Source organism: Fundulus heteroclitus, unplaced genomic scaffold (genome assembly GCF_011125445.2).
Source record: "Fundulus heteroclitus isolate FHET01 unplaced genomic scaffold, MU-UCD_Fhet_4.1 scaffold_50, whole genome shotgun sequence".
NCBI lineage: Eukaryota > Metazoa > Chordata > Actinopteri > Cyprinodontiformes > Fundulidae > Fundulus > Fundulus heteroclitus.
In genome coordinates, this window is record NW_023396923.1 from 1,437,398 (window position 1) to 1,672,531 (window position 235,134).

A 235,134-nucleotide genomic window follows, 5' to 3' on the forward strand; every position below is an offset into this window, starting at 1 on the left:
GTTTTGACTGTCCACTAATTAGGCATCTGCCTGTAGCACCCCCGTTTGGCTTGTGAAGCAACTATTTATCCCCTCATATTCTAGACATACCAGCTTCCTCCAAATCAGATCCTTTCCACACCCACCACTAGTCTGCATGTCCAACTCCTTCTGAAGTCTCAGCTTGGATCTTAACAGTTTTAGCCAGTGAGTGTAGTCCATCTACTGTACTTATAACCAAATCATCATGCTCTTTGTATGCACAGATAAAATTGAATTCACTACACAGATTAAGGCTTACTATCATGTCAAAGGATCTAAAGCTATTTTAGACCTGGAATCATACCTTTTAAGCTCATTGGTGCCTTGCTCTCATGCTGCCACAGCAGGAGGGCTTCATTAACTTTCTTAAATCATACGCACTGTAAAAGTCTTCTCTGCTTACGAGTATGTAAAGTCTTTTCAGTAGCGATCATGTATTCTTTGCAAAATGATCTTAAATCTTAGATTTTTGTCTCTTAATGTCAGATGATCTCAACGTTAATGATAGATTGGGTGGGGAAATATTCAGTTGTTGGAATAACTGTTTACGAGGTGCAGGAAGTTAAGGACTCATTTTTGTGCTACTTTGGTGTGTAAAGCTAGAAGGAAGTGAAAATGGGGAAGGCACTAGAGTCTGTTCATGCTCTGGTTGACCGAAAACGATTTCAGAAGGAAACTGGAGGAGTTAATACGGGACTGAATTGTGCAATAGTATGTTTAATCAATCATCAAATCACAATAACTGTTATGGTGGTAAAGTCAAAAGGTTTGTACAAAACCCTCAGTGAACTGAGCAGATATGGAAAAGATATGCTTTATATTTTTACAGAAAATACAAAATTTACATGCAATTTGTGACTGTTTTGTACTACTGCATTAAAAGTAGAGGCCTTAGCGAGTCTGAATACTATACCCAATTTTCTTTGTGGTTTATAGATTTCAACAGGCTTCCTACACATTTTCCCAGATCAGAATTTCACTTTTCTAGTCTCCAATTTCCAAAGTTCCTATCCAATTTTGTAATGTAATGGGGCATGAATGGTAGGACAGACAGAGGAATGGCCTGATTGGCAGATTGAGGGAAATGAGGCATTGATGGGCGGCTGGATTGATATATGAACAGTTGAATGGATGGAAGATTACACTGACTGGCCAGAGGGGGGGATTTACAGACTGATAGACAAATTAATCAATTGACAGATTAACCGACTGATAAGTTTGATCATATTTAATAGGTTTATTATTTTGACAGCAAAGCAGCAAGTAGTCTAGAAATACCATTCACTTTCAGCCTCTATTTTTTACAATGCTTTCTCAGGTCTGGAACAAATGTGTAGGAACCCTGTTTCTAGCGAAGGTATTACCTTGCTGGTGTTAGGCAAGGTCCTATAACCCAGGGGCCACACTCCTTTGTAAATACACTGATTTATGATACAAACACAATGTGTTTTTGGTTGTTTCAAAAGACCTGTAACATTCTTAAATCACCTGTTTTATCCTATCAGGGTATTCATATCTATCTATTATACAAACTAGTTAAAAAAACAAAAACAATTTACATGAACAACAATAAAAGTCATCAAAATCACTTGGTTGATTTGATTTATTTCAAAACACTAGAAACTGGTAATGCATTTCCAGATGGGCCAAGAGTCTTGACTGTCCTGCATCAAAAACACCTGATCTGGTACTGAAAGTACCCATTATTCAGATTAGTATTGTCCGGGTGCAGTCTTGGTTACTTGTGCCTGGATTCCAGTGAATTAATCTAACATTAAGATCAGTTTTTAAAGAAAACATGAGAAGACATTATTTTAATCATTTTTAAGGAAGTAGCTCAAACCATTTTTGTCAAGCATGTTATGCAACAATTAGGGTTCAAAATAATATTTAAATTTATCCTAACAAATAAATAGTGATGCAGATGAAGAAGAGGTATTCTATTCACAATGAAAACTCCACTCGGGTCCTGCTCCTTTGCCAGAGGTTCTGGGTGTGGTTAAAAGTCTCTGCAGCTTTCCTGCTCCCAAGCAGTTAGGAGTTTACTCGTGGGCCTTCAGCAGGTTTGAACCCTTCTGTCTGCATCTTCTCTTTGTACTTCAGGAAATCTCTCCTCTTGGTGAAATACTTCACCTGCCAAGAAAAGATGGGAAAATCAAAGAGAGTGAGCACAAACCCACTGCTGCAGTTCTTTCTACCTTAATATATAATTTATAATGACAATATATAAAGACAAAGTAATTCAGTGTGTTTGCCTGATCACAAACACTTTGGTGTATCCAGCATCAAAAGGTGTCGGGATGACCAGTTTTCTCTGGCTGTATGGTAATATGCCTATGAAGGCCTCCCCACTGCCTGTCGGCTGGCAGCTGGCTGAAAGATGGCAACTGTCTGGCAGTAGGTCATTTACATCACTTTGAAAATTTTTGACCAAATTTCCAGAATTGTTTTTATTCATTCCCCAGATTTGCACCCGAACTTTGACTGGGCTAATCTAAAATCTTTATTTTGTTTTCTTTGAGCCATTCAGAGGTGGCCTTGCCAAAATACTTCAGGGTTCTCATTTATAAACCTTGCATACACACAAAATGGGTCCTGAAACATGCAAACGTCACTTTTCAATTTTTTTTTTTTTGCATAACATGTGTTCCTCACAGCTACTCTGACCCAGGCGTCATTTTTGAGACGGGGAAATTGCCGAAGCAAATGGCAAAGTGGTGAATTGCAGCCAAACTGCTTGATGATTCTCTCAGACATTCTCTTTCACTCCATATCAAACTTCAGTCATAGATTGACTTCATCATAAGTATTGAAAACTGCATTGTTATCGATGCTTGCGCTGGTGATACATAACTGCATAAGGACCTTTCAAATAAGAAAAATGCCCATAAGCCAACCTATATCTTAAATAAAAGTCCGCACTACATTTTATGGGGTTTTTCAACCATCACATTACTCTCCCCGATGATCACTAGGGTGACGTGTTTCATAGATTAATAGATTATTGTGACGAGGTGTGCAGCAATTACTTTAATTACTGTGAACGGTCAAATACGCTCGTGTGTAATTCTGCGCGGTGGATGCATTGGCATTTCTGGAAGATCATGCAGATGGAAGAATTAGAAGGAAATACGGTTTCAATGATCAAATATTTCCTGGCTAATGATTATGACTGACCAATATGCCCCTTCTGACTCTGAGCATTGTGTTTTATAACCTATAGGGGAAACTGGCTACACACCTCCCCCCCAGGTGGTGATAGGCCGCCCTCCAACCCACAGCGCAGAGAAGCTCGTACCACATTGAGTCCATTGGCTTCCGAAAATGCTTTTTGCTGGGTTTTTTTCTTTTTGGGTGGGTGTGGAATCGCCGGAGAAATGTCTGATTCAACTTGGTCTCGCTCCCTCATCTGAATGTCAATCTGAGCAGCACATAGCCTCAGAGGAATATCAACACGGAGCACGGCTTTCATCTGACGTTGAAAACAGCGATCAGGTTTCATTGTTAATGGGTTCTTTTCATGTGGGCAACATGTGTGCGTTGACCTCTGATTTACAAATTTCATAATCGCCTCTCTGTCAGGCTCTTGCCCTGTAGTCCGTGGGCCAGAATCTGTAGGACGTCTCCTTAGGAAGTCTCGTATGAACTGTCAGGGGGCAACTTTCTTCCACCGGGATAAGTTGCTACACATAGCAGTGATCTCAAAACACCAATGTTCCCACGTTTTCACTTGCACATTAATAAGTTATAGCCGATAAAAAATCTAAACTGTGGCGCTCTGGTCCAAGAGGTCACGTGATTCGATTTTTGCTGCTCAGCCAATCAGATCGCTGTATTGTCAGCTGAGCGAGTTCAACCAGTTCATCATGGCTGCGCCCGTAAAGGGTTGTATGCATCTGTTTCCAGACGAAGAAAGCCCAATAATAGCATTTTCTGGCGCCAGTTGGCAAAGATCTTGATGGCAAGGAAAAAGAAATAGCCCAGATCATCCATCATTCATTTTCCAACATGCTTATCCCTGCTGGGTTCGTGAGGGGTGCTGGTGCCGATCTCCAGCAGGTAAAACATGGACAGGTCGCCAGTCCATCGCAGGGCAGAAATAACCCAGATACAAATTCTGGCGTGGATAAGTCGTTTGGCTGTGCTATCTTAGCGCAGCAGGTCTTGGTGATATCACAGTAAATTGGGCCAAAGTCTGGGCTATTTCTGCCCTGCGATGGACTGGCGACCTGTCCAGTCTAAACCCCTCCAAGTGCAAGAAGGTTGCCCCCTGACAGTTCATACGAAAAGTCATCCTACAGATTCTGGCCCACGGCCTACTGGGTCTTTCTGCATGGAGTTTGTATGTTCTCTCTGTGCATGCGTGGGTTTTCTACGGGTACTCCAGCTTCCTCCCACAGTCCAAAAACACGACTTGTTTGTCCTGTTTGTCTCTGTGTTGCCCTGTGACAGACTGGTGACCTGTCCAGGTGAACTCCGCCTCTCACCCACTAACAGCTGGAGATAGGCACCAGCACCTCTCACGACCCCACAAGGGGTCGACGTGTTAGAAAATGGATGGATGGATGCCTCTCTGTAAAACTGTTCCAGAGTTTCTTAGCTTTTTTTTGGTGGTTGCCACTTCACCATGATGAAAAAAAACTATCACATTAACATTCATGAGGTGCTTTGCATTGACCATTTATGGTTGAAACTAGGCGCGTAGAGGGACGAAGAGGGCACAACCAGATCCGCAAATATTCAGCTACAGCAGTAAAATGTTATCAGTTATCTTTCAATAAAAGTACTTCTTATTTAAAGATAATTGATGAGGCGATTTGTAATAACCCTGGAGAAGGCCACAAGCCAAAATGCACTCTGGTCTGTCAATAAAGTCTTCTCCTAAACCTTCGAGTGTTGCTGAAGTTTTCATCTACTAGTCATCATCACTGACCAGGTAATCTTTGATCCCTGAAACAGTGTTTCCTCCTAATTCTCCCTCCAAGGTCTCCCAACAATAACAATGCATCCACCACACAGTATGTGTTTGACCGTTTGCAGCAATTAAAGTAATTGCCGCATACCCTTGTCACAATAATCTATTAATCTTTGGAACACGTCACCCTGGTGATAATTGGGGAGAGGAATGTGATGGTGGAAAACCCTGATAAAATGTTGTGCACACTTATTTAATATTGAAGTTGGCTTATAGGAATTATTTATTTATTCAAAGATCCTTTTGCAGTTTTGAATGCTTATGATAAAGTTGATCTATGATTAAAGTCTGATATGGAGTGAAATTGAAAGTCTGAGAGGAATCATGATGCAGTTTGGCAGCAATTCACTATTTTCCCATCTCCAAAATGAGCATACACCTGGGACAGAACTGCCGTGAAGACCGTACATCTCCTGTCAAGTTCTTTTGTTATAAATCCAAAGTTTTGCATGGAAAGTGGTGTCCACAGCTTTCAGGCCCAATTTTGTGCATGAGCAAGCTTTATAAATGAGACCTCAGCTCATTACCCTGGTGCAAAACCCAAGTCTGCTTAAGCTTTCAGTGACAAAGCTGTAAGGCAGATTTCATGGTTCCATCAATTAGGGCAAGTCATCCAGGTCCTGAAGCAGCCCCTTATCATCACACCAGCCTGTTTAACTATTAATATGATGGTTTTTGTTTTTTTGCTTTAATGCTTTGTTAATTTTACACCAGCTGTAACAGAAAAGCTTCTCTTTCTTATTGTTGAATCATGAACTCTGACCTTAACTAAGGAACAAGATGCATGCAGAGCTTCAGACGGGTCCGTTTCTGACCCGGGTGACACTGAGCTGACCAAAACATGGGGTTACTTCAAGTGCTGTGGTAATTATGTTTCCACTAGGGTTGTCGAAAGTATTGATACTCAAATGCTGTATCCGCATACAATACATGTTATCGATACTAAATATTTTGCATAGGAGGCAAAAGGAGGAGGGAAACCCAAAGATCTTGACAGCGCTGTGAGCAAACAGTGCTTTAAAATGGTGCAACCAGGTCAAGCAGCACAACTACTTTGGCTAAATATCTCAAGGACTGACACCCGGGCTTTCGTGATGAATTCCAACAACTTAAAGTTACATTCATAATTTAATTTAATACAATAAACATATTTCTGATGTCAGCGTGACCGTTGGTCCGCCGTAATGTGTGATTAGCTGTAGTTAGCTTGCTACTAGGCATGTGTTATTTGGGTTATTTATCTAGCAGTTATTTGCACACTTATTTAAAGCACATTACATGTTAAAAGCCTTGAGATGACGTGTTATGAATTGATGCTATATAAATAAAACTGATTTGAAAAATTTTATTGAATGTTGAGATTGAGATTTTCATATTACTAAAATATTTTTTATGTCTTTAATTATTTGTCTTTTTTTATCCTCGTGGTATCGAAAATGGTATTGTGTATCAACTATGTTCCTCCTTGGTATCGATATCGAGTTTGAAATTTTAGTATCGCGGCAACCCTAAATTCTACAGAGGACCGAGTTGGTTTGGACAGACTTGTCCCTTGAAAACAAAATAATTTAATAACTGCTTTCTGTATTTCCTCAGGTTATCCATTTTTTGGAATAAAACTGGTTTTATGATCTAAGGGGACAAATACTTTTTAAGCACTTTATCTGACAAAGCACTAGTTACTCACCTATCACCTAATTCAGATGATGGATGGATGACATAATTAGTTTGGTTCTTAAAGGAATTTCATGTTGCCAGCAAAGTTTTCAAGCATCTGTTTTGCCAAAAACAACCGCTGACAAAAAAGAGTGGTTATTTTACCCACTGAGCTGGACATTTGGCCTCAAAATCCCTCTGGAACTTCTGACAGGACTGAATCTTGTCATTGTTGTCATCCAGACATTGCCAGAGCTGATCCCTGGCTTCCCAGCAGGCTTTCCTTTCCGCTGAGGTCGGAGCCGCCATCCCTGATCAGCTGTGGGGGAGAGATTTGGAAAAGGACAAACTTCCTTTTAACCAGAAACTGCTACTAGGTGGCTCAGCTGTTGAATAACGACATATTTAATATTAGTTTAATTTCCACTGATTTAAACTTTCTTCTGAAGAATTATACTTAGAATGTGTCAGCAAATACAAAGTTCCTCACACTGCTAACCAATTGTTTTAAATTTAAGCGAAGTAACAACAGAGCAAACTATTAACTGCCAATAATTTCACTTTATTTTTACTTACCAAATTAAAAGCTAAAAATAAGCAGACGATTCCGTGGCTCCGACCGCTTTCTCTCTTCCCCGCTGTCACTCCATAAAATAACAACAACAACAAAAATACCTCAATAAACAACACATGCAATACTTTTGTAACAAAATGAAGTGGATGCCAAAGTGAAGGACAAGCGCGACAGCAGCAGCACTTCCTGGTCGCGCGGTGATGACGTCTTGGTGTGATTACGGGCTCCGACCAAGTGATGGCGGAGTTGTAAAAGAAACGGCTCTTCAGACGCGAGACTCAAACTTGTTAAATTAACTTTGGAGAAAAATACATACTATTGGAAATAGTTCATTTGAACATAGTTTGGCATTATGTACTGCTTTATCACAGTAACACACACTGAAATGTCTCCTTTTCTTTATTATTTTATCAAGCCATTTGCGCTTAGTCAACCTCGTTTTTCTCTTTTGAAAACGTGTAGCATGCATATTCACCAGACAAAATAAACATTTTATTTCTCAACATTTTTTTTCTTTTTTTTCTTGAGAAACTATTTTTGAAATGGCTTCAATGAGAACAACGTGGAACCAAAGTCAAATTCCTTGTTTGTTTGGACAAACTTGGTGAATAAAGTGGATTCTTATAGAAGAAACGTGTCGTTTTTTGTCACATGAGACAAAATAACCTTTTAGCCTTGAATGCATAATGCAATATGTAGCAAGAAATCTAACGCTGTCTGAATACACCATCTCCACAGTGAAACATGGTGGTGGCAGGCAGTATTATGCTGAGGTAGCTTTGCTTTAGTAAAGGGAAGCTAAAGTTGAAAAAAAAAAAAAAAAAAAACACGGATGGAGCTAAATACAGCACAATCCTGGTGGGAGAAAATGTAAAAAAAATAAAATAAAATGAAAAAATAAAACTCCAAAAGAACCCCAAACAAACAAAAAGATAAAGATTATCTTACAGAGAGAAAAACAATCCTAAATATAATGTCAGAGTTACATTACAATCATTTAGATCACAGCAACTAGTAACAAATTGATGAGAGGGATAAGGGTTTATGAAGGAGACAGGAGGGATGAAGAGAGCAGGGATGAGTCTTAACCCTTATGTGGTGTTCGGGTCTGTGGGACCCGTTTTCATTTTTTATTGAACGAAAAATGATACAATCAATTAATTTTTCAAACTCAGATTCACTGGCCTTGGCTCATTTTGTGTGAAGAACATATATCAGAAAACGATTTTATTGACTACACGCCATACACCCCCCCTACACATTTGTATTACATTTAAGGTGTCCGGGTCCACTGGACCCGGGGCTAATTGAAGTGTGGAAACTGACGTTCTGTGTACACAACACTCTTTCCTCCTCCTGTCTGGGCACATTTGACTCTCTGTTTTGTGGTAATCTTGAGTTTATCACACTCTTTCTGCTACAAATAAAGTAGATAGAGTATAAATATAGCTTTGCCAGTGTGGTTTCTTATATCAAGCGATCAAGGTGGCCAAAAGATACTATGCGCAGAGGGCCCTGTAATTGATTTCGGAAGAGAGAGAAGTTTTTGATGATAATGTTGAGGGATAGTATTCAAAAAAAGAGGTTTCAGAATTTGAGGATCCCATTTCTGAAAATTTAGAGTCTGACAGTGACTCTGAAGCAGGACAAGATTGAGCATCAGTCAGTTCCAAAACGAAGATAAGTCTCCAGACCAGGCCGTCTGCAGCCAGCCACAGGGCCAAGAACAAGAAAGAACAAAAACAAGACAGTCAGCATGGAGCAAGTGAGGAAATATGTAAGTCAAAAATGTTGAAATTGAATGGTCTCGCCCAAGAAAAGAGTCACCCCGCAGGCTACCAATGTGATAAGGATGCAACCAGGACCAACGCAAGTGGCAGTTACTTACACACAGGACATGAAGTCTTCTTTTCAGCTTTTCATACCAGATTCCATCCAGAAAATTATTCTTGTTTTTGGAGAGAGGTGGAAGGAAATGGGCCAAACCCATTTACATGCCTACTTCAGGGTTCTTATCCTTGCTGGAGTTTCTGGGTCTAAAGTCAAGCCTTACAAGTTTGCATACATGGGTGACACAACCCTGGTGTCCTATGTGCCAAATGAAGAGGATTCCTATCCACCCAGTCTACAGAACCAGAATCTGCAGAGCCTGAAGTAAGTGTGTGATGCTGTTCCAGTACATGTTTGGCAACAAGAAGAATCAGTGCAAAGTGTGGAAGATGGACAGAAAAAAAACAACATAGATGCATCAAGTGCAAAAACTATATCTGCAACACACACAGTAAAACTCTGCCCCTCGTGTGTTGTACAGGCCATTGGCTAAAGGTCATGGGGCTGATGTGTTGTCTTGACTGATAGGTTTACTCTGTGTTCATATAGCTTGTGTTGTGCACCTGAATTGGTTAAATTTCTAAGTTCAAAAAACTAAAAGTCACTAGTTTTGGAAAAACCTTGCTTCACGTGTGAATTTGTTTCCATTCATATCATGATTTTATTATAATTAATTTGCTTTATTATGCTTTAAATAACCAAATATTTTGTTTATACAACTTGAAATTGGGTTGAAGTAGCATTTGTTAAGTATTTTTACACAAAAGTGTTTGATTGTGAGGCATTAAAAAGCACAAAATGCAGCGGGTCCACCAGACCCACAAACACTGGCTGTGTAACAATAATATGAACACCACACAAGGGTTAAAGGAATTTGGGATGATTGATGGAGGAATAGGGAAGAGAGATGAGAAGGGTGAGTTGAATAGATATACGCGTTGAGAGGTACTAAGGAGACAGGAATGAAGATGAGAAAATGAGAGAATGGGATGGATGAAAGGGTTAGTGACAAGGAATGGATGATGATAGGGATTTAGAGGTAAATATGTGGAAAAATGGAGGGATGGGGTATGAGAGGAATAAAGAAAGTAGAAAAGATAGATAAAGAAGTATGAATTGAATTGAATAGGAATTGAATAGTTGAGTAAGAGAAAAATGAATGAAGAGGGGAAGGGTTGAACCCGTGAGCTTCATAAAAAATAGAGCATTGGGTGTTGAGGCATGCATGTATTTTCTAATTTTGTGGAAAAATTGCTCAAAGTCAACCTTTATGGTTAAGAAATAGACTGTATACAGTTTTATTTAAAAACAGACTACTTATTAAGTTAATTAATTTCAACTTATCTTCCCAGGGATCTGCAGAATTAAAGCAGCTTAAAGTTAAACAGTAGGAATCAAATTGGAAGAGGAAGACATCTTCAACCAGAAGTAAACCTCACACAGGAGTGAAAGGTGGAGTGAAAATGTGTTACTAATTAGCTACTTTGGTCCCTCCCTCGGCTGCAGTGATTGAGAATAGCCCCACTGGTTACCATGGAGCCCAGCAGCAATACATTTCTGTCAGTGGGCTTTGACTCTCTGAAGGGAATAAAAAAAAAAAAAAAAACACCCTCACCCTGATGCAGGGATGGGGCGTTCCCCCACTTCTTAGGAGAGTGCTTGTTGCCTCATGTATATTTCTGAGTGCGTGTGTTTGAAAGATTTGACAGTTTTTCTAGCTTCCCCAGGAGCAGACCTCAATTTCTATTTATGCCTCACTCTGTCTACTGACCTTGCTTCAAATTTCTTGAACAAACATAGACACAAACATTTAAGAGCAAATATTTTTGGCCCAAAGGAAAGCTACATCTTTATCCTCTTGCTGCTGACATTAAGGGTCTCTAAAGTGAATCATCCACCTCCATCTTCAAAACCTAACTTGGGCAAAAACAAAAGCAGTTTTCATGTGATGATTTCATTTGTTTATTTTAATAAAAGCAAATCATAAGCAAACAGCACCCTATGTAAAATAACACATTTTTTTGGTTCAGTTTCAGTGGTGACATCAGACATGATCATGCCAGACCTGAAAGTTATCAATTTCAGCACCATCAGCCAGCTGCCGTAGGTAGAAAAGGTTTTACTATGCAACAGTAACTGTAATCCTCTGAAAACTATTGATAATATGAGACAGATATCCTTCAAACCAGCTTTTTCTTAAGTATAACTTAATAAGCTTTCATGATTTAGTAGATTATAAAATTCTCCAGCTTTTGTATAAAGCCAATAAGAAAATATTGCCAGTGAGGGTCTTTTTGAAAAAATAAGTTTTCAAAAAGACAAAGTCACTATGACCTGAAAGGAACAGATATATTAAAAAAACAGGTTCAAAACCAAAATCATGGAACGGACCGTCACAGTAAAAGGAATTAATTTGTGGAATGTACTCCACAAAGAAATTAAAGAGTCAAGAACGATGATGGCATTAAAAAACAAAAAAAAAAAAAAAAAAAAAAAAGTTAATGGAAATGATGGGGAAATATTTATGATGGTGTTACGTTTTGAATATTTTTGAATACTGTAAAATGTAATTACAGCAAATGTGAATAATTGAGGAAAGATTAATGTATATACTGTAAAAATTATTAAGTAACAGAATTGATTTAGCGTTGTTGTAAAATTAATTAAAGGGGAGATATCATAAGATTGCTCTTCTCTCTGCTCCTTTTCATTCAAAATGGATTGATTTGGATTGTGTAAATTGTTAGTATGAATTTAAAACTTACTTTAAATAAATAAAGTGAAATTGAAAAAAAGTAAAGCCTTGCTATAAAGCCTTGTTTTTGTTGAGGAAAATAAATATCTTAGTTGGGGGTGCTGAGGAATGCAGGTGTTGACTGTCTCTCCCTGTTGCTGGGTAGAATAACACATGAGTTTTATGGCAGAGGGTAGGTCAGGGAAGAAGAGTTCCTTTGTTCGAACAGCTCATCCCTCCTCCTGAAGAGATGGGAGGGGAGACACTCTTTTAAAGATGTGTTCAAATTTGTGAAAATTCAGACAGAATCTTTGCATCGCCATGAAACAGGATGTCAGCTTGTAGTGAATACTACAGAATGGTAATGTAAAACTTTGTCTCCATTCGGAATTCCTAATGAATTAAATATGCATATTCCAATGTTTACCTCTGATCAATGCTTTTCTCGTCCATCCGTCTTCTTCCGCTTATCCGGGGTCGGGTCGCGGGGGTAGCAGCTTCAGTAGGGAGGCCCAGACGTCCCTCTCTCCAGCCACTTGGGCCAGCTCCTCAGGAGGAATCCCAAGGCGTTCCCAGGCCAACCGGGAGACATAGTCCCTCCAGCGTGTCCTGGGTCTTCCCCTGGGTCTCCTCCCGGTGGGGCGTGCCTGGAACACCTCACCAGGGAGGCGTCCAGGAGGCATCCTGACCAGATGCCCGAGCCACCTCAACTGGCTCCTCTCGACGTGGAGGAGCAGCGGCTCTACTCTGAGTCCTCCCCGGATGACTGAGCTCCTCACCCTATCTCTAAGGGAGAGCCCAGACACACTACGGAGAAAACTCATTTCAGCCGCTTGTATCCGCGATCTCGTTCTTTCGGTCACGACCCAAAGCTCGTGACCATAGATGAGGGTAGGAACGTAGATCGACCGGTAAATCGAGAGCTTCGCCTTTTGGCTCAGCTCTTTCTTCACCACAACGGATCGGTACAGTGCCCGCTTCACAGCCGACGCTGCACCAATCCGCCTGTCGATCTCCCGCTCCATCTTCCCCTCATTTGTGAACAAGACCCCAAGATACTTGAACTCCTCCACTAGGGGTAGCACATCCTCCCCAACCCGGAGAAGGCACTCTACCCTTTTCCGGTTCAAGACCATGGTCTCCGATTTGGAGGCACTGATTTTCATCCCGGCCGCTTCGCACTCGGCTGCGAACCGCTCCAGTGAGAGCAGTAGATCACGCCCTGATGAAGCCAATAGGACCACGTCATCCACGAATAGCAGAGACGCATGATAAAATATAAATAAAAGACAACAAAAATATAAAGTACAAAGAATAAAAATAGTTCCAAGATTTAGCCACCTTAACTCCAGACTGACAAACTGGTGATTTTAGGGCTGAGATATGGCGCTATCTCTGGAATTTGGGACTTCCGAAAGAAGCGTAGTGATAGGAAACGGTAAGTGAAGAAAAGAGATTTAAAAGATAAAATATAATAAATTGAATTGAAAAGGGATCCCAGCCTAACAGGATTTGTTATATTGCCAGGTATTTTTCATCAGGTCATAACATATATTTTACAGACATGTCCTTTGCCCAGAACACCATCCTAACTCAGTATGTTTTTAAGGTAAGTATAGATAAATTGTAAACTGCCAGAAAATGTATTTTTCCTGGGCTGTGTTAATTACGCAGGAACATCTAGTATTTACTCTGGTCACGAACATAGCATCCTCACAAAGTCAGGCTCCAGTTGTCTTTGCACTCTCCTTATATTAATTTTACGCAACCTTTGAGGGATTTCAGGAAGATAACAGGTATGATAAACTTCAGTAATATTTTGATTTGGATTCAGGCTAAGGGGGAGTGTTTTTTCCTACTTCACCCAAGATTATCCTTTGAAGTTCTATCAACTCCCTTTGACAAATTTCTTCTTTCCTTTTGATGTTTTTGTAACAAAACAAGTTTTGTTTTCAAAAGGGAGAAAGGGAATAGTGTTAATGTATATACTGTTGTAAAAATATATAAGCATTTATATGATGATAATGTATTTTAAAGTTATACAGATATTAACCTTTAACTCAGGTAACCTGGATGAGGAGTTTTCTCTTCAGTGGTGGTACCAGATGCAGGACCCCACAGGAGATATATGACAGTGTTTAGATAACGAAAAAAAAAAAAAACTTCCCTATGGCTCTAAATGTTTGTTTAGTTGACTCCAAAAGAACAGGCTGGGGCTATAAATTACATTTAACGGCCAAGTGTCAGAAGACACATCTCTGTTGCAGACTGAAAGGCTCCAGAAAGGGGGATTACAGGAGTGCTAGAGGGGTTAAAAAGACATGTTTTGGGTACAGACCCACAGTTTTAACAGTACATATAAGTAAATGTTAGATAAAATAGAAAAAAATAGATAAAATAGAAAAACAGAGGCTAACAGAGGGTTACTTAATGAAGATTTAAGCTAGTTCTATTAAAGGCCCTGTTAAAAGTAGTAGTTTAAAGATGGTTGTTGTGTCATGCATGATAGTTAAGGATCGGAAGCCGCATATATTGTGTCGGAGTTAACTGGATCAGGATTTGTAACAAGTTGATAAAAGAATAGTATGGGGGTTCAGGTTGTGTTGGAAAAACAGTGCATGTCAAATGACCCTAAAGGGTGGATGCAGGAATTTTTGACATGAGGATGGTATCTATTGTAGGTTAACAAAGAGAGGAATTCATTGTTGGAGAACTAAAAAGGTGGTGTAAAATGACCGGATGGATGTTTGCGTTTCCTCTAGGATTAAAACAGGGACTTTTTTCGCAGCACACGGGGTAGGCCATCTGGGGTTGAGTAGAGGTTACAGAGTTTAGTAGAGTGGTGACATACAGTGTGCTGAGAGGTTTTGTGTGAAGTGGTGCGATGCATGGTCAATTTTGAATGCAAAGAAGATGCTGACATTCTTACAGGAAAAATGTACCTTGATTTCAAAACAGAATTAACTAATTTTTGATTCCACAGACACGGGGGTCCCCACCAGAGGTCTAAAGTATTTGTGTGTGCGTGTGTGGATTCTTTTGCAGGACGACCAGAGGCCTGTGAAAGGAGAAGCATAGAGAAACTGTGATAAAGTGTCTCATTAAATATTACATTTCTAAAATAGGTTTCCCGATAGGATGAAGATGGACAATGGAAGGTAGTAAGGATTAATGGGAATCAAAAGAAAAAAAAACAATTGGCTAACAATCTGTGCTCAGACTAAATTGACATGGGGTAAAGCTTTGATGTTTGTTTCTTGTTGAAGCGTTCATTTAATTTCATTACAGGATACATTCCATATGACTGAAAGGAGTTTTTCGGGTTGCGACGTCAACCTCCCGGGTTTACAGGTAGCACATTCAAATTTGACATCTAAAGATTGTCGTGTAAGTTTCAGATTGTATTGGAGACATGAACCAGGAGATTCCAGGAATGCGAAGGAGGGTGCACCGACCTCCAGACATCCACTAAGTGCACGCTAAGGTCATCGAAAGACAGATATGGGGGCCAAGGATCAGGAGGCTCATCAGACTGTGGAGCCGTGCATACCAGCTACAGAGAGGGTTCAAAGAAACATCACTGGAGCAGCTTCGGGTCAGGCTCCCTGACTGGAAGGGTTTTCAACTGCCACCCACCCGTGCCATCCGGCAGCGGGGCAGCTCGAAGCGCAGATGCCACTCTCGGATGAGGCAGCAAGATTTTTATTTTGTTTTCGTTATTTATTTTTAATAAAATCATTAACATACAGCTGTGTGGAGATCGCGGTTGGGACAAATGACTCTATAACCCATTATTTTTAAGGGCGAGAAGAAGACATCATGACAACGATTGAATGCATTGTGTAAAAAAAGAGAATTTTTTAATCACGGCATTTGTCTTATAAGTTCCATATTCCTAAGATGTTAAATACTAGTACTGCTAGGATCTGGGTTATGCATTGCATGATAATTTGGTCTTTATTCTGTGGTTTGATCGGAGTGTAGTACTTTCACAGGTTATATTAATTTCTAAATAGGCATCTTGTTAATCTAGTTTAAGACTCCTGGAGTCATATTTAGCTCATATAACAGTTTCTTGGTAGTTGCAAAGTTATCATAGGCTAACACCTACCGGATAAAGGTGCTTACTTTTATTGGTTCTAGTATGTTTAAGATTTAGATAGGTTCAGTAGCTTTTTAGTTATAAGTTGGGTTATCTTACTTTTAAAGGGAAACATTCAAACTTCATTTAGTTTCAAAATAGGTATAGTATTTCATTTGGGTTGTGGTTTCACAAGTTGCTTACAGAGGGACAGTGGATTATAACGCACCATCTTATCATTTATACTTTGTTTGAGGGTCCCAAGACATAAAATTAGTCTATCCTAGTTATTGGTTTGATCTGTAGGATCAAAACAGAGGGAATTGTTGAGGAAAATAAATATCTTAGTTGGGGGTGCTGAGGAATGCAGAGGTGTTAACTGTCTCTCCCTGTTGCTGGGTAGAATAACACAGTTTTCCAAGGTTTACCTCTGATCAATGCTTTTCTCATTTATTGTAAAATCTTTGATTATACAATAATCAAAATAAGATTATTTGCCAATTGAATAAGATTTTTGTACTTAAAATAGGAACAATTCATCTTCATCATCTTATTTCAAGTGCAGGATATCTAATTATCTTATTTTATGGGTAGAAATTCTCATTCCATTGACAAATAGTTTTATTTAGCTGCTCAAATCAAGGAAAAGTAAACAAAATTTAAGGGAATTTTGCTTACTTTTAGTTCCCTTTTTGCAGTGTAGAGGCACTTACAGGTTGGGCAGAGAAATAAGCAGGGAAAGTTAAATGGTTTATTTAGAAGGGTTTACTTAATGCATTTTCCCTGTTTTTAAAAACATATGGAGCTTACAGGATAGCTCCCACTAGCTTCTTCGAAACCATGCATTGCTGATGTAAACCGATTTTTAGCAACCGTCGCTACAGCGACCCCTAGCTTCCCAGAGATATGATCGCATTAATAAAATGGAGTGTTCTTAAGTTTAATGATTTTTACTAAGGAAATCCATCCATCCATCTTCTAACGCGCCTATCTCCAGCTGTCTCCAGCTCCAGCGGGGTACAACCTGGACAGGTCGCCAGTCCATCGCAGGGCAACAGAGACAAACAGGACAAACAACCATTCTCGCACACACTTACACCTAAGGAGGCCAGTTAACCTTTTTTGGACTGTGGGAGGAAGCCGGAGTACCAGGAGAAAACCCACGCATGCACAGGGAGAAAATGCAAACTCCATACACAAAGACCCAGGGCAAGGGTAGGACTCGAACCCAGGACCCTGTTACTGCATGGCAACAGTGCTACCCACTGCTCAACTGTGCAGCCACTGAGAAAATCATCATGAATGGGTTGAAACACATACCAAATTTCTTTCTGAATTAGTTAAGATAATTTAACCTCATTCCATGTTTTTTAAGACGAACTTTGGTTCTTTAACTTTAATCTGCAGTGAACCAGGATTCACTGAATTATTCTGATGATGGTGATCAACCATTTTATTTTGTCTTTTGTTTCATTTGTATATACATAGTTCCTTAGCTTCTTTTTATCTTAATTTTGCTTAGTAGTTTTATTTAAGTTTCACTAGCCTAGTAGTGAGGATTTGTTGATAGAAATATAGTGTTAATTCACTGTGATGTTCTCTGGATGTTCATTTTATTTTTGATAATAAATTCTTGAAGTTGAAGAGAAGTTGTCACTCCTTTATTCTATATGTGTGCAGAGTTTGCTTTTAACAGAACACCAGTGCTGAAATCATTCTTTTCAACTGTTGTCCCAATATCAGCCCTTGGGCTGATATTTACTGGACAATACCTAACAGACAGAGTTATTTATTAAACATTAAATAACTTTAAACAGTGTGTAATAGCACAACACACCACACACCTCACCACTGTCTCAATGCCCTTTGACATGTCCTGTATCACTCCCATGTACATCTCTTTTCTACGTGTTTTAAGGCCTTCCTTTTGACATTTTAAATAAAATGTCTATCATGGCTCAACGATCAATTGAATAAATACAGGGCTAATACAAAGTTAGGAAATCTGATTTTTTTTTTAAATAAAAGGGTGTGATTGTATAGGGTTTGAATGTAGTGGGCGACTTTAAAAACCAGTCTAACAAATTTGTTTTTAATTTCAGTAACATTTTTACTTGGCTAACCTACTGTGCTTCATCAGTAAAGAGAAAAATGAACAAATTCCCCTTACCTATCATTATATCTCAACAGAGCTGAGACATTAATAAGGAATAAAGGATAGTAAATAAAAAAAAGAGATGCCAAAAATTACCCTACCAAATCACAGATTCAAGTTTGTTGAAAATATGAATATTACCAAGACTACGGTAGAGACTGTTAGCTGGAGAGGAGTGATTAACTCAGACGTCACAGTCGAGCCACAAACAAACATTTTCCTCCAATCGCTGAAGCCTACAGTATCCCTCATTCCACTCATTGGAAGTCACGTTTTCTCCAACAATAGAAACCCCATGTAATCTCATATTAATAATCTTTCAACGTATTAGTGGAGGATTAGCACATGACTGATTTATGCAGGAAGATGTAGCAGAGGAAAGTGGGAGTTATTTGCAGAACGAGTTGTTACAAGCAGACCCTTCATTTCCTGAGCTTCTTGCAGATGCCTGATGTGACTGGGGTCTGGGAAATTTGAAGAACAAATCCCTACTGTGATGAACAGCTGTTCTTGAAAGAGATAATTCAGAATTTCTGAGGTGAGGTTCTTTTTTAAAGGTTAGAAGAGTTTACATCTTGCTTGAAACAGAAAACTCTCTTAGAATCTAACTGTCTTGTACAAAGAAGATGATATTAGGTCTCTGCAAGCATCTCATTTTTTTATTTGCTTTTTGAAAAAAAGGCCAAATATCAGGAAAGGAATTATGGACCTTCACAAGTTTGGTTTATCCTTTGGTAAAAATTTCCACATGCCTACAGGTGCCACATTCTCTGTTCAAAGTTACATGCACTAAAAAAAAATACTAGTATAATGTTTTATTTAAATATGTATTTTAACAGAAAGCTCCCCTTGATATTAAAAAGCTTTTATTCAAGGGAGTCCTGGCCAAGAAAGGCTGCAGCAGAACAATTCAGTTACATGGTTACACACAAACAAAAACCCCATAAGAATATGAATTACGGATAAAATAATAAGAAAAAACATGGGATAAAGTCCTGAACCTTTGGGGCAAGTTCGCCAGCATTCAAGTCTGCATGCTGCATGCATTAATTAGCTGCACTATTGATCTGAACGCCATATATGCACTGGGATAATGAGTGCATGGAGCTGTGTTGCTCCACAGCAGCCATTGACTTGCCAACAGCACGACTTTCACCAACAAAGACACACATATCGACCAGTGTGTGTCGGCCTGGTGGTGTCCAGGACACTGACCCCCTGTTGGCATCGCTGGAAGTCAATACCTGTCAACTGGGAAACAGTAGGCCCTCATGACAGTGGATCAGATATTCATTTGATCAAACAGATAAAAACAGAACTTTGTACAACGAGGTATTCCTGACTGAGAATTCTTAGACATTAAATGCTGTAAACTGTTGAAAGTCCAGGCTTAGTTTCTTAAGGGCCACTGAAAACGTTGTACAAAACCTCACTGCAGGTAGCTCAAATGAGAACCATTGAGTTATTGACCATGTTCCAGTCGTGGTGTGATTGCACACAGAGAAAGAACAGACTGCAATAACATGGGATCCATAATCCATAGCTGTATGGAAGCTCAACTGTAAAGACAACTAGGAGACGGCTGCGTGATGTCATCGCTCACCGGACGGGTTTGGTTCCTTCATCCCAACTCTGGTCGATTTCATTTTTCAATCATCTGGGATCTAACAAGAATCTTTCAGTACATCTTGAACACCCTACTTTCCCTGCAGTCACTGTGGTAAGCATTACGTAACAGTGGCTCAGACAGGAAGGACCCAAAGGCATGACACCGACTGGTAGCAACGTCACACTGGTAGCCAGTACAGCTAGGCAATCCAAACATCTATAAGGCAAATTGTTTTGGCAAAAATCCCACATAGTTTGTTCTCAGGATTAAAGCACAAAATCAGAGAGAGTCAAAAAAAGAAACAAACCAAAAACAGCTGATGCACCTGGTCTTCAAGGCCCAGGGTCATGTATGTTTTACCTGCATTCCTGCTCAAAGACACCTTGACTAAAATTGCTGACTTATCTCCTCAAACTTCCACCAGTTCTGCAAAAGGCTGCTAATGACCAGCTCATTTGACACAATTGTGTTCAAGCAGGGAAACAATGCAGGTTACTGCTGGTAAAGCACCCAGATTACCCACTCAGGATCCAAAAGAGATATTTGGAGGGAGAAACATAATTAACATGCTTAACAGGAACCCCCCCCCCCCCTTTACTCCCAGAAAGAATGAAGATCAGGACTTTGACTGGTCCATTCCAACAAATGAAAATTATATGTTCCAACCTGATCCATTGCAGCTCTGGTTGCACATACAGGTCTTTTGGAACCTCTTCCAGGTTTTCTTCCAGGACGTTGGTTACACCTGAAGGATACTGATCGCACTAGATTTTATTTAGGAATATCAGCATAAAGGGGACTATGAATGCCACATATGCATTTTATAAAAAACACATCATTTATCTTTTGCTTTACTTCATTTACCAACAACGTACACCATGGTTAGCCTCTCTGACACGGCAAAGTGTGAAAGAGACCTGTGAGGCACTGCATGTCAATCAAAGCGTTGCCTCGTCGGTTCGCCTCCATGCACATACCATTGCTGCCGCCACCATGTTACTCCACAAACCACTCTTCTTTTCACGAGCCACGAGCGTCCATTCCAGGCTACAGGCTTACATCCCGGAAGCAGAGAGCCAGAGAGGAGACTGTTGACAAGCATCTGAAACAATGTTGGTCCAACAAGTGAGACGAGGCTCCCGTGTGAATTCAAGGGGATTATCTCTGTTAATGTATGCTAATTGATGCACACTGAGTAATGAGAGCCTTGTGTTGTTGTGCGACTGAGGCTTGCTTCACATACACACAAACACAAATCTCCTAGCTCCCACAGCCTTTCCCTGTTGCACCAATGAAGCCTGTTGCTGGCTTGTGGAAATGCACTCCTCTCTTATAAGAAGCACACATGCATGTTTAAAGGCCGGGGAACACAGCGTACTCCATGGGAACCCTAAAGTCCAGCCACTGCCAAATCTCTCTCATCACAAAAAGCTCACATTGATTTGAACCCTTCTGGCTCAAATTCCTGCCTCATTATGTTTCAGTTTTTCAGAAATTTCACCCTGTGTGGTGACCAGTTTGACTGTGTCTTTAAAGTCACGTTATCGTGAATTTTTTCTGTAGAAAACTACTTGGCTATCCTATCGAATAAGAAGCAAGAGAAAGATGTTCCTACAAGCCATGTCCCGGTAACAGTAAGCATGGGGAAGAATGGGCCATGGTCTGATGAAACTAAAACTTTTGGCCTCCATGTCAAACCTAAAACATTAGGTGTGCTGAGGACTAATACTACAAATTATCCTGAGATTATCATCCCCACAGGAAAATATGCTAGTGGCAGCATTATGCTTTCCTCCAGCAGGGACAGAGAAACTGGTTAGTTATGTTAAATGGACTGAACTTACATAGCACTTTTCCAGTAATACTGACCAGTCAAAACACTTTACACTAGAGCAACATTCACCCAATTACTCCCACTATCACGCACACATTCGTACACCAATACGCAGCATGGTAGGCAACTTGGGGTTATGTGCCTTGATAGGGGGAAGCTGGAATCAAACCCACAACCTTCCAATTGTAAGACAACTACTCAACCCATATCAAGCCACAGTCGACCCACAGTTCAGAGTTGCTGTAAATATATGTGGAGCTTAATCCAGGGCCATCCTGGAAAGAGAACTCCTCCATGCGTGGTTCTCAAACTGTGGTACCTGGGCTGCATTTAGTGGAACTAGGTAAAAACAAACAGTTTCAGTAGTTTGCTCCACTCCTAACTTTTAGCAGGTAGGTGTTACATGGGCATATGCCATGATTCAAATCACCCCACAGCATCACAACGAGCTCAAGATCTTGGTCCAGGACTTTCCATTTCTTAGTTTTTGGACAGTCCTTGGTGGATTTACTGGTCTGTTTGCAGAAAGCATACCATAACTAGGACATTTCACTTCTATGTATTTTTTCCTGGAATGATTTAATTGGTTTATGTCAAACATGTCCAAATAAATCTGTTTTATACTGTGTTTAACTGTCCAACCGACATTATATCAGAAGTCAAAGCTTTTTTTCAACATTCGCTTTGGAAAACCTAGACATTTGTGTTTATCTTAGAAAGGAAACGTTTTAGAGTATACATTTCAAGGTGAGCCTCCTTCTGATTGTATAGGCAAGCACTTTCATATCAGGACCATGTAACAAAAGGCTGCTGCCATTACTTTAATGAGATTTTAGGAGTTTTGGAAGCTTCTTTAAGCATCTTGTGGTCAGCTGTTGGAGTAAACATCCTTGGATGGCCGGACCCTGACGTGCTGGCAGGTCTTTTCAAGTCCTCCAATTGTAGACTATTTTCCACACAGCTGTATGGCTGATTTTATACTGTTTGGAGACCTCTTTAAATCCTTTACCAGATTCATAAAGTTAAAGAAATTTCTCTTTGAATGCTTCAGGAAGCTCTTTTGGTCTTATCATACTGTTCACACCTCAAACACTAGAGCAAAATCAAACAAAATTTCTGATGTTTAATCGAGGCAAACCTCCATAATGCTGAATAATGAATGATGTTCTCATCATGTACCCCTGATGTGATACACTGGTGTAGAAAGTTAGCTAGTTTAGGTTGGAATAAATGTGGACTCGATAACAAAAACACGTACACTTAAATTCTTTATTTACTTATTTAAATCTATTTATTTTGTGTTAGTGACATAGCTAACAGTGATTACGGTAATTGTGGTGAAATGTGTAAAGCTCTAGCTAAATCCTTTTTGATACATTTTTCGAAACAACTTAATAGTTTGTAAGCTGACATTTTCAAGTACCTGTATACCAAATAACACCAAAAGGATTTGACACATAAACCCATGCTTTTGAACATGAGCGAAAACCATGCTACAAAAAAATGCTACAAAAGGAAGGTTGCACGAAACACTTTTTTTCTCACTTTTCAAAAGTATAAAGTATTAAGGATTAAGACAATTCAAAGCAAAGAAAGTGTTAATATTTTTTAAACGCATTTCTATACTTAGCTTGTTTTTTACGCCTTTTTGTGTCATGTTGCATTGACCTCTAGCAATACTTTTAATGATGAATTCATATATATTTCTACAGTCAAAACTGATGCACACTGAGTAATGAGTAATGCACACTCATTACACTGAGTGTACTTAAAATTAATTAATGTTATTTGGACACAACATAAATTACAAAATAAAAAGTTATTATTGCATCTGTTCTCTCATACAATATGCCTGACTTGATTTTTCAGCATTGCCATTCCATTTTGGGTTTATGTGGTGTTTCTTTTGTGTGCAGGTCTCCTAATCTTAAAGGGGCCTATCACATTCTATGCCTTTTTGAATATGTTTGCCAGTAGTTCACTCTGGTTGCATACAAAGGTTTTCCAATTAAATGATTGCACCCTGTGGACTTATTATATTCTATTTCTGTATTTACACATTGTTTTTGTTCTATCTGTTAGTAAAAAAACACTTTTATGTATATTTTCCATAATAAGACCACAAGACCGAAAGTACGATCTCGCACGTTAGTGCAATAAGTAAACAAGGAGAAACAATAGAGAGGAGAAAGCCAGCAACTCCCAGAGGAGGAGCGATAAGAAAGACATCAAGTAACCCTAAACCTGAAGATTGGGGTGGTCTTCGATGACAAAGAGCTGCCACCTTACTGCGAGATATTGTAGGACGGTCTGCTGGCTCTCACAGTAGCTGAATCAATTGTTGCCATCTTGCTTTCTGTTAGTTCCGCGGTATTGTCTGCAGATGGAACTACAATGTTTATGTCTGTTGATTGGTCCGGATGCAAAAGTTCTTTTCAGGCTCAAAAGGGACTAGGTAAACAGTATCAGGACAAATGCTTGGCATGCATTGTTTTATTTGAAAATAAATACATGTTTTTGTGTGTTCTTTTTATGGTCAATTATGCAACTAGGCCCCTTTAATGTAACTTGTAACCATTTGACTTTGTGCTGGTTTCTAATTATTTGCTGAAATATCCCGCACCCACGGCCAATCAGAGCTTTTTGTGTCATCCTTCATCTAATCAGGTTAACTCATCAAACTTGTGGAAGTCAGGTCCGACAAATCAAAGTCCCACAAAAAGAAGAGTCCGACCACAACAATGACAAAACAGGAGAGACTGGGACACGGTCTTGGACAGAGAGAAGACTCTAAAATCCTATATTGTTTATTTTAATATCTAAAACTGAAGCATTTGCCAAAGTGCATTTGCTAAAAGTTAAGCACCAATAAAAAAAATAGAAATTAACCATTTTTATGATGAATATTTTGTTTTAGGTCAAGCCATTTACTAGTTTTATTGTAACTTGAGACATCCATAACATCAAATTTTCAGATCTTTAAATTGTACTTTCTGAATTTCTACAACATACAATATCTTGGTGTCATTGGAAGGTTTGACAAAATATGTTTATTTAGACACAGAGATGTTTTCAGAAATGCTCCTGACATACCTAATGTAAGTCTGCATGCCATGGGTTAAAATATGAAAAAAAAAGTCTGTAACGCACATATTCCCTAGTTACTGGGGGAAAATAGGGAGTACCAATATGGCGGCTGGTGGCTTCAAAGCGACTCGTTCTAACAGCGGGCTATTAGCACTCCAGTGTATAATATAGCTCAGTGGTCCCTGCAGAAAGATCAGAAGCGCTCCAGAGATTTCCGTTCAAGCCAGTGGGCGGTGCGCGCACGCTGTACGTGAGCGCGCGCGTCCGCAGTCATCCAGCCCGCTCTCCTTAAACCGAGCCAGCAGAACCAAGCCAAGCGGAGCCAGTCTGCGCCGAGCCGCCAAGCCCAGACAGGACTGGCTCATGATGACCTCTTAGTGCGTCTTCACGTAACCGATGAAACACGAAGCCTTTATTTGCAGGCTTTAATTACGTTGAGCTCATCGGCACCATGGACTCTACAGTAATGTGGACCGATGTTTGCATCTGGCAGCTGCTTCTAATCAGCCACACAGGTAAGGAAATAAACTGTTGCGGCAGAGAGAGGGAAGAAGAAAAAATATTTAATGCCTCCTGACTGGCATGTGATGATTTGACCGCGCGTAAATTTGAGCCGTGAGTCGATCTGTCTAAATTCCCACAGACACCCAGGTCACTTTTTAGATTATGCCATCGGTTCTAAAGAGTCGTTTTGTGGATTAATTCAGCCACGTTAGGATGCGCAACCATGTTGGTGTTGTTTTTTCCTGATGAAATCCAGGTTTCCCTCCGGTCCACCGTGCAGATTTAGTCCTCGGTCTACGAACTGCTTCTCCAGACACGCCGAAGAACCAAAACAAAACGCCAGGTTCTGCAGAGAGACCATGCGCAAGGTCTGGGATGCTCACTGGGCAAAGCCTTTATAATCTCTCCGTTACCTCAAATATTGTTACACTGAAGAAAAGGGAAATGTTTTATGAATGAATAAAGGTAAATGTCCAGCTTTCTTGGTTAAATAACATGAGAGGAGGTTTGGCTACAGGTTTAAGTAACAGGTGTGTGTGGGTGGGTGCGCGCGCGTGCGTGCGTGTGTGTGTTGGGGGGGGGGGCACTGCAAAAAAAACAAAACTTTGTAGTCTGTCCATACATACATGCAAAGAAAAAAAAAAAAAAAAAAAAAAAAAAAAAATAGAAAACTTACTTTGCATGGGAAACAGATTTATATTATATATAGAGTGAATTAGTGCTAGTTGTATAATAACAACACGATAGAGAAGAAAATTACAACTGTTTGCAGAGAAAGAGCAGTATGGCAGATATTTGCATTATTCCGTTTTATTTGATAATTTAATTGATAATTTGACATTTAGGAACAGAGTTTTTGCTGGGTCAGAAGTAGGGCCGATTCTTGGCCTATAGATATAAGGGGGCAGACAGAGATGTTAAGGGGGCATCATTATGCAATCACATCATGCTCCAGCAAATTTTGTGTTTTCTTCATGGAAATAGCTGAAGTAATAACCAACATCGAATAAATGAATGTCATTTTAATTAGGCCGCCACCCCAATGCCTGCCTTGGTTGAGTGTCCCATCTGAAGATGGGACACTCAAGAGTTGTACCAGCAACACTCCTGCTGGTACAACTCTTAGGGTCACTGAGGCACCCAAACTCCATGACCACAATAAGGTAGCAATCCCCGTGGGGGGAGGGGGGGTGTGTGTGTGTAAAGGAATAAAAAGGAAAAAAACAAAAATATCCTTCATCTAAGTTTTAACCACCAACTACATAACATTTGGATGGTGATTAAATCTCAGATTAATGTTTTTGTTGTTACAAGGTATGTCGCAACATTAATCGGTACTACAAAACGGTGATCAAGGCGCTGTTAAGTGGGGGGAGGCTCTCTGCTGCTGACTGCAAACTGATCATTCGTCAGATGGCAGAACACAAAGCGAGAAGGAGTGGAGAGGACACAGATTGTTTTTCCAGCAGGTTTGATTGAGGGGACAAGAACTTGAAACATGAAGGTGGAAACATGTCTGCTGAGACCCGTCTTGTGTCTGACTTAAGCTGGCCTTTAGATGCAACTTTATTGAAAAGATGTTTTTTTGCTTATGGAACTCTGCAACGCCAGCCAGGTGGCTCTGGTGTGCCACCAGACATTGAGAGGAACCACTGTTTGGTGGTTCCTGTCAGGTCGGTCCCCTCAAACCGAGAAGGTTGCTTTTTGCATACAGTGAACCTTTTATGAAGTTCCTCTGTTTTCTGTCACAGTTATAAAAAAAATCAATTCAATCTCTAACTCATCTTCTTCATTCTCTGTTTGCCGGACTTTAAATTAACTATAAGTGGTTCTCCCATTATTTTTGTAACAGAAGACTTTTGTCCCAATGAATTTAAGGGAATATCTCTCTCGCTCTCTGGCTCTCTCTCTCACAGGGTCTCTCTCTCTGGGTCTTTCCATCTGCACAAAAGCTTTGATAGTTGGTTAAAACTGGAGAAATCAAAGAAGATGCTAAAGTATTTGCCATTTACTCCAAACAAAGTTATTTGATTTATTTTTATATATATTTTAAAGAAACCATAGAAAAGGTTGAATGCTTGACATTTTCCCTGGAAGCCCAGATTAAGCTTTTTAGTGTCCTGAACTTGCTTTGATGGGATTTTTCTGTGATCATGTTTAACTCAGAGAAAAACGCAAATGAAGTGTAATATGGGCTAGAAATATAGACATGGTTATAGATGACCTACATAGGTAATAAAGAAGCATGTTAATCACTGACGCATCATCTGTCTTCCAGTATGCCTGGACTGTACTCAGACGAACTGATTTTCATGCCTATTTTTTTTTCTCACACTGAACCACAGATATATAAATTGCAGTGACATTATGGCTGTTCGCTCTGGCCTTGTTTCCACCAATCAGCTTTGCCTGTAAACACAGGATTCCTCACTGAGCCATATGCTTTTCAGCATGGCTCCATCTATCCACCACAGATCTCTGTGGTTCTAGCAGATGATGCCTGTCAATCTGAATGTGCAATTCAGCAGGGGAGCGAGATCATGACATGCATTCCTGTTTTTGTGCAGAAATTTACTTTAACATGTAGACTCAAGAAACGTAGCTGTAACATCCTTTGAACCTCACTGCTTTGAGATTTGAAACTAATCTTCTTCAGCTCAGCATGGTTGTTGTCTATGTGAGGCTTTTCTTTAATGTTAACAGCAGACACCAGCCCTCCATTAATCCCACTTAGCTTGCACAACATGACTGCATTTAATGCTTTTTACTTATAAATGAGTGTGTTATATCCCACCGGTTGGGATACATGTAAACAACAAATGGAAGCAGCTAAAAAAGGGGCTATTATATCATCAGGGGAGTATGGTTTTCGTGCCATAGCGTTAAACCTATAAAAGTACAAATTAATTGATTCTCATGATTCATGCAATGCTGCAACATTGACTGGTTAGAGTTGGGGTTCTGTGAGGTGTGCCAAATTGGCGGGACGTGGATACCAGGTCTTAATCTGATATTACATTAGTTAATTACAAATAAATGTTAAAATTAATGCTGTGTATAGACTTAAAAACTCAATAACTTTAAAATGCTGTAAACAATGCTACATATCACCAGTATTAAATAGACTATATGAATGTGTAGTTCTTAACTCACCTATGACACTGTCAGACTCTCTGATCCTTATTTTATGTCAATGACCCAAATTTTGTCCCAGATGGTATTTTCACTAGTCAGTCTCAATATAATGCTCCAGCTGGGGAAACTAACTAGGCTGGGAATGCTACTATAATGTTCTGATACTGTGGCTATGTTCAACCTGCAGGTGTTGATGCTCAATACCTTTTAATTTTTTATATATTTATTCGTTTATTTATTGAGAAAAGAGATCATTCATACTACTTTTTTAAAGGTATACTATGCAACCGGGGTTGATTTTCCAGCGAGGCTCCCCCCAGAGGGCGAAAGTAAAAGTGCACTGTCATAAAGATGCTCAGCTGTTCTGGTTTCTCTGTCAAGCCAGGCGCTTTGGTTGTTTTGAGCTTAGCAGACAGGCGAACACATCGAAAAGTCGAAAAAAACGGCAGTACAAACAATGACTAACACAGTGAAAGTATGAACATCAGGGTTTCCCGCAGCGCTATCTTGGCGAGGCGGCCGCCAAAAAAAAAAAAAAAAAAAAATAATAATAATAAAAACTCTGATATGCTTGCATGTTTATTTGACGTTAACATGCGGTTCTTTGTTGTTGCTTTCGCGCGTGCATATAGTGAATAGCAGGGCAAAAACACATGGAGTTCTCGCCGTAAAGCAAGACCGAATCTCGCGGTCTTGCACGAGACTTCTGAGCCTGTGGGTGCGGGCCGAGGGCTCAAGTACGGTATTTCCCCCACAGGCCACCAGGGCGGCCGAGAAAACCTTTGTTCGACCTGAAATGACTCATTTAATCATCCAAAACGGTATGGAACACATTAATTAACTGAAAAATGTTGCATAGTATGCCTTTAAATAGTGTCCTGTCTGGCAATGTGGCAATAAGAATTGTTGTCTTAATGCCAAAAAGAGCCCGACAGATTTTACTTTCACAAGTGGAGCAGTACTGCTTTCGCCATAGTGCGCCACTTGATTTATACATGTAAATAGTTTTATTATAATTTATGCAGGGACTATTTCATGTTATATGGTCACTACAATGAGAAAGTAGAAGAGGAAAAGAAATGCCGGCAAACTCGCTGGGAACCACTCATCTACCCACTCATCTACCTAGCGCCTGCTGGAGTTACAGTCATGTAGTGTTTTTGGACTTGTAACCACTACTACACTCGATTGTTTACGCGGTGTCGGAGTACTACGGGTACCAGTCCCGGAGGCCTGTGAGGCGGCGGACTCGACGAACAGCTCACGCGGGTGGAGAGCGAAGTGGAAACGGTGTAGCCGGCCGAAGAAACGCGGCTGCCGCGGAGGCTTAGCAGCTAAGCTAAAGGCTAACCCCTTCAGATCGCCGCTCCCATCCATCTTGCTATCCAACGTCAGCTCACTGGACAACAAAATTGACCATCTACAACTCGAGCTCTCTGCAAAAAGGGAGTTCAGTGACTGCTGTGCTCTGATCCTGATGGAGACATGGCTTAACTCATCAATCCCGGACTACGGCATTAGCCTGGAGAAGCTAGCTACTTTCCGCGCCGACAGAAACAAAGAACTCAGTGGTAAGACCCGAGGAGGCGGACTCTGCGTTTACATCAATAACACCTGGTATAAAAATGCTAGAATAGTCACAAGTTTTTGCTCTCCGGACATCGAGCTTATGATTATTATCTGCAGACCTTTTTATCTGCCCTAGAGAGTTTACTGTTATCATCACAGCAGTTTACGTGCCTCCCAGCGCAAACACAAAAGAGGCTATGAGTGTCTTCTATCGGACTATCTCTGAGCTGCAATCTGCACACACAGAGGGGGTTTTCATCATTGCTGGGGATTTTAACCAGGCAAATATGAAAACTGTTCTCCCTCATTTCTACCAACATGTGGATTTTGCAACTCGGGGAGAGAACACTCTAGACGTAGTTTACACAAACTTAAAAGGCGCATTCAGAGCAGCCCCCCGCCCCCTCCTCCACTCTTCAGACCACCTTTCTGTGATGCTAATTCCTGCATACAGGCTCCTGCTGTTCAGAGCTTAACCTACAGTGAGGCAGGTGAGCGTGTGGACTGAGGGAGCCATGGAGGCGCTCCAGGACTGTTTTGAGTGCTCTGACTGGGACATGTTCAAAGCAGCAGCAACATATGATGACAAGATCAACATTGATGAGTACGCCATGACTGTGTCAGCCTACATCAACAAATGCATTGAGGACGTCAGCACTACTAAGACCATCATCACCCGAGCAAACCAACGACCATGTATCACTGAGCAGGTCCGTCAAGCGCTAAAAGCAAGGAACTCAGCCTTCAAGTATGGTGACAAGGAGGCACTGAGGACTGCGAGAGCCAACCTGAACCATGCCATCAGGTTAGCGAAGCAGAACCACAGTCAGAAAATCCAGGAGCTTTTCCATAACGCAAACAACACCAGGAGCATGTGGAAAGACATACGGGCAATCACTGACTACAACACACCCTCACCCCCGGTGGGTGAAGTTGATGCTGACTTTCTTAACGGACTAAACAACTTCTTTGGGAGGTTTGAGGCACTAAACAGCACTCCAGCAGTAAAAGCTGTCCCCCATCATGAAGAGGAGGTGCTCTGCCTTGACACAGCCGACGTGTGGAAGACTCTGAGGAGAGTCAACCTGCGGAAGGCCCTAGGTCCCGACAACTTACCTGGGCGGGTGCTCAAGGAGTGTGCAGGTCAGCTGGCTGGTGTTCTCACAGACATTTTTAAACACCTTGCTGGAGCAAGCCACAGTGCTTGCATGCTTCAAGTCTGCCTCCATCATTCCGTCTCATCGCTGCGTGTCCCGAGCCTATAACATTATCAGGGACCCCTCACACCCCCACCATGGACTGTTCTCCCTGCTGTCCTCTGGGAAGAGGTTCCGCAGCATCCACTGCAGGTCCACCAGGTTCTGCAAAAGCTTTTTCTCTGTTGCCATCAGACTGTTGAACTGCTAAAGCTATAAACTGGACTCTGTACCACATTCGCATATTTGCATCATTGCACCATTTACATTACAAATGCTGTCGAACTCTGTTTTCTAAAATGCATTCTTGCACAAATCATTTCTGCACATACAAATGGTTTTTAAAAATACTTACCTGTACATTGTGATCGCACACTGTCTCTTTCTCCTGCATTGTTTACATTTCAATTGTTTTACTGTTAAATCACTGCTGCACTTTATCCTGTAATTTTAGCCTGTAATTTACTTTATCCTGTAATATACTGTAATTTTCATGCTGTATGCAAACAAAATTCCGTTCTGTACGCACTCTGTGCATACAAAATCACAAATAAAGTTGTCTAAGTCTAAGTCTAGTCTAAGTCTAAGAAAAACAAGAAAAGGAAAAAAAAGGAGAAATGGTGAAAGAGGAGATAAAAGGGAGAGAATGATAAAGCGTCTTCAGTCTGTGTCACACTTTAATGCAGGTGAACCCGATTTTCAGCCAGACAGAGTTACGTTTTCAAGGGTTTATTGAAGGGGTGAATGATGGCAGATGAAGCAGGCAAACAGTCACAGTCGTTTACCGGGATGAGCAGAGAACCAAGAGATGTAGGCGGCGACAGAACCAGCAGGCCGTGTGGACCAGAGAACCATCAGAGCAAGCAGCAGAGATTCACGGAGGAACAGGTAGCAGCATGGAGACGCACACAATCTCAACTAGGAGAGTTCAGCTGGCAGGGCACACAGGATCCAGTAGAGCAAGAAACAGGCTGAACTGCAGCATGCAGACACCGTCAACCTTAGCAGGAGAGTCCAGCTGGCAGAGCACACATGAGCAGGTAAAGCAAAGGCAAATCACACGGGAAGAGCAATAAAGAGCGTGAGCGACGAGGAGCAGGAAGAAGTGAGTGGGTGAGCCATTCTGGCAGAGAAGGGTAGTCAGAGGCAGGTATAAGTAGGATGGAGAACAGGTGAGACTAATTAGTGGGAACAGGTGGAGATAATCTGGAGTGGAGTGGTGGCTGGAGGCAGACTGAGCTGGAAGGATAACTGCTGGTGGCTGAAATGGTGAATGAATGAACAGAAAAAGTCCTCATAAGTGTAAAGTTAAACTAAACAGAATCATAACTATGACAGTCAGCTTCATCACCTGCAAAGAGAGATGTAAAAAGAACAGCACAACCAACAGATATAGAATTACAGATACAAAAAAGTAACACCTTGATACCATCGCTGAAGTATATGTAGTATTATTTAATACGACATGTATAACTTGGCAGCTGAAGATAAAAATAAGGGTTTACTGTATGGAAGTGAATCTGTAAGTACCTGGAACCAAGCACCTGTAGGTGTTTGTGAGAGTGCACTTGTGTATATAAAGTTTGTCCAAAAGAAACCCCCCCCCTCCCCAGAGCACCTACAGGAAATCTGTAGCTGGCTTCTCCACCAGCATCCAGCTACACTGAAGTGGAACCGGCCATGGGCCCCAGTGACCCGAGCCCCGGGGGGCCATGCCCCACGAAGCAGCTACCAGTAATGAGCCGGCACCCGCCCGGGCACCATCATTCATAATACTCATTAAGTTCGACCACTATCTGAGTTCTGTCTGAACGGTTCAAGACCTCAAAGTGACCCACATGCGCAGATAACAGAAAAGGACAAGTATAGGAGCCCAAGAAGGAAACCCCCCAGCAGCCACAGCGCTGAAGCCCATTACGGCTGCAGCGATGAGCCAATGTGCTACACCGGCAGCCAGCTATGCCAGAGCAGATCCAGCCATTGGCCCAGGTACTGATATCCCAGAGGAGCGTCCAATCCCCAGCCCCAGAAGGTGATACCCATGACCAGGATGGCGAAGAGCAGATCATCCGAGCCTCAAGCTGAGACCAGGGATGAGTAACCTCCAGGCCCAATCCAAGCCCTGATGACCCCGGAACCCATCCATCCAGGAGAAGGAAATGCCAACACAATTCCAATGAGCCAGCCAACTAGAGCCCACCTCTCCATGCCAAAACCCCACACCCCATTTTTAGGGACAACAAAAGCGGCAGCCCCAATTGACTCACAAGACCCATTCCCAGCCCAGCCCAGTGCTGCAACCCTGCTAGGTGGCCTGCTCCTTCTCCAGACCTCCAACTCCGGATGGCAATCGAAGAACAAGGTTGTGAAAAGACCTCAAGCCTGCCTCCGCCTGCTCAAATGTTGTGATGTTGCATGTTCTCAAGTGCATTTAAAACTGGAAGGGCTGAAGAGGGGAGTACCCGGCGCAGCTCAACCCCCCCCCCCCTTTTTTTTTGTGGACCCATGGCGGCTGCTGCTCAAGAGAAATCTGTGTGGATGTGTAGTGAGAGTAAAAGATGGATGAAATGTGACATGACCATTCAGATTGCAGATGCTTTAAAAAATATCCGATATTTATCCAATTTAATACCACACATGATAGTGCCACAAATCGGAATTTTATTGTGGATGAAAAGATCAGAATGGGTCGCATTTATTGCAGTGTGAACCTGGCCTATGTGATCTTAACGTGAGTAGCTTTATTTTTTCCAAAAAATGTAGGATCTATGTAAACATCTACAGTCCAAACAGCCAAGTCTGCTTTTCTAGTAAGCAAGGCAAAGTATAGCAGTCTTCCTACCTTCAGCTAACTGACAGTGTGCAGCAACAGGCAAGGGAGGGGTAGCACTACATTTCTCTGTGGTCCAAACTGCCAGGGAAGTCTATAATCACTCCATTTTCTCTGGCACACTGGGTATCCACGCATGCTGTCTCCAGCTAGCAGGAAAGAAAATAGCTCTACACACAAGCAGTAGTGTTTGGTGTTGTATTGTAATGCTATCTTATTATATTAAGAGTGCCAAAGCCACAGCGTCAACCTTCATGCAATTGATTGTCTGCATAGTTTTTGTAAACTAGACACTCATAAAAAGCCCTTCAGTAACAGTACAAAATAAATGGTGCCCTCTTCGTTTCACTGAAAAAAATCCGGGCAGAGCACCACCAGACATTATGTCAGGTTCAATGTCAGCAATCATATTTTCTGCTGGTGGAATGCCATCTGGCTGCCGGGCACACTGCAACTGCTCGAACCAGAGGGGTTGCGTCCGGTTGGCATGATAGGATGCCGGATGGTGCAATACTAATTGGGTACAAAATAGTGACACATGCTTCCTGGGGCCCACAGCAAAGCAGAGTGAGTAAATCCATGACTTGGATGGATGGAAGAGCAATGACATAATCTGCAGTCAGATACAAATCACTAGGGGTATGGGAGTTCACTCCCAGCTGGAAAGTTTTCGACAGTATTGCTACCGCATTGTAACTCTGTCAGAATGAGACAACACTAAATTTACTAGATCTTTCTTGTTTAATCCTGAATAAGAGAACACAGTTTGTTGGGATTGAAAAGAGGGGAAATTATATGTCATTACAGTAATCAGTGGTTAAGATGTCTGTGTTTTCTTCTAAACAAACTTTTGACATTAGTCTCCTACTGTGTATTTTGAATGCCTTTATACACCACTAGCTTTTCCACATTTTGCCACACAAGCTACAACCTTTAATTAGTTTCAATAACAATCCACAAAGTACTAAAACCTATCCAAATACCCTGAAATATAAATCAGTTCAGTTTTAGTCTTAAAATTTTATTTCCATTAATTATTTAAATTTTTTGCTGTTAGATTTAGCACAAGCCAGTGGTATTGTGAAGCCTCTCTTCTGTCAGTCTGCTCCAGGGCAGCTGTGGCTGCTAACATAGCTCACCACCATCAGGGTGTGAATGTGTGCATGAAAGGGTGAATGACTGACCAGGGTAAAGCGCTTTGGGGTCGTCAGACTTCATAAAGCGCTGTACAAGTACGAGCCATTTACCAAGCCATACATATTATTGTAGTCCTCAGGCATGCGCCCAGGTAGGAAAGTATAAACAGAGATGGTTTTCAAAAACGGAGGTAGAACAAGAAGGCTGGTCAGAAACCAGCAGAAGCTGTGCATTGCAAAGACCTTCAACTGCAGCTGATAAAGCCAGTGGAGCAACAGCGCTACAGAAACAAACAGCAGGTGTAGCGCTCAAAGACCAACCAAATTTTTGAAGCGCCAAAGTACAAATTGGTTGAAAAACAGCACTTAAGGCATCAGATAAACAGATCCCACACAGCTGACATGCATCAGGGCTCCATTTCAGAAAGCTGGGTTAATGGACATTCAGAGTCATTTCTGGTGTAAATTCCTGCATACCATGGCTTTTCCATTTCAGAAAGCTCAGAAGCCTTGACTCAGAGTCAAATTATGAAAACAAATTACTGCTTGAAACAACCCTGCTACTGAGCAGAGTTGTTTGGACAAAGTCTGAGTTTTTCCTTCTTTTTAGCTGAGATTTGCGCAAGGAAGTGTTGGAAAAGGTGTGTCCTTTTCTGGAGGAGCCTGTATACTGGAGAGCAAATTCTCCACATATATCTGTCAGGAGAGGTCAGACCACAATTAAATGTCTCAGCGAGGAGACACTCTCAGTTCTGATCAATTTCTTTGTGCTGCTCGTTTTTATGCCAATGGCAGCTTTTTAATAACGTAGGAGATGCAGAAAATCTTTCAGAGGCAGTTGTATGTCGCACTGTCAGGAATGTTACTGTTGCACTCAGTTATAGATGAATTTAATGGTGTTCCATAGTCAGAGACCCACAAAATTAATAAAATAACTAGACAGAATGAAAGCAATAATTTATTCTGTATCAAATTTTGGGACATCCAGCTCTAATTTTCCATTCATATATTTTCGTTTCCATTCATATATGCTTCCCAAAAACCGTTAGGGCTACGGCACATTTCTTCACTTAAATAACACCACCTTTACTTCAACTTAAAAAAATAAATATAGCCTATATGATTGATATAAAGTATATAAACACCTACAAGAAAATCAGTGTCAACTCATTTTTAAAAAGATGGATGAACAATGCTGGCAAAAAGATGAACATATCAGTTATTTATTTCACAGTTAAACATAAGAAAACTTATAACTTAACCATACCTGATTAAACTGTATTTTCATACTTCGTTACAATGGCAGCAACTCATTTACTGCCATGTTCTTTCAATGCCTTTCGTAATCAATGCCCCCCCCCCCCCCGCTATCACTATCCCCTTTTGTGTTGAATCAGTGAAGTGCGAGAAAACAGCTTTAAATGTCAGATAATTCTCAAATCACTCATGCATTGACTTTTTCAGCAATTCTCTACTGCTAACTCGCTTTTCAGCAGCAACAGCATTGTTTCTTATGGTTTAATATTCTCCATATGCCTTCATTAAAGATCTCTAATTCCACTCAAGGGAAATGCACACTTCCAGGCTTCTTATTTCCTGCCAACGCCATAGTGAATCACTATCCATTGATCAGGGCTGTTTTCATGCTCGCGTTCAACTCAGGGTTGATTGGACGCTGGGTTTAGTTACCTGATTGATATCACCTGTTCTGAAACTGAAAACGTTCAGTATGACAGAGTGAGGTAGCACTACTCAGAGTAGCAGCTTTCCACTCAGGGTAGATCGTCCATTTTTTCTGAAACGTGGCCCAGAACAAAGATGCACACTGCAACCTGCCCAACTATAAAGGCGTCTGTCCTACCCATCAATGAGTGGTGCACTCCAATCAGCACCTGGCTCACAGAGAGGAACCGTGCAACACTGTCTCACCAGAACTGCAAAATGGTACAAAATAACTTGGTTTATTACTATTTTGTTTACAGTTCAGCTTGGATTTTATTTACTGTCAATCATAAATTTGCTGTGTGCACTGAATCCAGCTGCAGTGCGCAATTCCGTATGATCGCAGCTTCGAGGGAACATTGTTCACAAAGTGTGGGACAAACTTCCAGCAAACCAACTAAGCTGTTGGTTTGCTATAATTCATTGTCTCTGTGACTGTCTGACAGGGCCGTTGCCATGGTTATTTGGACATATGATTGGTGCCTTCCGGGTATTTTATAGCTTTGCATATGTATTTAGGGGATGATTTTTGTTCGGCTTTGAGTTCCTGGGGGATCATCTTATCAATTGGTTTTCCCACATGCCAATCATTGTGACGCGCTCGCGTTACGCCAATGTGCATGCTCGTTCCCTCCTAGTTCCCTTTGTGCATGCACACTTAGTGTTTATGTATCCAGTGGGCTTTGGTTTTAGCCGTTCATTGTAGTTCCACGTCTCTCTCCGTATACTTGGCTGAGAGTCGCGAGAAGCAAACTGTTACAAGTTTATGAGAAGAAGAGGAAGACCTCAGTAGAAAGAAATGAGACCAGAGCGTATATGGGATCCTCCTTCATGTGATCCCCCTGAGGAGCTGAAGAGCAGGAGCAGTTCTTGCACATGCGCAGTTATTCAAAAAGTGACTTGGGTGTTTCTTACCTACTTTTTCGGAAAAATCGTCCACTATACCTTTACATGAATAGATGATCAAGAAGCTGTCTTGGTAGATTTGCCCATAAGTCACTTCTGCTTGAAAACTTTACAGACTTTATTTTTACAAATAAAAATGGCATACAGGCCTTACTCCTGACATGGCCATCTTTTTCCTATTGGATATACAGTAAACAAGATGATAGTAGGAACTGAATGCAGCAGGTGAATGAGCTGAGAATAGCTGTCCTGTTTATTAAGATCTGTAGTCGATTCTCATTCTTGAGGATATGGGAGGCTTGCCTACTGTGCAGTGAGCACACCCCTGCATTTAAATGGCTTTTCACATCCTGTCATGAGCGAATCCTCTGCGCAGGTGTGAATTGAGATTATCTCTAGATGTTGAAATGCATCTTCTGAGGAGGAGCATCTCCTGCTGGGGAATATAACTCCAGTCTGGAACTTCTTTTACACAATCCAAAACATCAAAGTGATCCCAAACAATCCCATCACTGCTGATTTAGGTAGAATTTCCAAAGCCTTCTTAACTAGTGCTTTGAAGATAAGTGCAGAAAGTTTTATTCTAAACTTGGTTGCAGTCAAAATCTTCTGAATGTCAGAAAGATTTAGCATTTTGCACCACACAGAAAAGTCTCTGTTCAAACAGGACTTATGAATATATTCTGTGATAATATCACAGAATATATTGTGGATGAACAAAGAATCCATCCGGATGCTAACTACAGAGTTAATATTACTAAAAAGCACAGATGTTGCACTTTCTTCTTTTGATATGTTGTCTTCCCTTTCCTCACTTTCACCCCCTTGCACTGCTACTTTTTCATCTGGCCTCACCATCTGATGTATTATATTCACAAGTGTTCTCAATCTTTAATCCACTTAGCTGCATTCTGCTCTCGCTTTAGCAGCATACGGTTAAGGCTATTTTAGCAAATGGTCACAACTATTTTAAAGCTGTTCTGTGCCAAGAGGATGGCTTGATCTCCTTGATGCTGAGGCGCCTGGACAGTAAACTTGGCTCTGTGAACCACTTGCGCTGTTGTGAACTGCTCTTTCTGGCTTTAGTGGTAGATTCTGTTGGCACCTTTGGAAAAGTGTGACAAGGATACAAGGAGAAGTTATATATATTTTTTAAATTGGCAGTAAAGATTATTTTCATGTATACTAGGTAGGTTTGGGTTGGGCTCAAAAAAATCATAGGTGCTAAAATCCCATGTAGGGTTTAGTTTATATATTCTGAAAAGGTATTGGAATCTGGGAGATTTTGAGTCGTGATCAAACAGAAATAACCCTAAGCAATGCCCTACTAGTTGATTATGAATGGCTTCATTTTGTATCTATAACAGCTTTGGTATGAAAACCCCCAAACTGCAAAAACATACAGGGTCAAACATTTTAAATGATCAACACCTAAAAAAATAAAATAAAATAAAAAACCTCATCCGAAAACAAATAAGAAAAAAGTGATGTAGATGTAAGGAAATGTTTTTTTTAAATGTGCAAAAATATAATCATGGCTTGACCACCAGAGGTTATATTTTACAGATAAGTTAAAAGCTAGATTTAAGCTTGCAATATTACAAAATATTTGAGAAGTAAACACCAGGTGGAAACACTACCAAAAAGAAAAGATTTATTTTATTACTCGTATTAAATGTATCTGCCATTTATTCAATATTATTGTTAGGTTTCCCACTGTGTGCACTGAGAATTGTTTAAAAGACAGTGATTCTTTTCAAGTTTCCATTTATTACTGAAGTTATGATTTGAATGTCAGTCATGATTGTATCTGCTCATATGAAGATCATATCGAGAGGTGTCTGGGGGCTGATATTTTCATTCTTATAAAGTATGGACCCCTCATTCACCAGCTGTGAAAAGCTGGGCACAATCAAAGCCTGCCATTTCGCTCATCCTCATGACCAGTATACAGTAATAAATAGGATTTAAACATCTAAATGTTGCCTGGCATAGATGCAGTTTTAGGGAACGTCTAACATTAGACCCTGTACAAAGCTGTTTTTGCAGAATATACATTAGATATTCCAGCATGTCACAGAAAATTAATAAATGGTACCATCATCTCAAAATCTGAGCATTCTAACACGTTTTTCATTTCACAGTATTAAATCAGTGTCATATTTTCAGCCTTTAATCTACTAAAAGGTTAATCCTGCATTAACCTCGACTATAAATCAACCCTTTTAACCAGAATTGAGTCAACACTAGGAAAATGATTTAGACTATATGCAGTGTTCTACTCATGCATCAATCACAGTCATATTGCAGGTCTTCATCCGCTAAACTGCATGTCAAAATAATGACTTTTATTCAGATCACTGAGTTTTTTTTGGATTTACGTTACCAGTACTCCCTTTTTAACCCAGCAGACTGTGTGTCCTGCGTCCGAAGTAAATCTCCCTAAGCAACACACCTTGCAGTAATTGTATGAAATTACTGCAAGGTGTATGAAATGTCTTCTAGTTTAGTATAAAACTACGGGTTGAATTAGTTTTTCAGTACATGTGGGCATGGACTGGAGTCTTGAATATGATATACAGAAGGTTTATGAAGCCTTCTGAGTGGAAGGTGGTGAGTTATATTGGCATGCTGCATTTAGTTATGCTTTTATCCCAGTGGAAAAATGAGAACTATACTTAGTGTATTGCTGTCTAAAGTTAGAATCAGTGGTATCGATAACATTTAAATATTAGTGAGTTTCATACATAGGCAAATCTAAAATAAACATATGCTATATTTGGTGGTAGCGTTTAAGTACTTGTTCAGAATACAACCAGACATAACAATTATGAATTTTTAATTTCAAGATTTTACCAAAATATAAAGACTTTAAAGGCAAACAAAAAAATCTAAGTTTTATTTTTGCATAGCAATCTTGACAGTTGCCTTCCAATTCAACGAAATGCTACTATAATGAAGAATCTCCAGCTGAGGAGGATTTGCGAATGAGAAAATAGACGCATGTAATTCATGTCTAATTCTACAGGAAGCTTCGGGTGGCCATCTGACAAAGAAAAAGATTTTAAGGACGACATCTGAATTGCAGCTTCCAAGTTGAAAAATAAAGGGCTATTTCACTGTTTTAAAGGCTACTAGACTGTATTTAACAAACTCTAATGCCTAGACTGGTTAAAGCTGAACTGGAATTATTTGCTAGTCTGTTTTACTTGATATTAGATTAAAAGAAGTGTAAAAACTGCAATATACAAACTGGACCAACATAGACTGAGATATTGGTGATTTACTACTGGTTTGGGAAACGTTTTACTCTACTTGTGGAGTTGAAAAATTACACCTATATGTAAGTGGTACAAAAGTGAGGGACCTGCCTGTGGATCAACTGATACAAGTCATCAGAAACATCAGATAAGTAAAATTCTTACTTTTTGTAAGGATAAAGAATGTATTATTTGTTCCCTTAAACATTGTCGGTCTTTAAGACGCTGCAACCTTGTAATGATCTGTTTTATGGCTTTTCAGTGACAATTCTTGCTTGTGTGAATAATTAGCATAACTATTCTGTCATTGCTGGTTGTAAATTGAGATGATGAGGGATTTACTAAGAAATCAAATACATGTAACATTTACATAAAGGAAGCAACTTGGCATAGGGAGCAGAACGTGTTCAGTAGGAAGGATGATGGTAGGACACCAGAGAACAAAAGGTGAAAAGGAGCAGAAGAGTGAAACTAAGTCTCTAAAACCAGTACTCCAATGTTTAATCATCAAATGCCAGTGCTCTCTCAAAATGAAAAAGTCTGTCTGAAGTTCCATTAGCTGACAATGGCTGCCTGTGTCTGCCTGTGCTCACATAAAAAAGCTACTGTGTGTTTTTTTTTTTTTAAAGAGACGGGCACCGAGGATTGAGATGAAGACCACCTCACTGCCTTTTAAGCATCTCAGAAGATGCTCAGTGGAGTGCAAACATCAAACATCCAGGCTTTCTGATGAATGGCACCATTGTCTTGTTATAAAAGGCTCTTTAAACAGCTGTACTACTGTGAGTGAAGTTTGTGCTAAACACTGCAGTTTTATGGCCAGGCAAAACTGACCCAGACTTGAACTTTTCCACCTGGTCGTGTTAAAACTACAAACTCTAAGTGTGTTTTAGTGTTTTCAGGATTTCATGTGACAGAAAAACACAAAATAGTTTGTGCTTGTGAGGTCAAAATATTTTTACCACTAAAAAAGTCTGAAAGTTGTAGTTCTAACACATGTTGCTTTTCTTAGAGTTTCGTTGTAGTTTTGGTTGTATATCGTAGCTCACTTCTGTGCCATTCTTAAGTTTTCTGCAGCCTCTAACTGGTTTTCTTCCAGGATTAACTGTTCCTGCTTAGAATAATCATACCCACAGCATCAAGCTGCCACCACTGGTAATCGTGGAGATGGTGTTTTCTGGATGCAGTGTTACTTATCCACAGTGGTCTTCAGTTTTACGATAATTATGTTTCTGATGATAGAAACATGTCATGGAACGTCCTCCATGAATAATTCCATATTGTTTTATAACCTAGCCATGCTTTGAAGTTCCTCACATTTCATGATGTGTTCCCTGGTTTTCATGGTCCTCTTTGATCCCTAATGTTCCCTAACAGAACGCTGAGGCCTTCACAGAAGACCTGGATTTATACTGAGATTAAAGTAGTTACTGTATTTTTCAGACTATAAGGCGCACTTAAAATCCTTAAATCTTCTCAAAAATTGATGGTGCACCTTATAAAATCTGTAAGTACGACTTTGATAAGCAACAAAGCCGTTCCACTCAATGGATATTCTGAGCATTACGGTACACTGTGTCACTGCCTGATCACAGTCTACAAGACTGCATGACTGTAATGTCTAAACTAGAAGTGCATTCGTGTAAATGCCCCCTCATATTTAGGTGTAGTTTACTCTGTGGAGGTCCGCGTGTACTCGAGTTTTCCTCAAGGTGTACTCTGCGCGGACTCTGTGCATACACATATATGCCATACTATAAACTTCTCAAGAGGCAAGAAGTCTTTACATTGAACTGTTTTATATGTGACATCGAGTTTGACACGCTGAGCTGCTGCATGCAGGCGGCCGCAAGGACGCGCGGCATCACAGTCACTCTCTGTTCTTACTGACAGGTGTGCGGTGGGAGCTTGCTGTATAAGAAACCGCTCTAGGTGGCATCCTGTTCAGGGTTTACCCACCTGTTGCCCATTGAGCGCTGGGACAGGTTCCCAGGCTCCTTTTGTCACAACTCCTTTTCTGGCCAACTGGCAATCCTTTGCCTAGAAACAGGATCATGTTGTGTTTTTCATTTCAATCTGAAAAACTCACATGGATAGAAAAGGCAATTAGAAGAATTTTATTGATACAATATTTTAAGACTTTGGCGCTCAGGCCTCGGCAGGAAACATTTACGCTGAATTATACTTTAATATGCATAAGCAGGTGTATGAGAATAGGGATGTTCCCCATTGCTGAGGTCGAGGCCAGTGCGTCTGCATGATCAAAAGGCAGAGGGACTTGAATTAAAACTAAGAATGAGGAAAAGCAGGTTGAGTAATAGAAGAAAAGTGCCACGAAGGCAAGGAAAGTGCCGCGAAGGCAGGGAGGCTTGCAGAGAGGGCCGTTGCCGCAAAGGCTTACCAAACAGGGCCATTGCCACAAAGGCCTACTAAAACAGGGCTGTTGCCGCTAAGGCCTACCAAAATAGGGCCGGTTGCCGCAAAGGCCTACCAAAATAGGGCCGGTTGCCGCAAAGGCCTACCAAAATAGGGCCGGTTGCCGCAAAGGTGTACCAAAAGTTGAGTGAGATGAATGGGGAGATGAGGTGAGGTGCACGGTGAAGTGAATGATGAGGTGAATGAAGATAGATGAGATGGTCAGTCTCAGGGATGATGCTTGGGGATGGAAAGTGCCGCGAAGGCAAGGAAGGTGCAGCGAAGGCCAAGAGCCGCGAAGGCTTGCAAAAGAGGACCATTGCCGTGAAGGCCTACCAAACAGGGCCGTTGCCGCAAAGGCCTACCAAAACAGGGCCGTAAATGTCATTGTAGATGCTTAATGCAGAAAGGTTTTGCCAGTTAGTCTTTGGATGACAAATCAGAGATTTGAAAACGCTGAGACATCATTTACTAATACAGCCTGCAGGTTGATGATAAAGCGGAGACGTGAAGAAACGTTACCATATCAAAGATAGTAAGAGGAAACAAATGGAAAAACAAGGCTAAGATTTAAGCCTACAAAACTTAATTTACACTTAAAATTGAAGCATACTATGGCAGAAGTAATTACTGTAGAAAGTTTGAACAATTAGTTAAATTAGAATGATATAATTATGAAATAAAGAGGAGATATATGAGGAGTGTTTGAAAGAATTAAGGGAAAGGTTAATGAATGAATGAATGAGATACAAAGACATAAAATAGACCATCACGAATGATACTCCAGCCAGTAGGTGGCAGTAATGCTACTACAAGCCCGTTGCCAGCCGCCAAAACCAGGAGAAGGTGAAAAACAAAAACAAACATTAGAATGGATGGAATACGTTCTGCCTGAATAGATGGGCAGTTCAGGAGCATGATGTGCGAAACGCATGCAATGGAAAATATATGAATGAAAACATGAGTGGATATATGTTACCCTGAGCTGCTCGGAGCGGGAATGAGAGAGGAGATCCGGCTGAAAAGAAGCGGCAGGGACGATGCGGGAAGGTGGGCCCCTGAAAGCCGATCGAAACGAGAGAAGATCCTGTGGTGAGATGGCGGATCCGCAGGCCAAGAGCCAGCGCCACGGAATCGGCTGAAGAAAGACCCCGGCGTGCTACGAAGCGAAGCGGGACCGGACCTGAGTCAGAGTTGGGACGGCGTCTGCGTCGCTTGCGAGGAAGCGGAGGATTTGCAAGTTCATTGCGCCAGAAATCGGAGCTGACGGAAAACAGAGGCTGGGTGACAGAATGAGACGCCACGGGCGGAAGGAGGCCAGCTCAGCGCTGGTCAAGACGTCCTGGAGCGAATACAGAGGTCGGAGAGGATGGATGCGCAGCTAGACGACGTTCCTATGAGCAGGAGGAAAGAGGATAAGTTATTATCTCTTGAATCCAGTCATCAGAGTCCAAGCCAGACACTGCACAGTCACAGCTTGCCCGCTGTGCAGAATGCCGAGACGAGGATGTGGAGTTCTTTTAAGATGAACCCAGGATGCTGATTGGCTTCGAGGAGGAGCAGTTCAAAGCTGAAAGGCTTGCGACAAAGGCGGATGAGTCTCTGATTGGATGGGAGGTAGGCAAAAGAGTTTCTGTCCGTCTGTCCGTCTTCTTCCGCTTATCCGGGGTCGGGTCGCGGGGGTAGCAGCTTCAGTAGGGAGGCCCAGACGTCCCTCTCTCCAGCCACTTGGGCCAGCTCCTCAGGAGGAATCCCAGGGCGTTCCCAGCAGAGAGACATAGTCCCTCCAGCGTGTCCTGGGTCTTCCCCTGGGCCTCCTCCCGGTGGGACGTGCCCGGAACACCTCACCAGGGAGGCGTCCAGGAGGCATCCTGACCAGATGCCCGAGCCACCTCAACTGGCTCCTCTGGACGTGGAGGAGCAGCGGCTCTACTCTGAGTCCTCCCCGGATGACTGAGCTCCTCACCCTATCTCTAAGGGAGAGCCCAGACACACTACGGAGAAAACTCATTTCAGCCGCTTGTATCCGGGATCTCGTTCTTTCGGTCACGACCCAAAGCTCGTGACCATAGATGAGGGTAGGAACGTAGATCGAGATCTTCGCCTTTTGGCTCAGCTCTCTCTTCACCACAACGGATCGGTACAGCGCCCGCTTCACAGCAGACGCTGCACCAATCCGCCTGTCGATCTCCCGCTCCATCCTCCCCTCATTCGTGAACAAGACCCCAAGATACTTGAACTCCTCCACTAGGGGCAGCACATCCTCCCCAACCCGGAGAAGGCACTCTACCCTTTTCCGGTTCAAGACCATGGTCTCGGATTTGGAGGCACTGATTCTCATCCCGGCCGCTTCGCACTCGGCTGTGAACCGCTCCAGTGAGAACTGTAGATCACGCCCTGATGAAGCCAATAGGACCACGTCATCCGCAAAAAGCAGAGACGCAATCCTAAGGCCACCAAAACGGATCCCCTCAACACCTTGGCTGCGCCTAGAAATTCTGTCCATAAAAGTTATGAACAGAATCGGTGACAAAGGGCAGCCTTGGCGGAGTCCAACTCTCACCGGAAACGAGTCCGACTTACTGCCGGCAATGCGGACCAGACTCTGACACCGGTCGTACAGAGACCTGACAGCCCTTATTAAAGGACCCGGTACTCCATACTCCCGGAGTACCCCCCACAGGATCCCTCGGGGGACACGGTCGATGCCTTCTCCAGATCCACAAAGCACATGTAGACTGGTTGGGCAAACTCCCATGCCCCCTCCAGAATCCTGCTGAGGGTATAGAGCTGGTCCAGTGTTCCACGGCCAGGACGAAAAAAGAGTTTCTTCAGACTGAAATCCCGCTTAAGCTCCACTTCTGCTAGTGAACCTGTTGACATTCAGGGTTGCCCCAACTTTGTTGATTAAGGTGTCAATTTAAGGTGGTGATTTAAATCTTTAGTAGAACCATATGAGTACAAAAGACAGCTGTATATATTTTGACTAGGGCTGTCAAATGATAATCGCGATAAATCGCATAATGTCAATAGTTAACTCAAATAAATTGCATATTTTATCATTTTATTTCAGAAAGGTTAAAAACCTATTTGGGCATTTTCATATGCAATTTTGCAATAAATGACACTAATAAAAACCATGATTGTACAAAAAATATTTAAATTTCTTATTTTTCAAGCACTTTTCAGAATTGGAATGAAAACATCCTGGTGCCATAAAAGGTTTAACTCTGGCCAATAATGGCTAAATCACTAATCATAACACCCTGATGTTTACATAATGTGTAAACAAATATGTAAATAAATACCATGATACCAGTAAATTTCATGCCAAAATATTTTTTTCCACCTCTTAAACAAAGATAGACATGGTATTACGCATATGCATATAAATTAATACTAATTTTACATTTCAATAAAGTCACAAGTTTTGTTAATTTTTTCACTCTCTTACACACATCTAATTCTGAGCTTTCAAACCAACAACAATAATTTCTTTGTATATTTTTGCATGCTGTTTATATCCACGTTCATACACACAGTTTTTTTAATGCCTGGAAAAGGTTTTAAATTTCCAGGTCATTCCAGAGTTTTACACTTTGCTTGCAACTAGCAGAAGCTTAATACGCTTGAAAGAGAACAGTTTAGCACAACTTGCATTTGCTGACACTGTAACTCCAGGGTACTTCGTCTGGCAATGTGATTCAGGCTTAGTTTGTCAAATACAGAGACAACAAATTAATAAGCATTAAAGTATGGCTTATGGGTTTGGTTTCTGCAATGTTATCAGCATGTAAAAACTCATCTTCAGAACAAATCTCTGCTCAAAATGGTGATCTGCACCGTGCAATCTACTTGCAACAGTTTTCACTGGGTATCGCAACCGTAAACTGCAGAAAATACGGTCAGATTTGCTCCCTCTGCTTTTACTCCCGTCAGCTCCCATGTCAGTTAAGAGTAGAAAAGACCCCGCAGCGACACAGGATGCGCTCCAGCGCGTAATGAGGCGGAGGGATATTTCAGCTGGTTATACTCAAAGTGTCTGTAGTACAAGCAGGTCTCTTTAAAACTCCTGTTTACCATCACCTATTTTAGAGCCCAAATAATCGATTTCACTTTCAGAAACAAGCTAAAAAAAATGTGACTCATGAAATTTACAAGTGTCTTTGGAAAAAAGAAGCCCAAAGTCACATGAAATAAGCGGACTTGGCAACGGCGTTTCTATTTTGCTACAGTCTCTAGCATTAGCAGAAACACAGTTGCGGGGGAAAAAAACATTAAGGAACAGTGTGTGTGTGTGTTTTTTTTGATGTGCGATTAATGTGCAACAAAAGAAATTGACAGTTTTAACGCATTAATAACGCGTTAAAACTGACAGCCCTAATTTTGACCCAAAAGTTTGGCGCAAATGCCTCATCTCAGTCATCAAGCATGGTGCTATGGTCTGTGATTTTTGCGGAAGTTTCCCCAAGTCGCTTTTTGAATATCTGTACTTGCGCAAGACCGTCTTACCTTGCTCTTTCGCTCTTCAGGGGGGTTGTGTGGACAATGCAAATCCACTCTGGTCTTATTTCTTTCTATTCAGTCCTTCCTCTTCCTCTCATAAACATGAACGCGGTTCGCTTCCTGTGACTCTCAGCCATGTTCAAAGTCTACTGTGAAAGCGTTACAATGAATGGCTAAGGCTAACCTAGCCGCTAAGATAACGGATACAAAAACACCAGTGCGCATGCGCAGCCATCAAGCGGAGATTTGGAAGGAAAGAGCAAGGACACTAGTACGTAGAATAATTGCCATGTGGGACAACAAATAGATAAGGCGATTCCCCCGGAACCTGAGGGACACAGGGGGGTGAGCATATAACGCCTATGGGTGAGAGCATGAATAAAACTGACATATCCATGCTCTTCAGACTGAACGGCAAAGATTGGTTATAGTTTTTACAGGCATGCATTTCCCCCAGAGAAAGTCTTTTAAGCTCCTTTTTGTGAATACATAATGTATTAACTACTTTCAGGATGGAAGGACGATTTTACCCAGTATGACAGTGTTTCTGAACAGGATTACCAACTAGCTTTAAAATTATTTAAGGTAAAGCCATCTTTAGAAGTGTCTTAAATTATTTCTCAAAGTTCTGTTCCTTTTCATAATGTCACTTGCCATAAATATAAACATTTCCTGCTTTGATCTATACATTTGACATAACAAACATCATTGGTTAAGCTTCCCATGCATGCATGCACATCAAGAGATTTATAGTGCCAAATTTTTGATCACGTTAGTCTCTCATCTGCATCTTTTACAAAATAGAGCAAATAAAATTGAAACTAGGGTGATTTTCTTTTCTTCCTGTAGAGTTTGACCCCAAAACAACTTGTCTGTATTGTTTCCTTTCTTCCCATTGTTGGCTTTGTGGGGTTTATTTTTGGCACAGCTGCAAAGGTTAGTTCAGTTAGCAGAACACTTGCAGTAAGCACAGTCAATTCAGTTTCCATCTTTTGTGCTTTGCACAGATGGCCATGCTGTGTGGGGCTGTAGACCCTGGCTGTAAATAAATAAAATAATGTGTGCCACACAGGTCTTATGGAGTGCACAACTTGGACTTTATTGTGACCTTTCTGACCTTCATACGTGATCAAGCTTAAATACACAAGCTGGAAGCTATACTTCAATTCAATTCAATGTTATTTATATAGCGCCAATTCATGGCGCTATATAAATAAGTCATCTCAATGCACTTTCCAAAGTCAATTTTAATCAGATATACAGATTGGATCAGATTATACAGATTGGTCAAAAAAGTTCCTATATAAGGGATCCCAGGTGATCGCTTTAAAGTCTTGACAGCAATCCCTTATACTGAGCAGTATGAACAGTCATCTGCCTCGAAGACAGAGCAGAGACACAATAAGAGAGACAAACAAGCACAGTAGCACACGTTGATCCAGTAATCTGTTCTATATTAGATGGTAATAGCGGGTGATCTGTCTTCCCTGGATGATGTCACAGTTAACAGAACGCCAGACCAGATGTACCTACTATGAAGAAAAAAAAGAGAGAGAACAAAAATGAAATGACGACAAGCAATCCAAATTGGAGAACAGTAGAACTCAGTAGAGTGAGAAAAATAGACCCTGATGTCCTCCAGTAGCCTAAGCCTAAAGCAGCATAACTATAGAGGTATCTCAGGATAACACGAGCCACTCTAACTATAAGCATTGTCAAAAAGGAAAGTGTTAAGCCTAGTCTTAAAAGTAGACAGGGCGTCTGCCTCACGGACCAAAACTGGGAGTTGGTTCCACAGGAGAGCAGCCTGATAACTAAAGGATCTGCCTCCCATTCTACTTTTACAGATTCTAGGAACCACCAGCAGACCTGCAGTCTGAGAGAGAAGTGCTCTGTTAGGAACATACGGGGTAATCAGAGCTCTGATATATGATGGAGCTTGATTATTAAGGGCTTTATATGTGAGAAGAAGAATTTTAAATTCTATTATTGATTTAACAGGAAGCCAATAAAGGGAAGCTAAAATTGGAGAAATATGATCCCTCTTGGCCCTGCGACAGACTGGCGACCTGTCAGGGTGTACCCCGCCTCTCGCCCAGTGAACGCTGGAGATAGGCACCAGCAACCCCCACGACCCCATGAGGGATTAAGCGGTTTGGAAAATGGATGGATGGATGGATGATCCCTCTTGTTGATTTTCATCAGAACTCTTGCTGCAGCATTTTGGATCAGCTGAAGACTTTGAACTGCATTTTGTGGACTTCTGATAGTAAAGAATTACAATAGTCCAGCCTTGAAGTAACAAATGCATGGAATAGTTTTTCAGTATCAACCCTGGACAGAATATTTCTAATTGTGCCGATATTCCGGAGGTGAATATAATATGGTATTTAAATGACATGTCTTGGTCAAAAATAACACCAAGATCTTTTACTTTATTACCAGAGGCCAAATTAATGCCATCCAGAATAAGTCATTGATTAAGAAGTTTATTTTTTGAGGACTCTGGTCCAAAGATTACAACTTCTGTCTTAATTTAAATGCAGGACATTTAAAGTCATCCAGCTTTTGATGTCATCAAGACATGACTGTAGTCGAAGTAGTTAATTGGATTCATCAGGATCTATGGATAAATATAGCGTGTCATCAGCATAACAGTGGAAAATAATCCCACGCTGTCTGATAATTTTGCCAATCGGAAGCATATATATAGTAAAGAGAATTGGTCCAAGGACTGAACCCTGTGGTACTCCACAAGTGACTGTAGAGTTTGAGGAAGATTTATTATTAACATGAACAAACTGGAATCTGTCCGATAGATAAGATTTTAACCAGTCTAATGTTTTTCCCTTAATCCCTACAGTATGCTCAAGTCTTTGCAGGAGAATATTGTGATCAACTGTATCAAATGCATCACTTAGATTTAACAGGACAAGTATAGACACAAGTCCATTATCTGAGGCCATGAGAATATCATTAGTGACCTTCACTAGAGCTGTTTCAGTGCTATGATGAGCTCTGAAGCCTGACTGAAACTCTTCAAGTAGGTCATTACTTTGTAAATGTTCACATAGTTGATTAGCAACTACTTTCTCAAGAAGTTTAGATAGGAAAAGAAGATTAGATATAGGTCTATAATTTATTAACTCATCTTGATCAAGAGAAGGTTTCTTGAGTAAAGGTTTAATAACAGCTACTTTAAAAGCCTGTGGTACATATCCATTTACTAAGGATAAATTAATCATATCTAAAATAGGGCCATTGATCAAATGGAATACCTCCTTCAACAACTTGGTTGGGATTGGGTCTAACATACAGGTAGAAGGTTTAGATGAAGCTAAAATTTTAGATAGCTCAGAAAGCTCTACTGCTTCTAAACAGTTCAGACACTGCGCAGGCTCTAAAGATTCCTCCAACGCTGCCTCACTTACTGAGGATAATGCAATCATGTTTGGGAGGATGCCATTTATTTTATTTTTAATGTAATCAATTTTATTTATGAAGAATCCCATAAAGTCATTACTGCTAAGACCTAAGGGAATGGATGGCTCAAAGGAGCTGTGACTCTGGGTAAGTTTGACAAGTGTACTGAAGAGAAATCTAGGATTATTTTTATTCTCCTCAATTAATTATGAAAAATATGCTGCTCTAACTCTGCGAAGGGTCTTTTTATACAACAGTTGACTGTTTTTCCAGATTAGGTAGGATTCCTCTTGGTGTGTAGAGCGGCATTTTCTCTCCAATTTCCTAACATTGTGCTTCAAGGAACGCAGCTTTAAATTAAACCAGGGAGCAAGCTTCCTGTGAATAATCACCTTATTTTTCACGGGAGTTACATTGTCTAATGCAGAATGCAATGAGGAAGTCACACCGTTAACAAAGGCGTCTACGTATTTGTGAATAGGAAGAAACAACATTGCTGCCATCTACAGGCAGGGTTGTGAGGAAATACTGTTAATTTACAATCAATGCCATATGTAAGGTCTAAAGTATCAAGCCAGGAGTGCGTTGGTTTATGCACATTTTGAGCAAAACCAATTGCATCTAGGATAGTTTAAAGGCTACACCAAGGTTATCACATTTTGTCAACATGAATGTTAAAAATCACCCACTATAATAATCTTGTCAGTGTTTAACACCAAATCAGATAATAATTCTGACAACTTGTACTTGTCATAACTGGTAAATGTAATTTAGATTGGTTGGTTTCCTGGCATTGATCCGCATTGCTGGTTTTTAATTAGAGTTTGCTGATTTGGTAATAATTAAATTAGCAATGGGTGAGCTGAATGGGCAACAATGAGATGACTCCCCAAAATAAGAATGGTTCTACTGGTGGAGGCCACAGAAAATGTTTTCCTATGCTTTTTAGCAGTTAATGATCTGACCATGGTCAGTTTCACTACTGGTAGCATGAGGCAATACCTGGATCCTACAGAGGCTATACAGACAGTCCATCTCCACCAGGCTGGCACATCAACACAAACCATTGCCAGAAGTTTGCTGTGTCTTCTAGCACAATCTCAAGAGCATGGAGGAGATTCCAGGAAACAGACAGTTACTCTAGGCGAGATGGACAGGACTGTCGGAGGTCTTTAAACCATTAGCAGGACCAGATTTCATTCCATTGTGCAAGGAGAAGGAGGATTGTAGGAGTACTGCCAGAACCCAAGGAAGTGACCTCCAGTGGGCCTCTACCATGATTAGGTATTGGAATGAAATCCTTTGACTCATTGTTAGACCTTTTGCTGGTGCAGTTGGTCCTCATTGGCCCTAATGCCCTGCTATGTAGCAACAGTATGCAGGTGGTTCCTGGAGGATGAACTTTAGTACCATTGACTGACCTCCACACTCCCCTGACCTAAATTCAACAGAACATATCTGGGACATGATGTTTGGGTCCATCTGACACCACCAAGTTGCAGCTCAGATAGTCCAGGAGCTCAGTCATGCCCTGATCAGGAACTGGGAGGAGATACCCCATAACACCGTCATCTCTTAAGGAGCCAAGTGATGAATTTTAGTTTTAGCACAACAAATGCCAATGTGTTTGTGTCAGAATATGTTTTCTGCTTTAGCTTCCTAACCTAACTCATGCTCTTTATGCCTCCTTTCACTCTCCAGTGCTTTTTAATATGTGATTGAATGAACAGTGAGTATCCAAAGCTGCCTTTTCAGCCAAAAAGAGTATTATTCACAATTTTAAAAAGGTGCAGTCAATAGTTAAAAGCAGAAAATGTGATTCAAATATAATTATATTAACTGCATAGAAATAACCATTTACAGCAAAATTTAGCAGCTGGCAGAACTAATTGGTTTGATGAAAAAGCTTTTCTGTGTCTTCGTCATTTAGAGAACCAAGGGTGTCAGTGCTGCATAAACTTTCTTCTCCTTCTGGGAAAGTTCATTAAAGGGCTGTGAGTGTGGCCAGTGAGTGGCTGGAATCTTGATTAATCTCCAAAACCAGCCGCTAAAACTACCCGCCGTCTTTGAACACAGAGACTAAGGCCTGGAAGTGCATAAATGTGTCTTTGTTTTGTTATCCCAGGGTTTGCATGTCTGTTTCTGTCCACAAAAGTGGAAAACAGAGGGCATGACCCGAGGTGGAAAACAGCAAAGGGATGGGGATGGTTTTGTATCCATGGCAATGGAAAGAGTCAGAGTAAGAAGCTGACAGGAAGTCAGGGTGTTCAACACGCCATCGGGGAGGGCGGGCTCTTCTGTTGTCTTGACCCTGAGTTGTCAAGGAAACGCAGCTGATTTAGGTTGTATGCTTATAGAATGCATGTTAAACTGAAGAGAAGTCTTTATTAGTGTAGTGTTTGGCCTTTCACAGAGTTCTCGCTTTTGCATTTCACGCTTTCTCAGACTGTCAAACTAAATTTTACATTTACTCTGATCATCATAGTCTCATATTAAATGTATTTTAAAAAAGAGAACCCATTTGACAGCATGAACTTGGCTAAAAGATCACAAAATAATTTATTTGATGGTCTGAAACAAAAGCGAATGTATAAACCAGAAGTGCAAATCTGGGCTGGGGGATGGGGCGGTATTCATTCTCATTCCGATGTATACATTATTATATAAGGCAGTGATTGTACTTTTCAGGTCCTTTTTTTAACCTACTGCTCAATGCCACAACTGACCTTAACATGCAATGGTAAAACAGAAATCTTTTCATTAAAACAAAAGAAAACCTTCAAAAAGATCTTTATTTTTTAAACCAGGAGTTTATGTATTAACTTGCAATCATGCTCGGCTGAACAGCTACTGGATTAGTATACGCACGCACGCGCACACACGCACGCACACACACACAGTATTTTCTCAATTTTTGCCTAGCAGATGGAAATGTACCATCTTACTGCCCTAACTAGGCATGCAGATTAGTGAGCCTCTCACTCTCACAGCCACACACAACTGAGCTAGATGTGTGCCATCATAAATTCTTGGTGGATAAACCTACCCTTGCTGCAGCCATGCACCAAATACTCACCACCAATGAGAAAGCGGGTACAGAGCTGAAACATTAATCACACACATCAAATGGACACAAACTTACTCGGATGTCTTGGTGTGACTCCCTCTGTGTGATTCTGAGCGTACGTTCTGGAGTTATTCATAGCTTCATTTTACAGCAACCCCCCACCCGCCCAAGTGTTAACCAGAAGCTAAAATTTGAGGTCAGTCCCCTGCAGGGTCTCTACTACTCACAGCTCATTGGAGACTTACAAGCTTAAGGCTAAAATGTGGTGAAAACCTCTCTACAACTCAGGGCTTTTAGCTCGATCAGTGATTTCTGAGGTGCCGTTGGGGAAAATACCACAGCTTTGCTTAAACATTTGTGGAGAACAGAAAGAAGTCTCTGACAGATTTATTAAACTAGGTCTAATGCTCAACATCGGCCCCACTCGGGATAGTGCACTCTTAGTATCTTAGGATTTTTTTCATGATACTATCTTTTCTCTCCTATCACAGTGTAACCACTATGGCTCATACTTACAGTGGGAGGTATCCACACACAAATACACATCTTAGGAAATGTTAGGGTTTCCAGGAGTCTTTGTCAATTCTGGTGGCTCGCATTTGAAAAACCTGCAGTTGGATCCCTGCTGTTTTTAAGCACATGGAGGCCCATCCTCCTAAACACATTCTAAGTCAGATGCAAATCAATGACCCAACCATAACTGTCCTAGGTCGATAGAAGCTATTCTTGGTGTGAGTGGAGTACTTAGTCACCTGAATCATGACGAGACTGCTGATGTAACCTCTCTGCTGACATAATCTCTTTTGGAATGTATTGGAGGCAGTGAACAATGTCAAGACTAAGCTGGAACATGATTTATCACTAAAAGACCAATTTAACACCAACCCAGATTTGTGACTTGTTGGACCTCTGGCTCTCAACCACTTATTTAAAGTACATAGACAACTTTTACCGACAGAAACATGGGTGTGCCATGGGCTCTCCAGTGTTACCCATTGCAGCCAATTTGTACATGGAGGAGGTGGAGAGCAGGGCACTCAGTGCCCAAGAAGTTGAGGCATTCACCAACCACATCAACTCAGTGGACAGCAACATAAGGTTTACCAGAGAGGATGCCAAGAACAAGATATTGCCTTCTCTGGACTGTGCGGTACACATTGAGGAAGATGAGAGTCTCAAAACTGAATTTTACCGGAAGCCCACACACACAGACCAATATCTGCATTTTGATTCCCTTCACACCCTGGAGCACAAACTCTCTGTTATCAGAACTCTGCGTTACCAGGCTGACAAAATTCCCTCTGCCACAGAGGAGAAACAAAAATAACACAAGCATGTCAGGAAATCACTGCAAGTTTGTGGTTACTCTAAATGGGCATTTGTCAAATGGCAGAAGAAAAAACAACACAGCGCCACAGTGCAGAAAACAGAGAGACGCAAGAACATTGTCATTCCATATGTGTCAGGAGTTTCTGAGAAACTCTGGAGAATATCCTCCAAATACAACATACCAGTAAATCTCAAACCTAAAAATACTTTCAGACAAAAACTGGTTCATCACAAAGACAGAACACGCAGACTCCAGCTGAGCGGTGTTGTGTCTGCGGTCCAATGCAGCGAGGACTGCTCACATTCCTACATTGGAGAAACTAAACAAAAGCTACATAAACACATGACACAGCACAGGATGGCCAGTAGTTCAGGGCAAGATTGAGCAGTCCACTTGCACCTCAATAACAAAAGGGCACACTTTTGATGACAATGATGTCCAGATTTTGGACAGGGGGAACAGATGGTTTGAAAGAGGGGTGAAAGAAGCCATCTTGGTCAAAAGAGAAAAGCCATCACTAAACAGAGGTGGAGGATTGCGCTTCCAACTTGATAGTGTTTACAGCTCAGTACTCCAACTCCAAAGAGCTTACATAAGCTGTCTCGTCAGGTGAACAAGTACTCCACTCAACACTAAGCAATAGCTTCTAACAACCCAGGTCAGTGGCGCATGAGTCATTGAGTTGCATCTGATTTTGAATGCGCCTCGGAGGATGGGCCTTCACGTCCTTAAAAAGAGCTGTGCACCAACTGCAGGTTGCTCAAGTGTGAGCCACCTGAATTAACAAAGACTCCTGGATAGGTGTCAAAACCATTTCAGAAAGAACTGGACAAAAGTCCAGTTGCCTTCGATTTAAGCCTGTTTACTGCTGCAATGACCTATAACTGAGAATTTGCACAGGCCCATCTTAGGAAGTTAGGTTTTCTATTAAAATGGCCAGAGTTCATATTCCATGACCTTCTCTGGTCACCAGTCCACTCTCCCTGTCTGTGTTAGTCTCTTATGTGTGTGCATTTCTCAGTTGTTCAGCCACATCAACACTTACAACATAGGTCTCTCCATTGTCTTGCTTAACCTTTAAATACACAATAAGTCTTTCTAACAAATCCTCCTTTCCCCTTTTTATTTCAACTGTAGTACAAGGTGCTTCAGATGCACTATTTTAGCCACAAGACACGACACATGGAAGCCAACACACAGACATGCTTCCAGTTAAAGTCTGCTCTGATTAAGGCCTCTGTTGCAGCCTAATGTTACAGAATCCCTCTGAAACAATCCTTGGTTTGTATAGCACCCAGAAACAATATCCTCACAGGTAATGTGAAGCCTAATCTCATTGACATATAAAGTCCTCTGCTGGACTCCTCACTCTGAGGTTTTATTCATTCATCTGCACTAAGACGACATTCATATGAGATGCAGCAGGATATTGGGGAAACAAGAAGGATGGTAAGATGTCTGACCTAGTACATTAATCAAAACTAAGCCCTGATTGACTTACAGTTTGTCTCCATGTACCAACAGGACAAGAAAGTCAGGCAAAAAGCTGAAAAGGGACAGATGTATAGGTAGAAGGTAGAGGTCTCAATGTTCGCAGTTTAAACATTTTTACCTCATTCTTTTCATGTAGAGTTGTGTGTTTGACAGATGAGAACGAAGTTGTTCATGAATAAAGCACAAAACCCAACACATCACAACCAACACCTTATAGACTCAGTTGGTCATGCAGGGTTTCCCCAGAAAACTGGGCAATCCTGGTGGTAGGTGTCGTGGTGGGTTGCCGGAGGTGCTCATGGAATCATCGAGCGGGGGGAAGGAAGCACTTGGAGCGTTGCATGATGCAGCTCAAAGGAGGGTACCGTAGTGTGCATCAAGCTAATAACAGCTAGCATTATCTTATTCTGAGCAGGAGGTTTTCTCCCAGATGGGAACTTTACTGACCGTTTTATGTTACTCTCAAACATTGACACATTTAAAGTAAAGAAACAACACTCAGCCATTGTGTAGAGAAGTAATGATTTAGAGTATGTTTTGCAGAGAGAAGACCTGCGCACCTTACAGTCATTCCATTGACCATAAACTTTGCATATGTTACAGGTCCCAAATATGGGATTGTAGTAACAAATTTAAATATCCTGAAAGACAGGTGAAATAAAAGGAGATTTAGGCACAGCAGCTTTACATGTTTTCTCCCAAATTGAATCTGAGTTATTTATTCAGAAAAAAACACAAAACACCTGTGCATCAACTGTCTCGCTCAAGCTCCAGTGTGGTGCACAACACACAAAGCACACAATACACAAATATACAATAGTAGATAGCAATCTTATCCCCAATGCATGCATAAACAATTCATACAAAACATTGCCATATTGCCATCAAGGATGAAGGGTGGGCAGGGCCAGGCGGACGAACGCTCGGAGGGATCTTGAGGCGGCTGCCAGCTGGAGATCAGCGGGAGAGAACCTGATTGACTAGTCGTCGGGAGTTTGAGCGCAGAGGAGCTGCATGGAATGATCCAAAGCTTTAGGTAACCTGGTACACATGAGACAAGAGTTAGCGTTTGGAACATGGACATCAGGAGAACAGAGGCCAACTTTAGCGTACCACTCTGGGTTAACACTCTGGCAGTGTTGTGCTGGCAGCCATCCGTTTATATAGCTCCCCCAAGCGCCGCTTAACACAGAACACCTGCCGCTGCGCACCTCCCTGCTCATCAAAGGCCACCTGTGAGGAGAGAGGGAGGAAAAGGGGTGCACCCAGATCGGGGCAGCCTGCAGAACCCTGACAAATAAATAAGTATTTCATTTGTTAATTTATTACCGTAATTGAACTAAAGTGAAACTGTCAGTGATGTTATACATCTGTTAATATTGCTGATGAAAAACTAACACTTCAGTCCACATTTTGTGAATTTCATCCAATCTCTTGAAAGGTTTTGCTTCACAGTGCTAGTAATCGTTGATTAACTGGACGTCAATTGTCCAGTCCTATACTTTGATATATTTCTTTGTAAACAATTGGCTTCTTTATCAACTACTTTAGCAACTTAGCTTCTTTAGTAAGTACTTCACCCTTTGGAGGGGGAAGCGACTCTTACAGCGAAAACTGTTAAGTTAGCAGTCTTGATTGCTTGTATAACACAGGCATAAACTATTTCTGTTTATAAACAATTTTTCTTATCATTATTGTATAACATTGAATTTGTTACACACAATCTGAACTTTGGGTTTTCATTAGCTGTATTAGCTGTAAATATACTTAAAACATACTATAAATGGAATGATGTTTTACATTAAGTGCTACCAGGTAAGAGCAACAGTGAGGTAGTGAGGTATCTATACAGCTGAAGTCGCTTATTAAACAGGATTATTAACCAGTATTATTGCACAGGTTATTGCACAGTGTCTTATAAGAATTGCACAGTAGTTAAATAGAATTGCACAGTAGTTATTACAGTTGTAGTTACAGTCATAGTGCAGCATTGTATAGTCTGGTAGCAGTAGAAATGAATGACCTGCGGTAGCACTCCTTTTTACAAACAGGATGTCTAAGTCTTTCGCTAAGGAAGCTGCAGACGACAGCATAGAGGAGTGCTGAGGCTACCACAGACTCATAGAAAGTTTTTGGCAGGGGCCTGCTCACTCCAAAGGACCTCAGCCTCCTCAAGAGGTGGAGGCGGCTCTGGCCCTTCTTGTATAGAGCGTCGGTGTTGTGCTTCCAGTCCAGTTTATTGTTGACGTGAACACCCAGGTATTTGAAACTCTCCACAGTTTCAGTGAGGTAGTCGATTGTCCAGTCAGCTAGATGTTTGTCCACCCCAGGTTTCTCCCTCCATACACTCACTCCATTATGAAACCAACTGTCCCTTCCATATGTTCTAATGTGCCCTGCAGCACATCAGACGGAGTGGGATAAAGCAAGAGAAACAGTAACTGTGAGAAAGGTCAAGTGTAGTAATTTACCCAGCTGACACTCTACACAGCTGAAGGCTATAAGTTATCATCTGGCCTCTGAAGGTATGTGCCATTAGGAGTGTGTGTTGGTGACTCTGAGGCCAACAGGTGCCATCATTTATCTGAGCCGGATGTTGAGGGCTTACCACTAGTGGCAGCTGCTGTATGGGGTTACTTTCACTCAGAGAATAGTTATTTTTATTTGTTGCGACCTGAAAAAATTTACTACCTATTATCTGATAACAGATGGTTAGATTTATATCCTGTCTGTAAGGAGCCTTTTTTAAGTATCAGGAGATGCTGAGAGGTTTTGATATTTTAATTTATTTTCTTTAGTCAGCTTTTTGTGGCTTCATTTTGACTGTCCACCCAAATATGGGAGGTTGGTCAGTCAAAACCTCTGCAGATGTCTTTTAGGCAAATTTGGTGCTTGTACTAGGCATGGGTTGATATGAGATGAGTGCATGATAAGCTTGAGTAAAAATACTGCAGTTTCATCTATACCATTTCAATCTATACCATTATATAATTTAAATAAAATGTTAACTGGTAAATTTGATAAATCCAAGAAAACATGGAGATTGCACAGAGTTTTGCCTTTGTATCATGCTGCTCTTTATAGAGTAACAAATATAACAAGCTGATGTTGGCTGGGTTATTAGTGCTATCCTGGAATAACTCTAATACATACAGTATTTGTATTTCTTGTAAGCATGGGGAAAGTGTAGTAATCCCCTTTGCGCCTTTAACCATAGGCACGTCAGTGTACCTTGACACCAGCCGATACTTAGATTACATACATCTTTACTTTACTGGCCAGGCATTCCCGAGAAGAAAGCACCAAACTATTTGCCCAACAGAAAATAGGTAGTCGCATAAACAGCATTAAAAGACTTTAAACCTCTGTTTCCCTTCTTGTTTGACGTTAAAGGTGAGGATTCATTTAAGAGTTCTTTTCAACACTCCCTTCAAGCTTAGTTTACAAACACTATGTTTACAATGTGTTGTTGTGCAATTACACACTGTTTAAAAGTTATTGAATGTTTAATAAATAACTCTCTGTCTGTTAGGTATTGTCTGGTGAATATTGGCTCTAGAGCGGATATCAGGACAATAGTTGAAAGGGGATGATTGGAGCACTGGCAAAAAAAAATGGTAAAATGGACTGAACTTATATAAAAAGGGGATGATTGGAGCACTGGCGTTCTTTTAACATCAAACTCATGAAAGTTTAAGAAGTTAAGAAGAAGTTAACAGAAATAAAATGAACATCCAGAGAACATCACTATATAATGCTGTTTATCTGAATTAACACTACATTTCAATCAACAAATCCGCTCTACAAGGCTAGTGAAACTTGACTAAACCTATTAAGCAAAATGAAGATAAAAAGAAGCTAAGGAACTATTTACACACAAAAAGAAAAATGACAAAACAAAGTGGTTGTTGATCATCAGCATCATCGCCATAATGCTCCACTTGATTTGTGCGTGTAAATAGCTTTATTGTGATTCCTGCAGGGAGAATTTCAAATTATATGGACACTACAATGGGAAAGTAGGAGAGTAAAAGAAAAATAAGAAGAGAAAAAAAAATAAGAAGAGGTGAAAGAAAGAAGAGATAAAAGGAAGAGAATGATAAAACGAGCTTAGATTATTTTAACTAATTCAGAACAACATTTGGTACGTGCTTCAACCCATTCACAATGCAAATCCTGAGTTGAACAAAACATTATTTGATTTAATTAATGCGATTATACCTCCAGGAGGCTAGGGGTCACTGTAGCGATTAGTCGTTAAAATTGGCTAATCCTAAAGTTAGACAAAACACCTTTTGAATCGACATTAATATTCCATATTAAAGGTATACTATGCAACCGGGGTTGATTTTCCAGCGAGGCTCCCCCCAGAGGGCGAAAGTAAAAGTGCACTGTCATAAAGATGCTCAGCTGTTGTGGTTTCTCCGTCAAGCCAGGCGCGGTTGTTTTGAGCTTAGCAGACAGGCAAACACATCGAAAAGTCAAAAAAACGGCAGTACAAACAATGACTAACACAGTGAAAGTATGAACATCAGGGTTTCCCGCAGCGCTTGGCGAGGCAGCCGCCTCGCCAAACTCACGCTACCGCCTCGCTAACATTCAAATAATAATAATAATAATAATAGTAATAATAATAATTAAAATAAAAAACTCGATATGCTTGCATGTTTATTTGACGTTAACACACGGTTCTTTGTTGTTGCTTTCGCGCGTGCATATAGTGAATGGCAGGGCAAAAACACATGGAGTTCTCGCCGTAAAGCAAGACCGACTCTCGTGGTCTTGCACGAGACTTCTGAGCCTGTGGGTGCGGGCCGATGGCTCTTGCAATTACAAGTACGGTATTTCTCCCACAGACCACCAGGGCGGCCGAGAAAACCTTTGTTCGACCTGAAATGACTCATTTAATCATTCAAAACGGTGTGGAACACATTAATTAACTGAAAATTGTTGCATAGTATGCCTTTAATGCAGTGATAATTCTCGTAGCATTATCGAACGGTGGTGGAGCGAAGCAAAACAAACGTTATGCTTAAAACGAACAGTAGTCGCGTCCACCAAAACAAAGCTGGTTTTGGCATAGGGATTCTTTGCTCCGGCGTCTGATGCAGAAGTTAAGACTTAACTCTGATTCGGCCGGCAGTTTCTCCGGTGCCAGTCAGGTCCTCCGCCCCCCAGAGGACGAGAATTTCCCTCTTTGTCACTCCATTGAAGCAAGGGGAGATGAGTTTCACAGAAAGCACATTTACTCAGCTTGTGGGCCGTTGAGTCCTATGAGGCCTCCATGTATGGCTGGCTGGTCCAGGGCAGACTCTCTCTCCTCCTATTTCATCTCAGCGCTGCGTGGCCCGAGCCTATAACATTATCAGGGACCCCTCACACCCCCACCATGGACTGTTCTCCCTGCTGCCCTCTGGGAAGAGGTTCCGCAGTATCCGCTGCAGGTCCACTAGGTTCTGCAAAAGCTTTTTCCCTGTTGCCATCAGACTGTTGAACTGCTAAAGCTATAAACTGGACTCTGTACCACATTTGCATATTTGCACATTTACTCCATTGCATCCATATCCAGCATTACAAATGCTGCCAAACCCAGTCTCTAAAATGCACTCTTGCACAAATCATTTCTGCACATACAAATGGTTTTTAAGAAATACTCACCTGTACACTTTGATCGCACACTGTGTCTTTCTCCTGCATTGTTTACATTTCAATTGTTGTACTGTCAAATCACTGCTGCACTTTATCCTGTAAACTTTATCCTGTAAATTCTATCCTGTAATTTACTTTATCCTGTAATCTACTGCAATTCACTGTAATTTTTAAGCTGTATGCAAACGAAATTTCGTTCTGTACGCACTCTGTGCATACAAAAGGACAAATAAAGTTGTCTAAGTCTAAAGTTGAGAGTCCCTGGAAGAAGAGTGTAAGATAGTGAGGACTGGTCTAAGCTCATAGCAGGCATCCTGCTGAGAGATGCTGTCTCTGCGTGAATGTTTGAAATTTCTTTGCTCACAACCCATCCCGACTTCCCCCTCCATGGCACATGCTCCCAACTCAATCTGAATTCCAGTTCATGGCCCGATGGCACAACAGTCTTTAAAGGGGCCTAGTCTTGTATTTTGACCATATAAAGAAAACACCAAAACAACATATATTCATATTCAAAAGTGACAACTCTATGAGTTCGAATACCAACTCGATATACAGGGTTAGGGTGACTTGCTCTTTTTTTCGCACCTCTGCTGGATGTAGCTGACTCGCTCAGATCCATTGCTTCTTCTTGTTTATGCATTCCGCGTATGTACAATATCGTACTTCCAGTCACGTGATATTTTTATTGTAAATATTCACAAAACTGGTTTGTTTACAAACAATTTGGAACAAAACAAAGTGTAAAAGTAGCGATAATTTAAACCTTTGCATGCAACGAGAGTGAGCTATTTGAGCTACAGAAAGTCATGTAGTTGTAGTTTGTAACTAGGCAGCTTTAAACATGTTGGACATGCCCAGATTATGACATCATTGCTTTGTAAGATCCTGAATTCACAATTTGAATTTGAATTTAAGTCAGATCTATGGAGGTATTTTAAGGCAACAGCTCAGGTGCACTGCTTCCTTGTGTGACATGGGTAAAAATCAAACAAAATCAGTCAAGATAACAGAAAGAGAATTGCGAACTTCAGCAAGTCCGGTTCATGCTTTTGTTCAGTTTCCAGATGCCTGAAAGTGGTAAGTTTTAACTATTTAAACAAGGAAATGCAAGTACAGCTTGGGAAAGTTCAGCCATCATTGACGGCAAAGAAGATGAGTACTGTGACCTACAGATTGACCCTGTTTTGATGTGAAATGTGTGTATCAGTCCCAGGACAAAAGCAAAAGACTGTGAAGATGCTGACTGAAGCTGGTAAGAGAGACATTATCCACAGTTAAACTAGTAAACTGAAAGGCCCACCCTGTGAGGAAGTCATTATTCCAAAAGTAACGTGAAAAGCCAAATTGCAGAATTAAATCTCTGTTCTTCAAGACAGAGACTTAATTCTGTCAAAACATGTCCTATGGTTCATTGTTACAACAGGAAGAACAAGATGTATGTTTTCAAGATGCAAGCTTAACTAACCCCAAAATTTACTTTTTTTTGCTAATAAACTAAATACATGGATGTCTTATAGTGCTGTCTAGTTGTCCTGGGGTCTCATTTATTAAACATTGCATGGAATCCATACTAAAAGTGTATTATGCAAATAAGGAGGGGCTGTGTCTTAAGGGGTCAACCTCTGTTGGTTAGCATTTTACTGCATCAGTCGAATCTACATGGCTTTTCCCCGCCATAAAGCATTGTTTAGTAGTTCTCCCATGTGCATGTTACTCCAACAGTGCCATTACATCCACCAAACAGCATTACACACAAATGTATTTGACCGTTTACAGCAATTAAAGTTATTGCTGCACACCTTGTCACGATGATCTGTAAAGTGTGGTGCACGTCATCCTGGAGATCATCGGGGAGAGAAATATGATGTTGAAAACCCAGAGAAAATGTTGGGCAGACTTTTATTTAAGATTTAAGATGGCTTATGGGCATTTTTTTTATTTATTTGGAATGTCCCATATGTATACTTAAGCGTCACCAGCGCACAAATGACTAACACATGAGTCCGTCCGTCCGTCTTCTTCCGCTCAGGCCCAGACGTCCCTCTCCCCGGCCACTTGAGCCAGCTCCTCAGGAGGAATCCCAAGGCGTTCCCAGGCCAGCCGGGAGAACGCCTTGGGTGTTGAATGCTTATGATCAAGATTCTCTATGATTAAAGTCTGATATGGAGTGACACTGAACGTCTGAGAGGAATCCTCATGCCGTTTGGTTGCACTTCACAACTTTACCATCTGAGTCCCATTTTCAAAATGAGCTTACTAATGGGTCAGAGTTGCTGTGAGGACCTCACATTTTCCCATCAAGTCTTTTTTAATAGATCCCAACCTTTGGGTGGAAAGTGGCGTATGCATGTTTCAGGCCCCATTTTGTGCGTATGCAAGCTTTACAAATGAGACCCTTGGTCAATTTATTGCACGTCTGTTGAAATCTTGCTTCTGTGTCTACAACCATCTGTGTGTGGAATTTTAAATTAGTATTGGTATCTTCTCAAAAGATAAAACTGATGTCAGTAGCTCTGCCGCTGTGTGGTGTAAAAGCAGCACACAGCAGCAAAAGTAGCTCTTTAAGAATAAAATTCCAGTTGTCATGTATGTTGGCAGCAGCATCATGTGGCATGGCTGTTTTGCTGCAGGAGAAACTAGTGCATTTCACAGAATAGATGGCATCATGACAAAAGAACATTAGGTTGAAATAGTGAAGCAACATCTCAAGTCATCGGTCAATAAGTTAAAGCTGTGACACCAATAGGTCTTCCAAAGGAACAATGTTTCCAAGCATACCTTCAAATTAGTTACAAGGTATCTTTTAAGACCTGAATTCAATCTGCCGGAGTTGTTGTCACAAAGCTCCTACCCAGTGCAATAGAAAATCTGTGAGCAGAGAACAAAAGGTGTATGAGCAAGACGGCCTACAAACCTGACATAGTTCCACTAGTTCTATCAGGATAAACTAGCTGAAAGTTCAGCAAACTGTTGGGAAAAGCTTGTGGAAGATTAGCCTAAATGTTTGGCCCAATTCGTGCAGTTGAAAAGGTACATTACCATATACTGAGGGAATGTGAACTTCTGAATTTGAAGAAAATTATAAAAACTCTCTAAAAAATTTCTTTATTATTCTTGGATTAAGCAGATAGAATTTATATGGCTAATCCTGATTGAACTCAAACAGGATAGATTTAGTCTGGATTAATGTCAGCCAGTGAGGGGGAAAAGTCTGTCTTTTCCATTTTCATTCAAACCATACAGTTCCACCCTTCTAGTTTGCAGATAGACATGCAAAGAAAGTAGATTTAGGAGTCGCCCTCAGTTGGCAGTAATGCTCTTGTCATAAGAGCCTCTTTAATAGAATGGTTCACCAATGTCTTGTCTTTAGGTCACCGCTGGTTCTAATATGAACAAATCAAGCATGTCAAGATGATGGTACATGTTTTCACAACACAGCATCAGGGAATAAAAAACATTGTGACACATAACTCACTGATGCATATAATCAGAGAGAAAATGTAAAGTTTAACCCAGTTTGTCAAGTCCTTCAATTATATTTAATTCAATCAAGAAATTTGTTTCTAATATGAAATGAGACTTGCATCTCACAAAGCTAAATTATGTAAAAAGAGAAAAAAATAATCTGGCTGCTTTTTTTAGTTTTAATACAAAAAGGTGCATCAAAAATTATTCATATCCTTCTCAATGATCACTTGAAAAATCTTTATGAACATCAGAACAATCTAGCGGTGGTTGCTGATCAGCTTTGCCCTGGTAATTAATTTCTAAGCCCTAAAGATGGTGATGAGCCCTAAATCTTTGAGGTTAGAAGAACTCCTGCCAACACATGAATTTTTAACACCCTTTACAGAATCTCTTATCAGATTCAATTCCAGCTAGTCAACTCCAGAACAATGTTACGTCCAATCAGAAGATAATAATAATTTCAACTTAACTGTACTGTAGATGTCTTTTACCATGACTTACTGAAAATAAAAGCCTTACAGGTTTAAAAGAGTGGTCTCTACGAGATGAATTTTTTTTCCACAGACTCACACAATATGTTTTAGACATTTTTAAGTGTTGAATGTTTTAAAACGGGAGCCAGACCAAGGCCATTCTCTAAGGGACCATTTGAGGATTTCCTTCAGTTTCCACATATATTCTAATTACAGGTCAGAAAGTTTCCCTTCATTTTTGACAAATCACATTTATTGCTCTGGTCTGGAATCTGAACAAAAATTTGTATGAGTTGGGTAAGATTTATGACAAGGCACATTTGGTGTTGGCTTTGAAGTGACTCAATGGTTTCCTTGTGCACATATGTGAATTTCAATGCTTTAAGAAAAGCTTGAGGATATATAGCACCTGCCCTGATATATGGGTTCTCGTTGGAGCTCTTGTTTTGAATTTGCCATTTTTTGTTGTCTCTGGGATGAGAGGCGACTTTTTCAGGTCTGTGGTCATAGTTCTCTGCCAGAAAAAAATGCTTGCTTCCTCTTGGTTTGTTGTTGCCTCATACAGAAGAATTGAATACCTTGGTTTCTTCTTCTTGAGTGGTAATAGGATGGAGCACAACATGGATGAATTGAGGCCATGTGAACTGTCATGCTGGTGATACTCTGGTCAGTTGTGTTGAAGAAAACAGCTGCATCAATAAGGAAATCAATGTAATATTTGCTCTTTAATTTAAACTTTCCTCTATGATCATAAGACATGGATCGTGACCAAAGAACAACAACCTAGATGTAAAAAGATGAGATGAGTTTCCATTACTCTTCTACTTCATTTTCAGTCATGCTAAAATGTTCTGCTGGTATTCCTTCGTCACATTTCTATTACTCAGAAACGTCTTGTAAAAATAGGAGAAATAGGAAGTACTGCGCCCACAAACATTGGTTGCAAATATTCGTGATTCAGTACAGTACATATTAAAATTCATATGGGTCAAATCTCAATTTATACACATTTTTTACAAAATGTAGAGCAAACCCCTGCCCAAAGCAGGTGAAGTGCAGATGGGTGAAACCATACAGTGATTCACCACTGAGCTTCATACATGGCCAGCCTGTGGCAATAAAGGCCCATCAATTTCCTTGGCACCCTTTAAAACACAGAACCCCATGGCTAGTCATCATTTTGCTTTTCAGATGCTCATCCCTGTCATTGGTTCATCCCTCCACCGCCTCAGATGACTCATAACACCAACTTGTTGCTGCTTAAGAACATATCCGAATGACCCAAAGTGTCCATCAAAAGGCAGCAGCTGCACTTCCCTTTTTTCTGAATTTCTTACTCTCTGCTTTCATCTCTCCATGTTTTTATTCTTTTTTATTTAGTGCCTTGACTGTCATATTGTGGTAAGCTTCTTTACTCTTCATATAGACAGTGTTTTATGGTGTGGATACAGGCACTGTAAAAATTCACTGTGGAAGAGAAAGCCCTGAAAGATACATCTTTGTCTGTCTCTCTTAGTCTGTCAGATTTCCATCCATCCATCTTCTTCAGTAGGGAGGCCCAGACGTCCTTCTCCCCAGCCACTTGGGTCAGCTCCACCGGGGGAATCCCAAGGCGTTCCCAGGCCAACCGAGAAACATAGTCCCTCAAGCGTGTCCTGGGTCTCCTCCCGATGGGATGTGCCCGGAACACCTCACCAGGGAGGCATCCAGGAAACATCCTAACCAGATGCCCGAGCCACCTCAACTGGCTCCTTTTGATGCGGAGGAGCAGCGACTCTACTCGGAGTCCTTCCCGGATGACTGAGCTCCTCACCCTATCTCTATTCTATCTCTACACTACACACTTTGTAGTGTGTCTGGGAGAACCCAGACACACTATGAAGAAAACTCATTTTGGCCGCTTGTATCCGGGATCTCGTTCTTTCGGTCATGACCCAAAGCTCATGACCATAGATGAGGGTAGGAACGTAGATCGACCGGTAAATGGAGAGCTTTGCCTTTTGGCTCAGCTCTCTCTTCTCCACAACGGACCGGTACAGGAACCACTTCGCAGCAGACACCGCACCAATCCACCAGGCGATCTCCCGCTTACCTGACTCCGCCAGATAGATTTGCTCCGCATATCCATCTGGAAACCTTCCGTTGAAGTAATTTTGGGAAGGGGCGAAAATACTGGTTAGCTGATTGGCCTATGTTGGTAATAGACGGGCCAAATAAACCAATCAGATTCGTCGTCGCTCGTAACAGAGCGACGACGAAAACACAACCACAAGCCAAGCTACTCTTGCTGCTGCAAGTAAAGGCTCGTTAGCTCAGCAGAGAAATACTCTGTAATTCCGATAAAACTTGCTCGATAGCCACGCTAACGCTAGTTTCATCGGCTGAAGCCGCCATGTTCTTTAGACTGAACTGACGCGCTTCCCGTTGCGTCACACCTCAACCCGCCTCAAAGCCAACGCTGATTGGACGTTCGTTTGGTGAACGGCTCCAAATTTTCTTCAACGGAGGGTATCCAGACTGATCTGCGAGTGAAACCTTGAAACCTCGCGAGATCAGGATGGTCTCACGAGGCTAATCTCCCGCTCCATCTTCCCCTCATTTGTAAATAAGACCCCAAGATACTTAAACTCCTCCACTAAGGGCTGTACATCCTCCCCAATCCGGAGAAGGCACTCTATCCTTTTCCGGCTCAAGACCATGGTCTCGGATTTGAAGGCACTGATCCTCATCCTGTCCACTTCACACTCGGCTGTGAAGCGCTGCAGTGAGAGCTGTAGATCACGCCCTGATGAAGCCAATAGAACTACGTCATCCGCGAATAGCAGAGACGCAATCTTAAGGCCACCAAAACAGATCCCCTCAACATCTTGGCTGCGCCTAGAAAGTCTCTTCATTAAAGTTATGAACAGAATAGGTAACAAAGGGCAACCTTGGTGGAGTCCAACTCTCACTGGAAACGAGTCCGACTTACTGCCGGTAATGCGGACCAGGCTCTGACACCGGTCATACAGAGACCTAACAGCCCTTATTAAAGGGTCCGGTACTCCATGCTCCTGGAGTACCCCCCACAGGACCCCCCGAGGGACAAGGTAGAATGCCTTCTCCGGATCCACAAATCACATGTAGACTGGTTGGGCAAACTCCCATGCACCCTCCAGGATCCTGCTGAGGGTATAGAGCTGATCCAGTGTTCCATGGCCAGGACGAAAACCACACTGCTCTTCCTGAATCCAAGATTTGACTATCGACGGACCAGAACCCCGGAATAGACCTTACCAGGGAGGCTTAAGAGTGTTTACCAAGTCGAGGTCAGCAGCTCACCACCCCCACTATAAACAGTGCTGGTACTGCACTGCTCCCCCCTCCTGGGATGCCAGATAGTGGACCAGAATCGCCTCGAAGGCGTACCGAAGTTTTTCTCCATGGCCTCTCCGAACTCTTTCCACGCCCGAATTTTTGCCTCAGCGACCAGCCAAGCCACCTGCCACTTGGTCTGCCAGTACACATCAGCTTCTTCCGGAGTTCCACAGGCCAATAAAGCCCGATAGGACTCCTTCTTCAGTATGCAGCTTCCCACACCGCTGGTGTCCACCAGCGTGCTAGAGGGTTGCCGCCGCGACATGCACCAATAACCTTGTGGCCACAGCTCCAACTAGCCGCCTCAGCAATGGAGGCACGGAACATGGTTCATACAGACTCAATGTCCCCCACCTCCCTTGGAACGTGTTCAGAGCTCTCCCGGAGGTGGGAGTTAAAGCTCTGCGTCACGGGGGACTCTGCCAGACGTTCCCAGCAAACCCTCACAATACGTTTGGGCCTACCAGGTCTGACCGGCTTCCTCCCCCACCATTGGAGCCAACTCACCACCAGGTAGTGGTTGGTGGAGAGCACCGCCCCTCTCTTCACCCGAGTGTCCAAGACATGCAGCCACAGGTCAGATGAAACAATAAAGTCGATCATTGAACTACAGCCTAGGGTGTCTTGGTGCCAAAAGCACATATGGACACCCTTATGCTTGAACATGGTGTTTGTGATGGACAATCCATGATGGGCACAGAAGTCCAAAAACAGAAAACCACTCGAGTTCAGATCAGGTGGGCCATTCCTCCCAACCACGCCCCTCCAGGTCTCACTGTCATTGCCCATGTGAGCATTGAAGTCCCCCATTAGAACAAGGGAGTCCTCAGGAGGAGCACTCTCCAGTACCCCTTCTATGGACTCCAAAAAGGGTGGGTAATCTGAACTGCTGTTTGGCACATAAACAGCAGTCAGAACCCGTTCCCCCACACGTATGGGGAGGGAGGCCACCCTCTCGTTCACCGGGGTAAACCCCAACTTACAGGTACCAAGATGAGGGGCAACAAGTATACCCACTCCTGCTCGGCGCCTGCAGGTGGTGAGCCCACTGGAAGGGGGACCCATGTTTCCTCTTTGGATTATACTCCATGGGTAAAAGCCCGGCCACCATGCGCTCACCAGCGTTCCCCTCCTCCATGCCTGGCTCCAGAGTGGGCCCTGGTGATTCGCATCCGGGCGGGGGAACAATACGTTTATTTATCGTACTCATCATAAGGGGTCTTTGGGCTGCTCTTTGTCTGGTCCATCACCTAGGACCTGTCTGCCTTGGGTGACCCTACTAGGGGCATAATGCCCCTGTCAGCATAGCTCCTGGGGTCAGTGGGACACTCAAACCCCTCCACTACAATAAGGTGGCAGCCCAGGGAAGGGAGTGAGATTTTGTTGAATTAAATGCTATTCATGCATTTACAACATGTCTTTAGTGTGACACACATGACAGTGTGTTATATATAGCTGCTTCCTAATGAATATCAGAATCAGCTTTATTTGCCAGGTATGTGTACACATACAAGGAAACAAACTCTGGATTGTACAATGTTCATGATGTGCTTACTTATTCAGTAATACAACAATGCAGTAATAAAATAAAATAAAAACAGTACAGAGAACAAATATAAACTCACAACAAACAAGATGAAACATTGAGACAATAATGCAGTGGTGCAATGAGCAAATGATGCCGGAGTAAATATTTCCATTCTTATTATGCACATGTTGTACATAATAAGAATGTTCTTATTCGGTTCTCTCTCTTTTTCTGTTCTCTCTCTCTTCGGTGATGGTCGCTTTTTTTTTCTCTGCTCTGGCTCTGCACCCCCCCCCCGCTCTTTTTTAGCTCTGTCTTCATATCACCTGAACGCTGAAAACTATGGATCTGGTAAGCTGGTCTCTCAATGCTATTGATAAAAAAATTTCAACGGGTAGACAGGGAAGAGGGGACCCGTCCTGTCCTAACGGGACACATTTCGTGGGATACACCCTAGATTCCTGGATGAAATACAATATGGTGTGTTTTTCGATTTTTTTCAGTCGAGGACGTGGAAGACGTATACATGTTTGGATTCATGATACTGCTAATTGGATTCTGTGGATTTTTGATGTATCGGCAAATTCAGCGGATGTCGGTAGCAATTATGGCCTTGATCAGGCTACCGGCTGCATATGACACGATCACTAAGGCAGTGAATGAACAGACCCATAAGTTGGAGGAGCAGAGCCGGAAGCTGGATGTGCTGGAACACAGACTGGCTCTGGTGGTTAAATTCATAGGGGAGATGGTATAAAATCTGGATGTGAAACGCGGAAAAAGACCAACAAATTTGGAATATTGGATGTGCCACGTGGAGCCAGCAATAGGACTTAAAGCTGACGGAAAAGTTGGTGCAGCTTGTTTGCATAACAAATCGTGTATTTGGATTATGCCTCCCCTATCAAAAACTCCTCTGGATGTTATGGCGAGAGAGCTCAGAACTGCCCCCCGCTCATTCCTCCCCCGCTGACATCTGTGGATGCTTCTGAACTGTGGGCCTGTTGATAATATCAAGGACAATGGCACTCTGGGGAGCGTTCATGGAAATATAACAACTCTCACCCAAACACACACACATAACTGATGCCCACAACAACATACGAACTTCATGCGACTAGTCTTCAAGGTTAACCCCCTGCATAAATGTTGTGTTGTCATTTTTTGCTTTTCTCATGTGAGTTTTTTTTATACTGTATCCTGGAATAGGATGTGTGAAATATGTATTTTTTTCCTCTCCCTCCCTAAATTTGGTTCCTATCTTTCCACAGAGTTAATGGCAGCACCCTATGGTAACCGCGTCAGGCGGGGTCCTTGGCAGCAAGGCCTCAGTCAATCGTTCCCCCGAAATGTTTGTGATGTATGTGATGGATGGTTGTGCTGGAACTGTAATTTCCCTCTGGGATTATTAAAGTATTTCTGTTTCTGATGTTGGAGGCGGAAGTGATTCACAGGTGCACATATGCATGCAACCATACATGTCAACAGTGTGATAAGTGCAGAAATGGGAAAGCTGGGATAAATGAGAATTATATACAGTGTTATAATTCCAGGTGGTGAATTGGGTAAACAGTAACTGTGTATTGGGTATGTAAGAAACTGTTCCTAACTCAGTTGCTTGTGGTGTACAGGGCTCTGTGTCACCTACCAGAGGGGAAAAGTTGGAACATGTTGTGGCCAGGGGGACATGGATCTGCAGTCATGTGTAATTATTAATACATAATATGGCATATTCAGGTAAAAATGAAATGTAGAAATGCAGGGGGAAAAGCTGCCGATTGAGGAACGATGTAAGAAAACTGTGCAATAGCATACACATAAAAAGCTGCACAAAACACATGAAAATAATGAAAAAAAATTTGTAAAATTAATGTTACTACTTTCATGCATGATGTGTGTGTGTGTGTGTGTGTGTGTGTGTGTGTGTGTGTGTGTGTGTGTGTGTGTGTGTGTGTGTGAAAAAGAAAATATTATACAGACTGTAAAAATAAATAAATGCGTTCAGGCATATGTCACAAATGCAGTAATGTTCAATTCAATTCAATTTTATTTATATAGCGCCAAATCATGAAACATGTCATCTCAAGGCACTTTACAAAATCAAGTTCAATCATATTATACAGATTGGGTCAGATTATACAGATTGGTCAAAAATGTCCTATATAAGGAAACCAGTTGATTGCATCAAAGTCCCGACAAGCAGCATTCACTCCTGGGGAACCGTAGAGCCACAGGGAGAGTCGTCTGCATTGTACATGGCTTTGCTGCAATCCTTCATACTGAGCAAGCATGAAGCGACAGTGGGAAGAAAAACTCCCCATTGACGGGAAGGAAAACCTCCGGCAGAACCGGGCTCAGTATGAACGGTCATCTGCCTCGACCGACTGGGGTTACAGAAGACAGAGCAGAGACACAACAAGAGAGATAAAAAAGCACAGAAGCACACATTGATCTAGTAATCTGTTCTACATTAGATGGTAGTAGCGGGTAAGCCGTCTTCTCTGGATGATGTCACAGTTAACAGAACGCCAGACCAGGTGTACCTACTATGAAGACAGTCATTTCAATGTAATACAATGCAAAACTGGAGAACAGTAGACTGAAGAACAGTAGAAATCAGTAAAGTGAGAAAATTAGACCCTGATGTCCTCCATTAGCCTAAGCCTATAGCAGCATAACTATAGAGATAGCTCAGGGTAACATGAGCCACTCTAACTATAAGCTTTGTCAAAAAGGAAAGTTTTAAGATTAGTCTTAAAAATAGATAGGGTGTCTGCCTCACGGACCAAAACTGGGAGTTGGTTCCACAGGAGAGGAGCCTGATAGCTAAAGGATCTGCCTCCCATTCTACTTTTAGAGACTCTAGGAACCACCAGCAGACCTGCAGTCTGAGAGCGAAGTGCTCTGTTAGGAACATACGGGCTAATCAGAGCTCTGATATATAATGGAGCTTGATTATTAAGGGCTTTATACGTTAGAAGGAGAATTTTAAATTCTATTCTTGATTTAACAGGAAGCCAATGAAGGGAAGCTAAAATTGGAGAAATATGATCCCTCTCGTTTATTTTCATCAGAACTCTTGCCGCAGCATTTTGGATCAGCTGAAGACTTCGAACTACATTTTGTGGACTTCCTGATAGTAAAGAATTACAATAGTCCAGCCTTGAAGTAATAAATCCATGGACTAGTTTTTCAGCATCAACCCTGGACAGAATGTTTCTAATTTTGGCGATATTCCGGAGGTGAAAAAAGGAAACTCTGGAAACCTGTTTAATATGGGATTTAAATGACATGTCTTGGTCGAAAACAACACCAAGATTTTTAACTTTATTACCAGAGGCCAAGTTAATGCCATCCAGATTAAGTGATTGATTAAGAACTTTATTTTTTGAAGACTCTGGCCCAAAGATTACAACTTCTGTCTTGTCAGAATTTAAATGCAGGAAATTTAAAGTCATCCAGCTTTTGATGTCATCAAGACATGACTGCAGTCGGAGTAACTGATTGGATTCATCAGTATTTATGGATAAATATAGCTGAGTGTCATCAGCATAACAATGGAAATTAATCCCATGCTGTCTGATAATTTTGCCAATCGGAAGCATATATATAGTAAATAGAATTGGTCCAAGGACTGAACCCTGTGGTACTCCACAAGAGACCCTAGAGTTTGAGGAAGATTTATTATTAACATGAACAAACTGGAATCTGTCCGACAGATAAGATTTAAACCAGCCTAATGCTTTTCCCTTAATCCCTACAGTATGCTCAAGTCTTTGTAGGAGAATATTGTGATCAACTGTATCAAATGTGGATGTTTACATGACAGTGCAGGGCACTAACTTTAAAGTCTAACTCTTGGACTGAATGTATTTTTACGCAGATGCATTCAAATACTCACCAGAGTAAAGAAATGTATTTCATATGTGAATTATGTGCGCCGTTTGGAAGTAATTCCGATAAAACTTGCTGTATAAGCGAAAGAGCCCGAACATTCTTCAATTGGGCTGTTTCGGAATGTGACGTCACAAACAGAACTAGTACCGTGCATCCGGCTGCTAACACTACGACTTTCACTACCGATTTATTAAATTTAATTAATAACTCTTACTCTACGTACAAAAAATTTATAAAAAAAAATGTCTGATACATCTACAAACTCCACCTCAAGCATCGGCTCCTCCAATGCCGAATATATGTACGAAGAAACGGAGTTTGAACAAGATGAACCTGAGGAGACTATATCTAATGCTGCCCAAGACATAGAGCCCATGCTCCATATTAAGTACCCCTCAAAATCCTCGCTCGTGAAGTGTGAATTGCATAAAACGCTTTTGTCACTGCCAGAAATCCAGTCCTTTCGCGTTTCTTTTACGAATTTATCCCATTTCTTTCGGACCTTTTGATCCTTTGGCCAAGTATGTAGCGCTATTTTCTGGCCTGCACTAGACCGCGGTGAAGTTGGCTTGACATTGGAAATTCAAGCTCCGCGGAGTCAGCGGAGCACTCTTGAGAAACAAAAATCAAATCAGATTTGTTGACTGTCCCACCGCGTATGGGAGAAGGGAACAGCTGAGAGACGCTGGCCGAAATCGGAGTCCTTCAACCGGATCAACCGTGAGCTAGATCCCGCTGACCCCGCGGAGCTTGAATGTCCAATGTCAAACCAATATCACCGCGGTCTGCACTTCAGCCAACTACGCACCTAGAAGGCATTTTATTGTGGACTTAGTTCTGCAATTTTTTTTAATACAATGTACAATGTATGCAAACCCTCTGGCATGAGTGTGAAAAGGATTAATAGGACAAAAACACAGAAATAATCCTTAGTGAACAATGTTTGTTTTAACCTACTGGGCGGGTCGTCCTTTCTGCTGAAGCGCTGTGTCCAACTCCGCTTTCTGATGTTACATAAACATGTCTGAACGTCCATCCATCCATTTTCTGACCCGCTTAATCCCTCATGGGGTCGCGGGGGTTGCTGGTGTCTATGTCCCGATATAAAATAATTGTAGCCCTGTGGTTTCATGCTTCCATGCTCTCTCGTGTGTACTGCCTGGCGTGTTTATAAGGCAGCTGTATATGTCACTGTACGGAACCCTTGGCCAGCATTTCACAGACTCGCTCCGTCCCTTCAGGCTTTTGCTGTGTGGATCTGGCAATCTGATACCATCAACCATCAACTTACTCTTATAACAATCTTGTGATACGTTATCTAAAGAAGAAAAATATGTCGAGAACTTGTCGTTTCCTCTGTTTGTGCCCGCTATGCGTTCGACTTCTGCCTTCCAGTCCGGCGCGCATGCGCGAAAAACCCGGATGAAGACAATAGCAATGAAATGGTCTATAAGCGACACTACAGCCACCAACTACGCACCTAGAAGGCATTTTATTGTGGACTTAGTTCGGCGATTTTTTTTAAAAAGCGCTTGCAGATTTGGTGTGTGAAAAAAAATACTCGAAAACATCCATATATCCTTGTTTGCCGTACCGGTTGTACAACATAAACACCTGTGTGTTTCTATGCAAGTTCGCTTCGCGCTTTCTCAGTGTTCTTGAACTGACGTCACACGTCGGAAATGGCCGATTGTAAACGAAGGCAGCACTCAAACGCGGAATACCATAAAATGCGCAATATTTCATATTTAAACTTAATTTGAACACTTTTGATACATGAATATTCAAAGTTTACCTTGTTCTGGAAGTTATTCAACGGTTTTCAGGATTTCTTTTCAGTCCAAGAGTTAGACTTTAACTATAGGATTACTCAGTGTCGCTGTGCCACATGTTGTCATCAGGATGTTACTGTAGCTGTCCCTGACCCAAATCTGACTCTGAACTATGCTTTTGTTACCTGTGCTTTACTTAATCTTAGGGCTAGAACACAAGATTCTCAAAGGTGGACTCTGGGAGCGGAGTAAGACACTGAACACCAGAAGTAGAATTTTGTTGGTACCATATATTGTGCAGAAAAAAACAAGAACAACAGACAGACAGATATTCTATTCTTGCCTTAATAGGTTCCCAGCTCGCCATCAACACCTGGCCTATATAAAGACAGGACCAGTATAAATTCATGTGCACATCCCTCATAACCATCACAGTACAAAATGGTATTACAATTAATTCATCAAATAGCAATCAAACATTGTACAATTAGTTCAAACAATCAATTTCCTTATAAATAATGCCTGGTTTACATTCATTATTAATCCATAGTATAATAAAATGAATTTCCAATAAATAGTACATGCTATTCATACAAATCAAACATTGGGCAATAATACAAATTCCTTTACAATAAAGATATTTAAAGAAACGGCTAGGCTACCACATAGAAGTGAATGAGGAAATGAATGAGCTGCCAAGCTAAGGTTGGCACACTTACCAATTCCGTGGTTTCACAATAAAAACCCTGCTACTTGCCCAATCAGGCCCCAGTAGGTGGCTCCTATAACCTGATGACAGATATTTAGAACAGAACTTTTGACAGACTTTGTAAAATGAGCAAGTGAGCAACTTGAACATACCTCCAACAAACTTCTCCAAGCTCCTCCTCCCTAGCCTTTCCTGGCAACCAATACTTCCTGCTTATATAGTCTCTTCATTGGCTCTCCACAGTCACATGACAATGTGATGTCAGAGCAGGGTAGTATTGATTATTCTTAAAAGGAAGATTACAAGTTTGTTTTTCCAAAGCTTTGCCTGGATTACACTTTCATCATTTCAAAGGAGGATTTCTTTGTGTGTACGCTATGAACGATCAAAGAAAGGGAACGTATTGTTTTTGGTACTTCTCTCTCTCTCTTTGTGTGTGTGTGTTGTTTTTAATACATTTCATATATATTGCAACCTGAACTGGTGTCTTATTCTCATGCTCAGTCTTCTCTCTATAGCAGGTGTAGGGAGAAGCTTGCCAGCAGTGTTGCAACTTGTAGTCCAGTTCGACTCCATTTATCCCATATTACAGATTATGTAGATGTGCTTCACTAAATTAATACCTGCACAATGGATTAAAATTAAGGTGTAAAAAAATAGCCATCTTGACATTTCTGGCTGTGCAGTATCCATATTTTAAGATGTGTCCACAAGCTGTTGGACAATTACTTCATGTTCTGTTTCAGGCATTTCAATTGCGAGATGAGTGGATCTCTAACAGTCTAGACAGCGTGTTGGGACATTGAGTCATTTTTTTATAGTAATCTGCAATACTTCTGAGAGCACTTGGAAAATATTGTGTTGGCTACCAGAGTTTGATACATCCAATCAATTGTTTGGAGTGCCGATTTTGCACACATTGATATTTGGATGATAATGAAGTAATATATTGTGCCCCTCCCTGGGCTGCCACCTTACCGTGGTGGAGGGGTTTGAGTGTCCCAATGATCCTAGGAGCTATGCTGTCAGGGGCTTTAAGCCCCTAGTAGGGTCACCCAAGGCAGACAGGTCCTAGGTGAGGGACCAGACAAAGCGCAGCCCAAAACTCCCCTTATGATGAGTACGATTATTGGACCTCGTGTTCCCTCGCCCGGACGCGGGTCACCGGGGCCCCACTCTGGAGCCAGGCCTGGAGGTGGGGCACGTTGGCGAGCGTCTGGTGGCCGGGCTTTTGCCCATGGAGCCCGGCCGGGCTCAGCCCGAAGAGGCGACATGGGTCCCCCTTCCGATGGGCTCACCACCTGTCGGAGGGGCCAAAGGGGTCGGGTGCATTGTGCAACGGGTAGCAGTAGAGGGCGGGGACCTTGGCGTTCCGATCCTCGGCTGCAGAAGCTGGCTCTTGGGACGTGGAATGTCACCTCTCTGGTGGGGAAGGAGCCTGAGCTTGTGCGCGAGGTTGAGAGGTTCCGACTAGAGATAGTCGGATTCACCTCGACGCGCCGCTCTGGCTCTGGAACCAGTCTTCTTGAGAGGGGCTGGACATTCTTCCACTCTGGAGTTGCCCATGGTGAGAGGCGCCGAGCTGGGGTTGGCATACTTGTTGCCCCCCATCTCGGTGCCTGCACGTTGGGGTTTTCCCCGGTGAACGAGAGGGTGGCCTCCCTCCGCATTCGTGTGGGGGGACGGGTTCTGACTTTTGTTTGCGTTTTGCGCCAAACAGCAGTTCAGATTACCCACCCTTTTTGGAGTCCTTGGAAGGGGTACTGGAGAGTGCCCCTCCTGGGGACTCCCTCGTTTTGCTGGGGGACTTCAACACTCACGTGGGCAATGACAGTGGGACCTGGAGGGGCGTGGTTGGGAGGAATGGCCCACCTGATCTGAACTCGAGTGGTGTTTTGTTGTTGGACTTCTGTGCTTGTCATGGATTGTCCATCACAAACACCATGTTTAAGCATAAGGGTGTCCATATGTGCTCTTGGCACCAGGACACCCTAGGTCGCAGTTCAATGATCGACTTTGTTGTCGTTTCATCTGACCTGCGGCCGTATGTCTTGGACACTCGGGTGAAGAGAGGGGCGGAGCTCTCCACCGACCACTACCTGGTGGTAAGTTGGCTCCGAAGGCGGGGGAGGAAGCCGGTCCGACCGGGCAGGCCCAAACGTACTGTGAGGGTTTGCTGGGAACGTCTGGCAGAGTTCCCTGTGAGGCGGAGCTTTAACTCCGACCTCCGGGAGAACTTTAAACACGTCCCGAGGGAGGCGGGGGACATTGAGTCTGAATGGACCATGTTCCACGCCTCTATTGTTGAGGCGGCTAGTCGGAGCTGTGGCCGCAAGGTTGTTGGTGCATGTCGCTGCGGCAACCCTCGAACCCGCTGGTGGACACCAGCAGTGAGGGAAGCCGTCAAGCTGAAGAAGGAGTCCTACCAGGCTTTTTTGGCCTGTGGGACTCCGGAAGCAGCTGATGTGTACCGGCAGTCGAAGCGGCAGGCGGCTCGGCTGGTCGCCGAGGCAAAAACTCGGGCGTGGGAAGAGTTCGGAGAGGCCATGGAGAAAGACTTCCGTACGGCTTCGAAGCAATTCTGGTCCACTATCCAGCGTCTCAGGAGGGGGAAACAGTGCAGTACCAACACTGTTTACAGTGGGGGTGGTGTGCTGCTGACCTCGACTCGGGACGTTGTGCGTCGGTGGGCGGAATACTTCGAAGACCTCCTTAATCCCACCAACACGTCTTCCATTGAGGAAGCAGAGCCTGAGGACTCTGGGTCGGGTTCTCCCATCTCTGGGGCTGAGGTTGCCGAGGTTGTTAAAAAGCTCCTCGGTGGCAAGGCCCCGGGGGTGGATGAGATTCACCCTGAGTACCTTAAGGCTCTGGATGTTGTGGGGCTGTGTTGGTTAACGCGGCTCTGCAATATTGCGTGGACATCGGGGGCAGTTCCCCTGGATTGGCAGACTGGGGTGGTGGTCCCCCTATTTAAAAAGGGGGACCGGAGGGTGTGTTCCAACTACAGAGGAATCACACTCTTAAGCCTCCCTGGTAAGGTCTATTCAGGGGTTCTGGAAAGGAGGGTCCGTTGGATAGTCGAATCTCGGATTCAGGAAGAGCAGTGTGGTTTTCGTCCTGGCCGTGGAACACTGGACCAGCTCTATACCCTCAGCAGGATTCTTGAGGGGGCATGGGAGTTTGCCCAACCAGTCTACATGTGCTTTGTGGATCTGGAGAAGGCATTCGACCGTGTCCCCCGGGGGATCCTGTGGGGGGTACTCCGGGAGTATGGAGTACCGGACCCTTTAATAAGGGCTGTCAGGTCTCTGTACGACCGGTGTCAGAGTCTGGTCCGCATTGCCGGCAGTAAGTCGGACTCGTTTCCGGTGAGAGTTGGACTCCGCCAAGGTTGCCCTTTGTCACCGATTCTGTTCATAACTTTTATGGACAGAATTTCTAGGCGCAGCCAAGGTGTTGAGGGGATCCGTTTTGGTGGCCTTAGGATTGCGTCTCTGCTATTCGCGGATGACGTGGTCCTATTGGCTTCATCAGGGCATGATCTACAGCTCTCACTGGAGCGGTTCGCAGCCGAGTGCGAAGCGGCCGGGATGAAAATCAGTGCCTCCAAATCCGAGACCATGGTCTTGAACCGGAAAAGGATAGAGTGCCTTCTCCGGGTTGGGGAGAATGTGCTGCCCCTAGTGGAGGAGTTCAAGTATCTTGGGGTCTTGTTCACGAATGAGGGGAAGATGGAGCGGGAGATCGACAGGCGGATTGGTGCAGCGTCTGCTGTGAAGCGGGCGCTGTACCGATCCGTTGTGGTGAAGAGAGAGCTGAGCCAAAAGGCGAAGCTCTCGATTTACCGGTCGATCTACGTTCCTACCCTCATCTATGGTCACGAGCTTTGGGAGGAGGCCCAGGGGAAGGACACGCTGGAGGGACTATGTCTCCCGGCTGGCCTGGGAACGCCTTGGGATTCCTCCTGAGGAGCTGGCCCAAGTGGCTGGGGAGAGGGACGTCTGGGCCTCCCTACTGAAGCTGCTACCCCCACGACCCGACCCCGAATAAGCGGAAGAAGACGGACGGACGGACGGATATTGTGTTACTCTATCATATTGTTCTTATGAGCAGGAACAGTTCAGGCTCCTATAATTATCCCTAGAGAGCCATTGTTGCTGCTATTCCCATAGATACAGTCCTGCTCACCTGCTCCTGCTGATAGCTTGTGCTTGATGCAAAACAGCAAATGATAAAAAGCATTTAAAAAGATAGTCATTATGAGGAAAACAAAGAAAAACATAATGTTTAACGTGTCAATGGTATTGGCACCCTTTGCTGCAAATCAGTATTTAAACCCAATTCGGCATAATAATGCTATTATTAGTAAGCACAAGTACTCCAAAGGGTATAAAGCCATCTCCAAAGACCTTGATATCCCTGTTTCAATGGTGTGTCATGTTATTAAGAAGTTTCCCAGGCATGGAACTGTCAGGAACCTCCCTGGACGTGGGGGAAATGGTGGAAAAAAACACCACGTCACACATCTAAACACCTAAAGAACAACCTGGAGCAGTCTGGTGTGATTATTTCAGCAAGTACCATACGCCGCATACTAAACAAAGTGGGGCTTTATGGGCGAAGGCCAAGGAAGACCCCATTGCTAAAGAAAAGACATAAAAAAGAACAACTGATCTTCGCAAAAGAGAACCTGGACAAACCTCGAGCCTTCTGGGACAACATTTTATGGACAGATGAAACAAAAGTGGAGCTTTTCGGTAATTCACACAAACAGTATTTTACAGATGCCGCAATGAAGCCTTTAAAGAAAATAACACCATACCAACAATCAAGCATGGTGGAGGATCCATAATGCTGTGGGGCTGCTTTGGGGCATCTGGTACTGAAGGCCTTGACCGTATCACAGGCATCATGAAATCAGAAGATTATCAAAAAATTCTAGAGCAAAATGTCTTGCCCAGTGTAAGAAAACTTGGTTTGAGGCGAAGATCCTGGGTCTTCCAGCAAGATAATGACCCAAAGCACACCTACAAAAGCACGCAGGCATGGTTGAAAGGAAAAAATGGACTGTTTTAAAATGGCCAGCAATGAGTCCTGATCTCAATCCAATTGAAAATCTTTGTGTAGAGCTGAAATCTGCCATTGGAGAAAGGAACCCTGCAAATGTACAAGAGCTTGAGCAGATTGCAAAAGCTCTTGCCACCCGAGAAGTGCAAGAAGCTTATAGATGAATATAAGAAACGTTTGGAGGCTGTCATTGCTGCCAAAGGCTGTGCAACCAAATATTAGGGAGGGGTGTCAATATTACTGCACATGCTGGTTTTCTGTTTTGTCCTTTTGTGCTGAAATGGCAACTGTCTTTCTTAAATTACTTTGGACCTCAAGTTGAAAGATTCTGTTGATATAAGTTTTGAACATTTCCATTTATTTCTGAAGATATTCAGTCAGCTATGCAAAACATGAAGGAGTGGCAATAATGGTGAGCAGGACTGTACCTGGCCTTTGGAATCTGTAACCTGTTGTAGTGTAATAAAGGCTCAAAGGCAACTATTCTGTATTATTTCACAGACTTGTCACTGAAAGGCTTTCCCCAGGGACGATATATTGTACACCCCTGGATTTTACTGGGGGTTCTTTTCGGTATGACGGATGGTACATGGTTAAGTTCTTTTTTTCATCTTTTATGTAGATTCTTTTTCTTTTTTAAGGTTATTTATACAAGCTTGCTGGTAAAAACCTGGACAGATGTTTCCCAAACAATGTGGTTAGCTGATGGGAAATGCTGGGTGATTGATATATATTTTTTGTCCTATGTTTTTGATAAATCCATTCTACACAGACGTAGTTTGGTATAATCAAAATGAAAAATATCTCTCTATAATAATATTTCTGCCTGTTTTTGATAGTTCTGGCAGTGGAACCGGTGTCCCAAGGCCTGGAGAAGCTCCCTGAAGATTTGAACTGGTCCTACTCAGGTCTGTGTGTTTTTTCTCAAGTTTTTCTAGTTTGTGATCACTGACTATGATATCAGTACTGGGAGTCTAGAATATGATTCCTTGTGTTTATTGGCTGCAAGTGAAATTTTAAGGTTTACAAGACCTTTTCTTTAGTGCTTATGAAGCAGAGTTTTTTTTTATTGTGATGTAATAAAATTAAATCCATTTTCCAAAAATAAACACTCACTGGGATGGCATGCTGCAGCCACAAAACCCCATGTAAGACTGAAACCCCAAAGACAGCAGAATGAATATCTGATGCTGTTAACCTCTCCCATTTGGAAAGGTTGATCTGTCTCGGACCATATGGTTCGATGACTTCAGCTAACTCAGCACGGAGCCCCTGCAGAGTTAAGCTACGATCAGACAGAAACAAAGAGTGGACGCAGACAGGCAGTAATGACCCCCTTTAGGGAGAGATTAGAGTTTTACTGCTCAAGAGAGCAGTAAAACTGTAAACACATGCCATCAATGAGCTAAAAGAAGAGCTATTATGGTTATTAACCTTCACCTCTAGGGATCATGTTAGTGGTAACATACTAAGCTGTAAGATAAGGATCTAATCTGAACTACCTCTACCTACCTCTACAATTAGAATGTTAGAAATGTGGAACTGTTAGAACAGTCAGCAGGTTACAAACTTTACTGCTGAAGACCTGTAAAATTCTGCTTGTGCTGCAAGGAAAGTAAATCAGTGTGTTAATAGATTTCCACTGTTGTCATCATAGTGGATGAGCTCAGTTCTCCATGATTTGAACTGCCGCCTCTACAACAGTATTATCCTTTTCTTCAGGTTTTGACAGATTAAGTAGCCACTGGTATACTGTGTTGCAAACCAAATTTCAAATATCGCAGCCAATTGCTGTGTAAATGGCTCTAAAACTATATGTCCCTTGTGCGTATTATTTTCTTTAACTTGCAAAGTTTGACTGACAGTCTTGCAGCACCCTGTCTGTATACAACCTATGACAACCTATGACATGAGATATCGCCAGACAGAGGTTGATCTTGGCCAGAGTGAAGCTGGAACAGTGGTCATTATATTTTGTGGTGCTAAAAGCAAAGTTCTAAGTTTATTAAGCATAAAAACAATTTTTTCTTCAAGCTTTATCCATACACAACTAACTTAAAGTGCAATGAAGTATGTTTATGTTCTTCTTTTTTTTTTTTTTTTTTGGTTTTATGTTAATCTAATATTTAGGGATTGTTAAAACTCACATTGATTACCCATATGTTTAAAACACATCACACACACAGGCCTTAATAGTTTATTTTTTACATGACTGGATGGCCCTGTTTTTTATTAATGTTATATAATTTTGTTATTTCTCCTCTTATTTTCAGTCCCCTTATGGTTAGTCTCGGCACATTTTGTGAACAAATAACAAGTGATGCTTGTTATCAGTTTGTCTGCAAACCACATTATCTCCAAATGATAAAATTCAATAAGGGGAATATAAATAACCAGGAATCAATAGTAACCAAACAGATTTAATAAAGAAAACATTTGTTTTCATGAAACACGTTCCTTAGTCTGTATGCCAAATAATTGACCCACTCATAACTGCCGACCTTGGATGCATAAAAGGCAGCACATTAAAACTTTTCCACCCTATTACTGCTATTATCTATGACAAAGAACAAATCTCAATAGGTGCACCTGCATTTCTTCCTTCAGATGATTCTCCATCTCCTTGTTGGAGCTTTACAATCAATTTGTCTGCCACCCTCCCCTTGTTTGTCAAATTGTAATTGGTTTTTAGTGTGATACACTGACATAAATAATGAATAACCTGTCAGCAGCAGAAGTGAAGTGGATATGCACTTACCCTTTCTCTCTATTGGGTCTGGAAGTTCATCAGCCCAACCAAAGTCCTCACAGTGGTAGTTCATTGAGATTTACTGTAACTGTAGCCATTGTGTGTGTATGTGTGTGTGTGTGTGTGTGTGTGTGTGTGTGTGTGTGTGTGTGTGTGTGTGTGTGTGTGTGTGCATGTGTACACAAGCTTGTTATTGTGTCCATCTCCATTTCTCGCCTTGTGCTATCCTCTGAGCCAAAAGTAAAAGCATTAACATTTGAAAGGACCACATTTCATTGTGAGGCACAGTGCGCAGCCTTTTTAGTTGGGTCAGAAGTGGGGGGCACTGAGGGGAAATGAACGAATGAAAGCAAGACGGGCAGCAGACTGGGAGAGTGAGTGTCAGAACTTTCAAGACAGGATACACCCAAATCCCTATAGGCCTTTAGAATAAACTCTCCTCAAACAAACCATGCTTGTTCTGCAACAAGTTTAAATGACTACAGTCATCACACTAAATGTGGTCAGACAGCTGAAACCAGATATTTCCCTTCACTGTGAAGAAACAAAACATAGACATAACTGTCTGACATTAAGGTATTTCCTCAGAAGATTTTTACTTTCCTTAAATTTAAAAGTCTACGCCCACTAGGATTAGTATGCCTTCAAACAATTAGTTAAAATGCTAAATTGATAATGCCAATAACTTCTGAGAGGTTCATTCATAACCTCTGATTTAAATGGTGGCACAGATGTGGATGTATTTTACAGCAGCCCTTAGTTGTAGAGGAATTAAAATTGCAGCAGGGCCGAGCGCAATTTGTGGCAGCGGCATCTGATACTGGCTCTTCCCGTGGCACTTTCACTGGCATGTGCCTGCCAAGAAGGTGCCACGGCTCCTCCCGCACTGTTGTTTCTGTTTTTGGGCAAACTGTTTGTTATAGATGCCTGTTAGATTATAACTACTTTCAAATAATCATATTTTATTTATATTATTTGCAATAAAAGCTGAGACACAGCAGCCTCAATATGCAGCGGCTTAGAGTGGCACTTCCGGTGGCAGCTGAAGGTAATAGTGGCACTTACAGTGAGCAGCTCATAACTAACCTGACATCCCGTTTGCCAATAATCAGCATCGCTTCCATGAAAACAGCAGCAGCCGGCGTGGGATGTTGGAGGCTTTTACAACCGGTCTGGTATCTTGGCAGGATCCTAGCATCTTCTGGCCTTATTGTGGCGTCTTCGTGGCACCCAAGGGCCGCAGACTTCCGAAGTGTGCCAGCGTGTTTTTATATCACCACATTTGTTTTTATTATCACGAGTCAAACCACTTTTTTATTAAATTGTTTAAAAATGTTTATTAACTTATGTCTGCGACAGACTGGCGACCTGTCCAGGGTGTACCCCGCCTCTCGCCCAGTGAACGCTGGAGATAGGCACCAGCACCCCCCCGTGACCCCATGAGGGATTAAGCGGTTTGGAAAATGGATGGATGGATGGATTAACTTATGTGAATTTAGCACATGATTAATTGAAAGTAAATATAGAATAGGTATTAAATAACCCCAAAATCAAAGCATTTGCCTATAAACAGCAACAGAAGTGCAGCAGGCGGCCTGCTGGCTTAGTGACACCTTGTGGCAGCTGCATGCCACTGCAGCTGCCACAAGGTGCCAGAGGACCTGCCATTAGTTACGGCAGCTGGACTGCCGGCGTTGTGACACCTTCTGGCAGGCAGCTGCCGAAAGTTTCACAAGCTTTTATTGGAAATAATATCAATAAAACATGATTATTTGGAAGTAGTTATAGACTAACAGGCATCTATAACAAATCGTTTGCCCACACACAGCAACAGGAATGAGGCAACAGCCATGACACCTTCTTGGCAGTTGCATGCCAGTGAAAGTGCCACCGGAATTGCCACTACTAGGTGCTGCTGCCGCTAGAAGTGCCACTCTTAGCTGGAGCTGCCACAGAAAGTGCCATTAGTAGCTGGAGCTGCCACAGGAAGTGCCACTAGTAGCTGCCGCAAATTGAGTCTGCTGTCTTTCTGAAATTCAACAGAAATTAACCAAGATTTCAGCAGAAGGGTGCCTAAACATGCTGCATTCATCTGGTCAAACAACTGTACACAGGTAGAAACATCCTGGAAATGTTAAGCCAATATAGAGAGGCTCTGTCTTCCATAATGAGCATGTTTCGGTGGGAAATGTGTATGTCAACCCCAGAACATAAGATGCTGACTGAAGCTGATGAAACACTTTCATTTTCCCTAATCAATTGAGTCCTCTACCAGTATGGAGTAAAAGCCCACTCAAAGAAAGAACCTATTGCTCCAAAATGAACACAAAAAACCTAAATTGCAATTTGGCGAAGGACTCGGGATCAAAGGCCTTAGTTTTTGGAGATATGTACTATGGTCTGGTAAAAAAGGGAATTGAAGTATTTGTTTATAGTAACCATAATTAGGTGCTTCGGTACACTTGCACTCAGCTTAGCTACTCTGAGATGTAGCTTTACTGTCATGCATATTGCATATTTTCTCACACGGTGTGCTAAATAGGTTGGAGTTTTTTTTCCTCTGTTTAACTTGAATATTTTATCTTTTTCTACCTAAAATTATAAATGATTGTGCAATACTTAGTCTGATATTTATTTTTACTTTTATTTTGGGCTTTCTGATAAAGCTCATCCTCTGTTGCTTTATAACTGACTTTAGATTAGATTAGCCTGTTTTTTCATTACTATAAATTGTGTGTAACTCTGTCTCTGTCTTTGCCACTGTCACACCCAAGATTTCCCATTGTGGGGCAATAAAGGAATTTCTTATCTTCTTATTACATTTGTAGAGAAAAAGGGACCACACCAAGCCTGACAACCTCATTCCATCTGTGAAATGTGGGATGGCAATATCATGTTGTGGAGGTGTAATGCAACCAGAGAGACTGGTGTGCTTTACTGAGTGGATAATGACACGAGGAAAAAACATAATGTGGACATATTGAAGTGAAATTTCAGACAGTCCCTGACAGAATGAGTGTGCTAATACACATGTGCATGTAAAAGACAGTATAAATTATTTGATTTACATCAGATTAGGAACATGTATAACCAGTAGTGTTTGTAACATGTAAGAGTTTATGAACTGGGCTGATGGTTTGTTAATTCTTAGCAGGGGGCAATAGCTTTTACAGCTTTTGGAAAGAAGCAGTTTTTGAGCCAATGCGTCTGGCCCTTTTCTGGACTCTCGCTGCATAGACTGACTCTAGGTCCTGTAGACAGCATCCCACAATCCCCTGTGCTGTCCTAATCACCTGTGCTGAATCCTTCCTCTCCAGCCCTGTGCAGCTCCAATACTACACAGTTATGCTGAGACATAAAATGCTTTCTATTGTAGTTCTGTAAAAGTTTTTTAACAGCTTATTAGAATGTCCAGTCTGTTTCAGTTTTCTGAGAGAGGAGCTGTTGTTGGGCTTTCTTCACCAGATGGGAGGTTTCCACTGGTCAGGAGAGGTCAAAGGAGATGTGAATGCCCAGGAACTTTATGCAATCCAAACACTCTACCTCCACCTCCCCCTTTATGCAGAGAGGAGTATGATTAGTCCTCCTGGACCTTCTGTACTCTGCTAAGACTTCCTTGGTTTTGCTGGTGTTTAGGAGGAGGTTGTTCCTGAAGCATCTTTGTGTAAGATTGGGGTCCTCGTCTTTGTAATGGGTCTCATCATTGTTGGAAATGAGGCCCACGACAGTGGTGTCATGTGCAATCTTCACAACCATGTTTGTGGGGTGGATGGGAGAGCAGTAATTGGTGAAGAGGGTGAAGAGAGCAGGGCTGGGGACACAACCCTGTGGCATACCAGTGTTGAGGATCAGTGAGACAGATGTGCATTTTGCAATACTCACCATCTCGGACCCGTTGGTGAGGAAGATCCAGAAGTAGAGCGGTGCAGGTGTAGCAGAGTTAATTTTATTTATTTATTTTATTTTTCTTCATGAACCTTCTCAAAACTTATTTTCTTTGAATTGACATGTCTGTAATATATTATTTGTATTTTATCTTGCTTTCATTTTTGGTCCCTAGGGTGTAAAAAGCCATCCTCACTTATGAATATTTGTTTTCCTTTTTTTTAAATTGTATTTTGTTTTGGTGGGGAAGCTTTTATTTTTCTCACTTCCTGTTGTGCGTTATATCCTGTGTGTTCCCGCTACCCTCCTCAGTTCGCGCTAAGCTGCGCTGGGGAGAGGTAAGTGTACAGAGTTGTCTTTCATCTCAGTGATTAAAATATTGAAAACGTTCTAAAAATATGTTGTAAACTCATATATATATGTATTCATGTCTAGTGCAACACTTTGCTGGGCCTTTGTATCCCACATTGGTGACACCCATCAAGTTTTCTGTATCAACATGGTTATACTTTTTTTTTCCTTTTGGTTGGTTAGGGTGTTTGTGGGGAATCCAGAGCCCAGAAGCTGCTGTGTTAAAAAATTTCTTGTTTTGAACAGGTATGTGTGTTGTTTCAGATTTTATTTGGATGTTAAATTGATGTATTTAGTTTACTTTTATGTTATGGTGGAAAATTGTAATTATAGGGCAGATTATTTCTGTCTAGGTTTTATTTTAATTGCTTTGTATGTCAGGGAATTTTTGTCTTGTTTAATGTATTTCTCTGAGTTCGCGCTAAGCTGCGCTGGGGAGAGGGTGTTTGTGGGGAATCCAGAGCCCAGAAGCTGCTGTGTTAAAAAATTTCTTGTTTTGAACAGGAATAAAATTATCCTGAATCCTAATCCCGATGTGGTTCTGACTTCCTGTTTCACCACCGCTACATCTGGTGCCGTGAGCCGGATCCTTGGATCAGCCGTTGCCGATCACCGAGGTTCTGCCGTGTGCTTGGAACGTCGAACGCTCAAGTTGGTGGATAAGTGGGTTCTGTCAGGCTTCATGTTGCTTGTTATTCTGCAACTGTATGTAACTGTTTCTGAGCAAAAAGAAAAAGTAGTATCTACTGCCTCCTGTATATTTACTTTTGTTAAGGGACCTTTTCATAGCAAGATTGTTTTCCGTGTTCTGTTTTATATACGATGGCAGAGAAAAATAGACAAACATATGATGAATTTTCATCCCCTGTTGGAAGAGGAAGAGGTTTACTTAACCTAGAGAAAACCTTTGTTAATGACACTCCAGGAGCCACATCCAAAACGCAGTTTGCATTGGATGATGGCAGAGACAGACATGAGCCATTACATTCGACACCCATTGATTCAAGTGAGCGCACCACTACACATCAGTTACGTGAACTTATCGGAGAATTAGGAAGTCAAATCGGTGAATCCATAGCTAGCCGGCTCCTAGCTTGTCAGCCAGTTCTTAGCTCAGAGGCTCCTCCCAATAAATCACCTAGAGTTGAATCATTCACAGCAACTGCTGACACCTCCAAGATAAATCTAATAGTCAGACCTGATATTAAAGACCCATCCATGTTTCGTGGTGATGGCACAGACAAGTACTCCATTCATGAGTGGATAGACACAGTTGAAGTGTATTTACAGAAACGAGACCTCCCACCTTGTGAACAAGCCGAGGAAGTTTTAAATCATCTCAGTGGCAAAGCTAAAAGTATTGTCAAAGTGGGCCTGAAGAGTAGCTCAACCGGCGATACCCCAGTAGCACCAGAGGTGATATACAAAATTCTGAGGCGCTACTTCAGTGATACTCCTGGTTCGTGTCTACCTTTAGCCGATTTCTACGCCACCCAGCCAAAAGCTAAGGAAACGCCTGTCGACTATTGGATCAGATTAAACACTGCTGCAGAAGTGGCAGACAGGCATCTAAAGTCCCAGGGGAGTAAAATGGACAACATGGACTCAGAAATTGCCATGATGTTCGTCAGAAATTGCCCAGACCCCAACCTTGCTAGTGTCTTTAAATGCAAGCCCACAAGCAAATGGTCCCTGGCTGATGTGCAAGAAGCTATTGATGAGCATCAGAGGGAGTACCAAGCTAAAAAACCGACCACAACCCTGCCCAATACACATGCTCTTCGTGTAGCTGCTGCTGCAACGACCAGTGAACCCCTAGAAAATAACGCAGAGTACACCAATGTAAACACAGCCAAGCTTTCTGATCCTGTTAAACCAAGTACAGCTGTTGTTTCAGAGTCAAATGCTTTGGAGAGAGTACTTAGCATGCTAGAAAGAGTACTAGAGCGTACAAGCCAGCCTAGTTCTTCTGTTGTCCGACCTGAGACCGACACATTCAGACATGGTTCCCCCTGCAGGGTCTGCAGACAGACTTCACATTCCACACGTACACATTGTATGAGGGAGAAAAGATGTCTGGAATGCTTAGAGATTGGGCATCAAAGAAAGGACTGTCCCAAGGGATCTTCAAATCGACCAGGCAACACTTCACCACATCAGGGAAACTAAAACACTCACATGAGGGAGGGGATAGTGTGAGTGGGAAAGATAGAACCCTCAAACTTGAAGAGGATGTGCAGACCGTATATTCTGAGTGTGTAAATTCCTCTCCGCCTAACACCACTGTTCTATTTCAGAACATAAATAGGATTGACAAAGTTGACAGTCTGTTCTATACAGATGCTGAGGTGGAGGATGAAGTGTCATTGAAAGCCCTGCTTGACACTGGTTCAATGACATGTACTATCAGCGAAAGAGCTGAACAGATGTTAATTTGTTCAGATTCAGTCTCCATGTCCAGAGATGTTTGCCCTGACATTATGCTCGTTGGTTGTGGCGGGATGAAGATTAAGCCTAAATGCATTTATGACCTGAAGATGAAAGTGTATGGTTGTACCTTCAGGGTCCCTGTACTGGTTGTTCCTGGGCAGCAAGATGACATTATTCTTGGAACAAATGTTATCAAGTACCTCCTTAAGCAGTTTAAACATTCTAAACAGTTTTGGCAGGTTCTGAGTAAGCCTGATTCAGAAGAAGCACCCGAAGTGATGCAATTCCTCAACATGCTGTCCGGCATTGAGAGATGGAATGGAGAAACTATCCCTGATGTTATTGGGACAGCCAAGTTAATGCAGGCTGTTACTCTTCTGCCCAGGCAGGAACATTTAATCTGGAGCAAGTTGCCGGCAGCTTCATCCTGTTCTGAAGGCAGTGCTGTCTTGATAGAACCAGCCAAAGCAATGATCCACAAGAATGACATAATGGTTTGTAGATCCATCGCCACTATGAACGGTGAGAGATTGGTTCCAGTCAGAGTCCTAAATACTTCAAGTCAACCAGTAACTCTGAGACGCAATACAAAGCTGGCACAGGTGTCAGTTTGCATTGCTGTGGAGGATCTGGACGAGACCTCTGAGCTGACTGAAGCTAACTCAATTGAGGTAAAAAACCAGGCAATGCACAGTGAACTGGCTGATGACGCAAAAGACTTTCACTCATCAGACTACCAAGAGTCCTTAGCAAAACTTGGACTCGAGAGTTTGGACATTAAATCCTGTGAGGTTTCAGACTATTGGAAGGGCCAGCTGTTGCAACTCGTCCGAAAGTACGAGACTGTTTTCTCAAAAACTAAGCTTGACTGCGGCTCAGCAAAGGATGTTGTTCACAGGATCCATCTGTCTGATTCCCGACCCTTCAGGCTCCCATACCGCCGTGTGCCACCTGGGCACTATCATAAACTCAGACAGGTGCTCTCAGAGATGGAAGAACTCGAGATAATCCGCAAGTCAAAGAGTGAATGGGCATCACCGCTGGTCCTTGTGTGGAAAAAGAATGGGGACCTTAGGATCTGTGTAGATTATCGATGGTTAAATGCTCGCACTATAAAGGACGCCCATCCTTTGCCCCACCAAGCAGACTGTCTCGCAGCCTTGGGTGGTAGCACTATATTCAGCGCTATGGATCTCACCTCCGGCTTCTACAATATTGCAGTGGCAGAAGAGGACAGGAAGTTGACGGCCTTCACAACACCCATGGGGCTTTATGAGTTCAACCGTCTTCCCCAGGGATTGTGCAATAGTCCAGCTAGCTTTATGCGACTAATGATGAGTATATTTGGAGATCAAAACTTCCTGACCCTTCTTTGCTACTTGGATGATGTGCTAGTCTATGCATCCAGTGAGGCTGAGGCCCTGAGAAGGTTGGAAATGGTCTTCAGCAGATTGAAAGACCATGGACTAAAGTTAGCCCCTAAAAAATGTCAGTTCCTTAAAAGGAGCGTAAAGTTCCTCGGACACATTGTGGACAGTAATGGTGTTTCGACTGATCCAGACAAGGTTAGGGCTATAACATCAATGTCGGTTGCGGACCTTATGATGGAGGACGGGGTAACACCCTCTCAAAAGAAAATCAAATCATTCTTGGGCATGGTAATGTATTATCAGCAGTTCATTCAGGACTGTTCTAAGCTAGCCAAGCCCCTGTTTGCTCTTACAGCTGCCCCGAAAGGGAGGAAAGGCAACCCACGTGGTGTCGCTTCATTCAAAAAACTGCATGCGAGTGACTGGAAGCAGGAACAGGAAAACTCATTTGAGTTGCTGAAGTCTGCACTTTTAGAATCTGTCGTTCTCGCACATCCTGATTTTAACAAACCGTTCGTCCTTTCAACTGACGCCTCCACTGATGGACTCGGGGCTGTATTATCCCAGGTTCAAGAAGGGGAGAGCAAAGCCCGACCAATCGCTTTTGCTAGTAAAGCACTGACCCGTGCCCAGAGCAAATACCCGGCCCATCGATTAGAGTTTCTTGCACTCAAATGGTCGGTTTGCGATAAGTTCAGTCATTGGCTCAAAGGACACACATTCACCGTTTGGACGGATAACAATCCCTTGACGTATATCCTCACTAAACCTAAACTTGACGCATGTGAACAAAGATGGGTGGCGAAGTTGTCCCCTTACAGCTTCAGCATCAAATACATACCTGGAAGTAAAAATGTAGTTGCTGACGCTTTGAGCAGACAACCATTCATCAAGAATAAAGTCTCCCAAAGGTTGGTGACTGAGTCCTATGAAGTTTTATTGGAAGAATCACAACAGGTGGGGCAAGATGCAGTTCAGGAGGTCTTTCGGGTCAGTACCGACCATCAAGGGGATGAATACCTCCAATTTCTTCAACGCCCAGAACATCAGTCGCTGAGTGAAGAAGAGGTATCTGCAGTTCTGCTGGGACATGCAAAGTGGGACCTCAGTCATGAGCAAAGGGTGTTGACTTGGCTGGCTCAAGACGTAGAGGGGTTAGTGCCGACTGGTTCGGTGCCTCTACCTATGCTCTCCCTTCAGGCCCTACAGGAGGCACAACAAAATGACCCCGTACTATCTCAGGTCATCCCGTTCGTCATGCGAGGTAGGCGGCCATCCAGGAGAGAAAAATCTAGCTTGCCGCCAAGAGCTTTGAAGTTCTTGAAACAGTGGGAGAAGCTAAGGATGCTTGACAACATTCTATACAGGGTGTGTAAAGATCTAAGTATTGGCAAGAAACGATACCAGTTTGTGACTCCCTTGTCTTTGATAGACCAAGCACTTCATGGCGTTCACAATGAGGCTGGACATCAAGGTCAACACCGGACATTACACCTGGCCAGACAACGATTTTTTTGGCTCGGTATGGAGCACAGTGTTCGTGAGTATGTCAAATGCTGCAAACGTTGCGTTGTGAGCAAAACTCCTGAACCCGAGGGTCGAGCCCCCCTAGAGAGCATAAAAACTACAAGCCCTCTGGAGTTGGTGTGCCTCGACTTTTGGTCTGCAGAAGATGCAAGGGGTCGAACTGTTGATGTGTTGGTGGTGACCGACCATTTTACCAAGATGGCCCACGCTTTCCAGTGCCCGGATCAAACCGCCAAACAAGTGGCCCGCAAGCTATGGGACAGATACTTCTGCATTTATGGTTTCCCTCAAAGAATCCATTCGGATCAGGGGGCAAATTTTGAGAGTCAGTTGGTCCAAGAATTGCTGCAAGTGGCAGGGGTAAAGAAGTCGAGGACCACTCCATATCATCCGATGGGCAACGGCCAGACCGAGAGGTTCAATAGAACCCTTGGTAATATGATCAGAGCCTTGCCACCCCGTGATAAGTGCATGTGGCCACAGATGTTACAAACATTGACTTTTGCTTACAACTGCACTGTCCACGAGTCGACTGGTTATGCGCCTTTCTATTTGATGTTTGGTCGAGTTCCCCGCCTCCCAGTCGATGTCATGTTTCACAACGTGGAAAGGGATAATGAAGTCACGGATTACCACAGCTACATAAAAAGAGTCAGAGAAGACCTTAAAGAGGCTTTAGCTGCTGCTCAGGCTAATGCCTACTCCAGCCAGCAACATCAGGCCCAGTTGTACAACCTGAAGTCAAGGGGCACGGACATAGTTGACGGGGATCAAGTACTCTTGGCTAATAAAGGGGAACGTGGCCGTAGGAAGCTTGCAGACAAGTGGTCTTCTAACATCTACATTGTTGTGTCTCATGATCCCAGATGCCATACTTATCGCATCAGAGATGCAACAACTGGACAAGAGAAAGTAGTCCATCGCAATTTACTTCTGGCAGCAAACTTCCTGCCACTTGAGTTGGACACAGAGCAAGAGTCTGTGTTTTCCTCTGACATCACCCCAGATCCAAGTACTGTTAACGGTGGTAGCCAGGATGTTTCAGTTGTGTATTCAGAGAGCAATGGATTGGACCGTACTGCGGATTGGGTGGCCAATACCACCTCAAACCCTGAAGACCTCCAGGATGCTGAAAGTTGTGTCAGGAATTTCCGACCAGGAGCAAGCGATGTTGAGAGTCTTGGAGAGATCGGAAGCGACACGGCTAAGTGCCCAGACTCGCGGCATAACCAGCCAGGAACTGACGAAGAAGCAGTTGTTATAAGTCCTGGTAGGCCAACAACTCCAACAACCGGTCCCGTAAGTCTTGTCAGATCCAGGGCTGGCAGGATAATCAAACCAGTTAACAGACTGATTCAACACATGGCACAAAGGAACACACAGACACGTAATGCAGTCTCTGGATTTGCAAGAAGTTTATTTTTATAGGAGTAAACAATTTTTGTTTGTGAATGGAGTATGGTAGTATTACACCTCTGTAAATAAGTCAACACCCATTAGATAAACTGTATGGGAGAGTAACAGCCACTGACTGTGAGATTGTGTTTACGGCACAATCTTTTAGCAAGCAGGCATTGTTGAGTCTGGCCAATTTTACAATGCTGCTTTTCCTTTTCTAGAGGAAGACCTTTAATGTCGCTCAAGTATGTGTGGTCGTTGTCTGTCGGTTGGCAAGAATGTTATTCTGTGTCCAATCTTGATTAATGTTGGGACGGTTTTGAGAAGTTCAGGGGGGAGTATGTAGCAGAGTTAATTTTATTTATTTATTTTATTTTTCTTCATGAACCTTCTCAAAACTTATTTTCTTTGAATTGACATGTCTGTAATATATTATTTGTATTTTATCTTGCTTTCATTTTTGGTCCCTAGGGTGTAAAAAGCCATCCTCACTTATGAATATTTGTTTTCCTTTTTTTTAAATTGTATTTTGTTTTGGTGGGGAAGCTTTTATTTTTCTCACTTCCTGTTGTGCGTTATATCCTGTGTGTTCCCGCTACCCTCCTCAGTTCGCGCTAAGCTGCGCTGGGGAGAGGTAAGTGTACAGAGTTGTCTTTCATCTCAGTGATTAAAATATTGAAAACGTTCTAAAAATATGTTGTAAACTCATATATATATGTATTCATGTCTAGTGCAACACTTTGCTGGGCCTTTGTATCCCACATTGGTGACACCCATCAAGTTTTCTGTATCAACATGGTTATACTTTTTTTTTTCCTTTTGGTTGGTTAGGGTGTTTGTGGGGAATCCAGAGCCCAGAAGCTGCTGTGTTAAAAAATTTCTTGTTTTGAACAGGTATGTGTGTTGTTTCAGATTTTATTTGGATGTTAAATTGATGTATTTAGTTTACTTTTATGTTATGGTGGAAAATTGTAATTATAGGGCAGATTATTTCTGTCTAGGTTTTATTTTAATTGCTTTGTATGTCAGGGAATTTTTGTCTTGTTTAATGTATTTCTCTGAGTTCGCGCTAAGCTGCGCTGGGGAGAGGGTGTTTGTGGGGAATCCAGAGCCCAGAAGCTGCTGTGTTAAAAAATTTCTTGTTTTGAACAGGAATAAAATTATCCTGAATCCTAATCCCGATGTGGTTCTGACTTCCTGTTTCACCACCGCTACACAGGTAATCCTGGGTCTGGACCCTGTTTATACTTAATCATACAGTCAAATTAATTACAAAATGGCTTAAGGACATGGGTGGCGCCAGGGGGTAGCTTGGAGTTACTATAGCAGTAAACTTTTAGGATAACGGTGAGTTTAAAAATGGAGAGGTTTCTTGTTCGGCCAGCAACTCCTGTCTGTCATGTATCACCTGCTAAACTACCGCAATGAAAAAAATGCTGGCTTCGCCAATGCTTAAGTACGGTGGCCGACAGGTGCAAATGCGCAGCAAAAGAGAAAACATGCAAACAAAAAAAAGACACGCGCACAAATTAAATGCGGCAAACAAAAAGCAAATAAAATGCAGCAAACAAAAAAAGAAGACACCCCCGAATGAAATGCAGCAAACAAAAAGAGAGACGCAAACAAAAAAGAAGACACCCCCTAATGAAATGCAGCAAACAAAAAGAGAGACGCAAACAAAAAAGAAGACACCCCCGAATGAAATGCAGCAAACAAAAAGAGAGACGCAAACAAAAAAGAAGACACCCCCGAATGAAATGCAGCAAACAAAAAGTGTTGAAAACGGAAGTGCGGTCCGTGTACCTTCAGGCAATTCGATTTTTTTCCAAAACAAAGCCGTTTTTCCGTTTTTGTCAACACAATTTAGAAACGGAAAACCAGAAAAACTTAATGAAAAAAACGGCCCGTTTTTCGATTTCGCCAATTCTTTTTTCCATTTTCTTTTTAAGATTGAAAGACGTAGACGCTTTCACGGCTGGCCCGGAAGTGCAGGAAATATTTCAAAATAAAAGCCTAGATGTAGACGTAACATAATCCAAGTCTGAAGAAAAAAAATGAAGCAGAGAGATTTCTTTTGAATAAAAAGAGGACCTTTTTACGTCGCAACATGATAGTTTATTGTAGATACGTGAGCTTTATTACATTATTGTGTGTTTTATTGGTAGAACATGAAACACAAAGGCTGATCAAATGCTGTATACAAAAATATGGAAGCATTATTTGAAGATTTTTCTCATCAAGCAAAACCCACCTTCACATAGGATTACTGTCTATACGTGTCTTGTTTTTAGTGAACAGTATATATTGTTGAAGCTAACAGAGAAACAAAGTTGTTTTTATTGATTTAATTGATTTATCTTCACCAACAACAAAAACAAATAGGGGAGACCGGGGCACTTTTTACACTCATACATAAATATTGGAATCAAACACCATGTATAAAAAACATATGTACCAGATGAAAGAGCAAAGTCTCAGGTATATATTTTGTATTCTGGTATTTTTCATATCTTATTCCTGTGCAGAGTTATAAGCGATCTAATGGAGATTGTCACCATGTGACAAGTTGCCCCTCCAAAGGTTGAGTTGTCACACGGGGTTTTGCAAACAATAAAAAAAGGGCAAAATGAATTTTGTTGTTATTTTTAATGTTAAGTGAATAAATGACAATAACTCACTTTTACTATTTATGAAAATCTCAGAGTCAGACTCCTCATCTGAGTTGCAGTTTTGGCATAGCTTATGTAGACTGAATTGCCAGGAGCACATGCTTCATATGAAATAACATGAAATAAAATGAAATATTATGGAACTTTGATTGATAGCTGTCTGACCCTGAATTTCCGCTGGTGTGAATGTTTTACAGTATCACCTCAAAGTGCGGTAATTGACATTAAAGTCCTTCGCTGTACTTCTGTTCGACTTGTGACCTAGGGTCACCTGCCTGACTGCCCTCAGCATCACGTCAGGTGCTGCACGGCCATGCTCTGTTTTTCTTTTATAACTCCTGACCATCTTCTCACTTTGTCCTCTCTTTTAAATCGCTCTTTTTTCTGTAAAAAAATGTAAAATATTTAGTAGGATGTATGGATTTAAATTATTTTTAAAAATGATCATTTTGGGGTAAGTTGTTACATGTGTCAACTTGCCCCAAAATGATCATGTTTGCTAATGCTAGCTTTTTTTTTTTTGCTAATGCTACTTTTAAGACTAATCTTAAAACTTTCCTTTTTGACAAAGCTTATAACTAGAGTGGCTCATGTTACTCTGAGCTACCTCTATAGTTATGCTGCTATAGGCTTAGGCTACTGGAGGACATCAGGGCCTATTTCTCTCACTCTACTGATTTCTCCTGTTCTCCAGTTTTGCATTGCATTGAAATGACTGTTGTCATTTCAGCTTTTAACTTTTTGTTCTCTCTTTTTCTTCATAGTCTGACGTTCTGTTAGCTGTGACATCATCCAGGGAAGACGGCTCACCCGCTACTACCATCTAATGTAGAACAGATTACTGGATCAATGTGTGCTTCTGTGCTTTTTTGTCTCTCTTGTTGTGTCTCTGCTCTGTCTTCTCTAAGCCCCAGTGGGTCAAGGCAGATGACCGTTCATACTGAGCCTGGTTCTGTCGGAGGTTTTCCTTCCCGTTAATGGGGAGTTTTTCTTTCCACTGTCGCTTCATGCTTGCTCAGTATGAGGGATTGCAGCAAAGCCATGTACAATGCAGAAGACTCTCCCTGTGGCTCTACGGTTCCCCAAGAGTGAATGCTGCTTGTCGGGACTTTGATGCAATCAACTGGTTTCCTTATGTAGGACATTTTTTACCAATCTGTATAATATGATTGAATTTGACTTTTTAAAGTGTCTCGAGATGACATGTTTCATGAATTGGCGCTATATAAATAAAATTGAATTGAATAGCTCTATCTTAATGTTAGGCTTTTTTTTTTTTTTTTTTTAATTCTTTATTTTGAGTTTTTCAACAAATTTATACAAATGGGTATTTTTTACATGTACAGAAAAGTACATATATCATTAGTATTTAGACATCTTAACATGTTTCCCATTGTTAAAAGAAAAGAGAGCAAACAGAAACAAAAAAAAAAAAAAAAAAAAAAAAAACACACATAAGGGAACAGAAGGGAGTGACCATTGCCCTTATCTCACATATTCACATTTTCAGAATGAAATCGGGCCTTTTTAAGTTTGTATAATCAATCCATTTTTCCCAGCATGACATGAACCATCCCTGTCTGTTATTTATAGCTGCTGTCATCTCTTCCATTTTATAAATATCCAACATTATGTCCCACCATGTTGACAGATGTGGTACCTCCTGTGATAACCATTTTTTGGTTATACCCTTCTTACTGGCAACTAACAACATGCTCAAAAGAGATTTATCATTTTTCATCCAACCTTGTGGTATGTTTCCAAAGAAAATAGTTTTCATATCAAAGGGAATTATACATTTAAATATCTCCTGTAGTGTTTTGTGGATGTCTTTCCAATATTGTTTAACTACCGAGCAGTCCCACATAATGTGAAAATGGTTTGCTTGCAGGTTTCCACATTTTCTCCAGCAAACAGGAGGATTTCCATCATAGTATGATTTTTGATATGGGGTAATAAAGTATCTTATCAGTGTTTTCCATCCAAACTCTCTCCATCTCTGTGAAGACGTACATTTCCACTGATGCTTCCAGATCAGAGTCCATTCTTCTTCTGTTATGTTTATTCCTGCTTCTTTCTCCCATAGTGCCTTAACAGTCCCAGTTGAGAACGACACATGACTTGTCAAAAATTTGTACAAAAAAGAAATTAATTTCTTGTTTCCATCCCCTGTGTATGCATTTTTAAATAATTTCAGTAAGTATACATTAACATCCGATGTTAAATCAACCTTTGTTTCTATGTAATGTCGTATTTGTAAGTAGCGGTAGAAATCCTGCTTTTCTAAATTATATTTATGTTTCAGTGTCTCAAATGCAATTACTTTACCATCCTTAATTAGATCATTTATAGTTTTTAACCCTTTAGAAGTCCAAATTTTAAATCGTGAATCTAATTGGTTTGGTACAAAATCAGAGTCGTATGCATACCATTTCAATCCTGCGATATCTTTTTCCAGTTTATATTCTTTCACCACGTTTTGCCACACAGAGAGAGTACATTCAACCCAGGGACTACCGGTATTATGTATATATTTCCGGATATTTGTGTCTGCCAATACAGATTGTATTGGAACTGAAAGAGTTTTCTCCTCTATATTCTTCCACTGAGCATCGCAGGAAACATCACACCAATTTATTACGGTTTTCATTTGTGCAGCTCGGTAATAGTTTCTCAAAGATGGCAGGCCCCATCCTCCTTTTTCTTTATCTAGTTGTAAGGTTTTGAAGCGGACTCTTGGTCTCTTCCCCTCCCATACATATCGTGAAATCATTTTGTCCCATTCATTGAAGACATTTTGATCAATAGATATGGGGAGGGTCTGAAACAAATACAGTAATCTTGGCAAAACATTCATTTTGATGGATTCTATTCTCGAGTGTAGAGTGAAAAAAGGAATCAAGTTCCACCGTTTTATGTCTTCGACAATTTTCTTTAGTAATGGGACATAGTTCACATCAAATAGTTTAGTTTGATCCTTTGGTATGGTAATACCTAAATATTTTAAGGACTGGGCCTGCCACATCATTGGGTATCTGGTAACCATTTCCACAGGTGGATTATAATTATAGGAAAGGGTTTGAGTTTTGTTCATGTTAATTTTGTACCCAGACATTTTACCATATTGCTCGCACAGATGAATGAGTTTTATGTTAGGCTTAATCAAAACAATGACTGAAGTATGACCGGATGCCTTAATATCTACTTTAACAAGTCCATATGTATAACTGCTAGAATTTTTATCTGAATGAAAGTCATTTTAAAAAATATAGAGTTAATATTTTTTAATTTTTTTACTTTGGGTAGTGGAAAATGGTCAATTGGTGCTCATTTAAACTTACAATGTCCTGTCCTCTTCTCACTCAGTCCGTGAGACCTGACCATGCAAAACTACTATTCCACTTTTTGGTTGCACCGTCTGATGGAGAAGATAATTGCAATGTAACAACTAGCTCCCGGTCTCCCCTACTGCCACCGGGATAGAGTGCCTCATATATTTCCTATTTGTCATACAAAAGATTCTAATTAAAAAGTGAAACTGTTCCCTGTCTGGACTAGAAAAGCATCTATAGCGGCTTTCACGGGAGTTCCTCAGTGCTTCCTCTCTCCTTGATGGAAATTTTGATTAAATTTTTACTAAACAAGTGTTACAATCTCCCTTATTGAATAGCCTATAGATGGAGATTCTTATTCATAAGGAAACTGAGATCCGATCTAACCAATAGCTAGATACGCTGCATTGCCTAGCTTTTTTAAGTCTGTTTTAGAAAGTGCAATTATTTGCTCATTTGCTGAAAGAACCGATCCAGAAAGCTGGTCCTGTGCTGAGGATCCACTACCGGAACCGCTGAGCTGATTGTCCAGAAAAAAATGCTGCATAAGCTACTGAAGATGATGGATAACTTCCTTCTCTCCAAAACACAGTGAAGAATCAAAAGAGCAAGGGACTTCTTCATGTTCTTTAAGATGATAGCTCCTCAAGATCCTTCCTGCCAGCAGCTCACATTCTTCTACTATATTTTTGATTGATTTTTTTTAATATATTTAAATTTCCCTTAAGGTACTAAGAATTTTTAATATTTATTTTGGCTTGAAATATTGAAGATTTGTGGTTATTTCACACATTTATATGGGACCAAGTGGTTAATATTTTATTGAAGTGTTACACTATTTACTTAAACAACTGCTTACCAAATCCCCACAATGTGACGTTATACTACTGGTAGGGATGTTGCTGCTTCAAAAAACAAATTTTAATCATTCAACTGATTAAAAATAAGTTAATTCTGCTGAGTTTTCCCCATACTCATGCTATTTTAGATTTTTACATTACATAATCTTTGTTGTCACATTTAACAGCAACAGGTTTTCATCTCAACCTTCATCCTGCCCAGACATTACACCCCCACCCCCAAACAATAACACACAATATAACGTAATAAAGCTCACGTTTTTTACAGTGAACTATCATGTTGCAACGTAAAAAGGTCCTCTTTTTATTCAAAAGAAATCTCTCCGCTTCATTTTTTTTCTTCAGACTTGCATTATCTAGGCTTTTATTTTGAAAAAATTTTCTGCACTTCCGGGCCAGCCGTGAAAACCGTCTTCGTCTTTCAATCTGAAGAAGAAAATGGAAAAATGAATGGGCAAAATCGAAAAACGGGCCGTTTTTTTCATTAAGTTTTTCTGGTTTTCCGTTTCTAAATTGTGTTGACAAAAACGGAAAAACGGCTTTGTTTTGGAAAAAAATCAAATTGCCTGAAGGTACACGGACCGCACTTCCGTTTTCAACACTTTTTGTTTGCTGCATTTCATTCGGGGGTGTCTTCTTTTTTGTTTGCGTCTCTCTTTTTGTTTGCTGCTGACTTTGTTTTGTTTGGAGGAATGGGCTAAAATTCCAGCAAACTACTGAGACAAGCCTGTGGAAGGAAACCCAAAGTGTTTGACCTAAGTCATATAGTCCAACAAGACATTTCTGCCAAGTATAAATGAAATGTATATGGATTTCAGAAATTTAAGAACTTTGAAGCAAACCAACCAACCAAACAAAAAAAAATGTTTTACCCATTGCTTTGAAATTTTGCAAATAAAAATAATTTTGTTGACCCCAATTGACTTAAAACAAGAAAAGCTTAGTCTGATTTAATCTCAGACACTGAGAGAACAGAATTTGTGGTTTATGTAGTTTACGCAAGTAAAACCTGGATTCTAATGTATTTCCACTACATTGAGTTATTTAAATTTAAAGAAGGTACAGATAGCAAGCTTTATTTTGCAAAACGAAGTCTAAAACAAAATGCGTAATCATTAACATAAATCCAACCTACAACCCAAATTATGGTCTGACTGTAATATATGCTCTATTCAAAACATTATGATGTATTCATGCTTTGAGCTTCAGAGAAATCCAAACCCAAAAATATTTTTTTTTTTTGCTATGCACCAGCCTCTCTGGAAAAAAAAAAATAATTATTTCCCCCAGTGGATTAATTTTCAATTATTAAACATTTTCTGTTTTAGTTTAGTTTTTGTTTGCTTCAACACCAAAACCACTTTCTTGAAAAAGACACCGGTGAGTCCAAACAAAGCATCATATTTAAAACGGCCCAGAAAGAGCTGTGCTTCCATTTGAGCTTTGTTAATAAAAAGCATTGCAGGAAGGAATGGGCTTGCAAGAGATTTTCACAGTTTGAAAACCTGGGGTGAAGACACCATGTTGTCCCAGAAACATACAGGGCACAATAGAAAAGTTTAGAAGTCTTCTTTGAATGAAATGATTGGGAGTGTGCAACAACATATGAGGGAAGATTTCCACAGATCTAAAGAAAGCTGTGGTGGTTTGTCTGGCCTCTTATTAAAAGGACTAGATAAGGTTTAGCAATTGCATTACTGAACCATTTTTAAGTTAAAACCTCAGTATACCTTGATAACAGTAACTGGAGCATGCGTAAATATGAACCTTTAGAATCTTATAAAATAACAATTTTTAATCAGTATTTCTGTGCAAAACAAAAAATCAACCACCTCATATTCCATGTTTCATCATTATTACTCTGTGCCTGGTCTCCAGGGGTTCCCTGGGATCCTTCTGCCTGGAAGACACCCCTCAGGGCTCTATCTGCCATGCATATTTGTGCGCGTGTCTTTGCTATGTGAGATTGTGTGTTCCGACAACCCAGAGTTTCCTCCACCAGGAAAATTTATTGGGAAGTTCCCAAAGGAATGTTATAAAGTTCTCATACTGTCACTAATCGAAATAATTAGCATTTATCATGTTTTTGGTTCTGAGTAATTGTTTTTCATTAATACAATTTCCTTCCCAGTGAGAGTTTTTATAAAATAATCATGAACCAGAAGATTAGATGTAGGCCTTGTTATGTAACATAGCAGGTTTACCACTGCAGAACCAATATGGGGAGTCTGAGGCAAAGATGAGCATCATAACTGAATCCAAACATTTAATTTATTACTCGATAAACGCAGCATATTTACCTGTGTTTGTTTCTTTGGCTCCCTGTCTTCTCTTTCTCTTCCTCTTCCCACTCAACCATAGCCGGGGGTTTATGTTGACAATCTTCAAAGCAGGAAATAAGATGGCTATGGTAAGCTGACCTGAAATTTATTCCAGAAAAGGTGTTGGAAAATGCTTGAGATTTACACACCTGTTACACAAATCGACCCCCTAAAATCACTAATTATGATTTCTGTGTGACGTTTCAGATGCTTAACACAAATGTGTTGGGTAATAAAGAAAAGGTTGATTAAAAGTTAAACACATATTATGTGTTTTGTGGGAATTGTGAATATAAATGCTTTTACCCCACCTGAACACTGTGATAAAGGCAGGTGTCTGCATGCTCCCCTGTCTCCAGGCACCCAGTGAAATCAATTAATACTTTAATATGTCACAACCGCCTTCCTGTGGGTGTTTGAATGAATACCAGTTACTGAATGAAGACCTACAGAAAAGATGGGTCTAAAAGACTGTTTGTCTTTTTCAAAGTGGCAGGAAATTACAGCATAGTTGCATGATCAAATGAAAATTTTAATAATAACGATCATAATAGTCACAATAATGTTTCCTTTAACGTAACAGAACCTATTAACTGTTGAAATGCCCATCATATAAGCACAGTTGGTTCCAACTCTTCTACTGTAGTTGGGAATTAAAGTTTGAACCAGTAAATTAAAAGGTATGTTTTGGAAATTGGTAAAATCTGTTAATTTTGAGAGTGACCAGTTTTCTCTGGCTATATGATACATGTAGTAAATCTAAAGAACCCTCTCCCACCCATTACTGCTTACTGAAAGCCTATAAATACTACACAGGAACTGGAAGTGTGTTCTCTATCCCTGACTCTGGTTTGGGCTTGTTCTCAAGACGTCATCTAACCAGTTTCTTTTGACTGGCTAGAATTTAAAAAATGTCGTGGTTGGGATGGAAATGCATTTCGTCACACATGTCTCCTGTCAGTTTGTCCAAGAAGTTCTGCACTTTGTGGTCCTGGCCAGACCAAACATTGTTCTTCTTATAGAGAATATACAGCTCTGAAGATTTGGCTGGCTGAAAACTGTCACTTTTGTGACGATCCTGGCACTGGAGCTGATCTAATCTACTATTCAGCACAGCTGTTCAGACTCCACCCTCCCTGCAATTAGTCTTCACTGGTTCCACCTATTCTCACCTCGATATAAACTCAGTCCAAATCAGCTTCCAGTGCCAGATTGTCTCAATTCAATGGTAAGAGCGTTCCAGCAATTCTATTCTGCAAGCCTGCCTGCCTGCCTGCCTGTCTGTTGCCCGACCAGTTGTTCTGTTCTTTTTTTCCGAGCCTGCCTGATCTTAGTCTGTTCCTGTCTGCCCGCCCGAAACCTGTTTGGTTGGGTTCTGGAACCTGCACCTGCCTGTCCGGGAGTTACTGAGTTTGGGGTTCTCCCGTGAGCTCTTGGTGAGCTGCCGTTATCTGGAGCTGAACTGGACTGGTGCTCAGACTGACTGCTGGAACTGTGCCTTCCCTCATCAGACCTTCCCTCCCTCTGTTTTTCTCATCGCAGCCTGGCCTGCCTGGTTAAGCCCTGACTGTTCTGTGTCTGTTTTGCCTGCATCTGTAAATAAACCCTTTTAAGCATTCGCTCCGTGTCCGGCTGAATATTGGGTTCACTCAAAATCATTACAGTACGATCTGGCAGGTATAAACCCGTCGCTGACACGTATTTTCCGCTCAGGAAGTGCAATGCTTTGTGAGACCCGCATTTCACCCAACTTGCTGGCTCACGACATGCACTCACCGGAGGTTCCCAGTACGTCCTCCTCACAGTGTTTCCATCCAGACCCAGACCTCTTTCTGGAGATAGACGCAGGAGTGGTACAGGAGCTCCGTCCAGATCTTTTCCCTGAGCCGCTGCGCATTCCCTCTTCTGACACAGAGGCGCATAGGTTAACACGGGCTCTGGTGGTTCCGCCCCGTCTTTAAGATCCAGCTTTCCAGCAAAGCCCGCCATCCTGCCGACGGAGGAGAAGACACCATCCTGTCTGCCACTCCCCCTACGATTCCAGTCGGCGGTCAGATGAGCCAGCCCAGCGACCGTCTGCTGTTGAGCCTCAGTCTCTGTCAGCAGCCTCCACTGTCCCTACTGCCACTTCCTGCCCGGCAGACCGGTGCTCTCGGCTTCCCAGAGCTGAGTTGTCCACAACTCCTCCTAGTGGCGCCCCAGACGCTGACTATAAGTCTCTAGAGGACAGGATTAGAACTTTTCACCCCGTTATTAAACATCTGAAAGAGACATTGTTTTCTCATTATTCAGCCGATCTGGAGCTAAAATTATAGGAGCTAGAGCAGGGGTCTGCAACCTGTGGCTCTGGAGCCGCAAGTGGCTCTTTGGACCTTCCCCAGTGGCTCTTAATATCTTTGGCTACAAATTATATTTTTATTATGGTATTTAAATGTAGTAATGATAATAAATACAAGTTTTAGCAACCTTTTCTTGGACTAATTGCTTTTAATTTTCACAACAGAATGATGCTAAAAGTGCCAGTAATATTTAATTTTAAATCAATACTTTTTCGTTATGTTGGAAACAGGTTTTTTTTTTTTTTTTTTTTACGTATCATCCACAAATATCAACATCCCATCCATCCTATTTTTTCAAACCTCAAAATAGACATAAAATGGCGTTTCTTTAACAATGACAACATATTTCCTACAGTAGATCTTTATCACAAATTATAACTTGTCTTTTTTTCAAAACCCACGCAACATTTGCGGCTCTGAACGAGTTTAATTCAAGTGGACCGTAGGCAAAACGGCTCTTTAGACTGTAAACGTTGCAGACCCCTGAGCTAGAGGAACATATAGATCGGCCCTCAGGACGCTCTAAAGCCAATCCGCACCTGTTACTGAAGCTCTGGTCGACACTTCGTCTCTTGAGCTTGTCCCTGAGGGTCTGGCCGACGCCTCTTCCCTGGCTGCTGCTGTTAAAGCAGCAGCCAGGGAAGAGGAGACAGCTCCCGCTCTGTGCCACAAGAGGATGGATGGATGGAAACTTCTGAGATAAAACTTAACAACTTTCAGTGAGTGTAAAATAAGAGAAAGCCTTGATAAATCCACAAAGCAGATAAAGCGCGTCAGGGAATAGAAAGCTGAAGTGTCTTTTTTTTTGCCCAGTTCATAGCTCATAGTTTGAAAATAATAAAATGATATTTCGGTTTGACCCACTCTATTCATAGTGGTCCTTAATATTAATGTGTCACCGTTCAGTTTTTCTGGACTTTTTCTGAAAAAAACTTTTAATCTCTCTTTGCCCCTTGGCCACTTTGAAAAGAGATGAGTTTACTCATAATTACTCTTGAGTCAGCACAGTTTGACCCTGGTCTTCAGCAGAGCCGGAGGAACCCAGGCTAGCCCTGAAAAGAACAGCTCCTAAAACACTTGAAAGTTTTAGTGTTGAGGGGAGTCATGCAGTGCGCGGCCAATACGAGCCAGTGGAACTGGGCCTATACAAGAAGAAATTAATTTGGCATTTCATGGAAAAACACTTAGTCCTGGTGTGAAAACTAAAATAAAATGACGTTTCGCTCTTGAGGAACTTCAAACATCTGTTGTCCTGACCTCTAGATGGCAAAGGCCAAATGACACAAATTTGATCATCTAGAGACTTCACATCTAGAGTTTTGTAACTGCTGATGGCAATCAATGCCACTACCATTCAAAGGGTGGTGACAAACACACAGCAGGCAAACATAACAATAGGAACCGTAAAGATAGATCAGAAATAACCAAAGTTGTTCTTTTCCTTTTTTCTTCTGAGTAAACAGGGTACATGTGTTTTATTGCCCTCAATGAGCTACTATTATTTTGTGCTTATAATTAAACCACTTTGCACCATTTGTACTTAAACATTGCATACATATTTATTTCTCTTGGTAGATTTTTGCCGACATGCATTTACTGTGGACATAAAAAGGTCAAAGAATATGGCTTTCAACTGCTTGTCAATTCTAGTACAAAACACCCAAAAAGACTGCTACAAAAGGTGTTAAAGTACACGATGAAGAGAGATAACAAGCATCAACTGACGACCTTAGGAACAAAACCTTTGCTGTTTGTTTTCGTCAAAAAGGTAGACAGTGAGGTTACTTGGCATTGTCAGTTCGTTTCCATTTCTAATTTAAATCAGCCGTTAAAGTTTAGGGCTCGTAAGTCTGGTGGTTTCTTGGTAAGCTGCGTTACATTAGGAATATAACACCAGTTTACTCTGTAGTTCCTCTTTTAATGATAATGATTTTTTTTGGCTGCTCATGCGCATTACTGACCTAGCAAGGCTGTTGCAGAATTGAATGATGTTCTCCCGTTACAGCCCTGTCACTATTGCTTTATCAAATCACCCTATCTCTTGAACAATTTTCTTTCATTTGGCCAGTGGCGGGTGTAAATTACCAGCCATGGCTTGCACCCATCACCATTATTTTGTTGTCTTTAACTGTAAAAAATAAAATCTGAACATCCCTGTAAGGGCTAAAAATCTCTTGCAGTGGCGTTTCCACAATGAGATGAAGAGGAGTTGTTCTTTGCTCTACATATTCAGTTATCTGTCATCCAGCCTGTGCATTTCATCTCTGTTTATCCTTGTGTACACCCACCACAATGTTCTCCACTGCTGTCTTAGTCACCAAATACTCCATTTTGGCTGCTCTTCTGCTCCAGTTGCTGCTCAGTCTGTGCAGCCGACCCTGGAAGCCTCTGGGAGTCTGTAGGTATTCATGCAGAGATATTTCTTTGTCCACAAGTACACACTTTTTGCTCTCTGTTGCTGTTTTTTGTTCAGTCTTTATCAGTTTTACAGGGCTAATGGCACTGACCAGGACTGGCACTGTTTTTTAGGACACTTTTCATTAGAGTGCTAATTTTTACATATTTGGTCAGACTTTTCTCAAATAAGACAATTGTGATGGACACTGGCAAGCTTAGAATCTGACCACATGATAGCTTGGATGTAAAAATACCAGTACAATCAAAAAATTATTTTATAGACATAAATGCATAACGTGATAACTCTTTTAAAAAATGCAACTATTACTATTTTTAGGGATGGGCAGTATGGACCAAAAATAATATCTTGATATTTCTAGGCTGCATCCCAATATACAATATGTATCTCGATATGTTTATATTTTCATAAAGTAATTTTCCAAGGCATCTCTGAATCAAAACTTTATCCCAAATGTCTTACAGGCATGTTTTAGATAAACACGAGAAACGACTGAAAAATAACCTACTGGAATACATAAAAGTATAATTATAACGCAACATAGACCATCTTGAAATAAACAATATAGTCTCATCTTATCAATATATTGCCAAGCCCTAATTGTTTTTCCATAGTATTTTTTCACAAGATGAGTAAGAGAAAAAGACAAGATACTACTGATAGTGCCTATATGTGGTGAAAGATTATATTGATTGGTGCAAGCTCTCATTCCTGGAGATTAAAGTTTCAAAAACAAAAAAACTGTTAGTTAATTTTAGAAAAAAGCATCCACAGTACCAATCTGTTTTTAATCAATGAACAGACTGTTTAGGTTGTAACACCTTACAAATACCTTGTCACAATTATTGACAACTGCTTGACCTTTGAATCTGATACAAATGCAGTTTTAGGCCGTTGGCCCGAATCTGTAGCAACTGATCCAAGTGCAAGAAAGTTGCACCCTGACAGTTCATACAGTTCATACAAAAGTTTTTAAGGAGACGTCCTACAGATTCTGGCCCACGGCTTATTTGCAGGCCCATCAGTGTATACATTTGTATCAGAAATAAATACGTTTTTGTCATGATCGGAACAGAGGACCCAGTATTCATCCAGCCAAGTTAAGTTTGTTAGGGAAGGTTTATTGATGGACAGGCTGGTATGTAATAGTAAACAGGGCAAAACAGAGCTCATGATCAAAAACAGTCCAGAGGGGGGGGGGGAAAAATCAGGTAATCAGAAGGGCAGGAACGTACAGAGCAAAATCCAGGTTCCTGGTCAGGACACAGATCCAGGTTCAAAACACAAGCAGGCTTACAGGCTAGACGATGTCGGGCAGGCTCTTAGACTTAGACTTAGACAACTTTATTTGTCATTTGGTATGCACAAAGTACGTACAGAACGAAATTTCGTTTCGTACAGCTTTCGTAAATCGCAGTAGAAGTTAAATTACAGTTTTAGGTGCGGCAGAGATTTAGAAGTAAACAGTAGATTTTAAATATACAGTATACAAACAGTTGAAATGTAACAAAAAAGAGACATTATTTATGTACAGATTGGATTGTGCAAGGGCATTTGTGCATGAATGCATTTGTTTGTGCAATTTTAAGACTAGGAGTCCAATAGCATTTTCTAATGCTATATGAGCTGCAATGATGCAAAAATGTGCAAAAAATGCAAACGTGTGAATATATGAGCTACAATGATGCTAAAATGTGCAAAAAATGCAAATGTTGTTCAGAGTTTGTGGGTTGTAGTTTGGCAGTTCAACAGCAGTTTAACAGTTTAACAGTCTGATGGCAGCAGGGAAAAAGCTTTTGCAGAACCTGGTGGACCTCCAGCGGATGCTGCGGAACCTCTTCCCAGAGGGCAGCAGGGAGAACAGTCCATGATGGGGGTGTGAGGGGTCCCTGATGATGTTACGGGCTCGGGACACACAGCGCTGAGATGAAATGTCTTTTATAGAGGATAGAGGAGCCCCGATGATCCATTCTGCTGTCCTCACCACTCTCCTCATGTTCTTCCAGTCGGAGGCACTGCAGCCTCCACACCACACAGAGAGACAGCTGGTCAGAATGCTCTCTATGGTGCTTCTGTAGAAGGTTGTGAGGATGGGCGGGGGCAGGCAGGCTCTCCTCATCCTCCGTAGAAAGTACAGTCGCTTCTGTGCCCTCTTCACCAGTGACATGGTGTTCACAGTCCAGGTGAGCTTGTCCGTGATGTGCACCCCCAGGAACTTGGTGCTGCTGACCACCTCCACAGCTGAGTTGTTGATGAGCAGTGGAGCGTGGTGAAGCCGGTTCTTCCTGAAGTCGACGATGATCTCCTTCGTCTTCTCCACGTTCAGGATCAGGCTGTTGTCTCTGCACCAGGCCACCAGCTGCTCCAACTCCTCTCTGTAGTCCTGGTCGTTGTCATCCCTGATCAGGCCCACCACTGTTGTGTCGTCTGCAAACTTCACAATGTGATTGGTGTTGAACCTGGGGACGCAGTCATGAGTCATCAGAGTGAACAGCAGGGGGCTCAGAGGGGAGCCCCCCCTGAGGGGAGCCCGTGCTGAGGGTGATGACATCAGAGGTGTTCTGTCCGACCCGGACTGACTGAGGTCTGTTGGTGAGAAAGTCTAGCAGCCAGTTGCGAAGGGGTGTGCTGAAGCCCAGATGTTCCAGTTTTCCCACCAGATGCTGTGGGATGATGGTATTGAACGCTGAACTGAAGTCCAGGAACAGCATCCGCACGTGCATGTTCTTCTCCTCAAGGTGTGCTAGGCTGAGGTGAAGAGCAGAGGAGATGGCGTCTTCCGTGGAGCGGTTCCGTCGGTAGGCAAACTGGAACGGGTTGAGTGTAGATGGTGGGAGACTGGAGACGATGTGTTCCTTTACCAGCCTTTCAAAGCACTTCATCATGAAGGCCGGTAGTCGTTGAAACAGGTGACTTGAGGTTTCTTTGGCACCGGAATGATGGAGGCAGACTTGAAGCATGCTGGCACTGTGGCTTGGTCCAGCGAGGTGTTAAAAATGTCTGTGAGGACACCAGCCAGCTGACCTGCACACTCCTTGAGCACCCGCCCAGGTATGTTGTCGGGACCTGGGGCCTTCCGCGGGTTGACTCTCCTTAGAGTCCTCCACACGTCGGCGGTGTCAAGGCAGAGGACCTCCTCTTCCTGATGGGGAACAGCTTTCACTGCTGGAGTGCTGTTTAGTGCCTCAAACCTCCCAAAGAAGTTGTTTAGTCCATTGAGAAAGTCAGCATCAACTTCACCCACCGGGGGTGAGGGTGTGTTGTATTCAGTGATCGCCCGGATGCCTTTCCACATGCTCCTGGTGTTGCCGGGGTCGTGAAAAAGCTCGTGGATTTTCTGATTGTGGTTCCGCTTTGCTAGCCTGATGGCACGGTTCAGGTTGGCTCTCGCTGTCCTCAGGGCCTCCTTGTCACCGGACTTGAAGGCTGAGTTCCGTGCTTTTAGCGCTTGACAGACCTCCGCAGTAATCCATGGTCATTGGTTGGCTCGGGTGATGATGGTCTTGGTGGTGCTGACGTCCTCAATGCATTTGTTGATGTAGGCTGACACAGTCATGGCGTACTCATCAATGTTGATCTTGTCATCATATGTTGCAGCAGCTTTGAACATGTTCCAGTCAGAGCACTCAAAACAGTCCTGGAGCGCCTCCATTGCTCCCTCAGTCCACACCCTCACCTGCCTCGCTGTAGGTTTTGCTCTGATCAGCAGGGGCCTGTATGCAGGAATTAGCATCACAGAAAGTGGTCTGAAGAGCCCAGGTGGGGGCGGGGGGCTGCTCTGAATGCGCCTTTTATGTTTGTGTAAACTAAGTCTAGAGTGTTCTCCCCCCGAGTTGCAAAATCCACATGTTGGTAGAAATGAGGGAGAACAGTTTTCATATTTGCTGGGTAAAATCCTCAGCAATGATGGAAACCCCCTCTGTGTGTGCAGATTGCAGCTCAGAGATAGTCCGATAAAGAACACCCATAGCATCTTTTGTGTTTGCGCTGGGAGGGACGTAAACTGCTGTGATGATAACAGTAAACTCTCTAGGCAGATAAAAAGGTCTGCAGCTAATAATCATAAGCTCAATGTCCGGAGAGCAGAAACTTGTGACTAATCTAGCATTTTTACACCAGGTGTTGTTGATGTAAACGCAGAGTCCGCCTCCTCGGGTCTTACCGCAGAGTTCTGTTTGTCTGTCGGCGCAGAAAGTAGCAAGCCCCTCCAGGCTAACGGCGTTGTCCGGGATTGATGAGTTGAGCCATGTCTCGGTCAGAATGAGAGCGCAGCAGTCCCTGAACTCCCTCTTTGCAGAGAGCTCGAGTTGTAAATGGTCCGTTTTATCCAGTGAGCGGACGTTGGAAAGCCAGATGGATGGGAGCGGCGGTCTGAATGGGTTAGCCTTTAGCTTCGCTGCTAAGCCTCCTCGGCAACCGCGCTTCTTCGGCAGGCTACACCGCTTTCGCGTCGCTCTCCACCGGCGTGAGCTGCTCTTCGAGGCCGCCACTTCACAGGCCTCCGGGGCTGGTCTCCGTAGAATGCCACAGTCACGTAAGCAGTGGAGCGTAGTATTTAAAAGTCCAAAAACACAACTTGATCATAACTCCAACAGGCGCTCGCGGTCAAGTACTGATCGGCTGGGTAGATGAGTGGTTTCTAGCGAGGCTCGGTGATCAGGTAACAGGTCCGGTTCGGTACACAACAGGCAAGGTAACAGAAAGGGATCAGGCAAGCTCAAAAAGTCCAAGGACAAAACTCAGATCAGGTAACACAGGTAAGCAGTCAGACTCAGGCAGGAAAAACAGATATTCAGGGATCAGGCTGTCTCAGATGTCTAGAGGCAAATAGGGTCGGAATCTACAGGGTTATCAGAAAACAGGAACGCTGGCTATGACTCACCGAAAGGCTTGAAATGATCTGGCAAAGTGGAGGGGACAGAGACAGGTATAAGTGGGGGAGTGAGCAGGTTAACAGAGTAAAACTAATTACCAGGAATGGGTGGAGCTGATCAGAGGAAGGGTAGTGACCAGGGCAGTCAAACTTTTTTACAGCAGCAGGCCTCACACTATCAGGTAGGAGGGTGCACTTATGCCGATGCCCGAGCCCCGGAGGGGAGAATTTAGAAAAATACAGTCTCCCTGATGTATTTTGGAAGCTTTCAAGGTGATTATTAAAAGAATAGAGTGCATTTTTTAAATTGAATAAAAGGCAAAAAAATAAGTGAATGATCAATTCTTCAAAAACAACCTTTGTTTTTTTATCATTATTCTTAAAACATTATTTTTTCACATGATGTTATCATCATGTTTTAACAAGGTAAGGTAATCTCCATTTGCATAAAATTAGTTGAATTTGAATTACTAGCACTATGTAAAACAGATCAGATTAGGTATATAACAATTTACTAACTTCAATCAGAACATCAACAATGTTTTGATCCGGGTTTTTTGCGTATGCGCGCAGGACTGGTAGGCAAAAGGCGTATCACAAGATAACGTATCACAAGATTGTTATTAGAGTAAATTGATAGTTGATGGTATCCGATTGCCAGATCTGTCCAGCAAAACCCTGAAGGGATGGCGCAAGTCTGTGAAATGCTGGCCAAGTCTTCCGTACGGCGACATATACATCTACCTTATCAACACTCCAGGCCAGTACACACGAGAGAGCATGAAAGCCATGAAATCACTGGACGGCTACAAATATTTCATTTCGGGACATGTTCATACATGTTTGTGTAACATATGAAAGCGGAGTCGGACACAGACAGCGCCTCAGCAGAGAGGAAGACCCGCCACCGGTAGGTTAAAAAAAACTTTGCTCACAAAGGATTATTTTGGTGTTATTGTCTTATTATTCCTTTTCACAGACTCATGCCAGAGGGTTTGCATACATTGTACATGTACGTATATTATTACGAAACGAACGTTTACGTCTTGACTTAAATATATATCCTAATTTTTTATTTATATAATTATTTAAGTAGAACAATGACCAGTGCAAAATTAAGTTGTATTTACCGGAGATGAAGTGTAGACTGCAAATTCTGTCGTGGTATGACCGCTCCCACAGTCGATTGGGAGTGTCCGCCTGCATCTTTTTCATTGAAATTATCCATTTCTTTCTTCGTCCTTTGGTAAACGAAAGAAACGTACATCCGACAATTTGGAATGCCTTTGTGTGCAACCGGCAGCACAACAAGTGGTAGGCATTGTTTAGATTTCAAAAATAAACAACTAACATCGTTGCTTAAAGATGAAGATTTTAATAAATTTTTCAAAGAAGAGTGGGCTTCATACTTAGAACACAATGATCTGCCAGGCACTTCAGCATCTATACTTTGGGAAGCAGGGAAAGCAGTGATGAGAGGTAAAATAATTTCATTCTCATCTCACAAAAAGAAGTTGGAAAACAAGAAGATTCAGGAATTAGAAGAAAAACTTAAGTTACTAGAAACTTCCCTGGAAGAGGGAAAATTGGGAAAAATCCGTAAAATAAAACTAGAATTAAACCAGTATATTGAAAAGCAAAACAAATTTCTAATAGAAAAACTTCGATTAGAAAATTTTGAACATGGCAATAAGTCAGGAAGCTTCTTAGCTAATCAGTTAAAAATAAATAAAGAGAAAACGACTATATTTGCAATTACAGATTCCAATGGGAATACATTACATGATCCAGAATGTATAAATAACACCTTCCGTGATTTCTACAAAATTTTATACACATCACAGATAAATCCATCAGACAATGTCATCAAGCAGTTTCTGGATAAAATTACACTTCCTAAACTATCAGATAACCAAAGAACAACACTGGACTCATCGCTGACAACAGTTGAAGTTCAGGAAGCTTTAACAAGCATGACCAATAAAAAAGCTCCAGGTCCAGACGGATTCCCTACTGAGTTTTATAAGGAGTTCTGGAGTATTCTGGCACCAACGTTTCACAGAATGTTGCAAGAAATTCAGGAAAATGGCAGATTTCCAGCTAATATGAACTCTGCCACCATCAGTCTTCTGCTTAAGCCAGGCAAAGATCCTATGTTGCCCACCAGTTATCGTCCCATATCCTTAATCAATGTGGATATTAAAATAATATGTAAAGCTTTTGCAAAACGATTAGACAAAGTCACTCCTTTCATAATCCACCCAGACCAAACTGGTTTTATCAGAGGAAGGCAGTCATCCACAAATACACGCAGATTACTTAATTTAATAGATTATTCCTACAGTACAAATAATAAAACTATTATAATGTCTTTAGATGCAGAAAAAGCATTTGATAGAGTAAACTGGAATTTTTTATTCGCTACTCTGCATAAATTTGGTTTTGGCAATTTTTTTATAAATTGGTTAAAAATTTTATACAGCTCTCCTACAGCCTGTGTCAGGACAAATAATTCAAACATCTTCCAGCTTTTGTCTCCAGAGGGGCACTAGGCAAGGATGCCCACTTTCCCCCTCACTTTTTGCCATTTTTATTGAACCTCTAGCAGCAACAATTAGACAAACAAAGGTTATTAAAGGTATAAAATGCATGAATATAGAGCATAAGATTAGTCTTTATGCTGATGATGTATTACTCTATCTTCAGCACTCAAACTCTTCCCTTTCTCAAGTAATTAGATTACTAGAATCCTTCTCAAAGGTTTCTGATTACTCTATAAACTGGTCTAAATCTACGGTACTGCCAATTAATTGCTCTTTCCAAAACCCCCTAGATTTACATTTGCGCTCAGGAAACATCACATATTTGGGTATCACTGTGTCGTCTAAACTTGCAGATTTAGTAAAATCTAATCACATCCCACTTTTAAAAAAGATAGAAGATGACCTGGATAGATGGAAATCGCTTCCAATTTCACTCATGGGTAGAGTAGCTTCGATTAAAATGATGGTCTTACCTAGAATTAATTACTTATTTTCAATGATCCCCAATAAACCATCATCTGACTGGTTTAAATCTCTAGACTCTTCAATCTCTAAATTTCTTTGGAAAGATAAACCGCCCCGTATCAGCTTAAAGACGCTACAGAAAACTAAAGACAGGGGGGGGACTAGATTTGCCTAACTTCCATAAGTACTACTTGGCAAATAGACTACAATATATCACTAAATGGATAAAGCAAAATCCGTTAGACGAGCCCTGGATAGATATAGAACAGAAAATATGCAATAATATCATGATTTCAGATTTGCCGTTTATTAGCTCAAATATAAAACGGCATACATGCTTTAAAAATATCAATATCAGCTCTACTCTGACAGCATGGTGGGAGTTTCTTAAAATGACAAAGTCGTCACTTATCCCATGCAGTCGTACACCCATCTGGAACAACCCTGACATCCTACAAAATAATAATATGATAAACTTTGCATACTGGAAGAATAAAGGTATTGAATATCTGGAACATTTACTTGATGGAACCGAGTTCATCAATTTTTCCAAACTAAATATGCAATATGGCATTAGTAAAAATAAATTTTTGGAATATGAACAACTTAAATCTATAATTAGAAAAAAATTTAAACATATTAAAGGTGGTTTACAAATTCCAAGTAATATATTAGAGTTCCTAGATTTAAACCCCCCCCAAACTACTGTCTAAATCATACAGGACACTGACTAAAATAGATGATTCAATATCTCTTCCTATTACGAAATGGGAAGAGGATCTATCAGTCAACTTTGAACAAGACTTCTGGGCTCAGATATGTCTAAGAACTTTCAAATTGACTAGTAACACCAACTTACAACTAATACAATACAAAATCCTTCACAGAGTACACTACACAGGACAAAGATTATTCAAGATGGGTCTGGCACAATCTAATATCTGTCCTCACTGCATAGGCAATCATCCTGATAATTATTTTCATGCGTTATGGTTATGCACACCAGTCCAGAGGTTCTGGACACAGATATGTATTGACTTATCAAAGTGCTTGAGCTGTAAAATTACACCTTCCCCATCAGTTTGCTTGCTTGGTAATTTTGAGGAAAGCCCTCTGGGGAATAAAATAGTTTACATGGTTTTCACTGCACTATGTATCGCAAAGAAAACTATCCTCATGAATTGGAAAAGTAAGGAGAATCTCAGTATCAATCAATATAGAGATCTTTTGTTGGATCATATTAATCTTGAGACAGCATCTGCATCCACATCTGTTCGATCTCTTTGGGCTCCTTTGATTAGCACTATCACTTAGTGGAATGGGGGGCGGTGGGTTGCTTCCTGCAGGGTGCAGTGGCTGGGTGGAAGGGTTCCTGGGGCTCTGGGGGCACTTGGAGTGGGGCGCTTGGTGGGTCTGACTCCAGGGTCTGTTGCCCCCATATGGGAGGAGCTTGGGAGGCCCACGGGTGGCCCACAGCACCGCTTGCGGCGCTCTTGGGGAGCTATGCGGGGACGGACGTGGGTTACTGACCTGGTAGCTGTGCTGTCGCTGGGTGGGTCCTGGGTGGGTCTGGGGGCCTGGGGTCCCTGGGGCGCGCCGCCCTCGGGCGGGGGCCCCGGCGGGGCCTCGGGGGTTCCGGTTCCGGGGGGTGTGCCGCTTGGGGTCTGGGCCGGCGGGCGCCCGGGTGTCCGCCCCTGCACGGGGCCTCTGGTGCGCTGGGGGTCCTCAGGGCCTGTTGAGCTGGTAGGGGGGCATGGTCATTAACATCTCAGGGCAGATGCTCTTCCCCTTCTTTGGGTTGGCATTCTGCTAGTGGGGGGAGGGGAGGGAGGGGGAGTAGTGACTTACCCAGCCTGGATGTCTAGTGTCGAATGTATGGTGAGATGTTTGAATGTTAGTGTTGGGGAGGGTTTAAATCTACGGGTGGTGTGGGGGGGGGGGGGGGATTTGGTGGACGTTCTGGTGGGCTTGTGTCCGGCCCCCTGTCCCGGTCCTGGTCCGTGTGGTCTCCCGGTGCGGGTCTCACCTGGGGGGTGGGGTTTGGGATGGCTCTTGCGGGGTGGCTGGCCAGGGCCCCCCATCTTATTAATTAATTTTTTAATTATATATTATTATTATTATTATTATTATTATTAATATTTTTTTTTTTTTTTTTTTTTTTTTTTTTTTTTTTTTTTTTTTTTTTTGGGGGGGGTTAGCATGGGGGGTGGGCTGGGGGAGGTAGAGGTGTTGGTCCTGGTGGGTGGTTGGCTGGCGAGCCCTGCGGCCTCTCCCCGGCCCCCGGACTATGGTGGTGCCGCTGGAGGGGCCCCTTTCTCCGGGTGGGGCTTTCGGGGAGCGGGGGTGCCTATTGGAGTCAGTAGGGGAGCTGGCTCCCTGGATTGGCTCCCCAGTCCTTTGCTCCCCATCCCCGGACTCCTCCCTCTGCCTGCTCCATCACGCCGCCACACATGTAGGTCCTTGGGGAGAGGGCGTTACTGGAGGTTGCCACCTTTTGGTGACTTCCCTCTCCCCAATTTTATCATGCATTTTAGACACTTTCACTCCAAACATTTTTACAACGCACATCCATGTAGGCCACGATATGGGGGGGTGGGGGGAAGACGTCTGGGGGGGGCTTATGTTGTGTGAGCCTCGCCCCGGGCGGCTCCCTTCACCCCCTCTCGCATTTAGACATTGAGGGTTCTTCTGGGTAGTTGCTTGGAGGGGGGGCGCTGGCACCAGCTCCCTTCCGGAGGGGGGGTGGGCTGTGCCGTGCACCCCCTTCGGTGCTCCCAGTTTTAAACACACCTGAGAACAACATGCAACAACACAACATCTGAGCGGGCGTAGGGAGGATCGGGGGTCTTTTGCACACCCCCGATCTCCGATCGCGGCACGGAGTCTGGGGCCTGGAGGAGGTGCGGGCTACTGGGTACGGGGTCTTGGCGGGGGGCTGTTGCGGCTGGCCGGCGGCTTACCGGATCTGGGGCTGACGCCTCTGCTCTCCCCAGGAAGGGATGGGGGGCAGGGGTGGCTAGGGTAAGGTCGGGGTGGGAGGGGGTTTATTAGGTATATAGTGGGTGATGGGGGGCTCTGGTCGGATGGCCCGTACGTGTCGTGTCGGCCCCCCCTCTTTGGGGGGCCTGGTCCGGGGGGCGCCTGGTCCGGGGGCGGGGCCGGGGCCGGGGGTCGGGCACAGGCAGTCGTATTGTTGAATTGTGGTGACCCCCCCCCCACTTGGGATTTTTGGATGTGAATGCTATGTGGGAATGTGTGTAAAGCGTCCTTTTTTTTATTTATTTTTTATTTTTTTTTATTTTATTTATTTATTTATTTTTTTGGTGTCTGTGTGTGGCGAGTGGGGCACAAGGGAGGGATGGTGTGAATGAGTGTGTTTTTTTTTTTTTTTTTTTTTTTTTTTTCCCCAGGTTTGGGTTCGGTCCGCTCCCTCTCCCAAGATCATCTCAAGTCTCCGCTAGGTGCGGAGCCCATCCCCCCACGTCCTGCCCTCCTCCGCTGCGTTGGCGGGCGCCTTGACCCTCTGGCGCGTTGACGGTCCTCGGGTTTGGGGCGGGTTCCCGGGTGGGCACCGGCCCATTCCCGGCGGTGGCTTCGCGGGGCCTGGCCCCCCGGGGGGCGGCCGGGGCCCCTGCCGCGGGGGCGGGGTGCCCCTGGGGCCTCTGGCCCCCAGGGCCCATGGCCAGGACCACTTCAGCGCGGCCGGCTGCCGGCGGAGCCCACGGGCTCGTCCCCGCGGCTCTTGAGGGCGTCGGCATTGCGGTGGCTGGGGGATTTCCTCGGGGTCGTCTCTCCTCTTTCCTCAGGGGGGGGTTGCAGATTTCCTGTGAAGGCCCCTCTCGGGCGCACTGCTTTGGGGGCCCCTTTGGGAGTCCGGGGTTATGGGTTCCCTGACCCCTGCCTCTGTGCTCGGGGAAGGTGGGTCTTCGGTTCTCCACAATCACTATCAAGCCATTTCCTTCTGGATAATTTTCACCTAAATTAGTGCACTCTCACAATCTCCCACAGGTGCTGGGTCCCAGGTATTAAATGTTCACTTATATATAGAAAGGCTATAATTTATTTACTTTCTTTTATTTATTTTTTAGGTATCACATTACACATGTCAGCTTAAATAATAATACATATGATTTAGCAATGGTATCAAGGTTGCTTTATGTCTGTTGGTTGTGCTGTTCTTTTTGTGTCTCTTTCCAGGTGATGGAGCAGACAGAGGAAGTTTTATCATTCTCTTCCTTTTATCTCTTCTTTCTTTCACCTCTTCTTTCTCTTTTTTTTCTCTTCTTGTTTTTCTTTTACTCTCCTACTTTCCCATTGTAGTGTCCATATAATTTGAAATTCTCCCTGCAGGAATCACAATAAAGCTATTTACACGCACAAATCAAGCGGAGCATTATGGCGAAAGCTGTTTGCTCCACTTGTGAAAGTAAAATCTGTCGAGCTCTATTTGGCATTAAGATATCAATTTTTATTGCCACTTTGCTAGACAGGACACTGGGGAAAAAAAAAAAAAAAAAAAAACTAACTAAAAGTATGCTCTAATTCTCCCATTTTGTCATGGTAGTAGATGAGAACAGTTCTGTTTTTGCCTACCAGCGGGACCTGGATCTAGCGCGGATGTAGCTCGTGACGTCACGCGTGACTTGGTCTATAATCGGGGAAATGTAGGCGGCGGCAAGAGCTGCTGTAGACGGCGATTTGCCGCCATTTACCGGTTACTTATGACTGCCCTGGCCAGTGTGGCAGTCTGTGGGAGTTGAACCAGAATATCTGGGACGTAAGTGCAATGCTCTTACCACTAGGCCCCACTCCCCCATATCTGTAACTATATCTGAATGGTCATTAACATTCATATGGAACAACCTCCTAAAGAAAACTCAAAAGGACTGAAAATGAAGGCGACAGTTTGTAATATTCCAATTATCTAGTATAAAACTAATCTAAGGTCTAAATTGGAAAAGTACTTGTGACACATCTGCAGACTTCTTTGTCTGACAATGCTTAAATATTGCATTGGATTTAAGAGACATGAAAAGTAATTTCCTTTCTGAATCATCTACATTTTTCTCCCTGACTGAGCGCGAGAGAGGCAGTGTGGTTTTAATCGAGCACAGCAGTCTTCAATGACATCCAAGTCTGTCTTTCGTTTTTTTTCCTCTTTTATTCCTCTCTCCAAACTGTCAGCTACTTGTTGCCATGGCAGCATTATGTCAGCAGAGTCGCTCAGTGTGTGTGTGTGTGTGTGTGTGTGTGTGTGTGTGTGTGTGTGTGTGATGCTAACAGATAAACCTGCAGGGGTGAGATGTGGCTATTGACTGCTGCCACCCTCCTGACATTTTCACCTCATGCGAAACAGCACCTGGTCATCACTGCCACGTTTATTTTGCACAGAGCACAAGTGGAGATGGACATGTGGAAATCTTTCACTACAGCAGTGATTCTGTGTGGCTTTGTTTCCATAGCGTTAAACCTTTATGAGTTTAGGCAGGTTCAGATCATCTTAAAGAATAAAGCAGGAAAAAAAGATTGTGCTTGTTGCCTTTGTTGTAATTAGGGCTTGATCTGATCTGTGCATCAAAGAAAGGTGAAAAGTCAATGGATTCTGACTCTTATTAGAACACTCTAGGGGACATGGGGAAATATTTTTTTGTGTTACCTCGCAAAAACTTTTGCGTTCCATCGCAAAGGTTTTTGCGATCCCTAGAGGTACAGCTGATTTATTTGTTGTGGTCTCTTGTCATTCACACACAACAATAAACCGTGAGAGCCGACGTGAGTTTTGAAACTGCAAAGCTTTGTCTTAAGCGAAAGATCAAACGTGCATCTACACAGCACAGCGTTCACAGACCAGTGTGATGCATTTGCGAGTGTCAGAAAGCAATGGTGCATTCATCTCGGCAGGCATGCACTTTTTGGAAACATGCACTTTGCAAGGGAACGCAAAAGTATTGCGAGGTAACACAAAAATAAAAAAAATCCCCATGTCCCGTAGAGGGCTCCTTAAGTTTTAAAATACTGACAGCTATTAGAAGCCGGAGGAACCAGGGTAACTACTTCAGTTCCAGCTGTATACATTGTGCCGACTGAAGGATTGCATCACGTTTGTTTATCTTTTGGAGCTGTGTTTTAATGGGAAATTTCTGTGTACTATTTAAACTTATTTTGAATTTTTGCTCCTAAAACATATTTTCATATTTTAAAATAACTAAATCTAAATAAATTTACCCATATGATGCAAAAAAACTATTCCACCTATGTCATATGTTGACAATACCTAACAGATTTATTTATTAAACGGTAAATATACTTTAAAGGTATACTATGCAACCGGGGTTGATGTTCCAGCGAGGCTCCCCCCAGAGGGCGAAAGTAAAAGTGCACTGTCGTAAAGATGCTCAGCTGTTCTGGTTTCTCCATCAAGACAGGCGCGGTTGTTTTGAGCTTAGCAGACAGGCGAACGCAACGAAAAGTAAAAAAAACGGCAGTACAAACAATGACTAACACAGTGAAGGTATGAACATCAAGCTTCCCGCAGCGCTATCTTGTCGAGGCGGCCGCGCCTCGCCAAGCCGCAGCCGCCGCCTCGCCAGTTTTATTATTATTATTATTATTATATTTTTTTTTTATGTTGGCGAGACGCTACCGCCACCGCCTCACCAAGCCGCCGCCGCCGCAGTAGAGTCTCGCCAACATAAAAAATAAAATAAAAAATAAATAAAAATAATAATAATAATAATAATAAAACTCGATATGCTTGCATGTTTATTTGACGTTAACACGCGGTTCTTTGTTGTTGCTTTGGCGCGTGCATATAGTGAATGGCAGGGCAAAAACACATGGAGTTCTCGCCGTAAAGCGAGACTTCTGTGTGTGCGGGCCGTGAGCTCTTGCAATTGCAAGTGCGGTATTTTCCCCACAGACCCCCAGGGCGGCCGAGAAAACCTTTGTTCGACCTGAAATGACTCATTTAATCATCCAAAACGGTATGGAACACATTAATTAACTGAAAAATGTTGCATAGTATGCCTTTAAACAGTGTGTAATTGCACAATACACATATTGAGCAAAAACATAAATGCTGCTGACTGAACCAGCAGCATAAGGAGTTTTTATAGAAACATGTTTAAACAATGGGATGGCATTTGTGTGAAACTGGATGCTCTGATTGGATTATTGAGCTGCAGTGGGATTTCCACAGTGTGGGTTCTGTGAAGGGCTCCACACACACTGTTTGAAAAAAAAAAGCCTTAGTGATTTTATAAAATATCTGCAACTTAATTTGGCAATATAATAATAATAATAAAAATAATAATAATAATAAAACATTTTATTTAAAAGGCGCCTTTCTGGACACTCAAGGTCACCGTATAAAAGGATAAAAAACAGAATGTCAGAAAAAAAATCAAAACAAAAAAAAAAACATTTAAAAAATACAGAGGCTGGGGCAGGGAAATTGATAATTAAAGAGAATAGGCAGTCTTAAATAGATGAGTTTTGAGTTGTGATTTAAAATGGAGAAGTGAGTCCGTGTTTCTAAGTAGGGGTAGTAGAGAGTTCCAGAGGCGGGGGGCAGAGCGGCTGAATGCTCTGCTCCCCATGGTGGTGAGATGGGCGTAAGGGACAGACAGGTGTAAAGCAGATGAGGATCCAAGAGCACGGGAGGGGGTGGGAATATGCAGGAGGCCTGACAGATATGGGGGGGGGGGCAAGGTGGTGAAGGGCCTTGAATGTCACCATAAGACAATATCAAGGCTCTGAAACTCTTACTGAACAGGTGTCTGTCAGTCAATGAATTTAATAATCTGATGTGGATTCTTTTCCCTTGTCGTCTTGTCTTGTAAAGTGCCTCCTGACATGGTTCAGCTTTGCCTGCTGTTACTGTTTCACCGTGTCCCGTCTACGGTGAAGCACCCTCGGTGGACCCAGCTCGTTTTACCCAGGCAGGCGACCCCCACTTACTTATTACCTTGAATGTAGGACGCATAAAACAGACAAGTATGCTTTTAGTTATATTTTATCTACGTAAAGACAGAGAAATAGTTACAGTCACACCAGCGCTGATGGGCCCCTGATCGGCAGGGAGGCCTCGATTGCTCATCACACAAACATTATAAAGGGATCTCGGGACACACCCATACAGGGGCGGTACACATCCAAACTGTGACATCAGCAGGGAAACTGTGTCACCTCCGGGGTGGTATCTGATAGATATGTGCCAATCTTTTGGGTCAGTGCCATCTAAGTGTGCCATGCAGTTCTGGGATAAACAGCTCGTTCCACTTGACCTTGTTGATATCCTAACAGACCCCCTGATGATGTGTCATTATGGCACATCACCAAAGATTCAACCTGGTTCCAATCACCTTGGACATCGAAACACTCCACCACCTGCGACAAATCTCTGACATTTTCAAACCACAGCAGCAATTCCTGGGTGTCCACACCCCCTGTCTGAAATGTCTCTCGTCGTAAGCCCAGGCTTTCAGTTTATATCCTGTTAAGTGTCCCCCTTTCGGGCCCATTAACCCCAAGTTGCATATTGTTGAATCCCCATTTTCAAATGTTCTTTTTGTTGAGAGTCCAAGAGTGTGTTCTAGGTGCGTTTCCTGAACGCCAACCTCTCCATGTCATGTTCCTGAAACCTTGTAGTTGAATTCCATCACCTGTGAAGCAAAGCAGTCATGCATAGTCCTGTTCAAGATGTTTTTTTTTAGCACAGCAGGAGTTTCACTGTCCGGTGCCATTGCAGCTCTGATGTTCCTCAGAGCCAACCTTCATGCATCGATATCATGTTAAAGCTGTTATCCTCCTATCATCATCTTGTGTCCAGGAGTCACTTCTGCTGTCCTGATCAGATACCAAATGTCCAACTAATCTAATTGACCTCATTACTTTTCTGCATGTACAAGAGGACGATCGTTAGATTATCCTGGTCTAAAAGACCACTAGGTTAATAGATGGCTAACCTATGTTTATGTGGGGTTTTTTTCTTCTGGATGTTTTAACATTTAGTTAAAGAACAACTATTGTGCTATTTTGTGTTCAAACAGATAGTTGTTAAGTCTCCTCACACCTTTTAGGTAACTGCGTACAATTCCAAACTATTTACACTGGTGCTTTAATCCCTAATTTACCCAAGTTATTTATTAGAATAAGGCATTATTCTAAACTTGCAGTTTTATCCATTTAAGTCCTTAACCTTTGTGGTGCTTTACATCCTAATAATTATGTTCTTAGTTGCGCCTCTGCATACTTTAAGATACCCAGTAAATGTTGTGCTCACAATTTCTCCTTCGCTTGAACAAGGTTAAAAGGTTTAGAGTTTATTCTGCTTATATTGAAAAATTAGCTTGCTCACTCGTTCGTTCATTCGTTTATGCTATCAACTGTTGCTGTAATGCCTACTTTAACTTTTTCGCCCAGTAGTTTTTTCATGATCATAATTATCGCTCATTGATGTAGATGTATATATTTATTTATTTATTTTTTTCATGTCGTCAGAATTGCATACATTGTTCTTATCCATTTTCCTTTTACGATTTAACGGCCCCCCTATGTATCCCACTCCTTACTTTAATCACCAATACTCATAAGTTGTTGAACCTGTTTTAGGTTTAGCATAATTACTTAAGCTGCTCTATGCTCTCATCGCGTAACTTAATATTTTTGTGCAAAATGGATGTCTTTTAGTGGTTCCCCCCTATTCCTTCTCATGCATGATGTATTTTATGAAGCTTATTGTATCTTAAAGGTGCCTCTTTGAATCTTATTCAAAACCCCCTGTGGGGTTAATAATATTCCAAAACATATCTATATGTATTCTAAGTGATTTAAATAAAAACTCTGTTAGAAAAGTAAAAGAAAATCCTTCTTATCTTTGCGAACTCTACCAGCTTTGTTTCCAGACCAGTACCACTTGTCCGAATGCGTTTGACCCTCTTATCGCTCGCTAATAACAGCTCTGACTTAAAACAATTAACATCCTAGGGGTTTAATAATAATCTTGATTGCTTTTAATCTGAAAGTTTTCTCCTAAGCGCATCCGCCAATGTGTTTGTTTCTAATGTGTGTTTTATTTTTTAATTGTGTACAGGAAAAATCTAATGTCAAATGCTGAAGGGGTGTCTGCCAATTCATCTTTGTTTCGTGCTGCGGTCCATTGAAGGTTATCCGATGCCTCTGTCTTTGCCCCCGCAATTTGTTGTCCATTTTCAGTCCTCATGTCTCAGTTCAGCAGCACAACATCGTTCCAGGACAAGCATTGTCCATGAATCTTCTTTCTCCAATCGTTGTGTCTGAAACCACAAGGAATTCTGCCAGCATTTTGCCAATATGGATTTTGTCCAAAATCAAATTGTCTAAACTGGTGACAGTGTAAGACAAACTAAAATGTAGCATTAGTAATGTTTTGCAATTATACACTGTTTAAAGTTATTTAATGTTTATTAAATAACCCTCTGTCTGTTAAGTATTGCCTGGTGATGATCAGCTCTTAAGCTGATATCAAGACAATGGTTGAAAAGGATGAATTCAAGCACCAGCGATCTTTTAACAGCAAAACCTGCACACACACAGAATAAAGGAGTGACAACTTCTTTTTAAGTTCAAGAATTTAATAACAGAAATAAAATGAACATCCAGAGAACATCACTATGTAATGCTGTTTATCTGAATTAACACAATATTTCAATTAACAAATCCTCTCTACTAGGCTAGTGAAATTTAACTAAACTACTAAGCAAAATGAAGATAAAAGAAGCTAAGCTAAGGATCTATTTACATGCAAAAACAAACAAAAGACAAAACAAAAGTGGTTGACCATAATCAGAATAATTCGGTGAATCCATGTTCACTGCAGATCTGATTAAAAAAAACATGGAATGGAGTTAAAACATTTGACATGTGTTTCAACCCATTCACAATGCAAAGCACAAGTTAACCAGAACATTATTTTGAGGAAATAATATTCTAAAGACTGATTTGCCCAGTTAAATTATTTAACCCTTATGATCGCTTGCCTTTGTTTATGCGATTCTACCTCCGGGCGCTAGGGGGCGCTGTAGCGATCGGTCGCTAAATAGGTTAAAGTCTAAAAGGTTTTCAAAATTGCTTTTAAAACCGACATTAATATTCAATATTAATGCGGGAATAAGGCTCACACCACCATCGAAGGATGGCCGTGCAGGACGATTAAGCTTTGTCCTTTAAAACAAACTCCTTTTGAAATGTCCGGGATCAGATGTTAGCGAGGCTAATAGCATTTTGGCTAGCGGGCATTCGGCACTAACAAATGAAAGCCTTAGCTTTATTTTTAGTCATAATGAGTGGGCTGGATAACGTAAACATTTATGTCCCATCAATGTATGAAACTGTTGTGGAGATAATCTTGTTATAACCATAAAGACACACTCACATGATATTAGCAATTCAATAAACGGAAGGCTAGCGTGAGCTACCTCCGTTAGCCCTTTGTTCTAAAGGCACCATGTGTCCAAACGAGTTACCAAACATTTCCAGATGGACCATTTACCTTCTCCCTCAGCTCTCTATGCCCAAACCTGTCGGTGCCTCATGTGAGTCCAGTCCAATTTGGTCATCCGAGAAGGCAGTAAAAGGGGTAACCGTTGCTCGTCCAGCAGCGGGCAAGCCTGGGGTTCTGCTGCCTAGCAGAGCAGGCATGTGTTCGGGATCGGAGGCCTGATGTCCTGCAGACAGTCTCTGACTCGGTTGCAGTCACGATTAGTGTAAGTCCTCCTGAGCATTCAAAGTGGGTTCTGCTGCTGGCTTTTCAGCTCCATCTGGGGTTTGCTTCCCTGTAAAGGCTGAAAAGAATAAACAAAGCTGTTTTTGGCAGGCAGGATCCTTTCCTCCTGCTCCTCATGCTGAGGTTAAAACAGCAGGCTTAACTCTGATTTGCTCGGACATGTTCTCCGGGCGACGAGAAGTTCCTCCCAGATGTGCGTCGGTCAGGCCTGGCCAGGGCCTCATTGGTCAAGCCTTCTCCTTTGTCTCAGCAGTAAGGAAGGTCCAGGGAGGTGAGTTCCACAGAACGGCTATTCTAGGGAGCATGTGACTTTTGGGTCTTCAGTCACATGGCTGCTGAGGAAGGAGACCCACCTCTCCTTAGAAGTCCCAGAGGAGTGCTGGTCGTCTGAGGGTTTGGAGGAGGACAGTGGAAAGAAAAACCACCCATTAGCAGAAAGGAAAAACCTCCAGCAGAACCGGGCTCAGTATGAACGGTCATCTGTCTCGACCGACGGGGGGTCACAGAACACAGAGCAGAGACACAACAAGACAGACAAAAAAGCACAGAAGCACACATTGATCCAGTAATCTGTTCTACATTAGATGGGTGATCTGTCTTCCTTGGATGATGTCACAGTTAACAGAACGTCAGACGAGGTGTACCTACTATGAAGAAAAAAGAGAGAGAGAGCCAAAAGTTAAAAGCTGAAATGACAACAGTCATTTCAATGCAATGCAATGCAAACTAGAGAACATTAGACTGGAAAACAGTAGAAATCAGTAGCGTGAGAAAAATAGGCCCTGATGTCCTCCAGTAGCCTAAGCCTAAAGCAGCATAACTATAGAGGTAGCTCAGGGTAACATGAGCCACTCTAACTATAGGCTTTGTCAAAAAGGGAAGTTTTAAGATTAGTCTTAAAAGTAGACAGGGTGTCTTCCTCGCGGACCAGAACTGGGAGTTGGTTCCACAGGAGAGGAGCCTGATAACTAAAGGATCTGCCTCCCATCCTACTTTTAGAGACTCTAGGAACCACCAGCAGACCTGCAGTCTGAGAGCGAAGTGCTCTGTTAGGAACATACAGGGTAATCAGAGCTCTGATATATGATGGAGCTTGATTATTAAGGGCTTTATATGTGAGAAGAAGAATTTTAAATTCTATTCTTTATTTAAAAGAAAGCCAATGAAGGAAAGCTAAAATTGGAGAAATACGATCCCTCTTGTTGAAAGTGCTTGTTCAATCCTTCAATTGCACACTGGAGCCTATTCCAGCAATTTGCCTGTGGGAGATGGACTGCACACTAGTCAGGTCACCATAACAAGCTAAAAACAGGCAAACATTCATGGACACACTTGGGTTAGTCATTTGTTAACCCAAAATGTAGGTGGGTTTTCTTTGGCTATCAGAGAAAAGCTTAAGAACCTACAGATGAACACTTGCAGGAAACGAGAAAAAAACATGCAACTCCAAAATAAGTAGTACCAAACTAGATTTTCTTGTCCTTGCTGTAAGCTCTTGATTTTCTATCATCACTGCAATAATAGAACCAATGGCGCTAAGAATTTGTGAAATTCTCACAGCTCAAATTAATAAAAGATGGGTTTTATGATTTTTTTATGGCCCAAATCTGGCATGTGACAGGATGAAAACAAATCTTTTAGATTAGTTGCATAATCAGTGTTTATAACTATGCAGTTTATAGATCTGCATCAAATATAACCAACAAGCAAAGCTGCAGTGCAACCAGGACGAAATTTATTTAGCCTTGTCTTGACCTTCCACGCAAACATCCACCACCAGGAATGTAAAGCCAGTTACAGTTGGACCATCTGCTCTGACCCCATTATGCCTATTGTCTTTACTGTAACCTATAACACAGTACACAACCAGTGTCCGAAATTAACTTCCTGATCCACCGGCCAAGTTGGCCGGTAGATGTAAAAATCAACCGGCCAGGCATATTTTTTACCGGCCAAAATATTAATCCTCACCAGACCTCTCAATTTTTACCAAAAATTAAGAGTGAGATTATGTTCATTTTTGGGGGGCGTGGTTGGGGGCGTGGCTGACTGGACCCTGGAAGACAAATCTTTGTTTCCTACCTTTGATAGGAAATGTTGTAGTAGTATTATTGGCCTAATTCTGCTTCGCTAATAAAGGCCCATTTTTGCCCCGGTTTAAGATTTGACAATAAATGAGAAAAGCATTGATCAGAGGTAAAACATTGTAATATGCATATTTAATTCATAGAAATTAAATATGGAGACAGAGTTTACATTACAAATCAAGAGGATTTCACAGCACGGTGTAGAAGTCTGAAGTAAGTTTTGCCAAGAGAAAATCCTTTTTCATCCACTTAATGCTCCTCCCGCTCAGGTCAAGGGGAGGATAGTTGACCCCCTCTCCTTCTGACCAACCCCCCCGGGGGGCAATAAAACTAAAGCTGCATGTTATCTTAGCTGGCAACAGGGAGAGACATACCTTCTGCCTAAGATATTTTTCTTAACAATTTCCCTCTGTTTTGATCCTAATAGATCAAACCAAAAACTAGGCTAAACTAAGTCCATGTCTTGAAACCCTTAAACAAAATGTAAATGATAAGATGCAATAATGTAACACACTGTCCCCTCTGTTGGCGACTTATGAAATCAAATTAAGTTAAAATTTACCCCTTAAATGTAAAATAACCCAAGTATAAGCTAATAAGCTACTAAACCTATCTAACTCTCAAGCATACTAGAATTAAGAAAAGTAAGCACCTTTATCAGGGAGGTGCAAGGCTAAGATAACTTTGCAACTACCAAGAAACTGTTACATGAGCTAAATATGACTCTAGGAGTCCTAACCTAGATTAGCAAGATGTCTTTTTAGAAATTAATATAAACTGTGAAGGCACTACACTCAGATCAAACCACAGAATAAAGACCAAATTATCATGTAATGCAAAACCAAGATTCTAACAATACTAGCATTCAGCATCTTAGGAATATTGAACTTATAAGACAAATACAATGATTACAAAATTCAGTTTTTTTTACACAATGCATTCAATTGTTTTCATGATGTCTTGCGTCTCAGAGATGTCTTCTTCTTGCCCTTAAAGATAATCGTTTATAGAGGCATTGTCCCAACCGTCGATCCCCACACATATGTATGTGAATCATTTTATCAAAAATAAAAAAAACAGAAAATAAAAATCCAGCTGCCTCATCCGTGAGTGGCTATCGGCGCTTCAAATAGCTCCAGTGATGTTTTCTTGGAACCCTCTGGTGGCTGGTACACATGGCTCCTGGAATCTTAGGGGCCTCCTGAACCTTGTCCCCCCACATCCGCCTGTCGATAACCTTAGCGTGCACTCATTCGAGGTCGGGGGTCAGTGGACTCTCCTTCACATTCCTGGACTCTCCTAATTTTATATCTCCAATACAACCTGAAACTTACACGACAATCTTTTAGATATCAAATGTCGTGTTCTACCTGTAATTCCGGAGGTTGACTTCGGCCCCGAAAAACTATTTCAGTCATGTGGAATTGTATCCAGTAATGAAATTAACTGAACACTCCCATGTTGTTCACCTATTGTTCTATCAAGTTATTAAAAATCCTGACACACCAATGATTTTAAACTAAACCAAGCAGGGCCTGTAAGAGAACTAGCTTAGATATGCATTAAGTTACCCTCTGTTTTTCTATTTTATGCAGTTTTTTTTATTTTATCTAACATTTACTTATTGTACTGCTAAAACTGTGGGCCTGTTTCCAAGAACCTAGAGGGGGCTGAGCTAACCCCCTTATGGAGTCTTTGTCCAGCAGATACGTTCTGTCTGACACTTCGCCCATTAAATCTAATTTATGGTCCCGGCCTGTTTCTTAGGAGTCGACTGAACAAACATTCAGAGAGCCATGGGAGAGTTCTTTCGGGGTTTTTTAAACAACTGTTATCTAATTTGTTATCTAATTTGTTATCTAATTTACAAAGCAGTCACATACCTCTCGTGTGGTCCTGCAAAACAACCCTTTATCCAGGTTAATTAACGGTATCCCCTTTCCATTTTGTGTAGTTTTTTGTATAGTTTTTTTGTATTTTATCCTACTTTCCCTCCTTGGAACAAAAATAATTTTGTTACAAAAACATCAACCGAGAACAGTATATGGTCGTCAAGTGGAGACAATTTAACTGCAAACACTTGTCTTTGTTGAAGTAGAAAAACCACTTCCCTGTATCCTGAAACCAAATCAAAATATAATTCAATTTCATCATACCATGTATCCGTAAGAGGTCCTTCAAAGGTTTGTAAGATCAGTGTACCCAAATGAAATGATGACTGCAGACTGATGGCCTCAGTTGCACACAACAAGTCAGTTTTGTGAGAATGCTGGATGTTCCAAGTTATTTACATACTGAGACAGGGTGGTGTATCTGTGCAAAAGACATATAAAAATTGTTTTTAACCTGAATAAAACACCTGGTAATATAGCAAATCCTGGTGAAAAGCTGGTTCAACATAACTGGCAACTGTTATATATGTCCGTCCGTCCATCTTCTTCCGCTTATCCGGGGTCGGGTCGCGGGGGTAGCAGCTTCAGTAGGGAGGCCCAGACGTCCCTCTCCCCAGCCACTTGGGCCAGCTCCTCAGGAGGAATCCCAAGGCGTTCCCAGGCCAGCCGGGAGACATAGTCCCTCCAGCGTGTCCTGGGTCTTCCCCTGGGCCTCCTCCCGGTGGGACGTGCCCGGAACACCTCACCAGGGAGGCGTCCAGGAGGCATCCTGACCAGATGCCCGAGCCACCTCAACTGGCTCCTCTCGACGTGGAGGAGCAGCGGCTCTACTCTGAGTCCTCCCCGGATGACTGAGCTCCTCACCCTATCTCTAAGGGAGAGCCCAGACACACTACGGAGAAAACTCATTTCAGCCGCTTGTATCCGGGATCTCGTTCTTTCGGTCACGACCCAAAGCTCGTGACCATGGATGAGGGTAGGAACGTAGATCGACCGGTAAATCGAGAGCTTCGCCTTTTGGCTCAGCTCTCTCTTCACCACAACGGATCGGTACAGCGCCCGCTTCACAGCAGACGCTGCACCAATCCGCCTGTCGATCTCCCGCTCCATCTTCCCCTCATTCGTGAACAAGACCCCAAGATACTTGAACTCCTCCACTAGGGGCAGCACATCCTCCCCAACCCGGAGAAGGCACTCTACCCTTTTTCGGTTAAAGACCATGGTCTCGGATTTGGAGGCACTGATCCTCATCCCGGCTGCTTCGCACTCGGCTGCGACCCTCTCCAGTGAGAGCTGTAGGTCACGCCCTGATGAAGCCAATAGGACCACGTCATCCGCGAATAGCAGAGACGCAATCCTAAGGCCACCAAAACGGATCCCCTCAACACCTTGGCTGCGCCTAGAAATTCTGTCCATAAAAGTTATGAACAGAATCGGTGACAAAGGGCAACCTTGGCGGAGTCCAACTCTCACCGGAAACAAGTCCGACTTACTGCCGGCAATTCGGACCAGACTCTGACACCGGTCGTACAGAGACCTGACAGCCCTTATTAAAGGGTCCGGTACTCCATACTCCCGGAGTACCCCCCACAGGTTCCCCCGGAGGACACGGTCGAATGCCTTCTCCAGATCCACAAAGCACATGTAGACTGGTTGGGCAAACTCCCATGCCCCCTCAAGAATCCTGCTGAGGGTATAGAGCTGGTCCAGTGTTCCACGGCCAGGACGAAAACCACACTGCTCTTCCTGAATCCGAGATTCGACTATCCGACGGACCCTCCTTTCCAGAACCCCTGAATAGACCTTACCAGGGAGGCTTAAGAGTGTGATTCCTCTGTAGTTGGAACACACCCTCCGGTCCCCCTTTTTAAATAGGGGGACCACCACCCCAGTCTGCCAATCCAGGGGAACTGCCCCCGATGTCCACGCAATGTTGCAGAGCCGCGTTAACCAACACAGCCCCACAACATCCAGAGCCTTAAGGTACTCAGGGTGAATCTCATCCACCCCCGGGGCCTTGCCACCGAGGAGCTTTTTAACAACCTCGGCAACCTCAGCCCCAGAGATGGGAGAACCCGACCCAGAGTCCTCAGGCTCTGCTTCCTCAATGGAAGACGTGTTGGTGGGATTAAGGAGGTCTTCGAAGTATTCCGCCCACCGACGCACGACGTCCCGAGTCGAGGTCAGCAGCACACCACCCCCACTGTAAACAGTGTTGGTACTGCACTGCTTCTCCCTCCGGAGACGCCGGATAGTGGACCAGAATCGCTTTGAAGCCGTACGGAAGTCTTTCTCCATGGCCTCTCTGAACTCTTCCCACGCCTGAGTTTTTGCCTTGGCGACCAGCCGAGCCGCCTGCCGCTTCGACTGCCGGTACACATCAGCTGCTTCCGGAGTCCCACAGGCCGAAAAAGCCCGATAGGACTCCTTCTTCAGCTTGACGGCTTCCCTCACCGCTGGTGTCCACCAGCGGGTTCGAGGGTTGCCGCCGCGACATGCACCGACAACCTTGCGGCCACAGCTCCGACTACCCACCTCAACAATAGAGGCGTGGAACATGATCCATTCAGACTCAATGTCCCCCGCCTCCCTCGGGACGTGTTTAAAGTTCTCCCGGAGGTGGGAGTTAAAGCTCCGCCTCACAGGGGACTCAGCCAGACGTTCCCAGCAAACCCTCACAGTGCGTTTGGGCCTGCCCGGTCGGACCGGCTTCCTCCCCCGCCATCGGAGCCAACTCACCACCAGGTAGTGGTCAGTGGAGAGCTCCGCCCCTCTCTTCACCCGAGTGTCCAAGACATACGGCCGCAGATCAGATGAAACGACAACAAAGTCGATCATTGAACTGCGACCTAGGGTGTCCTGGTGCCAAGAGCACATATGGACACCCTTTTGCTTGAACATGGTGTTCTTGATGGACAATCCATGACGAGCACAGTAGTCCAAAAACAAAACACCACTCGAGTTCAGATCAGGTGGGCCATTCCTCCCAGCCACGCCCCTCCAGGTCCCACTGTCATTGCCCACGTGAGCGTTGAAGTCACCCAGCAAAACGAGGGAGTCCCCAGGAGGGGCACTCTCCAGTACCCCTTCCAAGGACTCCAAAAAGGGTGGGTAATCTGAACTGCTGTTTGGCGCATAAACGCAAACAACAGTCAGAACCCATCCCCCCACAAGAATGCGGAGGGAGGCCACCCTCTCGTTCACAGGGGAAAACCCCAACGTGCAGGCACCGAGATGGGGGGCAACAAGTATGCCAACCCCAGCTCGGCGCCTCTCACCATGGGCAACTCCAGAGTGGAAGAATGTCCAGCCCCTCTCAAGGAGACTGGTTCCGGAGCCAGAGCGGTGCGTCGAGGTGAGTCCGACTATCTACGGACGGACATGGTCTACCCTACTAGGGGCTTAAAGCCCCTGACAGCATAGCTCCTAGGATCATTGGGACACTCAAACCCCTCCACCACGGTAAGGTGGCAGCCCAGGGAGGGGTACATGTACAATAGAAAAATCTCAATACTTGTGAGCTGATAAGGAATAACCTAAAAGATCCGTTTAACCTATGTTGTTTAAAAACAAAATGTCTCACTCAGGACACATCTGTGCTTACCAGAGAAAGGCCCCGTGTATAATAAACCTGTCACCCCAGGAAGTCCTAAGCTGATAGTAACTCCCAGTTTGTAAATTTATGGCATGCAGTTGTTAACCAGAGAGACATTTCCACCCAGTGAATCTCCTGGTCATAGTTGTACACTGTCCGCTGTTTAATTGTGTACATAACAAAAAGTGAATAAACATGAATATATTATCAAAACCGCAAACCTGTGCACTGGGATACGCTCAGTTGGCTGCCTTAAGAAAAATTTAACCAGCTCCGATCCATCTGCCCAGGAACTCAAAAGATGGAGAGAAAGAAAAAAATATAAAAAACACAGGCCATCCAGATTACATCCCATTAAATTTGTTCAGTAGTATATGGCTAGCAATAACTGTCTGTGTTTTACCTTAAAGATGTTTGACACCAGTCTGTGGCTCCTGGATGGACTCGGATTGACATGCAACAGATCAGGCAAACATGAGATCGGAGTTAAGACTTCATATTCAAGGCTTCCACGTGTGGAACTCTACATTTCTTCCCTCAGTGTTGCAGTAGCAGCTCGCTGTAATGTCTCTGCGACGCACCTCAGTGATAAAGTCTCCTTTTCACAACTCAGATGCTGATGAATCAAGTGGCTCCAATATGTGCAGAAAGTTCATACAGTCACTTCCCTTGACAGCTTGGGATCTGTGCTGTTCATGAGCGTTGGCCACTTTTCCAGGGTGCTTAAACATTGTTCATGGGAGCGTTGTCCCCTTGCTGGGGTACTGACCTTCTGGATGTGAGGCCGTATTGGGACTTCATGCCAGGCTGACTTGCTGATGCGAAACAATGCCTGGCCCAGTGCCCAGAGTGACCACAGTTATAGCAGATGTCTGTAGATGTTTGAAAAATTCCGACGTGTCCACCTCGTCTTTTCGGTCCTCTGCTCCTTCCCCCATACGCAGGAACTACAAATCTGGAATCAAATGAAGAACAGAAAAGCAGAGGAGGCGCCCTCCCTCCCCCCTTGAATGAAATTAGACTGTGGTGGAACCTTCAGGGTTTGAACACCATGTGATGTACCCGCTGAGACATTTCTTTGTGCCATCTCCTGCTTTCTCTTGCTCACTTTCCGCTTTGCTTCTAGTAACTATAATTTGAGTAATTGAAGTTGCAAGTCATCTAAGTCTTGCTTCGACTTTCTGTCCTCCCTTTGAGCCACATGCAAATAGTCTATCAAACGGGTTTCCCAGCAAGCATACGAACACCCAGGCATATCAGGATTTTGTTTCATAAGCAGGGACACTAAAGAAGAAACCCCACCCAAAACTGCCCCTCTAAATAATTCACCCAGATTGGAGCGATTTGTTTTAGGATCCACACCTGTGTGTTTGATCCATTTCTCTGCAGCCTGAGTTATGTAATCTTTAGGACACTGTTACAGGTCCCAGGTGAATTCAGGAAGCTCTACTGATGTGGAAAATGGAAAGTGCTGTGTAATTGTATCTTCCAAGGAAGAAATTACTGAAGACAATAAAGTTCCATCCAGACATATGGAACGTTTGAGCAACATTTTCAATGACAGCTATTACAGACACAGACACAGAAAGTCATAAAATGGCTCTAGGATCACCGTGAGCCAGTTTTAAGCCTTTGGTTAAATTTTGTAATTCAACCAGCCATGATCGACCACCAGCACCGATGCTGGGGAGTTTATTCACCAGAAGTTGCATATCACCAAGCGAACAAGTAGAAAATTCCTCTGTTCTTAAATTACTGTGTGACAAGGGCATCTGCATTTTGGTAGGACTTTGAAAATGTGGATACATATACTGAATAATTTGGGGACCGTCCTGTGATTATCCCGTAATATTTCCCGTTTCTACTAATTTCTGCCATTCTGCAATATCAGTATGTATAATAAAATAATGCAAGTCATTAACATTTGTCATAGATTTCTCAATTTTAGCTGCTTCATTTGAGGATGACTTCAAAATTGACTCATGACTAAATGCAGGGTTAACAAAATCTATCAAATCAGCCGCAATATCCTTTTGTCCACACTATTAAGGTACATTTTAACCTTAACTTTTAACTTTTTTTTAGTTTTGCTTACTTGTGTAAGCAAAACTAAAACTAGATGTTTAATGTTCTCCCAAATTTTCAACAACTTTTCCAAACTTCTAACCTCTTTCTAACTTTTAGGCTACAGTTTAAAATAAACATTTTCTCCGAAACTCACCAAGATGCAGCTGGCCATGCACTTTCCAATGCAACTCACCCAGTCAGCTTGCAGCCAATACCTCAAATCGCTTTTCTCCGTTCAAAGTTCTCATGCACTTCAACAAACATCATTAATGCATCGACCTTTTTTCAATGATTTCCAAATTCCCCTTAGTTTTTTACCTATATTTTAACCAGATTCTTGCTCCATAATGAACACTTTTAACTCAACCAAATGAAATCTGCTCAACAGTACTTCTCTTATCTTGAGGCCCAGAGCCAGGGAGAGGGGAATTCACACCCTCATGAAGACACACACACACCCAGCAGAAATACACACAGAGACACCCACACTTTGCAGATCCACAGGCCCCACCAATTTCTCTTACGCTCACTCACACAGCATGGATCCCATTCACAACCGAGACATTCAAAATGTAACAAACATTAATATTTAGACACAGACAGCTTTGCGCATGAGGAGGGTCTACTCTATTACCCTTCTGCTCGACGGAACGTTGTCTTATTTTAGTATCTCCTCGTCTAATCGTCTAGCCGTCAGAACCTTGGTCTGATGCTAGAAAACAATCGTATTGTTTTCCTGGGGCCCCTTTAAAATGTATTATTCTTCTATTACAGCTTCACCATTTAGGATCTTAACTGTTCTTAGCCTCAACTTTTAAAGATGTTACGTATTCTGGGCAGTTCTCTATTCCCTGCTTCTTTATGAGCGTCCCAAATTCTCAAGAGGTAGCGCACCCCTCAGCCCTAAAATCACCAGTTTGTCAGTCTGGTTTGCATGTGGCCAATCCTCCGGACATATTTTTTGTCTTTGTTTTTTTATCTTTTTTATTTAGTTTTATTTTATTTTTCGACAGCCTCACCATTTAAGCCTTTTTGGCTTTTATTCTCTTTTATCGTTTCTATCTAATTTTACGTTTTTCTGACGCAGACACATAAATCCCATTCAGTCCTTTCTCGGTTTCAACATAAATTCCTTTCAATCCTATCATATTAATATCTCTGTTCAAACTCTGATATTTTGAGAAGAAAGCGTCTCACCCACAGCAACACTTGATTTAGCCTAGATCTAATCCTTAGCCAATAGGAGAATCAAAATCTCCTTACTTTTTTTCGGGTCGACCCTGTTTTGCTGTAAGTGATTACTTCTTCGTGCCCAAATTCGAGACATTAAGTTTCCTCCACTTAATGTCAAATCCGGGTCACGGCTAACCATAATGTTGTAATAGTATTATTGGCCTAATTCTGCTTCGCTAATAAAGACCCATTTTTGCCCCGGTTTAAGATTTTACAATAATTGAGAAAAGCATTGATCAGAGGTAAAACATTGTAATATGCATATTTAATTCATAGAAATTAAATATGGAGACAGAGTTTACATTACAAATCAAGATGATTTCACAGCACGGTGTAGAAGTCTGAAGTAAGTTTTGCCAAGACATCCTTTTTCATCCACTTAATGCTCCTCCCGCTCATGTCAGGGGAAGGATGGTTGACCCCCTCTCCTTCTGACCAACCCCCCCGGGGGCAATAAAAGTAAAGCTGCATGTTATCTTAGCTGGCAACAGGGAAAGACATACCTTCTGCCTAAGATATTTTTCTTAACAGAAAATATTAAGTTTATTATAAAAGGCACAATATGAACTAGAACTGGAAGCAGTTATTAACGGGTTCCAAGCCAACCCACACCCTACCCCTTTGAACATGCTCCTGGACTTCAGTTCAGTGTTCAACACCCTCATCCCACAGCATCTGGTGGAAAAACTGAAACATCTGGGCTTCAGCACACCCCTTCGCAACTGGCTGCTAGACTTCCTCACCTCCTGACCTCAGTCGGTCCGGGTCAGGCAGAACACCTCCAATGTCATCACCCTCAGCACGGGCTCCCCTCAGGGCTGCGTCCTGAGCCCCCTGCTGTTCACTCTGATGACACACGACTGCGTCCCCAGGTTCACCACCAATCACATCGTGAAGTTTGCAGATGACACGATGGTGGTGGGCCTGATCAGAGACAACAACGACCGGGACAACAAAAGAGGAGGTGGAGCAGCTAGTGGGCTGGTGCAGAGACAACAGCCTGATCCTGAATGGGGAGAAGACGAAGGAGATCATCGTCGACTTCAGGAAGAACCGGCCTTGCCACGCTCCAACATATTAATCCTGACCAGATCTCTCAACCTTTATCAAAAATTAAGAGCGAGATTATGTTTATTTTCGGGGCGCGTGGTTGGGGGAGTGGCTGACTGGACCCTGGTAAAGAAATCTTTGTTTCCTGAATTTGATAAGAAAATATTGTAGTTGATTATAAAAGGCACAATATGAATTATCAGATTCACATCCAGGCAATAAAAAACACTACAGATTATAATTATTCTATCCATGTTGGTCTTATTTGTGAATGATGCAAAGTTTCATCAAGCCTATACGGTCCAAATTTTTCCCTCAGCTGCAACACTTAAAGCAGACAGGGGTTCGCGCTGCGTCTTTACGCATGCTCCAGCTGCTGGATAAACGGTGAAGAAAATGCATAAATGAAGACTGTAAAGGGCTCCTTTAGAGGGGAGAGAAGGAAAAATGGGTCTGAGGTAAAGCCCCTGATGTTACAAGTTCCTTAAAATGACCCTTAAAAGTGCGCACCTAAATTACATGTAACGTAATTTTGCGCACCTGAATTCAAGCGCAAGGAACCACGCCCCCCGAAGCACCGCTTGTTTCATGTCGTTAAAAACAAAAGAGCATGAAACACAGCTACTAACTCTCCTATTGATTTCAATTGGCACATTTTGGTACGAGTGGAAGGACATTAAACGTAGTGATTCACGTTTTGAAGGCTGGCCGCTGATAAAAGCACCTGGCTCTGAGAGGACGGGGGGGGGGGGCGCAGTGAGAGCGGTGAAGCACAGAAACACAGCGCACGTAGTTAAAACAATGCAGAATAAATAAGAATGAAACTTATAAACAGACTAATTGGCGTTTTAGACTGTATCTGGTTAGCAGAACTGTTTTCTAATCCAGCGTGCAGCCATGACTGGTTCTGAATGATGGCTTTGCCTGGGAGCCGCTCTCCCCTCATGCCTCCTGCTCCGCAGAAGGCGGAGTTTAGACTGAGCTCTGGATGGGCAGAGCTGTGAACGGTTCATCTGCAGCCTAGATGGGTTTTGTTATTTTTGTTATTTTTAATTTATTTGGTACAAACATTTACTCGCCATGTGGCAGCTAGCCGTCTGAAATTCACTCACCAAACGGGAAATTTACTCGCATTTGGTCACTGCTGAGTGTGAATTTCGGACCCTGTACACAACACTAACACAGGCCTGCTGAATAAGAGGCATTTAGCTGTGTAATTTTATTATTCAGGCATGTCACTTCTTACAATAGGTCTGTTATAGGGATGCTTAGTGAAGAGAACATGAGGAGTTCAATTTACATTTAAAGATCCATCTTAGACTCTCATTTATATAAAAAATGTCACCCTACATCAGGCAGAGTTTTTTTGGGACATATGGATATTTTGATATCAGTTTTACCCTCATTGACAGAGCTCAGATATCTGTTTTGGTGCTCCTGACTGTTGAAGCGAGACTGAATGTCATGGTGAGATCCAGAGAGCTCTATGACACTTTCAGAAAAAAGATTGTAGCAAATCATGAGTCTGAGGGATTTAAAGGGGTCTTTAAACAGCCTTTCTACTGAACAGAAAACTGTCTGCAAGTGGAGTCTGGTCATCCATGCAAGTTCACCCTGAAGGCAGACCACAAGATTCTGAATAAAATTTCTAACATAATAAATTGTCACTGCAGCAGTCACTGGTATCTTGCAACTGTGTATATGAAAGGGCCTGCCTCCACAATCACAAAGTAATTATTTTCATTGGAGGGGAGCAAGGAGGATAGCTTTGCGCTCTAAAAATCATGGGGGCGTGACCTGAAACAGGCTGACCCTGCAAGAAATCCCTCCCTTTGTCAGCCCCACATACTCAAATCTGGAGACCTAATAAATGAAACCGTATGTATCTAGCAGTCTGCCATGATCATGAGACTGAATGCAGGTGCAGATCACACACACAGTCATGAATAAATTCATGTTCACACACAAACACAGAACGCCTGTCTGGAATTTCAGCCAAGAGCCTTCAATAGTGACATGTGCTCATATTTTATTTACAAGCTGTTTTTTTGGGTGATATCTCACATATGGTTCATTTTTAATGAAGCTTTATGATACAAGGAAGAATGCTGCCTCTGTCTTTAAAGTTATATCCCCTTGACTGGATTTTTGGGTGCTGGTAGTTTGCCTTTGAGTTATTTTTTTTGTGTTTTCATGTGCTCATCCTCTTACATAATTCATGCGAAACACATCCATGGAAAACACAAATACACACACGCTTGACACTGGATCAATGAATTTGAGCAGAATTTCTGCAGCACTATCTTATAAAACAAAGACCTTCAAGTAAAAGACAATTCTGCCAAAACCCCATTTAATCAGAAACATTAAACATCCCGTGAGCGTCTCATCTGCCTTTTCTGTACAACTTTGCTGTAAGCATAACTGATGCATGTGAGTGTGTTTATACGCAAGATAAAGTTAAAAAGCTCCAATTTTTCTAATTCATGGAATGTCCAATGCATTTTAATACAGATGGCACAGTCAGTGGCAGCAGCAACCAAACAGAGTTGCTTATTCACTTTTAATGAATTAAAAGTTAGTGCTGTCATGATTTGTCGAGATGAACCAAACACACACCACACACAGAGCTTATTTCTGAGAGATTATTGAATGAAGGATGAGTTCTGAAAGAAAGAGACCAGAGAGGCTGTACCAGACTGGAGCTGGAGGATGTAGATGGAAGCAGGAGCTGGAGGACCGGAGAGAGCAGGAGAGCTGCGGGTGCTGCGCCGAGAACCAGCTGCTCAGCAGAGAAGTGACTAGAAGCACTGGGGTAGCAGGTGACCAGCAGCACGGCATAAGGCCCATTCATACCCTACGTTTGGCCTGCACGTCCGTATTTCTGTCCGTGCGTTCTATCCGTTGAGTCCTTCATACCTCCGTCCGTTGAGGTGCGCAATAACCAATATTCCCTCTAGGTGGCAGTGCTGAGCGCCAATGATTCGTCACTGATCAAACACGGCGACGGTCCAATACGTGATTTTGTTGTATTTGCTCCGTAAGTAAACTTTTTGTTTGTCCCTGTGCCCCGGACACGACACATCATATGTGTGGGTAGTTGCGGACAAGCTCCGCAAGTTGTTCCTCGAATCCCGCCATTGTTTAAAGCCCAGAATTACAACCTTCTTCGTGATTTTGTTGACATTTTGTACTACAAACTCAATAGCGCCCCCACCGTTTCCGGTAGTATTGCTCCGTATTGATCCGTTTCGTCCGTAAGCGTAAGCTCCCAATTTTCGTGTCAAAGTACGGACGAAATCGACGGTTAGAACGTATGAAACACTCCACACGTATCCGTATCCGTCTTTTACGTGAGGTATGAATGGGCCTTTAGAAAGCTCTTTGGACACAGGGGCTGCAGTACAACCAGGAGAGCAGCAGAGAGGGAGTCCTTAGAACGCAGGGGTTGCAGTAGATCCAGCAGCACAACTGAGAGAGTTCTTGGTAGTGAAGCCAGGTTTCGAGGCGTGGACCGCGTAAAAAGGGGGCGTGTCAGACGAAGCCCCGCTTTGGAGCTTGTGTCATATGGAGGAAAACCACGTGATCAACAACAAACGAGGCCTCACATTACATCTGCCACGTCATTGCTTCATTTTGCGTATCCGTTCGTCCGTCCGTCTTCTTCCGCTTATCCGGGTTCGGGTCGCTGGGGCAGCAGCTTCAGTAGGGAGGCCCAGATGTCCCTCTCCCCGGCCACTTGGGCCAGCTCCTCAGGAGGAACCCCAAGGCGTTCCCAGGCCAGCCGGGAGACATAGTCCCTCCAGCGTGTCCTGGGTCTTCCCCTGGGCCTCTTCCCGGTGGGACATGCCCGGAACACCTCACCAGGGAGGCGTCCAGGGGGCATCCTGACCAGATGCCCGAGCCACCTCAACTGGCTCCTCTCGACGTGGAGAAGCAGCGGCTCTACTCTAAATCCTCCCCGGATGACTGAGCTCCTCACCCTATCTCTAAGGGAGAGCCCAGACACACTACGGAGAAAACTCATTTCAGCCGCTTGTATCCGGGATCTCGTTCTTTCGGTCACAACCCAAAGCTCGTGACCATAGATGAGGGTAGGAACATAGATCGACCGGTAAATCGAGAGCTTCGCCTTTTGGCTCAGCTCTCTCCTCACCACAACGGATCGGTACAGCGCCCGCTTCACAGCAGACGCTGCACCAATCCGCCTGTCGATCTCCCGCTCCATCTTCCCCTCATTCGTGAACAAGACCCCAAGATACTTGAACTCCTCCACAAGGGGCAGCACATCCTCCCCAACCCGGAGAAGGCACTCTACCCTTTTCCGGTTCAAGACCATGTTCTCGGATTTGGAGGCACTGATTCTCATCCCGGCCGCTTCGCACTCAGCTGCGAACCGCTCCAGTGAGAGCTGTAGATCACGCCCTGATGAAGCCAATAGGACCACGTCATCCGCGAATAGCAGAGACGCAATCCTAAGGCCACCAAAACGGATCCCCTCAACACCTTGGCTGCGCCTAGAAATTCTGTCCATAAAAGTTATGAACAGAATCGGTGACAAAGGGCAACCTTGGCGGAGTCCAACTCTCACCGGAAACGAGTCCGACTTACTGCCAGCAATGCGGACCAGACTCTGACACCGGTCGTACAGAGACCTGACAGCCCTTATTAAAAGGCCCGGTACTCCATACTCCCGGAGTACCCCCCACAGGATCCCTCGGGGGACACGGTCGAATGCCTTCTCCAGATCCACAAAGCACATGTAGACTGGTTGGGCAAACTCCCATGCCCCCTCCAGAATCCTGCTGAGGGTATAGAGCTGGTCCAGTGTTCCACGGCCAGGACGAAAACCACACTGCTCTTCCTGAATCCGAGATTCGACTATCCGACGGACCCTCCTTTCCAGAACCCCTGAATAGACCTTACCAGAGAGGCTTAAGAGTGTGATTCCTCTGGAACACACCCTCCCCAGTCCCCCTTTTTAAATAGGGGGACCACCACCCCAGTCTGCCAATCCAGGGGAACTGCCCCCGATGTCCACGCAATGTTGCAGAGCCGCGTTAACCAACACAGCCCCACAACATCCAGAGCCTTAAGGTACTCAGGGCGAATCTCATCCACCCCCGGGGCCTTGCCACCGAGGAGCTTTTTAACAACCTCGGCAACCTCAGCACCAGAGATGGGAGAACCCGACACAGAGTCCTCAGGCTCTGCTTCCGCAACGGAAGACGTGTTGGTGGGATTAAGGAGGTCTTCGAAGTATTCCGCCCACCGACGCACAACGTCCCGAGTCGAGGTCAGCAGCACACCACCCCCACTGTAAACAGTGTTGGTACTGCACTGCTTCCCCCTCCTGAGACGCCGGATAGTGGACCAGAATCGCTTCGAAGCCGTACGGAAGTCTTTCTCCATGGCCTCTCTGAACTCTTCCCACGCCCGAGTTTTTGCCTTGGCGACCAGCCGAGCCGCCTGCCGCTTCGACTGCCAGTACACATCAGCTGCTTCCGGAGTCCCACAGGCCAAAAAAGCCCGGTGGGACTCCTTCTTCAGCTTGATGGCTTCCCTCACCGCTGGTGTCCACCAGCGGGTTCGAGGGTTGCCGCCGCGACATGCACCGACAACCTTGCGGCCACAGCTCCGACTAGCCGCCTCAACAATAGAGGCGCGGAACATGGTCCATTCAGACTCAATGTCCCCCGCCTCCCTCGGGACGTGTTTAAAGTTTTCCTGGAGGTGGGAGTTAAAGCTCCGCCTCACAGAGGACTCTGCCATACGTTCCCAGCAAACCCTCACAATACGTTTGGGCCTGCCCGGTCGGACCGGCAACAAGGGTGGGTAATCTGAACTGCTGTTTGGCGCATAAGCGCAAACAACAGTCAGAACCCGTCCCCCCACACGAATGCGGAGGGAGGCCACCCTCTCGTTCACCGGGGAAAACCCCAACATGCAGGCACCGAGATGGGGGGTAACAAGTATGCCAACCCCAGCTCGGCGCCTCTCACCATGGGCAACTCCAGAGTGGAAGAATGTCCAGCCCCTCTCAAGGAGACTTGTTCCAGAGCCAGAGCGGTGCGTCGAGGTGAGTGACTATCTCTAGTCAGAACCTCTCAACCTCGCGCACAAGCTCAGGTTCCTTCCCCACCAGAGAGGTGACATTCCACGTCCCAAGAGCCAGCTTCTGCAGCCGAGGATCGGAACGCCAAGGTCCCCGCCCTCTACCGCTACCCGTTGCACAATGCACCCGACCCCTTTGGCCCCTCCGACAGGTGGTGAGCCCATCGGAAGGGGGACCCATGTCGCCTCTTCGGGCTGAGCCCGGCCGGGCTCCATGGGCAAAAGCCCGGCCACCAGACGCTCGCCAGCGTGCCCCACCTCCAGGCCTGGCTCCAGAGTGGGGCCCCAGTGACCCACGTCCGGGCGAGGGAACGCGAGGTCCAATAATCGTACTCATCATAAGGGGCATTTTGGGCTGCGCTTTGTGTGGTCCCTCACCTAGGACCTGTGTGCCTTGGGTGACCCTACTAGGGGCTTAAAGCCCCTGACAGCATAGCTCCTAGGATCATTGGGACACTCAAACCCCTCCACCACGGTAAGGTGGCAGCCCAGGGTTTTTTGCGTATCATTTTTCAAAATAAAAGCGCAATGAACCCTGTTGCTTCGTGGGTGAGGTCATCTGCCGACGAAGGAAGCGTTGTATACCTAAAACAGTGAAAAAAAGTCCTGAAAAAAAGTCCTATTACAGCAATGCTTACTTTATCTGTTGATCAACTTTTTTCATGTATCCACTGGTATTTTGTTAATTTGCCTTTGGCGTTGAGCTCCTGATCTCAGAGGCTGGATGGCACCCTAATCTTTAGCTTAAACTCTGGCTGGGTCACTCCAATATGTTAACACTACTTATAGTCAGAACAAGCATGTTGTAAAATTAAAATATTACTTTAAATCTAAATCTGCCAGGGTATGAATAATTTTGGGCCTTATTTTTTCTGGTCTAACCAGGCAGACAATTTTTTCTTGCTACATTTAGCAGAACTAAGCCAGTTTTCTTATTTACAGGTAGCCTGAACCAGCAGAACTGGGAGAAGAGTTACCCGTCCTGCAATGGCGCTCGGCAGTCTCCTGTGGACATCGATGAGATGTTTACCCAGGTCAGGATGCAGTACCAGAACCTACACCTAGAGGGTTGGCACTTACCGACATCAGAGTCCACCACCATCCAAAACAATGGGAAGACCGGTAGGTTTAACATGATCTACATCAATATAGAAAGCAAAAATTAAACAGTTGTTTTTCAGGCCGGTGTCTGTTTAACTTAGTCTTTTTTTCCGGTCCAAGCACCATACTTATAATTGACTGTTTTTCTTTTTGTGTGCAGCACTTTGGCCAAGGGCAGTTGTTCTTAAATGTGCTATATAAATAGATTTTATTTGATTTGATAATCACCATACACTCCCATATCAGGAGCCCAAAACTGTTTCTGCTACTGTCCTCGTGGTCCTGCAGATATGTGTGGGAATATTTTTGACACAGTGGTTCTATAAAGATTACGTTTTTATGTGCAAAGGAAAAAAACATAATTCACAAATCCAAGGTTAATAACAGAATGAGATGTTGGGAAAGAGACAAAGAAACAAGAAGAAAAAGAGACTGGAATTGAGTGAAGAGCAAAAAGGGAGACGGCAGCAACTGAGAGGCCTTGCAGTGAAAGAGAAAAGATCAGTGCTTAGAGGCAATGATGAAGAGAAAAGACGCTATAAAAGAGCAGGATAGGAATGTATAGAGAGAGGCAGGAAAGCAAGGGGGAGCGTGGACGATGTGAAGACCCGTGAAGTGATGTCTGAAGTGATAAACAGATGAAAGCTGTCTGAGCTACACTATCCTCTCCATTGCTTCAGTACTGCCTGAGCTGGAATCCTTGTGTGCCTCTTTGTATGTCATATGGAAATGGTTTGAAAGTGGAAATGGCTTGTATTTTTGTCTGGTGAATGGGGCAGAATTGTCACACAGCTTGTATAAAAAGAAAGTACAAATCATAATACTATAACTATATAACTCAAAGTGTTCATAAAGATTTAAAATACTCTCCAATAAATCAGATTGGGTTTTAGAATATTCATATTTGACTTGAAGAAGCTGTTTTGCGCTCAACTGATTTTAAAATTGTAACATGATTTACTTTGAAACCCTGGCAAAGCAGCAATTTTTCAGCTCAGCCTACAAGCTGCTGTTGTAATGTTCCCTATCTTCCCGTGTATGTTGGAAAAATGGATGTTATGGAGGTTAAAATATAAGGAAATAAAAGGGATGTTCAACGAGTCCTCTCATGTCCACACTCCTGTTCTGAATAGTGTGTGCATTGGGATCAAAAGTATGGATTTCAGCGTTCTGCTATATCAGGAAGTGGTTTGTTACTTTTGCCATGATGTCATAGTCTCATAGTTTTACTTTTTCATATGAGGATCAACTCAAGTGGTCAGATAGTTATGTCCCAAATCAATCAGAAACTAGTCAAAGCAGTCAGTTTCACCTTCAGTTTCACGCATTCTCCATGCTGAGATAGGTAAATCTTGAACAGTAAAACAGCACATTGTTGCATGACATAACATTAGACATGTACTGTTACTTAATGCATGACATGAGGTACTGTTATCAGTGTTTTACTTTTTCTTATAAGGATCGACTGTGTCTGGGAATGAAACTTCAATATGTTGATGACTGTTCCCATTTTCATGGTGTATGCAAGATTATGTATTTAAGAATTTCCTGCCGTCTGGATTATCTGGTGAGCAAACAGTGAATGTTGCAGTTTCAGATATGTAGAAAGACAGTGATGAAGCGTTCATGCCATTGAAACTAGAGGCAGATACACAATAGTTAGACAGGGATATTAGTTTGTAGATCTGCAGCTTTAATTCTTTGTTTTATTTGCACTTCTCTTGTATGGGTTTGCTTCTATAAGACTACAATATGATGACCGTCTATGGGTTTTACTCTTATTTACAAATTTTTTCCACATCATCATTGGCATGCTAAGCAATAACAGTTGCTTTGGTGAAAAAGAAAATCTTCAACCAGCAAATAGTTCTTGAGTGGCATATTTAAAACAGCTTTAACCCGATGAGTGCAGTCAGCTGCACATTAAGGCAGTTTCCTTTCACTGTGACTTCCAGGTATAGCTCCTGGAGCTAAATATCTTGTCTAGTCTCAGGAGAGGCAAACAAAGCCCACATTTTATATAACAGCTCTGCTGGGGTGTTATTTGAAGAACAATCTGCCAGGATGTTGATTATGTATCGCTGATAATTCTAAATTTCTATACAAGTGAACTTCTAGGTATGTGAAAATAAAGCTCAGCTTATGCCATATACATGAAAAATCTACACACCAGCTCAAATTCTCTACACAGAGTTCAGCTCATTTCTGGTGTGAGACTATCCTGGTTGCCTAATTTATTGTGTTCTTTAACGGAATCTGTCATCTCGGGGGAACTGGAAGAGGAGGTGCTACTGTTCTACATCAATAGGAATCGGTTGGGGAGGTTAAAGCATCTGAATGCCTCTGCTTGATGCCTCCCTGAAATGTTTTCTAGGACCATCCCACTGGGAGGAGACCCTAATGTAGACCAAGACATTGCTGGACGGACAACACTCTTAATGCCTTCTTAGAGCTGGTAATGTTTGGAATCCCCAGGAAAGAGTTGCTGGTCAAAGGGATGTCTGGACTTTCTTGTTGGACCTGTTACCTCTCTGGGGTGTTTTCAATCAAACCAGTTACAGGATGGATGGATGAATAATCAGGGATGACTTCCGCAATCTGTTATTTATAAAGTAATTGGATTCAGTATGAAACATATTGTTCAATATGACTGAGTATTAGCATGCTGTTGGTTAATTAATAGACAATTGAGGAGCCAGAAGGATTTTTTAAATTTAATTTGAAGAAGACAACAACCAAAAATACCAGCTTGTGATTCTGCAGATTGTTGTCTTGATCAAGCTAATCTATCACACATTCAGATGAAATAAGAATTTTCTGATGTTTTGTTCTGGTTAAACTCTGGTTTCTTGTGTACATTTTAGTGGCCATAAATGTAGAGGGGGATGTCTTTGTAAGCGGAGGAGGGCTGAGCTCCAGGTTTCGTGTGTCCAGACTCAGCTTCCATTGGGGACGCTGCAACACAACATCAGATGGTTCTGAGCACAGTCTGAACGGAATGAAATACCCACTGGAGGTAAGCATCAACAGTGCATGGCATATTTCTGTTTCTAACTCAACCCAAAGATAACGTTGATTCTTACTGTGTCCCAGATGCAGATCCATTGTTACAATCCCGATGAATTTCAAAGCTTAGATGATGCGATTGAGAAAGGAGGAAGGGTTGCTGCCTTGGCTGTTCTTTTTGAGGTGACGTGACCTGATGATGGAACCACCTGTATCTGTTGTTGGCCTCAAACAACACAATTACAACAATCTGTCTTTAAATTTCAGGTGAGCCTGGACGACAATGAGAACTTCAGTCCTATTGTGGAGGCAATCAATGTTGTGAGCAGATTTGGTAGGTCACAGCAAGATCCTGTGCTTGTTACAAAAGATGAAGTAGGTAAAGATTACACAAATGAACCCATTAAGCTAACTTGAGTCTTACTTAAGCTGCAAAAACAAGGACTTCAGACTTGACTTAGACTCAACCTCTAAAGTCTTGACTCTTACTCACTGTGTTGATACTGGGTTTCTTAAATACTTTGGCCTCATGTAGTCAGGGGTGAAAATAAGATGGTAAGTGCAGATCATTTGAGTAAATGATTAATGTTGCCTTCTCCCAATTACTCTAGTACAAATTCAATTAAATTTTGTTTATATAGTGCTAGTTCATGAAACATGTCATCTCAAGGCACTTTCCAAAGTCATATTGAATCCGATTATACAGTTTGGGTCAGATTATACAGATTGGTCAAAACATTTCCTATATAAGGGAACCAGTTGATTCCATCAAAGTCCCGACAAGCTGCAATAACTCCTCCTGAAGAAGCGTAGAGCTACAGGGAGAGTTGTCTGCATTGTCCATGGCTTTGCAGCAATCCCTCATACTGACCAAGCATGAAGAGACAGTGGAAAGAAAATCTCCCCATTAACGGGAAGGAAAAACCTTCAGCAGAACCAGGCTCAGTATGAACGGTCATCTTCCTCGACCGACTGGGGGTTACAGAAGACAGAGCAGAGACACAACAAGAGAGACAAAAAGCACAGAAGCACACATTGATCCAGTAATCTGTTCTACGTTAGATGGTAATAGCGGGTGAGCTGTCTTCCCTGGATGATGTCACAGTTAACAGAACGCCAGACCAGGTGTACCTTCTATGAAGAAAAAGAGAGAGAGCAAAAAGTTGAAAACTGAAATGACGACAAGCAATGCAAATTACTTCCCCCATTCTACTTTTAGAGACCACCAGCAGACCTGCAGTCTGAGAGCGAAGTGCTCTGTTAGGAACATACGGGGTAATCAGAGCTCTGATATATGATGGAGCTTGATTATTAAGGACTTTATACGTTAGAAGAAGAATTTTTAATTTTATTCTTGATTTAACAGGAAGCCAACGAAGGGAAGCTAAAATTGGAGAAATATGATCCCTCTTGTTGATTTTCATCAGAACTCTTGCTGCAGCATTTTGGATCAGCTGAAGACTTTGAACTGCATTTTGTGGACTTCCTGATAGTAAAGAATTACAATAGTCCAGCCTTGAAGTAACAAATGCATGGACTAGTTTTTCAGCATCACCCCTGGACAGAGTATTTCTAATTTTGGCAATATTCCGGAGGTGAAAAAAAGGAAACTCTGGAAACCTAGTAGAAATATTTGTCATGGTTGTGTAACATAATGTCCTTGTAGACAAGCAGCTTCAGGGTTAGGGCAGATTGCAAATAATTCATAACAACCTCTTCGGGTTTGTTGTAGCATCAAAATAATTGCCACGTGAATTTTTCTCAAATACTCTTTTGGGTCAATTGAATTTGAAACAAATTTAACTTGCTTCCGACATCCTGCTCTCTTGCTCTTAAGCAGGAAGAAACAGGCTGCTACGTCTTTAAAATCAAAGCACTAACTGTGACGTTTATTTTGAAATTTAACTTTCTCCCTACTGCTAACTGCATTGCATCTCACTCTTGATTTTACTATATAACATGTTAACATATAACATCTATATAACTACATTTTCTCAAGCTCAAAATAAATAATCAAGAGACTTAGTCTTGGTCCCTTGGCTCTTTAAAGTCCATCTGTTGTTTAAGATCGGTTTTATTGTTAATAGTGCATTTAAACAAGACAAAAATATCTCTGTGGTTGTTAAATAATTTTTTTCAATTACATCTAATAGCAAAAGTAAACTATATCTCCCAAAGACATTAAGAAGTTAATTAATCCTTTCATCACCTTGCCTTGTTTGGACCATGACACCTTGTAGATCAATCATCCTTGTGGATCAATCATCTCTACATCACCTACAACCCGTCATGTTATGGAAAGACCCTCTTGATACAAGAGAAGAGAAGTGAAAATGGCCGCTGATCAAGTATTGGTTAGTCAGTCGATAAGACCAGTCAACTTTAGATTAACTCATTAATCAATAACTTCCATCCATATCTGGGCCCCATTAGATGAAAAATCTTTGTCTGTCCAATGCGCAGACATAATACAAATATTGTAATGCAGTGCTCTAAATGATCTTTACAATACAAAATAGCACTGCTGGTTCACATCACAGTGCAATGAGTTGATCTGGACCCTGTATTGACAGGTAGGGCTGGTGTGGGAGGTGTTGCTGCAAGGTATGGAAAGTTATTCAAATTAACAACTCAACACAGCCTGCTTCCAGGTGATTCTATGGAAACTGCAAGGTCTGTTTTCTCACATTTTGCAGAGTGCCAACATTCAAACAGTCATATCGTCTTCAAGTCTTTTTTGATTTCTGAATCTATAACTCCACTGGAAAGCTTAGATTTCACTTTTCAGGATATGTAAATAACTCAAAACGACTGCGGGGAGGCTTGTTCCTGGTTTAATCTATGCTGAAAACCCACATTTCTCCTTGCTGTTTGAGTGAAGCAGAATATGAGACCCAAATATATCTGATAACTCTAGGTGGTATTTGGTATTTCATCTACTTTATTGTTGTCGATGTATCTTTTGTTTGGTTGTTGAAACAGTTTAACTGCTTTGCTTGGCTGAATTGTAAAGCACTTTGGTCAACTACTAATCTTTTTAACTTGCTTTTTCAGTAAATTTCCATTTTCATGAACAATTCAAAGACAGTAATGGTTCTGCAATATAAAATCCCTTCATATTTATTCATTATGAAATCTAATCATATATAGTGTTCATCTATTGTACTAGTTTTATTAGAAAAGAAATACATATTGATGTTTTGGCTAAATTGTTATCAATATTCACAACAATTCAGAGCAGTTAATGTTCTTTTAAATGTTGCATTGAATCTTCTAATACATATGCTGTGTGTTCTTGTGTTAAATTTGGCTTCAGGATAATGATTTGAACTGATAAACTACAGCAATGCTGTATTTTAAGCAGACTAGACAGCATGTACCTGATGCCAGATTGGTAAGACTTGAAATATGATTAGTACTTGGAGGGTGACTGCAGTTATAATTTCCCCAGGTAAGAGTGGATCAGTGGACACTTTCACCTTGAGGTCCCTCCTGCCCAACATCACTGCTAAGTACTACATCTACAACGGCTCGCTGACCACTCCTCCGTGCTCTGAGTCTGTAGAATGGATTGTCTTTAAACACACCGTTGCCATATCAGAAGCGCAGGTTAGTCACTTTGAAATGGATCAATGGTAAAGTATTTTTTAAATGTTGGAGCATTTTCTTATTGCATTGTAGGGTTGATGACGTAAAATGTACCCTATCCTGCTTTATTTGGGCAGTGACATCATGAGGTGAACCCTAGAGTTGGATAACTTTAGTTAAATAATGACAGCCTTGGATGCATGTGGGGTGGGGGGGACTTTGGAAGTAGGAAGACCCAAAATGGCAACATTTAGGTAAAGAAATAAAAAAAATTGGGGATAGGATCAGAATTGACCCAGAGCTGGGGATATTTTGTACTGACATGTCACGAACCAGAGACAGAGGGACCCAATATTCAGCCAGACAAGCAGAGGTTAGGTGAAAGATAATATATTTACAAAAATGCAAAAACAAAAATGGGCATCAGACCAAAAAGAGGAAGAATGCGTCCAATAACCAAAAATAACAAAAAGCAGTCACAGATGAAACTATCTACTAGTGATGTTATGTGATGTGCCGAGGCTTCGAAGCGTGTGTCGAGTAATGGAGGGGGCGTTTCCGTAAAGCGCGTATCGAGGCTTGCTTCATTTAGGGGAGGAGCCGAAAACGATGACGTCCGAAGCCTCGCTGCCCGGCTGTACCACGTGACTGCTTCGGGAAGTGGCTCAGAGTTTGCCAGATGACCGGTTCATTCAGAACCAGTCATGGCTGCACGCTGGATCATAAAACAGTTCTGCTAACCAGATGCAGGTTAAAACTCCACTTAGTCTGTTTATAGGTTTAGTTTTTATTAATTCTGCATTTTTTAATTACATGCACCGTATTTCTGTGCCTCAGCGCTTGCTCCCCCCCCCCCCTCCTTTCCCTCGGAGCAGGTGCTTTTATCACCGTTCACTATTCAAAACGTGAATCACTACGTTTAATGTCCTCACATCGGTAGCAACGTGTGCCAGTTAAAGTCAATAGGAGAGTTGTAGCTGTGTTTTATGCTCTTTTGTTTTTAACAACATAGAATCTGTGGCGCTTCGGTGGGCTGCTGCCTTGCGCTTTAATTCATTTTAAAGAAGTAACATCAGAAGTAACATCAGGGGCTTCATCTCAGACCTGTCAGTACCCCTGTTCCCTCTATAGAAGCCCTTTACAGTATTTAGTTATGCATTTTCCCCACTGTTTATCCGTCGCTCGCAGCGCACCAACGGGGGTAAAATCCGTCCACCGCAATGCCCAGAGCGCACTGACGAGAGCAATAGAAATTTGTTTGGTCAGCGCGGCGATTGACTGAGAAACCTGTCGCTGTGAAAGGTGATGAGAATGTTATAAACTGTAACAGTCTAGAAGTGCATTGATCTGAAAGCAGAGAGACATCAGCAGCTGGATCGTGCGTAAAGACGCAGCGTGAACCTCTGTGTGCTTCAGTGTTGCTGCTGAGGGGAAATTGTTGACCATAATAATGATTTTGTCCTACACCTTTTGTGAAGTCATTCCCAAGAGTCATAATAGACAAAAAAATCAATGTATCACACGTGTTAAGATACAGCTGGCTGTGATTATACACCTGGCCAGTAGGTGGTTTCGTGTGCACATGAAGCTCCAAGAAACGAACCCTTTCTCGAACCAGTTGGCTCAAGTAGTTTAATGCCTCATGAGGCTTCATCTCGCCATCACTACTATCTACAAAAACAGGGGACAGGCTAACTCAAAAATCCAAAGATCGGTCTGATCAGGAAACAGGCAGGCAGAATCCACTCAAGCAGTGGTCAGTTAAACAGGCAAACAAACATGGAACAGGCAATGCTGGACAAGACTCACCGATAGGGATGGAAAAACAATGATCTGACAGAGTGCACGGGACAGAGGCAGGTATAAGTAGGGGAGTGAGCAGGTGAACGGAGTGAAACTAATTACTGGAATGGGTGGAGCTAATCAGGGGAAGAGAAGTGACTGGAATTAAACTGAAGCTGATTGGATAGTGACTGGAGAAGGGGAGTAACAGGCTAGTGACGTACGAAGAACGGGCCCCTGGAAGCGAGGATACGAACCAGTAGACAACAGCAAGGGGATCCAGAGGATCCAAGGCTTGGAGACTGTAAGGGAAGACAAGGCGTGGTAAGCAACAGAGGAATTAAGATGCAACAGGGGGCGCACAAGGAGGCCTGTTTACCACTCTATGTGAGTTGACCAACTGGCGCTTGCTGTCAGGAACGGTTCTCCTTTATCCAGGGGTCCGTTCTTCGTACGTCGCTAACTCAGTTAGCTGGATTTGATTGTTGACGATTTGGCATGATCTTGGATTGTTCGGTTCCTCGAAACTCATCTCGGACTTGCTGTCATAGCAACATGTGCACAAGCTTAAGCCTGCTTGAGAGCAGATGTTTTAAGCAACATACGAAGAATGGGGCCCAGAAGAGAGGCTGTGGACAAGTTATCCTGACAATCTGATATACCTGAAGAGCTGTATCCAGATAGTTACCAAATATCACTAGATCAAGCTGTGGGTTGCTGAGGGACTGGCGGCACGTCCACTTTACTTTAATACTTATATTACATAATCGCTTTATAATAATTTCAGTTTATTTCTCTAAGTGGGAAGGGATGAATTGGTAAGGTGTCGCCATAAAATTAAGACACAAACCCAACTTAAATCAAAAATCAAAGAACTTGTTTTTTGTTGTTTTAATTTCTAGCCTAAAATGAGAAAATTGAACTTCCCTTGAACTTCCCATGGATCGTCGGTGAAAGTTCCATGTGAGCTTATGATGATTTAGTTTAGAACACCAGAATCATGGTCGGATCTGAAACAGTAGTGGTTGTTGTGTGGGGTTTTAGCTTGACGCATGTTTCTGGCCAGCTGTCTTTAAGATCGGCAAAGACTGCATGTTACTCTGAGGTGATGTAAAGTGACAGGTTTAGTGAGAAAACAGGCTTTTTTTGTTGCTTTTGGCCTTTTTGTGACGGTAAGAATAGCAATGCAAGCTGGCAGTGTTCCGTCGGGCTCCACAATGAAGATGTTAGAGGTCTCCTGGGATGCTGTGTTGTGGTTATTCACTGTTGCACAATAATGAAAAACAAATAGTGGTTAGTGGTTTGGATTATGTGTGCGCACATGCTCATGATTGAAGCAGGAAGGCAAAACATGACACAGCCACACTCATACTAACCAAAAATAGAGCAGCCTCCGTCTCACTTTGTCTCAGCCTGGCTGTGACACAGGCCTCTTAAAACACACGTACGGTTACAAGCATCAGCTTTTTGGTTTATTTTGGCAGCAGCGCAGAGACAAGAAACATGTAGAGACCATGTTTGCTTTATTTTTTCCCCAACCTGACTTTTGTTTCTCTCTGTTTTTCTCTGTCTCTCTTAAGCTGGAAGTTTTTTGCGAGGTGATGACCATGGAGCAGGCAGGGTTTGTGATGCTCACCGATTACCTGCAGAACAACTTCAGGGAGCAGCAGCAGCAGTTTATGGGTCAGGTGTTTGCCTCCTACACCGGTGTGGAGGATATACCCACACCCAGTACGTCGTCCCCTGATTCAAAAGTTTATCCCCTCTTATTTTAGGTCCCCATCACCTCATCCAGTCTGCACTAATTGCTTGTTTCTGTCCTATTATACAGTTATAGCCTAGTTAAAGGAGGGCACCTCATAGGGGAGATGGAGAAAATAGCAGAACCTGTGTTCAATTGTTCAATCGTTTAGATTTCATGTTAAAGTCACAACTTTATTTTTATACAAGAAGATTTAAAATTTATACAAATGACCTTGTTAGACAAGAAAATATAACATAGCTTGTGTGAAAAGTGTGTGTGTGCTTGTATGTGTATGTGTGTATATATATATATATATATATATATATATATATATATATATATATATATATATATATATATATATATATATGTGTGTGTATATATATGTGTGTGTGTATATATATATATATATATATATATGTGTATATATATATATATATATATATATATATATATATATATATATATATATATATATATATGTATATATGTATGTATGTGTATATGTATGTATGTATATAGCTCTTACAGTTCTGCTTACCATTACTGGCACCCCTGAAGTTTAGGTACATATAATGGAATATTTCCTGAGGGAAATTCATCAAGTGAAACAACATATTACTGCTGATAGCTTGTGCTTGATGTAAAACAGCAAAAGACAAAAACATTTAATAAGATACTCATTATGAGGAAACCAAAAGAAAAACATAATGTTTACCATGTCAATGGTATTGGCACCCTTTACTGCAAATCAGTATCAAAACCCAATTCGGCTCACCTGTTGCAAATCACAAATAAAGATCACTTGTGATGAACTGCCTCCACATATGTGACATGAATTGATCCAATGAATGATCATGTTGGTGCTTTAAAAGGCACCTGTTAGTCCATCTTCACATGTGACAATGGTAAAGACAAAAGAAGCTGTCTGAAGACACCAGAAATGCTATTATTTGTAAGCACAAGAACTCCAAAGGGTATAAAGCCATCTCCAAAGACCATGGTATCCCTGTTTCAACGGTGCGTCATGTTATTAAGAAGTTTTCCAGGCATGGAACTGTCAAGAACCTCTCTGGACATAGGGGGAAGAGAAACATTGATGACAGAAATCTTCCAAGGTTTGTGCAAATGGTGGAAAAAACACCACGTCACACATCTAAACACATAAAGAACAATCTGGAGCAGTCTGGTGTGATTATTTCAGCAAGTACCATATGCCGCATACTAAACAAAGTGGGGCTTTATGGGCGAAGGCCAAGGAAGACCCCATTGCTAAAGAAAAGACATAAAAAAGAACAACTGATCCTCGCAAAACAGAACCTGGACAAACCTCGAGCCTTCTGGGACAACATTTTATGGACAGATGAAACAAAAGTGGAGCTTTTCGGTAATTCACACAAACAGTATGTTTACAGACGGCGCAATGAAGCCTTTAAAGAAAAGAACACCATACCAACAATCAAGCATGGTGGAGGATCCATAATGCTGTGGGGCTGCTTTGGGGCATCTGGTACTAGAGGCCTTGACTGTATAACAGGCATCATGAAATCAGAAGATTATCAAAAAATTCTAGAGCAAAATGTCTTGCCCAGTGTAAGAAAACTTGGTTTGAGGCAAAGATCCTGGGTCTTCCAGCAAGATAATGACCCAAAGCACACCTACAAAAGCACGCAGGCATGGTTGAAAGGAAAACATGGACTGTTTTAAAATGGCCAGAAATGAGTCCTGATCTCAATCCAAGTGGAAATCTTTGGTTAGAGCTGAAATCTGCCATTGGAGAAAGGAACCCTGCAAATGTACAAGAGCTTGAGCAGATTGCAAAAGAAGAGTGGGAGAAAATGCCAAAGGTTTTCTGTTTTGTCCTTTGGAATTAAAATATTTGTGTTGAAATGGTAACTGTCTTTTTTAAATTATTTTGGACCTCAAATTGAAAGATCTTGCTGATATAACTTTTGAACATTTCCATTTATTTCTGAAGATATTCAGTCAGCTATGCAAAACATGAAGGAGTGCCAATAATGGTGAGCAGGACTGTAGGTCCTGAGCTTGGGGAACGGAGAATCATCCACCTGCTCAGGAGTATGAGGAGTGGGTGAGAGAGCTATATATTAATTATCATTGGATCTGGATTGGTGTCGAAACCAGGAGTCACCACTCCAGGAGTCTGGATTGGTGTCGAGCAGGGCCACCGCAACCTGGTGCGGTGGCCCTGCTCCTCTAAGCAATTTATTTTGCAGTTTGTTTTGATGTTGAAATAAAGTACTTAGAAATTCATAAAAGGCCCTTTTTTTGCTTGTAACAAATTCATACATGCATATGTCTAGTGCCCACTCAAAGTCACGTTTACTCTAAAACTGGGTTTTTTAAAAGGGCGCTTAACAGCAAATTACCTCCAAAAACATTATCGGCATGAGAATGTTTTCAAAGTGCTATTCTCAGCCATTTATTTCTACATTTTGAGGGTTTCTATATCTTATTGATGCAAGTTTTCAAGGTTTAAGATATTTTCTGTTCTGCTGTTTGCAGCATGTAGCTCGGAGCCACAGAACGTTCAGGCCGATGCTCAGAATGACACGACCATCGTGGTGACGTGGGAGCGTCCCCGCGTGGTTTTTGACACAGCCATCAACTGGTATGCTGTCACCTACCAGAGGCTTCAGGGCAGAGATCAGAACAAGCGGGAGTACAGGACTGATGGAGACCAAGATGTGGTAGGAATGAGCTTTCTTGAAAGGGTTAAAATCAAGCGCCTACAGGTGGCTTGACTTTTGAACAAATGTGATTTCAGCTAATGTATTTGTGGCATTATCTACAGTCCTCAAGGTACATGTGACACATCCATTGAAAATTTATCAAAGTTGACAATGCACTCTCACATTTAGTGCAGAAATGAGGATAATTATTAAGTGTATCTCTAACACACACACAAACATCCTTGTTTAAAATATAAAGTTAGTAAATATATGTATGTTTTATACTCTTGTGTATGATTTTTGTATGTTGCACTTTAAAAAATTAATAAACATATATTACAAAAAAAATAAAAATACAAAGTGAGGACCGTGCCGTGACTTCCATAGACTGCCAGCTCTAACTTAGTACAAGTTTATAAAAAACATAAACTTTTGTGAAGTTTAATTAAACTGTTAAACTTTTAAAAAGTTTAAGAAAATTGTTCTAAGTTTATCAGAAAACAACTTTACAGGCTTTTCAATTTTAACAGTTTCTTAAAAGATTTATCCAAATAGCGTTATTAAACCTTTGTGTGAAGTTAAATGTTATTAATATTATTAATCTTGGCTGCTTCCTTGTCTGACTGGCATGTCCATAGTTCGGCAGGCAGCTTTTTCAGCCGAGCATTTCTTGAGCAGCTCAATTATAACGTGTTGCTTCATGTCGTGCTCCCCTCCACGTGACATTGAAAAATAACTTCACAAAGAGCTCTTTGAGAATCACCTTTCATTGGCCTCACCCAGTTTTAAAGGGTTAGGATTCCACAGTCTTTGTTGTGCCTGCATTTTCTTTTATTTGACATTAAAGTCCTTTTCGTGTTCTGTTGCACAAAATTTGTGTGCAGGTTGGTCATGAGGTGGGACGTTGCTTCGTAGTTTGACTGACAGCCGATGACTACGGCCCTGCTTTCTTTATATTTCAGAAAAGCCAGTTGTTTGTGGACAGGAGTGGAAAATTCAACACTGTCCTGCAAAAATCAGGACATCTGGTCACCCTACTACTGCCGCTTTCCCCATAAGACTAAATATGGCTTAATCATTTGTATCAAGGCCTAACTTTTTATTTGCTTGTTTTTTTTTCATCTTAACTGTGCCTTTATCCCACCTTTAAGTATTTTATTAGAGTGGTTTCATGGCAGAGGTTGTGGCGCAGTGGTTAACACTCACGACGCATGTATGGAGGCCTTAGCCCTCGATGTAGCTGACGCAGGTTTGACTCCGTATTGTCGTCCTTTGCAGCATGTCTCTCCCCCTCTCTTATACACCCTTTCCTGTCAGCCTGCTGTACAAGAAATGTGGCGTAAAAAAAATGACTGGACTGGGGTTCTTCATTAGACGTTTGAGAGAGTTCTTTATAACTACAGCAAGCAATCAGAAATACTTTAATAATCCCAGAGGGAGATTGTTTTTGTTTCACACGCTCCAGATATACAAACATATATATACAATACATCAATATATATATATATATATATATATATATATATATATATATATATATATATATATATATATATATATATATATATATATATATAAATAAATATAGTGGTACTGCTGCCTGTCATCCATCAAAATGAAATATAGCAGGAGAATAAGCCCATTATCAAATCTAGGATGAAAAAATATGTGTAGAAAAAGAATTAGTGAGACTAATGATCTTTCTCTCTACTGCATAAAAAGTGGATAGTAAAATAATATGTATTGATACTTATTTCACTGTTTTCTGTGTCAGGATGAAGAGCTTAATACTGATTGATTTTAACCAAACGGTGTGATTTTTGCAGGGTGCCATTATCTCCAGCCTGCTGGCCAACAGCAGCTACGTGGTTCAGGTGGTGGCCATTTGCAACAATGGCCTCAAAGGACGATGGAGCGATCAGATTATAGTTGACATGCCGTTAGAAGACCCTGGTACGAACAGAAACGGGCTCCAGAAGAGCTGCTTTAACTGTTGTACTCGCTACGGTCAGGACTGTTTATTCTATACATGTCCTTCCAGAAAGCGATTCCACTCCTGACGCTGTGACCAAAGAGGCTGAAAACCACAGGGAGGTAGGCTGGTCTGTTCGCCTCGCTGCAACTGGGCTGCATTTCTGTATCCATTTTGTTCATCTGCGCACCTGATCATTATGAAGGTGGAGGCTTACAGTTAAGCATCTGAAGTCCAGTTTAATGAATGCTGAAGCAAACATATAGTTGTGTCTTTGCAGGCATCAGATGTAGCTGGACTTAAGACGCCAGAGAACCAGAATCACCTGGATCTGGCTTCAGAAGACCACAGTCCAGTGGAGGAAATCCCAGCTGATCAGACAAGAGTTTACCAGAACCAGCCAACCCAGCATCAGAGACAGCCCACAAATCAAACCCAAGCAAGCCAACAAACACCAGTCCAGACTGCCAAACAATTAACCCCAAACAAGCCACCTGAGTCTGTGACTCAACAAAAGGCACAACCAGTGGAGAGTGTGAGAGAGAAAACGAGCCTAAACAGGCTGACCCCTCATTCTGGCGATCAGAACTGGATAGAAGATGATCAGCTGATCCCAGCACACTCATCTTTTACAAGTCCAAGTTTTGACAGCACCAGTTCCATTTGGGTTAACCGGATAACTGAGGAACCGGGCCTTCTGTTTCCAGTTGCTCGGACAACAACGCCGCCACCAGTTCGTCGGCAAATCACAGAAGAGGCGTCGTTGTCAGTCTTGTCACCTCAGGTCAGTATGCACTTTACCAGTCATCCAGTGTTCTGATGAGGAAGCTCATCTGAAATGACAAATTATGTGTTTTCTGTCTCATTCAATTCATTTACACCCTCTGTGGGTTCATGTCCCCTCTGTCTTCATTTTACAGCCTATAGATCTTGAGCTACCAGAACAATCTAGTGAAAATAAACCCACTACGTCTCACATGTTCATCCACCCTACGGAGGACATCCAGGTCACAGATATCTTCTATGAAGACACCGTCACTATCTCTCCGCAGGAAATCATCACCCACCCTCCAACAGTATCCGCTCCTGTGGTGCAGAGTGAGATTTAACCTTGGTTTCCACTGCTTTTCCTACATTTGTTCTAGCTTAAAATCATGTTTCATACTTGGTTTATGGTTAGAGGTTGACACTGGACACTTGGGGGTTACGGTTGAGCCTCAATACTTCTGTCAGGGTTGTTTTGTGTGATTCTGTAATTTCCAAGATCGTTGACATATTGGCATAGGCTGTTATGTTTATCTCCACACCATGACAGTGTTAGTTTAACTCAACTGGAAATTGTTTCACAAAGCCGAATTCTTCCTTTTTGTAAGGAATGGAAAAGTGTAGTTCTTTAATCCCTCTGACTGGCACTCTGCAGCAACAGAGGGAGGAGGGGCCAGACTATGTTCTGTATTGCCCAATAACACTCCGATCACACCTGGATAAAAAAAGAAAAAAAAAACTGTAGGATCAGGAAATCAGAAATTGTAGCAGTTATGAAACTGTAACCGGAGCCCAGCGGAAGAGGATTTACCACTGTTAACTTTCAGCAAGAAGGTCCTGGATTTGAATGCAAGCTGAGGCCTTTCTTCCAGTTTGCATGTTCTCTGTATGCATGCATAGATTCTCTCAAGATACACTAGCTATCTCCCATGGTCCAGAAAGATGCATGTTAGGTCCAATTATCGTTGTGTATTGCCTTTAGGAGAGTGTGTGTGTGTGTGTGTGTGTGTGTGTGTGTGTGTGTGTGTGTGTGTGTGTGTGTGTGTGTGTGTGTGTGTGTGTGTGTGTGTGTGTGTGTGTGTGTGTGTATCCTCAAGCTTGCAGCTGAGGGAGAACATTTTTGCTCATTTTACTAGTAAAGCGAGGACATTGATGTAAAGTGAGGACCAAAAAAAAAAAGGTCCTCCCTTTTTTTCTGGGCTAGGGGCTAGTTTTAGGACTAAGGTGTCAATTAGGTTTAGCTTAGGGTTAGGTGTAAACTTGTAGAGGTTCGCTTTCAGGGTTAGGCCATAGAAAGGCTTGAAAATGAATGGAAGTCTATGGCAGTCAAGGCACGGTCCTCACACATTAAACAAGGATGTGCTTGTGTGTCTGTTGTTGTATTGGTGAGTAAGGCGCACCTGCCTCTGACCCATAGAAGCCCCAACCCCAGCACCCTGACACAGATGTGTCAGATGTAAACTATGGATTGATGGGTTAGACAGTGGATTAAACTATAAAATTTTTAAAACCGGCGTCTTAACCAGCCAATGTGTAGCAAAGAGTGACTCAGTATGGACTCTCCACACCCTGCAGGCATGGTTGGTTTTGTTTGATCAAATAGTCTGATTGTGACTAACACTTTCAGCCAAGTTATATGTCCAGTCCTTTTTTCTGGATGATGTCTTATTCATGTCCCGTCTTGTTCCATTGGATTCCATCATCTTCCTGCACGTTTTGTTTTCAGGTAGTGAAGAGCACAAAGACACACTTTTGAACCCTCAGGATCGCGGAGCCACTGTACACAAACTTCTCCAAAAATCCATCATCTCTGATTCAGCCACCCCTTCCTCAGAGTGGATCACGGAAAATGCAGCAACAGCAGGCAACACTCTGTCCGACTCGTTCTATAAATCCTTCACTACCTCGTCTTTGGTCAGAGGGCTGATGCACACCACTCAGGCGCTGTTCAATGGTAAGACAAAACACTTTTGAAAAACTTCACAAAATTATCGTTACCTTTTAAAAATGGCTGTTAATCAACATTTTAAGGGATTTTAATCAACAGTGGGGCTTTTCAGATGTTTTGGTGTGTAGATGGCTGGATGTAATTACATTGTGTGCTTTCATTCTCCTTTTAATGGCACACAACTGTGCATCTAATCAGGGCTGTGCTCTGTCATCAGAAGGCCATTTTGAGGAGGATCCCGGTGGTGGTCATGAGGAATAAGATGGTGTTGATTGTGATTGGAGTACTAATCAGGGGTGCCCTGGCTCTTTAAAGGGGCTTGGAATTAAATCTGCTTGACTCTTTGTTTCCGTTTCTCGAAGAGGTCAGAGTTTTTCAGCCTCATATCAGTCTACTTGAACTCACTCGAGCCTGGTGATTAGCATCCACTTCTGGACCACTTCTCTGTGTTTTTATCTGTGGCTCTGCAGCACTCTCTAGTGGTTTCCTGCTACCCCACTTTATCTGAACTCTGGGATTCCTTCCATCTTTTCATGTACAAACAATTTCTTCACCTGCTTTTAGTGGCCATACTAATGACTGGGAAATCTACTCAATGATAAAACCATTTGTGTCTTACCTTCAAATACATGTTTAATCTCAAAAAGAACATTTGAAAAAGAACATTTCTGTTTTGGCCTTTCTTGCAGCAGATACATCAATACCCAGGACTGAGGAATCAACTGTCGATCAGTCTTCTGGCTTCATAGACTCCTCTAACCACCTCACAGAGCAGAGCATAAGCCCTATGCTCCCCGTCTCTGAGGGGGTGCTCTCCACTGAGGGAAATGTATTCAGTTCAACACCATTACCCTTAAAACCTGTCACAAAACTCACCAACAGTTCCCATCTTTCTGTTGCTCTTCATGAACACAGGTTCTCTGAGGACAATGTGCTGAACTCTGCTCAGCAGAATTTAGACCAGCTACCAACCTCTGCTAGCTTGAGTCCTCGGGATGAGCTGAACTCCACTCACTCTGTTTTTTTGCTGTCTAATTCTGGGTCAGCTATCACCCAGCTATCAAATACAACCCAACTTGAGGAAAGCAGTCCAAACACTTTTCAGATTCCCAGTAATAATCTAGACAGTGTTGAATTGTCAGAGCTGTCTCACAGCAGTGAAGAGGGATCCAGTGCAGATACACATTTTCTTGATTCAAAGGTTTTAGGTTCAGGAGAGGGGAGTGAATCTAGCTCTGGCTACCACAGCAACATGTTTGGTGGAGAATCGGACGAACTTGCTGAAGCTCAGCCCACATTTCCAACATTCTTAAATTCAGCTTTTAGCTTGAACATAGATTATACTGGAGAAAGGAGCATAGGGCCAGAAAGTAAAACCTCTGAAGCAAGGGATAAAATTAGGCTAAATATTAAAGTGAGCAATGAGAAGGAAAATCAGATAAGTAATGAGGAAAATGCAAAGGGAAACACAGGAAATCAATTGAAGGCTGAACCCAGAGGGAATGTGTACAGCTGGAGTGGCAGCGGGGCTGAGGATGGTAGTGGTTCAGGAGAACAGACGACTGCTGATGACCACATATATCTAAAGCAAATCTATGGTGATCAAGAACATTTCAAAGCTCTACGTAAAAGCAAACACATGTCCAAGGGAAACAGAACACACATTAGCAATCACACATTAGTATCTGAAAGATACAATGATGACCTCACACCCGACCAAGCACGCTTTATGACCAGTGACCAGAACCTTTATGTTAGTAATAACAAAGAGGATCAAAATGCAACTCTGGAAAGTCCAATTACTGTTGATATGAGAAAGGAAGATACTGAAACAATTGAAACTCTGGAAAGTGAAGAACGTGTAGAAGAACCTGGTTATGGAAGTGTTGCTAAAGACACTTTGCAGGACTTCTCAAATGTAACTGGGTCATTTCACACTGCGAGAAGTTCCATGCTGGATGAGCCTTTCGCTCTGCTCAGATTCACTGAAAGTCCTGATGGAAAACAGCAACAGTGGGGAGGTAAATGAGAGGCTATGTTTCACTTTTATAGACTTGTTTTAGAAAAGCTTATAAATTGATGCTCCCCTTTACTACCAAGCAGTTTAAACTCATCCGCTTTGAGTTTATTTTACCCACCAGTCTTAGTCATGGTCAGAGAGGGTTTAAGGAGCAAATAGTGAAAAAAAAACCTATTTGTCTGAAGAGGTAATGGCAGAATGAATTTGCTCTTTGTGGCTTAAGTAATTAAATGTAAAAAAAAATATGCAGTATCAGAGAGCTGAAATAGTCATGTAATTACTGAAACTTTTACTATATTTTCTATTTGTAAGGCAAATCCATATTGGATTTCTAGATTAAGGTTGGTGAAAAATGTATACTTTTGGATTTTTGGCTTCAAGGGGCAGAGACATTCAGATTCCCCTTTGAGGTCTGGGTTGGTGAGTAAGTCCAACTTTAGAGGTCTTTCCAAGACCTTTTTGTAAACTTGAGACTCAGAACCCAGACTTTTGAGTACACATGGAATGCACCACCTGTCTCTCTCTTTGGTTGGAATCACAAGAAATATTAGCCTGATAATAGATAATTTACAAGAAAAGAACATCATCAAAAAGTGAGACAATATATTGCTATCTGAAATATGTATTTGAATGGTGTGGGGCAGAGGAAAGACCCAGTGCTGTGTAGTTTGAAATAAAGAGAAAGGAGTGGTAATGCTTTCTTGGTTTGTTTATAGCAAAGGGAACACCATACCAGTCTGCCAGGAGATTATTCTGTCATATATGTGCCTAATAGTCGGTGTTGCTGTCAGGTCAAGTTGCAGACTACAGTCTGGTTACTGGCTGACGTGTGCCCTGTAGTCCGTGGGCCAGAATCTGTAGGACGTCTCCTTAAGAAGTTTCGTATGAACTGTCAGGGGGAAACTTTCTTGCACTTGGATAAGTTGCTACACATAGTAGTGATCTCAAAACACCAATGTTCCCACGTTTTCACTTGCACATTAATAAGTTATAGCCGATAAAAAATCTAAACTGTTGCGCTCTGGTCCAAGAGGTCATGTGATTCGATTTTTGCTGCTCAGCCAATCAGATCGCTGTATTGTCAGCTGAGCGAGTTCAACCACTTCATCATGGCTGTGCCCGTAAAGGGTTGTAAGCATTTGTTTCCAGACAAAGAAAGCCCAATAATAGCATTTTCTGGTGCCAGTTGGCAAAGATCTTTATGGCAAGGAAAAAGAAATAGCCCAGACCATCCATCATTCATTTTCTAACACGCTTATCCCTGCTGGGTTCGTGAGGGGTGCCGGTGCCGATCTCCAGCTGTCAATGGGCGAGAGGCGGGGTACAACCTGGACAGGTCGCCAGTCAGCTGGAAGTATAAATCCAGTCAACTCCGCCTCATTTCCAACCTATTAGGCGTGGAAATGAAGATGTTTTACTTTTCTTAACAAAATATAGCAATGGTGTCGTTACATTATTGTTCAGTTAGTGTGAAAAAACTGAAAATGTAACACTTGTTAGTGCTATCACAAGGGATTACTATGTCGGTTAAAACTCAATTGATCACTCAATATAACATGTTATGAGAAAGAAAACGGCTCTGTGGTTTTCCAGATGTGTCACAAAAATATTACACTGAATAAAGGTACAGCCAAAATGATCACATTTAATAAGATTTTAATTTAACCAAGAACCATATAAAGATATTGATAAAAAAATAGAACAATGTATTAGGAGCTTAAATAAATCAATTTCATTTGATTAGAATGTGATGTTTAAAAATATTGAGACTTCACAAAGCTGGAGATTAAAAGTTTTATTGATTTCAAACACTCTCCCGACACAGGGGATACAAATTCTGGCGGGGATAAGTAGTTTGGCACAACGACACCTTTCGCCTGTGGTATCTTAGCGCAGCAGGTCTTGGTGATATCACGGTAAAATGGGCCAAAGTCTGGGTTTTTTCTGCCCTGTGATGGACTGGCGACCTGTCCATGTTGTACCCCGCCTGCACCGGCACCCTTCGCGAACCCAGCAGGGATAAGCGTGTTAGAAAATGAATGATGGATGGTCTGGGCTATTTCTTTTTCCTTGCCATCAAGATCTTTGCCAACTGGCGCCAGAAAATGCTATTATTGGGCTTTCTTCGTCTGGAAACAAATGTTTACAACCCTTTACGGGCGCAGGCATGATGAACTGGTTGAACTCGCTCAGCCAACAATACAGAGATCTGATTGGCTGAGCAGTAAAAATTGAATCACGTGACCTCTTGGACCGGAGCGCCACAGTTTAGATTTTTTATGGGCTTTAACTTATTAATGTGCAAGTGAAAACGTGGGAACATTGGTGTTTTGAGATCACTAATATGTGTTGCAACTTATCCTGGTGGAAGAAAGTTTCCCCCTTACAGTTCATACGAAAAGTCATCCTACAGATTCTGGCCCACGGACTATAATCTTTCAATTTGATAGTCATTGAAATTGGGATTCGTACCAAACCCAGATTACATTGTAGTGTCATCGTGGTCAGATTCTTGCTGCAACTCTTTCTTTTACTGAATCCTTGAAACGTTTTTCCTACATCCTTTGTTAAGTATTGTGATATTTTACAAAGAAGTATAAGTTCAAAAGAAATAAAACATGAACTAATTGTGTGTGTGTGAGATATTGGACTTGAGACAAAGTGTTTTTTCCAGGTGAGTTCCAGGTGAGGTCTGCTCTCCATTATGTGAAAAATCCTTCATCTCAAAGACTGATCTGTATCAAACACCAGATGTTGTTCTTATGATTCGATTTCAACATGTCACTTACAATCGTACTGACCACAGCCCCAAGCCCTGCTTAAAAGCCACACTGCTCCTCCCCACGCTTACCTATGTTTCTTTGGTGGCATTTATCAGAATGTGTCTAGGGGCTTGGTAATGCCTTCACTTAGGGCTGAGTTACACTTTAAGGTCAAGTGAGCGTGAGGTATCTATGAGATCACAAATTTACTAAAAGCTTTTAAGCATTTAATATCTTGCCTGCAGTATATACACAACAGTTTGTGTAAACCCAAATTAGTTTGTCCTGGGAGCTGAAGCACTTACTGGTGCAAGAGAGGTCAACATCTAATGGACAAATATTTTATATTACTTTGGAAAAACATTTACACAAAAGCTGAGCATTATTAATAACGAAATTTGAGGTAGGAGGCAGTGCACCACTGGTGACCATTTTATGTGAGACGCATACTGAGAGCCCCTTGGTGTCTTGGGGATCTCTGAGGGGTCCATAGTGTTGAGACTCCCAATCTAAGTGCAGACGCTGAGTTTGGCTAAAACATGTGTTTCCTGACATTTGACTATTAAATGTAATCTATTACCCTAGCTCGATTCCTGGGAGTTAACTGAAATAACATTGAGACCTTGAGAAAGGGATTTTAAAGACACTATCTGCTCCACAAGGCTCTCATAAATTCCCCGTTCTATGCCGTGGCTGGCACACATGCTAAAGTCTGAATCCACCTTTGTGCTCTGCACACATTCTCATCTTTAGGTTACTGGGTTAAGAGTTGATACCTGTATAACTTTAAAATACACTATTATCATATAAGTGTTTATATATTATTCATAACAATAGCCACAACTGCATGGTGTGGGTGCCAGCAGGGCGGGTGGGGTGTGAATGTTCTGACCATGTCCCAAAGGGGTGGGCTCTGATTGAGTGGCTTATTGCTGTTAGGGATGTGTCTAGTTGGCTGTGGGCAGCAGGGACATAAACTGACCTCTGGTCGGCATCCATCCTCTTGACTTCCCTGAGGCTAGCTCAGCAGGTGGGGTGCTGATGAACCTTCCCTGCTAAGGTGCCTTCTAAGTTCTGGCTACCATGGTCGACTGTACCTGCCTCGCATGTTGGGGAGGGGTGGGGGGTGTTGTCTTTTTTTGCTGGGTGGTCTTGCTGCCGAGGGTCTGTGCAGGTGCCGTGCTGCAATGGGGATAAGTCCCAGGCTTGGCCTGATGGCTGGAGATGGCAGTGGACTGGGTGGGGGAGTTTGGTGCCCTATGTCTGTGTGGGGCATATGGCTGCTCTGGGGTTGCCATGATCTTCTGAAGCTGTGTCCATCTGTCCTTTGCGGCTCCTGGATGCGGACTGTTGCTTCCTTGGCACGTCTAGGCAACCAGCTTCTCTATACCTGACAGGATGAACGCTTTCAAATGTTTCGAGTCAGTCTAAAATCCTGAACTATTGCAGTGCTTTAAGCAATTTTCTTGCTTTTTACAGAGCCTTGTTTTTCTGTTAGGTTGTTACTGTGAAAGGCAATTTTAAGATTGTATCTTCAGTATGTGTTTCCTACTGGGCGATAAAGGGTGGTGCACAGCCTTCCAATCATCATTTCCTGTTTAAATAATCATTGGCCTTTCGATAAATAACTTCCAAATGAAACCTGTACAACTGTTCAGATCAGACAATAGCCTTTGCAAAAAACATTGGAGGTTTTAAGACTGAAGATAATTAAAGACAGCGAAAGTCTGCTTTGTCTCAGGGAGCGGCCGGGTCCAGCTAATCTGGATTCATGCTAAATGAAGACACCAAGAGAGTTATATACTGCAGGGAAGATATTAACTGCTACTAAACACTCAACAAAACCTTCTTTAAAAATCCTGAGCCGCTTTTGTATTCTCTCGTAATGTGTTGCAGTTTTCTGCTTTGATCTAAATTTCAAGCTTTGTATGGTTTCCTTAAAGTAGCCAGCACATTTCTTGATGCAGTCAAAAGTAGCCCGCCCTTCTTTCTTTCAGAGGGCAGAAATAGCAGCCACGAATCTCGGGTCGGGCTGGTGGAAGGCGTGGAGAAAGACAAGAGGACAGTAGTTCCTCTGGCTATCGTCTCCACTCTCACTAGCCTGTGTCTGCTGGTACTAGTGGGTATACTCATCTACTGGAGGTACAAACCCCCCACAAAACACACAAACTGTCCATTCTGCATCATATTCAACCCTCATTTCATGTATAATTTAATGTCTCTGGTTCTAGAAACTGCTTCCAGGCAGCTAATTTCTACCCTGATGAACCTGCATCACCTAAAGTCCTTTCTGTTCCCTCCACGCCTCTGCTGCTTGCCACAGGTAGGCCGCTCTGAGGGTCTAAACCCCCATTCATTATACACGGCCCTGTTAGACACAGATAAATGAGGGATCTTGTGTTACAGATTGCCACGAGCCGCTGACGGTAAAGCAGTTTGTGAAGCATGTCCTAGAGCTTCACAGCACTAACACCTTCTCCAAGGAGTTTGAGGTGTGTTAGATTGAAGTCACTTAAAAGGGTAATGGGAGGATAATTTGTCATAGCTCCCTAATGTGTGTCCATATTCCTATTTAACATCATGGGCTCTAGGAATTTCACTTGATTTGTTGTGTAGAAAGATATCTTTTAACTTGCAGGGAGCTTTTTAGGTAGCCAATGGCAGTTCAGCAAGTTAATTCAGCTAAAAACAATACTCTGTGTTAGGAGAACACTGCATGATCAGTGGGATTCATGGACACATCTGCATGTTTGACATTTCCACATATGAATCTCAACATTTAAATAGCCTTAAGCTATTTCTCTTTTTTATGTTCCAACCACAAACTTCTATTCGTTATTCGGAATTGTATTTTGTAGAAAATAGGACATAATTGTGAAATTGAAGGAGTTTTTACAAATAACTCAAAGTAAGGCCTGCATTTATGTTCATCCAACATTCGTCTGTAACTCGGAAAATCTGAAAATCAAGTGCAAACACCAATTTGATAAAGTCTCCCCGTCTCTAATTTCGCCCACGTTCACTCCATCATCTGAACATAGAGCATGACACGACTGCAAACCTACCAGGTCCATCCAAACTGATCAGAATTAATTAGAGAATCAGCTACAAGGCCCATGGTAGCTCTGGAGGAGCTGCAGACATGCACTACTCAGGTGGGAGAATCTGTGGACAGATTAGTCATGCTAACCACAAATCTGATCTTTTTGAAGTTGAAAACAAGACAAAGAAGTTATTTATGTACATTGTTCTGGTCACAACTTCCCCAGGATGGTAGCACCATTATGCTACATATTGTTAGCACAATAATGTGCTAACAAGTTTACGTTTGTGGCTTTAACTTACAGTGACAAAGTCGAAGGGCAAGAAATACATTTGCAAGGCATTGTTTGTCTCCCATGTTTCCCTCCCATTGTGCAACAGTGTTTCTGTTTTCCAAATAACCTGAGTAGTTTTACACCACTTGAATTATTATGAGATCCTAGTCTTGTTTCCTTCACCGTGTAGAACATAACAGTAATTTTGTAGGCCACAGCTCAGACAGGAAGGTGAACCTCCCGTTGAGCGCCTCCACTCTGTGTCGATCTAAACCCTTAATTCCTGGACCTGCACTGACTCCCTGTCTGTCATCTTATCCCTCTGTCTCACTCTCCTCTCACCATCTCCACCACCATCGTCGTGCTTTCCGCATCCTCATCACCCTCCATTAGATTGTGAAAGAGTCATATGAGGTAAGACACCCTACATTCCTATGCTCCAGAGGGTTTTTGTCCTTCTTGGAAAGAAAGGAAAGTGTCAGTTTACCTTAACAGCCCTGCCTTGAAATGACTGTCCAAACGTCTTACTCCACTGACAGTGTTCCATATCTCTTTTTCTTAGAATAGCTAGGAGCAGACTTTTTTATGTGTACTGCACCATCTGCATTGTATTTTTTTTCTCTGCTCACCAGAGCCATTGACCAAGCCGTTGTTCATATTTTTGTGCTTCAGGATGTGCAGGCGTGTACAGTCGACATGGGCATCACTGCCGACAACTCAAATCACCCCGACAACAAAAGCAAGAACCGCTACATTAACATACTGGCCTGTATGTGTCTGCTCAGTGAAATCGCTCAACATACACAGTCATGGACAAAATTGTTGGCACCCCTCTGTGAATCAAAGAAAATCCCACAATTGTCTCTGAAATAACTTGAAACTGACGAAAGTAAACATAAATAAAACATTACTGAAAATTAAACAATTAACCTTTTTAATTGTGGTTCAACAGAATAAAAAGATAAACTAATGAAACAGGCCTGGACAAAAGTGATGGCATGCCTAGAAAGATTTAAAATAATTTGACCATCTAATTGGCATTATAGATATCTTAAAGCTTGTAATCAGTCTGTCTATTTAAATAATTGCTTGTAGTCCCTGGGGTGTACCGCACTGAACATGGATCACAGGAAGTGAAGGAGAGAGTTGTCTCAGGAGATTAGAAGGAAAATTATAGACCAGCATGTTAAAGGTTAAGGCTATAAGAGCATCTCCAAGCAGCTTCATGTTCCTGTGACCACAGTTGCACATATTCAAAAGTTTACATTCCATGGGACTGAAGCCAACCTTCCTGAACGTGGCTGCTGGAGGAAAATGGATGACAAATTGCAAAGAAAGATGCTAACCGCAGAGCCCAGAACAAACTCCAAATAAATTAAAGGTGAACTCCAACGTCAAGGTGCATCAGTGTCAGATCACCCCATCCGTCACTATTTGTACCAAAGTGGACTTCATGGGAGATACCAGCGTCCTCCTTTGGACAGAGGAGACAAAAACCGGAGCTTTTTGACAAGACACATCAGCTCCATGTTCACAGACAAAAATAAAGTACACCTGCAAAAGAACACTGTCCATACTGTGGAACATGGAGGAGGCTTGGTTCTGTTCTGGCGCTGCTTTGCTGCATCTGGCTACGGGTGTCTGTGCACAGATCTCTGCAGGGTTCAGTGAAATCATGAGCCTATCAAGGCATTCTGGAGAGAAATGTGCTGCCTAGTGTCAGAATGCTTGGTCTCAGTTGTAGGTCACGCATCTTCCAATAGCATAATGACCCAAAATGCAGAGCCAGAACTAGGGCTGGATGATATAGAAAAAAAGCTTATCGATAAAAAAAATGCATTTTGATCGATATCGATAATTATTGAAAATATTTAACACCATATTTTTTGTGTAGCTCTGCCTGGACATTTTAGGATATTGCTAAATGATTTAATTGTAATAAAGAACACAAACACAGAATTCCAATAAATCTTTATTTAACCAACTTTTTTAACCATAACATAATTTTTTAAAAGAAAAATAACTTAAGAGACCTGAGTTATGTTATTAAATACTGACAAAGAATAAACTAAAGTTACCAGTAAAATGACCAAAATAAATATACCAAACAAATAAATAAAATAGCCTATTTAGGTGGGAATAGTACACTAGTTACTCCTCAGGGTCCATTCTATTTCTAGTCAATTGAGAGGCTGACACAGGGCTGAGGTCTGAGGTTGTGGCGTGGGAACACACAGACTGCAGCTCATTTTGCACTGATTCCCTGCACTAGTTGCACAATTTAGGGAGCGCTGTTAGAGAAAAACTTGCGCCCGAAACTTTATATCGCGGATCAAGAGTGGCGAGTAATTGTTTGAAACCAGGTTTTTCAACTGCAGACAAAAGCAACATATCCATCACTATGAAGCATATTACTGCATGCGTGATGTCCTTATGCCGCTTGGATGCTTTGTCATTTTATCACAAAGAAGGGAGCCCAGTTTAGCTGCTATACCTGCTTTGTTTTGGAAGAACTTCCAGGAGATTCCTACGAAGACGCGGAGCGGCGTCAGGGCTGACACAGCTCGCGCTGCTGCGGGTGTGAGCAGCTTACGTGATGAAACAAGTTGGTTGCGTTACCAGACTTTGTTTTTACCGGTTCCTTGAAGGAAGGAAAACTATCTCTATCGAACTTTTATTGACCCTTTTTATCACACCACACGTCTATCGATCGATATATATTGTTATTGAATTATCGTCCAGCCCTAGCCAGAACCAACAGAGAACGGCTACACGACTATTCTGAAGTGACCTCCTATGAACTCTGATCTAAATCCTGTTGAACATCTATAGAAGGACCTGAAACATATTGTCTGGAGAAGGCACCCACCCTTCAAACCTGAGAGCGAGAGATCAGTGAGAGCTGGCAGAAATGAGTGAATAACTCGTAAGGGAAGCAGCCTTACAGAGAATGCGTAGAGAATCCGCCAGGGAGGGGTGATCTTTGAGGAGCGAGGCTGCTGGAGATGGATTGCTTGTTTGCAGAGGCAGGGCGAGGCAGGAAGGTGGAGAGCGGTGGAGGGAGAGCAGGGCACGATCTGGAGGACAGAGAGGAACAGCTGCCAGCTGAGGTTTGGCTTGAGGGATCTTAAGACACGTTGAGTCCTGGGAGACTTCTTGAGAACGGAGAGAGCCCTAGTGGATCATACCACTAGGGCTGTAACACTCTGGCATGGAAGTGCTGGCAGCCGTCTCCTTAAGTACGCCTCCAGAGGCGTCCGTGACTCCGCCCTCCTGCCATCAGCCCTCACTTGTGGGAAAAAAAGGAGAGCAGCACCCCGGCCAAGGGCCGCTCTACAGTTCCTGACAATTGTGGGATTTTCTTTGGTTAACACAGGGGTGTCAACAACTTCGTCCATGACTGTAGGTCAAGCAAACCTGCGGTACCTTTGCTGATGACCTGTTTCTTTTTTCCCAGATGATCACAGCAGAGTGAAGCTCTCCAACAGTTTGGACAGAGATGGGAAATGTGGGGATTACATTAATGCTAACTTTGTTGATGTGAGTGTTTTCTTTTATGTGTTCATATGCAGGTAAAGTCTGTGGTAAAGTTCTGCTAAACAGTTAGCAGTAAAGCTTTTAGCGTTTGCCCATTTCTACGGTGTCTTGATGAACAATAAAATATTTCATAAGATGCAAAGCTTTAAGAAATGCATAAAATGTGTAAATTAGTCTTTTTAACTTTTTAACAAGACAGGAAAATCCAGATTTGTTGTTTTTAAGTATTTAAGAAAAAAAGCAGGAAATGAAGAGCAGTTCTGCCATGGTGTGGGGGGTCCATCTGGGATTTACCGTCTGATCACAGATCCACGGTGAAAAATGGCCAACGTATCATCAAATTGTCTCTGGATTGTTGAAAGGAGCTTCTTCTGAAGGACACTTTTATCCCACTCTTGATTCATGGAAGGGATTTTGGGATGAACTGGGGTTAAGCCCAGTTTCTTGAATGAGACTCAATGTCACACTTCAGGATGTTTCACTATACACATGGTAGCTCATCCTTTTCTCTCTGCATAAATTGTTTTCCAGATACCGCAAGCAATCAGGAGGCTTTATCAAAAAGCACTGTACTTCTGCTATCTATAGTGGTACTTCCAGCACAATGCTGAGTTTATTCTTCATTTCTCAGACAGAATTAGCTTCTTTGCTGCCTTTTGTGTCCAAAAGTCTTCTGATGTGATGTACTAACATTCACTTACTGCCAATGTTGAGAAGCAAAAACCTAAACTTTAAAATTCTTCACTATCTGGAAATACAGTTTCCTGTATGTAGGGAAATATTTATGAAAAGCAATTATGTCTGAAGGCTTCTTTTAGATGTTGCTTCTATAGTTTTCTTTCTGTTAAAGGGGGATTTTGCTTTCCACTGTCACATGTATGCTCGATAAGAGGGATTGCTACAAAGTCAACGACACAGTGCAAGTGACTGTCAACTGTGGCTACACACTCATCTAAGTGGCGTTAAAGGTATACTATGCAACCGGGGTTGATTTTCCAGCGAGGCTCCCCCCAGAGGGCGAAAGTAAAAATGCACTGTCATAAAGATGCTCAGCTGTTCTGGTTTCTCCGTCAAGCCAGGTGTGATAGTTTTGAGCTTAGCAGACAGGCGAACGCAACGAAAAGTCAAAAAAACGGCAGTACAAACAATGACTAACACAGTGAAAGTATGAACATCAGGGTTTCCCGTAGCGCTATCTTGGCGATGCGGCCGCCTCGCCAAACTCACGCTACCGCCTCGCTAACATAAAAATTTATAAAAAATAAAATAAAAAAAAATAAATAATTATAATATATATAATTATTATAATAATAATAAAAACTCGATATACTTGCATGTTTATTTGACGTTAACAAGCGGGTCTTTGTTGTTGCTTTCGCGCGTGCATATAGTGAATGGCAGGGCAAAAACACATGGAGTTCTCGCCGTAAAGCAAGACCGACTCTCGTGGTCTTGCACGAGACTTCTGAGCCTGTGGGTGCGGGCCGAGGGCTCTTGCAATTGCAAGTACGGTATTTCTCCCACAGACCACCAGGGCGGCCAAGAAAACCTTTGTTCGACCTGAAATGACTCATTTAATCATCCAAAACGGTATGGAACACATTAAATAACTGAAAAATGTTGCATAGTATGCATTTAAAGCTGCAAGTCAATGACTCAATGCAATCTGCAGGGTTTCCTTGGAACATATTTTAACCAATTTGAATAATAAACTTGTGATCATTTTTTTTTCTTTTTTCCTTTTATCCTTCCTCCTTTAATTTTTTACATTCCTCTCCTACTTTATTTCCTTTCTTGTGTCCTTCTTTTCTTTTCTCCTACTACCCTTTTATTCAGGTGTTACTTATTTTGTTCCTACCTTCCTTCCTTGTTCCCACCAACAGTCCTTCTGTCCTTCCCTCCTTTCCTGCTGTTTTTCAGGCTCCCATATTTCGAGCCTAGGCATTAAAGGAATATCTGCTATATATTATTGGTTAACTTAAGTAGTTTGTGCCTGTGCAAATTCTCAGTTGTCCAGGGCATCGCAACAGCAAACAGGCTTAAATCGCAGGCAACCAGACTGAAAATGTTTTGATACCTATCCAGAGGTCTTTGTCAAGTGCGAGTCACCAGAACTGACACAGACTCCTGGATAGGTGTTGATACGTTTTCAGAAAGAACTGAGCGAAAGTCTGGTGGCAGCCTATTTAAGCCTGTTTGTTGTTAAGTATTTTGTAATTTTAAAGTCAATAAAAACTGTTGAAATCTGAGTCTGGAAAAGGTTTGAAATTTTTAAATAACTGTGCAGGAACCCTGACAGAAAGTTAGCAAAACATAACTGTGTACCTAGGCAGGTTTTAGGGTCACAGCTGACACGACCAATTAAAACTGCAGCGATGAAATCAGTTTTATGTTTGCAGGGTTATGAGCGAACAAGGGCATACATCGCAGCTCAGGGGCCTCTGAAAGGAAGCAGGGAGGACTTCTGGAGGATGATCTGGCAGCAGAATGTTGGAGTTATTGTCATGATCACCAATCTGAAGGAGAAAGGACGCGTAAGACCCCACACAAACACAAGAGTCTCCACAGAGATCAGTGGCGGTTCAGGATTTCATATGTGCTCCTTTTTTTCTTTTTTTATTCTCCACAGACGAAATGTGACCAGTACTGGCCAGAAGAGAATCAAGAGGATTACGGTGCTTACCAGGTGGCTCTGAGAAGCACCAAGACTCTGGCTTACTACACACTGCGGACATTCACAGTCAGGGACACAACAAATAAGGTACATGACATACACATATTACCTATCTCTACATTTAACATACCGTACACAGAGAACCTGAACACACAACGTCTGCAATGTTTCAGTTTCGGATGGAGTTTATGTTAGTTGTTCTTTCAGGTGCCTCAAAAGAGAGTTGAACACACGTTGCTGCATTTCCACTACACCCAGTGGCCGGACATGGGCGTTCCAGAGTACACGCTGCCTGTTCTGTCCTTCATCAGAGCATCATCTGGGGCCCGAACGCAGGAGATGGGACCCGTCCTGGTACACTGCAGGTGGAGTTGAAAAGGATTATTATAGAAACACAGAAGTGAAAGCATTAAAGTGAGTCTGGAATAATCTTTTAATCCATCTGTTACAGTGCTGGTGTAGGAAGAACAGGAACCTACATAGTGATAGACAGCATGTTGCAGCAGATCCAAGATCAGGGTACAGTAAATGTTCTCGGCTTCCTTAAACACGTCCGGACACAAAGGAACTTCCTGGTTCAGACGGAGGTGAAGAAAACTCTTGCAGCCTTTTAAAAAATCGAATTCCACTAATTATTCTTAATATTAAGACACTGTCATGCTGTTTCTTACCTCCAAAAATTTGAATATTGCATAAAAGTGCAATATTTTTTCCAGTGATATCAGTAAGTGAAAATCGTATATTATATAGAATCATTACACAGTGTAATTCCAAGTCTTTGTTTCTTGTAATTTTGATGATTATGGCTTACAGATCATGAAAACCAAAACAATTCAGCGTCTCAGAAAATTAGAATACTGTGAAAAAGTATTATTGAAAACTCATGGTGTCAAAACACCTGCAAACCTTTCTTGAGCCTTTAAGCGGTCTCTCACTCTAGGTCAGTAGGCGACACAATCATGAGGAATACTGCTGACCTGATTGATGTCCAGAAGACAGTCATCGACAACTTTTATAAGGAGGGGAAGACAGAAAAGGTCACTGTTAAAGAAACTGGTTGTTCATACAATGCTGTATCCAACCATATTAACAGAAGATGTGTGGTGGGAAAAAGTGCACCAGCAACAGGGAGAACTGCAGCCTTGAGAGAACTGTCAAGTTAAATTAATTCACGAATTTGGGAGAGCATCACATGGAGTGGACTGAAGCAAGGCTTGAGTCAGTGCATCAAGATCTACTACACACAGATGGATCCTACACATGGGCTACAACCTGGACTAAGGAGAAAAGGAACTGGGCTGTTGCTCAATGGTCCAAAGTCCTGTTTTCAGATGAAAGTAAATTCTGACCTTCAAAATGAAAATGAAAGTCCCGGAGTCTGGAGGAAGAATGGTGAAGCACAGAATTCAAACTGCTTGAAGTCCAGTGTGAAGTTTCCACAGTCAGTGGTGGTTTGGGGTGCCATGTCATCTGCTGGTGTTGGTTGTCACGGTTTTCTGAAGTCCACAGTCAATCCATCTAGCAGGAAATTCTAGAGCACTTTATGCTTTATGGAAATGCTGATTTCATTTCCCAGCAAGACTTGGCACATGCCCACACTGCCAAATGTACCAGAATCAGGTCCAATGACCTTGCTGTTCCTGTTCCTGATTGGCTGCATAGAAAATCTCCCCCATAGAAAACCCCATAGAAAATCTCTGGCTATTGTCAAAAGGAAGATGAGAGACACCGGTCCAAACAAGGCAGATGACATGAAGGCAGCTATCAAAGCAATCTGGGCTTCCATTACACCTATGCAGCACCACAGACTGATCACCTCTACATGCCACAGGATGCCTTGACAAATACTGAGACCATAGAAATGGACATAATTTTCAGAAGCCTGACATTTGTGCTTAAAACATCCTTTTTTATTGGTCTTATGGCATATTCCAATTTTTTGAGATACTGAATGTTGTTTTCTTGCATGTAAACCATAATCATCAAAATTCCAAGAAATTAAAGCTTGAAATATTTTACTCTGGTGTGTAAAAACAGTTTTTTACACACCAGAGTAAAATTTTTACACACCAGAGTACAGCGTTTTTACACACAAATAACTGTTTTTACACACAAATAACTGTTTCCTTTCTGAAATGACTGGAAAAAAAACATTGCACTTTTATTCAACTCACAATTTTTTGGAGATGTCTCTGTAGGCTGGAATATTGAAAAATTTAATGATTAATGCTGGTGAACCCAATATTTAGCCGGACACAGATTTACGTTTTTAAAAGGTTTATTTTAAGGATGAATAGTGGCAGCTGAGGCAGGCAAGCAGAACCAGACTTGACAGATGAGTAATGACTGATGGTGCACGCAGGCAGGGATGAGCAAGGCCCTAGAAGATGCAGGTAGTGACAACTCAGAATAGGCAATGTGGACCGGGGAACCAACAGAACAGGCAGAGTGAGTCGCTGGAACTCACGAGGAAACAGACAGGCATGTGCAGCACGCAGACACAGGCAACTTTATCGGAAGAGTCCAGCTGGCTGAGCACACAGGAACTGGTAGAGGACAGGCACATAACAAAAGACGACACAAGATGAGATGAGACGTTCTGGCAGGGATGAGTTGGCTGAGGCAGGTATATGTAGACAGGTGAACAGGAGAACTGAGTTGACTGTAATTAGTAGCAACAGGTGGAACAGATCTGGGGCAAAGTGGTGGCTGGAGGGAGACTGAGGTGATTGGATGATGGGTTAGAGCAGGTGAAGACTAATTATGAACAGTGCAGAAAAGTCCAAAGCAAACAAACAAAAACCTAAATCATGACAGAAAAATGCATGTTGCCCAGATGTAACCGTGAAGAAATATAGTAAATTTTGTGAAACATCACATCCAGTCATGTGCTTAAAGTAATTTTGATGAGCTCCCTTGTCTGAAACATACATGCATATTGGGATCAAGGGTGTGGATTCAGTGCTGGTGATTTGGGAATAACTTTTCAAAATTCTATGTGTCCAAATTTGTCTGATAATTATTAACCAAATTAATGTGAAAGTAGAGGAGGCCATCTGTTTCTCTTTCAGTTTGAAACATCAATTATGCTGAGGGGAATGGATCTTCTTCACTGCAGGCAGCACGGTTTGGCCTGGGTTTGATTGTTGTTATTGGGTCACTGCTGCAATATTTGAGACACGATGTGACTAATTCTTTACGTGGTGCATATGTTTTGTATATATGGCGTGTGAGAGCTGCAGAACTCATGCACTGGAATTTTTCAACATGTGTGACAACCTGCTGGTGAGCATATCATGTTTGCTTCAGTGTTAAAAGCCTTGAACGTTGGTGTTGTGTCTTCTTACGCCAATGCAGCTAAGGGTAGACATGGAACAGTGATGGGGAAGTAGAGTAGGAATATCAGTTTAGAGTCCTTTGTTGGGTTAATTGTGTGAGAATTATGATGAGATTTACATCTAAGCTACCTAAGGCCTAGACCTTTAGTTTGATTGTCTCCCCACATTTTCCAGGAGCAGTATGTGTTCATCCATGATGCTCTGGTGGAGGCCATCCTTAGCCGGGACACGTCCGTCACCTCTGAGCTTCTCCACAATTACGTTTCTGACCTCCTGATCCCAAGCACCACAGGAAGAACCCGCATGGACAAACAGTTCAAGGTGCAACTACCATATGATTTCCCATCCCATTGTTCCACTGAAACGTTATGAAAGTTGCTGTAAATTTGTTTTTGTTTTTTTGCCCTTCAGCTCATAAGTCAGCGCCAAGCAAAGCAGGCAGACTACAGCACTGCCCTGAAGGACGGCAACGCTGAGAAGAACAGAGCAAGAGCGCTGATGCCTGGTAAACAAGACGAGACGACTGACTGCATAATGCAGGCATCATTGTGGAGAAGCTGTGAGATTGTTGAAATTTTTTATGGGAACTCCCCTGTATCTCAGCCTCTTATGGCTGGTCCCTCTTTTTGTCTCCATTACAGTTGATGCTGATTTTACATGGTGCTCCTCAACTGTTTAGATTACATTATAGCAATAATTTTAACCACAGTGTTGTGCAATTATACACTGTTTAAAGTTATTTAATGTTTAATAAATAACTGTTTGTTAGGTATTGTCCGGTGAATATCAGCCTGAGAGCTGATATCAGGACAATAGTTGAATGGGATGATTCAAGCACTGGGGATCTTTTAACAGCAAACTCTGCACACACATAGAATAAATGAGTGACAACTTCTCTTCAAGTTCAAGAATTTATTAACGGAAATAAAATTAACATCCAGACAACATCACTATCTAATGCTGTTTATCTGAATTAACACTACATTTCAATCAATAAATCCTCTCTACAAGGCTAGTGAAACTTGACTAAAACTACTAAGCAAAATTAAGATAAAAAGAAGCTAAGCTAAGGAACTATGTACATGCAAAGAAACAAAAGACAAAATAAAAGTCATCAGAATAATTCAGTGAATCCTGGTTCACTGCAGATCTGACATAAAGAACCAAAGTTCAACTTAAAGAACATGGAATGGAGTTAAATTAGCTTAACTAATTTAGAACAACATTTGGCATGTGTTTCAACCCATTCACAATGCAAATCCTGAGATAAAACATCATTTGACAAAATAACATTTTAAAGAAAGATTTTCTCAGTAAAACCATTAACTTTAGAGGCGCTTGATTTTATTAATGCGATTATACCTCCGGGAGGCTAGGGGTCGGTGTAGCGATCAGTCATTACAATTGGCTAATCCTAAAGTTAAACAAAACGCCTTTAAATCAACATTAATATTTCATATTAATGTGGTAATAATGCTCATAGCACTATGGAACAATGGTGGAGCAAAATGAAGCAAACGTTAGGCATGAGGTTAACACACCTCTCTGCAGCTTCTGTACTGTTACCCATCCATTATCCTATTGAGACGGTGTCTTTCCCACGGCCAAAACTTAACATTTCAAAAACTTATCTAAAAGGAACAAATCATAAAAACCTAATAAAAATCAATACGGTTCACCTTGAACCTAAAAATAAAACAATTAAATGTGGTCTATTAAATATAAGGTCTCTCCCTCCAAAGACTTTGTTAGTTAACGAATTGATTTCTGATAAACAGATTGATTTGTTTTGTCTCACAGAAACCTGGCTACAAAAAGGCCTACGTTAGTATAAATGAGTCAACTCCCTCCAATTATTCAAATTTCCACATTCCCAGATCTGTGGGAAGAGGAGGAGGAGTGGCAACCATCTTTCAGTCTGATTTATTAATTAGTCCCAGGCCAATTAATAACTGCAGTTCTTTTGAACATTTAACCCTCAGTTTCCCTCATCCAAACTGCAAAGCAATAAAACCTCTTCTGTTTGTTGTTTTGTATCGTCCACCAGGCCCTTACACTCAGTTTTTGGATGAGTTGTCAGATTTCTTATCTGATTTGGTGTTAAATACTGATAAGGTTATTATAGTGGGTGATTTTAACATCCATGTTGACACAGAATATGATAACCTTAGTGTAGCCTTTAAAACTATCCTAGATTCAATTGTTTTTGCTCAAAATGTGCATAAACCGACGCACTCTTGGCTCCATACTTTAGACCTTGTGCTGACATATGGCATTGATTGTGAAGAATTAACAGTATTTCCTCACAACCCTGTCCTATCTGATCATTTTTAATAACAGTTGAGTTTAATCTAACTGAGTTCTCCACCCCCAAAAGAGGGTCCCATTATAGTAGATCTTTATCGGATAATGCTGTATCAAAACTTAAAGAGTCTGTCCCCTTTTTAATATCCTCCGTATTGCAGAAATGCCCTGTAGATGGCAGCAATGTTGTTTCTTTCAACTCACAAATAGATGTCTTTGTAAACGGTATGACTTCGTCATTGCGTTCTGCATTAGACAATGTAGCTCCCTTGAAAAAGAAGGTGATTATTCACAGGAAGCTGGCTCCTTGGTTTAATTCAGAGCTGCGTTCCTTGAAGCACAATGTTAGGAAATTGGAGAGAAAATGGCGCTCTACACACCAAGAGGAATCCTACCTAATCTGGAGGAACAGTCTATTGTTGTATAACAAGACCCTTCGCAGAGTTAGAGCAGCATATTTTTCATCATTAATTGAGGAAAATAAGAATAATCCTAGATTTCTCTTCAGTACAGTTGCCAAACTTACCCAGAGCCACAGCTCTGTTGATCCATCCATTCCCTTAGCTCTTAGCAGTAATGATTTTACTGGCGCGGATTCAGGCGGGGGCGCAGGGGGCGCGCGCACCCCCCTTTTGGAGACCAAAAGTCTTTTTTTAAAGAGCCCGGAATTTTAAACATCCTTCATAGAATTAAGATTAATAGCCAGTACCTGTCATTTAGAACGCACTGTGACGCCGGCGCGGCCAGTATCGGCGTTGCAATCACCGATACTGGCGGCGGCATTTAGTGTCCAAATATGGGCAGTAATGGCGGCCTGACGTCACATCCTGTGTTGTTTCTTAGCAGAGGCACTGCGCTCACACAGCTGTGATAAACAACAATTATTTCAGATTCCCAGAGGACTTCACCATTGAAATTTTCTAGAGCTATTGTTGAAGCAACAATGGCCACGTGCATGGCAGTTTGATGTTGCAATACATCTGGTAAAAGTGGAAAAAACATCACAAAAATAAGGAGACCGCTGCCGCAGCAGACAGATTCAACTCACATCATTCCTTTTTGGTCTCCTTGCCTCAAACTGGTATGGCTGGATTTTGTCAAAAATCAGGTTGCTGTCAAGAAAGTCTTCTATATAATCCAAATCGCTCTCAGATGATGATGATAAATCCATGAAACTCCATCACTATCGCTAAATAATCACTCTCTGCTGCACTGGTCGTCGCCATCTTGGATAATAGCGCGCAGTGACCAGTGACGAGCCTGTTCTTCTTCTACTACTACTTCTTCTTCTTCTTCTGTTGTGTTTTCTGGCAGTTTACATCCTGTGTGCATTACCGCCATCAGCTGGACGGAGATGTAATTTAGAAATATATTTTCCTATATATCTTTATATCTTAATGAAACTAAATTATATCTATACTTACACACTCACACACACATACACACTAAATCCTCCCAGCTAATTCTGTATCTTTTAAATATTTAATAAGTGCTTATTAAATATTATATTATAGGGAAGCATCTGATTGATGCTTCCCTAATAAATCAGCCATCTTTACTGAACTCCCCAATACCCAGCCATCTTTACTGAACTCCCCAATACCCTTTCCAGTTCTTTCCTCTCTTTTATATATTTTCTACAATAAATCAAAACATGTTCTACTTCTTCGATTTCTCCACAATAAGAACAATTACCTGTTGGATGTTTCCCTATTATTTTTAAACCAGTATTTAAACTAGTATGCCCTATCCTTAACCTGTTTATCCATATTTCCTCTCTTCTATTCATTATACTATTATATCTTATGATAATATCTTTCTGTATTTTATATAAATGTCTTCCTTTTTCTTCTAAATTCCATCTCTCCTGCCATATATTATTTATTTTATCTTTAATAATTACTTTTATTTCTTTTCTACTTAGCGGGACATCATATTCAATTTCTCTTGCCTTAACTGCTTCTTTAGCTAATTTATCTACTTTTTCATTACCTAAAATTCCTTTATGTGCTGGAACCCATGTAAATTGAATACTTATTTTTTGTTGCTTTATACCATATATTAAATAACTGACTTCATCTAGAAGATCTTGACGGCTTTCAGATTTTGTATAGCATAAATATTTGAATAATTTACCCCAACTCTTACTTCGATTGTTCTATTCTTTAAAAAATCCTTAATCCACTTAAACATTTTTCCTTTAATTCCCATTTTATCCATCTTACTTAATAAACCCTCCTTCCAAAGCATATCATACGGTTTTTCAATATCAAAATGTAGCTAAGAGCATTTATTTATTTACCTGAGCCTTTCTTATTTCATTTTCTAAACAAAAAATTGGATCTACCGTTGTCCGTCCACTTCTAAAACCACTCTGATAATGAGATAAAAGACCTCTTTTTTCTATTTCTTACATTAATCTCCTAGTTATCATTCTCTCCATCAATTTACATAAATTAGAAGTAAGAGCTATGGGCCTATAACTAACTACTACTTCTTCTTCTTCTCTTTTTTAATAGTGGTTGGCAAACAACTTTTAGCACCACCACCTTCCAGATTGGAGTATGGATCAACCTTAATCTTATATTCTCCCCACAGAAAAAAAGTATGATGATCGTTAGAAAATGTTGATAATGAGAAAACATGGGGTTCTCACAAGTTGTGTAAAGTTGTAAAGTAATGCAATTTCAGGAAAACTTTTTCAAGTAACGGCAAAGTTATGAAAATTAAATTTTTGTTGCAGTTTTTGAGAAGTAATGAAAAAAGAGTGTAAAGTAAAAAAAATAGTGGACATTGACACGCATACAATAGTTATTGTGTAGTGTGTATTGTCTGATCTAAACCTTTTAGTGCCACATGCGTTTTATTGTTAAAACTAAGAATGGTCTCCTTTATGAAAACATACTAGGCTTAAAACTATTGCCAAGCATCTTGCATATGATGAACGATGAGAGTGAGAAAGAGATCTTTACATCATATAAAGATGATCTACCATCAGGATCAACATTCAGGCAGGAAGTGAAGTTGTGGCACACAAAGTGGTCATCATCAGTGGAAAAACCCAGCTTTCTCCCTGAAATTCTAAGGATAACAAATATGAAGTGCTACCCAAACATTTCAGTTATACCTTTTACAAGTGCTTCTGTGGAACGTGCTAACTCTGGCCTTAAAGCAGTGAAAACTTTGCTGAGGTCAACAATGGGACAGGAAAGGTTTGTGGCTTTGCTGCTTATGTATGTCCACAAGGACATTCATTTAGACATCAACAAAATCATTGACATATTTGCCCAGAAGCATCCCAGAAGGTTGACATTCATAAACCCATTATCATCATCATTATAAAGTTGAAGGTGTTGTAGAAGAGAACAATATTCTTTGTCAAGTCTTACAGTTCTATTATAGGCTTATGGCTTAACTTCATCGTACATGTTCATTGGTTTAACTTACTTTAAAAAAAAAATTCTCAACATGGTTTATCTTGTTAAAATGTGTTAAAAAATCCTTTGTCACTTGAACTATACCAAACTGTTCTTAAGTCCTTGGGTCTTTCTAAGTATTTTTTTTTCTTAATATAGTTTATATGGTTAAAATATATTGTTAAAATACATGTATATTTTTAAAACTCCTTTTGTCACTAGAACCATACCAAACTGTTCATTAGTCCTTGGGTCTTTTTATTTCATTTTCTGTATACATATCATTTCTGGAAATAAAGAAAATCTTTGTTTGATTAATTGTTGATAAGGATAATTTTTTCTTCAAACTACTTTTTAACCTTGTGCATGCTGTAAAAAGCACGAGATTTTGACTTAAAAACCCATTTTCAATTACAATAAGGTAATCATGCTAATTCCACTTATGTTCATCCATTAAAATTATTATCAATTAAAAAATCCTTAGATGAATAATTAGGGTAGTGTGAAAGAGTAAAGATGGCATTCTTTGGTCGTTTAGCCTCATATTGTCTCGACCCCATGACCCTTGACCCCATGACCCTTAGGTGCACACCCCCCTTTGAAAAATCCTGGATCCGCCCCTGTTTTATGGGATTCTTCATAAATAAAATTGATTCCATTAAAAATAAAATAATTGGCTTCCTCCCAAACATGATTACCTCGTCCTCAGTAAGTGAGGCAGCGTGGGAGGAATCTTTAGAACCTCCGCAGTGTCTGAACTGTTTAAAAGCAGTAGAGCTTTCTGAGCTGTCTAAAATTTTAGCTTCATCTAAACCTTCTACCTGTATGTTAGACCCAATCCCAACCAAGTTGTTTAAGGAGGTATTCCCTCTGATCAGTGGTCCTATTTTAGACATGATTAATCTATCCTTGGTAAATGGATATGTACCACAGGCTTTTAAAGTAGCTGTTATTAAACCTTTACTTAAGAAACCATCTCTTGATCAAGATGAGTTAGTAAATTACAGACCTATATCTAATCTTCTTTTCTTATCTAAAATTCTTGAGAAAGTAGTTGCTAATCAACTATGTGAACATTTACAAAGTAATGACCTACTTGAGGAGTTTCAGTCAGGCTTTAGAGCTCATCATAGCACTGAAACAGCTCTGGTGAAGGTCACCAATGATATTCTCATGGCCTCAGATAATGGACTTGTGTCTATACTTGTCCTGTTAGATCTCAGTGCTGCATTTGATACAGTTGATCACAATATTCTCCTACAAAGACTTGAGCATACTGTAGGGATTAAGGGAAAAGCATTAGGCTGGTTTAAATCTTATCTGTCGGACAGATTCCAGTTTGTCCATGTTAATAATAAATCTTCCTCAAACTCTAGGGTCACTTGTGGAGTACCACAGGGTTCAGTCCTTGGACCAATTCTATTTACTATATATATGCTTCCGATTGGCAAAATTATCAGACAGCATGGGATTAATTTCCACTGTTATGCTGATGACACTCAGCTATATTTATCCATAAATCCTGATGAATCCAATCAGTTACTTCGACTGCAGTCATGTCTTGATGACATCAAAAGCTGGATGACTTTAAATTTCCTGCATTTAAATTCTGACAAGACAGAAGTTGTAATCTTTGGGCCAGAGTCTTCAAAAAATAAAGTTCTTAATCAATCACTTAATCTGGATGGCATTAACTTGGCCTCTGGTAATAAAGTAAAAAATCTTGGTGTTGTTTTCGACCAAGACATGTCATTTAAATCCCATATTAAACAGGTTTCCAGAGTTTCCTTTTTTCACCTCCGGAATATCGCCAAAATTAGAAACATTCTGTCCAGGGGTGATGCTGAAAAACTAGTCCATGCATTTGTTATTTCAAGGCTGGACTATTGTAATTCTTTACTATCAGGAAGTCCACAAAATGAAGTTCGAAGTCTTCAGCTGATCCAAAATGCTGCGGCAAGAGTTCTGATGAAAATCAACCAGAGGGATCATATTTCTCCAATTTTAGCTTCCCTTCATTGGCTTCCTGTTAAATCAAGAATAGAATTTAAAATTCTCCTTCTAACGTATAAAGCCCTTAATAATCAAGCTCCATCATATACCAGAGCTCTGATTAGCCCGTATGTTACTAACAGAGCACTTTGCTCTCAGACTGCAGGTCTGCTGGTAGTTCTTAGAGTCTCTAAAAGTAGAATGGGAGGCAGATCCTTTAGCTATCAGGCTCCTCTCCTGTGGCACAACCTCCCAGTTTTGGTCCGTGAGGCAGACACCCTATCTATTTTTAAGACTAATCTTAAAACTTTCCTTTTTGACAAAGCTTATAGTTAGAGTGGCTCACGTTACCCTGAGCTATCTCTATAGTTGTGCTGTGATAGGCCTAGGCTGCTGGAGGACATCAGGGTCTAATTTTCTCACTCTACTGATTTCTACTGTTCTTCAGTCTACTGTTCTCCAGTTTTGCACTGTATTACATTGAAATGACTGTCGTCATTTCAGCTTTTAACTTTTTGCACTCTCTCTTTTTCTTCATAGTAGGTACACCTGGTCTGGCGTTCTGTTAACTGTGACATCATCCAGGGAAGACGGCTCACCCGCTACTACCATCTAATGTAGAACAGATTACTAGATCAATGTGTGCTTCTGTGCTTTTTTGTCTCTCTTGTTGTGTCTCTGCTCTGTCTTCTGTAACCCCAGTCGGTCGAGGCAGATGGCCGTTCATACTGAGCCCGGTTCTGCCGGAGGTTTTCCTTCCCGTTAATGGGGAGTTTTTCTTCCCACTGTCGCTTCATGCTTGCTCAGTATGAGGGATTGCAGCAAAGCCATGTACAATGCAGACGACTCTCCCTGTGGCTCTACGGTTCCCCAGGAGTGAATGCTGCTTGTCGGGACTTTGATGCAATCAACTGGTTTCCTTATATAGGACATTTTTGACCAATCTGTATAATCTGACCCAATCTGTATAATATGATTGAACTTGATTTTGTAAAGTGCCTTGAGATGACATGTTTCATGATTTGGCGCTATATAAATAAAATTGAATTGAATTGAATCGAATGAACGAGCTGTAGTTGAATATCCGGAAACCGGATGTTAGCAAAGCTAATAGCATTTAGGCTAGCAGACTTTCGGCACTAACTTAAAAAAAAAAACCTTGGCTTTAATTTAGTCGGGTAACACAGACATCAATATCCCATCAGTCTATACAACTTTTATGGAGATAACGTTTGTTATAACCATTAAAACAAACTCGAATTACATCGGCAATGGCATGGCATCAACATGCTAATGGGGGGCTATGTCGGTCAGCCCCATGTGTAAAAAAAAAGGGACAAAGCAGTAGAAGGGAAAATGTTGGTTCTTTCAGCAGCGGCTCCGTGGCTAGCCAACACGTGGTCGAGGGTAGGCTGCCTGCAGTCTCTGACCTGTTTGCCGTTGCAATTTCAGATCCTTTTTGCTCTCAGCTTGGGAAGTGGGTAAATGAGGCCGATCTGCGCCATCTCAAGTGAGAATTCCTGTAAAAGTCTGATTCACCTGGTCAGGTCCTCCAGATGAAGAGAGATTTCTCCCATGTGCTGGCTTGTGGGTCTTTCGGGCCCCATGAGGCCCCATGCCTGGCTGGCTTGTCTAGGGGGACTCTCTCTCTCTCGCTGAGTCCTAGGAAGAAGTGTTGAAGAGACTGAGAGAGTGAGTCCAATGTGGCTTGCAGGGGCGACTGGTCTCCCCAACCCCCCCCCTTCCAGGTCTTGTTCAGTGTGTTGAGACTGAGGGGGTTGTTCTGTGGGAGCAAAGTTTTCCAGCACTGATCGCACCCTGCTGAGGGGGCGGGTCCTTGGTGCCTGTAAAACTTATTTTGCTTCCAATTCAATCTGATTTTGTCCATGGCTCTGATGGCATAACAACAGACTGGGAATATCCTCTATACGGTTATGTTCTTCTTTCGAACCCAAAAACTCTTAAAGCCTTGGACACAGCAAAATATAGTCTTTCCACAATGATTTTGATGTTTGTTTTTTATTAAAAAAAATATACACACAATATTGTCTCTGGAAATGTCTGAATCCACAAGTAAATCCCCAAAATTACTCAAAACGCTCTAGTAATTGGGGTGTGTGTGTGTGTGTGTGTGTGTGTGTGTGTGTGTGTGTGTGTGTGTGTGTGTGTGTGTGTGTGTGTGTGTGTTTGGGACTGTACCCCTGAGGTGGATATACAATAAACCAGGACAGAAAAAATGTGGAGCATGTCCATAAAATCTTGCACAGCTACACCTTAATCATATACTATAATAAGATGTGGGACATTTAAAAGTAAAAATATTTTCCACGGTGCAAACAGTTCCCGGGAAACAATTTTTCTGCAGCACTTGACCCCTGTTTGGTTGAATCAATAGAAAACCTTTTCATGGTGTTTCACACTGGCTTTACTGGAGCCAATGATGCCAAATTCAGTAACATGGAACAAAAAGCCTAATATTAATAGGCAAACCCATAAAACATGACAAAATCCTTGTAAATTGAGACCACCTAACTATGGTTGGATGTAATGTGGTGGCTGTCCTGAAGTGCTGTTGGGAATGCAACAGGGATGCAGGCAGTGTCTGCAAGAATCTGAGGTACCTTTCCAGTAATTTGGAGAATAGGAAATAGTACCAGTGTGGACAACATGTTCTCCTTTGAGTGATGACTATTTGCTTAAATAAAGTGCGATTTACCTGAGCAGAGTCATGAAGGGGAACGCTTGATTCTCATTCCAGAACAGTGAGAGATGGCAACTATGATGGAGGTTGAAGTGGATACATGTCAGCAGAATGCAAAGGATTAATTAAGCAAAAGAACATTTGACTTTTTTTGTAACTTGTCGGCATATTTTCATGTGAACTCATGTCTCTATGTTTTTATGCAGTGGAGAGATCGAGAGTTTCTCTGACGGCCTCAGAAACCAACCCCACCGGCTACATCAATGCCTCTTATGTTACTGTGAGTCACTTTTTACTGCCACTTTAAATATGTCATGTGTAATGTTTTGGAGGATCATTTGGAAGAGCTACAGATGAAGCGTGAGCAGTTAATAGTTTCATTTATAATAATATAATTGAACTTTCTTGATCTCACAATGGAGAAATTCACTTCTGCATTTAACCCATCCCATTGGGGAGCAGTGGGCTGCCACTGTGCAGCACCCGGGGAACAGTCTGGGGCTAAGGGTCTTGCTCAGGGACCCAGAGTGGCAGTCTGTGGGAGTTGATCTCAGAACCTCAGGAACCAAGCGCAATGCTCTAACCCAGGGGTTTTCAAATTCATTGAATGTGAGCCTCCCCTTGGAATACGTAAAGATACCCCCCCCCCCCTGCAGCAAATGCATCTTTCTTTTGTGTTCCTGGAATGCTGTGTTTCAAAAACAGCTGATAGCCCAATACATGTTCTTTTTGTATTTATTTTAACAAAGTACATTCATAAAAAAGGCCTATTCATAAAATATCCATCCAAATATTTCCATCTTACAGGCTACTTTTACTGAAACATCACGGACAGAGGGCATATTTTTAAAGTTGAACTGTCATTAACGCAAATTCATAAATGATTGTTTTCAACAGCAGACAAACTGAACTATACAGACACCAATGTCAAACTGAACTCACGTCAACAGGAGACGTCAACTGAAATAATAATAATAATAAAAAAGATAACCTGAATTTAACAGACGTCAACACATTCCATATTCTGATTTACTTTTTAGGCTACTTATACACAATTTAAACCTATTGCTATCTTAACAACCAAGCATTATATTATTATTATCTCTTATCTGATGTTTGGCACTTTGTTTTATCTTTTGTTAAAGTGATCTTTAAATAATGGTAACAATGATGATGATTATGATCAGAATAAACTTTTGCATCACCTCCCAGAAGCTGGAAAGTGTTATGATATCTTTTTCTGGGATGAACCCGGACACAGCACGCACACACAGAGTCAGTTCTTATGAGTGAGTTTTATTGAATAGTGTGGAAGATGGATGATGAGACCAGAGTCTTTCAATGGATGGAGGTGAAGGGTGTAGAAGCTGGCCGGCAGGAGGAGTGTGGAGAGACTGACCGGGAGGAACTCTGGAGCCGAACACTGGAGAGCAGAACATCTGAGTCGAGCGCTGGAGAGCAGAGCATCAGAGCCGAGCGCTAGAGAGCAGAGCATCAGAGCCGAGCGCTGGAGAGCAGAGCATCAGAGCCGAGCGCTGGAGAGCAGAGCATCAGAGCCGAGCGCTGGAGAGCAGAGCATCAGAGCCGAGCACTGGAGAGCAACACATCTGAGCAGAGCACTGGAGAGCAGAACGTCAGAACCGTGCAGTGGAGAGCCGAACATCAGAGCCGTGCACTGGAGGGCAGAACATCAGAGCCGTGCAATGGAGAGCTGAACATCAGAGCCGTGCACTGGAGGGCAGAACATCAGAGCCGTGCAGTGGAGAGCAGAACGTCTGAGCCGTGCAGTGGAGAGCTGAACATCGGAGCTGTGTTCTGGAGAGCAGAACGTCTGAGCCGTGCAGTGGAGAGCTGAACATCAGAGCCATGTACAGGAGAGCTGAACGTCTGAGCCGTGTTCTGGGGAAAACAAACTGACGGAAAGTCTATGGGCTGACTGTAACAAAACCAGGTTGAACGGACTCTTCAGGCTGACGGTAACAAAACGGAGCTGACAAGAATACTGGCAGAGAACTGAGCGGGAGTGAACGCTATGGACCGGCGACGGGAACAGAAAGAGGTGAGTCTTATAAAGCGGTGGAAACAGGTGGAAGCAGTTGCGGGTTAATTGCAGCCTGCCAGGTGAAACCGATCAGGCTGCGCAGGAACGAGAGAGAGGGAGAGAGGTTCAGCATGCAGCCTATAAGCTGCATCCTGACAGTACCCCCCCCCCCCCCCCAAGGCCGGACACCAGACGGCCCAGAATCTCCACGCAGGGCGGGTGGAGGGGGCCCAGGAAGGCGGGCAAGAGTCGAAACCGAACACGGGGAACCAAAGGGGCCAGAGAACACTGATGTGCCAGAGCACAACCAGGGCGCGGCACATCAGGGAAAGGCACGAACGCTTGACAGCGCCGGGGGAAAGAGCGAGCGCTTGACAGCGCCGGGGAAAGAGCGAGCGCTTGACAGTGCCAAAGGGAAGGAACGGGCGCGACACAGCGCCAAAGGGAAGGAACGGGCGCGACACAGCGCCAAAGGGAAGGAACGGGTGCGACACAGCGCCAAAGGGAAGGAACAGGCGCGACACAGCGCCAAAGGGAAGGAACGGGCGCACGACAGCGCCAAAGGGAAGGAACGGACCAACGGCAGCGCTAAGGAAGGTAACGGGCGTACAGAAACGCCTAGGGAAAGAACGGGCGTATGAAACGCCAAGGGGGAAAGGACAGGCGGACTGACACGTCAGAGCTCAACAGCGCAAGAAAACGCTGGAGCACAACTAACGTACAGAGACACCGGGGGAAAGGAACGGGCGTGCGAAAACGCCAAGGGCAAGGAACGGGCGTATGGAAACGCCAAGGAACGGGCGTGTGACAACGCCAAGGAACGGGCGTGTGGAAACGCCAAGGAACGGGCGTGTGGAAACGCCAAGGAGAGACAACGACGGAGCGTGAGAGGAGCGCTGGGGCCCAAGGGACGAGATCGCCAGGGCGTGAGGGAACCGGCGGGGCGTAAGGGAGAAGTTCGCCAGGGCGTGAGGGAACCGCCAGGGCGCAAGGGAGAAACTCGCCGGGGCGTGAGGGAAACGCCGGGGCACTAGGGAGAAGTTTGCCGGGGCGTGAGGGAAACGCCGAGGCAAAACGGACGCATGACAGCGCCAAGGGGAAAATATAGGCGTACGAAAACGCCAAGAGGGAAAGAACGGACGTACTTAACGCCAAAGGGAAAGAACGGACGTACTTAACGCCAAAGGGAAAGAACGGGCGTACTTAACGCCAAAGGGAAGGAACGGGCGTACTTAACGCCAAAGGGAAGGAACGGGCGTACTTAATGCAAAGGGAAGGAACAGGCGTACGACAACGCCAGAGGGTCACCCGCCGGGGCGCGAGGGAAACACCGGGGCCCGGGGGAAAGAACGCCGGGGCGTGGGGAAAAACGCCGGGGCGCAAGGAAGGAGATTGCCGGGGCGAAAAGGGAACGCCGGGGCACAAGGAAAACAGGAATATCTAAAACACCAGGGAACAAGAACGGAGGGCGCACCAACACGCCGGGGAATCGAGAAAAGAGGGCGTCCTAACACGCCGAGGAACCAAGAATCAGAGGGCGTCCTAACACGCCGGGGAACACTAAATCTAAACGCCAGGAAAACAAGACCTAAACACCAGGGAACTAGAGGGTGAGCTAGGCAGCAACAGGCCAAGCGCGCCAGAGGGCACAGACAGCGACTTAAGCACTGGAGGGCTCTGGCGGCGACCTGCGTGCGCTGGGCAGCGACAGGTTGGCGCACCAGAGGGCTCAGCCGGCGACATAGGAGCGCCGGAGGGCTCTGGCAGCGCCTAAACAAGGGAATAACAAGAACAAGAGGGTAAGCTAGGCAGCAACAGGCCAGGCGCGCCAGAGGGCACAGACAGCGACTTAAGCACCGGAGGGCTCTGGCGGCGACCTGCGTGCACTGGGTAGCGACAGGCTGGCGCACCAGAGGGCTCAGCCGGCGACATAGGAGCGCCGGAGGGCTCTGGTGGCGACCTGCATGCGCAGGGCAGCGACAGTCTGGCGCACCAGAGGGCTCAGCCGGCGACATAGGAGCGCCAGAGGGCTCTGGCGGCGACCTGCATGCGCCTAAACAGGGGAACAACACTGAGACACTAGGGCAAGACAGAACAAAACAACTACGGAAGGGAACTAAACTAACCTAAACAGGGCAAAACATACAACGAAAACAGGAGAAGGGTGTAGGGACGTAGAAAGCGCAGGGACCTTAGAGTGCGCAGGGACCTTTAAGAGCGCTGGACTCCATCCAACGCAGGAACCCATACAGCGCAGGAACCCAGATACCTAAATACTAAAGGGGGAAAAATAAAGACAAACAAAACTAAATAAATAAAAAAAAAAAGAACAAGACTAAAACTACAGGGCTAGGACAGGAATTACAGGGCTGACGAAATTACAGGGCTAAAACCGGATCTACTGGCAAATCAAAACAAGACTGGCAACTGGGAAAGGAACCAAACGCTAAAGCAACACTATGAAACGAAACAGAACAGGGAGATGAGGGCAAGTACGACTAAACTAATGAAAAACTAGATAACTAGAGCTAGAATCTGTACAGAAAGCAAACAGGAAGTCTAAGGTAAAAAAAAACTGGAACTCAAAAACAAAACTCAGAAGACTAAAGGCGAACCTAGAACACTAAATCAGGGCTATGGCTAAAACAAGAAGACGGAGAATAAAACCCGAACTAGCTGACTAAGAAAACCAAAAACTAGACTACTAAAGAAAAACCCGAATGACTACAATAAACCTGGGACACAAAAACCCGGACAAAAACAACTAAATAAAACACAATACTCAAAAGCAACATAAATCTCAAAAAATCCTAAGTAAACCAAAAACTAAGGTTGAGCCAAAACAAAAGAACAGAAGGCGGAAATAATTCTTCTAAAACAATAAAAAATATACAAAAAGACTAGAAACAAAAGCAGAACTAGAACACAACACCAAAAAATAACTCCAAACAAAAACCAGAAGGCGCTGGGCAGCAAAGTCTGAATATGCTGGGCAGCAGCAAAAGTTAGCGCTGGGCAGCGACGGCGAGGAGCGCCGTCCTTTGATGCTGAGCAGCGTGGGAGGCGGACCAGGAAAACAGAGTCAGAGGCGGGGCGTCGCGGATGCGACCCCGGCAGACGAACCAGAAGCGTGGCATCGCAACCTTGCGACCCAGGCGAGACGAACCGGAGGCGAGGCAGATCCTACCAGCTTCTACACCAGGCTCTGTGCGTGCTCGGGTTCATCCCTTGGCCGGTCCATAATGTTATGATATCTTTTTCTGGGATGAACCCGGACACAGCACGCACACACAGAGTCAGTTCTTATGAGTGAGTTTTATTGAATAGTGTGGAAGATGGATGATGAGACCAGAGTCTTTCAACGGACGGAGGTGAAGGGTGTAGAAGCTGGCCGGCAGGAGGCGTGTGGAGAGACTGACCGGGAGGAACTCTGGAGCCGAACACTGGAGAGCAGAACATCTGAGTCGAGCGCTGGAGAGCAGAGCATCAGAGCCGAGCGCTGGAGAGCAGAGCATCAGAGCCGAGCGCTGGAGAGCAGAGCATCAGAGCCGAGCGCTGGAGAGCAGAGCATCAGAGCCGAGCGCTGGAGAGCAGAGCATCAGAGCCGAGCGCTGGAGAGCAGAGCATCAGAGTCGAGCGCTGGAGAGCAGAGCATCAGAGCCGAGCACTGGAGAGCAACACATCTGAGCAGAGCACTGGAGGGCAGAACGTCTGAGCCGTGCAGTGGAGAGCTAAACATCAGAGCCGTGCACTGGAGGGCAGAACATCAGAGCCGTGCAGTGGAGAGCAGAACGTCTGAGCCGTGCAGTGGAGAGCTGAACATCAGAGCCGTGTACAGGAGAGCTGAACGTCTGAGCCGTGTTCTGGGGAAAACAAACTGATGGAAAGTCTATGGGCTGACTGTAACAAAACCAGGTTGAACGGAGTCTTCAGGCTGACGGTAACAAAACGGAGCTGACAAGAATACTGGCAGAGAACTGAGCGGGAGTGAACGCTATGGACCGGCGACGGGAACAGAAAGAGGTGAGTCTTATAAAGCGGTGGAAACAGGTGGAAGCAGTTGCGGGTTAATTGCAGCCTGCCAGGTGAAACCGATCAGGCTGCGCAGGAACGAGAGAGAGGGAGAGAGGTTCAGCATGCAGCCGAAAGAAAAGAGACAAAAATATTTTTCACACCTCACTTAGTAACTCTTAGTAACTCTAATATTTTAGTTTAAATATTTTAGACTAAATATTAAACTTTTTATTTGATTTTCTTTTTTTTTCTTCAATACCACCGTAATGTTTTAGTCATTTCTGCCAAAGGCTGCAGCATTTTGATTTAATCCATCTGAATGCCGTGTTTGTTTGTGGACAGTTTTTGAAGTCGCGAGGGCAGAAACAGCTGAGCGAGCGCACAGCTGTTGTTAAGCGTGGAATGAGCAGGTGCGCGCGAGCTGAGATGGAACTGAGCGCGAGGACAGTGGGTTGAGAATAGTTTTTCAGAGTTGAGAGTGTGCCAGACCGGTTTTGAGCGTTGAGAGTTGTCTTACTGCGCGCTTGATTGGTTCCTGAGCACTCAAACAGAAGGCAAAAATATTGCTAGATAGTGTCACACATAGATATAATATAAGAGTAGACCCCGAATCGACCGCTTTCGCCTATTGGCACTGACGGGATTTGGAGGCGCCATCTTGGGGCGGTCGACTGTTAAGCTCAGTGTAATGTGTTGACCATGCGCAGAATCAATTTTAATCAACTATAACTCGTTGAATTTTTTTTTTCTTTATTTGTATTTTCTTTATTTATAGTTTTAGTATAAAATTATCCTTCAGCAACTGAAAAGGGAAAGAAAAATTGGAAAATAGTACAGCAGAAAGAGATGAAGTAGTTAGTGTCAAGGACGCAATGTTTTCATTCAGCGGCCAATTGGGCAACAGTGCATCGACCCCTTCACCCCTCAGACAGACATGACTCCAAAAATCCCAGGTTCCGATATTACAAGCCCAGTAATAATGACGAAAAACAGGAAGCCCTAGTCCACCCTCGGCAGTAGGTTTCTGAAGGTGAGACTTTGAGATTCGGGGGTGTTTACCAGCCCAGATAAAAGGAATTATAATGGAATATATCATCTTAAAAAAAGAAGCAGTGAGATAAATGGGCATATTTTGAAAAAGATTCGGGAGGACCACCATCTTTACAACATTAACACAACCTATCAAGGAAAGAGGGAGGAGCTTCCACCTGTCCACCATAGATTTAAGATTGTTGATTAATTCCATAAAGTTATGTTTAAAAAGGAGTTTAGGGTCCCTTGTGATATTTACACCCAGATATTCAAAATAACTAGTTGAAACTTTGAATGGGAGGTTACTAAGAAAAGCAGTGTCCAGAAAGGGGCATAAAAAGAATTTTGTCCCAATTAGTAGTAAAACCAGAAAAAGTGCCAATTTTTTTTATAAGAGTAAGAAGCGGAGAAAGAGAGATTGTGACATCTGAAAGAGTCAAGATAACATCGTCCGCATAAAGACCAATGGGACTAACTGTAGCATAGTCCGAAATGCCAGTGATCAACGGATGGGTCCTGATGGAAATAGCAAGGTGTTCCATGGCCAGTGCAAATAGTAACGGTGAGAGACAGCACCCCTGTCTGGTTCCGCAATGTAATGAAAAAGAGGCAGACCTGTCATGATTAGTCAAAACTGAGGATTTGGGGTGAGCGTAGAGCATTTTTAGTAATGTCATAAATTTATCACCACATCTAAATTTTTGGAGAACCAAAAACAAATCGTCCCACTCAATTTGATCAAATGCCTGCTGAGCGTCCAATGAAATAACTTCTGAGGCAGGAAGGTTGTTCCGATACATAACATGTAGGAGTTGACGAGTATTTGAAAAAGAATACCTGTCAGGGATGAAGCCAGTCTGGTCAGGATGGATCAGGCGTGCTATATATTTGTTTAAACGGGTAGCTAATACTTTTGCAATAATTTTTTTGGTCGCAGTGTAGTAAGCTTAAAGGACGGTATGAGTCGACATTAGAGCAATCCCTGCCTTTCTTCAGAATAAGACAGATATTAGCATCATACAAACTCTGAGTAAATACTCCCTCCCTAACTGAAGAGTTCACCATATGCAGAAGAAGAGGGGCAACCAGATCCAAATGACTTTTATAAAATCTATTCCAAACCCATCCGAGCCACAAGCCTTACCAGAAGATAATGAGCGTATCGCAAGTCTACCATGGCGGATTCATACAGAACAGGTACTTTTAAATTATTTAGGAAGTCTTTAACATCAGAACTGATGGCAATTGTCTTGAATGTGTATAAATTGCTGTAATAATTGAAAAAGGCTTCATTTATGAGTTTAGGGTCAGTTAACATTAGCCCAGAGGGGGAATAAATTTTATGAACAGCTCTATCTGCGAGTGTGCCTTTTATTTGTCTGGAGAGCAATCTATCAGGCTTGTCCTCTAGTTCAAAATGTTTTTGTTTAAGTCTGCAAAATGTAATTACCAACTTGTTCCCCAAGCACAGGGCAGTCAAAAGTAGCCGGTCAACGCCGTCTATAGCAGCTCTTGCCACCGCCTACATTTCCCCGATTATACATCCCAAAAATCACCTTTGCATCTGTCTCCACTGAGAGCAACATTAACGAGTGATTGGGTTCCTTGTTCCAACCGAGATGCTCCTTTTCCGATCAAAACACAGATCGGTGTTATGCTGAAAAGTGCATAACACCTCAGGTGTACAGAGCGCCTCCCTCTGTACAACTGAATATCGATGAAGAAAACGGATTAAAATGTGACCAACGCAGTTACTTGTTCTTAAATTAATGATATCAAAATGTTTTATTAAACCTCTTGTGGGAAAAAAAATGTTATTTGGCAGATTTGTTTACAAAATTACGGGTGTTCTGAACTATGGAGGACCAAGTCTTCCATATTTAAAAATAAATACAGAAATAAATAAATACTCAATAAATGAATAAGAAAATAGCTTAAAATTGAATAAAAACAAGTGTGCCTTACATATTTTATCTATTGGCATCAATTTATATTAGTTTCATCTTAAATGGTCACATGATAAGGAATTTATTGATTTTTGTTTATCAAGAGTGCATGGTTCAAAAGTTTTTTGACAGTCCCTAACTGCACCACCGCGTGTGGGAAGAGGGAGCAGCTGAGAGACGCTGGCCGAAATCGGAGTCCCTCAATCAACTGAACCGTGAGCTAGATCCCGCTGACTCCGCGGAGCTTGAATGTCCAATATCCAACTTCAAACCAACTTCACTGCGGTGCTGGATCATCCGTTAAGACGCAGCATGAACCCCAAGTGTTGCAGCTGAGGGGAAAATGTTGGACCGGCTTGATGAAACTCCGCCTTATTCACAAATTAGATGAATAGAATGGATAGAATAATGATAATCTGTAGTGTTTTTTATTGCCTGGATGTGAATCTGATAATTCATATTGTGCCTTTTATAATCAACTACAATATTTTCTTATCAAGCGAGCTGTGCATAGGGTCCAATGTAATTCACCCAGCGCAGTGGGAGACTCGTTTTGGGGAAACTACGATTGTAGTGCACTGTCTGCCTTGCTGTGGTTGCAGAGAGGTGTCTGTTTTGTAGAATAAATCATCCGCCGATGAGTTATTGATCTGGAAAAGCCGAATCTGAAACCACAGAAAAACATTTCAGATCCCAAATGTACAGCGTTCTAATTCTTCCAGTCTATTAGTAGCTTCCCTTAAGAGGTCGGACACTGAACGTCTGCCTGCTGAGTTTGACATTACTAAACAATGCTTTAGTGCCGGGAAAAGCCATGTAGATTTGACCGACGCAGTAAAATGCTAACCAACCAATGGGAAGAAGTTGAGCCCTTAAGACACAGCCCTCCTCATTTGCATAATGAGGCAGAAATGCATACAGAAATGTAAAAACGACAGGCAGAAATAAATAGCATCACAGAAATATATAGGGTAAAAAAATACAAAGGAAGAATAAAACAGACAAAAATATTATAACATGCACATAAATACTTAAAAAATAAGTAATTAATAAATAAAGTTGAAGATTATAACGGACAATAAATAAATATGGTAATTATTACAAAGGCGAATAAATAAAGAAGCTAATTAAAAGAGATATATACATTTATGTCTCACTGTATAATTTTATTTCTACCTACATTTATTAATTTGGTGGCAATTAATTGTATGCTTATTTATTTATTGAGCATTTATTTATTTCTGTATTTATTTTTAAATATGGAAGACTTGGTCCTCCATAATGAACAACATTAAATCCAAAGTTTTTATCCGAGGTACGGCTGATTTATTTGTTGTGGTCTCTTGTCATTCACACACAACAATAAACCGTGAGAGCTGACGTGAGTTTTGAAACTGCAAAGCTTTGTCTTAAGCGGAAGATCAAACGTGCATCTACACAGCACAGCGTTCATAGACCAGTGTGATGCCTTCGCGAGCGTCAGAAAGCTATGGTGCATTCAGGAGCATGGGACATTTCAATCTTACAAGGAAAGAGGCAGAAAACGGAATAGAACTTATCTCATGCAGTAATGTATTTATTCAGAAACTGTCATGATATTTTTCGAGGATGAACCTGGATACAGCACGCACACACAGAGCTAGTGTAGCCGGCCTCAGGCGTGCTACTTGTTTGATTCTGCGTTGTGTAGTGACCACCGCTCAGGCATTCCAGGTCAGCCTACTGATGGCGTATTTATTCTGTACAGAGTGATATGAAAACTGTTCAGCAGCAAATATCATACCCAGCCGACATCAGCCCACCTTCCTCCGTAACAGCCATGAACGGTCTGGTCTGAATTATTACATATTTTAAATCAAGATGAAACAAATGAAGATAACAGAAACACGCCACCAGCAAACCTCCACAATAAGTAATGTATAAAAAAAAACTTGTACATTGTGAAAAATAAAAAAAAGTATAAAACTCCGACATTGAACAAAAAAGTTCAATAAATAAATAAAACAACAACATACCTGTACAGAGTGATATGAAAACTGTTCAGCAGCAAATATCATACCCAGCCGACATCAGCCCACCTGCCCATGACAAAGGGAGCAAAAAAAAATGTAGCATTGCGCGGGAAAAACGGTCGGCTCATTCACAGAAATGCTGCGACAGTAAAACTCTTTCACTCCATAAAAAAACATTCCATTCACCGTTAAACAACTCACAAACATGTTAGCTTTAAAGGCTGTGTAACATTTTTCATTACACTCGAACTTCTAACCAACAAACTAACAAGAGCTCCGCGAAAACTCACCTTCCTCCGTAACAGCCATGAACGGTCTGGTGAAGGAGGAAGTGACGTCACCAGTTATACCCGCAAAAATAAAACTAAACTTTCCGAAAATTATTTTACAGAGTATTTTTCTTTAAAATAATAATTCTAACATAATAATTATTCTAATAATAATTCTAACATAAAACGGAAAATCAAAAAAAATTAATGAAAATATAATATCAAGGATATTTGGTGGAATGAATTTTCTTCCTTCCACGCTACATTCACCCCCCCCCCCCCCCCCCCCCCGAATGACACCAAAATCCTGATTGCTCAACAAAATAACTCAGTCCCATACTGGGAAACCCATACTTAGACAAAAGTAGAATGGGAATGTTCCAAAGAATACTATCTTTATTATCAGCTATAGAACTACCTGTTAACACAGGTCTAGAGAAATTTAAGGGTGATCAAGCCTCAAACTCTCACGGATCAGTATGATGCCGAATACACCAAACCACCCATCTACTTATGTCCCGTGCTTCAACGCAACCATAATAATGGACATCTCACAAATGGAACCAGAAAAGAAAATAAACCATCATCCTTACTAAAACAGTGTAAGTAGAGACTGTGATCTTCTGCGAACTGAGCCGGTAAACTGCCCGATACTAAATGGCTTCTGAGTCATAGACTCAATCAGGCGGTCAACTTTTTTGACAACCCTACCAACTCGTGTCCTAACTCCACCTGAGCCACCTGCTCTGCCAAAGACGTCACTACTCGAACCCTGACCCCCATCAGCTGTGACTACTGCTTCTGTAGGTTCATCTCTTGGGTTGCTTTCTGCTTGGGTCACAGCTAGACCATCACACTCTGTGAGGTCAAGAGTCTCAATCTCAGATTCATGCATGTTCAAGGATTCATGACCCATGCCCAGTGACTCTCCACTGCCACCTGCTGTCTGTTCTTGGCACGGCCGCCCTTGCTCTGGAACAAAAATGCTGATATCCCTCGTTTCACTGGGTATCTCTGCATTGGTTGTGTCTCCTGAATCCTCATCCTCCGCTGTACCCAAGACTCCTACTATAGAAGACAGTTCCCCAGTCTCATCAAAATTGCACATTGTCTCGTTCCTGTCATCATCTGCTGACTGAACCGGCAAGAAACTGACATCCAAGATGAGGTTTCGGTGCACTACTTTTGTTTCCCCTTTTTCACCCTCCAACTTGTAGATGTGTGTCTTGGAGTCCTTGTCTATGACTCTGTAGACTTTTGACTCCCACTTGTCGGCCAGCTTCTTCTTCCCTCTCTCCCCTTTATTAGCAAGGAGGACTCTAACTCCTTTGTTCAGCTGAAATCCCTTGATCTTTTTGTTGTATTCCCTGGCCTGCTTATCCTGTTCCTTCATGGTATGTTTTTGAGCAATACATGCCGCCTCTTTCAAATAGGACATTAGTGTCCTGGCATAACTGCTGTAATCAACCACTACTGGATCCTGCAGGACCTGTTGAAACATGACATCAACTGGTAGTCTCGGGACACGGCCAAACATGAGATGAAAAGGAGCATAACCGGTCGTCTCATGTACTGTCGCATTGTATGCGAGTGTCAATGCCTGTATTTGCTGGGGCCATTTGGCTTTTTCTTTGAGACGTAGTGAACGGAGCATACTCCCCAGAGTCCTGTTAAACCTTTCGGTCCCACCATTTCCCATGGGATGATATGCAGTGGTATGCGACTTGGATACGCCAGACAGCTTTAATAACTCTGTGATAAGCTCACTCTCAAAGTTAGCCCCCTGATCAGTGTGAATCCTCTCTGGGAACCCATACACACAGAAGACATGGTCCCATAGCTTCCTTGCAACTTGTTTTGCTGTTTGGTTTGCACATGGGAAGGCATGAGCCAACTTTGTAAAGTGGTCTGTGACCACAAGAACATCCACAGATTGCTGTCGGTTGTTTTCTGCGCTCCAGAAGTCCAAACACACCAGTTCCATTGGAGCAGATGTCCTGATGCTTTCAAGTGGGGCTCTGGCTGAAGGCTCTGGTGTCTTAGCCAGTATACATCTCTGACAACACTTTACATAGTTTCTGATGTGATGTTCCATCTTTGGCCAGAAGAAGTGCTGTCTCGCCAGATAGATTGTCCTTGCCTGACCTTGATGGCCAGCTAAGTCATGCACCCCGCACAAAGCTTTCTCTTCCAGACATTTGGGTAGAACAAACTGATGTCTCCATTGTTTGCTTAAAGGGTCTTTGATTATTCTGTAAAGAACCCCATCAAGAACCTTGAGTCTCTCCCATTGTTTTAAAAGAACAAGAGCTCCAGGGTCAAAACCCTCTCTTTCCCTTCTGAATGGCCTTCTTTTCCGGCTCAGAAACGGCAGTATTTTAGAAATACTGAGGTCTTGTTCTTGGTTGCGTTGGAGCTCTTCCAGGGAAAAAGCAGGTAATGGCTCCAGTCCTGTTGTGGCAACCTGTTGGACAGTCTGGACTAACTGAACTGCCCTAGCCTCTGTAGACACATTCCACCGGTCATGTACATCAATGATGGCTTTTATAGCTGTATGACCTGGGGAATGAAGTGAGTGAGACTTAGCAGCATTGAATTGTGCTGCTCCTCCTACACAGTGACATTGGACTTTAAGACGGAAGACGTCTTGAATCCCCTGTTCACCAACCCCATCAGACTCAACAAGAAGATCATCATAACACTCAGTGATGAGCCTATGACCAACTGTTTTGGCAAATGGATCTCTGCTGAGAGCGTCTGCCACAACATTCTTGGTGCCTGGGATATGCTTTAAATCGAACGTGTATGGAGCAAGTTTGGCAACCCAGCGCTGTTCGCAAGCATCAAGCTTTGGCTTCGTCATAATATATGTTAATGGATTGTTATCTGTCCATACTGTGAAAGTGTTGCCCTTTAGCCAATGGCTAAATTTCTCGCAAACACTCCACTTCAAAGCTAGAAATTCAAGTCGGTGGGCTGGATATCGTCTCTGAGATCCACTTAGTGTCTTACTGGCGAAAGCTATGGGTCTCGCTTTGCTTTCACCCTCTGGTATCTGTGACAACACAGCACCAAGTCCATCTAGGGAAGCATCGATGGACAAGATTAAAGGACGTGAGAAGTCAGGGTGAGCAAGAACCACACAGTCCATCAGACTTTCTTTCAACTTATTAAAAGCTGAGTCGCATTCCTGTGTCCAGTCATCTGGTTTAAGCTTCCTATAGGTCCCCGCATTTGCTCTTGCCTTTCCCCTTCTTCTCTGTCCAGCAGTAAGAGCAAAGAGTGGTTTAGCCAAAAAAGAGCAATTGGGGAGGAAGTGCTGGTAATAGAATACCATCCCCAGAAAAGATTTAATCCGTCGAACAGAAGGTGTACATCCATCATCTTCCATCAAATCGGACGTCAACATTTTGGATATCACCTCAACTTTTGATGGATCCACAGCCACACCATTTCCATCAATGACATGGCCCAGAAACTTCACAGAAGCTCGCATGAGGTGGCACTTCTTGGGACTCAGCTTCAAGTTATGCTCCCGCAGCCGCTGAAAGACAACCTCCAACCTCTGCAAAGCCTCCTCCTCACTGGGCGCAAAAACAAGCAGGTCATCTAAATAGCATAACAGACTGCTGAAGTTCAAGTCACCAAATATGCTTAACATCATACGCATAAAGGAAGCCGGGCTATTGCAGAGCCCCTGTGGCATCCGGTTGTACTCATGTAAGCCAAGTGGTGTAGTAAAAGCAGTATACTTTTTATCCTCTTCAGCCATAGGGATATTGTAAAAGCCAGATGTAAGATCCATTGTGCTAAAATACATATTCCCTCCCAAGGCAGCAAGACAGTCAGACTGGTGAGGAAGAGGATGAGCATCCTTAAGGGTTCTGGCATTCAGCCACCGGAAATCAGTGCAAATCCTGAGATTTCCATCCTTTTTCCAAACCATTACCAATGGTGAAGCATACTCACTCACAGACTTTCGAATTATTCCTTGCTCCTCCATTTCTGCCTGTGTAGGACCTGTGTACACTAGTTCTTAGGAGTGAGGTTATTGAAAAGTGTGGAAGATGGATGATGATGGAACCAGAGTCTTTCAACAGACGGAGGTGTAGAGTGCAGAAGCTGGCCGGCAGGAGGCGTGTGGAGAGACTGACCGGGAGGAACTCTGGAGCCGAAGACTTCAGACCAGAACGGAACATCAGAGCCGAGGACTTGAGACCAGAACGTCTGAGCCGTGGACTTGAGACCAGAACGTCTGAGCCGTGGACTTGAGACCGGAACAGCTCACCAGGAGATGAGAACAAGAGTGGGAACAGAGCTGAGCTGGATCTAGGCTGAGACTGGAACAAAAACAAAGCTGACGGAAAGTCTATTAGCTGACTGTAACAAAAAACAAAGTTGAAGGAAGTCTTCAGGCTGACTGTAACAAAAAAACTGAGCTGACAAGGATTTTGGCAGAGACTGAGCGGGAGTGAACACTATGGACCAGCGACGAGAACAGAATGAGGTGAGTCTTATAAAGAGGAGAGCACAGGTGGCAACAGATCAGGGGTAATTGCAGCCTGACAGGTGACGGGAATGAAAACTAATTAGTGTCCAGAGGTGTGACTAAAGCTGAGCGAGGGAGAGCTAAGTGAACTACAAAATAACAAAGAAGCCAGACAAAACTTAAACCATGACAGAAACAGTGTGGGCTTTCTTACAATACTGAATGCTCTATAATTGTATTTCTGATATTTTTTGATTATGCACATCTTTTAGCTTTGTATTCTGAAAAATCAATAATATTACATATAATATAATATAATATAATATAATATAATATAATATAATATAATATTACAGCAGCAAATTATCAAAGTTTTTCAGGGGATGCATTTTGTGTTCGTCTCTAGAATCCTCGCAGATGATATGATATCGTGTGTGTGATGAGTGCAAGTGAAATTAAACTGAGATAAGAGATTTCGAAAGAGCGATATGACTGAAATAAATTCAACATGTAAATTAAAGTTCAAATTCCAACCCTGTATTTTTTTTCATAAAAATTCGACTGTGTTCGTGAAGAAATGTTACAATCGTTTTAGAACAGAACTGTGAAAAATAATAATAATAAGATGAATAGACCTCACCTAATCTGATCTGTTTTATCTGGTGCTAGTAATTCAAATTTACCTAATTTTATGCAAATGGAGATTACTTTACCTTGTTAAAACATGATGATAACATCATGTGAAAAAATAATGTTTTAAGAATAATAATAAAAAAACAAAGGTTGTTTTTGAAGAATTGATCATTCACTTCTTTTTTTGCCTTTTATTCAATTTAAAACATGCACTCTGACGCTATTGTTTAAATAATCACCTGTCTTGAAAGCTTCCAAAATACATCAGGGAGACTCTATTTTTCAAAATTCTCCCCTCCGGGGCTCGGGCACCGGCATAGGTGCACCCTCCTCCCTGATAGTGTGTGGCCTGCTACTGTAAAAAAGTTTGACTGCCCTGCAAGCATGTGATTGTATTCGGATTTTATCTTCAGGATAGCATTGAGTATGTTTTCATCATTTGAATTCTGATAGCCGTCCTCCAAAACAGCCAATTTAGCCTAAATATCTGCAAGACGCTGTGATTTGGCCTTTTTTACTGAAGACTGATAAGAAATAATATTTCCCCTTAATACCACTTTAAATGACTCCCACAAAACTGAGTCAGATACTTCAACGTTGTCATTAAAAAAAAAGAAAATCTGAGATTTTGGCAGAAACACAGTCCTGAAATGTTTGATCAGAATTGATAGGGGGGAAAAAATTTCAATTAAACGACGAAGCATAAAGAATAAAGTGAATCTGTAGTAAGAGAGGCGCGTGATCTGAAATTAAGATGCTGTGATACATTGAGCTGACTGTGTGTGAAATTAATTTAGAATCAATTAAAAAGTGGTCAATTCTGGTAAAACTACCATGGGAGGGGGAAAAAAAGAGTATTTACGATCAGAAGGATGCTGAAGCCTCCAGATATCAACTAAATTTAATGACTGCATGAGATTATTGAGAACTGGGACTGATTTCAAAGAAGTCTGCAGACACGGAGTTAAAGATAAATGGAATGGATTTGCGAATAAGGATTGCGACCCCTCTAGCCTTTGAAGAAAAAATTGACTGGTAAACCTGTGACATCCATGAACATCCGTGACATCCGTCTCTGCTCATTTGGTTGAATATGCGTCTCCTGAAGAAAGACAATATCAGAAGAGAGTGATTTTAAATGTGAAAAAACCTTTGCTCTTTTAAGCGCTTTACCAAGCCCTCTGCAGTTCCAGGAGACAAAATTTAAAGGACTTATGCCCGGCTTAGAAGTATTAGTACACTTGCAGCTTGACAGGAAAACGCAGGGAACATTTGGCTCCAGCTTCCACCAGCCTTTTCCTCACGGTGTTGAATGCCTGGAGCTGCGCTGAAACCTCTGCTGTGTAGTTTGGGAATATGAAGACTTTCTGACCGTGGTACAGCAGCGGGGTTTGTTGTTCACTCAGCCGCAGAATATTCATCACGTCGCGGTCATTGTGCAATCCGGCAATGAGGATCCGAGGTCGTTCATTGGAAAGTGGCTTGGGTCTCGGGGCACGGTGGACTCTGTCTATTTTAACGGGCTTGGGAAAGTTGTACTGTCCCAGCAGCTCCAAGATGAACTTTGAAACAAACTCTGCAGGATGACCAGCCTCTTCCCCTTCTTGGACACCAACAATACGAATATTTTGTCTGCGCGAGCGCCCTTCCAAGTCATTCACCTTTGTTTTAAGAAGACCATTAGCCGCCGCTAGCTCGCTGCAAGTTGCCTCCAGTGCCGAAACACGGGCATCTGTAGAGGATAGAGCCGCGTCTATGTCGTCTATACGGTGCTGGACCTCACTGTGCTCTGTCTGTAGGGTTGTTAAACGAGCCTCAATGGAGTCCAGGCGACCTTCCAGTGATTTCTTGAGAGAATCCACGCAGGTGTAGACTTTAGTAAGATCATCTTTATGGCTATTGACGGCGGCTAAAATAGCCTTTTTGCTAACAGCAGAGACTGCTGTAAGGTTGGCAATATATTCATAGATTCGGCCTCTCCAGATCAATAACTCATCAGCGGATGATTTATTCTACAAAACAGACACATCTCTGTAACCACAGCAAGGCAGGCAGTGAGCTACAACCGTAGTTTCCTCAAAATGAGTCTCCCACCGCGCTGGGAGAATTACATTGGACCCTATGCAGAGCTCGCTCCTCCGCAAATGCTTAGGGACCGTCTGCAAGTTGCAACACCAGAAAAATAATCATAGAGAAATATTCAACAGCGTCACCAAGGAGAGGTGGATTGTTATCAAATTTATTTCATGTGTATCTGACCTCATGTATATCATAGCACATTTATTTGATTTGAAAATAATTCATTTTTTAAGGAATTTTCCAAGGCCTAAATGGCAATTTGCAGCTCTATTTTATTATTAGAATAAGTATAAAATGAGCAATAACTACACTATAGATCATTGTAGTGCCACCAAACTAGTAGAATACATAGATCCATTCATCTAGATCAGTAGTCCCCAATCCTGGTCCTCGAGGGCCGGTGTCCTGCAACTTTTATTTGTTACTCTGCTTCAACACACCTGAGTCAAATAATGAGGTCATTAAGAGGACTCTGGAGAACTTGACAGTACACTGGGGAAGTAAGTCAGGTGTGTTGGATCAGGGACACATGTAAAACCTGCAGGGACACTGGCCCTCGAGGACCAGGATTGGGGACCACTGATCTAGATCATACTACACCTCTTACTTTGTGTAAATGTGCTAAACTATTTTTTTTATTCTTTCATTGTTATCATAAGCATATTATCACCAATAAGTACCTTATAGATCATTGTAGTGCCACCAAACTTGTAGTATACATAGATAACCTCATTTAGTTCATACTACAACTCTTACTTTAGGGAAATGTGCTTAACTTTATTTTTTGACATTTTTTCATTGTTATTACAAGCATATAATGGAAAATAGGTACAGTATGGATCATTGTAGTGCTACCAAACTCATCCTACACATAGATACCCTCATCTAGTTCATACTACAACTCTTACTTTGGGAAAATGTGCTAAACTAATTTTTTTTTTTTAGATTTTTTTAATTGTTATTATAAGCATATCACCAATAAGTACAGTATAGATCATTGTAGTGCCACCAAACTCGTAGAACACATAGATAACCTCATCTAGTTCATACTACAGCTCTTACTTTAGGAAAATGTGCTAAATTGTATTTTTTTATATTTTTTATTTGTTATTACAAGCATATAATAGCCAATAAGTACATTATAGATCATTGTGGTGCCACCAAACTTGTAGGATACATAGATAACTTCATCTAGACCATACTACAGCTCTTAATTTAGGGAAATGTGCTTAACCTTATTTTTTGAAATTTTTTCATTGTTATTACAAGCATATAATAGCCAATAGGTACAGTATAGATCAAGGGTGTCAAACATACGGCCCGCGGGCCGGTTCCGACAATTTAGTCCGGCTCGGTGGCTAAATGCATTATCATTTTTTTTTAAAAAGCACTTTTTTCCCACCAGTGTCCTGTCTGGCAATGTGGCAATAAGAATTGTTGTCTTAATGCCAAAAAAAGCTCATCAGATTTGACTTTCATAAGTGGAGCAGTACTGCTTTTCCCATAGTGCTCCGCTTGATTATTGAATGTGAATAGTTTTATTATGATTCATGCGGGGAATATCTCAAATGATATGGACACTACAATAGTAAAGTATGAGAGGAAAGGAAGAACAAGAAGAAAAAAAGAAAAGGTGAAAGAAAGAGTAGATAAAAGGAAGAGAATGATAAAACATTTATTGAAAAAAAACGTACTGTACTTCGTTTAATTGAAAATCTGCAGTTCCTATATTGTCCACGGGGTGCTGTGTTTTAATCAGCAGATGGTAGCACTGAGCTTCAGATGTGGAAAATTGATTTTAAATCAGTTCTTAATTTTTATCTGTTTGGTGTATTTTGTCATGCAGGACAGTGTTTTTGAGTTCCAAAAAAATTCAGTAAATGTTTTTCAACATTGTACAATCACTGTGATCAGTTCTTATGCATAATGCACAAGTAAATGTTTAACTGAGTAAAAGTATTGTTGAAATTGCACATACACTAAAAGTGAAATTCATTTAATATAAAAATCAACAACAAGTCCACTTTTATTAGTTCTATTCAATCTTGCAATGAGTTTACTCGTGTGGCCCTCTTGAGATCAGATTAAGCTGTATGCGGCCCCTAAACCAAAATGAGTTTGACACCCCTGGTATAGATCATTGTAGTGCCACCAAACTTGTAGTATACATATGTAGCAGGGTGGTAAATTGTGGTTGAATAAGTGTATTGTTTCAAAGTGTTGGTTTTCTTTTGTGTTACGGTAGCAATGCTGTTGAATTATTTTGGTTCAGTTATGTAATTGTATTTGTTTGTTTTTTTACATGTTCAGGTAGTTGGTCTCAGGCGTTGCACATTTTGACCACCAGAGAGCAGTGTTTCAAGGTGATTATTGTTTCCCAAGAAGAGAAAGGAAATGCATCTTGTTCTCTTCCTGTGTTGCTATAACGTGAGCCTTGCCAGACGGATGTCGCTCCACCTAGCTTCACTCACATCCATCTGGGACCTCTCCCATAGAGTGATTTCTCCAAGCAATTTTATTGTCTAGCCAATCAGGACGCAGGGCTGGAGATTCATAGATGTGACGTAGTGGAGAAGTGACCGTGACGTGAGACTGTTTTGATTTAGACAGCAATGGCGGCTCGCATCGAGGAAGCAAGCGTTAACATTGATGCTGCTATTTCTTCCGTGTTGTCCAATCTACCTAATATTGTTTCATTAAAAGAACATCAGAGAATGCCTCTGAAGGCTTTTGTTGGTGGAAACCATGTTTTCGCCCTTCTCCCGACCGGATTTGGCAAGTTTTGTTTTCCGGGGCGCGCCCGTGGTGGACGCGTCCACCGCGGTCTCGCCCGAGGCCGAGCAGTTAGCGCAAACCATGTTAGGAGGCCTTTAGTCCTGGCGCGGTCGGCCCGGGATTGACTCCGACCCACCTTCCTGTCAGCTCACTGTCAATAAAACGCGTGCCACTAGAGCCGCAAACACATTAAAAAAAAAGTTTTGTTTTTTCCTGTGTCGCTCTCACAGCGCCACGGGTTAGCATCGGTGTGAGTGGTTGAAATAGCACGTCGATAAAGATGACAGACAAGTGGCTTATCCAATCATATGCAAGGATTTTTGATAAGGCCCAGCCTTCAATAAAGGCAATTCCAATGGATCAGTCCCAGGTGGATGTGAGTGGAGCTAGGTGGAGCGAAATCCATCTGGCAAGGGTGAGGTTAGTGTTGCTATACTATGTGCTGAACTTGGAGGTGGACTGTACGTGTTTTATCCGTAGGAGATAGTTTTGGCAGAAAATCGATAAATATATACATCACTTGTTGAAATAATTTGGTACATTCTCATTTATTTGTTAAGCAGTCAGTATTTTAATAAGATGGTGTATTTCTGAAACGGATGGTTCAATAAACCTGTAGGTGCGGTGCATAGACATCATATACATAGACGCGTCGTTGGGCGGGTTTTGCCTATTCTGTGATGCGTCAGAGCGTCCACCATGTTGAATGTGGCAAATCTGCAGTTACTCAGTCACTTAAACAGTATCAGAGGGATTTTAATCTCAGAATATACTTTGTATTCTTAATATTTTTATTTTCGTAATATTACAAGTTTATTTTTGTATCCCTCTAGCTTCATTCTCCTGAATTTATTCTCGTAAAGATAAAAATAATTAAAATAATCTAACCTGGTCCTATTACTCCAGAAGTCAAATAATTCTGCGAACTGACTATTCTGGAAATGTTCCCTCTTAATTCTCATAATATGACGTTTTTCTCATAACATTACCGCTTTTATGTTGTTGTTTTTTTTTGTTTTTTGTTTTACCTTATTGTCCTAATTAGATTCAACAAATTGATCCCTAAATTCACAACACATTATATATATATATATATATATATATATATATATATATATATATATATATGTATATATATATATATATATATATATATATATATGTATATATATATATATATGTGTGTGTGTATATATATATATATATATATATATATATGTATATATATATATATATATATGTATATATATATATATATATATATATATATATATATATATATATATATATATATATAATCACACAGCTATTTATTTGGCTTATTTATAATACTTGAAAATCCATATATGCACATCTATGTCTAAATACAATAGTCTGTACTGTATGCAAGCTAAAAACCTTGAAAAAGAATGGTCTTGCACAGCTTTTTTCTAGTGTTGCCACTCTGCAGCTTTAGAGTGTCCAGTTTTGCAATATGGTGCAGCCTTAATTTATAGAAGGCAGATAAAAGTAGTGAATCAGCCCGAATACATTTCCATGCAGCACAGGAATCTTCACAGGAGGCATCTTCTCTGATCCACGTTCACTACAACAGAACTTAACTTTTTTCTGCCACATACAATATGGCGGTGGGGGTGACGTTGACGTGCGAAACTGCGCCCAACAACGCGTCTGCGTATATGATGTCTATGGGTGCGGTGCAGGGCGGCCATTTCCTGCACGTGACAGATGTCTGATCATTGGTGTGCTCCAGTATTAAGAGGGAACTGAGACGTTACTGTGGAATGTAAGTGTTGATAAAATAAGTCATATTGCAATTTCATGTGCTCTAAATCAGTGGGGGGTAATGCACCTCTCTGTATTTTGTTTGTGGAGCTAGAGGCCACTGCCGTATTTCTTTTGCTTTTATATATTGTATTTTTGGTTTTTTTGGGCATTTTCTCTGTTATTTTGGAGATTGCCACATCTCACTAGTAGTTACCCAATGTTTGATCCACAACTGTTCAGATTTTTGAACAAAAGTAAGAAATAAGACAACTTTGTTTAATCTGTCCCAACTGAAAATAAAATATATTGCACATTAAGAACCCCAGTTATTGTGTTCTGTGTGGCTAAGTATTTCCCGGGCTACACGTTTTGGTACCAGGAGTGGGGTGTGCAAAAAAAAAAAAACAAATACAATTACATAACTAAACCAAAATAATTCAACAGCATTGCTACCGTAACACAAAAGAAAACCAACACTTTGAAACAATACACTTATTCAAACACAATTTACCACCCGGCTACATATGTATACTACAAGTTTGGTGGCACTACAATGATCTATACCAGGGGTGTCAAACTCATTTTGGTTTAGGGGCCGCATACAGCTTAATCTGATCTCAAGAGGGCCACACGAGTAAACTCATTGCAAGATTAAATACAACTAATAAAAGTGGACTTGTTGTTGATTTTTATATTAAATGAATTTCACCACTTTTACACAATATATTATGAATAACCTCAGCGTTTTTAAGAAAAGTATGTGCAATTTCAACAATACTTTTGCTCAGTTAAACATTTACTTGTGCATTATGCATATGAACTGATCACAGAGATTGTACAATGTTGAAAAACATTTATTGAAATTTTTTGGAATTTAAAAACACTGTCCTGCATGACAAAATAAACAGATAAAACTGATTTAAAATCAATTTTCCACATCTGAAGCTCAGTGCTACCATCTGCTGATTAAAACACAGATAAAACACACATAGATAACCTCATCTAGTTCATACTACAACTCTTACTTTGGGAGAATGTGCTAAACTCTATTTTTTGACATCTTTTATTGTTATTATAAGCATATTATCACCAATAAGTACAGTGTAGATCATTGTAGTGCCACCAAACTCGTAGAACACATAGATAACCTCATCTAGTTCATAGTGCAGCTCTTATTTTAGGAAAATGTGCTAAATTGTATTTTTTGATATTTTTTCTTTGTTATTACAAGCATATAATAGCCAATAAGTACACCATAGATCATTGTGGTGCCACCAAACTTGTAGGATACATAGATAACTTCATCTAGACCATACTACAACTCTTACTTTAGGAAAATGTGCTTAACTTTATTTTTTTATATTTTTTCATTGTTATTACAAGCATATAATAGCCAATAGGTACACTATAGATTATTGTAGTGCCATCAAATTTATGGCATACATATAAATTGAACATGTTGAATAAACATAACATTGGCTTTATTGATGCAGAAAGGCTTATACCTATAACAACTATATTACAACCAAAGACTATTTAACTTCTCCTTTACTGTTTGCATTATGATCAAACAATGTAACATGAGAATACAGCTTGTTCCTGCAAACTTACACAAAATAAAATCTCACTGAATAATAAAAATCACAATTTTAAGATTCCAATAAAGCGCCACAAAAATTGGTATAAACCTGAACACCGCTTTATGTCTTGTTTGCCGGCATGATTTTGAGGGAGACCTCCGTGGGAATTGCCTGCTAGGAGGTCAACATAGCTACAAGCTCCACATCACTACAACATGTTCAGTGACAGTCAGCAATAGTTACTCTGAGATTCTCTTGTTGGTGCACAACACACACCAAGGGGTGTCTTTGTTTGGAATCTGTGCTGGTATCAATTCAGTGCATTCAGTGTGGAACCATCATCTACAAGTTTCACACTGTATCTATAGCATCGGGATACACATTTGTGTTATTGTAAAATTTTGGACATAAAGAAATTTGTAGAGAATGAAATATGCCCATACATTTTTCCTAACAGCAGTCTTACCTTTGTTTTTACCTACCCATTGTCTTAAAAGCTTGTAACATAAGGAAAGTAAAATGCAAAGCTGAGGTCCTACAAGAATGTTGTACAATATGAAAGACTATAAAGTACTTGAATATTTTACTATGAATATATATATATATATATATATATTACTAAAAATATTATCCAAATTTTACCTAATACAAGTGAAACGAAAACGAGCTTGTTGAAGTCTAAATCTAAAATGTCTAACATGGCCAACAGTTACATATGTAGCTAAAGAAAGGTTAAATTAATGTAGCATTGAATCAGGTCAAAAGCTTCAACTCACAATCAAAACTGAATTTAATCTGTCATGTAAACATTTCTCATTCATTACAACAATCAAAATGACAAGGAAAAGAAAAATGGTTTGACTTACAGTGGAAATTCTGTTCATATTTCAACTTCCTCATAATCTTTTTTTCCACTAAACTGTAAAAGATTATTGCTCTACTGACCTTAATTGATGGCTGATCATGATTGGCTGGGACTTCATTACACTAAGCATCTAATTGGTCTGATTGTGTCTGGTGGTGTGGTTGCATGGTAGTGGCCATGAGGTAAAAACTCAATACCAGCATATTTAATCAAATTAATTAAATAACCAACCAAAGCTCAAACATCTTTGAAATAAAGTAAAAATCAATGACAACACATGATAATGTGATGTTTTTAGACTCCATGTTGACTTTTAGTTAATGTTATACCTGCAAAGAAAAAAAAATTGGTGAAAATAGTTTCCAGGGCAAGAGTGTTGGCTTAGAGATTCCTGCAGTTCAACCTGAGTACTGCTAATAAAAACGATGGAGAAAGATTTGTATTATTTTTTATGTGAAATTATTCCTCAGAATTGAGAGTCAAAATTCACAAGCCAAGTGTTGCTGTGTAAATAAATCTGATAAGGTGTAGATGTGATTTTTGTCACCCTACAACTTATAAAAGTTACTTTGTAGATGATGATATTACTTTAAAAGCTGAAGCTGCTACCCCCGCGACCCGACCCCGGATAAGCGGAAGAAGACGGACGGACGGACGGATATTACTTTATGCCCTTAATGTTACATGGAGAATATTAGAAATATGTGTGGCCCATCATCCCAAAGTAAGAGTTGTAGTATAAACTAGATGAGGTTATCTATGTGTAGGATGAGTTTGGTGGCACTACAATGATCTATACTGTACCTATTGGCTATTATATGCTTATAATAACAATAAAATAATGTCCAAAAACACAATTTAGCACATTTTCCCAAAGTAAGATGTGTAGTATAAACTAGATGAGGTTATCTATGTGTTCTACCAGTTTGGTGGCACCATAATAATCTATGGTGCACTTATTGATAAATATACGCTTATAATAACAAAGAAAAAAATCTCAAAAAATAACGTTAAGCACATTTTCCCAAAGTAAGAGTTGTAGTATGAACTAAATGAGGTTATCTATGTGTATGATGCGTTTGGTGGCACTACAATGATCTATACTGTACTTATTGATAATTAAATGCTTATAATAACAAAGAAAAAATCTCAAAAAATATAGTTAAGCACATTTTCCCAAAGTAAGAGTTGTAGTATGATCCAGATGAAGTGATCTATGTATTCTACAAGTTTGGTGGCACTACAATGATCTATAGTGTAGTCATTACTCAATTTATACTTGTTATATTGATAAAATATTGGTGCCATTTGCCATTTAGGCCTTGGAAAATTCCTCAAAAAATTTTTTTTTCAAATCCAATAAATTTGGTATGATATACATGAGATGAAATACACATTAAATTAATTTGATAATAATCCACCTCTCCTTGGAGACGCTGTTGAATATTTCTCTCTGATTGCAACTTGCAGACGGTCCCTAAGCATTTGCAGAGGAGCGAGCTGTGCATAGGGTCCAATGTAATTCTCCCAGCGTGGTGGGAGACTCATTTTGAGGAAACTACGGTTGTAGCTCACTGTCTGCCTTGCTGTGGTTACATCTGCTGATGAGTTATTGATCCGGAAAGGCCGCATCTGTGAATATATTTCCAGCTTTACTGCTGTACAGCAGAGCACGCCTGAGCAGTGACACGGAGCTCTGTAAAACACGTCTACTCCATTACAGCACTCTAGCGCCCCCACCTAAATTGTTGAATATTTAACTAATTTTCACGTTGTTGTTTTTTGCTTAAAACTTTAAAACTATAGCTATTATAACAAATGGTCCAGTGCGTATAAATAATCTTAGTGGGGTTAAAAATAATAGAATATTCTGACAGGATGTATGTTTCAAAACACAGCCACTCATACATGTTTTTTATTACTATATAAACAAACACATTAGTACATGTACACATATTTATGTACACATACATACATATATATATATATATATATATATATATATATATATATATATATATATATAGTAGTAGTATCGTAACTGCAGATTTGCCACATTTAAGATGGCGGACGCCCTGACGCATCGCAGCATATGCAGAACCCGCCCAATGACGCGTCTACGTATATAATGTCTATGGCAGCGCTGTCTTCTTCTGTCTTCTTCTCTGTCTTCTCTCGCCTCCCCTGTGACTCTTTGGTGCCCCCCCCCCCCCCCCCCCCCCCCCAGGGAGGAGCGACTCACCTATTGAAAACCATCGCTCTAACCATTAGGCCACCACTCTTAATCAAGAGTAGAGGTGCCAGTTGGTGTGATATACTGATAAAATGTTCACATTTTACAGTCTTTCTCGTCTGAAATGAGCAAATAGCATGGCTAGTTTACTTTACATGTGCATTCTCTGAAGAATGTAGACCCCCCCCCCCCCCCCCCCCCCTTTGGTAACAGACAGGTTGACAGCTTTAACGCATGAAACGGAGAGCATTCAGCTTTACTATCTACTTTAGATCTTGGGCTGCATCCGAAAGGTTCTAATTATAGCTCCTAGCTCCTGTTCCTTGACCTTTCTTCAGCTTCGGACAGCCCTCATATCATACATCATTACACAATGGAAATGCACATAGATGATGCTAGTTAAATTTGGGCCGAAAAAGATCTACAAAAAACGCAAGGTAGACAAATATATATGTCAAATAAACAATGTCTACACCATAAACAATTAATCAGAGTTTTATTTTCAAGGTTAACACCTGTTTTCATTGCTTGTTAATATTTAAAACTGTGCTATTAGACGGTTACACTGTCTATCGGATCTCTTCTCTCCAGACATTTTCGTTAATATCCATCAGCAGGGCTGTGCTGATTGTGGGATTCCTTATAGCTCCTAAGCACCAGTGAGGGACATTGCAAGCTCCCTATGCTAAAGGAGCTATGATAGGAAGCATACAGGCTCCTTTTTCTACCTCCTTGTTTACTGACAACACTTATCGTTGCAACAGCCGACCCACTTCCGCTTTAGCTAAAGTCCTTACCAATTAGATCTTTCTGAATGCAGCCTTGGTGTCTCTCACAGCCTGAATGAACTACAGACATGTCTCAATACATCATAAAAAATTAGTTTCTTTCAAACAGCTTCAAATGACTTCCTTCTAAGACACCCCATTCATTTTGACCTCTAGATAACCTGTCAGTTTTTTGGTTTCTGTTTTCGAGACATAAAAAGTTGTTGCAGTTTTACAGCTCATGTTTCCACAGGGACACTACTGCTGTAAAGAGTTCATAGTGAGCCAGACTCCTCTGAGCGGCACAGTGGAAGACTTCTGGAGAATGATCTGGGAACACAACACGCACACCGTTGTCTGTCTGCCAGACGTACACCATCAGGTATGACATGTTCACACCTCTTATTTAAAATCATTTCTGTAGTGCAGGCCCATCTGACTCCCATGTTTTTACTTTTTAGAATGAAAAGAGGGACTGCTGTGTCTACTGGCCGAGCAAAGGCCAGCAAATGAGCTTTGATGGTTTCACTGTGTCTTACACGGGGGAGGAGCTTGTACAGCTGGCCAATGATGAGAGACTTCTTGTGCAGGATTTTACAGTGCTGTCTGCTCAGGTGACTAACATTCACACACGATGCTATCAAATACTGCAATATTTAAATGCTCTCCAGCAGATACTTATTTAGAGTCTAATACCTGACTCTGTCGATTTACAGAATGATTGCATCCTGCATGTACGCCAGTTCAGTACCCCCTGCTGGCCCAATCCAGACAGTCCCATCAGGAACAGTTTTGACCTCATCAGCATTGTCAGAGAGCACAGCAGACAAACACAGGACCCTGTAGTCGTGCATGATCCGTGAGTAAAGCACTGCAGGATTACTCGGTGGTTAAGCCCTTCTCAGAGCTAATTGTGTGCTTCTATGCAGTTCGGGAGGCTCTACATCAGGGCTCTTCTGTGCCCTTACCACCCTGTTCAATCAGTTAGAGGAGGAGGGAGCAGTGGATATCTACATGGTGGCACGGATGACCAACCTCATGAGACCTGGGGTTTTTAATGATGTTGTGAGTACTGCTACGGTACAGTCTTACGTTGTGAAAGAGCGCTGAATTTCATCTGAGCTTGTTCCAGGCTGGATGAATAAGCTAGAAAACTTTAACAGGCGTATGGACTCATATCCAAGTTCCATCTCCAGAGTATAGAAATCTGACTTTCTAAAAAAAAAAAAATGAAAAGAAATTCAAAAGGTGAATTACACTTAAATGGTGTATGGAAGCTGACAATGAACAAGTATCTGGTGTGAATGTTGTTGATGTAAATGTGTCAGTTTTCAGATAACAGGGGGTTTACAGTCCAAAAAGGAGTAGTGTCTGTGTTTTTCCTAGTTCCGTAGTTTATCCCCAACACTGAGGGATAATCTCCGTCTTTGAAGGGTGTTAGCAGCTTCTACCAGCAACAAGCATTCCTGTCGGAGGTTCTGGGTCGAAGTACATATGATGACCATTTGTTTCAAGAATTTCTGCTACAGCATGTTAACATACCAACGAGGGATGCACAGATAGGAAAATTTGGGCCGATGTCGATATCTGATATTATTGTTGTTATTTCCCAACTTTTTTGCCACCGTGAAAACATAGTCACACTGCTGACATTGCTTCTCTGCTTCAGTGAAACACCCCACAATCCTGCGATGTGTCACGTTCACTTTCACATGGCCAAACAGGTAGCACAGGACCAACCCTCTTCTTTCAACATATACACCAGCAGCAACAAGATGGATGAAAGATGGTTCATATCGGCCCAGCTTTAAAGGCACATCTAAAAAAAATTAATCTGGTGAAAAGGTTCATATTTTGTGTCCCTCACTTGAGGAAGCGGAACTTGTAAATGGATTGATTACAAACAAAGTGAAATATTTCAAACCATTATTTCTTTTCATTTTGACGATTATGGCCTACAGATGATGAAAACCACAAACAGAAATAAAGGTTTGAAATATTTCACTCTTTTGAAATAACAGAGTATGCAAAATTCCAAATTTCACTTTCTGAAATGACTGAATAAATAATTCACTTTTTCACAATATTCTTATATTTTGAGATGTACCTGTACTTATTGGACCGTCGCTGACATGGTAATAACAGTGGCCCATCCTGATCTCAATGCCGGCCCTGATCCAAACAAAACAAGGTCATCCTCTTACTATCTTGTGACAACAATGGAACAGTAAAGCACAAGGAAACAAGCCTGATTTATTTTCTCTCACCACTGAGATAATAAAACTTATCAAAGCACAATTTTCTAACATCATAAACCTAATGAAATAAAGGAAATGTTACTGTGGCAGAAATAAGACAGATTTCATTATTTCGAGAAAATTAAACAAGCTCATTTGTTTTTCTATATTAACAGGACAAAACAAGTTTGGGATCTCATCTCAGCATATAGAAGGAGGCAAATAAAACGAGAGCTTTTTATCACGATATTGTAACATAATGAAACAATCATCTTAACAAAACAAGCGTACGCTCAAGCTTTCTCTAAATAACGAGACAAATGCGAAATTGTTACTGTAAGAAAACCAAGTTTGAGATTTCATTATCTTGAGATAATGAGAGCAAAACTAGAATTGCATCAAATAAGCCTACAATAATGTCTTGAAATTATTGTATATTGAAACATTGAGTTGACATTTTCAAACTGGTATCTCAACAAAATCACATTGAGATTTTGTTATTAAAGTTAGACCAATTCCACAACAAAACAAAGTCAAGCTCATGTTGTTTTGAGGTGTGGGCTTAATTATCTCTACAAAACAAGCTCAAGTATTAATTTGAGATAAAGACTAATTGCAAACCATTTTTTGAGATAATGGTATAATGGGACCATAATTATGAAAACACTGGACTGAGATCTCATGTCTAGATGATGAGATGTTTTCTCTCAACAAAATGAGATTGCACTCGTTTCCACAGTGTTGCGAGAAAATAAACTGATTAGCACAATGGATCAATCTCAAGCTGATGCTTTCCCTTCCACCCTTTATTTCAATAAATTGAGTTTGGGACTCTGTTATTTTTGCAAATTCAGGATGAGATCTCATACGGTGAAAAAGATGAAACCATCATGACAAAATGAGCTCATGCTCTCTCAGTGATGAGATTGTTTATGTCAGGATGATGATACAATGAAACTGGAAACGCAACAAAACAAGTTTGAGATAATGAAACAGTGGAAATGGTATAAACAAAATAAGCCTGAGAACAATTAGGTTCAGTATAACGAGTACAGAAAAGCATCATGATAGGGTCAAGTTCAAGAGATCATGTAGTAATATAATTAAAAACATAAAAATTTTATGTAAAAAGGCAACCACACGATTATCTGGATTTTTGAATTACTGACAGGAACAAGCATATATAACCTCAAACCCAAGTGATTTCTTTTTAGTTTGCTTTGCCACAGAGGAAGTTGATTCTTCTCTGTTTGCTCCACAGGAGCAGTACCAGTATCTCTACCGAGCCATACTGAGCCTGGTGAGCAGCCAGGAGGACCAGAGGGCCCTGCAGAGTCCAGAGACGAATGGATCTGTGCCGCTGGGACAGTCCAACATCACAGAGAGCCTGGAGTCGCTCATGTAGACCTACTCACACTCTCACATGTTGTGCAGGAACGTGTGGGCGGTTTGTGGCTGTGGAAAGTGAGCCTGAAAATGCTTTAAAGTCCAGTTTGCTCTTTAGCCATCAGATGATTTTGGTCATTTAACAATTCATTACAATGCTTCTGGCTTTCTTTCAAAAACAACAATGCTCATCACTGGGAGATTGAACTACTGCTGATGCTACACATAGGCACAGCACCTGAAAGACTGTTTGCTATTTAAAGTGCTCCTTTTTCACACATTTCACGGCTGCGGACACATCTTTTAACAGATCTGTCAGCTTAGAAGGAACAAACCTACTTACAGTGACTTATCTGCCAGCTTTTGTGTCCTCACCTTAGATGACTGTATATTTTTATCCTAAAATAAAAACACAGCACAGCAGTGCATCATGTGTTGAGCATCATATATTTTTCCCAACTTTAACTATACATTTACATTTTTTAGTGGCAGATATTAAATTAATAAGTCGAAATGTTTATATTTTGGTCACAGTATGTATCTAGAATGCAACAGAACAAAGGCATGGGTGAAGGGCTCCCGTGAGGCACTCATTTCTGATTAAGTACAATATTTGATTAGGTTCCAATCTTTTTAATTAAAGTATTCATGTTTTAAAGATACAATGCAGGTCACAGGTTATGACAGTGCATAGCAGTATTGTAATTTTTTGTGGCAATCAGCCAGAACTTCAGCTACAATTTTGGTCTAATTAGAATTAATAGTAGCCTAATATGAATAGTTTTTGTTACAAAGAAAATATCCCAAACTAAACACTTTGTCATTTTTTTTAGTTATTTTTTCTTAAAATGTTGGAGTGAGAAGTGAAGGTATCTAAGAGGAAGCCATGCTGTTTGAATTCTCTAAATGTTAAGGATGCTGTCACACTGCTGTGTGCATTTACATAGATAAAAAGTGCTTCCCGCCGGACTAAAGATGAACAATTAAAGCATCAGTGCGACCTGTTTGCCGCCTGTTATGCACCCTGTTTTGTATAGTGCATTTTCTCTGGACAAATTGATAGAGAGAGCAGATACAAAATGGTTTAGTCTGAGTGTAACCAGAGCTCAAAAAGAAAAAAGCCCCACCAGGAAATGTCATCCTTTGATGATCTTAATTTTGTGTTTCTCTATTTAACAATCTGGTATAGTGCAGCACTTCTAGGGAAGATGGAATGGCCAGCCAGGAGACAGGGACATACAAACCAGGTTTTATTTTGTGTTCCCCTTACGACATTTACTGAGTATAATGAAATGAAACCATGATGCTTACATAACATTTAAAGAATTCAAAGGCGTTTTAGAACTTGCTCATTTAATTTATGCCCCACCGTTCCTTGAGGCTGCATCATTTAAAGTGATGCTCGGGCAGCTTTACTAATCAAAGTCCACATAAATAAACAAAAGATCATGGGTTAAGATGTGAGAAGACTCTCAGTGAACCTGACCTGACCATTGATCTATGGTGAAAACTGCAGAATGCAAAAATGCCTTGGTATCCTCCTCAACAGCTGCAACATTTTGTCTTTACATAGTTGATTCGTTACAGTTTGATAAAGATATTAGCAACAGATTGGTAACCAAAAAGAACTTTTGTACCCGACCATTCAGAGATTGCTGTGTCTAAAGGGATTATACAAAGTGTGCATGGCCCCTGTTAAAATGTAGTTGTTATGATGTAAAAAATGTGACAATGAGAAATAATCTCAAAACCTTTAAGTACGCAGTGCACACATGTACAATAAAACTGTATTGAAGCACATCTTAATTCAAGCATTCAGGCTTTCTGAATCTTTCATGTTATGAGGAAATCTGTCTTCTTGTTCATGTCCCTTCACAGATCTTCGATGTAGGTTGTTTCAAAACCTTAATTAGCTTGGATATCATGCAGACTCCTGAAAATGTGATTCTAAACTGAATGGTATTCATGATTTCACCCTCCTTGGCAAAAGGTTGGCATCCATCAAAAGAAGCATAATGCAGCTACCACCGTGCTTCACTGTAGGTGTCATATTCTTTGACGTGCTGGGTTGCTTGTGTGAGAAATTAACCTTTTGGAATGGCGGCCAAGAGTTCAGTCTTAGTTTCCTCCAACCATAACATATCCTTCCATGAGGTTCTCACAAGTAGATTATTGTACCTTTTCTTTATTTAGATTTTTAACATTTTTCCCTCTAACAGATTTGTCAGTTGAACAATAAGACACACAGTTGTGAGGAAACAATAAGTAGAGACGTTTCTATATTAATTTCAAATGTTTTTAATTTATGGAAAACAAGGAAACCTTGTTTTAGTCATTAAAGAAAGGTTCAAGGAATCTTTATTGTCCCCATAGGCAAATTTGTTTTACAGCTCGTAGTAGCAAGCAAACAATTAAACAATCACTCAGATACACAAAAAGAAGGAAATCAACAAAAATGTTGAGGTTAGGAAACCCTTGTAGGACCCATTTGGAATTATTGTTTAAAATGGCTTTAATAAGATGTGGTCCCACATTTCCCCCAAGAATCTTCCTTGAACACCTCCTGTGAAAGGTGAACTTGTGCAGTTTCTTCTGTTTTGATCATTTGGTTATGCCACTTAAAGTTTTCCATTATACCGTAGTTCAAATTAATATTAAAACATCTATATGTCCAAATATGCTGGAAGGGGACACAGGCTTTCATGGTGTGTGCTTATTTTTTAATGTCCTATTAAAGGTGGAAAAGATTTTTAAAGTATTTTCGATGATAGGATTTTTTTTTGTTTTGTTTTTTTGCATCACAAAAATGTAGTTTTGCATCTGCTGTCTTAAATTGTGTATTTAACGGAATAACATGATATTATAGATGATGTGGGGATCAACTTCCTCAGTTACTGGAGGCGACAAATGTATCCTTCTTTGCTCTTTTTACTTTTCCTAACTTGTTTCCTCTCCTTAAGAGTTTGGGGGTTCTAATGGCAGACCGATGCTGTAGAAATTAGGTCCAAATGAGAGCAGAATAGTTGAATGACCAATAAATTAAAGAGGGAATTCTTGGACATAATTAACCTCACCCTTGCCAGACGGATGTCGCTCCGCCTAGCTCCACTCACATCCATCTGGGACTGAAGGCTGGGCCTTATCAAAAGTCTTTGCATATGATTGGATAAGCCACTTGTCTGTCATCTTTATCGACGTGCTATTTCAACCACTCACACCGAAGTTAACCCGTGACGCTGTGAGAGCGACACAGGAAAAAACGAAACTTTTTTTTTTTTAAACGGAGGCACGCGTTTTATTGACAGTGAGCTGACAGGAAGAGGGGGGAAGACAGGCGGCAAAGCGCCGCGGGTCGGAGTCGATCCCGGGCCGACCGCGTCCAGGACTAAATGCCTCCTAACATGGTTCGCGCTAACCGCTCCGCCGCAGACGCGCTCGCGGCGGACGCGTCCACCACGGGCGCGCCCCGGAAAACAAAACTTGCCAAATCCGGTCGGGAGAAGGGCGAAAACATGGTTTCCACCAACAAAAGCCTTCAGAGGCGTTCTCTGATGTTCTTTTAATAAAACAATATTAGGAAGATTGGACAACAAGGAAGAAATAGCAGCATCAATGTTAACGCTTGCTTCCTCGATGCGAGCCGCCATTGCTGTCTAAACCACTGAGCTATATTATACACTGGAGTGCTAATCACCGTCTGTTTGAACGAGTCGATTTGAAGCCACCAACCGCCATATTGGTACTCCCTATTTCCCCCCCGTAACTTGGAATATGTGCGCTACAGCATCGAATAACGAGGATTTTCTCATGTTCAGGGGGGGCTTAAGACTTTTAAAATGTCAAATGCCATATACTTTTATGTTATGTTCTAAAAAATATCAAGTACTGAGAAAGTCATGTGCTGAAATATTTTGCATTTTATTCATTTAAATATATATGTTTAACATTTATAAATATATAAATAACAATATACAAAAACATATTTACATATGTGTATACATATATATACATATATACATATACACATACTTATATATACATATATATCAGAGTGCGAAATACGGGGGGGTCCGAGGGGGCTTGACCCCCCTGATTAACCCATGAGACCCCCTGAAAGCCTCAAAAGCAAAGTTAAAAAGGGGTCTTAAATTGCGTCAAAAAAATAAAAAAATAAAAAAAAAATTTTGTCACTAATGGTCACTAAAAAAATTTTAAGATCAACATGTCCAGTATTTAAAATTCAAAACATTTATTCACAAATATCAGAATCAGATATACTTTAATGATCCCAGGGGGATTAATACTAAAAAAATTTAAATTTTAGTATTAGGGACTGATCTTATCTGTTGTGCCTGTGCACATTATCTGTTTCACTGTTGGTGAATGAGGAACGTCCTCCCGAGTCCTTGTATGTCTGGTGAATGTGAAGAATTGACATTAAAGCTAACTTTGACTTTGACATTGTAATGTTATAGGCCTACTGCATATTGAGAAAATTTACATCGGTATTGCGCAACAATCGGGAGATGGGGACCCCCCCAAATATTGACAGGTGTTTCGCACACTGATATATATATATATTTAATATGAATAACATGTAAAATATTTCAGCACCTAATTTCCCAGTAGTTGATAGTGTTAGTACATCCACTGACTGTAGAATTACCTGTGAAACGTTTTCACACTGCCAGAAAACTGCTTGTTGTTGCAAGCAAATCCTATGAGATTCTGTGAGAGTAGGGAGTAGCAAGATGGCGGCCAGTGACTTCAGTTTTTCGGCAAAATCAGCACTCCAGTGTATTATATAGCTCAGTGGTCTAAACAGTCTCACGTCACGGTCGCTTCTCTACGAAGTGACATCTATGAAACTCCAGCCCTGCGTCCTGATTGGCTGGACAATAAAATTGGTTGGAGAAATCACTCTCTATGAGAGATGTCCCAGATGGATGTGAGTGAAGCTAGGCGGAGCGACATCCGTCTGGCAAGGGTCAGGTTAGGACATAATAGCTGTTTAGCATAATTAAATGAAATGCTATCCGCATGAGATATGAGATCAGCTATACCTTTTTGTTAGTCTAAACGCTGGTTTTGCTCAATTTGCCTCCTTGCCAGTGCCTTTTGTAAATCACATTATTACACTTCCAACCCATTTCCAATCATTTAGAGGTGTACTCTGCTGTGAATCTACCTGTTGAACATTACTGTAAAATCCAAGCAGCACAAGTAGCAGCGACGACCTGAGACCAGTTTTTGTATTTTCTCTTCTTTGTAAGCAAAAGCGTCTGAGAATGCCAGCCATTCCCCTCGTGTTTAACAAATAAAGGACAAACGGCTGTTGCAATTTTCTCAAGGTATCCACATGTGATTATCCTCTCTATTTCCCAACGTCACTGATCTTAAATGCAGCTTACAGATCCTGCTGCCATTCACTGGCAGACAACTCTTCCTATGTATAAATACTCCTTTCAAGGCCAAATTACTGTATGTTTATACTGTACCTTTTATATAGTTTTCTATTTTACTATACAAGCAGATTTTTCTAGCCATTTCCAAGAGCTTACCTGTGCATTCTATTTGATAAACTTAGCCTGAAAATATTGATTCTGACTATAGTTTGAATTGAATGGTTTGGAGTATGTTTTTATCTCTGTGATTACTGTAGCAGCTTCATGTCTTTACCTTCACTGCCAGCTAAAAACTGGGGAAGTGTCTATGTAAAACCACAAAATTAAAGATTTGTTTCAAACATTTTTACCTCTGATCGATTGATTTTACTTATTTATAAATGTTCCCAGTTTTAATCTATGATTAGCTGAAAAAGGATAAAGAACTGAGCAAATTTTTCTGTATAAAAAGGCTAGCTGTGGAAGTTTCTGTGTGTTTTTTAAGTAACATCTTCGTCCCTGACCTGTCCGCTCAGGCCCTTGCTTTTCATGATGCTGTTTGTTAACTGATGTTCTTTGAAGGCCTCAGAGGTTTTTTAAACAAATGGTGGATTTATACTCGGATTATATTAATTTATATTATTTGATTATGTTATTCACTTGGTTGCACAGGATTCTATTTAGGGTATTGTAAAAAGGGCTGATTGAAATCTGGGTTTTTGATAGAGGGGCCCAGGTTCGAATCCTGGTTGCTTTAAGAGGGGCATCCAGCATAAAAAGTCTGTGTACAATGACTTGCTGTGGCGACCCCTGAATAAGGCAGCAGCCGACAGAACTTGTTAAAAGGGATCAATATAAAGGCAAACTACAACACTTTTCAGTTATTTGTAAAAAGAAACACCTCTGGAAAAACAACTGCACGTGTCATGCTTTTATTGTTACTCTCATTGAGCTGTACATGACAACACAGCATGGACAAAACATTGGATAATCCAAATGAGCAACACAAGAAGCTAAAGATGATTGCAAAACAAAAAAATATAGTTCTTTATAATAATCTTAGTATTTGTCATGACACATACTGTAGCAGTCTCAGAAGATAAAGTGTATATAGTGCGTTAAGAATAATCCTTACTGTGCAGGAAGAGGATAGGAAGAGTGCATTCACCTTCTGCTTGGGAGGTGGATCGACATACACCCTCTAAATGAATTCCAATCGAGGCTTTTGGTTGAATAGGTTTGTTTGTTTTTCTCGATGGAGGTTTTAGATAAGTTAAAAGAGCCTCTAAACTGTCTATTTGAGTATACCAGTGCTGTAATAATAAAAAAGGGTTTTGTCAGCTGGCATCTTGAAGTCTAAAAAATGTCATGGCAGTTCAATGGGTCTGTTTTACAAACCTTTACACTGCTGTCAGCTTTGCACTAAACAGGTAGAAGGTCATGGTCTGTAATCATGGCGGTCCATTTAATGGTTCAATTCAAGTATATTGGGGCGGGAGGTCATTTGGGACTGGGGAGGTGTTGACCTAGTGGTTACAGCAGTGTGCTTGCGCTCTGAGAAGGTTGCAAGTACCCAGTTCAATCCCCACCGCCTGCACTCTGGGTCCCTGGGCAAGACCCTTAACCCCTGATTGCTCCCCAGGCGCCGCACATTGCAGCCCACTGCTCCCCAAGGGTGGTGGGTTAAGATGCAGAAGTGAATTTCTCTATTGTGAGATCAATAAAGTTCAATTATTATTATTATTATTGTTGTTATTATATTAATAATAATGATAATAATAATAATAATTATTATGATAATAATAATAAATAGCTCTTGCAAAAAAGTGGATTGAGCTAATTTTAAATCTAATGTGTCACAAAAAAATTATTATTTATTTTTTGCAACAAAACTGAGCCTAAAAAATGTTGGCTGATTACACAAAACTTCCCAATATACCTGAAATCATTAAATGTATCTTGCCACAGTAATGGAAGACTAATGCAGCTTAAAAAGCATTAACTTAAAAAGCTAATAGATAGATGGTGATTTAAAGGCTTATAAAACTGGGTGAAGCACTGGGACATTTTTAAGACTTTGGTTTAATACTAAAAATCTGCTTTCATTTTTGTCCAATCTCATTAGCAGTTAGCCTTAGCCTCTGAGAAAAACTAAGATGTACTTATTCTAAAATGAAGATATCAACAGAAGCCAACATTTAAAAAGATTGTACTTTCTCCTAAGGGGTAAAAAAATAAAAATAAAAAATTGTAAGTTTCAGACAACAATAATTTTGTATTTCTGTAGCAACATGCTAACAAAATGCTAGCTTTTCTGCCATCAAGTTTTGAATCCCTAGTCATAATTAAGGGAGAACGTTGCACATTCTCTGTTCTCCATGTATTCTCATAGACTGGTGTATAACTATTTGCACTTCTGGGATATAAGGAAGGGATAAACAGGTACACAATAAAAAAATGTAATAAGATAAATTCCCATCAGACTGAAAAGATAGTTTGGCTTTAACATAAATGACAGTACATGGGTCTCATTTTGGGATAATTATTGGATTTGATTTTATGTTTATTTTTGATGATTTATTCTGCACTAACCACAAGCAACACTTTTTCTTTAAATTGCTAATTCAAGCAGAGCTAATTCAAATAAGAGCAGATGGAGG

At 41.9% G+C, this 235,134-nt stretch overlaps 2 protein-coding genes and 2 long non-coding RNA genes across 7 annotated transcripts; 2 read left to right on the forward strand and 2 right to left on the reverse strand.

Moving 5' to 3' along the window:
* Positions 1-1,605: 1,605 nt before the first annotated feature.
* Positions 1,606-8,023, reverse strand: LOC105919598 (cytochrome c oxidase assembly factor 6 homolog). The gene is made up of 3 exons (XM_012854930.3): positions 7,229-8,023; positions 6,818-6,971; positions 1,606-2,154 (listed from the first exon to the last, which is right to left on the reverse strand). The coding sequence occupies exons 2-3, from the start codon at positions 6,959-6,961 to the stop codon at positions 2,056-2,058; spliced, it is 243 nt and encodes an 80-aa protein (XP_012710384.1). The 5' UTR covers positions 6,962-6,971; positions 7,229-8,023; the 3' UTR covers positions 1,606-2,055.
* A 1,903-nt stretch (positions 8,024-9,926) lies between these two features.
* On the forward strand, positions 9,927-15,538 carry LOC118560869. Its single transcript, XR_004929651.1, has 2 exons — positions 9,927-12,151; positions 15,189-15,538. It is a non-coding gene; the product is annotated as an uncharacterized LOC118560869 (long non-coding RNA).
* A 9,153-nt stretch (positions 15,539-24,691) lies between these two features.
* On the forward strand, positions 24,692-228,896 carry ptprz1b (protein tyrosine phosphatase receptor type Z1b). Of its 4 annotated transcripts, XM_036132402.1 has the most exons (32): positions 24,736-25,071; positions 83,815-83,883; positions 149,248-149,427; positions 152,271-152,422; positions 152,500-152,595; positions 152,680-152,746; positions 155,864-156,021; positions 159,363-159,513; positions 162,053-162,237; positions 164,046-164,172; positions 164,261-164,313; positions 164,472-164,975; positions 165,112-165,289; positions 166,683-166,910; positions 173,684-173,828; positions 173,918-174,009; positions 174,093-174,178; positions 175,397-175,417; positions 175,676-175,772; positions 178,461-178,543; positions 180,940-181,074; positions 181,170-181,301; positions 181,422-181,579; positions 181,666-181,801; positions 184,727-184,873; positions 184,964-185,057; positions 195,172-195,245; positions 223,721-223,849; positions 223,929-224,081; positions 224,184-224,326; positions 224,397-224,532; positions 226,966-228,896. In XM_036132402.1, the coding sequence occupies exons 1-32, from the start codon at positions 25,008-25,010 to the stop codon at positions 227,107-227,109; spliced, it is 4,317 nt and encodes a 1,438-aa protein (XP_035988295.1). In that variant the 5' UTR covers positions 24,736-25,007; the 3' UTR covers positions 227,110-228,896. The 4 variants fall into 4 exon arrangements, with proteins under 4 accessions (XP_035988298.1, XP_035988297.1, XP_035988295.1 ...); XM_036132403.1 differs by lacking the exon at positions 175,397-175,417; XM_036132404.1 differs by lacking the exons at positions 223,721-223,849; positions 223,929-224,081; positions 224,184-224,326; positions 224,397-224,532; positions 226,966-228,896 and adding an exon at positions 215,791-215,990 and having other exon boundaries at positions 24,729-25,071.
* LOC118560880 lies at positions 205,706-206,544 on the reverse strand. The gene is made up of 2 exons (XR_004929665.1): positions 206,301-206,544; positions 205,706-206,076 (listed from the first exon to the last, which is right to left on the reverse strand). It is a non-coding gene; the product is annotated as an uncharacterized LOC118560880 (long non-coding RNA).
* Positions 228,897-235,134: the final 6,238 nt, after the last annotated feature.

What these genes read in the sequence shown, in the direction of transcription:
- LOC105919598 (XM_012854930.3), bottom strand. Translation starts at nt 6,961, where the DNA reads ATGGCGGCTCCGACCTCAGCGGAAAGGAAAGCCTGCTGGGAAGCCAGG. An exon ending in CCAAATGTCCAGCTCAGTGG is followed by an intron (nt 2,155 to 6,817) that starts GTAAAATAACCA and finishes TTTTCTTGGCAG; the next exon opens with GTGAAGTATTTCACCAAGAG.
- ptprz1b (XM_036132402.1), top strand. Translation starts at nt 25,008, where the DNA reads ATGGACTCTACAGTAATGTGGACCGATGTTTGCATCTGGCAGCTGCTT. An exon ending in TGTCAGTCTTGTCACCTCAG is followed by an intron (nt 164,976 to 165,111) that starts GTCAGTATGCAC and finishes TTCATTTTACAG; the next exon opens with CCTATAGATCTTGAGCTACC. An exon ending in GGTATACTCATCTACTGGAG is followed by an intron (nt 173,829 to 173,917) that starts GTACAAACCCCC and finishes CTCTGGTTCTAG; the next exon opens with AAACTGCTTCCAGGCAGCTA.